This window comes from Barbus barbus (genome assembly GCF_936440315.1).
Source record: "Barbus barbus genome assembly, chromosome: 44".
NCBI lineage: Eukaryota > Metazoa > Chordata > Actinopteri > Cypriniformes > Cyprinidae > Barbus > Barbus barbus.
The window spans coordinates 17,463,809-17,732,500 of NC_136722.1; the positions used below are offsets into that span (position 1 = coordinate 17,463,809).

General features: G+C 37.8%; 9 protein-coding genes across 13 annotated transcripts in view; 3 read left to right on the top strand and 6 right to left on the bottom strand.

Annotated features, from left to right (window-relative positions):
* Positions 1-6,309: 6,309 nt before the first annotated feature.
* Positions 6,310-14,511, bottom strand: LOC306863485 (patched domain-containing protein 1-like; the record flags this gene model as incomplete). Its single annotated transcript, XM_079406834.1, has 3 exons — positions 6,310-7,961; positions 10,933-11,596; positions 14,164-14,511. The coding sequence occupies 3 exons, from the start codon at positions 14,509-14,511 to the stop codon at positions 6,310-6,312; spliced, it is 2,664 nt and encodes an 887-aa protein (XP_079262960.1).
* Positions 14,512-36,195: 21,684 nt separating this feature from the next.
* On the bottom strand, positions 36,196-49,827 carry LOC306863368 (phosphate-regulating neutral endopeptidase PHEX-like). The gene is made up of 23 exons (XM_079406661.1): positions 49,780-49,827; positions 49,319-49,657; positions 46,394-46,450; positions 45,998-46,159; positions 45,833-45,916; positions 44,611-44,837; positions 44,412-44,480; positions 44,211-44,327; positions 44,015-44,098; positions 42,131-42,273; positions 41,835-41,928; positions 41,610-41,738; positions 40,847-40,948; positions 40,678-40,755; positions 40,451-40,554; positions 40,308-40,366; positions 39,564-39,618; positions 39,397-39,464; positions 39,174-39,304; positions 39,002-39,067; positions 38,588-38,692; positions 37,727-37,803; positions 36,196-37,631 (listed from the first exon to the last, which is right to left on the bottom strand). Exons 2-23 carry the CDS (start codon positions 49,440-49,442, stop codon positions 37,529-37,531), a joined length of 2,238 nt encoding a protein of 745 aa, XP_079262787.1. The 5' UTR covers positions 49,443-49,657; positions 49,780-49,827; the 3' UTR covers positions 36,196-37,528.
* A 6,267-nt stretch (positions 49,828-56,094) lies between these two features.
* LOC306863371 (membrane-bound transcription factor site-2 protease-like) lies at positions 56,095-62,434 on the bottom strand. The gene is made up of 11 exons (XM_079406668.1): positions 62,210-62,434; positions 61,362-61,510; positions 60,778-60,916; positions 60,549-60,652; positions 59,799-59,926; positions 59,510-59,628; positions 59,247-59,427; positions 58,584-58,678; positions 57,881-58,076; positions 57,725-57,800; positions 56,095-57,596 (listed from the first exon to the last, which is right to left on the bottom strand). Exons 1-11 carry the CDS (start codon positions 62,282-62,284, stop codon positions 57,374-57,376), a joined length of 1,485 nt encoding a protein of 494 aa, XP_079262794.1. The 5' UTR covers positions 62,285-62,434; the 3' UTR covers positions 56,095-57,373.
* Positions 62,435-64,137: 1,703 nt separating this feature from the next.
* Positions 64,138-73,835, top strand: LOC306863526 (small muscular protein-like). 5 transcript variants are annotated; one of them, XM_079406909.1, is made up of 6 exons: positions 66,085-66,259; positions 67,502-67,691; positions 68,970-69,034; positions 71,180-71,266; positions 72,041-72,175; positions 72,716-73,835. In XM_079406909.1, the coding sequence occupies exons 3-5, from the start codon at positions 68,996-68,998 to the stop codon at positions 72,164-72,166; spliced, it is 252 nt and encodes an 83-aa protein (XP_079263035.1). In that variant the 5' UTR covers positions 66,085-66,259; positions 67,502-67,691; positions 68,970-68,995; the 3' UTR covers positions 72,167-72,175; positions 72,716-73,835. The 5 variants fall into 5 exon arrangements, with proteins under 5 accessions (XP_079263034.1, XP_079263033.1, XP_079263032.1 ...); XM_079406908.1 differs by lacking the exons at positions 66,085-66,259; positions 67,502-67,691 and adding an exon at positions 64,138-64,215; XM_079406907.1 differs by lacking the exons at positions 66,085-66,259; positions 67,502-67,691 and adding an exon at positions 64,661-64,797.
* A 77-nt stretch (positions 73,836-73,912) lies between these two features.
* On the top strand, positions 73,913-78,791 carry LOC306863525 (kelch-like protein 34). The gene has a single exon (XM_079406905.1). It carries the CDS (start codon positions 75,966-75,968, stop codon positions 77,727-77,729), a length of 1,764 nt encoding a protein of 587 aa, XP_079263031.1. The 5' UTR covers positions 73,913-75,965; the 3' UTR covers positions 77,730-78,791.
* Positions 78,792-84,094: 5,303 nt separating this feature from the next.
* Positions 84,095-179,249, bottom strand: LOC306863661 (connector enhancer of kinase suppressor of ras 2-like; the record flags this gene model as incomplete). Its single annotated transcript, XM_079407170.1, has 21 exons — positions 84,095-84,325; positions 86,452-86,651; positions 96,665-97,178; positions 98,982-99,082; positions 100,701-100,840; positions 100,917-100,990; positions 101,679-101,851; positions 103,198-103,246; positions 109,238-109,446; positions 115,986-116,075; positions 116,930-117,123; positions 119,035-119,168; positions 120,060-120,206; positions 123,623-123,691; positions 125,051-125,110; positions 126,206-126,325; positions 133,241-133,282; positions 141,140-141,227; positions 149,230-149,432; positions 157,995-158,158; positions 179,186-179,249. 21 exons carry the CDS (start codon positions 179,247-179,249, stop codon positions 84,095-84,097), a joined length of 3,066 nt encoding a protein of 1,021 aa, XP_079263296.1.
* Positions 179,250-189,416: 10,167 nt separating this feature from the next.
* Positions 189,417-195,760, bottom strand: LOC306863157 (acetylcholine receptor subunit delta-like). The gene is made up of 12 exons (XM_079406369.1): positions 195,417-195,760; positions 194,827-194,972; positions 194,615-194,659; positions 194,237-194,346; positions 193,996-194,151; positions 193,786-193,898; positions 193,504-193,704; positions 193,168-193,279; positions 192,867-192,981; positions 191,365-191,575; positions 191,146-191,264; positions 189,417-190,583 (listed from the first exon to the last, which is right to left on the bottom strand). Exons 1-12 carry the CDS (start codon positions 195,472-195,474, stop codon positions 190,401-190,403), a joined length of 1,569 nt encoding a protein of 522 aa, XP_079262495.1. The 5' UTR covers positions 195,475-195,760; the 3' UTR covers positions 189,417-190,400.
* A 1,140-nt stretch (positions 195,761-196,900) lies between these two features.
* Positions 196,901-198,758, top strand: LOC306863005 (calcium/calmodulin-dependent protein kinase II inhibitor 2-like; the record flags this gene model as incomplete). Its single annotated transcript, XM_079406140.1, has 2 exons — positions 196,901-197,069; positions 197,443-198,758. 2 exons carry the CDS (start codon positions 196,901-196,903, stop codon positions 197,511-197,513), a joined length of 240 nt encoding a protein of 79 aa, XP_079262266.1. The 3' UTR covers positions 197,514-198,758.
* Positions 198,759-254,050: 55,292 nt separating this feature from the next.
* LOC306862985 (kelch-like protein 24) overlaps positions 254,051-268,692 on the bottom strand; it is a 17,359-nt gene continuing 2,717 nt past the window's right edge. The window contains exons 2-7 of the mRNA XM_079406113.1: positions 267,838-268,692; positions 265,912-266,096; positions 263,778-263,896; positions 259,565-259,753; positions 256,782-256,970; positions 254,051-256,318 (exon numbers count right to left, since the gene is read on the bottom strand). The exon at positions 267,838-268,692 is cut by the window's right edge and continues 124 nt beyond it. Coding sequence (XP_079262239.1) covers positions 256,118-256,318; positions 256,782-256,970; positions 259,565-259,753; positions 263,778-263,896; positions 265,912-266,096; positions 267,838-268,692 — 1,738 coding nt within the window. The 3' untranslated portion in view covers positions 254,051-256,117. The remainder of the gene's footprint in view (positions 256,319-256,781; positions 256,971-259,564; positions 259,754-263,777; positions 263,897-265,911; positions 266,097-267,837) is intronic.

Consider the following 268,692-nt stretch of genomic DNA (forward strand, 5'->3'; position numbering starts at 1 on the left):
TCTTCTTGCTCTTTCTCAGGGGTCAGACACCCTGGCTGTTTTCAGGATTGCTTATTGAGAGCGGTGCTAACGTCACAGACAGCTCAAATATTCCATGACTTAGCAGGTGCCTTTGCATAGTGTGCCTTTCACCTGACTATGTGAAATGCGTCAGATGTAAAGACAGACGGGTATTTTTTTAAGCCGGAGAAAGTTTGTGTTCAAGTGATAGTTCATCTAAAAATAGAAACTTTGTCACTGTTTTCTCATATTAATGCTGCATGCTATTCTTTTGGAGAAATTCAGAAAAGGAGATGTTATGCAGAATGTTCCCGCTGCTCTTTTACATACAATGAAAGTGAATGTTGACTAGGAGCTGTACAGCTCTAAATATGGCAAAAAATCAAAGAAGTTGTCTGTGTGATGTTTATAGTCATCTGAAGCCATATGGCAGCTTTATTTGAAGATAATAATCAAATTTGTTGTAATGAAATTAGGTTATGAGACACAATAGGAATGTTTACATGCAGTCATTTTCACCAGTTGAATGGATCCAAGCCATTCACAGATTCTGAAGGTTCAGTTTATTTTATATGCACCCTAAACTTTGCAAATATATTCACATATTTGTTTATAGTCCATGCGAATTACATGTATGAGCAGCGCCTGATCACTGTGTTCAAAACTAGAGAAAGCCACTGTGAGTATAATTGTCAAGTTTGCCTTGATGACATATTCAAAAAGGAAGCTGACATATATGTTAGAAGAGCTTCTAGCAACTATTAATAAATGTTTAGCCTCCTCCACTGACCAGTTCATTCAGGCTGAGCTCTATTGGGCCGATTGCTGTGCTTTCATGAGGGCTTTTCAGTCCGATTCAGGTATCAATAGTAACAGATTATTTTGTTACATGTAAATGTATGAGACCGATGTGTTTTTGCCTGTTATATATAAAGTTATTGTATGGCTTCAGACAACTTATTAAATTAGTATGTGAGTCCTATAATCCCCTTCCATGATGCTTTTGGTCATTTTTGAAGCTTGACAGCCACTGGCCACCATTTACTTTTATTTTATGCAAAAGAGCAGTATGAACAGCATTTTTGTATTCCATGAAAGCAAGCCATACTGTTTTTTTCAACAACATGAGGATGAATAAATGATGATACAGCTTTAATTTTGGAGGAACTACTCCTTTAAAGATTACATATTTATATGTGAATGGTATGTGAAATGGGTTGGTAGAAAAATGAACTTGAAAAGGAAAAATGGTATTTATGGCTTGGTGGGTGGAAGTGACAGAAAAATTATGTACAGAGGAGCACAGACCGGTTTAACATCTCTCTCCCCCTCAACTCTCCTGTTAGCCACTCTGTATTAGCTCTCTCTCTCACACACACACACACACACACACACACACACACACACACACATACTTGTTTTTGTTACTTTGTGGGGACTCATGACTAGAAGGTTACACACACACACACACACACACACACAAAGACACCTGTGAAAATGGCCCTCACACTTACAGTAGATCATCTTTTCTATTACGCAGGGTGTGGATCCCTAGGGCCCCTTTATCTCTTTTTCCTCTTTCTTTTTGTCAAGTTGTGAAATAAGCTTAGAACTCTGTGTTGTTGTGACTATGTTAACTGTCAAGTTTGTTTTTATTGATCTATTTTTTATTTATTTGTTTTTCATCTTCTTTTTTTTTTGAGTATTTTGTTTACACAGTCAACTAACACCAAGTATTTTAAACACATTTTAAAATAATCACGACAATAAGATTGACTTGTATTGTAAGAATCCAAAGTCTGAGACCACTAGTGAAAATGCACCTAATTTCATTTTAGTTAACTTTAATAGTATGTATGTTTTTTTTAATTAAATTATATATACTGTGTGTGTTTGTGTGTGTATATATATATATATATATATATATATATATTTATTTATTTTTTTTTTTTTTACAAAGAATATCTTGTGGTAGCAAAGCATTTGTTTTTCAGGTTTAAATTTGGACTCCACAGTAAGTAGGAAGTGAGATGTATCATCAACAAAAGTGTGAGTATTGAAAAATGTCTTCTTCTTTTATGACTTCCTCCTGATGGAAATGAGCTTTTCAGTAGACTGCGTTTCTATGGTTACGGATCACACCTGAAAAAATGCTGAATCAAAAAGGGTACTGATGCACTTGTATTTTTTTACACCTCTGTCTATTGAACCACTCTGTGGTCGAGTTCATTTGCACATTACCATGTATTTTTTTATACATATAACCAGCCTATTAGAATATATGGTGGCTGGTTCTCTTATCTGATGAATTCTGTAAGCAGTGATTGCTATTCATTTGAATTGTATAGTGAAAGAGAAAAACTGACTTGGACAAAACAGTATTTGGTTACTTTAGTGAGGAGGCACACCCTTGGTGTCTTCTTCTGTAATCTCTGCTCATGATCAGTCTCTGTGGTACTGATTAGATCCCACCCACAGCCGACCAGGACTGAGTTTGGGTATGCCACAGCATCTGCGTGACTGCCAGTGGCATTAGACAGTAGGAAATGTGTCATGTGAAATTCAATACTCTTTGTGTAATGTTTGTTTCAAAGAAGGGAAAACTCCCCTATTCTTGTGCCTTTTTGCGCACACACTCACACTATCATACCGTTGTTCATATGGCTCTTGTAGCTGTAGTAATGAACCCTTTACTAATGGTAATGACAGCCTAGCAATTTTCACAGCTCTCTACACTAAAGAAGTCCTCTGAGAATCTGAGCGCTCTCAATGTGTAGAGGCTGTTGGTAATGTCACACTGTGGGAGTCGTTCCGAATTATGTTTCCATACTCGCTCTCCTTGTGTGTTGGTTCCTCTGGTTATACTGTAACACTATTAGCCCTCATATATAGCATTGTACTTCATGCTTAATTTCATGCACTTTTTCCACCAATTAACAATGTCTACAACATTGTCATGTAATGGCACTGCCCACTAGATGGCAGCATGCTGCAAAACTGAAAACAGAGCGGAATAATTTATCCTATTTACTGTTAATGCTTAATAAGGATTTGTAATAACACAAATAAATGATGCAACATTGCTCTCTTTTTTCACCCTCTTTTATTTTTATTCTTCTGAAATTCATAGAAACAGATTAAAAAAAAACAATCATCTCCAGAGGCATATCAGTCAGGTAGAATGCATGAACTCAAGGCTAAATTTGTGTGTGTGCGCGTGCGCGTGCGTGTGTGCAAACCAGTGTGGGTGTATAATATATACTTTCCCCCCCTCATTCTTCCAACTGGCTTTGACATCTTCAAAGGGCCTTGTGCCGATACTGCTTCACAGCAATCATATTTGGACTGAATAAAATAGTGGAGGTGTTGTAACGAAATGAAAGGATGTAAGCCTGAGTGAATCTCTATGAAAGCAGAGATATGTGAAGGACTTTGCATTGAATGTTCAAATCCAGCAGTTTTGATAGACAAGGAGGACAAATAAGAGATTGTAAAGAACATGAACTTTTAAGCTTCATTTATAAAATGAAGATTGTTCTAGGTCCATGATGTTTCTTTTAAAGGGTACACGCTTTCAAGTACAGTCAAGTACATAGACACAACTGGACCATTTTATCCACATAAAACCACACTGATTCCTACAAAATGAAAGCTGTCCAACTAGATAGATAGATAGATAGATAGATAGATAGATAGATAGATAGATAGATAGATAGATAGATAGATAGATAGATAGATAGAAAATGAATTAAACATGATTGATACTATTACTCTGCACAAAATCATTTTCTTAATGAGTATTTTTGTCCTAATTTGTTTCATTTATCTTTTTTCGTCTCGTTTCCATGTCCAAAAAAGATAAATGTATTTAACCAAAATTGCATTACTTATTAAGGCATATATAAGATATGTTCTCTGAAAACAAGATCATTGTTCTTACTGTATTGGCAAACATAACTAAAAAAAAAATTTACGCTTGATACAAGAAAAATTTGTCAAAAGGGTAATAAATTTAAATTTAATGCAAGATTTGTCCTCGGAGAAAAAAAAGCCTTAATATCTTAATGCTGTTTTACTTGTCATGGAAATGTATTTGAGTTTGTTGTTAGAGTTAGGTTTATAGAGCAGTGGTTCCCAACCACGTTCCTGGAAGCCCCCAGCACTGCACATTTTGCATCTCTCCTGTGTCTGACACACCCATTTCAGGTCTTGGAGTCTCTGCTAATGATCTGACGATCTGAATCAGGTGTGTTTGATTAAGGAGACATGGAAAACATGCAGTGTTGGGGGGGCCTCCAGGATCGTGGTTGGGAACCACTGGGTTAGAGATATAGATGTTAAATAAACAAAAAATATATATATTTTTTTATTTATTCAGTATAGGGCCTATCAAAACAAAAAGGTGCTGAACAAAAAGGATGTTTCTAATGTATTTCAGTGCTATTCAGAGATCAGTGAAAGCTCTATTTACAGCACTGTTCTGAGATCAGACAGAGCTGCAGTTGAGTTGCTGGTCTGAGATCACTTGTTGAGAGAATCTTTTAGAGCACTATCCTCAGATTAGTCGGAAAGAGTATTGAGTACTGGCTACTTCATTGAGATGAGTATGATCAGCTGTGAGAGGCTCTAACAACTGTAAATACTGTATATATGGGCTGATTTAATTAGTCTTATAGGTGTATATCTTGATGTGTATATCTCACCCCGATGCTTGTGGGCTGTGCAGTGATTCAGGAGTGCTACTTAGAGGAGGAGATTGGAGTAGGTGAGGACCATCAGTCAAGTAGTGGGGGAATGATAAAAAAAGCCTATTTCTCAGCTGCCACATTAACTGTGTGTGCAAATGTGTCCAATCATGTGCATGTCTAACTGTCTTTTTCTCTTTCTTGTCCTTGATATGATTATCTGTAGCTATGCATTCAGCAATATTTCACAAGCTGCAACATAACCTTTCTATTATGCCAGTCATCATAAATATCAATGTCACAGTCCACATGTGTGCTTGAGAAAGGGGACTTGAAAAAACCCTATTCCCCAACCCCCGCCCCAGCTGCCTTAAAGCACTAATCCCTGCACAAAAACAGTAAGAGTTGGAGCTAAAGGGGATGCTATTTTACCCCATGATTGATTTGATATCAATTGCTTTTGGGACTGAGGAGAATTTGAAAAGTAAGTGGATTTGATTGGTTAGATGCTCTTTTCCTATACTCTCTTTCTGCTCCAGGTCTCCGTATATATATTTTTTTTGAACCTCTCATACACAGAGGGCAAAGGAGAGTGAAAACGAAGGGACTCTGGCTCATGCAAGGTGATTGATTTTCAGCATTTTTAGAGGCAAACAAAATAAGCAAGACCCAGCAGGGATAAATCCTTCATAGATTATACTCCCCACTGCAGTAAGACTTAATTGGTAACCAATGCCCTTATTGAACTTAGAGGGTAGGAAATTATACATACACTATGCAACTAAAATGTGACCAGAGTTACCATGGAAGCATTGCACAGCATACCAACCTGTCAGCAGAGTCTTGCTTCTGTGTATCTCTCAGATGCATCCCCACCCCCTTCCGTCCTTTTCTTTCACCCGCCCATTTTTTTCTCTCTTATGCATTCCTTTATGGAAGATGAGCCATGCCTCTGAGACATTGGTCATGGTGGGGGAGGTGACTTTCACCATGGTCAGTGAAAATAATTTTCAAATACTATGTATTTGTAGTACCACCATATACCAAAAGACAAATATATGGTCCCAACCAAAAAAATCTAACCTCTGAGAAGACAACATTGGGTGCATTAAAGTCATGGCTATCAGCAGGTATGAATATGGCTGCTTGGTCTTTAGCTTAGTGCCCCATGAAAATCTTAATATGGTTCTTGGGGAATCAGAAACATTGTAAGTCTCTATCTACGCCTTGTCAAAGCAATTGCTTGTTACTGTTTCCGCTCTACTACTGCTGTAATACTGCAGACCAGAGGAGCCCCCCTCTGTTATTATCTGCAACTGTGCAGCAGTGTGGCCTTCCTTGCTCTCATTGAGCTGCAGCAAAACCTGCATAAGGATTTTACCTTGACAACGATACATCCATTGTTAATGGCTGAACCTCAATCTCATCTGCTTTTACCATCAAACAAAAGCCTTGTTTAAAATGTGGCCTTATACTAAAGAACACCCATAAAGCACGGAACTGGAAGCCCAGCTACACAAAGGCTAACTCTCATATCTCAGGTCTCCTTATGCCACCCCCTGGGGGTGTTTTGTTTTTTTCTCTCTTGTACATCCTCCAGACTACCTCTCTTTTGGGCATGTGGTCAGACAGTGGTAATCTGATCAACCACACGTGTGCTGTCCACCATCTCCACGCACTCAATTTCCTCACGGTTTTCCACAGCATTCTTTCTCTCCCTCCGTTTTTTCTTGGAGGGAGGCAAGAAGGTAAGCAGGACAGGGAGAATGGCTAAACAGTGGAAGGCGGTGATGATGGCGGTCAGAAAGAAGCACCTGAAGAGCGTGCGGGTGAGATTTGAGGGCACGGCCGCGAGAGGGAGCAGAGCAGCCCCATAACACAGGTAGCTCTGAAGGGCAGGAACTCCATGTCGCTCCAGAGCCAGTTTCACCCAGCGCGTACGGGTGGATTCCCGGCCTAGAGCGAATGCAGACACCAGCGGAGCGCTGGAGTCTACAGCATAGTTCACACCGTAGATCAGACACAGCACTGAGACACAGTCCAACTCTACCCGCCACAGGGTCATGAAACCCACCAGACCGAACTCAACAGAGGCTACTGTCACAGTCAACCAGGCATTCACCAGTGGGTCAGCTGCCAAGAAGGTGGAAAAGAAGAGCAGAAAGAGAGCAGCGATGCAAGAGTTTTTCAGGGGTGCTCCAACAGATGAAGCATAACGGTCCATATACACAAAGGATGGATTGAAGATGATGAACTTCACCCTGGAGGTCAGTGATAACTTCCTTAGTGTGTCCAGCAGGATAGACATCTCCTCTCGTTTGTTTTCTGTCGTCTTGGCCACTAGAAACATACGCGAGGCTACTACATCAAATTCCCCATCCGCACGTTTGGCAAAGATGATATCGTCCGAGAAATGCACATATTGGGGTTGGCACAAAAAGCCAGACCGCAAGCGCTCTGTGAAGTTGCTGCGTGACAGGCTAGTGGTGATGTTCAGCCCGTGAAGGTAGTTGAGGTAACTCTCAAACCAGGAGATGCGTTCAAAACCTTTGGTGTATTCCAGTAGGTCCTCTTGCACGCTCGTGTTCCAGTACTCAATGGACTCGTAGATGTAGAAGCCAATCACGGGGCTGTAGCTGCTGAAATACCGCTGCTGTGCACGGGTGTATGCTATAGTGCTTGTTTCAGTGGCAACCACATTACTAAGATCTGACCCTTCACTGACCTGAAGGTAGCCCATGAGGGCAAAGGAAACATAAACCAAGTAGAACAGAACCACGAATGGTTTGACGTAGGTGTTGGTGATCCAGTCACAGTAGTACCGCTTCATAAAGGCTACCAGCAGGTGACTCTCATAAGCACGCAGTGGTCCTGCTTCTGTTACCTCCTCGTTGTAATGAGTGTACATGAGAAAACGGTACCATGCCGGCTTCTGCTGCAGCAACTCAGGCTTTGGTACACGCCTGCAGAATAGACTGTGACGGTAGTTGTTTTCCAGGTAGCCGGCAAACACCAGGTTGGAGCCGTAGAATGTGAGAATGTAGAGGTAGTTGAAGAGGACTGAGATGCAGGCGTTTCTACAAAAGAGACGCACGGCCTCAATGTTTGTGAATGGACTGGCCCCGATACCGAAGGTGACCACGTGCAAGGCCGTGCTAGCTGTGAAGGGCAGCATACAGTCAGAGAACACCGCAGCAACCCTCTCCTTCACATGCTGGTCCTCGCGGGTCCGACGCCAAGACGACAGCATCTCAAATGTGCCAAACAAGCCATGACCTGGAAGAGATGAAGAGAGAAAATGTCTTTCAGTGATTTATAAATGTGAATTGGAATGGTCTAAGCATAGCTTGGAATGATTTTGGCAGGCAGCTCTTTCAAGTGACATAAATGGCTGCTGGGAAAAGAGGAGACGTAAATAATTGAACAAAACATTGACAAGACAGTCACTCTGCAGCTGCATTGCAACAATGGGTGTGAGGGAAAAACAGATGCTCTCTTTCTCTGGCTCTGGTACTGCTTTTTGGGGACAAATCTAAGTCAAAAAGTGTTTAGCATGCATTGTAACATTTATACATCCATCAATGAAATCTAATTCTAATCCAATTCAATTCAGTCTATACATACTATAGCCTATAGAAAATACCATTCCTAATTTATAGCTCCTCACCAGTGCAATTTACTAGAAAATCAATCAAAATAAAGCAAGGATTCAGTCTTGAAAGCAAAGCCAAAGAAGCCTCTTGGCCACCACCACCTCTATTTACAGAGCATGATCTAACTATAGCCCACTCTCTTTTCCTCCATCTTCACAGCTGATGAATTTGTAGCTAAATAAATCTCAGTCACACTCACACACGATAGCCACATGTCATGTAAAATTGATCTGATGAAAGAAGAAAGCCTTATGGATGTGAGGAAGGCTGACAGCCCCTGTAGCCTTGGGACTTTATAGAAGCACAGAAGCCCAAGACATTAGGCAAACTGGGTCAGCCTACTTTTAGAAGTTGACATAAAGGAACCTAGGGTCCAAGTCATCATGGCAAAGCTGACACTCTTACACCATAACATATATTTACATGTGCTTTCACATTCTATTGGTCTTTTTTTCACTTTCCTCTCTAGCTTTAGACATCACTGGCTCATGCAGGCAGAGTGAGCAGATGGCTCTCACCTATAGGGTTGCCACAGCATCAGTGACTCATCATTTATGACGGAGGTTCCCTCGGTCCGATATCACCAGTACTGCCTCTCACACAGACCTGGGATGTGTGCCCAGCACAATAGCTAGCAGAGTCACCAGACAGCACTGGCCTGAGGTCATGGCCTCCACGATTGGACTCAAGTGTTCTGATTTTCTGCAGAGCTAAAGGTCTCAAATTAAACTAATGGGCAGTAAGAGGAGATTGTTGCTAAACCAAACAATCAAGCTCTGCGAGTAAGACAAACAAAGTGAGAAAGAGACTGTAATTTTATTCTCATGCTATTTTCTCACACTTTTGCCTTTGCTCTTTGCTTCTACCATTGACGTTTTCCTCTTTACTAATTGAACCGACTATATTATTTCCACTCATCTCAAAACAAAATAAAGAATACTAATGTAACACACAGAGACTGATTCTCAGTGTGCTAGTCCTTTATCTGCTGAACATCTCCCAAGATGCAGTGCAGTCTTTTTCTCTTCATAAACATGACATTAATCTTAGCAATTATGGCCTATGAAATCTCTCCCTTCCATCTTTCCATTATCATCAGAGGACTGTCAGATGATCCCAGTTGACAGCTAATGTCCTTGTAATGGAATTTGATTTAAATAAAAGGCTGGTGGCCTAAAGAGATAAGGCCTATTGTTTTGTCAGACATCCATTGTGTTGTACTTATATCCTTGTTTTTCTCTGAACCCCATTCAACCCAGTATGAACAACCTGGAATGGCACTGATATGCCGTGACACTGGCTGGCAAGTTCTGTTTTTACGCTAAGAAAGAGCTCTGAAGAAGAGCTCTGTAAGGAGATGCTGTCACTCGGGCTGCGATTGGAAACCAGTGGGGAGAATTCTGAGATTGCTGACGTTGAGTGGCACAATTGCCAAGGTTGGGATTGAACTGTAGAAGCATTGTAACAAGGATACAGATGTCAGTTTTCTTGAGATAGAAATTAAATAGTAATTTTGTGGAGTGGGTGGCACGGGGGTCAGTATAAACGCATTGTCTCTCAGCCTTCTGGTCTTTTTTTCCTAAGCCCTCATTTTTCTTTTCCATTTTTTTTTCTTTTGCTCCAGCCTATTATTTTCTCTACAGAAGCCTCCTCCCACACGTGGCACTAATTGCTGTGTGTAAGAGATGGCCAACGAGCGAGATGGATGTGATCTGTCAGGATGCATGTATGCATGTTGGTAATTAGTCGCAAGAAATCTGCTCGTGTGAATCTGTTCCACAAGCACACAGTTGATTCACCCAGAACGGCTCATAGACAGAAGACAAAAGAAGGGGGTGGAATTCCTCTAAAGGCTGTCTGTTGAGCTCTATCAGGAATTCCTTTGATGTGGAGCGTTTCATTTTTTATGATACACCCTGACAAAACTGCAGTGCGGAGCTTTCCGGACAGTCAAAAAGGTGTACTCGTTTAACCTGACAGTCCTTTAAAATATAAGCAGTCACAGTATGTAAATGGGGGATCAAAAGAACAGAACGAATATGCAAACAGCAATGGCTGCAAGTGATTAGAGAGTAAACAGCACAAATCACTGGGATGATGCATATACCATTCAAAAGTTTGGATTCAGTTATTCAGCAAGGATGCATTAAATTAAATTAAATCAAAAGTGACAGTAACAAGTTTTGTTTTGCAATTGAAAATTTTGTTTTAGATAAACGCTGTTCTTTTAAACATTCTGTTCATTAAAGAATCCTGAAAAAAACATAAAACGATTTGTCAACACCCCAGTGATGGGCAGGTTTAGGAGCGGGATTAGGGGTAGGTCATTCGTAAGAATTCATACGAATTGGGGAGCTTGTAATTTAGCAAAAATTAGAGTGAGGTTCCGTAAAACGTGTACGATAGATCAGGTTGAATCAACATATTAGAATAATTTCTGAAGAATCATGTTTCCATCACAGGAAAAAATTACATTTTAAAATTTGTAATATTTCAAAAAATATATATTTTTTTAATTTCAATGAACCAAACTTTAGAACAGTATTGCAAATTTTTGCATTATAGGAGGACAGGAAGGCGTAATAATATCTCACCTAACATGACAAACGGGATGCCCAGGTATGTTGAATTGTATTTCCCTCCTGTTAGGTTGAAAATGCCTGCAGAGGTGAGTGTAGCGAGGCTGACGGTCACCAGAGCCAGAAGACCCAGCCAAGGCTTTGTACGCACACAGTCTCGCATTGAGCAGCACAGCATGGCCAGTGAGAGGCACACAGCCAGGCTAAAGAGTAGCGGCCGTTCTGATACACGACTGGTCCTTTGGAAGTCCCTCTGAAGAGAAGAGGAAGTGAAGGGGTATAGGCTAAGCTCTGGATGAGCCTTTCCAAAGTTCTCCAACTCTTTGCAAAACAGCAGCTCCCAGGTGGCCGCCACCACTTCATTCAGTGGGCTGGCCGCTTGCAGGTAGTACGTGAGTTGAAGGGCTCGAGCAGAACGCACCCCGTCTCTCCCTCCACCTGCCAGGACTCCGCCCAGTTGGTGCCCAATGTAGGCCTCCCGCCCATCTTTGAGTTTGGTGATAGGGTAATGCAGAGGGGGTACTGAACTGTTGGATGCCCGTGCTGATCTCATCTCCTCCAGAACCCGCAGGATGTCGTCCACGATGCAGCTCTTGCTGTCATCCAACAGGCAGAGGTGGGCAAAGGTGTAGTTGAATCCCAGCATAGGAACCTGGATCTGAGTGATTGTGTTGTGCAGCTTGGGGTGGAAAAGAAAGGATACATTTTTTTTAGATTTTACTAATTATGTACAGGTAAATACATATTAACTAAATTTGAATTAGTCATTGAAAAGAAATACACTACCATTCAAAAGTATGATCAAATTCAAGAGCTAAATGTTATTCTTGTGTCGGCAAAGCTGAATTTCAAATAATCACTCTATATGCGGATTTTGTGCTCAAGAAACATTTTCATCAATGTTGAAAACAGTTGTGCTGCTTATTATTTTTGTGGAAACCGTGAAACTTTTTTCAGGAATCTTTGATGAATAGAACATTAGAAAAGAACAGCATTAAATTTAAATAGAACATTTTGTAACATCTTTGCTGTTTGTTTTGATCAATTTAATGAATCCTTGCTGTATAAAAGTGTTAATTTGTTTTTTAATAAAAGAAGAACAGGTGAAATGCACTGATCTTAAACATTTTAATGGTAGCGTATTGTGTTCTTGCAACATTAGGAATAAATTCAAATTAAAATATTTAATACTCAAGAGTAAACTTTAAGTATGTGATTAGGTCAATATTTCATTGCATTCAGTTGCAACTATCTTGTTGCCAGGCAACAAAAAAAGCCTGTTGCTGCAGGAAGAGTGTGCCAACAGTTTCACTTCCTGTTTTAAAACACAAACACAACATCAAAGAAAAACTTTTCCACTTTCTTCCAAGGAAATCCATGTGAGAGGAGGATTGATTGTCCTCTGAGGTCAGTCTTTCTGCGTTGTTAATGTCAGACTGATTAGACTGTGTCAGACTCAGATCACCGGGGGAGGCTGCCTCCTCCAATGCTCCTCCGGCCTCCTCGAGCAGCAAAGAAATGTCAGACACACACCAATCAGGCCTCTAATTGCTCAAGCTTGATAATTAACCCTCAGTTGGAGACTAAAGCATGACATCTGCATGCCCACAGTCTCTGACCTAGACGGACGCTCCAAATGGACTGTCTGCTCTTTACGAATTGGAAACAAAGGGCATAGAAAAAAACTATATATACGACACTGAATATAATCACCTCAAGTCCTTTGAACCGTGATTTTTCCTTCTTTCAGAAACAGATCAGATCTCGGAATATGCAATTGTCACACTGCATTCGACTATCAAATCATGGCTCAGCAGAGGAGAGCTAACCTCATTCCCAAAGGTGGTCTGTGATACAGTGAACAAGGTTATACCAAGACCTGTTGTTCTATTTCTGGACTATACAATGCATTGTGAATATTAAAAAGTTCTTAAGATGTGGTTGCTGCTCACAGGTCTGGCTTAGTTCAGTTAGCTTAGGAAAATTGAAATGAATGTTTCCAGTTAGAAAGGATGAGTCTAAATGCACATGAAGTGAGTACTTTGCATTTAATAATAAAGTGTCTATGCTAGCAAAATGTTAATATGAAATGTGAAGCCACAATTTAATCTGCATTCCACCAAAAGAGGTGAAGTGCTCTTTTGGATTTACTTGAAGTTAAGATTTCTTGCAAGTAGAGTAAGCAGAAGTTGCCAGCATCAAATTTCATGTTGGTGGTGTCTGGGGGAGTGAATTTTGGAGCTGGATTGGGAAGCTGTGTTACAAGAAGATAAAGTAGGCCACAAGCTAACACTCTGACCGGCACATTGGATGAAATATTTCTAATATTAAAAAATATAAATGATCCGGGGAGAGCTGTGGGAAGAGAACTTTCCTTGAAATCCTGTTAATATCATAGCACCTGTATCACAGGTGAGTTAAAATGACAGATTTGTTTAGTTTTAACAGACATACATGTTGTCAGAATTATATCCCAGTGATTCCTGAGTACTGGGACTAAAAATAAACAAAAAATAAACAAGATTAATAAATAAACGATTATGGATAACATAATTACCTACCATTTTCTTACTTACTATGGGACTATCAGATACAATATTTAATTAACATACATTACATAAATATTGATTAATCTAGCATTTTGACAAAAATAACCATACTTATTTTTCATATCACACATGCATTAAATGTATTGAATTTATTTTCCTTTTTGTATTGCTAGCCACTAATAGGAGCAACTTAAAACAAATGAAATTATCTAAAAACCTCAAACAAGTTCTTTACAATTTGTGCAATGAGTTATTCACATAATGTTGTGAATGTAGCCTAAGCATTAAGTAAGTTTGTAAAATAAATAAATAAAAAACGCTATACACCTGTGACTCTGTTGAACTGATAAAATATTAATTGAAGGACTTGAGTATAAAAACTGAATTAGCTATTGATATTACATAAGCACAATTTTTTTTTTTATAATGCAAATATCTAACAGTGCTGGAAAAAGCAGGACTAAGTTGTTAAGCCGAATAAGAGAATATATTAAATCATCTCTGATTTCAGGAACGTGTGACTTTTCTTTACATGTTTTACCTGTAAAATATGAGAGACTAATAAGCTTAAGGGAAAAGTTGGATCTGCGAACAAGTAGCTAAATTAATAAAATATTGTTTCAAGGAGTCCTGACAACATTATTGCAACATTTTAAACGGAGAAACTATGCAATTACTCCAGTGAAAGGTCGCTCACCTTTAGGACTGAGTTAACGTGGTGAGAGTCCAACACGCTCCCCCTGCGGGAAGTCACGATGACCCGGCCATATCTGCCGGGTGTTTGCAAATCCGAGTAGAGGGTGTGTTTGGATCGGTTTACGGGGAACAAACTATCCACCAAGTTCCCCTCGATCTTCGCCAGGCTGTGTTTGGGGGCTAACAGGTACTCCACGTTTTCCTCTATGCGGTATCTGCTGAAGCTCGCGCCCAGCAGGATGGAGATCAGCACGGGCGCGGAGGCGAAAAACACCGGGTGATTGGCGACAAAGTGGCCCAGTTTGTGGAATGACGTCCTGAGCCCTTCGTGCAACACTTGTCGCAACATCCTAGAATGCAGCAACAGCGCAAGGGCGACGAACCAGCATCAGCATCAGAGATCCGGAGCATCAGTGTTCAACCCACGCAGCTGGATCACTGAAATGATGAAGCGTTGCGTTGAATCTCATCAGGTCCTTCTGGGTCAGAGACATTTTGTTAGTAATGCATTTACTCTACTTTTAAGAAGAAAAGATAAGTCAGAATGAAAATGCATTCTTAACTCTGCAGCGTTGGGCGTTTGTTTGCATGTGGCAATATCAGTGTGCGCATTATTCAGAGACTTTCAAAGGGGACGACTTTTCTTTCCGTATTCTGTCAGTAATTTTGGGGCGCAGCCGGTTGAGGTTCGTCTCGCGCAAAATGTTTTTTAGCGTCGCTTGTACAGTTAGCTACCCTGGAATTACCTCAAAGCCGTTTTAAACAAGACGCTGAAAGGGTTTGTGAAATGCAGTCTATAATGAAGTCATAAATAATGGACTATTATGATTTATCGATGTAGCTACCATCGCACATCTAGAAGCGAAAGCGCTCCAGTAGCGAAACGTTGCTATGATTATCTTCTCAGAATAACGCTATTTCTCTACACGAGCGTGTATTTTAGTTCAATTCTGACTAATTTGTAATCTAACTTTAACTGAAACTTCGTTTGAAATATACACTTATGAATAAATACCTACTTTTAAGAACCCTCAAACCATTTGTTTTGACTTTGACATTTTTGACATTTTGGGTTCAAGCCTTAATTTTGGGGTCAACATCCAACCCCCTCCTCCCCACCCCATAATTCGCACCCTGAGCAATTGTGGTCACTTTTTAAAGGAGTGACAGGTTAGGCTATTCATAGACAGAAAACCCCTTAACCGGCATGACGAGCTGAAAAGTGACAAAAAAAAAAAAAACACTGTCTGGTTTAAACTGTGTTTTTTTCGATAGGGAAAGGAAGGTGGTTTTGAATTATTACCAGTCACGTCTTTGCAGTTTCATCTCATCTGAGAGACCCAATTTCCATAAATGCGTCGTTGATCCGAGTGCCAGGAATTATATGATCGTTTCTCGTAATAGAAACGAATCACTTTTCTCTTTGAATATCTCCACAGCGTCTTAGAAAGGATGAATCCAGTACATATATCGGTGTATTTCTAACAGTGAACTGGTCGTGTTCTTATAAACAGTTTCAAATGCACAAATACAGTTTTGTATATTCCATTATCTACTAGGTGCGTGTCATTGATCCATATTAATCCCGTGCCGCGCCCAGCACGACCGCTATCCGTTGTTACCAATCTGAAAACACGAATCTCCTCCACCGACCCGCGGTGCAGAATGCGTGCGGGCTCCGTGCAGCTCCAGCTCGGCCACTTGTGTGCATTTCCGTTCCGAGTTAAGGCATTCGTTTACTGCGCAAGGCAGCTCAACACAAAATAATCACAAACGAATGCGATGCGGCACTTAATTGCTCAGTTACGGAGCTGATACAGAAGTTCCAGTTTCCCGAAGAGTCGGCCGGTGAATGCCGGTGGTGCCCCCACCCCCATTACACCTAATCACGGGAATGGGGTTGTGGAAAGGCGAAAGGAAAGATGTTCTGATTGGTCTGTCAACGTTAGACCATACAAGAGATAATAACACACACTGAGACAACGATTATGTGACGGAATGGATCTGTGTGACAGCCTGTTAAAAACTGACGTGTTATAGAAACTGTTTGCAATTACTATGCTAATTTACACGTACAATTATTGTGTCAGTACACACATAGCACACGCACTTTATGTTATCACCGTTAAAATTAATACATTTTTTCATGGAAAACAGGATTTAGTACTTTTTCTCAACACCCAGAAAAGTCTTACAGATGTAACAAACTGATTTTTGCCTCTACAGAAGAGGAAAATTGCTCAGAACCAAAAGCCAGTCATAGGCTTGATTCAGCACCATGGACAGAGATGAATGAAGTACCACTTTTCGTTTTTTGGGAGGATCTGGAGGAGAACACTTTTGAAGATAAATTTGGGGACCATTAAAAGAACAGTTCAGCCTAAATGAAAACTTGCTCAACATATACTCACCCTCAGGCCATCTGAGATGAGATTTGATCTGGTAGATGAGTTTGTTTTTTCATCAGAGCAGAGTTTGATCAATTTAGCCTTACATCATTAGCTTCCCAATGGATCCTTTGCAGTGTATCGGTTTGAAGTTAAAACCATCTTAATGATTAATTTATTACAAACATACAGTTTGTCATTTCACAAGATGTTAAGATGGACTGGAGTCATGTGGATTACTTGTGAATTATTGTGATGCTTTCATCATCCGTTTGGACTCTCATTCTGACGGCACCAATTCACTGCAGAGGATCCATTTGTATGCAAGGGATGTAATGTAAATTTCTCCAAATCTGTTCTGATGAAGAAACATACTGAGGGTTTTCAGCAAATTTTCAGTTTTAGGTGAACTATTCCTTTAAGTTAATATACGTTTTAAAGTTTACCATGATTTTATGTCTCCTTTTGATGTGCTTTTGGTATTATTGGCAGAATTGCCCATCTTCTCCCTGAAATTGCACATTTCTTACAGTTTGTATCCTTCTGTATCTTTAATCATGGTCAGGGTTACACTGTCCCAGGTCTTTTTGAATTCCTCAGACAGACAGTCTCTGGCTGACAGATCATTTAATAACACTGTAACAGTCTGCTGGAGTGCATGGGGCATAGCTCTGGGTTTACCCATGCATGTCTAATCAAGAATTGAGCCCATGATTGAGCACGGCTCCCCTACCTGGACTGCTCTAGTGCCTTCTGTTCTCCTCTGAGAGTTATTTGATGTCACATATCCAAATTAGCACAACTATATTTTACATGTGGTTTAGTGATATCCACAGTGAGATTGTTTAAATGGATGTGATGTTTCTTCTTCCTGCCTCTAACCTTTGACCTAAGCTGTGTAGACACAAAAGCAGCAGGACTTGGAATGATCATCACTATTTTATATGGTTATTGCCATGGTAACCATTGCTGATGCATCCTGTAGCCCATGCTTTGCCATATCGTTTCAGCAAACTGACAAAGAGTGGTTTCCATGGTTACAGCTTTGGGGCACCATTGTGACTTCACAGCTGAAAGTGCTGGTTGTGTTTAGTGTCTGTAATACCTGCCTGAGTAAAATGTTTGGATGTAGTATTATTGCTTCTGCGGTACATTGTGCTGGCAATACATGGAAGCAAATAATGGGCTTGATTCCAAGGGAATGCACAGGCAAAATATGTAACTTGAATGCAAAAGTTGCTTTGGATAAATGATGGTTGCTCTGCCAAATGCATAATTGGAAATATAGAAATGTGAAAATGCTACACAGAAAGTGAAAGTGAGTTTATTTTGGGAGACAGGAGAAGAACTGGTTTGTTACCGTAAAAAGGTAGAGAAGGTTCAGTTTTCACAGAGAGGTGGGAGTATGCCTCCTGCAGTAAATTTACAATAATTTCAGGAAAGAGTCAAAGATCAGAGCTCGAATCTCACTGGAGCTGTACTGCGTTCAGAGAGAATCTGAACTGAATAAGGCTCAGTTGGCTTGCTGTGCAGGGGAGTCTGGGGAAAAGTTGATATGAGAGGAAAGAGGAGGAGACCTGGATTGAGAGGAGAGGAGAAAAAGGAGATAGAGTGAGAGGGAAAGAGAGTAAGAGTGATGGCAGGGAGAGAGAGAAGGAGACAGATGCAGAGAAAGGCAAGGAGGAGAGAAAATGTGAGCTGAATGTCAATGATGTCATTTTCCTTCCCTCAATCTTTATCCTTATTTTACCTCAAACTTTTTCCAAATTCTTTTCTTAATCAAATTTCTTGTTTTCTTGGAGAATTCTAAAAATTCTTAGAATTGTTTACATTTTAAAATCAAAATTATGCAAGATAATATTTGATAATGTCTTTAATTCTATATTTAAGTTAATTTTCATACTGTAATGGTAAGGTTTGCCTTGTTTTAAGCATAAACCTCACCAAATTTTGTTAGGGTTATACTTAAAACAAAGAAACACACTAATAAATAACAGATAAATAAACACCCAGATATATTCTCTGAAAACAAGTCTTAAAGGGATAGTGTATTTAAAAATTAAAAACTTATGTCATCATTTACTTACCCTCATGTCGTTCCAAACCTGCATGTTTTCTTTCCTCTGCAGAATACAATCTATTTTGAGGAATGTTGGTGCTTAGCAGAAGAAAGAGAGTCATACAGGTTGGAACGCCATGAGGGTGAGTAAATGATGACAGAATTTTTATTTTTGAGCAAACTCTTTTTAAAGGGGTCATGAACTGCCTTTGTTTTTTTATTTTGTACTGTACTCTGAGGTCCACTTGTAATGTTATCAAGATTTTTACATCCAAATACATCAAAACATCATCCAACACAAGTAATAGGTCATTTCCTGTCCTGTTTTGACCCCCCTCATCAGAACGCTCTGTTTGAATAGGCATGGCGGATTGTAGACTCCCAATGATTGGCTAACAGTTGTGTATATTTAACAGGCACTATTGCTTTGTCTGTTTGATATGTGCTGAGTATTTATGCATTTAAAAAAGCTGAGTATTTATGCTGAGTAAAATCCTGCATAGAATTTTCAGTTCATGACCCCTTTAACACTACATACAGTGGTCTTTTTTTAATGATATTCAATGAATTTCTTTCACAAGTTTTTTCCCCTTCAGTTTATTGTACTGGCTCTTGCTCTATCTGCCAGGATCTCTGTCCCCATAAACCATACAGGCGTTGCTAGACCTTAGTTAGAACAGCAGCTGAAGTAAGCTATTTTTGTTCATTTCACTCTGATTCCCTGCCTTACTAGTCACTAAAAACTTCCCAATTAAATTACAAGTAAAAAATTATCTGTCAGTGGTACTGTTATACATCTACTCACTGATTCACATCAGCTCCTATTTAAGTAGGGGGATGACTGAAATTCATAAACTATCCCTCCACTCCTGCATCTCTCCATCTGTCTGTCCTTATGACGATTTCATCCCGAGAGAACAAACTCAAAATAAGGGAGAGATTGAGGATTATGTGCATTTACAATGTAGGCAGTTCGTATCTAATGACGGTAGACTATAAAACCATTCTATATGTCTTTCTGTCTTTCTCTGAAGGTGACAAAGTCAAGATAACTGAAGCCAACATCAGAAGGAAAAATCTGCAAAGTGACAGAACAGGAAAGGATGTACACAGTGAATGGGAAATTATACCTTTCTGACATCCTGCATCCTGCTGACTCAAACTGGGCACAAGAATTGCATGGTAATCCTCACCACATGCTCACAGGAAACGCTAAACATATTTACAAATGAGTCAATTCAGGAATAAACACACAAACACATACGGACATGTTCATATAAACTGGTCATCTCCATGTACTCTCTCTCTCTCTCTCTCTCTCTCTCTCTCTCTCTATATACAGGTCATTTTCAAAAAATTAGCATATTGTGATAAAGTTCATTATTTTCTGTAATGTACTGATAAACATTAGACTTTCATATATTTTAGATTCATTACAACACAACTGAAGTAGTTCAAGCCTTTTATTGTTTTAATATTGATGATTTTGGCATACAGCTCATGAAAACCCAAAATTCCTATCTCAAAAAATTAGCATATTTCATCCGACCAATAAAAGAAAAGTGTTTTTAATACAAAAAAAAAAGTCAACCTTCAAATAATTATGTTCAGTTATGCACTCAATACTTGGTCGGGAATCCTTTTGCAGAAATGACTGCTTCAATGCGGCGTGGCATGGAGGCAATCAGCCTGTGGCACTGCTGAGGTGTTATGGAGGCCCAGGATGCTTCGATAGCGGCCTTAAGCTCATCCAGAGTGTTGGGTCTTGCGTCTCTCAACTTTCTCTTCACAATATCCCACAGATTCTCTATGGGGTTCAGGTCAGGAGAGTTGGCAGGCCAATTGAGCACAGTAATACCATGGTCAGTAAACCATTTACCAGTGGTTTTGGCACTGTGAGCAGGTGCCAGGTCGTGCTGAAAAATGAAATCTTCATCTCCATAAAGCTTTTCAGCAGATGGAAGCATGAAGTGCTCCAAAATCTCCTGATAGCTAGCTGCATTGACCCTGCCCTTGATAAAACACAGTGGACCAACACCAGCATCACTGACTGTGGGTACTTGACACTGGACTTCAGGCATGTTGGCATTTCCCTCTCCCCAGTCTTCCTCCAGACTCTGGCACCTTGATTTCCGAATGACATGCAAAATTTGCTTTCATCCGAAAAAAGTACTTTGGACCACTGAGCAACAGTCCAGTGCTGCTTCTCTGTAGCCCAGGTCAGGCGCTTCTGCCGCTGTTTCTGGTTCAAAAGTGGCTTGACCTGGGGAATGCGGCACCTGTAGCCCATTTCCTGCACACGCCTGTACACGGTGGCTCTGGATGTTTCTACTCCAGACTCAGTCCACTGCTTCCGCAGGTCCCCCAAGGTCTGGAATCGGTCCTTCTCCACAATCTTCCTCAGGGTCCGGTCACCTCTTCTCGTTGTGCTGCGTTTTCTGCCACACTTTTTCCTTCCCACAGACTTCCCACTGAGGTGCCTTGATACAGCACTCTGGGAACAGCCTATTCGTTCAGAAATTTCTTTCTGTGTCTTACCCTCTTGCTTGAGGGTGTCAATGATGGCCTTCTGGACAGCAGTCAGGTCGGCAGTCTTACCCATGATTGCGGTTTTGAGTAATGAACCAGGCTGGGAGTTTTTAAAAGCCTCAGGAATCTTTTGCAGGTGTTTAGAGTTAATTAGTTGATTCAGATGATTAAGTTAATAGCTCGTTTAGAGAACCTTTTCATGATATGCTAATTTTTTGAGATAGGAATTTTGGGTTTTCATGAGCTGTATGCCAAAATCATCAATATTAAAACAATAAAAGGCTTGAACTACTTCAGTTGTGTTGTAATGAATCTAAAATATATGAAAGTCTAATGTTTATCAGTACATTACAGAAAATAATGAACTTTATCACAATATGCTAATTTTTTGAAAAGGACCTGTATATATATATATATATATATATATCCAGTATATATATATAAGGTGAGTTTAGATTGGAGTTAAAAGTAACACCACTTTTCCAAAAACTAACAAGTATTTATGAATTTTTATGCACCTGTCTTCTAAACACATATGTTGAATTGAATAATGAGAGCACTCTGTACCCACCCACAGTAATAATACATTCAGCACTTCTTCTCTTTCTGTACACTATGAATTTTTCCTTCCTGTCCCTCACTGTTCAGCTCCTTTAAAATAATCTTTAGAAAATAGGCAGAAGACTTATATTTCTAATATTTGTTTTGTTTTCCTGGCTCTGCAGTTTAAAGCAAAAACATCAGCAGAGGCACAGTTTGAAAAAGTGCAGTAAAGGTTGTTTATAATAATGGCAATGCTTTCATTGGCCAGGCAGATAGATTAAGCTCAGCGGAGGCAAAACGGTAATTTAGAGGGAGATTGAGACATCTGTGCATGTAGCACTGGGAACACTGGACCAATGAGCCAAATAGTGTCTTTATCTTCTCTGTCCTTCTCTTTTTTAATTGCAGTCTATATAAGGATAGCTTAGATATTAAAAACAATACATGGCCAAACATATATTGACACCTAAATGCCACATCTATATGCAGTAGTTCAATATTTAATGTCAAAACCATTGGCATTAATAAGGAGTTTGTCCTCCAGTTCATCCCAAACTCTTTAATTAACAGGCCATTTGGTACCAATTTTAGGGCTGTCAATCAAAATAATTTAAATTGTAATTAAAATAATTTATTTTTAATTTATTTAATTGCAATTAGAATATTTTATTGAAATGATTAGATTATAGGCAAATTAATCACAATTATTTGCACATATCATTATTTGAATTGATTTCATTCCAAAATCACACACAAAAAAAATCACGTGGTAGGAAAATTATTACCAAATTGGCATATGGGTTTCCAGTGTAATCCACAATGTAATTTTGAAACATTTTTATATATGTTTAATTCATAAAAAAATTCACATACCAAATTAACACATCAAATTGACCACTCTAGTAAATTTTCTTATCTTTAATTTACACTGCCATGTAATAAAAAAAAGATTCCCATTCTGAGCAATTTACTTTCCCGTAGCAAGACGTCTTTCCACTCAGCATTGCATGCAAATTGCTTTAAGCTAATTTGGTGGCGGCATTATAAATGTTATGTAATTCGAATGAGTCACTCTCCAGTTCATTGAGACAGTTGATGCCCTTGTTTAACGTGCCACATTTGTAAAAGAATGAGCCCAGAGCATGAAAAGGTAATCCACTGTCCCAGGAGGGGCCAGAAATCAGGGTCCATTAAGAGAAAGCAATTAATGACTAATTAGTTAATAAGCAAGATAACAAGCAGTGCATGATTGTGTGGGATATTGCAGATTATGTACCATTTAGTTTATTGCACAGGGACAGAGACTGTGTGTGCAGCCATCCAGGTTGAGCTACAATAAGAAAGATCGAATCAAGCCATTCATCACTGTAATTCACTTTCTTTCCAGAACCTTTAAGTCAGGCTAATAATTCACTGTCTTATTGTCCTATGATTAATTCAGGTTTGTTTGGAGGATAGCATACCCAAAGGGACTGTCTGAGTGAGTCGATGAACATGAGCATAAAAGAGGAAAAGCGAGACGATGGATGGATGAAAAGATGGATGGTTGCGTGGAAGAGCTTTAGGCTTTTCTGAGAGGAGACATTACTGTTACATGATCCAGCAAGAAACACATAAAAAGAGGTATTTCACTCAAAAATCTCATAATACTCACTCTTATGTTGCTTGAAACCTGTATGTACAGTAGTCTGTGGAACCCAAGAATAGACTTTTTTGACAGTTTATAGTTACCAAAAACACGTTAAAAGGATTATAAAAGTAGTCCATTTGACTCATACACTGTGTTTCAAGTCTTTTAAAGTCATATAGTAATGTTATTGTAATAAAAGTACAGAAATTTATGTCATTATTTACTGATAATCTTGGTCTTTCTGGTGACTAAATGACAGAATTAACTAAGCCTTTCATTCTTAACCGATGAAGGTGTTCATTTTAAACCAGAATGTGTTAGTGTGTCAGTAACGAGTAATTATAGAATATACCCCCGGTTTCACAGACTAGGCTTAAAACTAGTCCTATACTAAAATGTTAGTCTGAGCTGTTTCAAATTAAATGAACTTACACTGACTGATCTTAAAATATATCAGTGCCTTTGTTTTGTCTCAAGATGCACACCAGTAATGTTTTTTTCTAAGCACGTTTATAAAAATTGCTTAAATGTCTTAACTGAACTATTATCTAATCCTGGTTTAGTCTAAGCCCCGTCTGTGAAACCGGGCCTTAATGTTTTAATTGGATATAAGTTAAATATGTAAATGATTCAGCTACGTCCCTCTCACACACATGCATAAAACGAATAATAAACTATTTGAATCATAATTCTGTACATAATGTGCCGTCGCTTCTGCATTAATCACCATTACTTCAAACTGTCAATTTTTTAATGGAGAAAAACTACAACTGAAGCACACAGAGAGAGAGGGAGATCTATTCTTACACAATGACTCAGCACATCCAGTCTCACACACACACACACATACACACACACAGACACTGACACTCTACTGTGCTTGTACGTTACAATTTCTCTGTCCTACTTTGTATGTTTTTGTTCATCTCTTGGAAAAGTTTGGGTGTCGGGTTTGTGAGAATTGCTCTAAAAGCTTCTCAGAGCACTCGTAGTCGGTGCATCATTATCTCTGTATCATTTGGTGCAATTCACTACTGCAAAGAGAGGTAATTGTGTAAAAGACAAAATAAGAAACTCTCAAATTTGTGAGATATGAAGTCACAACTGCACAATATACAGATGCAATTATTAGAAATAAATTCACAATCACAAGAAATAAAGTCGCAGTTACAAGAAAGTAACGTGACAAAGTTGCACTATGAGGGATTGCATTATTGTAAAATTTTGAGATCACTTTATTATAAAGTCACAATTATGTGAAATAAAGTTGCAATTAATAATAACATTGTAAAATATAGGCAGTTATGAGAAACAAGCTGCAAGATATATAGGCAAATTGTGAGATGAAAATATAAGATATCGTATTATAAAATAAAATAAAAAGGCAATTGCAACTTTTAATCTTGAAGATAAGAGTCGGAAACTTCCATTAGCTATGCTAATAATATAATTTGTCATTTCTGTATTAAATTACAAAAGAATGTAAAACAGAAACTTTTTTACTAGTGGACTCAAAATAGTATTTTTTTTTGTGCGTGTTCATTTATTAAATCAATTATCTAAACAGATCTCCTTCGCATTGCTTACTTTACTGCATCAATATACTGTTGCATTAGTATTTTTTAAGACGCAGTACGAGATTTTCTGGCTCAGTTAAGTGTATAAATCAATAAAGCTGACATAATCCAGATAATATAAGTCATCAGTATTTCTCAGCACAAATATAACTGGGTTTTGGAGAGTCTGGCACACTGCACTGCTGCTACATGTGAAGGAAAGAAAAAGATAGAGAGATGGTCTTCTGTTGTGCCTCTTCTTTCAAGTGAGTGGGCACACGCTCGGCCCCGTCGCCCACCGCCTGCCACGTTATTTCACACCATCCGCACACACTGCCAAGGCTGAGGTCATCAGGCTTTTCATTTGAAATTCCTGCGTGTCGTCACACCAGTGGCTGTCTTTGTGGGTCTGTGTGTAGGTGTTTGATTCTATGGAACAGCGTGACTCACACGCTTCCATAGAATCTTCTACTTGCCTCATAGCTCAGCTCTGCCTTCAAAGCACACAATAATCAAGTTCTCAAAGCTTTCTGCTGGTGACGATGCTCAATAGCACAGAAAAGCACAACAACAACAAAAATGGAACTCTGTTATGGGCGTTAAGTTTGATCAATTTTAGTCTGCTTCTTAGCTGGGAAGGTTTGAAATTTAAACTTCAACACCTTTTCTTCTAAGATGAAAAAGGACCGTTACTGTAAAGATTTGTAAGAAAAAAAATCTTACAAGGCTGTCTGTATATCTCTTTAATACCTCTGTTGTTACTCCTAGAAAGCAATGAGACAGATGAGAATTGATTGAGCAGTGAGACAAACTAAATAAAAACAAAATAAACTATGCCCAATGAATTTCTGTTACTTTCATAGAAGTTTTTCACTAAAAATATATATAAGTATAGCTAAAGTAATACATTTTTTACATTTATTGATATATGTTTTTACTATATATGCGCTCACACACACAGACACACACACATTCTGAAATATTGTTAATGTTTATCGCTCAAAATAAAAGATTACAACTAAAATTTTGGAGGGTTACAGCTGTCAGAAATTAGTAAGTGTACAGGCCCTTGCTTTGAATTACTTCAGTGCATCTGTGGCCACAGGATATCACTAGTCTCTCACACTGCTCTGGTGTGATCTTGGTCCGCTCTTCTTCCAGTCTCTTCCACAGTGCAGTGACTGTAGTGGGTTTCTTAGCCATAACTTTGTTGCCAAGGATTTTCCAGAGATTTTCAGTCAGGTTAAATCAGGTCCCTGGTCCAGCCATTTCATTATTTCGATGTTCTTAGCTTCAAGGAAATGCTTTACTCGCTTTACTGTGTGACATTGGGCAGTGTCCTTCATGAAAATTGCTGGCTGATAGGGCAATGAACACAGGGAAGGAACCACATGTTGCTGAAGGTTCTGATAAACATTTGCATTCAGTCCAACTCCTGCTGCAGAAAACATCCCCCAAATCATGACACTTCCTCCTCCACCTTTCACTGACTTCATTACGTTCTTGGGCTTCAGTCTTTCCTCGGTTTGATGCCAAACAAAATGTTTCCCATCAGACCCAATAAATTAAACTTGCTTTCGTCACTAAAGTGAACTTTGGACTAGTTCTCCTCTCTTCACACTACATGCTCCTCAGTGAAGGTAAGCCAAGCCTTTTGATTCTGTCTGCCGATGAGAGGCTTGGTCACTGCAAGAGTGTGCTTTCAGTCCAACTTCTCTTAAACATGCTGAGACAGATCCTTATACTGTTCATTGTTGAACTGGCAAGCATTTCCAGCTGCTGTGTTGAACCGATTCCTCATTGAGAGTCTCTGCATTATCCTGTCTTCTTGTGCATTTGTCTTAAGTGGACTCAAATGAGTTAGTGACATTGTAAAGCTGCAATATTCGAGAAATCACATATTTGAAATTACCAACTTCTCTTGCAATGGCTGAAAGGGTCATCATTTCAAAAGGTCATCAGGGTCATCACCTTCATCTGGTGAACCTCCCGTTGCCGGGTTTCAGTCACCTTAGAGCGGCCCACCATCTTTCAATCTCAGTGAAAATTGGAGGAATGCTGCCAGTTAAAAAGGATTTGTCATATAATTAAGGGAATTAGCACCTGGTGCCAGAGTTACACCAATAACGTAGGTATCTGTAAGTGTTCTCTAATTTTGATCAGATTTTTTTTTTTTTTTTACAAATATCTCATTGAAGTTTTTTATACTGTGCTTCAGAATACAATTAATTTATGAAATATGCCTAAAAATCTGCCCATCTACTCCTCTTAGGATAACTTGAAATTTGGGAAATTATAGTTTTTTTTCTCATTTTGATGTCCACCGTGTGTGTGTGTGTATATATATATATACACATACAGTATATTCATGAATTAAATGATGAAGTAACAGAAATACAATGGACATATTTTGTATTACCTATTGACTTTATAATTCCTTGTTTACTGTGACCAGGACCCTGTCATGCTTAAAACTGGAGGAAAAAAGCATAAATTTAAATATACAGTCTGTCACATTTATTAACGTAAGTTTCATTGTTCTGAAAACTAAAATCCAAACTAAAAGCACAATGAATCATTTGATCTACTTTTACTTCTCCAAAGCGATTTGAGAAGAATCTAAGAACTCAATATATGAGCAATCATACAGTGTTCTTGTATGGGGAAGTCGTGGCCTAATGGTTAGAGAGTCGGACTCGTAATCGAAAGGTTGCGAGTTTGAGCCCCCGGCCGGCAGGGATTGTAGGTGGGGGGAGGGAATGTCCAGCGCTCTCTCCACCCTCAATACCACGACTGAGGTGCCCTTGAGCAAGGCACCGAACCCCCAATTGCTCCCCGGGCGCTGCAGCATGGCTGCCCACTGCTCCGGGTGTGTGTTCACGGTGTGTGTGTGTGTGTGTGTGTGCATTTGTTCACTACTCACTGCTGTGTGTGGGCACTTGGATGGGTTAAACGCAGAGCACCAATTTCGAGTATGGGTCACCATACTTGACAATACGTCACGACTTTACTTTACTTTTTTTACTTCTTCTGTGAGACTGAATCAGAGATTTTCAAGCATAATCTAAATGCATCAGCCTGAACCAGAGACACTTTAGCTGTCAAACCGATTCGCACAAACATACGGCAGAGAATCCATCACGCCTTTAAGTCATTAAAAATGAGAAACGACAACAAATTATTGAACGAGGTGTTCCACTTTAATGCTCGCTGTTGTGTGTTTGTGTTTTGTACTTTTTGGGAACACGGTGACTGATCAGTCTTGTCAACATGATCAACAGTTTCAAGCCTTAACAAATGTGTCTGTGTCTGTGAGCACCGTGTTTGTAGTGTGTGTAGCCGTTGTGGAGGGTGGGCGTATGGCCACTGAGAGGAGAAAAATGCCTCATTATAGAAGCTAATGGGAAGACCTCCTAACACAAGCCCTTCGTGGGGGACCGAACATGGTCACCACAGCAACAATCACCACAGCAACCACCAACACAACTCTCACATATTTCCACCGGCTGCAGTGAACCACTGAGATTATGATGATCTTGATATTAATACTTGCACTTTACGTGATAGAGCTCCCATAGGAAAGAAAAATCACAACTGAGATATCCTCACCATCTTGTTTAGTTCTTTTGTGGTCAGATTTGCAATTAATCTTAAACATTTCTCATTAGATATTTCCAAAACCAAATTATGCTTACTGCATGTCAGCATCTGTCTCATCTGCAGAGCTTGGTAGTAACTGATTACATGTAATCTCGATTACGTAATCAGATTCTAAAAATAAAGTACTTGTAATTAGACTAAATTACATTTTAAAATACTCGTAATCAGACTAAGGTTACTTTTTAAATAGCCTACCACTTATGTACACTCAGAAAGTCTTTGAGTTTTGTGGAAGACAGCATTTGAATCATTGAATCATGAAAAATCACTTCAGGTTTAAGAAGTGTTTCAACGTTGCATCAACTACTGATGAACACATTAATTTTTATTTAACCATGTATTTCTATGTCTTTGGAAAGCTTTTGTCTTCCGTTTGTTAAAAGCTTTTATTATACTCTTTGTATTTTTATATCAATATGGTACAAGAGTATCCTAATTAAATCAATGTGATAAACGAGAAAGGCCAAAAGTAATCTAAAAGTAGACTGATTATACCTAAAATGTGTAATGTAACATTACTAATTAAAATTTGTGTCATGTAATTTGGAATCAGTAATATCTCTGCTCATCTGTGTGTGTTTTTCAGGGAATTTTAAGACAAATTGCTTACTGAGAACTCAATTATGTATGACGAGCTATAATAGAGAAACCTTTGAGCAACAACATTTTATTTTAGGGAACAGAAAGGAAAAAAGCTGTGAAAGATGAAGGAAAAGTGGACAGGTGAGGAGATGAGACTCAGTCCTTAGAGATTCTTGTCACGCTCCCTGTCAAATCAGATTGGAACAAATCACTCAAAAGAAAATCATATTTTCCAGCTTGTTACCATGGCGATGCTGCTTGAATCAAAAGTTTTAGCCAATGTACTCTCCCATCAATCTTCTCTCTGTTATCTGTAACCATGTGTCTTTACCTATACATGCACTACATATTGCTCAAAGTGTGTACAGTTAAAGCACTTCTGGTCAGACTTCTTCTGGAGTTACCAATGACAGTTAAAAGAGCTGCAAGGAGTAATTCAATATGATTTACAGTATATAATCCACACTTTCTCATTTTATCCAGGTGAATATATCAGGTTCAGTCTGTCTATTTATGACATCAGGTGACATCTATTGGGCTGAATTTTCTCCCTGCGCAGTATCTTGATCTGTTAGATTTTACCTGATGTTACAGTTCGGCATTTGTCATGATTCTGGACTCTGTTTGAGGTCTTTCATCGACTACAGGCACATTTCACACTCTCACTTGTTTATTTAAACTAGTGTACATGCATCACAGGAGAATTCTGCCTCAAGCCCAAAGGTACTAAAGTTTTCCACCACAGTGTCATTTCTACAACTCAAAATGATGTAATGTGTTCAATAGCATTCTGTGAGAAATGACATTTAAAAACATTTTGAGTAAAATGAATGACTCCTATGCCCTGCTGAGATTCATACTGTAGATAGGATTCTAAAACACACAATCTAATAACATTTTCACACTTTTTGCATAATTTGACAAAATTACAGCTAGACTGAAAATGACTCACAGGATTATTCTGTGCAGAAGTGATATTTACCTTGATTCTTCTGTTTTATTAACACATCATGAGTCTCATATTTCTTAAGCTCTTCACCGGCACTGTTGTTTCCATGGTAAATAAGTACAATAAAAAATAATGTTATTAAATGGGCAAAAAATGGCTGTTGTGGAAATGACGGTATAGTTGTTTGTGTGTGTGTGTGTGTGTGTTTACTCAGTGCTGAATAATAAATATACAAACAATGTATATATATATATATATATATATATATATATATATATATATATATAAATTATACAATTATTATATCTAATGAAAGAAGGAAATATGACCAATTCCAGTATTTATTAAATATTTCTTATTCAGTATTAAATAAGACTATTTGCACAACAATCAACAATCAGCTTGTTTTATTCTATTAACTTACCATGGAGACATTGTCAGTGAAGAGCTTAAAAATTACATACACATAGATATGAGATGCATAAGTTGTTTTTTAATACTAAAATATATTTTAGTCTTTTATACTAAAATATACTGTATATATACTGTATGTAAAATATTTTTTATTTTATAGTTTAAGATTGAAAGTCTGGGAGAGCAAAAGAATACACGAGCAAAGAATAAAACCTTTACTTAAAGGCATTTCAAAAGTAGCAAAAAGAAATTATGAAGTCATTGTAAAATAAAATATTTCAAGTTTTATAGCAAAAAGAATAAAGCTGAAATTTTGACACAAATCAACCCTTAGGACATGAAATTGCCTGCAGTTGAAGAAACCATTTACCTTTCTCTCCTAATCTCTTTCTCTGCCTTTCTGTTTCTCATTCTCCATTTTTTCTTATTTTCACCTCATTTATCTACCTCTCTCAGCCTCTCAGTGTCTCTTCAGTGGAAACAGCAGAGTAAGGGCGGAGTGCTTTTAGCTGCAAAACCATGATAGATAAGAACCCTTAAAAAAAAGAGGTCTGATCTAGTTAGACATTGAGTCCCTTGCTTTCCTTCCCGATTCTACTTCTTATTTCGCCTCAAGGCCAGAGCCACTTCAACCCTTTTAGAAGGCACGAATGGCGCCGCAGCCCTTGAATGCTGCTCGGCAGGGAAGGATGTCTTGCTGAGGGCGTTGTGTTTTGGATTTATATTCTGTGAGAGCAGGTAATTAGAGCAGGCTTTTAAAGAAATATGAATCATCTGTGTCTTTCAGCTTGTAAAGGCAGTGAAGTCAGAAGGGCTGATGGATGTGTGACGGTTCAGTCCATCAGACCCCGAGGCGATGTTCTTGTCAATGACTGATCCAAGTTATCCCGCTGACTTACGATGGCACACACTTCTCAAATCTGAAGTGAAGAGAAAGAGAAGTGAATTCAGCAGAAGAGTGTGTATAAAGGGCATTTGTAGATGTCAGCTTCAGCATCTCATTTTGGCATATGATATTGTCAGTCATATTCATAGAGTGACGTCCTTTTGTTTTCATGTTGAACTGATGTAACTTTAATGTAACTAAACAGCCTTATCTAACCAATTTCGGCTGCAAATAGGTCAATAACAAGATAAGGACATCTTTTAAAAATCTTTTGATCAAAAGATAAAAAAAAATCAGGTTTAAAAGAAGTGCCAGGTTTTTAGAAATGATTTTTTGTTTCTACTGCACCCCTTAGGTAACATGGTGTTGGGAAAAAAAATAATAAAAATTAGATAGATGGAGAAATGAAAATTTCGCAAATCGCATTTTTTTTCCTTATATCACATAAGCTAGAGTACACAAAAGTTTCATATATACTAGCGTCTAATTAGCATATAAATATATATATATATACTGTATACACACACACACAGAAAGTAAAAACATAAAAAATAATAACGCATCTTTTCAAGGTGATTTTTGGAGAAATATTGTTGAGGTTGTGTGACATTAATTTTTGCAAAGTATTTTTGAAATGTTTTTCAAAACCATATGAAAATAACATGAATTTGTACTAACTTTTATGTGTTTTAAATTGGACTGTTAAAATATCTTTCTTTGCATTTAAAAGACAGACACCTTTATTTGTCATTGATTAGGCAGCTAAGAATACTTCAGACAAGAATTCTATTAAATTAGTTCCAAATTATATCAAAAATTGAAAATGTCTTTTTTACCATTTATTTAAATTAAACACATGCTCATCAGATGTATTCAAGTCATTCTGTGTATGAACTGCATTTTTTATTTTTTTAATTTGTGAATAAATCAAAAGATAAAAAATGACCATTGTGTCATTGACCCTTAAACAAAACCTTCTGCCTGCCAAACATATGTCCATACTTTTTTTTTTACCACCTAGGCTGATCGAATGTGATTTAAGTGTGTCAGCATGTTTCACTCCAGATGGCTTTTTTTTTTAGAGGCGGAGGCAATAATTTAGTTCTCCTGGATTGCCGTTCATAAATCATACTTGAGATCACTCACATTCGTTCCCACCTGACAGCTCATGTGCCTGTTACTCTGATTACCCCCATAATCATTCCCACCTCTGAGTCCATTCTCTATCATTACCACCACCAACAGACATGTGGAACGTTACTTCATGGTCACACTAAAAAGCAGGTGATTTTCAGCATGCCTTCATGTTCTTGTTTCTCAAGGACACAGATAAGAATCAGATCTCCACAATAATGTCTTAGACTGAGGGTGGTCTTAAATGACAGAGTACTAGAAGAAACAGATATTTTCTTTCCTTGTGAACTTTCTCTACGTAAATTATTTGCTCATATTGATACCTGTATTATTGATAAGGAGTTTTGTTGTGATAAAGTGGCATCCAGTCATGTTTTCTACAAGGAATTGCTCACAAAAATCGATTGGCTACTGCATTCCCTAGGCTCATCTCTTCGCCATACACATCTATAAATAATACTTCCATTTCTTGGCCGTTCCGCTTTCAGCGTATATCTCCAAGTGTATTTTGGATAAGTCCTTGAGGAGAATCTGGCAACCTGACCTCTTAACAGTGAGGTCACAGCTTAGCTCTTCCATACTTGATAGAATATTTACGGTGAATCTATCTTCTACACTCTACCAGGCATGGATGGAAATCATAATGTCTACAAAAACCTGTGGGCAGATGTGTCTGACCTAAATGTTCCTCCTGTCATGTTCTCTGACTTGAATTCCTGCTGTTCTGTGGTTCATAACCTGGACCTCCTGGGAAGGATAATGTTAATTTTCTGCCACTTAAATGTCATCTGGAAGCACAATGTACAATCTGAAAATGCAGTTTGTTATTCAAGCAATGAGCAATATTTCGATGAGATAGATAGATAGATAGATAGATAGATAGATAGATAGATAGATAGATAGATAGATAGATAGATAGATAGATAGATAGATAGATAGATAGATAGATAGATAGATAGATTTATAATAGACTTATTTTCCATTCATCCACCTGGCGAAGTAATGAATTAATTCACATATAGTGATTGAGTAAACACAGTGTACATTCAGGTCTGTGTGTTTAAAAAGTTCTGTGCACTCCAGGTTCATCCAGCTGCGTATAATGCTTTCAAAAAGCTCTTAGTACCCATGTTTCTATCTCTGCATGCCTCTCAGGGCTATCAGGATGCCACTCAAGCCCAACGTAATTAAACTCCAGAGAACAGACCAAAGTGAACCTATCTTACCTCAACAGGTAAGATCTGCAAAAAGCAAAGCACGAGTAGCTATTTTTCTTTGTATAAACTACCTGCCAACCAATGCAACATCCAATGTGTCTGTTTAAAGATGCAAACATACAAGTAGGGTAAAAGACGAAGAAAAAATGGGCCTGTAAACACACTAACATGCATAAAACTCCCTCTAGTGGACAACCTCTGAAAAACACTCAACATGTTTTACTTTTTTCTGTATGTACTGTATCTTTCTCACAGACACAAAATTGAGTACTGTAATTGCTTACAGTATCTACAGCAGTAGGATAGGTTAATAGAATCGGCTTTTAATTCACTATGGGTGTGATCGTTTAAAGATTGATGGGCCTATTAACCACTGAATTGATTATTGTTCTTTTAGCTCTGAGATTGTCTCGCATCCTCATTAGCTCGAGCCATCATTTGTAGTGCATTATGGGGAGAGAATGTGATTGGTATGATGCATGCCCTGATAATATAATTATGTTCTTGCTAGCTCAATGACAGTGCAGACACTCTACTCTTTAGGTTCCAGTGCACTCATAGGGCACTGTGTTACCATAGGAACAGTATACATAAATGCACATAATTATGTTATTGTCCTTGTCTCAAAGACAGCTGGAGTAAGGGGAAGAGTGAGAGATAGAGAGACAAAGAGAAGCGAAGGAAACAGTTAATTGAGGTGCTGTCTTTATTTTTCATTATAACAGATTTGTGAGGTCTGAATCATCTGAGGAGCCTTATGTATGTGATTTCTTACCTATCAAAAATTTGATGATAAATAATGAATGTAAATAATGGATAATGGGAACAAAATTTTATGTTTAATTTATGTTGCTTGCTGTTTCTTTTAAATTAATCGTGAAATTGACTAGTCATTTCTGTGTAAAAAGAATATTCTTTATTGTTTTTTATTATATGCTGCAATGCAAAAATAGTTCAAATGAGAATGAAAATTCTGTTCATTTACTCTGTCACAAGAGTCTTTGTTTAATTTTATAAGAATATCATGGCTTTATAAACAAATATATGCATTTAGCTATTTAGCAAATGCTATTCTTCAAAGCAAATTACAAATAAGTAACATTTTATCGTACAAAATACTAATTAATAAATTTTATTTATAACTTAGAATTTAGAATATTTTTAGAATATAGGCCTCTTGTATTTATATAGCTGTATTTATTTATTTTTTGTATGAATATATATATATATATATATATATATATATATACATATATATATATATATACTTTGTTATTTAATTTAAGTGTTATTTTTTGTTTTTTTAGTGTATTTTATTTTTTTATTTCATGTAGTTTAATAAATGGGTTCAGTAAAAACTCCATGCATAATATATATATATATATATATATATATATATATAAATAAATATAGCTCTTGTTCTGTCCAGACTTGACTATTACAATGCTCTCAGGTCTTCCAGCCAATTCTATTAAACCTCTACAATTAATCCAAAATGCCGCTGCAAGATTAATCCGAATGATCCGAAAAGAACGCATGTCACACCTCTGTTAATCAATTTGCACAGGCTACCAATAACCGCTCGCATAAAATTCAAGGCATTAATGTTTGCCTACAAAACCACCACTGGCTCTGCACCACTTTACCTAAATCCAGTTATTCAGCCCTATGTGCCCTCTAGAAGTTTGCATTCTGCAAGTGAACGACGCATTATTGTGCCATCCCAAAGAGGCACAAAATCACTTTCACAGACTTTTTCATTAACTGTTCCCATCTGGTGGAATGACCTGCCCAACTCAATCCGAGCAGCTGAATCCTAGCCATCTTCAAGAAACGGCAAAAAAACACATCTCTTCCATCTTTATTTGACCCTCTAACTCTAGCACTCTCTATTCTAATTCAGTGGATGAACTGGCTGCCTCTGGCATTGTTCTACAAAACTCACTCTCGCTACCTCCAGCTTTCTCTCTCTCTTTCATCTCAGTTTCCTCCGGGCAGAATGAAGATTTGGCCCCCTGGACATTTGAACCCATTATACTTTGTTGCTCTCTTTCTCCCAGCTCCTCAGAATGACAGCAAACACTACACACAGACTGACGGATGCATCTCCTCAGGAGCTCAGGGCTATTTTTAGACCTTTCCTTTTTAGCACTCCAATCAATGAAATTCTGTGTTCCACCGTTTTGTCCCCACAAGACTTCCTCTGTTATTTCTGCGTAAATGGAGGTCAAAGCAATTGATTTTGGTTCACATCCTATCTGCATTATTGGACTGCTGCAGTGTGTGTATGTGTGTGCGCTTAATTCATGTTCTGAGTTTATGTCCAACAGGGCTGGTTCCATTTTTCATTTATCCAATTTTCTCCTGTGCTTGATTAGACTGTTATTCATACTTGTTTTCTAATTGCTCATGTGAAAATAGAAAAAATGACATTTGCATTGATTTCCTCTCCTTAGACCCTTAAAGGAATAGTTCCCATTACAATTTGCTGACAACTTACTCTAAAAAGTTTTAATTAATTTGATTCAGATTAATTTGTAGCTTCATCAAAACAGATTTGGAGAAATCTAGCATTATACATCTCTTACTCACAATGGATCCTTTGCAGTGAATGGGTGCCGTCAGGATTAGCTGTTAAAAACATCACTCCAGTCCATCAATTAACATCTTGTGAAGCAAAAAGCGGCACGTTTGTATGAAACAAATCCATCAAGGCATTTTAACTTTAAACATTCAAAGTTATTGAAGATATATACATTATTTATTAAAATACTAAAATCTCTTATCCCATTGAAATATGTAGAGACAAGGGATAATTGACCTGATCACCCCGTCTGTTTTTATTCTGCTTAAGTATAATTACTGGTTTACTGTTTATCATGTAAAGTACTGGTTTACTTATTACATGGCCAAATTAATAAATAAATATATATTTTAACAGATGAATAAAAAATATTTCTGGTGCATAAATTACTTCAGCTTTAAACATGAAATTAAAATTCACCTTGTCTTTTTTTGTAAATGCATGTTATAGATCTTATTGTGAATGACTATGTTTATTTTATTTTCATTTATTTTATTTTTATTTATTTATTTTTGACCATGTGATTTTCATCAAAATGAACAATAAATTATAACTTAATCTTTCCAGTGAAAACAGACTTCTCTGTGCTGACGTATGCCGGCCTACATCTCAAAAGTCCACACACTACATGTTTTTTACTTTTCGATAATTCATTACACTCGGATGTACGACAATACTGAAGAAAGGTCTGTTTCATCATGACTTTACCATGTAAAATACACCAAAATAGAATTTTCAACAAAGAAAAAAGAAAAAAGAAAAAAACCCCACAAGAGCAATTTGAAAACCTCAGGAAAACAATAATTATTTACTTGCGTTTTCAATAAAATAAAATGACAGACAATGTTAAGTGTTATCAACAACAACGAAAATGACAATAATAATTTATAGCACTCTTAAAGCGACAGTGTGATCTAATTTGTTTGTGTAAAAAACAGTGATGAACCAAAAGAAGGCCTCAAGGGAATTTTGATGGTCTGTTTGGCATCTGCACATTTTAATTGAGGTCAGACAGTAAAACGCAGATCTGGCTGAAAGCGCTCAGGTTTGTAGGCACTGTACATATTTTCTACAGTGTTCCAGTGGCTGAAGGAGGGCCAGGCGCTCAGTGGTCAGCACGGCCCCAGGGTTCAGTGTTAGTAACCGCTGTTTCTCTATAAGAAACCAGTGAACGAGACAACAAAAGGAGGTTTGGGTTGTGCTGTGATTGAAATCTTCACAGGGTCCTCTTTTTCATTACCACACTCGACAGGACTCCGCCCCCCTGTTCATGATTGACGATTCCGGGCAGTTAAACACTTTACGGAACTCTTCATAGTTGCTCATCGCCCCGATAACCCTTCATCATAGTAACAAGAGTAAAGTGAGTGACACTGAAGGATAAGGAATGTAATATAGATGTAAATGAGCTGTGTGTATATTAATGCATCGTACCTATATTTAGGAGGGCTGTGAGCTCCACTCTGGATCTGATCACGCGCTGCTTCTGGTCTGTAGGCATTACAGCGAACCTAGCAAATTACAATATATGCACAACACATCAATAGAGTTCCATTTAAAGCAAGAAACTAAAGGGAAAACCATCGTTTTTCATGCACTGTTCAATTTTTAGATCTTGGGCTATTTGACTTTTCATAATATGACAATATTTCAGACTAGTGGAAAGAAAATATCCAAATACACATTTAAGTATTTATTTTATTAGACTTATTTGCTCTATTTGCTTCTGTAGATTTCAGTTACAATACATATATTTAAAGGCCTTTTTCTAAAAAGTTCAGTTCAATAGCACTTACACACAACAAACGTTCCACTTTTGTTCTATATTCTACATTCTGAAGGTTTTTACAAAAGGGTTTGTTCATATGTAATTTGCCTGATTCTATACAAATTGCATTCCTAAAACATAATGAAAAACAAAGTTTTTTTCTGGTTGTTGACAGTATTTTCTGACTAATGAAGTGATAAAAAAGGCATTTCCAAAATGAAATCCCCTAAAAAAAGATTTTTGAACCTGGCATTATCAAATTGCCTTTAAAGTTGTCCAAATGAAGTTCTTAGCAATGCATAGTACTAATCAAAAATTCAGTTTTGATATATTTACGGTAGGAAATTTACAAAACATCTTCATGGAACATGATTTTACTTAATATCCTAATGATTTTTGGCATAAAAGAAAAGTCTATATTTTTGACCCATACCATTGTTGGTTATTGCTACAAATATACCCTGTGCTACTTAAGACTGGTTTTGTGGTCCAGGGTCCCATTTATGTGTGAAATGCAGAATACTGACATGAGCATAACTGAGGAAAAACAGCTGGTTGTTGGTCAGACCCACACCAGGTAGAAGAGGCTCCTCGACTCCTGCTCTCTCTTTTTCAATCCATCTCCTGTAGGCCTGCAGACAAGTTCACATGTACATATACACCAAAACAGACACACTATTAAAGGAATCGTTAAAAAGATTAATAAGATATTTAGTAATTTATTCACTGAAAATCTTGACTCACCTGAGAAAAGTAGCAATATGTGAATAAATAATTATTTGAAGACACATTTTTCTATTAGCAGTGTGAATATTGTGTACACAAAACAAAATTTCCAAATTTCCCTTTTTGTGATCCATCAAAATTTGGAATGAGACGAGTTGACGGTAAATCAGATTGAGGTTACTTTAGGATAATTATAGTGGAAAATGCTGTAATACCCTGAAAGATTCTCTCATCCCTCCATTGTCAGCAATGTTCTCTGCCAGAGTCCTCTTCCCCTTGACCTTGAGAGGGGATTGTGGGTATTAAGTATTAGATTGGAAGCTCTGCTACAATTTGTGGACACGTTCAAACAGGAATACATTAAAAAAAGGCTAGTGCCTACTGTACATTTAGCCCCGCCTCTTTCCAGTGGTAACTGTTGTACTGGTCAATCATGCATTGTGTCTTTTCTGTGAAGCGGGTGATTGAGGAGTTGCTCCACCACTGGTCCAGGTTCCCATCTTTGTCATATTTCCTGCCTAGATGAACACAGATAAACACAGATGTCTTTAAGAATCAGCTGTCACCATGACAACCCGTGTTGAGACTCATTATAAATCAGATGGCTCACCATTGTTATCAAAGCCATGGGTCAGTTCATGCCCCACAATTACTCCGATCGCTCCATAGCTCAAGGATCTGACACAAGAACACAATTTGTAAAGTATTTTTCCTAGAAGTCCACATTATTTCAAGCATACTATGAAAACATAAATCAAAAGAGTGACTATGTCTCACCGAGGGTAGTCAAGTCCCCAGAAAAATGGCTTCTGAAGTTCTCCCGCAGGGAATCCTGGATAGAAGACAATTAGCCGCCAAATAAAAGAACGTGATCCAGTACACACATCAAACATCTAAAACAGAGAACACACTACTATTACACCTGACAGATACCAAACCAGAAATGTTTTTATAACTCATATTATACTGGATGTCATTTGTCATTATTAGTAATGCACTTTTAAAGGCAAAACGTTGTTTCTGAGGCTGATATGTACACCAAATAATGCATAAAGGTAGCAAAATATACACCCGCACAAATGCATTCAAGTATTGTATAATCATCAAGGCTACATTTAGGTCAAAAATAGAGTAAAACAGTGATATTGTAATATATTTTTACAATTAAAAATAACTTATATATTTTAAAATGTAATTCATTCCTGTGATGGCAAAACTGAATTTTCAGAAGTCATTCTTATAAGCTAATCGGTGCTCAAGTAACATTTCTTATTATCATCAATGTTGAAAACAGTTGTCCTTCTTAATATATTCTTTAATAATTAACAAAACAACAGTATGTATTTATTTACATTTAATGCATCCTTGCTAAATAAAAGTATTAATTTCTTTAAAAAAAAAAAAATTTGAAACTTCTGTTATAGGAAAATATTATTACCACAGAACAGTGTGACTCACTAATCAAAACCAAGTACTCAATAAAGCACTTTGATTATTAATGAACTGAAATGTATAACTCACTGATCTGGTTTGTAGAGGAGCTGTAAAACGCATTTACTGTTGTTGGGTTGGTGAACCACCTGAGGGGAAAAAAGTGGTGTTTCATCACGTTCAAAGGCAGATTCATCTCATTTTAACAGGCTTTGAAAATGCTGACAACTTGCTCTGTGCGTGGGACTGTTTTCCTCAGCCAGCCAATGTCAGACTGAGCTATGAACTTCAGGATCTGCATGACATTCCCGAAGTAGTCTGTCTCAGTGAACGCCAACTGTGCATAAACATAAAAACCTTAATGACTTTGAGTTGCACTGATATCTGCCAAACACAAAACAGTTCAATAGAGTAACAACATCAATAAGATGAACTAGATCCAGAAAGCTTGCAAACATACTTGTTTGAGGTCCTCATTAATATAAGTGTCATTTAAGATGAAGTCTGGGTAACCCACTTTCGCCAAGACTGCATGAGCCTAGCGTGAGATATAGACAGTAATGATGTGAAAAAGAACAGTTTCATTGATGCTTTTTATTCATAGCTGTCACAAATACACTGGAAAACACCTTTTCGGTTGCTTTTCTCTTTGTTTCTTTATCCATCCAGTCATTCTCCTTCACAAGCATGTCAATAAATGCCCATCGGATACCATTTATCAATTCCTCCATCTTCATAAAAGTTGAAAGACATTAATCAGAGGAGCATTCAAAAGCATGTTTATCAGTTTCACAGTAAAATGTGATCCGACGGTTAATGCTGTTATTCAGGATTAATTCCACTAGATGGGGACACAAATTAAATCAATTACACTGAATACTAGAGTAATGGTTGCTGAAACCATACAGGAATACATTTAATTTTTAAAAATATATTAAAATAGACATAAATATTTTAAATTGTAATAATGTTTCACAATATTGCTGTTTTTTTTTTACTGTATTTTAATCAAATAAATGCAACCTTGGCTTTAAAAATCATAACAACCCCAAACTTTTGAACAGTGGCATACGTTAATGTCATTTATTCCTGTAATTGCAAGCTGAAACAATACATATATTTATATGAATAGCTTGCATAACTTGTGTATTAAGATACAGCAAAAATAGAAATATTGTGAAATATTAATATAACTTTTCTATTTGAATATATATTAAAATGTTATTTATTACTGCACACATATATATATATATATATATATATATATATAGAGAGAGAGAGAGAGAGAGAGAGCGATATATATATATATATATATATATATATATATATATATATATATATATATATATATATATATGAGTGTGGGATATATTTGCTTATTATAAGTCATACCATGTGTTTCTTGTCCTCTTGGAAATGCTTATCGACAAAGAGCCTACCAGTGGCATAGATGAGTGTGTTTTCTACATAATTCACACACTTGTCCCAGCGAGGGGTCAGAGAGGTGGTCCCTGTGGTAACCTGAGAAGAGACAGATATTTAATATTGTAAACCGTAGCAAATCTATTTTTAGCCAAAGACTGGTGGAGAGTTACAATGAGGAGGTTGTTCACTAACCCGAGCAAAGTCCAGGTATCTGTAGAGAAATCGTCGGCTCAAGGTGGTGATTCTGGAAAAAACTGATCTCCATATGACATAATTGGCAACTGTCCTGGGGTGAGGGTGGAAAAAAAATGGAGCAGATGAATTACAGAGTAATCTTGACTCTGTTATTTAGCAGATCATTTAATAGACAGGTAGGACATATAAACAGCACACACAGTGATCACACAAGTGACATCGTCCAGACCAACAAAGGCAGAGCCTCAGGGCTCTGATGTAGGTTTTAATATTTTTAAAAGCTGTCTGGATACCTGGTTTCTGTGGCGTTGATGAGTTTGAAGAGGTCTTTAAAGTATTGTGGGGCACGTACGATCACCTGCTCTGAAGAGGAGATTTTCAGGTCTGGGTACAGCTCAGTGTCAATCACTGCTCTCACAAAACCCAGCCAGTTAAACTGCAAAAGAAAAAAAAGTAAATAAATAGATTGATACATTTTTTTTTAAATAAATACAATATATCAATAGCTATGTTTTGAATGGATGCTTGTTTCCGCCACAGATTTGAAAAAGGCAAAAGGTGATTGCTATTTTTCATTTACAATTCTGACTTTTGTTGCAATTATGAGTTTATATCTCACAATTGTGATGTGTTTCCACGCAGTTAAAAAGTATTAAAAAATAATTACCACCTCAGGGAATTTATTTTAATTCTATGGCAAAAAACAAAAAGATATGTAAGATGTAAATGAGTTTATAACCTCCAATTGTAAACTTGGAATTTAAAGGGGAAAAAACTGAATTGTGAGATAAAAAGTTCAAATATATATATATATATATATATATATATATATGAAAAAAAAACACTAATTGCAAGATGTAAACACAATTATGAGTTTAAAACTTGCAATTGCAATAAATAGTCACATTTATGACTTTTTTTCTTGCAATTATGAGTTTATGGGCCCTATTTTAAAGCTCTAAGCGCACGGTCTAAAGCGCAGGGCGCAAGTGCACTCAGGGCATGTCCGAATACACTTTTGCTAGTTTAACGACGGAAAATGGACGACGCGCCCGGGCGCATGGCCTAAACGGGTTGTCCCTATTCTCTTACTAAGTAAGGGGTGTTTTTTGGGCGTAACGTGCCCAAACCAATCAGAGTCTCATCTCCCATTCCCTTTAAGAGCGAGTTGCGCTCGCGCCATGGTGGATTCGCTATTTAGACGGTGGAATTTTAAGGCGCACAGACTGTCTCCAGAGAGCAAACGGATCTGCTCATGCGCGAGCAAATAGGTTGGCTAATTCTGATAAACGCAATGACTATGACATTTTTATATTTATGTAGCCTACACAATAATTTTCTTTTACACTGTAATCCTTTAATTTTTAATATTTGGCGTGTTTGTGTGCTGCTGCGCGTCCCTGTGTGTAATAGGCAAAGTGAACGCGCGTTGTAGACCAGCCCAGAGGCGAATTTTTTTACTAACGCGCTCTTTAAATATATATAAATATATATATATATATATATTGCGCCATTGACTTTAGACCAGGTTTCAGTTGGACTATGGCGCAGTCTATTTTCAGTTCCTCAAAATAGCAACGCGCCAACAATGCGCCTGAACACGCCTCTTTTTTAGACCAGCACGCCCAAAGGCGCACAAATGGGCACAAATGCATTTGCTACTTAAAACCCGCGGCGCAGGACGGGAAGATGAGAACTGCATCGGGCTGAAACTAGCAAAAACACTTGCGCCGCATTGCACCGGGTGTATGATAGGGCCTGAATTGCCAGATGTAAACTTGCAATTATGAGTTCACAACTTGCAACTGCAATTTATATTGACAATTCTGAAAAAAAAAAAAAAAAAATTGTGAGAAAATCTCACAATTTTGAGAAAAGAAGCTGCAGTCATTGTTAGTTTATGATACCTAATGCATAACTAATTGAACCAGAGTTTCTAAAAAGGCAGCAGTGTGGTATTCATAAGTTTCAAATGCTTATGAATGGAATTGTACAGTAGTTATTGTTATTGGATTTTATGTGATTAATGTTTGCTGTTTAACATTTTAAAACTAATTAACGCAATTAACACATCATCCTTTTTGTTCAACTGGCTCATATATTTGTTTACTACCAAGTAAATGTGTGTATATATCATGGAATATAATATACATTTATATTAATAAGAATGTGCTTACATCTGGAACAGTGCGCTGCAGTTTGGACAAGCTGTACTTGTTGTACATGTTCTCACTGGTGCGGTTCTCATAGGGGATCACAATCTACAGAAGAGCACACACTTCATTGAAGCATCAAGTACCTTGGCAGCAGTGTTCTCTTTCTCAATGCCAGTGATTTGAAGGAATTTGGTTTCTCCAGTGTTTCGGTGCTCACCTGTGCAAGTTTGATTTCAAAGTCAAGTACTGGTTTCATCTGAGACTCAGCATCCTGCTCATTGGCTCCCAACATGACAGAAACATCAACCATCAACCTTAAAAGAGCTTCTCGGTACTGCAGAGAGGCATGAAAAGACAAGTTTGAGAATGCTGAGATATAAGCAGGGCGATACACAGGTTGACAGATGTACCGATGTACCATTTGTGCCTCAGTTGTGTTGGTGATATAATCTTCTCTGGATGACAGTGACAAAGAGGCCTGATCCAGCTAGAAAAAGAAATGGAGAATAGCTAGATATTTTTCATCCTTCCCTCAATTTTATTGTTTGGACAAACCGATAGCCCAGCCCCAAACTCACGCCATTGGTTGAGCCTAAACGCATGTAGCCAGGTCTCACCTTGATGATGTACTGGTTTGAGTTTTTGTCATCAGGAGAGACGTAAAGCTGAATAAGGACAGACTTGCTGTGCTGACTGCGTATCTGCGCCAGTGTCTCCAGCAAGTTAAACTGAGACTCCACCCACCGCGAGGAAAAGTCCAAGGCGTCGCCTAAGACCGGCCAGCGGAATTCCTTCCGCTTTAGATTCTTCAGCAGAGGTTTTGCATCCACAATCTCCAGAGCAGCTGTCAAGATAGAGGAAGGGAGTGATGAAGAAATAGCATTTATTCATTTGGCAGATGCTTACATTAGTAAAGCAGTGATTCCTAAATTTTTAAGTCAACTGAAGCTCTAAAATATTTTCTTGAATTTCCCCCTGAGATTGTCAGTTAATATTAACAATATATTAAGAACTAGTTAACAACTTTTTTGCTTATTCACAGTTCTCTGATGCCATTTATTGGTTAAAACATATGAAGAGTTTATTTGCAAAAACAGATAACTCCGTTTTTAACAATTTTCAAAAAACATGTTTTTTCATTGTGCATTCCAATTAATCTCACTCAAACTGCAGTTGGGTTATTTTGATTAGGTAAAAAAAAAAACCGCTAACTAACACAAAACACATTAAAAACATGATAACAGAATAAAAAACATGATTTTTGAAAAATTTAAAAAACGGAGTTATCTGTTTTTGCAAATAAACTCCTCATATATACACTGTCGTTCAAAAGTTTGGGATCAATAATATATTTTTAATGTTTTTTTTTTTTTTTTTTTTTTTACAACAACTGTTTATTGAATTTTCTTCAGGGAACAGTAGTATAAAACAAAAAGCAGCTGTACAAATTTAAAACCCAACCCTGGTAGACTTAAAAATAATAATAATTATTTAATTAATCAAGACAGAACTAGTTTTCCTTGAGGGGGTCAGTTTAGGTTTTGCAGACATATACTTTATTTATATAATCTCTCATAAATAGATAAATAAATATTGTCCTTTATTTAATACCATCATTTTATGGGTAAAATAGCAGTTGTTGGTGTTTAAATTGATAGTTTATTATTATTATTATACTTAATACATAATATAATAATGTCATATTTAAAATGTCTCACATCCCAAGCAGTACATGAAATTACAAGCATCCTATGTTAATAATTATTATATAATTTAGAAATGAATCACTTCTGAATATTGCTGTGTGTATGAAACTGCAAAGAGCTCTTCGGTTCTTACCTTCATTCATGCAGGACATGTAGAGGACTTTGGCCTTCTTCACTGCCTCTATGTCATCTCCTCCGATGGGCTGCTCTAACAACTCTGTGGCACAAAGATGCACTGTTAAAGCACCTTATTTGAGCTGAAGGTTTACTTTGGTCAGAATCATTTGGATTTGTGCACCTTTCAGCTTGAGGTCTACATTCTGTCTGAGCCATGGGTAAATCCCATAGCTGGATGAGTCTTCTGGAATGGGGTTGTCCCGGAGCCAGCCTCCGCATGCGTACAGGTAGAAATCATCACATGGTTCTACTGACTGATCTATCTTACTCAGGATGGATCCGGCTAGAGAAGACACATCAGCAAACAGATTCGGCATTACAGTAATCTCAGAGAAGTAAACACAGTGTTCCAGTTGAAAAGAGGTTTCTCTGAATGATAATGCCTGCTTATTATGTTCAAAGTAAGAGTGAGTGCTGTTTAGGGAATTGCTGCTGTAGGTGGTTACCTACTGGCTCAAGTTTTAAAAAAGTACACACAATGTTCTAGTCTATATATGGCTTTATGATATAAGTTTACCTGCTTCGATACAATGTGGGGTGAGGCAGAAGTCATCATTGCTTGCTTTGTGTGACACTGCAGGGGCATAGAAATAAAAAACTATCAAGTAGACGGATCAAGAAATGACTGCTAAACATATGCGTTACACACACACACACACACACACACACACACACACACACACACACACACACACACACACACACACACACACACACACACACACACACACACACACACACACACACACACACACAGACACACACAGACACACACACACACACACACACACACACACACAGACAGAGAGATTCAGATACCACTGCACTCAGCCTGTCCATGCTCTGCATGTCACAGGACAAAAACAGCGCATGCTCTACTACACACATTCCAAACAAGCTGCACATCTACAAACAGGGCTGGGGAAAAGTACGTTACAATTAGGTAACCTACTTAAAAAAAAGTTAATTACTTTTTAGTTACATTTTCTTAGCTGAATATATGCATCCACTATTACATAAATATTAAATTAAATCACAACATATTAATGAAACATTATATTTAATATATAAATAATATTTATTACTTGCTTTTTTGTATAAAATATAATTAGCTTTTTTAATTTAATTTGATTTAATTTAATAGTTTTTTCCCCATATAAGAATTATATTCCTGTGTAGATGCACTGCTTGCAATGTATACATCTAGTTTAATTTAGGGTTATTATAGTTAACTAAAACTAAAACAACAACAATAATAATAACAACAACAACATTTTTCTTAATTGAAATAAATGTTAACTGAAATAAAATAAAATGTTTATTAAAAATAATAATTTTAGCTAGTTGACAAAGCAATATTTCTCATTTTCATTTTAATTTGATGTACTAAATAAATAAAACTAGAATAAAAAATAATTAAAGATAAAATTAACAAAACGCAACAAAATAACTAAACCTTTATAATAAAATTTAAAATTTAAATATAAAAAAACTACAATAGTATCTCAGTAATAATAAAATAACTCTAGTTTGATTTCATTGTGTCATGTACATGGAATTTCAAATTTAATTCAAATTAAAACTTAAAAATATATTTTTTATTCTTAGAATTTAATTTAATTTAATTTAAAACTGCATATATGATGTGAAATCGGACAAGCATTGCTTTTAAAGGCCTGTGTTTATGGTTCAGTCCACAACAGGACAGCAGATGACCACAGCAGGATCCAGCACCCGGCCCCGTGGGACTGAGCCTCATTATCCCCTCAAGCAGCAGACACAGCCGTGTGTGTGTGTGTTTGACTGGAATATGTACAGACAGAAATGAGCATAATTACACTCTAGTCTCACTGCAAATATGCAGGCAGCCCTCAACAACTGAGAACAATACGAAGAACATCATTTATTTGCTGTCTCAACTGTACACCACCCAGAAAACACCAAAATACATCCACACACACTCGTACAGCCTGTCATGAGATGTACATTCACAACGTCTCAGGTTCCACAAGATCCATTCACATAATCTCTTAAAGTGACAGTTCACCCAAATATGAAAATTCTGCCTTCATTTACTCACCCTCATGTCATGCAACAAATTGTAAGAAGCATTTGTATGGTGCTTATTGGAGTTTAACAGCCCCTGATCATTATACTTTCATTTTTAGACAAAAGAGCAGCATGAACACTCTTTGAAACATCTTTTCTTTCACAGAAGAAAGCAATTCCAAGTTTATAGCTCATAATTCTGGGTTTAAGTTTATATCTAGTTTTTTTCTGAATTCTGAGTTTACATCTGTGAATTCTTTTTTTCTGCCACATTAAAGAGATTTTGTGACTTATCTTATAATTCTGACTTTTCTAACCAAAATTGACCCTTCACAAAATCCCGCCCCCTTAGTTACTGTTGCTATCTCCGACAAGCTATGCCGCTGTCACACTATATTCTAATGCAGTGAAAAATACATTGCAGAGCAAAAAAGGAACTGACAACATGCCAACAAACAAGACAGAGCAGGTTACTTCTGGTTAGAAGCAAGGTCTAAGCTTTCAAATTCGTAATTTTTTAAAGAAATTAAAACAATAACACCATTTTGTGGTTCTTTATTGTGTCGTGACTGCCTAGTTCAAGAGGCACACGAGAACTGATCGTCTTTTTATATTTACTTAAAGCACGAAATGAACATGAATGAACATCAGAATGTATTTTATTTCAACAACGGAAAGATGTCAATACACATCATTTGTCAAGTTTAAGTCCACGGCAGTTAATACACCCTCCTGTCTGATTTGTTTGTCGGACAAGATGACGGATTCGGCGTTATGACTGGTCAGATCGCCTGTCAATCAAGCTCCTTTCTCAAAATTCTGATTTTTTTTTCTTGCAATTGCAAGTTAATGTCTCACAATTCAGATCTCAATTCTGAGAAAAAAAGAGATATAAATGAGCTATAATTACCATACAAGTAATTACAATTACTTCCATACTAGTCCTACAGGCTGAGAACAGCTAGGGTTGGATGACTTAATGACAGAATTTTCATTTTTAGGTCAACTATCCCTTTAAAAACACACTCTTTCCTAAACGTAAGCACCCATTTTCCCAAATGACACAGAAATACCCACTCACAGCCTTCTAGCCTCAAAACTTTAAAGACACATATGTTATCTGACCAAAGCTCCTACTTACTGTGCTAATTACAGCCTTGTGTAACACCCTACGCTGTGTGTGTAACAGAATACACTCCAAAAATAATCTCACACACAAACATACCTCTGAACACAATTCAACTGACCTTAGAGCACAAATATCTATCTATCTATCTATCTATCTCTAATCTCTATCTATTCAATCTAACTATCTCTAATCTCTAGTTAAATTTTATGTGCAATATAAAACAAATTAGTAGCGAGTAGGTAATTGTGCATGCAATTTACTTACCCGTGATGACAGCTATCAGTAGTGCAATGCAGACACACACACACACTGCTAGTGTGGCTTTCAGGAGAGTGTTGGGGCCCGCGCTCGCTTTGGATCCTTCTCTCCCCAGCCTCTCCATTTCCATACTACCACTGAGTTGAGTGCGTTCTCTGTCTTTCTATTCCTCCCTCTCACCCGGTTTTCACCTCGCCTGGCCTGGAGATATGCGCTTTAAAGTCCTGATCCCAGGTCAGCGGTCCTTTTGGGGCCGTGTCGCGGTGTCTCTCCTCACAGGTCTCAGATCAGTGGCAGATGCACAGCATGAAAAGTCATGCTCTACTTGCCAAAGAGTATCCCAGACTAAGAGAGAGGATAGGAGAGAAGAGAATAGGCAAAAAAGGGAGGGGAAAGAGGAGAGAGTTAGGAAATCCAAGAGTAGGAGGAATTCTTTTCCTTAGAGCCAACTGGAGCACCTTACTAACAGGAGTAATTATGTGGCGTCCTGCAGGAAGGGTGGGATGACTGGATGTGTGTGTATATATGTGGATCTACCTCTATATAGTCTGTGTTTATGCGCAATGCGTGTGTTTTCTGAGTCCCTGCACCTGCCCACTCAACACTAAGTTTGAGATGATGAGCCCTGCGGTTAAATGTAACCACTTCCCTGTTTATTTTCAGAATGTCCCACAACATAAAATAGAACATACACGGTGTGATGATGATGATGATGTGTCTGTGCCAGGACACAATCTACTGTACATGCAGAGTTTCCTAGACAAAATTTTATCTAATAAATCTGATAATTTTATCTGGGCTGTGTGGCCGTGAAAATGAACATGTGGCACAGGAGCGTGTGAATACTAGTGTCACTAACATCAGTGATAAGATCTTTATGAGATCTTATCACTGATCTCGCTTTATGATAAGTTTATTTATCAGCTTGACTGCTGGCTAAAAAAATATTAAATATAGTAAACCTATTTTATTTCAGCTAGGTGCCAGTGAAACATTTATCATTTTAGTTTAGTTTAAGTTAAAGTACTAAAATAACTAAAACTAAATAAAGTAAAACTAAAACTTAATATATAAACATATAAAAAAATAATACAATTGACAAGCACAACGAAATTACTATAACCTTAATTAAAATTACAACAGAAAATACTCAATTAAATCTAATATATTAACAATGGAAATAGCATACTAAAATAACACTGCAAGGTAATACTATGTTCATGTTATAACTTCAAGTACCATGTAATTCCATGGTATATTAAAATGGTGCCATGGTATTAGCATAATATAGTACCATGGTAAGAAAACTGTTCTTCTTAGTATGGGTAAAGGCAAGTATTTACTTAATCAATTTGAACAAACAGAATGCATAGATTACTGTAGACATGCAATGTCTGCCAAGTTTCCTCAAATAATTCTTCATCTTATCTTGTGATAAGAAATACATGCACTTGCTGAGCCATCAGGAGATGACAGGACTACTATCTTGTTTAGTTAATGGAGGGCAGCTTTCCATATGCCCTGAGTCAGAAAGATGTCAAAAGGTTTGAAGATCCACAGCTGTTAGCAGCTGGAGTGAATAACCATTTGTAATGGGCAAATGGAAAGATAACAATAAGAAATGTTTCTTAAGCACCAAATGAGCAGATTAGAATGATTTTTGAAGACTCGCATGACACTAAAGGCTGGAGTAATGCGTGCTGAAAATTCAGCTTCTGTTTTAATATACTATAATGTTTATATAAATAGTAAACAGCTATTTTAAATCTGTTACATTTCACAATATTACTGCATTTTTGATCAAATAAATGCAGCCTTGGTAAGCATAAAAGAGTTCTTTCAAAATCATTTTAAAAATCTTATTGAGACCCTGACAAGACAAGACATTGACAAGACCAAAAAACATAAACAGTGTACACAAAACAAACTTATGTCATTATTTTCTCACCTTCCTTTAAATCATTTTTAACATGAGTTTCTGAGTTTATTTACATGAGTCATTCTCCAGGATTTTGCATGTAGAGTTAGATATAAATTTTTTTCTGGTATGAACTATGATGACGAATAACAGCTGTGAAACATGCAGCAAGAATTATTTGAGACTACACATCTGATTTTAACAGAATTTGCACCAAAATATAAAATCTTTATTTTCATCAGTTTAAACTGAAGTTTGATTCAAATGTATTTCTATAGCACTTTTTCCACAATTAAAAAAATAAAATAATTCCCAAGCAACTTTAAAAAGAATGGAACTGAGCCTTCCAAAAGCTATATTTATACACAAAGCAGTTGTGTTTAGTTAGTTGTAGCAGTTGTTTAGTGAGGAGGCGAGAGCTTCTTTTTACAGACATCATTTTGCAGGGGAGCGTATCGTGTTTCATTATGTTGCTAGTGAACAGGAGGCCGTGGTCAGGAAGACCAACTACACAGAGCGGGAGGGTCGGCTCCTTAGCACGGGACGTTACAGATGAAACCGGTATTTAAAGGCAAGACAGAGAAGGGTACACAAACATTATTTTAAACACAGGCGGTAGAGATATGGAACATATGGAGACTGAATGAGAAAACGAGTGAGCCAATGAGAGAGGGAGATACGGGGAAAAGACTGCAGACACATCACTGGGCTAAACCTCATGCGTCGCTGCTCTGTTTACAGTATGCAGAGAAACAGAATGACAGTGTGTCATTACACTGAGATACTAAACACACCGCGCACGCACGCAGTCATCACTGACAATGGAACAATGCAAGTTTATACTAAAATAGGTGAATCAAAGGCTGACACTAGTTACTAGAATGTAATTGGCTAAAAACCCATTTATTAATATGTTAATAATTATATTATTCAATATTTATTACCTTAATTAAGTTTCAGATATTTATTTATTATTTGCTGTAAAAAATTATATTATCAGTAAGTCACGGTAACTTGTTTATTTTTTACATTAAGTTTTTGTAATTGAAAAATGTAATGGGGGTGGGGGTTATGATAGTGGTGCCTAATCTTATGACCATGAGCAATATCAGTAAGAAATTAATAAATAAAAATGCAGTAACTATCGAACTAATGAATGATCTCCTTGTGGCATTTTGGTTTTGTTAGATCTCAGTGCTGCTTTTGATACCATCTGTCACACAGCAACTTATTTCTTATAACTTACTTGTAACTTATTTCAAAAAGTGAAACTTTCATATATACTTTAGATTCATTACATGTAAAGTAAGACATTTCAAAAGTTTTTTTGTTTTAATTTTGATGATTAGAGCTTACAGCTCATGAAAGTAAATGATTATTGTAATTCACTTTTTGCAGGGTTACCTGCAAATTTGATTAAGAGGCTGCAATATGTGCAAAATTCAGCTGCTCGTGTTTTAACTTACACGCCATCCTGCAGTCGTATCACTCCTGTGCTTTCTCAACTGCACTGGCTTCCAGTTCAATCACGTATTGATTTTAAAGTTCTTATCTTAACTTATAAAGCAGTACATGGGTTGGCCCCAGAGTATATTTGTAATTTGGTTACAGTGTCCACACCATCTCGGTCTCTCCGGTCTGCTTGTTCTCTTACTCTGTACCAGCCCCGTTGTAAACTCAAAACGATGGGTGGGAGGTCATTCTCTTGTATTGCTCTCAGGTTGTGGAATTCTCTGCCTCCTCCTATAAGGAATGCTCCGTCTTTTGATTGTTTTAAGAAATTACTCAAAACATATATTTTTGGTGAAGTTTTTTAAGTTATAATCTTACAGTTGTTGTTGTCATTGTGTTGTCGTTGTTATTATGGAGTAGTTGTTTCTTTTATTGCTGTTTTATATTATTGTAGCACCTTGAGTGTAAGAAAGGTGCATTATAAATAAAATGTATTATTATTATTATGTCAACTTACAGTTTGTAAATGCTAGCAGAAATATTCACGCAACAGCGTTGTTGTGATTTGTATAACTTGGTCATACCCTCCAGATAACTGTGGTCTCTGTTTCCCAAACTTAGCAAACTGTATGGAGCCAAGCTTACTGCGACTTTTATAAGAGCAAACCTTCAATTTAGAGTATTATGGTAGAAATAAGCACTCCTATCAATAATACAGCTGCCTTTGCCATACAAAAGAAGAAGAAAAAAAAAACAGATGTTTGCCAACTTGAGATTTTTGGTGCCTCCATTAACCACAGGCCCAGGCAAAAACATGGGTCATTACCTGTATGTGGCTTTTACATTCACTAAAATAGCTGTCTAATGATATGTTTAATGCATTTTGTGTGAACAGACAAGTCACCTGGTATAAACACCTTTCTATTACACAAGCACCAGTAGGGATATTTGTCAACACTTCTTTTTTTTTCTCTGTCTAATAGAAATATATCCAAATGAAATAAAACCTGAGACTCACCGTGTTTTGTTCCCAAGTACATGAGCTGAGAACAATCTCTCCTCTCTCAAAAACCACCAAACATGCACATGCTGTACCTGTAACAGACTTATCAGACAGATACTGTCATGATACTGAAAAGACAGAGGGACAGGGAAAAAGAGATAGATGGAAAAGTGTCTGTCTCCTTCATGGTGTCTGAACATTGTCTGAGCTTGTGAATCACATTACAAGCGCACTATGACACAACACAAAGACTATCATACTAAAACACACCAGCACCTTTAACAAATACAAACGGAGTCATAAAAGAAACAAACAAACAATACATAAATAAATAGATAAATAGTGTAATAATTTTAAAAAGGCTATATAAGTGCATATTTGTACTTTAAGAAGTAATTTATATAGAATATATATATATAGTTTATGAATATATAGTAAACTATTTAAATATTACATATTAAATTAAACAAAGATTCAAGTCAGGATGACTGATGAAATACAGTTTGTGCTTTGACCTGAGTTATGTATTCTCAAAAATAATATGTCCGTATGAAGTATTACTTCCATGGAAAAATTACCCTGGATAAAAGATTAAGGAGGCAATAAAAATGAATAAATAAATAAATAAAATATAACCGCAATGAAGGATGCATGTAATAATTCAATATAACAATAATTCAGATCTCATTCTCCGGATATATACATAAGCCAGCAATTAGTTGATCTTCCTAAACTAAGAACAGACACAAATATAAACAGCCTCAAGGCTTTCTGGGTGATGGTAAGAAGGGAGGAGTCTGGTCTTCCCATGCACAACCACATCCATGTGTAATTATTTTCCCTCTGAAATAGCACAGACATACAGTCCTCCATCTTCCCTGGGGCCACGTTCCGAATGCAACCTCAACGCACCCTTCTTTTGAGAAAATGAGCCATAAAACTAAGAAACATGCACAACAAAAGCTAATTATAGCAGTACATTTGAGACACATAAAGCCAAAAGATGCAACCCTCAAAAGAGAACAAAGGACAAACTGATGGACGGATGTGCTCTACACCTCCAATAGGAAACATTTAACAAAATTACTAAATGGAGTGTCATCTCAGATGTGAAGACATCAGATATCATGGACCAGGTTGAAGATCTTCAATAAACAGATGCCTTGTAATTCAGATACTAACTGAAATCATAAAAGTAAAAAATGCTAGAGCATAAACAAAATCCCTTGACTGATGGACCTGAGGGAAAACTGCAGCTTGATCCATGAACTTCTGTCCCTTTCTCAAAGTGTGTTCTGTTGTTTGCTTTTCATATCAGTCAGTCACTCTCCTCCTATTCGCATTAGGCATTTTCCATGAATTGAAGCTTCTTCCTAACAAAAAACAAACAAACAAATAAACAGATCACATGTCTGATGATAGCAATCGATACAGTATGAAAAGTGCAATAATGTTTGCAGACCATGCAGGTTGTCCAAAAACGAGCCAAGATTCCCATGGAATGATCCTTTGAGAGAAACTTTGTAAAAAAATATAAAGTAGTAAAAACCTCAAAGTCATACAAGTTCAAATATATTTGGTTGGAGATGACAAATGTTGGCACGCTGACCACATAATTGCTAACATTTTCCCATAGTGCCTTGCAGCAGGGGAAAAGAGACATGCTGAAACCATTAACTCGCTGCCAGCCTCCATCTTTGAGATCAATCCACATTCTGATGTCCTTGAGAACGACAACACACACACACACACACACACACACGCATTCAGTGTCCATTAGCCAACAAACGTGCTACAGCCCTTACAGGCTCCTTTTCTGACAACAGATGAACAAGACGTTAAATTTCCATTGTCATAAAATAACTATCCTCCTCGCTGAGAACTTCAACACCTTAAAAACCCAGCTGTCATCAGTAACTCGTTTTTCTTACAGTCCTGACAACAGCCACTCCACTCCAAACATTTTCAGACTATCACATATTTCGATCACTTCATGTCTTTTCTTAAAATATCCTCACATCATGTCCAGCCTGATTGGCAGCCCTTGTCAGTCACTGTGGTAAGATGTTTCTAAAAAGGAAATGCATTCAGTATTATAATCGGGTCTCTACATCATGACAAAATAATATCCAACAACAATAGGATGAAACACTTTTCCTCAGGTCTAATTTTCTAAAACTCAAAATTCAGCTTCAAATAGGACAATGCTGACATCTAATGGCAGAAAATGTTCTGCAAGGATTACTATACATTTTATATCACTTCCATCCTAATTTTCCCAATCCATTTTCAAATATGAAATTCACATTATGAACTTCCGTGTGACGTTTCAGACAGGCAGAAGGGCCATCAGACTTAGTAAACATGTTCACAGTACTGATGTCTCTACAAAAAAAAAAAAGACACAGGAAGGTTTATGCAAATTTTGTTCCTTTATTAACATATGTACAATGGGTCAGGAATGACAACAAAGACAAAGAGATAAAGTAGCTACCTTAAAAACTCATTTGTATTTTAGTGCATTTTCAACCCACAGGCTAATTGTTGGGGAAAATATTCACAGTATACAGATCATAAACGATATGAACGCTTCCCATGCACATCAGAGCATGTTTAGCAATTGATAACCCTTGTCATCCTGAACATTTCACAGTTGTGCCAGAACATAGAACTCTGTATAAAAAGAATCAGATTAGCCATTCGATCTCTGAATAAGCAACTAAAGCTAGCCTCATATAGTTCAATAATACTGCAGTAGTGTACAGTTTCATGCTGTGTCCAGTCCCTATATATACAAATGTGTGGTTAGTTAACATTGTATGCATTTAATTTTCAGTTTACATTGTTTTTAAGGTGCACTCAGTTTTTTGGTTGATGCTATGCTAGTTGATGGCAACCATCTGAAGCAGTATACTGAAACCTAGTGGTGTGGATGCAGCATCATGCAACAGCAAACATTTTCAGTTACAGATGCCATCATACAAATGATTTTAGCATTGAGTTAAAATAAAAATTTGGCTGGTTGTGTGGTCTGAACATGTCACCATTTGTATGTTACTTCAATGATTCAATTCCTCAACTTGCATTGCATTACAATGCGAGTGTACATGACTTTAAACATATTTTTCAAAATGATTATAGGTTACTCGGTGCACCTGTTTTATGTTTTTACTTGCCAAATTTCTCAACTGGGGACTTTATTGGCTTTATTTATGTAGTACACTTGTACATTTTTGGGTTGAGCTGGTGTGCGGAAAACTGAACTACAGACACTTGAATGTTAAACTACACATACTATGTGTGATTATGTACTTCAGGAAGACAGGCCAAACAGGCAAATAATGCCTACAAAATTCTCTATAGTGTCATTTCTGGGTTAACATAAATATTTTTGACACAATGTGATAATGTATTTATCAAAGAGGGCACTGTTGGCACTGTCCTGAGATCACTGTGTAAATCATGCAGCTTCAAGACCACTTCACTGCTTATAGCGGAGCCATTCAAACCTAAGAACACAGCGGCACTCTAAACCCTCTGGCTGCCCTCTCAGGGGGAGGGGGAGGGGCAATCTGGCAATTACCAGCAAAGGTAAAACCACCCAGTTGATTGACTCCTCTATTAGTATAAGAAGATTCTTCAGAAAGCAATTTCCCCCAACAGTGTGATTGGAGGAGATGGCTGTATGTTATCGTGCTGTGACCATCCACAGACCCAGAGCCACGTTGGCCGCTAGAAGGGCACTGCCCCCCAGCAGAAAAAAGAAGCCAATCAGCTCTCGGTTGTTCCTCTCTGGGATCACAGAGCTCAATGTGGCTTCTAGGAACGCTGTGAGTATCCACTGGCCGTCCAGCGCAAAACACGGAACAGCGTTTACCACTGCCAGGGCCCCCGATAATGAGACCAGATATCTCAACACACAAGATGTTAAGGCTAGTTAACAGCAGTGACAAAACCAATACCTCCTGGTCAGAATTCAAGGTTCATTTATTATGTTTGCTTCCAAAATTAACCAATACTGATCGTGTGGAAAGGATACTTGCAGAAAGTCTCCAGCATGACAGGCAGGTCTGGATGAAGAAAGCCCAAACGAGGAACGAAGTTGGTGAGACTCACTAAAAATAAAGAAATTACCATTTTTTAAAACAAGATTGTTTGCACAAACCTGATTAAATAAAAACAGAATCTGTCTGACCTGAATACTGTAGGTGTGAAGGGTAGCCGACAAACAGCATGTCTGTTTGCGGCGGGTGTTTAACCCGAATCAGTCTGGTCTGGTTCTCCAGAGACGGGATTAAACACAAGCTTGGGATGAAGTCTGTTTGACAGTCTGTGTTTGTACGGCATGTACGGCTTGCTTCAATGGTTTTTCTGACCGGCAGGCAGGCAAACTAGCAAGGGCGAAAAACAGCAATAGTTTAAAGTGTCAAAAACACCCAAGACTGAGGTGGCAAGAAATCATTTTCCCTTCCTTTTGTAAGATATACAGTGTAAAATGGACCAGTGTTTTCATTTCAGATATTTTTTCGGATATCTATTTAAGACATGCAAAGACTTGTTTGAGCCAACAGCACACTTTAAATATTCACAATATTACAATGATAAAATGTTTGCAGTGTTTAGCAATTAGGTGCCATAGAGCTTATTTCTAATACTAAAACAAAGCAAACAGAATTCAATTCAAGTTTATTTGTATAGCGCTTTTTACGATACAAATCGTTGCAAAGCAGCTCTACAGGAATTTAAGTTTCCACAATATATTTATATATTGCAGAACCTTAATATGTTTAACTTGTGGCAAATTTGGTAGAATCAACTAATATAAGTTTTATAACAGTTCTAATTTATATAAAATTCCCAAATACTAGCTGAGATTTCAGAAAAGCTGTTTGTCTTACCAATTTGCTCTCCACATTATTACTATAAGAGAAGCAGAGATCTGTCAAGCTGTTGTTCCCACAGCACTCCATAGTGCCATCGAGACGCTTGAATGCTGAGTGGAAGAAAAATCAGAATCGGTGAACAAATATTGGTAATACTGAATTTACACATCTCTATTTACACTACCATTCAAAAGTGTGGGGGCGACAAGATTTTTAAAACGTTTCTTGTGCAGTACAGTAAAAACAGTAATATTTTGAAATATCATTCAAATCTGAAATAACTTTTCTATTTGAAAATATGTAATTCCTGAATTTTCAGCATCATTACTCTTCTTCTGTGTCACGTGATCCTTCAGAAATCATTCTAATATGCTGATTTTCTGTTTATAAATTTCTTATTATCAGTGTTGAAAACGGTTGTGCTGCTTAATAGTTTTGTTTTAAGTCAATTACAATGTTGATATTTTAAGTAACCATATTACTTTTGTAGATTCTTTGGTGAATAGCAAGTACAAACTAATAGCATTTATCTGAAATAAAAAGATTTGTAACAATATAAGCATCTTTAATTTCACTTTTGATCAATATAATACATCTTTGCTCAATAAAAGCTTTCAAAAAATAATCTTACTGACCCCCCCAAACTTTTAAACAATAGAGTATAAGGCAGGTCAGTACCTCTTCCAGCCATCCAACTGAGCTGCAGCTTTTCAGTGTGAATGCAGTATCCCGTCTGAGGATTATGGGATAGATGCTGAACGCAGTTCTGCCAGTCCTGCACTCCCCAGACAGTACAGTCCTCCAGCTGGGAAACCAGATCTCCTAGAAACAGCCCACGAGGTCCACTTGATGGGGAGCCCTGTGAAAACGAACCAAAAACTGATCTCATGCACTAAAGACATCATCTAAATATAAAACTAAAAGATGACAGGTGACCTGACCTCAACCACTTCAATTACAAGTGCCCCTGCTCCAGTGTAATAGAAGGGAAACAGGAAGATGGGGAGCAGGAACAAGAAACTGAGGGCCACAACACACAGCATGAAGTTGTGCCACACACCTGCACCAAGACAGAGAGAGTAGAAAAATGTTATATACTTTTATAAAGGTTGTTTACAGGTAATAGTGGCTAAACAAAATGTTAGGTTTGGAAATAAAGCCATCTAGTGGAGGTTTTATGAAAATGGATATGCAAGATTTGTTGTATTGTGCTTGTTTAAAAAGTCTTACCGGCACAGAATATTCTGAGCTGCTGGACTGGAGAGATGAGATTCAGATGTGTGGTGAAGAGGTCTACAAAAGCTCCAGGATAAACCACAAACATGAACATGCCAAAACCATTCAACCTCACCTGCTCCCTGAGAAGAACATGCAGAAAAATGTTTACACTCCGCGTAAATTTAAAACAAGCTTCTTTGCAACAGAACACACCAGATTTTCTTTTATAACTAGACTTGGAACAAGCCAAGAAATACTTTACTTACATTACACGGAGACTTCACAGAATTTTACTAGTCAAATGGAGTGAGACTTGAGTTTGCGATGGAGCAGCTCCACCCAAAACTTCTGACAATAATTAATAGTGGCTAACTCTCTCCAATGTGCATGCAAAGTTTAGAACAGTCAAGCATTAAAACGCAAGTAATTTTCTTATAAATTATGAGACATTATAAACAAACGGACTTAATGTCAGTGACTCTTCCAAAAGCAAACAAAATGTTTGCATTTATGCAAAAATCTAAAGATTTACTCTGTGAGAATTTAAATGTCTGATTGTAAAGATAATCTTGTTTTTGCTCCACTAGGACATAGTCATCTTAAAGCTGCAGGAATTGCAAAAAGATTCCAAAAGTTTTTTTTACATTATTATAAGAATACTTTAACCTATACTGGCTTAATGTGGGACAAGCAAGTGTTAAATTTTTTTGCTGTTGCTAGTGAAACAGAAATGACATTGCATCTTTGAAATGGTTAGTTTACCTGAGTGCTGCCACCCCATGGCCAAACTCATGTATGACTCCGCTAACCAAGATAGCAATGAAAAAATAGGCCAGCTGACTGACGGGAAGGTTCACACCAGGCACCTGATGACAAAAAAAATAAAAATGACTAGAATGATCAGGCTGAGCACAGATGGTTCACAGTTCATCACTGTTAAACAAAAGTGCACCATCATTATCTAATTCCTACAGAGCTTTTCTGTACTCACCACCACTTGCAAGACCTGTTCATGTGACCCCTCTGGTGTCTCTGCCATCATCTGACTCAAAGTCTGCAGCAATGTTTTGCTCAGAAGAACCACAGAGCCAAACATCGCCAGAATCCCGAACACCATACCAGCACTGAACCTAAAACAGCAACACGCAAAACATTTTGGTATATTTTCAGATTAGATTTTAGATTTTTCATTCTTTTATTATGATGATTGAGAAATAAAAGGAGATTATTTGTGGATATGTGGGGGAGGGAGGGTGGTTACCCATAATGCCCTGCTCTCATCATAAGCAGCTTAAGAATTGTTTAATGACTAAAGCTGGAAGAAAAATTTAATAAATATCATCACTGTGGATTTAATATGGCAACAGTCACACCAATAGAAACCAAAGCAAAGCAAGAGAGGTTTACGTGTCTTTATATAGATTATACAGTTTATATTAAAAGAAGTCGATTTTTTTCATTTAGAATCAAAAGACTGACAGCTCTGTATATTACAGCAATAAATGTTAAGGAGTTCATAATAAGCATCTGAACATGCAAAAATAAAAAACCTGATTTGAGGACTGTAAATCATACCAGATGTAGAGAAAGTGAGGGTTGAGATGAGCACATCTTGCAAACAGACGGTTGAAGATGCTGGTGTGCCATTTAATATGGAATGGAGAGAGGGTGAATCCGTTCGAGGATAACCAGGATTCATAACGGTTCTTCACCGAACTGAATGACTGAAGGTGAAAGAGAGAGAGAGAAAAACAGTTATTAAGGATGTGATAGGGATTTATATTGAGGTAGGTACAATAGTTTGTGCTAAAAAAAATAATACAGTAGTATTGCTTGCTACGGAATAAAAAGATGATTATTTAAAAAATGTTTTTACCACAGCTGTTGGAAACTATGTGTTGCCAAGTTATGTCTAAAGCCATTTTACTTTAAAAAGCATACATTTTCATAAACTCTTACATTAGTGAGAGTAACTGTATATGACTATATTTAGAATTAACACTGAATAACTTTTAAAGTGGAAAATGAAAAACTGAACTAAAAACAAGGCAGTACCATGGTACAGTAATACATCAGATAATAAATATTATGATACTTTGAGATATGCTATGCAACTAAAATTATGATTTACATACTACATGGTAGCTTCACGGTAATGCTGAAAAACATGGCACGTTTTGCACCAAAAAAAAAATCATTGTAACGTACAATGTCCAAACATTTTTACTCGTTTTAATAAATGTACATAAAATGGTACATAAACATGCTGCTCAAAAAATGCTGCGCTTATCATCTAATGTCCTTGACAAATTAGAAAGTATCAATAACAATCGATTCCATTATTTAAGCAGCAAACACCTCTGTACTCTCTACTGTTAACTCTAGTAATGAATGAATGGTTGTACTGGTGAGATCCGCCTTACCCGCAGCAGGGTGTCCGCCAGATATACTGTACACCACCCGCCCATCACACACACCACCACCGCTATGGGAATCATGGCACACCGGGCTGCATGCGTCTCAAGAGCGTCCAAATCCAGAGACAAATGATTTTACAGTTCCGATTGTCAAACACGACACCACACATCCACTGTGTACAAAACACCGTGGAAGCCGTCGCTTCCGCGTTTGCGTGAATTACGATGTCCAAACGCAGTCTAACTAATCGAGCCAGACTGTTTACTTTTGTCAGAGGCAGAGCAGTGCCTCACAATCACAGAGCAATCGAGCACGTAGCTCGAATCATTTCCGTGAACCGGTTCTTTCAAACAGAACGATTCAGTGATTTGTCTTCATCGCATTCTCTCACGTTTTTAATTTGAATTAAATAAGGGTAATTGTTGTAATATGTGTGTGTCTCAGTTCAGTTTGTTGTTGCTATTCAGCTAATGAGGCGTTAAGTAATTCAAAACCTAATATAATTTAGGCCATAGATATATATGATTTAGGCTATATTCACATTAAAAATACTAAATTCAATTTCATATGGGCTATGTGTGTTGCTAAAATTACAATACAAGTCCTACATTTCCAGTATGTTTTATTTGTAATAGTTAGTAAACAAAAAAAGAAAAAAAAAGTATAGACTCATTGGACATTTTTTGGCTCACTTCATTTGGACTTGCGTGTAAGGTAGCTATAATTCTCAAATAACTTTTCAGTCCATTTTTTTTTCACTCTAAATGCATATCAGCTGACTCATCGGTTCTTAGGTCATTACAAATTATAGAAAGTCAATTACAATGTCGATTCTCGGTTTATTAATATGTTGGTTGATGTTGACTCTGATTCAGATAGTCCTTTACCCAGACTTTTTAGTCTGATTCGTGAATGGACTGTCTCTGACACCCCAGTCTCCAGTACATTTAGTGTGGGCATTAGGCATGGGACCAGTGAAGCAGACACAGGAATCGCACAACACCAGTTTTGTGAGCCTGTTTAATTGTTTCAGTTGAAAGATCCGACACACAAAGCGATTTGCTCAGAAATCGAATGTCTCTGTTTTGCAGTGCAGCTAAAAAAACTCAATGTGCTTTTCATTTGCATTTGCTGAAGCATGACATCACATCTTATTTGCACCATAGTCGCATCTGTGAAGTACATTTTAGTTTCCAGCTAAACAAATTTGGCCTCTGTGGTTTTTGTACTCACAAGACTTGCTTTTAAATGTGCAATTTAATTAAGACGTATCAGGCATTACTTGTTGACCTATAAGCAAATGATGGCAGTCAACCAAAAAGGTGCTCAATTTGTCACTAAAGGCACTGTTATAGTAAAACTTATGAAAAAGTGCAGCAGTTTTGAATGCAAAGCACATGGGAACAAACGAAAATTGTGATAAATCCCCTCAAATCCGGGAAACAAGCCTTTCTGGGTGGGAGTGATATTTTTCTAGAGGTTTTATTAAATTATTTATTATCTGAGATGGCGGTCTAGATAGACAGCGATTATGGCAGCCTTTTATGAATACATAAGAGAGGATGCCGCTGGTTTCATAATGCCATGTGCCCATAAGGAGAGATTCATGTAAAATAGGCAACAGTCACTGAAAGGACAGTGCCATTATATTCCACTCACCTTCTATGACCTGTTAATGAAATTCAACAATATTTGCATGGGCCAACCATGCATTTCGCCACTTTCAAGCTGCACCGTAATGGGATCTTTGCATGTAAATGTTACATGCACATTAAAAAGGATTCTAGGATTTAATACTTGTGTTTGACCTGTAGTATATGTGCTGACTGGCAGGATGAGCAGAAAGTTTGTGATGCCAGGAAGAGGGAGGAGAATTCAGGTGAGGATTTGCATAGCTCTGCTGTCTGTAGAGGACACCTTCCCCATCAGCTCTGAGCTCCAGTAGAGGTTTATACTCAGCAGTAAAGGAACTGAGTGAGCAGGATCACACATCAAGTCCTAGTGGCACCAGGTAAGGACAGAAGATGCTTTAACAGTCTGTAATTTTCCATTTTATGGTTGTAGTTTGATATTTAGCCTTGCAAATAGTTAGTTTAGTGCATTAGGCTCAATCACGTTGACTATTTATGCATTTGGCAGGCGCTTTTATTCTTGCGAGTGGAAGCAAAGTATACATTATACCAGTCTGTGCACTCAAACCTAATGATTTTGGTGTCACTATAGCACCAAGTTCTGTTTAAGAAATCAACATTCAGTGAAATTATGTGCAACATCATTTGTTTATACCTGTCCGCTTGTGGGTCAAAATCTGCCTAGTTTAAGATCTGAAACTCCTCTAAACTGGCAGAGCTGCTACCACTGGGAATGGGTCGTCATGTCAAACCGTGGGCCAATCAGATGTATCCCTGGGCTCTGCGTGCAGGAGCCTAAATTAGGTCATGATCTTAATAAGTATTGTCGCTCTGTGATTCTCTGACTGCGTGGAAGACAGCAGGAGAGGACCTTACAGAGAACAGGCAGGGTTTTTGACTGGCCATCATAGTAGAACACAAAGCAGTGAGGAGGTGTGGACCTCACGCTGGCAGCTGAACAGGTAAGGGCACAGGGGGGTCATGGTATCAGTGTCCCGTTTCGTGCAAAGGGCAAAGTCTATTCATCTCTCACCAGTCACTCTTTCTGAACTCTCTTTTTCTTCCATTTTCATAATGTGATTTAGTATTGCTGTAATTTGTACGTTCTCGCTTAGGTTCAGGCATATTCAGGACATTTTGATCTAGGTCTCCTAAATATACCCACTTAGCACACATTTATACATAGATGCAAATATGCATCATACTCAAGCTTGGTGGTGATTTAAAAATGCAATTTAAAATGTAGAAATTTTTAATCGATGCTGTTGTAATTCTGGGTTTCTTGTGGGCACATCGAGTGGGGTCCAAAAAGTCTAAGATGACTAGGTTAAGTTTACTTATTTATATAATTAATATAAAACACATGATATATACTGTATATAAACCAGTAATATTTAGATTTTTCCATATATTGTCATATATAATAATAATAATAATTTATTTATTTATTAATTATCTTAATAATCTTGTTTTATAAATAATTGAATAAGATAATATATGATATATGCAGTATATTATTTTTTAGGCAAAATTATTCATATTACTACTAAATAAATAAATTAAAATAATTTATATTAAAATAATTCTAATATAAACTGTATTATAAAATTACAAATACGAAATAACATGAAATAAGTTTATTGTATGTATGTATATATGTTTATGTGTGTGCTAGATAGATAGACAGATATTTAAAAACTAATATTTTATATTATTATTATTATTAGATTCTGTATTTCATATTTCCAGTTTATATTAATATAAAATAAATATTTTATGTATATAAAATAAAAATAAATAAATGTGTGTAAAATATTATTAATATCATACCCAAAATGTTAATAATATAAATTATTATATTATTATTATATTAAATGATCCGAGGACCATCTTGTTTAAATGGAGGCAAAAAAATCTTAACGTTTGTATGAAGGATTTACTTGACCAGGGTCACAAATTTGACATAGAAATAGTGCTTAATATTTCTTATTCATTTTAATATTCTTATTCAAAACTCATGTTTATTTCCATGTTTAAATTTCAATTTGAATCGCAGATTCTCACTTTATAGATGTTTGGACCCCACTGTATATAGTAATAGGACTGTGAATGAGGCTATAGTGGATCATATATAGCTTCTGTGAAGTGAACAGTCAGGGTGGACAGAAAGCAGGTCCCCTCTGTGTATCACACTACTATTTATAGTGTGAACAAATCCCAGATATGAGCGGAATCCCCTGCTCCTCTTCAGCCTGGAGTGAGGGACAGAAAGAAAGAGAGAGGTGTTGAACAGAACCAGAACCGGACCACAGAAGTCAAGACTGCTTTAGTCCATTAAGGGAAAGACAGAAGAGAGAGAGAGAGAGAGAGAAAGATTGATATTTGTCCTGTCTGTCTCACAGCGGTTTACTGTTACGTCAGCAGGTATGTGACTTTTGAGGACAGTGGGAGGTTGTGTATGTGATTGTGTTCATGTGGATGTGTGTGAAACTATAAAGATTGTTAAATATCACAATAAATATAATAGACTGCTTTTCTTTTAGGTAAATTATGCCAAATAGTATCGTGATGATAATGAGACAAATAGAATTAGTCTAAATCAGAACATTTCAAAGTTTGACGTTTTTAGACTGAACTTTTCTTTAGCTTCCTCTAAAAGTACACTAATTCTTACTAATTTCATATGAGTTATGTATATGTTTTGTTTGCGTGGGACTCTGTCATAATGACTCAGGATTCGGGCCTACATAACACATTCTAAAACAACAGGCCGGTTTAATATGGACCGTAACTGTACTTTTACATAAGCATTAGCATTCCGTGATGATACGCATGTAAATTATATATTTTTCTGTCTGTCTTGTGGTTTTGGCACAGAACAATCTAAACATAGGATTGTGACGACGTTTGATGATTTACATAATAAATAGTGTTATTACAAATAATACATTCAATGAATTTGATGAACAAACCATTCGACATTTTGTTGGATGTTTTGAATATCAAATGCACTTTTTTTTTTACTAAAAGAGAAAATCTGGTCAGACCAGTTGGAAAGGTCTAGAATTTCTGGGAGACTTCCAGTCATAGTGTGAATTAAATGCAAATAAATTGCACCTGTGAAACCATTGTGGGAGTTTTTGAAGATGTAATATTCAGTGTGAGATTTCAGGATCTGGTGGGGTTTGTGATCCTGTAGGTGGTTAAATTTAGAGTTTGAGATGGAAGGTAATAAATCTAGAAACTTAAAACACAATTTGTTTTTGCCAGAGATGATTTGGTCCTAGGTTTATGCTTCAGTTATGTTTTTTTAGACTATTTAGTTGAATCTTTGACTGATATTTTGGACATTGAGGAGTTTTAGAAGGGTATTTTGGAAGAGTGTTGGACAGCTGCTCTGTTGCTCTTTGAAAGGTAAATTTAGCTCAACACTCGGCAGCAGTGAATCCACACAACTATTACTAATGCACTGCTGTTGATGTGCAAATAACATCCCTGGTTACGGTTGCTAAGGTTGTGAACCCTACCAATCCTTGCTGCCCCACCGAGACCCGTATTAAGTTAAAAAAGGAGAGGGATATTGAAAGCCAGAAAGTATTGGTATGAATATTGCAGATACCATGCATGCTGGCTGTAGTACTCAGGAGGATTCCTCTTATATCCCAGGTATTCTCAGCGGGATGTTCCATCAGCAGCATAACCGAGCAAATTACGGGCAGAAAGCTCCCTGCAAGCACATAATCAAAGCTCATCTGCCTACAGCTGTGTTCATTAGGACACCGGGTGATTTTACATATTTCCGAACACCTTCCAACAACATGAGTCATTCAGCATGCATTCTCCTCTGTTCGTGAAGGTGAAATGTGTTTGTTTCCGCGTTGGTTTGTGTTGTCAAGTATGTAAATGTCTTTTTCAATTTCCCTCCAGGTCATTCTTAGGAAATGCTGCTTTCTCATTGCATGTCCTCATTCATCATTTTTATATATTAGTTTTATAGAATAATACCAATAAAATTCTGTACCCCCTCCCCCCATATATATGTGTGTGTGTGTACTGAGTATATTTATGTTTATATAAATACACAGATATATATATATATATATATATATATATTCATTCTCAAATATATATTATGTTATTAATATAAATATATATATTATGTGATTAATCGCATCTACGTTTATATATGTGCGTGTGTGTGTTATTATTATTAATTATTATAAAAAATATTATGCTTCTTCTTTTTTTTTTTTAAATACAGAATTTGATATTCTTTCTGGTTTTTCCAAATAAGGCTGTTATTAATCTTTTTTTTTTGCAGACCATAAATCCCATATTGTTCAAATGATACTAAAACTGATATTGTTTTATAAATATTAATTGATAAAAAATAATGATGGCAATGATAAATATCCATTGATAGGCTACCTTCTGAGTCTATAGCCTGAACTATTAATCTGTATATTTATTTATTGATTAATGAATGAGTGAAAATATAACAATGGCTTTCTTCTAGACAGGAATGCGACCCAATTTAAACCCTATTTTCCATTTTTTTGTTTTAAGATATAGTTCTCTTAAGAAAAATATCCCAGTAATCTTGGGTTCAGTGATCTGAACCGTCACCAACTAAGCTTAGATACACCAAAACACAAAAGTTCATTACAAACTCTGTCTAATTGTTTCTCTTTTATTTTATCCTATAAAGTGTTTGGAGAATCATCTGAGACAAAATTCCTACTTGAATGAAGCATATCTGATTATTTCACTCTCAAGTCTCCCTGTGCTATTAATGAGCAGCCATTTATTCATTTACAATATACAATATATTCCACTTTATGTTTCATATCCAGTATAAAGAGTGTGTAGGTGTGTGTTATCCCAGCCCTGTTCTCTCCATGTTAACATAAATGATTCAGGGGTAAGAGCTGCTACCTGCTCCTCACTGCAGGAGTCACTAAGCAACTGAAAGACTATCCACGGGCACCTGAGAGCCACAGGGGGCTTTAGTTTTCCCCAGCTCTCTGTAACTTACATAGACAAAGCTATAGACGAAATAAATGCATTCAGACCCACACTGGGGCTTTCTGTCCATCTGATCAATGCATTCAGTCTCTTTCTGTCTCTTCTACAGCAGGAACGTGGACACAACCGCACAGAATGTCTAAACAGCCGTCGTCCAATGTAAAAGCCCTGCAGGTGAGTATTGTTTGTTTTTTATTTGTATGCAACTTAAGAAGAGTGTACAGTGGGAATTTTGAACTTCTGTATTGATTTTATTGGCACTCAAATGGTGTGCTTTTCCTTGCTCAAAACACTCAAACTTGTCAACATTAAATATTTTAATCTGAAAAGCCAGTTCCTACTAAGTAAAAACACATTTCAATGTACATTGCATTACAGTACTCACACAAGGCCATTCACAAGTACATGAAATACATTATGGTTTTGATGTGTCCAGCTTTTTTCTTCTTGGTAGAAAAACATTTCTTATCCAAACAGAAACAATTTATATAAAAATAGACTTGTACACTTTAACTAAAGTCCTTACAGCCGTTTTCCTTTTTCTTATCAGTATACAGTTGAAAGGAAAATCTATGTAAACTCTATGGTTTTGCATAAATTGGTGAAAATGTGACCTGAACGTGAAGTCTGCACAAAGTCTACAAATAACAGCAAAAAATGATATGTTTTCATATATTTATTTTACACACTGGCAAAAGTATGTGAAAGTATGTTTTAATATCTGGTTAAATGTCCCTTTTCGGTATAAACCTCCATCAAGCATTTCTTTGTGTTCAAAAAGACATGAAAATGTACACTTTTTTTGTTTGTCTATTGATGTGACAGTTGAAGATCAGATCACGTTATGACTAATTTATGCTGAAATCCAAAGGGTTCACATACTTTCCCCCCTGTAACTATACATCTGGCTAGGAGTGATAACTTAGAAAGAAAGATTTTAACAGTTCACCACAGTGTGGAGAACAATTTTTACAAACACTGAACACTTCAGCCAAAAATAGACACCTTTATCTTTCCATAAAAACTCTCCATATACACATGAATCCAAAAAATGCCCAAGCACAAGATTTAGGATACGGTCTGTCAGAGAGCACAGATAGAAGGAAGACTGGTCATGCATGCAAAGACAGGAACACATGGTCACTACTGTACAGCCTAAAACAGCCAACAAACAGTTTTCATCCAGCAGCCTATACAGATGGAAAGCCAGAGAAATGAAAGAGAAATAGAGAGAAAAAGAGAAGAAACTCAAGGGTTTGATGTACTGGACCATGAAATACATGCAAAACTGGAGTAAAGCCAAATCTTTATAAGCGCTCGGGATTGGTTGAGAGACGTCACATGCTCTAATCGAAACACTGAATTGCAAAATTGTAAACTGAATTGAGTGTTGAGTGACAAATACAGCAGGACGATACTTTATAAAAATAGGCAGAACAGAAGAGATTTAAAAAATAAGTGTTTGCGGTTCTACGTGGAAATGAAAAAAGAATGAAATAAAAACGTTAGATTATTTTTATTATAATTAAACATTTTCCCCTCCAAATTTTCATTACCGTAATGCAACAAAATCCCCATTCTCACTTTTTTATGTGAAAATATGTTTTATTATATATATTTTTATTATGTTATTTAATATTTATAATTAGTATTACATTTAATAAGCAAAATAAATAAAACTGTTGGATAACAGTATTCATAACTTTAGGGGTAATGTGCTTAATTGTCATGAAAATAATTCTACTTATGCTAAGTATAATTTCTTTTCTTTTGATTTTGGGGTAAGATATGACATGCTTTCGTGAGATTCGCCATAATGACAGGATGGATGAGAAAAAAACAATAATAATTTCTAAGAAAAGAGATGTGGCAACAATCCATATACTTTCCTTCTAATGTAAAGCTGTAAATACATTTACATTTTCACATTTGAACTTTGTTTTTATCATACATGCTGCGTTTAGACGCCACATAATAAAGACCAGACTAAAAAAGACAGGTTGTCTGCGTCGGGCCTCAGCAAACAGAAGGATGTCTATCATCTCACTGTTTTATCTGTGTTGCCCGCTGCTCATTTTCATACAGGCACTTTGCTCTTTATGAAATACAAACTCCAGCAGGAAGACACGTCTAGCAGGTTTTGTGGAAAGGTTTGGTTTCGACAACTATGCTTGACCATTGCACAATATTACGTGAGCTTAAATGACTTTGGTACTCTGGTGATTGGATTATAGGCGCGGTTGCAGAAGGAAACGAGCAGTGTCAGGGGTGTAGCAGCGATGTTAAACATCTCATTGGATTTTCTTGTCTCTCTCGAAGGCCAACCTTAATATTCCGATGGGGGCTCTGCGTCCTGGGGCGGGACATCCTGTGAAGAGGAGAGAAGATACAGTAGATGCAGAGGAGGTCAGATTCTGTTGGAAGAAAGCTCACATACACACATTTTATAAATAAATTTAAATTTTAAATTGAAAGATTTTTCAATTACACACACACATACACACGTTTATGAACATATCCAATTATGTAATATATAGAATTGGTATTATTTATCAGATCTATATTATTCGTAGTGATGATTCTCATTACAATATTATTTAAATAATAATATTTTTTACAATGTTTTAAAATCAACATAATTACTATCATGAAGTATTAAAAACTAGTTTAATAAACACTTTTTGCACAAAGTAATTTAAAAATAATGAAGTAAGAAAGAAAGAAAGCTTTTTAGTACTAAATAGCAACAGACAGATGTTCTACATTGTTATTAATGTGTTAATTAATGTAATGCGTGGACAATTTTTACAATGTTTATTTTAAATGACAAGTACTATAAACTATTTAAATAGGCTTTTCTTATATTTAGTAATAAGAAACATGCTTAGTTCTGCTTTACGATAGTTTTTTAATCACAAGAAAACACAGAACTTTAAAAAAAAAAATTAAATAAGAATTAATAGGCAAATTTGCTTATCCTAAAATGTCAGAAAACAATATTAATATCACACTGTGCTCCTGAAATAAGCTTTATTTTCATTTGTTAATTCTATTTATTTCAATTGTATTTGTTATTTAAAATTAAGTTTATTTCGTTTTATTTTAAGAGTAAAATATGACACGTTCTTGAGAGATTTTGTGAGGCCCACTCAGTAATATCTCTCACAATTGGTTTTATAGGCGTCCCCAGTGACTCCAGAGGAGAAAAAGGCCCTGCCTGGTGCCGTGAAACTACCAGGCCCCGCCGTTGACCTTTCTGAGCTCCAGAACGTAAAGAGTGAACTCAGATGGGTCACCAAGGACTAAACAACACAGGTAAATCTGACAGTCAAATATACACACTCACACCCATTTTTTTCCCGTCTAACATTTTTGGTTAGTCAAAAAACTTTGGTGGTTGTCAATCTTATGTACACACACACACACACACACACACACACACACACACACACACAAATACGAGCAGGAACAAAAGAGCAATCGTTTTCTAAATGCGTCACATCACTGAAATCAGCTAGAAAGGTTCCATGCTGTTCACACAAATGACCACATGGTGTCAGTAGCTGTAAAAGTAGTTTGCACGTGTGTTAGTGTGCATATGTCAGTGCTGGAGTGTGGAAAGGGGTATGAGCTTGAATCAGGCTCTATTAATACCCCACAGATCAGTGGGGCAGTGAAAGTCCGTCTGTTGTGTGCAGTCACAGCATGCCTCACAGACCTCCCAATTATAGAGCAAAACATGCTCTGTGACCCACTCCGCAGAAATACAAACAGAATTTGCTAAGCAAACTACCTTGAGATTACTGGTTTTTAATGCCAGTGAACCCATTTAACTAATTCTTCTCATTTTGACAGGTGACTCCGCCCCCCATTTTATCCAAGGCTTTGGTTACTATCTCCATCCAATCAGGTTCATGTATTTACCACAACTCCCAGAGAATCGGTCGCAAAGGAATCAACGACAAGCCTTAATGATGACACTACCTACTGACCCGAGAATAATTAAGGGGGTGGATTATATCAGAGCAAAGACTGATTTGAATTGAGCAACTCAAAGCTCTGAACCAGGGTTTAGTCTGTCTAAAATAGGTCACCACTTTTTAAACCTCCCTGTATGCTATTCTATATTTTATTTTCAAATGTACTCTGTGTTTAACTTAAAGGGATAGTTCACCCAAAAATGCATATTCTGTCATCATTTACTCACCCTCACGAGTAAACTATCCCTTTAAAGTTTGATTTTATAGAACTTCTGTATTCTCCTACTACCATCAATGAATCATAAAACAGAATATATGAGACTGAAGACATTAGCTAGTATGATTCATTTGAAAATTCCTCCATTCTCCTATAGAAAAGCCAGATTGTGTCTTAAAACAACTCGAACAAATGTGACACCGTAAAATCCATTTTCTTTTAATGTATTTTATGTCTAGAAGATTAATATGCAAATAATTGCTATAAATTTTATTAATTAGTCAGAATGTCATGCATTTAATTTGATTAAGTTTCCTCCGATTGACAGCCCTACTTAAAACGGCTCATGCTACAGGCTTGTTTTCACTCCCTACACATCTCTTTCTTTATCTATGGCTTTGTTCTTGTGTGTTGCAGTAGATGAGTAGGCTGTTGCATAATAAAACATGATTTCACGTTCTCTCCAAGAGCAAACCCGTAGGAGGAAGCCAGCACTTGTTATCCTTGAACAAATAGAACTGGATTTCAAATGCCGTACCATCGGTTTGTTATGTACATAAACTTGGATCAGTTTAAGTGTAAATCTGCTTGTCTCCTCACTTGTAAATCATATCGTATGTGTCTGTACTGCTCTATGATCTAGTTTACTAGCAGCAGGTGTCATGACCTTTGAGTGAAAGTGTCCTTATTAAAGATCATGTATTGCTCCTTAGTCAGTCTGCATTGAGAGCTGGGAAACACATGCATATATAATTCAGATAAATTGTCTACATTCTTTCATTTGTAAGGCTCTGTTTTCTGTAAGGCTACTTTGAAACAATGTATGTTGTGAATTGGATCATGAAGTGAAAGACAAGCAACCAACAAGAGTCCAGTGTACATTGAAATACATTCAAACCTGTTGGAAAAGCTTCCCAGGATGCACCTCATGAAGTTGGTTGAGAGAATGAGAGATAGTGGCAGTGGTGCCTGGAACACAGAGAGAGTGAGCAGCTGTCTTAACTAATCAAGAAGGCCTTAATTAATTAGCCTTAATACCCACAATGCAATGCAGAGAGAGCCTGTAGTTCTAAAACTTCTAACCGAGAAGCTCAGCATACCTAAACTTCCGTCGATTTCTTGATACAGTCTTCTCTGCTACAATATGCTTTCCATTATACATTTCAGAATGAAATGTGTGTTAATTCAAAGGAATTTCTCACCTGTAAGCCTTATGTACACCAGATAATATCAAAATAGTTCACCATGACCACTAGAGCCAAACAAAACCCCTAACAAGAAGAACAGACACTTATATTTAGAATGCCACTCAGGTCTGACAGCATTCTGGGCTGAAGGGTCAAAACAGGGAGACCAGAGAGTGCCTGAAAGTGAGTGAACACATAAATCAGTTGTATCTGCAATTAAATGCATGAAAAAAACTCATCAGAAGTAAAACTGTTGATCATAAATAATATATATAGATGGAAGAGAGCACGATCCTGCAAAAGATCTTCAAGCATGCAAAGAAGTAGAGTCTGGTTTTGTTGACGAAATATAAAATGTGCAGCATAACTAACGCGTCTAATTTAGACCCCTGAAGTTGTAATGTGCATTTAAATATATCCACCGATGCACAACGAGCTTGAGTGGAAAGAATGCCAAGGTCCCTAAAAGGCCAATTACTTGTTTTAAAGCGAGAATCCAAAGGGGTTATAAGGTGAGCACAGGATTTGGCAGTACAAACAGTGAGTCTACAGAATCACTTCCTTGAGACACAAGTAGCAAACACACAAGCACACCCCTCTATGATTCATCATGACCAGTTGCAGTTGCACTTGAGTGTGAGTGCATTCACAAGTATCTCCTGTTACCAATTACCTCGTAGATGTGTTGTATTGCAAATGATCTAGACAGTGGAGAAACCAGTGTGATCATGTGCAGAGGGTGTGAGAATGTAACCAGAAGCTCTATCATAATCACCCCTCACTCTTATATTTAATACCCCCTCCCCGCAATCTAGCCTGATGCTGCCCTATCCCAGCTCTGAGCCAGCAGCTATTCAGGGAGGATGAGGGTTATGATGTTCACGAGGTTGAGATGTGTCCTTTTCGCTGTGGATCACACTTACACACTACAAGTCAATAAATCAACCTCACTCTTCAGTGATCTAGCCAACATAAACAAGTTGATTTCTACATTCTCCTGTTAATCACACTTGCACACTGTAAACAATCTTTATTTCTTTGTCTTTGTGTTTTCCTGACTGAAAAATCTCCCCATGGTCCTCGTTGTCCTCTAGGCAATTTAATTTCTCTTTTCTGGCTAGACTGTGTCCTGACTGTCCCTCTGATCAACTCTGAGTTTCTATTCCTGTCACCTTGGTGAGATATGGCTTCTGGTGGCGACAGACAGAAATCCACAGTGCTGACTAACTCCCTTATTTATCAAGAGATGACCTCAGATCTGCATATCATAATAAACCCCCAGTCTGATCCCTACCCCTCTCAGTGTTCCCATCTAGCTAAATGGAAAGGGCAACTAGCTCGAAGTTGTGTTTACCCTCTGTGGCCCCGAAATGTCTGTCCATCATTCCACCCTCCCTTCTAGAGATCTGGTAGAAAACACATGCCTATCTTGTTGAGGCAAAAGGTTTGTCTGCCCACTGGGTGGAGGAGAAATGGTTGACCCTCCCCTTTGCACTTATGCATTTGATGCCTGCAGAAGTCATGGACCACATCCCAACAGACGTGGCTGGTGTACTGACCTTTTTATTTTCTTTAATCTCGACAACTTTTGCAGGAGCAAGTCGACCTAACCACCTCTGCCTCCTTCTCTTTCTTTCCTCTTCCTTTTGTGCTTTGTCTTACTTTTATTCACTCCTAAATTCCCTGGACTCCCTTTATCTCTCTCCCTTCCTCTCCAAGTGATGAATTACTACCTGATGCTCAGCAACAATCATGGAGAAGGGGTTTTGTCTCGGTACCAGAGCTTGCGTCTGGAGGGTCGAATGTGTGATGTTGTTTTGGAGGCAGAAGGTGTGGAGTTCCCTGCTCATCGCACTTTGCTAGCCTGTTCCAGCGAATACTTCTGGTCCATGTTTCAGGACTACACTCTGGAATCCGGTGCTCGTACTATCAGCTTGCCAGCCTTGTCATCTCTGGGCTTGGAGCAGATACTGGACTTCATCTACACCTCATGGATCTCACTGTCACCCTCCACTTTGGAGGTCACTCTACAGGCTGCCTGCTATCTACAGATCACCCATGCTGTGGATCTTTGCACTCGGTACATCTCTGAAAGCATTGCTCCTGACAACTGCTGCTTTTTTGCTAACATAGCAGCTCGCTACAGCCTTTCTGAAGCATTCGACGACAGCAACTCTTTTATTGGCAGTAACATGTGCAGAATACTAACATCTGAGGAATACAAGGCTGAGCTAATGGAGTTAAACATTGATTCTTTGCAAGATGTGCTCGTAGCTGAGGAGATGCCGGGAGTGAAGGAAATAGACCTTCTGCAGCTGGTTTTGGACTGGCTAGAGTGCAACCCACAATCTGCCTTGCAAAGTAATGCATTGCTTAGTCGGATCCGATTTGGTTTGATTCCACCTAAAGAGCTGTCTCAACTTAGTGCACTTAAACCTGCTTTACGTACACCATTCGTCCACAGCGTAGTGCAGAAAGCACTTAACTACCACCTTCAGGGTTCCCTACAACCACTACTACAAAGTGTCCACACCAGCCTAAGAGCCACAAAGAGCAAGATTCTTCTGGTGGGAGGAGGACCAGAAGCAAACAGGCCCCAGAATCAGATCCTAACCTATGAACCTCGCAGTAAGAAATTCCAGCCTCTCTCAACATCCCTACCAAATAAACTACAGCACCAGGGAGTATGCGTTGTTGGGAACTTTCTATTCATACTAGGTGGTGAGCTGGTGCATGTGGATGAGGAGAATGAGAAGAGTGCTGTGATGACTGTGACTGACCAGGTGTGGCGGTATGACCCACGGTTTGAGCAGTGGGAGGAGATGGAACCACTCTTGCAGAAGAGGGCACAGTTTGCCTGCTGTGTGGCGGAAGGTGTTATATTTACTATCGGTGGACGTGGCCAGAGGGGTGAGCCTGCTTTGTCATCTGTGGAAAGGTACAATATGAGGGAAGGGTGCTGGCGCAGTGGCGTATCCCTACCGTATTCAGTTCATGGGCATGCCTGTGCCACTATTGGAACAGGAATCTACATCTCAGGCGGAATCCACGTCAACAACCCAGAGAGTAGCAAAGAAGTGCTGTTTCTGAATGCTGTTAAAGGGCATGCCTGGCAGAAACGTTCTAACATGTCCGTTGCCAGATTTGGCCACCAGATGGCAACAGTGAGGGGAAGAATTTACACCTTTTTGGGAATGTATGAGCCCTTCTGTGACATTGAATGCTACAGTCCTGAGCAAGACCTGTGGACCCGTCTAAAGCCCCTACTGAATGACCGCTTCTGCTATGGTTTGACCGCTACAGGGGAAAGACGTGTGCTTGTGTTCGGGGGGAGAAAATGGCAGGAAGGGCAGGAGGTGTGTACAACAAATGTGCTGGAGTATGACACGGCATATGATGCCTGGAGAGAGGTGTGTAAACTACCAGGACCCTTGTGTGGGATTCAGTGTGCCATAATGACTCTTCAAGCCCCTCCGGAGACCTAAAAGTAAATTACAAACACCATCCCACATACACACAGACAAACAGATGGCTGTCATGGGGCAGAGAGAGTTGAAGGACAGAGGTTATCTTTGTGTCATGGATCCATGGATTGTAAAGTGGCAGGGAAAACAGGATTTCTATTTACCCAGATATAGAAGACCTTAGTGGGGGTATAATGCTGTTAAGTGTTTAACAGCAAGCAGTAAGGAGCTCCTGAAACTAGGTCACTAGTTGACATTGATAGATGACTTGTCATAAAGACGTTGTCCTGAGAAATGGCATAAATCCTTTAAAGACACCGGAGAAAAGGACAGAACTAAGGATGGAATTTCAGACCACTGCACACTCCGGTCATTGCATCTTGAAAGGCGTAAAGAAAGGACAGACAAACAAATGGAAAAGTAATCTAGATAAGGACAAATTTGGACAAGATTTGACTATTTGGCACTGAGTGAAGATCAAAGGTGACAGTCATAATGTCTTATGACAGAGAGACAGCTGCCATGAATGTTCGATACAGACTGTGAAAGGAGATTACACTCACAGACGCTGAGTGAGAAAGCCAAATTAGACCATTGATTTGGAAGGGTACGTTGGAAGTCAAAGTGGGCAAGGACAAGTATCAAGATCATTGAGTGTGTGTGGGATGCAGATGAACAAAGGAAGGAGGATGAGGAGATTTTTAGTGAGCAATGATAAACAAAATTGCATAGTCACAGATATATCTGATAACTCAGGCAATGCATGGAAATCTAGATGACACATCACAGATAATATAATGTCATTAGAATACCAATATAAATTAATAAAGTGAACTGCAAATACAGTAGTTGAGCAGAAATCTTGTAAAACAGAGAAATCAGTATCAGTAACTAGGCTGGCATGTATATCGTAACTTAATCATATACTTCATAATATATATTTTTAGATGTAGTAGTAACCATTTCTGGGTTATATAAAAATATGTAGGCTTGAGTTTGTAAAATGAATACTGTTGACATAAGTCTACAAATGAATCAATGCAAATGAGTAGCTAAGACGGAAAAGCATAAATAAAAGATTTTACTGCTAAAAATGTCTGTTGCAGCTTGTGAGTTTTTTGTACTAATTTATTAATCACTGTGAACACAAATTTGCTGGTAATAATAGACAATTAGTGACATTTGAGTATGAGCAGCCTAACCTTGTTTGCTGATTAGACTATTGCTGATTAGAAAATCTGATTTTCCCATCTGAACTGCCCAAAGAAAGGAAAGCCATTGTCAACCCAAGACTCAGAACAAACCCAACAGTTAATCTCCATTCATTTTTGTAAGCTGAGTCCATTACCTTCACTGAACAGCCTGGAAACCAGCAAGCTTCTGAAAGAAAAAAGAACAGCTTTCTAGGATATTTACATGAGCATCTATTTTGAACCACCTATTGGAGAAATATGCCCTCACCCATTGCTCGACAGGCTGCCGAGCTCTCAGGCGATTGTTTATGGTCAGGCACTCACCTTTAAGCCAAAGATGGCAACATCCAGGTTGGAAATGCCAGCTGAGAAACTGCCATTGATGAATGGGAATACTAACAGAAAGCTTTCTCCAGTTATAATAAAAAACTTATAGGATTCACCAGCCTCAAAAATCGAGCCTCATTTAAGTGTAAATATCAAGCATACAAAAAAATAAATAAAGCATGACTACATCCATAAAAGTTTATTGACTCTAGGTATAACCACACTGAAATCTGGAGAAAGCAACAAGTCTCTTTTTAAATAATGTAATAAATAAAGTAAACTTTACCAGGTTGTACTCTAAACACAACACATAGGAAACTGCACTGCCCAAATTACATGCCCTACTCATAATAAAGACAGGCAGCAGCACAGATATTGATGAACAGAATGTTTTACAACAATTTTGTGTTAAAAAATGGGCTCCTAAAGAAACATAACATGGTTTTCACTAAATTAAGAATAACTTTGATATATTACTTATGTAAAATACCAATAGACATCCATTCTAGTAGCTCTAAATCCACTGGTAATCACTTTCTCTAAGAGCTAATGCATTCCCATGATTCCCACGGACACATCAGCACCTGAGTCACTCACTGAGTCAAAATCAAGCTAACATTGTCTTAGATTACATACAGAATGAAATGTACTCCATTATGTCATACCTGAAATGTCAATATACATCATATAATACACATCCTATCATACAGTACAATAAACTCTTTTCTGAACATTCAGCGTGTTCTTAAAAATGTCACATAAAGCATCTTTGTGTCTGCTGAGCGCCTGAGTGCTTCTTGGTCTGCACAGCCTTCCTGACAGCTGAAACACTGATATTAAATCATTTGGCAGCTTCGGTTTAGAAACAAAAAAAACTAAAAAATAAATGTGACTGTGGTGTATCTACAGGCCATGCAGCAAGAGATGTTTTGCTCTGAGAGTTTATAAAGACGGACGACCTCCTGAACTTTGACATACATGTAATTTCAGGATCGAGTTGCTGCTTCTGACAGATGCTGGGTTGAGTTCAGGGCAACAGCTTTGATCGGCCGAGCCGTGAGGCGAGTCCCTGGGCTGAGACCAACGATGTGTCGTGATGACCACGGCTGTCATAAAAACTCACTGTTGTCTTGACATGAATGTCCCTAAACTAGCAGCACTGTTCAGGACAGCTGCATGGCAGCTTGTAGAAACCGAAAATTTGAATCCAAACAGAGGTATACAATACTGAAACATAACATGTCCTTTAAGTTCTCCTAAATTTTTTTGAAGTGAACACAATAGTCCATAAAAATTTCTTTGAGATTAAGCATTAAAAATGAATGGCACACCTTGTGCACAACATACGGATACAGAATCACTTGTAAGTGCCGTCCCTGCTCACTCAAGGATGCACATTTTTGTGCTAGGAACATCACGTGTAAATCTGTTTTTGATTATGAATTCTCATTTGCGAAGAGACACATAATTTCACCTCATAATATCAGGAAACCGTAGTAAAGAGAGAACTTCCATAATTTGACTCAAGTTACAGAGATAATGCTGCTTCAGGATAATGGAGCTCGTGCAATTTTCTACCAATCAAAGCCCACACACTTCACTGAATGCTCATCCGTTATCAGAGGCTGAGTTTGGCAAGGCGCTACGCTCTGTCGAGAAGTGTTCACGGCATAGGCACAGAAATATTCCAGGTTCAATACAAGATGACACAGCAATCTTAGCATTCTGTCAATTACCACATTCAATTATTTTGACTCGTTTCTAATTAGGACAAGGCACTGGACCCCAATATATGTAGAAATTGATGTTTACAACATAATTGTAAGTGAGTGTCATCTAATACTCACTTAAAATTAATGTTTAAAAACTATTATTGGTTATCTTTGTTATCACTGGTGGTGGACGAGGAGACGCCACCCCTCACAATGTAGAGCGCTTTGAGTGCTTAGAAAAGCAGAAAAGCGCTATATAAATGTAATGAATTATTATTATTATTATTATTATTAACTAATCATTTAAAAACTAATTTTAAAAATGAATATTCATTTTGATACTGTACATTATAATTCTGTGATGCCTAAATTCACTTGTAGCATTTTACAGTACAACATTCAGTTTTTAGTGTTTAAGAAAAAATATATATATTTAGACAAAATTGAATGAAATTTTAATTTTGGGCATGAAAATAATTATTGGTTTATTGTATCAGCCACAATTTTACGATTTTTGATCTCAGTTCATACCAAAGTTTCATTTTAAGGCTGAACACTCAAAACAAACAAACTCTTCAACCTATTAAACATACTGTAATTGTATGCCTCACAGCCTTGTTTTAATTGATCAACATCAAAAACTCATAGATCCAGGGGACTTAAACATTATGCATGATAATCATAATAATCATAACAATAAGCATGATTATTATTGGAGATGCACTGGTATATAAAAAGTGGCCGATACGGATAAGCCAATAATTATATCTATGTTATGGACAATAATTGATAAAATATAAAAATTCTATTCTGTTGTAAATAAATTGAATGAAAAATCTAAATAAATCACAAATAAAACACTTAAATTCGCTGTTCATTTGCAATAAATGCACTGAATTTAGGCATTGTGACAGTTTTAATGTACAATGTAATATCTAATTGTGTCTGTAGTTGACTGATACAATCAAAAAATAATAATATGGTAGACTGTACATCCATAATAATAATAATAATAATAATAATAATTATTATTATTATTATTATATCAAATAATACATTTCTTATAATAAATAAAACAGTTTAAAACATTACAACTGAAAGTCCATATCCAATCTTTTGACTGTGAACTCTATAAACCTTATAGTCTGTTTACACAGAGACAAATCCACCCTCAGGAATTACCAAAAGTTCTGCTCCTAGAAAAGTCTCACAAGGATTATTTAGGCAACTTTAGAGACACAAATACAAGCTGCACTTTTTTGCCTGTAAATTGCCTTGCCCCATAGACTTCCATTTTAAGAGCATTATTACGGTTGAGCCAAAATGACTGACTGTGGAAACTGGCACCGAGCCAAAGATGCTGTCAATAGAACTGATCTGATTTTGAACCAGGAATATTCCTTTAAAGGCCTTTTCTTGGTATATCCGAACACTCTACGGAGATTGTGGTGAGATGAGACAACCACATCAGTGTTCCATGTTCATGCACACGCACACAACTTCCACACGAATGTACAAGTGCTATAAGTCGGGGCCAGCCGATGTATAACAACAGATCATAAATATATAGTATGATACAATAGAGTATATAGCTAAAGTAGCATATAAACATGGCAGACAACATGTGTGATGACCGTCTGTGTGTCCAGAGATTTGCTTCAAAAAGACAGACAAACACAGGTAGCGTATGCCAGTCAGTGTGTTTAGAGTTCGAAAGGCGCCTCGGATGTGCATTTTCTCTCAGAGTTCAAGTCCGTAGTTTCCATTTCCAAGTTCAAGTGCTCTGGTTCTATCTCAGCTTCCTGTCTAGTGGTGGTTTGGCCAGGTTTGTTCTCGGTGCGACAGCATTGTCTCTCCTTGTCTGAGCCACTTGGAGGACTGGTAACCATGGCAACCCTGTGTACAGAAGTGGCATACTCTGAAGCTTGTGGGTTGCGAGTCGAGCCATTGAGAGAGCTTTGTTTGTACAGCTATCTGTGCGTGCATAAACAATGTTTTTCAAGTATTTAAATAGCACATGTAGACTAAGTCTGCGGTTTCTGTCAGGATGTGAGAGTACAAGCAAAAGTGAGGAGAATTTGTGTTTATGGACCTTAATCAGGGAAGATGCTGTATCAAATTTGACATAAATTAAAACGAGACTGTGAGGCATAAAAGTACAGTATGTTTAACAGGTTGAAATGGTGGAGACCTTGGTGTCGACTGTTCAGCCTTACAACGAATCTTTGGGATGAACTAAAATTAAAAATCATAAAATTGTGCCAATAATTATTTTTATGCCCAAAATGAAAATTGTCATCCAATTTCTTCTAAATACATTTAAAATAATCAAGCACTAAATAGTGTACTGTAAAATGCTAAGTGAATTTAGGCATCACAAAATTGTAATGTACAGTATGTAAAATAGATATTCATGTTAAGATTTGTTTTTAAATGATTAGTTAATAATAGTTTTTAAACATTAATTTTAAGTGTGCTAGATGACAGGTAATCCAAATGTAAAAATAGAAGCGCATGCACAATTAAATATCAACTATTGGCTGATATATCAAAAATGTCATGATACATTTAAATTCAAATAAAAAATCTTATATATATATATAAAAAAAAAAAAAAAACATGGCTATAACTGATATGATACTAATATGCTGTGGTAAAATATATGAATATATTGTCAATATATTGCGATTCCAAATATATTCTCAGAATATTATAGAACATAAACTCTATATTTCATAACTGAGCAAGAAAATAACAAATTTTAACTTGCATTGCTTCAATGGATACAAACAAATATGAATAATGACAAAGAAAGCCAAACTTGACAGTATTTACTTAAAGTGTAATCTGAGATGCTCTCTTGGTTAATTTTATACTAATTATTAAATAATGTAACTTATTTACTGAAATTATAAATCTTGAATCATGCATCAATCCATTATGATATACATAAATGTTAATTCTGCACATAAATATTCCTCACAGCCTCGTAATTAAAATGTCCACAAACACCAATTCAAACCTTACTTTAGCTTCAATGTCCAGCCTAAGGTCCATGGAAGTGAGACTGTGTCCGCTGGTTGTGAGCGACGACTACTTCAAATAATGTTGCGGCATTTTCGTGTAGAGTGATCGCAGCGTGCGTTTGTGTGCGTCAGACATGAGTCTCAATGTAGGAGTGTGTGTGTGAGAGGGAGGGTGTGCGAGGGGCGGGTTCAGGTGTGGCGGCAGGGCTGGGCTCAGAGGCGGGGCTTGGCTGACGGTCCCGCTGCGTCTCTGATGAAAACAGCTCCATGTAAACTTTCTTCCATTCCTGGAACTCTGAGGACGTGAGCTTAGGATTGGCCAGCAGCTTGTCAATCAGTGCTACCTCGCCCTCCCTGTCCTATGGGAGTGAAGAAAGAGAGCAGTGGAGGGTGGGCATTACAGATACAGTCTCCTTCATACAGTGTTTAGGATGTCATAGTCAAGCACGCCACAGGCGGTTAGCGTAGACGTGAAGCGATGTGGACTCAACCTAGATGAGCAGAGCGACAAACACGCAAACACACATAGCATGCTCAGACTTGACTGGAGTCCTCTGGCACTGTGGAGCTTCGTGCCCCCAATTAACCTTCTTTCATTCAAGTCTGAGTGATAAGGGATGTTTATAATACCCTCCCAATGCAATGGGAGGTTCTGCCCCAACATAATAAGCACAGCGCAGCAGTCCGGGAAGGGTGGTGGGGGGGAGGTCACAGCAGAGGCACGGACCGACTGACCCAACCACAGGAAGAAAAAAAAAAAGGCACCAGGTGGAGCCTAAACCAGGTTATCCCACATAGAGAAGCAGGGTTCAAAGAAGAGTTTGGCCTTTCCAATGGTCATTAGCTCATTTAAGTTTTAATTGTTTTTTTGTTTTTTATTAAAGACCATATTAGACTAGCTAATATTAGCTGGTCAACATAGTGATTATTTGGTCTAAGACATGTATTGGCTCATTTAAACTGGTTATTAGCTGGTCAACATGGTGATTAGCAGGTCTAAGATATCATTAGCTGGTAAAAACTGGTTATTAGCTGGTCGACCTGGTGATTAGCTGATCTATCATGGTCATTAGTTGGTCTAAGATAGTCATTAGTTGGTTTAAACTTGTTAGTTGCTGGTCAATAAGGTGATTAGCTGGTTATTAGCTAGTCAACATGGTCATTAGTTTGTCTAAGCTAGCTCATATGCTGGTCTAAAATGCTCATTAGCTGGTTTAAACAATTCATTAACTGGTCTAAGATGGTCATCACCTGGTTTTAACAGGTCATGATTTGGTCATTAGTGCATCATTATTGGTTTTGGAAACTTTTTTTTCTTTTGACCAACTTTTTATAATACTCACAATGCAACTAGAGGATCTGCCCCAACATAATAAGCACAGCGTAACAGCCTGGGGTTGGAGGGAGGGTTCACAGACTGACTGACCCAACCATGGGAAGACCTAAACCAGGTTAACCCCCAGAGAAGCAGGGTTCAGAGAAAAGTTTGGCCTTACCAATGGTAATTAGCTTAAGTTGGCTATTAGCTGGTCGAGATAGTAATTATCTGTTCTAAGATGGTTATTAATTCATCTTAACTGGTTATTAACTGGTCAACAGGGTGATTAGCAGGTCTAAGATAGTCATTAGCTGGTCTAAACTGATTATTAGGTGGTCAATATAGAAATTGGCTGGTCTAAAATGATCATTAACAGGTCAAAACGGATTATTAGCTGGTCTATCATGGTTATAAGTTGGTCTAAAATAGTCATTATTTGCTTTAAACTTGTTATTAGCTGGTCTTAACTGGTTATTAGGTAGTAAGCGTGGTGATTAGCTAGTCTAAGATGGACATTAGCTTGTCTAAGATGGCATAAGCTAGTCATTAGCTGCTCATATGCTTGTCTAAGATGGTCATTAGCTGATTTAAATTGGTCATTAACTAGTGTAAGATGGTCATTATCCTGGTTAAACGTGTCATAATCTGGTAATTAGTTTGTCTAAGATTGTCATTAGCTCATAATTAATGGTCCACCTTGGATCCTATGTTTTGGAACATTTCTTTTCTATTGACCAACTGTTTATAATACCCACAATGCAACTGGAGGCTCTGCCCCAACATAATAAGCACAGTGTAACAGCCTGGCGTTGGAGGGGGGGTTCACAGCATAGGCACGGACTGAGTGATCCAACCATGGGAAGACCCAATGGCACCAGGTGAAGCCTAAACCAGATTAACCCAACACAGAAAAGCAGGGTTCAGAGTTTGGCCAAAACCCACCTCCCACACCAGACAGAGAACTCCGTCTAACATGGATGGGATTCTGGGATAGCAGTTTGGCTAAGTCATTGTGTCAAAATGGAAACACACACACAAAAGTCCTGCTTTCCCCAGAACCCCACAGACATCAGACAGACGGAGAGGGACGGATGGGCAGACGGGACAGATGAAACAAACAGGCACACACGGTGCAGTGGGACCCATGCGGCAGCAGAGGTCAGATACCTTTAGCGTGCTCTGCAGGATGCGAAGATGATGCAGTTTGTCATTTAGCTGTGGATCGTTGCAACGCCGGATGAAAAGGTGTTTGTACTCCAAACGGGTGGAAAGGCGGTGCTCACCAATAGGCGACAGACTGGCACGCTCCAGCGCCCGGTACAAATCACCAAGCGAATCCGCCTGCCCATGGCACTCCTGCTCCCCGCCTGTGGGGGGGTGCCACAGAAAGCCAGAGTTAATGAGGGGTGGCTCGACCAGCAAGGCACAATTTTGAGTGGGATTGGAACAGAAATAAACAGATTGCAACATTTAAGCTGTGCATTTTAATGTTCAATCAGGTGTGTAGGCTGGTATTTGTATGCTGATGATGCTCGGCTCATTTATTTAGTTTGTTAGTCTGGAATTGTGAAGGTAGAAAGAGAGAAATGACATAAGACCTGGACGAGAAGTGTCTTTCATCAGGCTGCCATAGATAAATGCTTAATCAGGCTCAGATTTATGTAAATATGGGAACATTTTTTCTTGCCGTCTCGGTTTTTATCTGTTATCGTTTGAAGAAACGGGTGCTAGGTATCTCTGTGCCAACACAACATCTCTTTTTCTCTCCATCTCTGTCTGTCTGCAATGCACACACACACACACACACACACACACACACATCTGCCCTTCTCAATGTGTTTAACACTTTCCTGCTTAAAAATCTAGCTTAGAATTGAAGAGGTATTTTGGAATACGTTAGATGGTTTCTAAGATTGCCATTACTGGTCTAACATGGACTAAGTGTTAATTACGTGGTTTAAGCTGGTCATTAGCATACCAACATGATAATTAGTTGGTCTCAGATGGTCAATAGATGGTCTTTCGTGATCTAAGTGGGTCTTTAGCTGGTTTTAGATGGTCTAACATACTCTAAGATGCCCTGCAAACATGTTCTTGCGGGGCTGATGCTGGCTTTTTGCGGGCACAGTGGGCTAGGGCCAGCCCACATCAAACCTAAACAGGCCCAGTGTGGGCTTGCCCAGACGAGGCCCACAGCTTTGGGCTCACCGCAGGCTCTCTGTGAGCAGCCCACACTATGGGACTGCCCACATTAATCCAATGATGGCCCAGTGTGGGCCAGACATGAGCCTGTTAATAAGAATTTTGTGGGCAGTTTTCTTCCTTACCACTAGGGATGGGTGTTTTAGGTTTCCTTAAGTAAAGTCACGTGGTAGAAGGTTAGCAATAGCAAGCATCAGTAGCCAGCATGGCACACCTGTTGAACACATTGTGCTGTGTCCTGGTTGGGAAATGTGTCATTTCAAGCCCAGTCTAAAGGAGTTTCTTTTTTCTTTTTAAAAGTGTACCTTGCTGATGTTTTTTTGTTTTTTTTGCAGAGATGACACACGTATGTATGGCCTGTGTTTGGATTTATGCTAAGAGTTTAAGACAGTGTATTTGTATGCATTTTAGAAGGACTCTTTATTGGTGAGGTTACCACATCATGGTCCAGTTTGAATATGGATTTACAGTTCTTTTCGACGTGAGACCATAGACTATTTTTGATTGTTCCTGGTTAGGAAGAGTCTGGTGTTTGAGAGCTGTGGATTGTTTTCATTACAAGAGGATGGATTATTCATTTGCTATCAGCAAACTTCAGCTATGGACAGTTTTTGGACATTGATGTACTACAGATCAGCTTTCACATGATGAAATCCTACAATCTTATATAGCTTTGTTTGTTTTTTTTGTTGTTGTACTTTTGTGTATTTAAATTTTTGGCTATATGTAGCTGTATTAACCTGAATTGAATGTTTTCTGTTTTGTATTTAATAAATCCATTGATTTGAAATCCCTTTGACTACTGTACATTTTTGACAATATAGACATTAGTTATGTGGTGACTGCATCCATTTCATATGTATAATAACTGTTTTTTCCCAAAGACTTAAGTTATAGTTGCTGAAAAGTATTTAAAGTGAAAGTATTGTTATAGATCAGGGGTGCATCCTGTTCCTGGAGATCTACCTTCCTACAGAGTTCAGCTCCAACCCTGATTACACAAACCTGTCTGTAATTATCAACTGCTCCTTCAGATCCTAATTAGTTGGTTCAGATGTGTTTGATCAGGACCAGGGTTGGGCACCCCAGTTGTAGATTAATAGTGTGGGCTATGTGAGGGTTGCCCGTGTAGGGCCAGCACTAAGGGGCCAACATTTTACCAATGAGCAAAATCTCAGAGGCCTTGCAGGCTTGTTTGCTGGGTGGTCATTAGCTGGTTTAAACTAGTCTTTTGCTGGTCTACATAATCGTTATCTGGTCTAACATGGTCTAAGCTGATCATTCGCTGGTATAACAGTCTAAAATGGTGATAGGATGGTCTAACATGGTCAAAGATGTGATAGTCATTCGCTGGTCTAAGATAGCCATTCACTGATCTAAGCTGTCTATTAGACTGTCTAGTTTAAGCTGGTCATTTATTGATCATCAGCTGGTCAACATAATCATTAACTGGCCTAACATGGTCTACGCTGATCATTCGCTGGTCTAACATGGTATAAAATGCTAAGATGGTTATTTGCTGGTCTAAGATAGCCATTCCTGATCTATGCTGTCTATTAGCTAGTTTAAGCTGGTCATTTATTGATCATCAGCTGGTCAACATAACCAGTAGCTGGTCTAAAATAGTATAAGATGATCATCTGATTTAAGCTGGTTATTAGTTGGTCAACTCAATCATAATTATTAGCTAGTCTAATATGGTCTTTTGGTGGTCTTACGTGGTCTAAGATGGTCTAATGGGTTGAGTAAGTGCAGTTTGGTGATGGTAGACACGTAAAGAAGGACAGCAAGACTAGAAGACAGATCTCATAAGTGTTTAAAATGCTATGTTCATTTAATTTAACACAGCAGAGAAAAACTCTGTTAAGGCTACTCAGGTTTGGCAGTCAATCACTCTGACAGACATTCTGTCAAGCAGGTGGCATGTTGTGTGTGTTTTTTTGCTCTTTCTGTCTGCATGTGTACTGTATATCCAGGTGCTCATGTGTTAGTCAGGAAATAGGTTGAGTCACTCCAGTCCTGTTGTTGTAGTGTTTGTGTAGGTAAAACACGTGGGCCATGAACAGTATCTAGTGCTGGGACTTATTAGCAGATACTGTATGTAGGGTGTGTATTTAGACACTGTTTTGAACAACCACAAGAGGACAGCAGTCCCACACTGTGCCTCCCACCACACGCTGCAGATATAATATATGTCACATTTGGCAATGGAATCAAGTTTGAATGATTACTGAATAAGGAGGTTAAAACAGAACAGCTGTAGATGAAAATCAATTGAATACAAAAAAAAAGAAAATTGTGAATAAAGTCTAAATAATGATTAATTCCGGCATTATCCATTTATGCACCAACGCCCCATTATGTCAAAAATCATTAGATCAGTAAGTCAGGCCACGTCTCTCTAACTTTTTTTTAGCATATTACTTTTTGTATATTTAGGGTGAAAGCTGGCAAGCCCTGCTTTTATTACACGCCTGCAATAACTTGAAAGAAAAAGCATTTTTTCGACCGCTTGGTTAGCCATGTGACAGATTACAATAACAACGACTAAACCGGAGTAAATCAATTAAGTTTTAAAGCTCTTTGTGATTCTTTTAGAACTTGTTAAATGGCACAGAACTCTGAAAACTCTGGCTTTGCACGACCCAATCGTTCTCTCCAGTTGCTGGGAAACATGCGATTGAGAGTCACGATCAATAGGCTGCGCCTCTCTTTTCTCTTCAGTATGTAGTACAGCACGAATGGGCTCTGCGGATGACTAACAGATGCCCCCTACTCCTCCAGAGAGAGATAGAAACAGAGCTATATAGCAGACACAGATAAGAGGGAAGCTCATTAAAAGCCACTGGGATTATATATAAAGGGCTGCTGGAGATCTGTCTGAGATGAAGAAAAAGGGGAATATTAGAAGAGAAAGTTGGGAAAAAGCCGATGGGAAGTGAGATGGGCAGATTGGTGGTGAGATAGTGGAGATGGGCAGCGAGATGGGGAATATAGATGGTGAGATGGCAATGAGCCATGAGGCCATAGACTGCGAGACGAGGGGAAGATGAAAAGTAACACGAGGGAGATAAACAGAGTGGTAATCCAGCAGCAAATGGGCGGCTTCCTGTGAGGTTTGTGGAGAGAAATGAGTCTACCCGGACACCAGACCAAACAGAAAACAGGAGAGAATTAATAGCCCATTCATAATTTACTGCTAACTACAAGGTTAAAGCAATAATAATAGGGGAAGTCGTGGCCTAATGGTTAGAGAGTTGGACTCGTGATCCAAAGGTTGTGAGTTCGAGTCTCGGGCCGGCAGGAATTGTAGGTGGGGGGAGTGAATGTCCAGCGCTCTCTCCACCCTCAATACCACGACTGAGGTGCCCTTGAGCAAGGCACCGAACCCCCAACTGCTCCCCGGGCGCCGCAGCATAAATGGCTGCCCACTGCTCCGGGTGTGTGTTCACGGTGTGTGTGTGTTCACTGCTGTGTGTGTGCACGTTGGATGGGTTAAATGCAGAGCACGAATTCCGAGTATGGGTCACCATACTTGGCTGAATGTCACTTCACTTTTTTAAAATAATCCATGAGGTAGAGTATTACAGTCATTTAAAAAAGTAAAGTAAAAAGTAGCTACATTTACAGTAATAATCCAAATAAACAATCATTCCTCCAAGTAATAAAGTTAATTTGCATATCTGTAGAGAGTTTATGGTTGTCAAGCAAGTAGTAATATAGCATATAGACTGTTGTTTTATAATCAACAGTATGATTATGCACTTTAAAACAAGTTCTTCGAAAGCTGATTAACAACCAGGTATTCACAAACTTTTTTGTCAGTGTGAAGTACAGCTTTTGAAGTTAATATTTCAATAATTTAACATCATACTTGCATGTTTATAACTCTTTTATGTTTAATGGTGAAATGACATGCAGCTAAAGAAATACAATATTTTGTCTTTTCCAGTAAGGGTTATTTTTTATTTTCAAAGGATTTATTGTCATTTTTATTTTAAATTTCAAAATCCATCTCTTCATTGATTTAGTCAATTATTAGCTTTTCATCAACTCACAAACACCCTGCAGTTCCCTCATGAACCTTTGGAAAACCTGGCCGTGGTCTGAAACTATTTTTGTAGGAAAAAAAAGATGCATTAAACAAACATTAAATTTTAATTATTTTTTTTAAATGAATATTAATACAAAGCTAAATTTAAGAAGCTAAAATGAGAAAGCTAAAGTTCTGATAAATGTTTTAGTGTCCCTCAGGGTAACAATTAAAATGTAAATTTTATTTATTTAAAAGACTATCCATGTTTCTGATTTATAAATTCTTAGGCAATTTTCGATTTATGGTCATGATACATGTCCAGGTACTACAGGTTAAAACTAACAGGCTTACAGAAATCTCTATAAAGATGCACTGTCCTTGTAAATCAAAACCATACAGTAAAGTAAAGTGAAGTGGGTCAGGAGCTTGTGACAGAACCACAACAATACTGCAGGGTTAAAATGAGTTTCATAGGAAAGAGCATGCTGCTATTTCTGGAAGAAGATGCCTGCATGCGCATGTATGTAAGAAACAAGTGGACAGATCTCAGTGGGGAACCTCACAGCACAGCTAAAAAAAATCTGCAACTAAGACACTGTTTATGCTTCATACAGCACCAACACACACTCAAACGGGTAAAAAGAGAAGGACACAGAAGCTAAGACAACACAGGAAGAGATATAGACAGAAAAAGAGCCTCAAATCCCTGCACACGTTCCTCTGTGAGAGCACTGCTCTTAACAATTTAATATCGAAGCACTCAAATAAATTCACACATGTATTAAAATAACTCTGCTGTGCCTACTGTTCTCATAATAAGAGGGGTTATTAAAATCGAATAGAACGTGGTAAAGAGGTTTTAGAGGACTTGATTTGAGCTGATCTTGTCATCAGAACCGTTTATTTTCTGCCATGCACAGCAACTCACGTTGCAAAATAATAATAAAGGGTATTCAGTAGTAGTACCTTTGCAAAAGCCGGATTAAGTCACATCAAAATTAATTAAACTAATTACAGAATTTATGGATCAGGGGAAATTAAACTTTTGAAGTCTCAATTTGACAGTCCTAATCTAAATAAATATATATATAGGCTATAATAATTATATTCTAATAATTATCCATCATTTGTAACTTATTTATTTATTACCAAATTAGCATCTGTCCTGGCAAAAAAAACCCCAAAAAACCCAAGATATATATATATATACACACACAATCACTGGCCACTTTATTAGGTACACCTGTTCAATTGCTTGGTAACACAAATTGCTAATCAGCCAATCACATGGCAGCAACTCAATGCATTTAGGCATCTAGATGTGGTGAAGACGACTTGCTGAAGTTCAAACCGAGCATCAGAATGGGGAAGAAAGGGGATTTAAGTGACTTTGAACGTGGAATGGTTGTTGGTGCCAGACGGGCTGGTCTGAGTATTTGAAAAACTGCTGATCTACTGGGATTTTCACGCACAACCATCTCTAGGGTTTACAGAGAATGGTCCAAAAAAGAGAAAATATCCAGTGAGCGGTAGTTGTGTGGACGAAAATGCCTTGATGATTTCAGAGGTCAGAGGAGAATGGGCAGACTGGTTAGAGATGATAGAAAGGCAACAGTAACTCAAATAACCACTCGTTACAACCAAGGTATGCAGAATACCATCTCTGAACGCACAAAACGTCGAACCCTGAAGCAGATGGGCTACAGCAGCAGAAGACCACACCGGGTGCCGCTCCTGTCAGCTAAGAACAGGAAACGGAGGCTACGGTTCGCACAGGCTCACTAAAACTGGACAATAGAAGATTGGAAAAACATTGCCTGGTCTGATGAGTCTTGATTTCTGCTGCGACATTCAGATGGCAGGGTCAGAATTTGGTGTAAAGAACATGAAAGCATGGCTCCATCCTGCCTTGTCTCAACGGTTCAGGCTGGTGGTGGTGGTGTAATGGTGTGGGGGATATTTTCTTGGCACACTTTGGGCACCTTAGTACCAATTGAGCACCGTTTAAACCCCACAGCCTGAGTATTGTTGCTGACCATGTCCATCCCTTTATGACTACAGTGTACCTATCTTCTGATGGCTACTTCCAGCAGGATAATGCACCATGTCACAAAGCTCAAATCATCTCAGACTGGTTTTTTGAACATGACAATGAGTTCACTTTACTCAAATGGCCTCCACAGTCACCAGATCTCAATCCAATAGAGAACCTTTGGGATGTGGTGGAACGCATGGAGATTCGCATCATGGATGTGCAGCCAACAAATCTGCAGCAACTGCGTGATGCTATCATGTCAATATGGACCAAAATATCTGAGGAATGTTCCCAACACCTTGTTGAATCTATGCCACGAAGAATTAAGGCAGTTCTGAAAGCAAAAGGGGGTCAAACCCGGTACTAGCAAGGTGTACCTAATAAAGTGGCCAGTGAGTGTATATAAATTTGTATATAAATTTGATATATATATATATAAATTACATTATTTTAATTTGATATACATGTTATATATATATATATATATATATATATATATATATATATAATTACATTATTTTAATTTGATATATAATATATATATAAGTAATAAATATAAACAAATTTATATATAATAGATATTCTTTTATTTATTTCTACAGTATAGACCTAGACACACACACACACACACACACACACATATATATATATATATATATATATATATATATATATACAGTCATGGCCAAAAATATTGGCACCCTTGGTAAATATGATCAAAGAAGGCTGTGGAAATGAATCTGCATTGTTAATCCTTTTGATCTTTTATTTAAAAAAATCACAAAAATCTAACCTTTCATTGGATAATAAGAATTTAAAATGGGAGGAAAGGTAATTATGAAATAAATGTTTTTCTCTAATACACATTGGCCACAATTAATGGCAACCTTTTATTCAACACTTTTTGAAACCTCCATTTGCCAGTTGAACAGCTCTAAATTTTCTCCTGTAATGCCTGATGAGGTTAGAGAACACCTGACAAGAGATCAGAGACCATTCCTTCATCCAGAATCACTTCAGACCCTTTAGATTCCCAGCTCCATGTTGGTGCTTCTTCTCTTCAGTTCACCTCACTCATTTTCTACAGGGTTCAGGTCAGAGGACTGGAATGGCCATAGCAGAAGCTTGTTTTTTATGCTCAGTGACCCATTTTTGTGTTGTGTTTGAGGTTTGTGTTTGGATTATTGTACGGTTGGAAGATCCAAACATGGCCCATTATACGATTTCTAACAGAGTCAGTCACTTATTGATTTTTTATCTGTTGGTATTTGATAGAATCCATGATGCCATGTGTACACATGGGGTACTTTTTATCCCTGTGTTCACTAGTGTTGCTTTCGTCAACAAAAAATATGACTAAATATCGTCGTCAACGAACCTTTATCACGTGACGAAAACGAGACGAGACGAAACGTAAATGCTGGTCATGTGGCGATGATGATAACTAAATGTATAATGCAATATTGTTGACGAATAAAAACGAGACTAAATGTTGTTTACAAAATAAAAACTATGCTAAAATGTCTCAAAATTTTTGTTGACTAAAATGAGACGAAACAAAATGTTATAAAGTCTGACACAGAGAAAGGGGCCGATGGCCGGGGTTCATCTTTGGGAGATGTGTGTGTACTTCTAACATGTTTGGTTGGTAAAATAAATGTTGTAAATTCAAATCAGAGCGTCTTCCGTGTCTGGAATGGATGTATTCTTGAGTCTATAAGGTAACAATAATATAATAAGATAACCTTGTTTAAAATGGGTTTGGCTAAAAGAAAATTTTGGTTCCGTCTATACTACTAGGTACTTATACTATATTGACTGGGTTAAATAGAATTGTATTACTAAAAAGAGACTAAAATACATTTTTCATTGACGAAAACTAGACTAAAATGTCATCAGTTTTCGTCTACGAAAACTAGACTAAATGTCATCAGTTTTCGTCGACTAAAACTAGACGCAAATAGTCATCAGTTTTCATCGACTAAAACTAGACTAGACTAAAAAGAGTATGAACGTGACTAAAACTAATAAAAACTAAAATGACAGCTTCACACAAAGACTAGACTAAAACTAAAATTAAAACAGGCCGCCAAAAACAACACTAGTGTTCACCAAACCCATCTTGAGTGTTTGCTGCTAAAAAGCTAATTTTTTAGTTTCATCTCACCATAGAAGCCAGTCCCATTTGAAGTTCCAGTCGTGTCTGATAACTGAATATGCTGGAGTTTGTTTTTGGATGAGCTAGGAGAATTTTTCTTGAAACCCTCCCAAACAACATGTGATGTAGGTGCTGTTTCACAATTTTTTTAAGGTTTTCTGACCCCAAGACTCAACTATTTTCTGCAATTCTTCAGCTGTGGTCCTAGGAGAGTCTGTAGCCACTCAAACTCTCCTCCTCACCGTGCATTAGGACGATATAGACACACGTCCTCTTCCAGGCAGTTTTGTAACATTTTCTGTTGATTGGAAATTCTTGATTATTGCCCTGATGGTGGAAATGGGAATTTTCACTGCCCTAGCTCTTTTCTTAAAGCCAATTCACTAATTTGTGAAGCTCAATTATCTTTTGCTGCACATCAGAAATATATTATTTGGTTTTTCTCATTGTGATGGATGATTAAGGGAATTTGGGCTTTGTTTTCCCTCCTATTTATATTTCTGTGAAACAGGAAGCCATGGCTGGATAATTTCATGTTCATAATCACCCTGGAGTGCTCAAAATTGTGAATATGAATGGGAATATACTTCAGAGATATTTTACTCATAAGAATTTCTAGGGCAACCAATAATTGTGTCCAACGTGTATTTGAGAAAAACATTTATTTCATAATGATATTTCCCCCATTTTAAATTCTTATTATCCAATGAAAGGATATATTTTTGTGAATTTTGTAAATAAAAGATCAAAAGGATTAACAATAAAGATTAATTTTCAGAGTCTTCTTTGATCATATTTACCAAGGGTGCCGATATTTTTGGCTATGACTGTATATATATATCCCAAGACCCAACTCTAGTATCAGCGGTTTGGAGATATATTATATTTTGGGCATGATATATGCAGTATGTTTTATATATCTTATAATTTTGAACCACTGTTGACCCACCGTTATTGATGCAGTTTGAACGGCTGAGCTCCCTACGGCTGGGGTCCCGCTGTTCTGCCATGCTGGTGGAGGGTGTGAGGAGGGCATGCAGGCCACTATCCCGAGGCAAGGTGAAGCTGCGGGGTTTCCCGGCTGCATTAACAGGGTCTCGAAGCCTCTCCCCTTCAAGCATTGGGAAGGGACCGTAATGTTCCTGCATCAGTGTGCGCTGGGCAGGCAGAGTGGATTGGCGGCGATATTCTGGAGAAAGACCCGCCCCTGGCTCGCAGAACACAGCGTCCTCTAGGGGCAGGGTCTGCAGGTAGTGGAGGCCTGAGCTGGTCAGAGGGGTTTCAATCAGGTCCTGCCATGAGCGCCGCTGGCTGGCAGACTTCCGAGCTGGGGAACCTCCTCCACTGCTGCTGCCCCCTTGCGGTTCGGAGCGGTACTCCTCGTGAGAGGAGCGAGACTGTGAAGTTTCTGTGGATGAGAGGCGGCCATGCTTGGGTTCTAGGTAAGGACTGGCACAACTCACCTGGTTCTGTGTGAGAGAAAAACATGAACATTAGGTTAAACCCAAGTATCTGCTAGATTGTAGGAAGCTTTTACGCAACATCGCTCTTATTCTCAGGGGCACCAGCCATCTTATTTTCTCTTATTTGGGGTACCAAAGTCAATAAAATGACCGAAAGGAAAGGAAAGGAAACGCAAAGTACGACTGATTTTGCTGCTCATCATGTAACTACATTTTCAAGGGTATAAATCATTTAAGCCCCTTAAAATTCACTAGGCTTAAAAATCATGAATGGACACATTGCTTTTGCTCTTCTGCACATATCACCTTCTGGCAAAAGGCAAAAATAAAGTGTGCTAATGAAGAAACTCAGAGAGTAGACCAGGCCCCTGAATACCCGCTCTCGTCTAAGACAGGCAGATGAATAATGAACAGAAAGAGAGCTCTGGTTTCAGTGAAAACTGACGAATATAGAAAAACGAAGGGATAGGGGACAGAGGAGTGGAGGGAGAACCTGAAGCTGTGTTAGTGTGAAATTAGACTCTGAATATGGGCCAACTGCTCTTCCAGCTTTCAACCAACTGGCAATGTTCCAAAAAAAACTGGTTTAATTATAGTTGCAATAGAACAATAGAATGATAGATAGAATGACAGAACGATAGAACGATAGATAGATAGATAGATAGATAGATAGATAGATAGATAGATAGATAGATAGATAGATAGATAGATAGATAGATAGATAGATAGAACTATAAAATGATAGAACGACAGAATGATAGATGCATTAGAACGTTAGAACAATAGATCAATAGATAGAATGATATATAGAACGATAGATAGATAGATAGATAGATAGATAGATAGATAGATAGATAGATAGATAGATAGATAGATAGATAGATAGATAGATAGATAGATAGATAGATAGATAGATAGATAGATGCTTTGTAATGTCATGAAAAACAGACAACTGGAGGTCTAATGGTTAACAATGTCAATCTCGCCTAATTCGTTTCTCTCTGGGAAGAATGTGTGTGTATGTGTGGAGGAGAAATGGAGGGGCCTTGTAAAAGGGGAAAAAAAAAACCTGAAGGAAAGAAAAGCGTTTAATTCATGTCTCTTTGTTTGCTCTTAAATAAAGGCTTTGCTGCTGCGTGTGGCCTCTGGCTGACCTGCCCTGCAGTCCTGCACTGAAAATACACAAATCACAGTGACTCTAAACCAGTACACACACACAAATGGAACCGCACACATTCAGGAACGGATACACATATAATGGCATATAAATATGAATATATTAATTGATATGCTTGATTTTTTTTTCACTTTACTATAGCTATTGAGTTTTTTTTACAGTGATGAGAATTGTCAAAGAAATCTTAAAAATAGGCTTTGTTTTCTACACAAAACAAATAAAAAATATATTTTTATCTTTTGATTTTGTGTGAAATATTACTCAACGATTAATATGACTGGTTTCATAAGACTCGCCAAAAAGGAAATAAATATCTGATACTGTCTATCATGACCACAGGTAAACGTAATAGTGACTCACAAAGACTGAGAGATACATAGAGAGAATAACACTCAATCTCATCGTATCTCTACAGTGGGCTCAGAGATGAGGTGGTCTGACTCATTCACACACACACACACACACAGTCACTCAGTGACTGGTAAGGCCAGGTCTAGCGGACGGCACTACAAAACAGTTCTTTTACCAATGCCAAATGTCAAGCATTATGAAGCCATGCTATTGTGTGGGATTACACAATGAGAGGGAGCCGTGTGTGTCTGTGTGTGTGCTGGATGCTGACTCACTGAGGGTGGCCGTGGGTACGTGTCATAAGGGGGAGGTGGGCTGTCTTGCTTGGGCGTCGAGGGCGTCTCATTGTCTTCGTGTTCACTTTCACTCCAGTAGTCTGCTGGAAGAGAGAGAGGAACATGCAGGGAGTCATTAGCTTGTTGCAAAACATTTCCATAAAGTAAACAATAATTAAATTAAAGCCTCAGAGATCATGTGGGGCACAAAGACACATGCAGGTTTTTCAATGAGAACCTGCAGTAAAATGCTCTACTGCACAGTCCCTAGGCCTTCACTATAGTCTACCCTGATTTGTGATGTCAAAGGCAGGAAGGAAAATCCAAGACAAAAGTAAATTGTAAAGGGCTAGTTCACCCCAAAATGACATTTCTGTCATTATTTACTCACCACCATGTCATTCCAAACCCATGAGACCCTTCGTTTATCTTCGGATCACAAATTAAGATATTTTTGATGAAATCTGAGAGCTCTCAGACCCTCCATAGACAGCAACATAACTGTAGTGTTCCCAGGTCCAGAAACGTAGCAAGGACATCAGAAAAATAGTCCATGTGACATCAGGGGTAATTCATGACAGAATTTTCATTTTTGGGTGAACTATCCCTTTAAGCTTTTAAAAGAATCAGGTACTGGCAAATCATCAACAAATCCATACAAATATTACCTTTCAATTTTGAATGACCAATGGAGAAAGATGCTTTTAAGGACTTGATGGTGTAATTACAGCATCTACCAGCAGGGGGTAACCAGCCAAACCTTGACCTCTGTTGTGGAATTGTGGATCACATAACATCAGTTTCCCTGAAGCATACCTACTTTCCTTCCTTGTTTTGTCTTTTTTACTACATTGGGCTATTGTCTTAGACATCTCAACATCTATGAAGATGATGTAGGACATGTTTTAGTCAAACATTCACCATAAAATCTATTTTACTGTAAATGTCATCTGTGAATGTTTCAAGTTTTTAATATTTCGTAACTTATCAAAATTTCAATATATAATATACAATATATATGTAACCTTTCAGTGAGACTGGCAAATGTATGCCAGACTTCTCCAAAGCCTTCATTCAAACCCTGCTCCTCCTCCATTGACTGCAAGCTGACCTTAATTTTTGAGTGCAACACCCTCATCTAAAAAAACTTATCAACAACCAATGGATAGAACCAAGTTCGATAATCTGTTACACTCATATGTACTTTAAAATTCAGTGCGACTTTAACTAAAAACAATACCCAGAGTTGGAGTTTGAGATGCTCCACACATGATTAAAATGATAAATGATAACTTTGTGTGGAGCAGCATTTACTGTGAACGGAGGTGCTCTGAGATGCACGTGCGTAACCAACACCCATGTAAATAATTAAAGAGCATATATTTATCCTGCATTGCATGTATTTATTTAATTGAATCATAGCATTTGTAAATTCACAATAGCATTATCCTTTTTTATGCTTTTTAAATGGTTTTAATATATCATGCAAACTTGAAAAATGGCCTAGTAACGCGTTTCATGGATTCTCATCTGTGGAATGCGCCACTTCCGATATTTTGTCGGTTAATCAATACGGGCAAAATGCAAATGAGAATTTTTTAAAACGGAGTACTTGAATTGAATCAAGGAATGACTTATAATGAAAGCAATTTACTTTATATTCAAGACATATTTCCTGGGAATCGAACCCATAACCTTTCTAACTACAGGAATTCTCACCCTGTTCTTGACGGATTCGCTCTCTTTCTGCGTAGCCGGCAGCCGCCATGTTTAGACGACTCAACCATCTGTTCATATCGTCCACGCCGTCTGCTGCGAAGTAGAAGCTCTTGATTTTGGGATGGCACGCTTTAAACGCACTGAATAGGGAGCGAAGACACAATAAGAATTCCTCAAGCATCATCACATCACTCAAAAGTTTGTAAAGTTACTCACTATTTTTTACGACATTCACTGGCTCTGTCGATCTTAAACTCAGGGAGGCTGACAAACCCTTCAGCCTTCTCATCCTACAAGGTGAAAAAAAGAAAGAGAAAGGATTGTGCTGACATTTCACCCCACTTACACTCATCTGTAATGTCATTACATCCTCGTTGGGAGTTACATCTCCTTATTCTTCTTTCTCTTTCTTGGTTCATTCCACTACTTTATTTCCCCAGCATTAAACTGCAGCAACACTGTTGACAGGAGCTCTGCATAAATACATGAAAAGCATAAATTGTTGCGGCTCTCTGTAAGCCTGTCTGTGTTTACAAAACCCACACAGTAGAAGATCATCAATTATAGCAGAGCCGGACTATGTTGCAGGATTCTCAGTGGACCAAAACCAGGCCGAGAGGAACCCTCCCCTCCCCATACTTCCTCCGAAACCCCCAGAACGGCAGCCGTATCCCACACCCTGGCCGTGATAAAAAGCGAAAACACTGAGGGTAATTAATCAAAAACGAAGGAGCAAGGGAACAAGTATGAGAGAGAAGGGGAGTGTTTGTTGGAAGAAGTTCCTTATCTTCATTACAGCAACAGCATGTGTAGAAGACTGTTTGTTGGGGTAGATGAGCATTAATCTTGTTCCACACAAGAGGGTAAAGCCGGCACCAATTAAAGTCTCATCTCTAGATCGATACAGTTTCTGCTGTGCTGGTGGATACGAGAAACAACAAAGACATCTGTATTGGCCAAACACGCACACACACTCACCTCTTCGTTCATGTACCAATACAAGCAGGCGTCCTTCAAAACAAACCAGTACTTCTTCCATTTCTGCGAGAAATAGCTCTTTGCGTCCTTCTTCTTCCACAGCCAGCCCTCACAGTCTCCACGACCCAGGTCCTTACAGGAGATTCTTCTCTTACTGATGGAGGACAGTTGAGCTGCTGGATGCCATATAAGAGAACAGTCTGTGTTAATAACTTATAAAATTAATAGTTCAGAATCCTGATTGAGTAAAACTGTTGTATAATAGCATCATCAGTTCATTTCTGTATTAAAAGGATCATTTACTCATTGTCAACTCATTCTTCAATTCATGCTGTTTCAAACCAGTACAACGTTCATTCTTTTGTAGACCACAAAAGGAAATGTGCGGGATGTTCATGTTGCTCTTTTCCTTATAATGAACGTGAATAATGACTAGTAAAGACCCCAAAATGGATAATTCGTTTGGCTTGTGCACTATACTTCCGAAGCCATATGATAACTCTGTGTGAAAAATAGGCCAAAATTATGACAATTTTGAAACATTTTACCCAATCATACCCAGCTCTCAAATCTCATTCAGCGTTTTGAACAAGCACATTTTTTAAATTGGCATGTCATGACTGATTATGAGACTCATGAGAAGAAATGTTGGTTATCAATTATGTCAAAACTAGCATTACACGTTTCTATGCTCCATATTTGTGAATGTGAATGAGATTTGAGATGTTTGATTTAAAATGAATAAAACTGATCAGTGAATAACGACTTGAATTTTAGTCTTTTACTCACACAAATGGCTTCAAAAGACTTGGAATATTGTCTGACTTCATAAGGCTGACAATATAACATAGTATAAACCACTTTTAAGCAGTTTTTTCAGTCAAAATTCCCTTTTATAGAATGGAAAAGAATAGAAAAATGGGTAGCATGAACATCTCATTTTGTATTTGACAAAAGAAAGAAAGTCATATAATAAGGGAAAACAATTTTCATTATTGAGTGAACTGGTCTGTTTCTATATTGCTTATCAGACATAAACAACCTCTACTATATGCCATGGCTAAGAACATCTAGTAGCAAAATGGCTTATTATTTTATTATAACAAATTTAAATATTTTTAGAAGACCTCAAACTGATTACAATAGAAAACATTCCTGAAATACATTGAGTTATGATTAAGTGCTATTTTAGTTGTACTTTGGTTTAAAAGCTCAGTCTCAATCATAGTGAGATCAGTTCTTTCAGGCAGTAATGTACCATTTTTTGAGGATATGTACTGTCATAATAGTCTTGCAACTTTAGAGGTCTTTCCACTGTTAAATCTAAGGAATGCACTAGGCAGCAGCCAAAATGTGTTAGAATGCTTATAAGTATTATGGAAATGAACTTTCTTTAGTCTTTTAGGTTTATGTCGGTGGCCTATTTTTTGCCTTATGCAGGCAAAATATGCAAGCAGTGTACGCAATGAAGACACAATGAATGTTCCCAAATATAAGAATAAGAAAGATAAGTGATCACCTTTACTCTTTTTCTTGGTCTTGGATAACAGAGAGGATCCCTGGAATGTCTGTCAAGAAAATCAGAGGACACAACATAATAAATATAAAAATACACATACACACACACAAACACACAATTTTTTTTAGTATGTATTCATAAATACTATACAAATACATTAGAGTTATATTAAATTAAATATATTTATATAAGATTTACGAATAAAAACAAATGGAAAAATGTTGGGGAAATACAGCAGGAGGAAGTGAAACAAGACAAAATTATCGGTCAACACATCCATTTCTCCTGAGTGGAATCACATGGAGGAAATGTGTGAACCTAATGATCTCCGAGCATCAATCCATCGCAAAACAAATTAAAATCAGAGGCAACATCTGAGCAGATGAAAGCGCGAGAGCCCAAACAGCCAGAGAGAAGGAAGGCGGGAAGAGACATAGAGAGAAAATAAATACAATTTCTAACATCCTTGGACCGTGTGTTTATTGAGCAGTATTTCTCGGATGAGCACGCCCAGACCAAGAACATATTTATGATTGCCCTGTGGCAATTCTCTTCTGTGAGGAACCTTCCTGCAAGCTTGAGCATTAAATTAGAGGTAAACTTGTGATGGCATGCATCTATTAGCAACAGTATGGAGAACACACTGACAAGCATCACGCTAATTAATTTATTGATATGTGCCTGAGGAGGGAAGTTGTCCTGAAGCCCAAGAGGAATAACTGAAATTGATTAATGGAACAGGTTTAGAAACTCAGTCAGCCGGTTCATAGAATGTCTTTATTTATTCAGGAGTTTCTGAATATACCGTGTCCACTTCTTGAAGACGATTTTATGTTTGTTCAAGTGCCCTTATCAGTTATCCAATAAAAATGGTAATTGTCTCAGAGACCCAAGTTCAAGTCCAGGGTCCCCCTTTCGTTCTCTTTTACTTCACTTTCTTATAAAATAAAGCCCAAAAAATATAAAATGACAAAAAAGGTGGTTTTCCCAGCATTTCTCCTCATGACACAAATCAGTGTCAACGCAATTCCCTCCCAAAGCGCTGTGAGAATCTCCACCCAGAAGGTGCGAATCACCATTGGTGTGTGAATTGGAGAAAGTTGTGAGAAACACTTAAGATGCAGCAAGAAAAACTTCCATAAGGATTCAACACCTAGACATGAACAAAGCAAAATGACATAGCAGTATATATAATGACACAGCAAATATATGAAGAAACAAAATAGGCGTACACTAAGCAGATGACATAGAGGGACGGGTGCCTACAGGCAATACCCAACCTTGATTTTCAGCAATCTGACTTTGCTGCAGTTGGAATTGAACTGCTGGTTCGTCTGGTCAGAGGAGAACTGGCCCCCCAACTGAGCCTGGTTTCTCCCAAGGTTTTTTTTCTCCATTCTGTCACCGATGGAGTTTTGGTTCCTTGCCGCTGTCGCCTCTGGCTTGCTTAGTTGGGGACACTTCATTTCCAGCGATATTGTCGACTTGATTGCACAGATATTATTTAAACTGAACTGAGCTGGACAATGACATCACTGAATTCAATAATGAAATGCCTTTAACTGAAAATTGAGTGTTTAATCTCGTCATTTTACATAATTGACACACTATTTTCCTATTTTGATATTGGAAAGTTCCTTTGACACAATCTGTATTGTTAAAAGCGCTACATAAATAAAGGTAACTTGACTAATGGGGGGGGGGGGGGGGGGGGTTGCTGAGTTAATGGCCCTCCTGACCCTCAAATGACATCCAAACTTGCTTGAAATGATTACTGTAATCACTGAAAATGTGTAGGGGTTGAAGAGCAACTTCTACAGTGACTAGGGATCACGTAACAAGCCTCATTCATGAGCCTCATTCATGAAACATGAGCAGAACAATATCTGTCAATCGTTCTTGTGTTTAGAAATGACGTGCACAGAAATTCTCTTTGCTTGGGTTTCATGAATAAGTCTAAATGTTGGGGAACTTCAAGCTCTTGAACAAATCCTACAAGACGTGAACATGAATGTGCATCAGCAAAGTCCAAAGATCTTCTAAACATAATTTATTTTGCTTCAGGGGTCACAATCTTCCGAGAGAGCATTATGGGACAACTATGACCCATGTGACTCGAATAAAACACAGTGGTTACATCTCAGCTCGTGGCATGAATATGGTTTTTGCTTCCTACAGTTTCTTCTGGTTGCCTTCTGCTATGGTGAAATGGTTCTGTTCATCCAATCTCTCAGTCTCTGATGTTGAGGGTCACTCTCAGAAACTAGTGAATTTGTTCTATCTACAAATGTTCACTAACACATTGCCCTAGATAGCATGCTAAGATCTGCCATCAGGCTACAACTGAATGCCACATGGCAACACAGACTCTCAGTTCACATGACATATGGTACAAACCTTTTCCGCTGTGATATCAACAACTGACATATGCTCCATGTGATGGCCTTAAAGCATTGCATTAACCTAAATCAAACCTGTAGGTAAGCAGTACCTTCTCTGGAGGCTCTTGTAGCTTTCAAATGATGTAATGATGGCAGTGGGTTGCTCAAATTAATAGGACTGAAGGTACTGGGCTGTGTCTAAAGTGTTATGACAGTCAGGCAAAACACTTTTGTGTGTGTGTGTGTGTGTGTGTGTCCGGTGGACGGAGTGAGTGAGCGCTCTCCTTGAGTGCGAGGTCAGTGTGCTGGCATTGTTCAAACAAACTGCAGTTCTCTTATCAGACTGCAACGCAGGCAATAAAACACCACTGTAAACAATAGAGCTTAATGAAGTTACACTGTACATACCAACAGCTGCAGGCTTATTAAATCAACACTATACAGCGTGGTCTCTCCTCTCTGCTTTTCTTGCATCATCTCATCGCATCTTCTCATCTGGCATCTTACTCATCTTTCATCTTAATTGGCCTTCTCTTTTAATATTATTCTAATATTGCTACCTCATCTCCTCTTTTCTTTTCTCCTCTTCTTGCATCTCCTCGCATATTCTCTTCTCGCATCTTTTCTTGAATCTTCTCTGATCTTCTCTTCGCATCTTAGCTTCTCGTCATTTGGCATCTTCTCTTCACATTTGATTTTATATTGTCTGTTTTCATGTCATCCCTTCTCTTTTTGCATCTTCCCTTCTCATTTTGTCTCTTTGTGTCTCGAATAATCTTTTCTTGCCTCACACCTCTTCTCACATCTTACATTATCTTCTCATTTCATTTTGTCTCTTCATTTCTCATCTTGCCTTTTCTCCTGTCATTTTGCATCATCTCCTTATGTCTCGCTTCTTTTTCCATATTCTTATCTCTCCATGTTTAATCTTGTGGTGTCTCTTTTCTTCTGGTCTCATCTCCTCAAATCTTATTTGTTCTTCTCATTGTGCCTCTTCTTTTCTAATCTTGTTTCATCTCATCTGATTTCACCTCTTTTCTTTTTGCATCTTACCTTCTCTTCTTGTTTCATTTCATCTTTTTGTGTCTCTTCTGGTCTTGTCTTGTCTCACCTTGTCTCTTCCCTTCCCTATAATAATGTACAACTCAGATTGTTATATGCAGATTATAAGTTTGTGGAGTCTCTAGCAAAGTTCATGAGCTAGAGAAAGAACAATAGCAAGAGTGCTGACACCAGCATTGGTTCTGGTCCAAACTTATGGTGATGGAGTGGTCAGCAGAGTTCTCCCACCCCAGAAAACCCTTTATCCCAGATCAGGTCAGAGGGTACATGGACACACATACATCACCCTGCTGAGGGTGTCTATAAACAGAAGCCGCAGGTAAGATACACTGTGAAAGTCACTCTTACCCAACACTGTAACACCCCAGCTGGCATCTCACAGTGGCACCTTTCACACTTCTTCATGAGGACCTATAATTAGACCTCATTTTGGAAAAAAAAACTAGAGAACTAAACACACATAATCACTTCTCATGGTCTGGCGGACATATAAAGCACAACATATTGACATGAAGACAGCACATGGCCGAGTCTTGGCCAATCACAGTTCTGTTTCAGATGGAGCGCAGCCAATCACGTCACTCCGTGCCCTGAGACAGATGACAACATGACTTAGCCCCGCCCACCCCCACAGAACCACCATCTGCCTACTCAGCATCCATATGCACACTGTGACACACCACTGCGAGTCACTTTTCCCCGGATTATTAGTTTTCCCTTGGTGTTTGTGTGTGTGGTTATGGCTGTGTTAGTGTGTGTGTGCTCAAGAACATCGGCTGCCACGTTCCTTCTTAAAAATGACAGCTAGGTCTCACCTCCACTCCTAATAACTTCACACACAGGACGGCTGGTCTCACTGAGAAAACCCACTCATTCACCCACACACACACACATACACATACAGTATACACAGGGCTGTGCACAAACTCCCACACACCTCCACGCTGACTAAAGGTAGAGGACTAACACTCATTATATGCACACACACACACACACACACACACGGAAACACTCACCTAGCATGTGGGCGTAAGTATACATTCTCCTTCTGCACACCATGACCTGGTGCTTTCATTGAAAACTCTTTATGTAAGACTCTACCTGCAGTGATCACAGAGACCTTGATCGAGCAAAGAACCGATGAAAGCAGCCAGGCCTTGAAGAATAACTCTTTATTACTTTATTTGAGCAACAGAAAATAAAAGGAACTCAGACACATGTGTGATATTCCTCACAATCTCTGAGTTTAGCCTGATCCAGACTGTCACACTCAGAATGAGACATTTTTAGACAAAGAGAAAGAACAAAAAAGTGCAAAAAAAGTTTCTTAATCAGCATTTTTGTCTTGTTTCGCAGGTAACATGAGCAAAACATGAGCAATGTTTTTGAGAAGCAAAATTGCACAAGATATTTACATTTTTTAACAAATGTATTTTTATTAATCCATTACCTAAAACAGAAGTCTGTTATACTTACCAAGGCTGCTGATCAAAATACAGTAAATATTTTTACAATTCAAAATAACTTTTCTATTGAAATATATTTTTTAAATGTAATTTATTCTTGTGATGGCAAAGCTGAATTTTAAGCAGTCATTACTTCTTGTTATCAATGTTGAAAACAGTTGTACTGATTAATGTTTTTGTGGAAAGAGTGATAGATTTTTTCAGTATACTTTGCTGTATAGAAAGTGGAACAACATTTATTTGTAATATAAATGTTTTGTAACATTATAAATGTCTTTACAGTCAATTTTCATCAGTTTATTGTCTCCTTGCTGAATAAAAGCACAAAAACTAAAACAAAAACAAAAATCCTCTAACCTCAAACATTTGAACAGTAGTTTATCTTTTTAAAGGATACAGGTTACCAATGTGTATTAGAAAAAAACATATATTTCATAATGATATTTCCCCCCCCATTTTAAATTATATTATCCAATGAAAGGTTAGATTTTTGTGAATTTTGTAAATAAAAGATCAAAAGGATTAACAATGCAGATTAATTTTCACAGCCTTCTTTGATCATATTTACCAAGGGTGCCGATATTTTTGGCCATGACTGTATTTTAGGAAATACATTGAAAAACAAGACAAAAATATTTACAGTCCAACTCTGTTGGTGTCTGCAAAAAAATGTCCCTACTTTAAATCCAAAAAACCAATCACTTTAATATATAAGTTTTGGGTAACACTTTATTTTAGGGTCTCTTAACTAGTTGCTTATTAGCATGCATATTACTAGAATATTAGTCATTTACTAGTAGTAATTAAGCACATATTAATGCCTTATTCTACATGACCTTATTCTGCATCCCTAATCCTACCCAATACCTAAACTTAACAACTACCTTAATAGCTATTAATAAGCAGCAAATTAGGAATTTATTGAGGGAAAAGTCGTAGTTAATAGTGAATAAGTGTTCCCTATTCCAAAGTGTTACCAAGTTTTGTTACTGAAACATAAGTTGGCAGACAGTTTTGGAGATGACATGTGCAGTACTAGCATGACTACAAACAGCACTGAAAAAATGGCCGCAGAATAAACCAACTCCCTTCAGAGGACTCAGTTCACATGACAGAAAACATACTACTCACATGGTAAAGAGAGGTGGAGTCTGGGTTATGCGTGTTCATGGTTTCCTGACGGAGCACCTCCATTTGGAGGGTGGGGAGGAGAGCGTAGTGGGTGGGGCTCCCACTCTTTTCGCTCTTCTTCTTGCCGCGTTTTCCCGTGTCTCTTTTCATGCTGCGCCCTGCCAGATCAGCGGCCTTCTCATCACTTACATAACGCAGCAGAGAGTTTTCTGAGAGGGAGAAAGAACAATATCTCTAATAACAGTAGCTAACAGTCCCAACTCAAGTCTTCAAAACTTCTGTGTTTCATGGAAAAAAGAAAGTCATATGGGTGAAAAACATGAGAGTGAGTAAATGATGACAGGATTTTCATGTTTAGGTGAACTATCCCTTTAAATTCATTTTTTCCAACAATGTTACCATTTTTTATGGTTAATAAGGCATTATAGATTTTGTTTGACATGTTCAGTAAATCAAAATTACATTTGTACATCCAGTCCTTCTCAAACAGTATGCCCATTTTCCAAGCTGTACTGTGTCAAATCACTGAATAAGCTCGCATCAGTATTCCATCAATCAAGCATCCCAAACCCCTCTCGAAATACTTCAAACCTCAGTTGGCCAATCACAATGATTCATTCCCCCAATAGAGGTCTATCATTAGCACTACTTAAGCCTGTGCACTCTTCCCAAATCAGTCGAATCCAATCAAACTCTATAGGCTTATTCTTGCCTAATGAGCATAACAAGCCCATTGGTCACAGCCATATTTGCGAGCCAAAGCAACGGGCTCCCAGCAGTCCTGATTTATGCTCGTCCTTTGATTTAGGAACCACTGCAGCCATTGTTGGGTTTCCCTTCTCCCACGCCCATGTCCATCGTTGCCTGGCAGCAGCCAATGGGACGTGAAACACTCAGGAGAGCTCCTGTCAGAGTTTCCATGGTAACAGCATGCTTCCAGAAGAAGTTCCCTTTTCTTTACGGCTCGGCTTCCCTCACACTGATGGAAAAGTTGAAGAGGTGGCAGATTTTAAATTGCATGCAGTACGTTCATCTAGACAGGGTATACAACCTCGCAGAGTCATTATAAATCATTATTTAATTAATTGTAACATCTTGAGTTGTAAAAATTGAATAAACTGCAGTATAAAACTCATTAAAATGGACAAGAAGTGGATGGATCTAAAATACCAGTCTGGATGATCCATCAGTAACAGTGTACCTTTATGTAGGGCTGCACAATTAAATGGATAGTTCAGCCAAAAATTAAAATTCTGTCATTAATTACTCACACTCATGTCGTTCCAAACCTGGAAGACCTTTTTACATCTTCGGAACACAAATTAAGTTATTTTGGAGGAAATCTGAGAGCTTTCTGACCCTGCATAGACAACAATGTAACTACCACGTTCAAGGCCCAGAAACGTAGTAAGAACAACATTAAAAATAGTCGAAGTGACATAAGTGGTTCAACTGTAATTTCATGAAGCTACAAGAACGAAGCTTTCTTTTTTGCGCAAAGAAAAAAAAAATTACGACTTTATTCAACGATTTCTTCTCTTCTGTCTCTTCTGTATCAGTCCTTCTGAGAGTACCACGAAGCATGTTATTTTACAGATATCTTTACTACCATTCTGGTCCTGGGAACGTTTCAGTTGCGTTTCTATCCATGCAGGGTCAGAAAGCTATTAGATTTCACCAAAAATATCTAATTTGGTTCCGAACAGGTAGGGTCTTACAGGTTTGGAACGACATGAGGGTGAGTAATTAATGACAGAATTTTCATTTTTGGGTGAACTATCCCTTTAATTTCATAAATATATGCACTGTGAGTGAAGCACTGAGTTCATTTACACATGAGCAGCTCATGATCCTGTGTTTTCAGAGTCTCAAGAGTGATTCGGTTCACAGTAAATGTTGCTCCAAACTGCATCTGTTATGAGTTTGGGTCACTTATGTGAATTTGGGAATGCAACATGCACCAAACATCTTTCAAAACTTGTAATGGGAAATTATAAACCAGATTTTTCTTCTCAAGAAAAGAGAAGCTTTAAGTGCTCTCTGATGGTTGAACATTTGAAAATTCAGCAATAACAATAATATTTGTCAAACTGTGCAGCTATTGTAACATTTCTTATTTTGTTTCATATTTCTATTCAGTTATAATTTTAATAATAATTAGTAGTAGTAGAATATAGCCATCCTGATATGTAATCACAAATTTTTTTGGCCAAACTGTGCAGCCCTACACACAAGCACAGCAAGTCTGAAGGTTTTTATTTATTTATTTATTTTAAATCACAATTGCAAACTTTATCCCCCAAAAATACAATTTTTGAAAAGCAAGCCCCAAAACGGAATGTATGAATTTTCTTCATTTTGAATGCATTGCCAACAATACAGAGGATGACTCAGATGAACACCCATTCTGACAGTAAAAAAACCTGTCACTGTTACCCAGAAATGACAAATTACCAAGATTTCCGAGTTGTGGGTGACCTTAATACATCTTTATCGTTTCTGACCCTCCCTCCACTCTCACATTGCATCACAATCTTCTTCCTACATCACTCTCGCAATCTCCTTCGAGTGCCGCTTTCTTCTTTTACCATCATTCTTACTCTCAGCTAAACACCATCTGGCAGCCTCACCACCAGCATTTTCTCCCCGGAGTTTTAAGGAAAAGAGGGAACCAGAGAAAGTGAGGAAATAAGAGAGCTATCAAGGCGCTAATCTCCACACAATGCGGATAGACAGAGCTGCTTAACGGGATCAAATAGCAGCCAGGAGACACAGCCAGGTGATCATCCGCCCCCTTGCTCAAAAACACACATATAAAGACTCACAAGTGCCACAAAGAAGAGAGAAGAGTCCTGGAGGAGACCACAGAAAGAAAACAAACACGCTAGCGTGGGAAAGCAGTAAGACACGACATGAGTGAGTCAAAACAAAAGATGCTGCCTCCGCAGACTCAATGAAGATGGTGATGAGGAAGTGACGAAGATTGACTAACCAGCCAAACTTTACCCTGAACTTATAATAAAGAACACAGTAAGTAAAATGTTGATGAAAGAGCTTCATTGATATTGTCTGTCTACGTTCTTGCAGTCCAACTATTTCAGTCAGGAGTTCTGGACTGTATTTCTAAAGCAGGAGCCAATAGAGACGGTCTCGGGCCTAGCGCACACTGGCTCTGTGTTGGTGCTCAGAGACTGCCACTGTTATCCTGGCACTGCATGCAGCGCGGCCACAGGAAGTAATCAGCAATGCCCAGTGCAGTTCAGAGCTACCGTGCAGCGGGGAGAATTAGATCCATGGACAAGAGCTCAGCTAAACATCACTCCTGAATAAGAGCCATGGGAATGCAATAAAAAAGCAAAAGTGAGAAACAATGAAGGGAAATCCAGGCAGAATGAGAATAAAAATGAGAAGGAAGATCAACAGATGGAAAAATAAGATGCATTTGAAAGTAAAGATGATATTCTGGATAAATATAAAAAACATTCAAATGGACCCTATTTACTTAAGTAATAATAATAATTTTGTAAATTGTATTATTTATACAATTCTTTACTTTGAATAAAATAGACATTAATGTTCATATTTATTTTGTGTAATTTATCAGTGTACTGTATATTATATAATATATAATATATATACTATATATTATATACTAATATACTAACCCTAACCTACCCAAGAAAAAATCTTTCCATTTCTAATCTTACATTAAAATGTAATAACGTTCTCCACATCTTTTTCTGCTGATGTAACCAAGGCCATGCGGATGGGGAAGCCTAACGATGAAGTTGAACAAAATAGCTGACCATATTTGTGTTCGAAATGTCAATTACTCTACATTAAATTCTTGTTTGTAGAACTTCTGCATAAAAGCAATATCACAATGTTGTAGTTTAACAGCATTTTTGCTCATCTGATACTGATTTAATACCACAACCCACTTTTCATGATTCAGTATAATTCTGGTGGTAAAAATCAAGAAAGAGATGCTCGGATAAAAATTCAAAATTTTGCAGTTCCCTGCAGTAGGACATGCTATCTAAAACTATTTTAATCAAATATTTTCCAATTCATCAATATTTATTATACATGCTTCTTTATGGCCTCATATTAATTAAGAGATTAAATGGAATATTTGTACTGTTAAAAATTGATTTGTCACACTGCAGGACCATTTAAAACGAAGCAATAAAAAGTTAATTATGACAAAAAGTGTTTGGACAGTTTCTGGTAGTCAGCAAGATCACAAACTAATAATAATAATAATATATTATATATAGTGATTTATATATGATCATTTTCAGATCATTTCAGACCACAGAACCAATGTGAAATTCTAATGGATAAGAAGAGTAAAGTCTATGAAAAGGCTTTCTACAAAATTTAATTTCATTCTGATTGTAAATTCTAAAATTGAAATTTTAAATGATATAGTTCCTCTTCAGGAACTCGAGCTGCGTCAGGAGACGCTTTGAGGAACGCCTACAGCGTAACCTGCTCTGAATACCAATGAAATCTGTCCAACGGATGGGAGGGACGTAGGTGACGTAATGACCAGCTGGTATAAAAGCACATGCGGTGAAACCGGCGTCAGCTTTCTGTCATTCAGCTAAGCGCTCTGTGTCTTGTAAGTCATATTTACCGTTGTCTGTCTGTTTTGCAATGTCCAAGAGGCTTTGTAAAACAAAGTTTGGGAGGAGTGAGGCGCAATACAGGCTGTGTGCGGAGGATACACACAGCTTGTGTGTGCTTTGCTTGGGAGTGAGGCACGCGGAGGCAGCCCTCGAGGGGGCTGACTGTCCGCACTGCGAGGGTTTTCCTCTGCGTGTGCTTCGCTCCCGAAAGGCCCTCTTTTCAGGATAAGGTTCTTTCATTGGCGTTCCCCGCGGCGCGGGTCCCGCTGTTGCTGAGGCGGAGCGGAGACGGCGCTCGTGGGGTTCGCAACGGGATCTGGCAGAGGGATCGGAGACGTGAGAGTCTCTATCTCCATCCTCACCTGCTGGATCCCGCGAACACTCCCCGAGTCCGGAAGCACGCATGGCGGTTACTTCCCCTCGGGCAGCGGCCACGGCACTTCTCTTGTCTTCCTCTGAGGAGGTTGACATAGGAAGCGCCGAACACGTCGCACCCCCTCCTTCACCCCAGTATGAGGAGCTTGTGGAGGTGATCACTCGTGCTGTTGCCAAGTTGAGACTCGACTGGCCAGCTGAGTGTTCGGTGGAACCGCGGAAAGGCAAACTAGATGAACGTCTCCTGCGGTTTCAGACCTCACCTCCACATCGGAGCCTGCCATTTTTTCACTGAGGTGTCGAGGTCGTGGGGAGAACCTTTTTCGGCCCGCCTCTTCGCCCCCTTGTCTGGCTTCTATAGCAACGTGACGGGGGCGAGGGAGCGCGGTTATGGGGTGATGCCGCGTGTGGAGCAGACGCTTGCGGGCTATCTGTCTCCTGACGCGGCATCGTCCCTGAAGGCTCCGACCTTGCCCACCAAGCCGCTGCGCATATCGTCAGCGCTGGTGGGCAAGGGGTACGCAGCAGCAGGTCACACTGGGTCATGTCTGCACACCATGGCGGTGTTGCAGGCATACCAAGTGGACCTGCTCAAGGAGTTGGATGAGGGCGAGGGAATTTCTGCAGAGGGCATTTGTGAGCTCCGCAGAACCGCTGATTTGTCTCTCCGCGCCACCAAGGAGACCTGTATGGAGAGTATGGTTCTCGGACCTGATTTCCCTCCTCGGCGGCTCTCCATGGGAGATTTCGGGAACCTGACCAGCTGAGGCTAAATCGTATGTGTCCAGTGCGAGCACTGGACGCATACGTCCACAGAGCTGCCTTGTGGAGGAAGGCGGACCAATTGCTTATTTGCTTTGGTCCCCCTAAGAGAGGTTTTCCTGCATCCAAGCAGACCCTCAGTCGGTGGATTGTGGATGCCATTCAGTTGGCCTATGAGTCCTCTGATCTCCCCTCTCCCTTGGGAGTCAGGGCTCATTCCACTAGGAGTGTGGCGGCCTCCAAGGCCTCTCTCGCAGGTGTCCCTATCCAGGACATCTGCAACGCTGCGAGTTGGTCCACGCTTCTGACCTTTGTCAGATTTTATGGCCTGGACATGCGAGCCACTCCAGGTTTTTCCGTTCTCTTGCCCTATCTGTGCTCCGTATGGATACACACAGGGCAGGGATTTGGAAGTCTGGTGCCGTGGGTATCTCGTTCCCCAAAGCGTCTCCTGATGCAGCTCGAGTTCCTGAAGAGGAACGTCTTAGGTTACATATGTAACCCCAGTTCCTCGAAGGAACGAGACGCTGCGTCACGAGCCCACATTTCCGGCATCCCTGCCAGCGCTTGCTTCATTCTAGAAGCTGACGCCGGTTTCACCGCACGTGCTTTTATACCAGCTGATCATTACGTCACCTCGCCCGTGACGTCCCTCCCATCCGTTGGACAGATTTCATTGGTATTCAGAGCCGGTTACGCTGTAGGCGTTCCCCAAAGCGTCTCCTGACGCAGCGTCTCGTTCCTTCGAGGAACTGGGGTTACATACGTAACCTAAGACGTTTTTAATAACATTTTATTTACTGATAATGTTATAAACCCAAAAATCCTAATGTTGAATTAAAAATTGTGTCAAATACCTAGAAACACAGAAAAACAGAACACCTAAGAGTAAAGCGGAGTAAAATGGAAAATAAAAAAAAATAAAAACAAGAGAATAACCATGTGTATTTACAGTACTGTGACTGACACAAACTCACCTCTCCGACCTTCTCTCTTCATTCTAGCTAGGTCCTCATATTCAGGAACCCAGTTGTACTCTACAGGCATAGAGATGGGCCTCAGACGACCTGAAAGCACAGACATGCACATTATACATACATCACTTTGTGTGTGTGTGTGTGTGTGTGTGTGTGGAAAGACGGAATAGAAAGATGGAAGTAAAATGACAGTTCACAATCCATTTTCTCCACAAACGCCAAGGTAAGTCTGTGCGAGTGTGTGTTTGTGTAAGACAAACTGTCACAGTTAATGTGTCCTCTCGTTTTCTAGGGAAGCAGCGGGCATGGAGTGTGTCAGCATTTCTGTGCCACTGCAGAGGCTCACGCTGGCATTTAATGACTAGAGCTGAGTTCTCTGGTTCTGGATATAATGCTACACACACACACACACACACACACACAAACACAAACATACATTCACAACAAAATGCAGCCCAGCTCCCTGAAGTTTAATTACAGAAAATCTGAAACCAACTCCCCTATGCAGGAAACTTGTTATAGACATGCTCACCTCGAAAAACATACAATCACACACAGCATTGCAAAACATGTAGGATACTTTTCAGAACATATTTAGATTAGCAGAGGCTAGATCTTAAACTGATTACTTATTAACTGCTTGCTTATTAACTGAACTTACGCAACATAATTGGAGTAAATAGTGTTTTTTTGGTCATTATGTGCTGTTTTATAATCAGCAGATGTTCATAGAAGTTTGGTCTGTGCCTTGAATTAGTTGCTGGGTCAATATTCAGTCTTTCGGGGATCTGCTGTAAAAGCTAGCAGAAAATAACTATAATTTTATGGTGTGCAGAAAGGAAGAACCAAATTTCCCATGCTGAAAGAGTGAATAACCCTGATATACCAGCTTACTGAAATACGCTCATAGACAAAGCTTTTTGTGTTTGTGTGTGTTTGTGTACCGTATGTGGGTGTGCTGTCTCGGCGGGACGTTGTGGGTCCATGGTTGGGGTCGTACTCGTAGCAGTACAGGACAGCTTCTTCTTCCATGAGAGGAAATCGCCGTCTGTACTCTTGATCCAGGAATGAGTTTGGTGATTCTGACCCTTTAGCGACAGGTAGCCCGCCTTCACTCAGGAGACCGCCTTTTTCATCTCTAAAAGCACAGCATAGCACAATATATTCCGATTTTACTGTATATGTACACTATTTAAAATATATATCTATATTAATATATTTTAAAGTGTTATTTATTCCTGTGATGGCTAAGCTGAATTTTCAGCAGCCAGTCTTCAGTGTCACATGATTCTTCAGATATAGTGATTTGGTGCTCAAAAAACCCATTTCATATTACTATCAATGTTGAAACAGTTGTGCTGCTTAATATTTTTGTGGAAGTTTTGATAAAGTGAAAAACAGAAAACTTTTGTAATATTGTAAATCTTTTACTGTAATTTTTTTTAAAATCATTTTAATGTTCAAGTTCAAGTTCAGTTTTATTTCTAGAGTACATTTAAGCATGAGACAAGGCTGGCCAAATTGCTGCACAACAAACAATAATATATAACGAGGAGAAAATTAGTAAACAAATTAAAACCATTCAGGGACCAATACAACAACAAAAGCAGATTAAAACCATTCAAAAGCACGCATTACTACATGTTAAAAGCCAGAGAGAAAAGATGTGTTTTAAGATATGCCATTAGAAGCCGTTCTAATGCAAACTGGTAAGTTGTTCCAGAGGGTGGGACCAGCCACTTCAAAGGCTCTAGATCCCCTGGTTTTTAAGCGAGTTCTAGGGGTTTGGAGGAGAAGTTTACCCTCTGATCTTAGTCCCCTCGCCGGAGTGTAGGGGTGGAGTAAATCAGACAAATAAGATGGTGCTTGATTGTTAAGTGATTTATAGACAAGTAGCAAGATTTTAAACTCAATTCGATAGTGAAATGGCAGCCAATGCAATGATCGCAAGGGGAGTGGCATTATCAAACTTTTTACACCCCTTCAAGAACCTAGCTGCTGAATTTTGAACTACTTGTAACTACAAGATAATGTGTGAATAAAAGTATTCATTTCTTTTTTTTTAATCTTACTGACCCCAAACTTTTAAATAGTAGTGTAGATCAAATATAACAAAGACATTTGTGAAAGTTATATTTGTTACTATTGCAACTAAAGAAAATCTGGAAATTCTATATATTCTATTCTATCATTTTACAAGCTACAAGTAAATTTTGTCACGGTGTGGAAGGCACAAACAGTCTTTAGCTGTCTTTAATGATGAAAATGCAGGGGAACAATCCAATATAAGGAAAGCATAAACACACATAACTAACAAGTAGATCCGACAAAAGAACACAGAGCAAACAGAAACTAATATACACATGATAATTAGGAACTCAGGTGCAAGGAATCATAAAGCAATCAAACTAAACAAGAACAGGAAAAAGACCATATATGGAAAACCAGGAACAAAGACGGGTAAAACAAGGCAAAACATGTCTAAAACACTGACAAATTTAGGCATCAGCATTTTGTAGTACGAAAAATTGTAAAATTGTATTGAGATTTGCTCACATTTACATTTAACATTGTCATTATTTATTAGTGTTTTTAAAGATTGACTTTAAGTAAGCAATAGATGATGGCAAAGGCAATCTAAATGCAAAATTGTACAATTAAATAGCCAGTATTGTTCGATAAATAGAAAAATGAAAACTGCTGATATATGAAATTAATGCATGGGGAAAAAAAGATCATTCGCAAAATGCAAAACTGTTGTCACAACCATCAGCTTTTTAACTTATTCCAGACTGCTCATACATTTACATATTAAATTTTTTTTCAATTGTTATGCCCATACAGAGAGGTTAGCCAATAAAAACAGGCATATTGAAATATGTTTTCTTGTATCGAACGTTCAGCAGCAAAAGTAGCAGCTTGTTTCATTTGAAAGACGTTGGACAAAATACAATAATTTTTGATGTAAGAAACCTTGACTAAGAATTCAAGTACATTTCAAGCTAAAAAGCAGCTGAAGTGTAAAAAATCCTTTACTGGATGAGGTTACCTGGGTGTGTACGGCTCGGAAGGAGGGGGCGGGATATACAGGTCTTGGAGGGCGGAGCTATCACGCTTGGAGGGTGTGCTGATGGTGCTCGTGGGCGTGGCCGAGCTGCTGGTGGGACTCCTGGGAACGACTGGCTGCTGGGCAGACAAGATCATTGGATTAAAGATCAAAGTTCAACTCTACTATGAGCTGCTAAAATGTCTGAGGGCACAACTAAATGTAATAATGGAGCTCTGTTCCAGGACGTGACCCAGACACTGATATCTGCAGACAGTCACAAGGGCGAGGGATAGAGATTAATAGGTCCCCGAGCAGCAAAACGGCGGCGCAGTCCCTCTGCAGTGCTGTCTGCAGTAAACAGTGCACTGGGATCTCTGGGTCAGGATGCTTTGACATAATGAGAGGGAGTCTATGGAAACATTTGCGGCATCTCCAGAGAACACAATGGCACAGAGACTATAGACGTGTGATTAGTGTCTCCAGTGAGCTAAATGCCTGGGAACAGGGGTTATGACACAGACTGCACAGACATGACATGCACAAAGAGGCATGTGCATATAATAAGTGAAATGAGCATGTGAGATGACAGCCGCCAAGATGGAGAAGTACACAGATCTGTTTGGGGAAAACAGCTAAAAGTTTAGATAGTCTAGAGTCACAAGTCTAGAGCCAAGCTCGAATCCTTCACCGATTTGAGCTAATCTGCTCTCTATGGCGCACACTTTCGCAACACTTCTAAGGCAGGTTAGTGATGTTACTGCTAATGACTTAATAAGCACCGTAAGACCCACAAAGGCAACTCCGATATCCAACAGTTCTAAACTACAGTCGTGTTACAAAATTTAAGTCAGAAGTAGGACGTTTGAATGGAAAGCGACATGTAAGCAGGCAGGTGCATTATGGGAAATGGAGTCAAAGGTGTGAGTTTCCTATCTAAGATGAGGCCAGGGAGCGGGTGGCAGATAAAGGGGGAAAGTGCAGCCCAAAACGATGAAGCTTTTGGGACAGGGCGATCTGAATCCTACCTGCAGGGCCAGGGGCTTCCATCTCATGTTCTTTAGTAGGGCTGGGGCGGAGGTGAGCGTGCTCTGGGGACGCTTTTTCAGGGTCAATGTCACACCGGCAGGGTCCCCGCGCAGAGAGCTTACCAAGTTTTTCAACTGCCAACCCACCTACAGCAACAAACACAGGGTCAACATACACAGACTCGACAAGAACACCACACAGAGACGTCACCTGACAAGGAACTGCTAGGAAATCCTAACATACGACTCTCTATATCTGGTGAATATGGAGAGAATATACTGTTACTATGTATCACACACACATAGACTTCCTGACACACAGTACATGTTGATTAAATTTACTATGTGAAATGAGTGTACACTAATGAGGTGTGATGTTTGCTAATCATTTAATTGATTCCACATTAAAGTCTGTTGTAGAACTTGACATTCTCGGTACATGTCAATATTTGAGCCTTCGGTTCTTCCTAAATTATGCATAATCATGAATTCTGAAGCATGAAAAATGAACCAAACGCCTATTGTGAAGAAAAATTATAAATGACAATACTGACTATATTTTTAAAACGAAACATAAAAAATGAAAGATAATGCAAGATAAACATGTAGTCTATACACAGACTACATTTTTTTTTATTGTTGAAATATTTATGTTACACTGTAATAAAAATGCTTACTGAGCCAGCAAGTCAAGCTAATAGCTGGAGGCAACTGCTTAAATATATATTTATTCTAAAATAATGTGACACTATATGCAAACTCTACATTTTTAAAGATGTTTACATTACTGATGAATTATTAAACTACATAAATTCATAACATTTCACAGTTTAGTAAAGTAATAAGGCTGTGCAGTGTACCACAAGTGATTCTACTATGGTTAAGATATACTGTTAGATGATACAAGGCCATTTAACCATGGTAAAAATAATTGTACATCATCACTGACTCAAGTGGCTTACAGTGACAACAGCATTATAAAACAGGGGTTAAAATAAAATAAAATAAAAAGGTCTTTATACATTAAAAATAGAACTGCTGTAATATTATAGGACATGGTCCCTCAAAAGGGAATCATAATTATATTAGGGGATCTGTGGCATCAAAATCCCTGTGATAAAAGATGTTCATTGTTTGATGTTCAATAATTAACTTAATTATTTATGGACAATCACAATAAACAATACTGATGCTAGTTCAGATAGTTTTTATTTGATATGCAACAGAAATATTAACTTTAACCCACTTTAACTAAAACCCAAAAATCACTGCAATGTCAGTCTATGAAAAGAGGTGAAATTAAGTAATACACACACATACAAACATTTGTTTTTCTATCATAGTGGAAACTTTTGATTGATTACTATAGTTATACTGAGCTAATGATACTTTTTTATCCCCTAGCCTTACCCTCACAGAAACCTTTGAGCATTTTTAGACTGTCATTAAGACATGATTTATTATGTTTATTAAGCAGTTTACTGTTGGCTGGTCCCCAACATGTAGGTGGTTTGAGGTTTTACTATCCTTTAATATCCTTGTGGGGACATTTAGTACCCACAATGTAGGCAAAACGTGACCCACACACAGTTTACACTAACCATGTCCTTCACAGACAGAAATAACCACAATACACAACCACAAACACACACACACACACACTGAGATGGGCTGGATATTCGGACCTGATCCTATAGCATACGGAGACTAATCACAGAGGCGACATATCAAGCAGCTCCCACAATGCACCATTCTTTAACGCCCGCTGAGGTTGTTCTTGAGCATTGTTACGGTAGTTATTTGTCTGTGTGTTTTTCACTACAAGCCGAATTCGTATCGCTTATCACACATTAGAAGCGCTTTATCCAATTATGAAGGTGACAACAATCTAATTACATGAGGATTAATGAGGCCTTAGTGTTGCTGATGTTTCATCACAAAACAAGCTCAGCATCCCTCACCACAGCGACAAGATGACTTAAGACAAACAAGAAAAACTGATGTGGAAGTTGAATTCTGATGCCTTGACGTAAAACCATTATGCAAAGACCATCTGAAAACTGAATAACAACGTCATTGTTATCAGAGATGATGAGGCAGCTTCCTTAACTTCATAAAACATGCCACCGCTTCAGAGTAAAATGAAAATATTCAACAAATTATTCAGCACCTTATTCACATCAAACACTAAGGAAGTCATTTCAAACAAAATTGATTTCACAAGCTAAACTCCATGCATAATTACTTGTACACAGATGTACGCAGGAAAGGCTCTTTATCAATTATTTGAAGGGAACTCCACAGGGTACGATCATTGGAGTACCTATTGACGCACTCCATATGCACGCAAAGAAATCTCTCAAATTCGATCATCCTTAAAAACACACTCCACTGCCCTTCATTACATTTACAGCCTCTTATGCCCTTTAAACACTCTCCAGTCTCACTCAGAAATGCAGTTTAAAGTGTAACTCACTCAATCAGCATTGTGAATTCAGTCAAATTGGAACATAGTTGCCCTAGTCATAGAAATGAGCTAAAAATACATCTAGTTACATGTTTTAAAGGGGTCATATGATGCGATTTCAAGTTTTCCTTTCTATTTGGAGTAAAGTAGATGCATTTAGGAATCATTTAGACTATTTACAACAGAGCAGCAATGCATTTTATGGACGACCGTTTCGTGAACCTAGGAGAGGAGGTAATTCTGACTTTGCTATGACAATCTGCCGCTTCTGAATCAGGGACTGTATGTATGTTTTGTTATTAGTTTAAGTATTTGCTATTGACTGTTCAAATGCGGAGTTTTGCGCGTGCGTGTGTGTGTGTGTGAGAGAGAGAGAGAGAGAGAGAGAGAGAGCGACACATAGACACACAGAGTCACTTCACAGTGGAGTGTACAGCCCGTCAGAAATCGTCTTAATCGCGGCTTGTTTGCAAACACATACGAGCTTCATCACTGTGTCTGTCACGCGACTCTGTTCCTCTCTCGGGCTTGAACTGATGGTAAAACTAAGGACACTATTAACTGTCTTTACATTTATTTTGAAAGCTAAAGCTTGCGATTATGGAAAGGGGTATTACATTTCCGACGCAACTTGTGGTGTTAAGCCAATCACAATGCACCGTGCCAGTTGGCCAATCAGAGCAGACTGCGCTTGTCGGAAGGAGGGACTTTGTAGAAAACAAAGCGTTTGAGAGAGGCGGAGCCTACAATAATGTACAGTATTTGAAAAATAATGTGTTTTTTTGAACATTAAAGTATGTCAACATACTCTGTTACACCAAATAAACAAAATAATGATCTTTAAAAAAGCATAATATGACCTCTTTAAAGCTCTTGGTGCTTTAACAAGGACACATTAAAGCCCTCAAATTCAAATGCAACTCATTTTCAGTTCCATTATTCCATACACAAACAGGCAGGAAAGGGGCAACTGCTGTTGCATGCCAAGTGAGACTTACATATATAGGGACAAAACTGATAGATGGATGGATGGATGATAAAATAGAAGAATAAATGAGCCAATTGGATTGAGTGACTAAGAGAGAATGACACTCACCACTGTCTGATGGTTCACCTGAATGACCTCGTCACCTGCGTGGATCTTCTTACAGCGATCTGCTGGAGACTAAGAAAGAGACGGAAAAATGGAGAGATATAAAAAAAACTGAATAATAGAGGGCAAAAATAGATGCCGAATGAAAACGCTGTACTGCAGTATTTGAAGTGTTTTATTTACATAGATGTTTTTATCCAAACTAATTTACATTGCATTCTGGTTTAACATTGTCTCTTATGCTCTGCATTTATTTGATTAAAAATACAGAAAAAACAATACAGTAATATTGTGAAATATTATTACAATTTAAAATAACTGTTTTCTATTTCAATATGCAGTATTTTAAAATGTAATTTATTTTTGCGGTGACAAAGCTGAATTTTCAGCATAATTACTTCAGTCTTCAGTGTCACATGATCCTTCATAAATCATTCTAATATGCAGATTTTGTGCTCAATAAATATTTCATATCATCAATGCTGAAAACATTCATGCTACTTACTATTTTTGTGGAAACCATGATTCACTGGCCTTTACTTAAATTTCTGGGGTAAGTAAGATTTTTAAGTATTTTTTTAAAGAAATTAATACTTCTATTCAGCAGTTACATCAGAGACAGTATTTCAAAATCCTTCAAAAATATTAATTATCCCAAATCTTTGACAACTAATAGTGTACATTTTATCAGTTTATGCATTCCCTAGGAATTAAACCCATGTGGTTATGTTGCTAGCACCATGCTCTACCGCTTGAGCTACAGGAATTGCATAATAAAATAGTCTATTTTAATCATGTGACCTGATCATATTTGGTTACAGTTTACAAAAAATAAAAATAAAAACAATAAGCATTGAGCAGAGATACAAAATTAATGTGGATAGAATAGCTCAGATGATTTGGTCTGGCAAGAATTTGATGCAAATCAAGATTGTTAAAATCTCAGATTTCTGCATCTACTTACTTTGGCATAATGTAAAACCTGAGCATAGTTTGTGACAGATCTCTTCTAAAACAAGTGGAGACGTGATAAAAACATAAATCTGACTGAGAAACAGAAGACATCTCAAACTGTTATTCATTTAATCTCAGTGTGGTCTAGGATATGCAACTGAAATATTACATATGAAATACATATTGTGGTGCTTCTTTTCTATGGGTACTGCATATTGCAGTATAGCGTGTGATTTCCACCCACTATTAGAGCTACACCAAAAACTAAGCGCTTTCAGTCACATGATCGGTGGATCTTTATTTAGAGCACTCCTGTCTGTATAGCTCTTTCTTTCTCTCTCCTGCTCTTTAATTTGAGCGTGTGCAGTAACAGCCTTACAATCAATTGCTGAGATTCATTACTTTTATCTGCAGCATACAGGACATTATAAAAGACACATGAATTAGAGCGCACACATTAACACACATGGCTCTTACCCCCTCTGTGGTTCCTGTGATAACGTGAAGCCCATCATATGTGGATTTGATGTACATTCCCTTAAGATATAAAAGACACAGGATGAAATTAATAGACTATAATGAATAATCTCCTCATCTCTTCCTCTTTCTGTCTCATGCACACATTGAAGAACACTTCAAAATGCTTTTAGTCTATTTCATGTGTATACAGAGATGTGAAATTACTTTTAATAAAACAGATTTTTGAGCACAAGCATGCATATGCACACACACACACACACACACACACACACACACTTTTGCTCATTAGGACAAAGATCAATGTTGAGGAAGTTACTTTGAAACTGTTTGGCAAGATATAACTACACTTAGTTAAGCTACAGTCAAGCTACACAATGCTAACAAAAGGTAACCATTACATATTCACTCAAAAGTTTTGGGTTATTAAGATTCTTCATATGCATATGTTTTCTCAAGATGTCATGTGCTCACCAGTATGTTTATACATGTATAGATGTGCTTTTAATATTTTTAGATGTTTTTTGTATATTTTGGGTTTGATCTTTTTTGCTTCATCATATATTGTGTATAGCTCTTCATAAATGTGTATTTTATGATTGTGTTTTTATATTGTGTAAAACACAATATATTTGTGGCAGATATATTTACTAGGGCTGGGTATTGTGACCAATTCTGCGATTCGATTCAATTCTTATTTTTATGGTTTCGATTCGATATCGATTAGCTATCAATATTTCATTTAAAATGTTAGTTTTGCAGACATGGGATCCATATTTTGATATAAATGCTGGTAACTGAAACTCTCCTACTTAAGTTTATTACTGAAATACACATTTACATTAATAATAGGGTGCACGCAGTTGTTTTTTTTAGTGGAGCAATTCGAAAGATGGTGACACCTTCAGGACGAGAGGTGAATATTCATATCCTCTTACGTGAAGCACGCGCATTAAGAATCGATTCGGGGATTTCCCGAATCGATATCGTTGCGTTAAACTGAAGATCGATTAAAATCGGAGAATCAATATTTTTTACCCAGCCCTAATATTTACACTAGATTTTTTAATTTAACAATTAAATAAAAAAAATAATGATAAACAGCAGTAATTGGCAAAATCATTTGTAGCACAAAACAATAATTTGTGATCTTACCAGACCCTCTGTAGGTTTAATATTAGCCAGTTGAACCACCTCCAGATGTGCCGACTGGGAGACCAGGGGGTCTGACGACAGTGAGATGATGTGGTCACATACTCCAGACAATGTCTTACACTTGAAAGAGAGAAAAAAGAGAGAGAAACATATCAGTTATTTTCTGCAAAGATATGCTGCACTGGGCAAACATTTATTAGATTTAACTCAGCATCATAGATATGAGCAAATTTAGGTTTAATGTCCCGTGACCACAGAATGCATCTTTAGCTGAAGTCAATATTCAGCTTTTGTAGGGCACAGTTTTAATAAACAGGTGCCGTTCTGAAGCCATTTCCATTGGGAAGGACTTTGTTATGCCTAAAAAGACTAGCACTAAAGCTATGGGTTGGTCAGGTATGGTGATAATTTGTTTTGGAAAATGTGCTTTATTAATTGTCAGGAAGTTGAGTTTCATCCTGGTTTAGAAGAGTTAATTTTTTCAAGTCATGTCTTTTTTTCTTGCCCATTTGTTTATCAGTCTTCCCTGTACTCTCACCCCTTTTTGTTCATTATCTCAACAGCGTTATATCAAACTCTCAGCGATTATGATCAGATTTCACCTGTCTGGAATATTGGTGTAGTTCACTCAAGGTGAAGGAGGTGGGAATCGATGTTGTTTCATTTCCTGTTAACCACTGCACTATTCCTCTGCTCTCCACTTTTCTCTCAACAAGCTTTTTACTGGCATGACTGTAAAGTAAATCACAAAACTGCTGAGACATTCAAGAAACTTTTCAAATATATTAAGCAAGAAACAGTGTTAAGAAAACTACAATACATAATTGGAAGGAAATATACAGTGTCTATGTAATCACAAAACACCTATCTATCTATCTATCTATCTATCTATCTATCTATCTATCTATCTATCTATCTATCTATCTATCTATCTATCTATCTATCTATCTATCTATCTATCTATCTATCTATCTATCTATCTGTCTGTCTGTCTGTCTGTCTGTCTGTCTGTCTGTCTGTCTGTCTGTCTGTCTATCTGTCTGTCTGTACCTACCTACCTATTTATAAAACATTACCACATAGCTATATCTATGTACAGCAGCAAGACTATTGTCATGTTACTGTCCTTGAAGCTATGACATTTGAAATTGTACACTATATACCATAATGCTTGGCATTTTTCACTTTGCTACTGGATTTGCAAAACATACACCTGGATTTCTCTGCCTAGCATGACCAATTATATTGCGATTTGTATTTGCTTTTTAGGGTTTTGTAGCACTTTAATTCACTTTGTTTTTTGTTTCATCTCTCTCTCTCTCTCTCTCTGCTTCTGCTTTCATCTAGTGTCATTGGTGTGTTTGTTTCTCCTCCTACAGTCAGTAGCTGAGGTGGGGTGGTGCTGGGGAATGAAATCTGCTGCTAGCAAGCGCAATGTGTAGGTATTTATAGCTGTGGGACTCAGTGAGAATGACAGCTGTGCCCAGCCCAGCAGTCTGTGGCGACAACAGGACCTGCCACATACACTGCTGTGTGCTAGTGTGTATGAGACGGGAATCTCACAAAGAGCCTAGCTGTGGCTCTCCTGTGACTGCAAAGGGAACTTCAGCTCAGGGCTTGAACAAAATGGTTACCTGAGGACTTTACAGCAACAAATGTAAAACACTGAGATGAGGAATCATGTTTTTCAACTCTAAATGATATGTGGAAACAATATAATATAATATAATCTGGCGTTAAAAATGCTAGCCTAGTGGTTAAGTGTGCTGACCCCGTTTCATTACGGGCATCCCAAGTTCGAATCCCAGATAGGACCTTTCCCGATCCCACTCTTCTCTCTCTCCCACTTCGCTTCCTATCTGCTCTCCACTGACTTATCATAATAAGGCAAAGCACCAAAAAAAAATAAAAAAGGTTCTTATCTGGAAAAAAAACTACTAAAGGTAAAAGCAGCAAACTGAGACTCATAAATGTACAACAAAAAATATATAAATAACAGTAAGAAATGTAATGTAATACAATGTCTTTTTCACTATAAAAAGATCAAGAAAGATTCTTTGGGGCCTAAAATGCAAAGATTTCGCCAACCACTACAAAATGATGACTCAAATGAATCACTTTTCTGAATAGTTCAGTGAAATAAAGCTCTTTATTTCCGCCACTGAATAAAAAATAAAAAATAATAAAAAATTAAAAATGTAATTGCGACTTTTTATGTCACAATTCTTTTGTGATTTGTGAATTTTTTTTCTCATAATTGCGTGATACAAACTCGCAATTCTGACTTTTTTCTCAGAATTGTGAGATATAAACTCGCAATTGCGATTTAAAAAGTAATTTTGTTAGATATAAACTCGCAATTCTGAGAAATAAAGTCAGAATTCAAGATGGTGCCGCTGATGGCAGCTATTGTGCATTGCTCTCCAGTGTTTGTACTGTTTTTGTTAGTTTTTCCTGTTTTTTTGTTTTTCAAATACGATCAGTTTTACCAGGGATGACCTGCTGAACATTTGGCAGAACACACCACAAAATCTTTTACCGGATTTAGATTTTTCTGACATTTTGCTGGACATTGTAGTTGGCGGAGCTGTGTGCTCTGGTCAAACGCTACAGGAGGCGCAGGCGGGGGAAGCGAGCCGGAGCGCTCATGAAGCCTCGTCAGCGTGGATTTAGAACAGCGTTGCCTAGCATCCATCTGCCGAATCTCTGCTCGCTACCCAACAAAACGGACAAACTCCTTCTGCTCTCCCGGACAAATAAGGATTTTTCTAACTCTGCTGCTCTGTGTTTCACAGAAACCTGGCTAAATGGCAACATACCGGACAGCGTACTACATCTGCCTAACTTCATGCTGATCAGATCAGATTGGGACGTGGAATCAATGGGAAAATCGCGCGGCGGCGGGACGTGCTTTTACATCAATGAGAGGTGGTGTACAGATGTAACTGTGTTAAAGAAGATGTGCTGTTCAAATCTAGAAACGCTCTTCATTAACTGCAAGCCGTTTTATTCGCCGCGGGAGTTCTGCTCGTTCATTCTCGTGAGTGTCTACATTCCGCCGCAAGTGCACGTGGGCACAGCTTTACATAAACTCGCTGATCTGATCACAGAGAGTAAGCAACAACACCCGGACTCTGTTTTAATCATTCTCGAGGACTTTAATAAAGCAAATCTCTCCCGCGAACTGCCAAAATACAGACAGCGCATCACATGTCCCACCAGAGACAGTAATATATTGGATCACTGTTACACAACAATAAAGGATGCATATCACTCGGTTCCACAAGCAGCTTTAGTGAAGTGAAGTGAAGTGACATTCAGCCAAGTATGGTGACCCATACTCGGAATTCGTGCTCTGCATTTAACCCATCCAACGTGCACACACACAGCAGTGAACACACACACACCGTGAACATACACCCGGAGCAGTGGGCAGCCATTTTATGCTGCAGCGCCCGGGGAGCAGTTGGGGGTTCGGTGCCTTGCTCAAGGGCACCTCAGTCGTGGTATCGAGGGTGGAGAGAGCGCTGTACATTCACTCTTAGGACTTTAGGACTCTAGGACTTTAGGACTCTCTGATCACTGTTTGATTCATCTTATTCCGTCCAACAGGCAGAAACTTAAATCTGCAAAGCCTGTATTAAGAACTGTTAAAAGATGGACTAATGAAACAGAGCGGGACTTACAAGCCTGTTTCTCTTTCACTGATTGGACTGTTTTTGAAGCAGCTGCCATCGAACTGGACGAGCTCACAGAGACTGTAACATCTTATATCAGTTTCTGTGAGAATATGTGCATTCCTAACAGGACTCATCTAATCTACAACAATGACAAACCATGGTTCACTGCAAAACTCAGACAGCTCCATCAGGCCAAAGAAGATGCTTACAGAAAGGGGGATAAAGTCTTGTATAAACAGGCCAAATAAACACTGGAAAAGGAGATCAGAGTGGCAAAGAGGAATTATTCTGACAAGCTAAGGAAAAAGTTATCTTCCAGTGATCCTGCTTCAGTGTGGAAAGGAATGAAGGATATCACCAGTTACAAGACACCATCCCCCAGCACTCTGGAGAATCAACACCTGGCAGACGACTTGAACCAGTTTTATTGTCGTTTTGAAAAATCACCCCACACGCGCCCTGAACACCTCTCCACACAACCATTAACACTTGGTAAATTCACATCCAGCACTCGTACCATCAGCACTGGAGCTCCTCAGGGCTGCATACTCTCCCCACTGCTCTTCTCCCTCTACACCAACAACTGCACTTCTAAAGACCCCTCTGTCAAGCTCCTGAAGTTTGCAGACGACACCACACTGATCGGCCTCATCCAGGACGGTGACAAGTCTGTTTACAGACAGGAGGTTAAGGAGCTGGCTGTCTGGTGCAGTCTTAACAACCTGGAGCTTAATACGCTCAAAACTGTGGAGATGATCATGGACTTCAGGAGAAACCCCCCTGCTCTCCCCCCACGCACCATCATGAACAGCACTGTGACTGCAGTGGAGTCATTCAGATTCCTGGGCACCACCATCTCTCAGGACCTGAAGTGGGATATTCACATAGACTCCATTGTCAGAAAGGCCCAGCAGAGGTTGTACTTTCTTCGCCAACTGAGGAAGTTCAACCTGCCACAGGAGCTGCTGAAACAGTTCTACTCCACCATCATTGAATCTGTCCTCTGTATGTCAATAACTGTCTGGTTCAGCTCAGCTACCAAATCTGACCTCAGAAGACTATGGAGAGTAGTGCGGACTGCTGAGCGAATCATTGGTACAACCCTCCCCACTCTCCAAGAACTGTACTCATCCAGAGTGAGCAAAAGGGCTGGTAAAATCACTCTGGACCCCTCACATCCAGCACACTCCCTCTTTGGACTGTTACCATCTGGTCGACGTTACAGAGCTCTGAGAACCAGAACGACCAGACACAGGAACAGTTTCTTCCCTCAGGCAATCCATCTCATGAACACTCAACAATAAACGTGGAACACACAAATATAATACATTATCCATTCACCACACTCACTTATTTTATTTTTATTTCTCATTTCTAATTTGCAAATACTTGACCTGTACATACATAGTTGTCTATATAGTCTATATAGTGTTTTTGCTGCTTTGTACATTGCCTATTTGAATATTTGTATATCATTCTTTTATTACCTGTGTCCTGTCCTGTTGCTGTCTTTCTGTTGCACTGTGGAGCTTCTGTCACTACAACAAATTCCTTGTATGTGTAAACATACTTGGCCAATAAAGCTCATTCTGATTCTGATTCTGATTCTGAATTGCCTGATATAAACTCGCAATTGCGAGACATAAAGTCGCAATTCTGAGAAATAAAGTCAGAATTGTGAGATATAAACTCGCAATTGCGAGTTAGGCTACGTTCACACTGTCAGTTTTTGGGATTGACAATTTTCTTTACAGGTGTGATTCTCGAAATCTCTCGTTCACACAGCAGCTTACAGATGTGTTTAGAATACTGTTTGTATGAACGTGCAATGGGAGTCAAGCCCGTATTCCACACCAGTAACCATAGTGACAGTGACCAAAGTAAAATCAAAGATGGCGCCGTCCATAAAACTGAAAGTCTTATCACTTTCTGACACGACAAGAGTCCAATTGAGCCACAAGTTCTTTCATCAAATCTACATTAACCGACGGCAGCTTTTAAATTTGGGTGGAGAGCGGAGAATTTGAATTGCGCAGACGCGTGCAGAACACAAAACTGATGGGAGCGGCTCTGGTGGAAAACTGACGGGATCTAAAAATTTCAGATGACACGCCGCTCATTTCTCTGTCACTGTAAGTTACAGAAAATATACACCACACGGTAGACGCACGTTTGTGCAGCAGAGCGGCTCCCTCTCGCGCTGTATGACAACTAGTTGTCCAGTCCTGTTCTGTTCACACAGCGCGTGAGTCCTGAGAATGCGGTTGTCACACCCGTAAATAACCGAACTGTGTGTGAACATAACGGTATTAAGGACTCAAATATAGGACTGACAACCGTATTCTGCTGCTGTGTGAACGTGGCCTTATAAAGTCAGAATTGTGAGATATAATCTCGCAATTCTGAGAACATATCAGTCTTTTTTCCCCCCTCAAAATTGGACTTTATCTCGCGATTGCGAGAAAAAAAATCTGAATTGCGCGTTTTTATCTCGCAACTGTGACTTTATAAATCGTAATTTTGACTTTATAACTATATCACGCCATTCTGAGAAAAAGTCAGAATTGCGAGTTTATATCTCACAATTCTGACTTTATTACTCGCAATTATTATCTCACAATTCTGTGAAAAAAAGTCAGATAAAAAGTCACAATAACCTTTTTTTTTTTTTTTTTATTCAGTGGCAGAAACGGGCTTCCATACAAAGCATCTATTCACATCACTGTGTGGTCATAAAATTAGTCGTCAAGAGTTTTTATGAATAATTTGGTTTGGAAAAGTTAAGTGTATTAATTGGGAGTTGGTTGTATAGAGGAATATTATATTATATTATATTATATTATATTATATTATATTATATTGTATTGTATTGTATTGTATTGTATTGTATTGTATTAGAGATTCAAAGGCCTAAAAATGGTTCTTGTCATAGGAAAAAAACTATTAGATGAACAGCACTTACAGTAACTGAAGCCTTAATTTACAACTAACTTGTAATGGTGATATAGTGCAATCTAAAAATAGATTTATTTTTACTACAAAAAAGATCAAGGAAGATTCTTTGGGGCCAAAAATGCAGGCACTACTGAATGATGACTCAAAAGTATCTGTTTGGTAAATGGTTAATTGAAAATGAACATTTACAGTGTCTAGTCACATTACTGTGTGGTCATAAAATCAGTCAGGAGTTTAAATTTTGTCTAGCACACAGAAATAACAGGCAGAGAGAGTATGTGTATGAGCATCCTCACGGTACTTCCTGTAAATGAAGAAATGGGGGCAGAGCTCACAGGAGAAACATTAGAGCTCATTATCAGCCTCATATTACAGCATAAACCAGAAGAGAAACACTTACCACATGGAGGATCTTATTTTCAGTTTCATAGACGGTGCAGTCCTGCAAAGAGGAAAGAGTAAAATATTATTGTCATTTTAAACAGTTTAGGCCTCTCACGTACACACTCACCCACACAGAGTGCTTGAGAAAACATTTACTGAGCAAAGTATCTCTGCAGATGGGATAATATACCAAACAGCTGGGTCACTGTGTTCAGAAATGTCTCTCTCTTTTTCTCTCTCTCAGATGCTGATCTAATATAGGAAGGTTGAACAGAGGAGAGCCCCGGGCTCAATTTAACATTCAGGCTCTGATGGAGACATTTCAAGGAGCTCCTAAGAGGGCCGGGACTGCTGTGAAAGTTCATGGAGAAATAGCAAACCTGCAGTGTGACTTATATACAATAAGATATATACAAGCGGACAAACATGAAGGAAACTTCTACAGTTATTTGCTTGTCCATTGGTGATAAACATAAATTGCACATAAAAAGCACACTGATTATTATTAACTACCATAATCTGACACTGGAAGTGTCTTCATTGGAAATTTGTTGGGCAGTAAAACAATTGTAAATTTTAAACAAAATTTTTATTTCCAATGAAAATATATCCATTGATATAAAAACTGCTCCATATTGGGTATTTTAGAATAACGATACTGTATTTTTTTTTGTTGATTTCTATTTCAAATGAATGATGTTCTTTAGAAATTTCTATTATAATTCTTTGCGTTTTGCACAAAATATTAAGGAGCACAACTATTTTCAACATTGTTGATAAGACATACTTTTTGAGCGGCAAATCAGCATATTAGAATGATTTCTGAAGGATTATATGACACTGAAGACTGGAGTAATGGTTATTGAAATAGAAAAGTTCTTTTAAATAGTAAAAATATTTAAGAATATTACTGATTTTACTGTATTGTTGGTCAACTAATAATATAAAAATAATATAACGCAAGTGACGTCGCAGATAGCGGTGATTGCAAGTGACATTGCAATTTAGTTTCTTTTTTCTTGTCTTCACCACCTGGCTAATGTTGTAAAATGTTGAGAGATTCAAACAAAAAATAATCAATAAATAGTAAAAAAAAAAAAAAAAAAAAAAAAAAAAAAAAACTGCAAGTGATGTCACCTGCGGAAGTGCAAGTGTCTGAGAGTGCAAGTCTGAGCGTGCAAGTCTGAGAGTGCAAGTGCAAGTCTGCAGCCAGACCCTTCTCGAAATGACACTTTGCTACAATGTAAAGTAGTGAGTGTACAGATTGTATAACAGTGTAAATTTGCTGTCCCCTCAAAATAACTCAACACACAGCCATTAATGTCTAAACCGCTGGCCACAAAAGTGAGTACACCACTAAGTGTAAATGTCCAAATTGGGCCCAATTAGCCATTTTCTCTCCCCGGTGTCATGTGAATCGTTAGTGTTACAAGGTCTCAGGTGTGAATGGGGAGCAGGTGTGTTAAATTTGGTGTTATCGCTCTCACTCTCTCATACTGGTCACTGGAAGTTCAACATGGCACCTCATGGCAAAGAACTCTCTGAGGATCTGAAAAAAAGAATTGTTGCTCTACATAAAGATGGCATAGGCTATAAGGGAAGTGGTGTGTGGCCAAGTATGGTGACCCATACTCGGAATTTGTGCTCTGCATTTAACCCATCCAAGTGTACACACACAGTAGTGAACATACACCCGGAGCAGTGGGCAGCCATGCTGCGGCGCCCGGGGAGCAGTTGGGGGTCCGGTGCCTTGCTCAAGGGTCTCACCTCAGTCGTGGTATTGAGGGTGGAGAGAGTGTTGGTTATTCACTCCCCCACCTACAATCCCTGCCAAGAAGATTTAATAAAATATTTCCAAAAATGTGAAGGGTGTAATCACTTCTGTGAGATACTGTATATTAGGGGTTGCACCGACTAATCGACTAGTCGACTTCAGTGCTCTGCCATGACGCTTTTAGCTTGACATCGACTAGTCGGTGGTCCTATAGAGGGCGCAACAATATAAGAAATCCACATTTACGCTCCATTTCCAAACAGTTAAAATTACAATTTCTGAAAGCCACAAGACATGTGTGATTATATTACTGGGTGCTCGACATTGAACGGGAGAATGCACGTTTTAAACAGTTTATTGTACAGGTAATTGCTGTTCTAATCTAATGCGCTGCTGCACTGTAACGCACACACATAGGCTACAGACAGTAGCGCATACAATACATCACGCGCAGATCGCGCGCACATAATCATTCAGTACGGAAATGTATTGTCAACACTGTTCTGTGATTTCTCAATAAAATAGCTTAGAAACTGAAAAGTTCAAGCATATATTTCTTAATAACTACATCCCACAGCTTCACTAATAGTAGAGAGACGCTGCCAGGTAGAATTAATTCACACACGCAATTGTTCTCACTAATGCATTCATTCATATAAGTGTAATCTTTACTGTGCTACTTATTTGTATCTGATTTAGAACGAGCAGAAATCTGTGAGAAATATAACGAACCAAAGACAAAAGAACTGATCAAAATAAGCTGTTATAGGAGCTATTTGTTCATTAATGACGTCATCAGCGACTAGTCGACTTCGACACGACTTTCATCACATAAATTTAACTTAAAAAATCTTAACTTTATAACTTTAAAAATCAGAAGTCGTTCAACCCCTACTGTATATATATATATATATATATATATATGCAAAACTAAATATTTTAAATACATAACAAATAAAAGTCATAATCAATTATGTAATTGATAGAGAGCAATTAGATCAATAAAATCCTTTTATTTTAATCATATGAGGAAAATAATCTTTGGCTGAAGGCACAATGCAATGTTTAGTAGTTGATTATAATGGAAGTGACATTTGACATTTTTACTCAATAAGACATGTAGTGCTGTTCTGAAGCAGGTTTTTTCTTGTGGGAGCCAAGTAAGTCATTTAGTATTCTTAACAGTCCTGTATTATTTCATAAATGGTCAATGCATCGTATACATCAACCAAAAAATATGGTATAGTTTTCTATTCATGGAGAAAATGGCTTTATAATAAAAAAATGACATAATGAGGACATTTGTTCCAAGGACAGACACACAAGATCATAAACCCTTGTTTCATGTATACAGATAAATTGAGAATGTATTAAATATTAAAGAAAATGTACTGAAGAAACTGATCTCTGGCCATCAGCCATCACCATGGCAACACCCTCTCTGCTTCCTGTATCCATCACTGACCCCCAAACCTAACAATGCCCAGTAGGAGGACATGATTCTCTTTTTCTTTGGTCGTTGAAACTGTATGTCTCCATTTCTGCAGCATCTTACCGAGAGGGCTTATTTTCTGTCATTGTCTTTGTTGCTCTCACCTGCACCTCTTCTCTTTCATCACAATAAAGTAATAACCAGCCCTCACACCTGAGACACTCGCACAGCCAAAGCCTTGAGAGAGAGTGTTCCTAGCAAATGAAACCGCATTGATTCACTTCCCTTCTGAGCACCCCTGAGCATCTCTGTACCTATTCTCCAGTGCTGTCACTCAAGCCATGGATAATCACGCAGGACGCCAGTGTGCATATGTGTGTGTGTGTGTGTGTGTGTGCATGCATGTGTGACTGGAGGCGTGCATAAGACACATGCATTCTCGTGTCACAGTATGGTGTTTAAAGATCACAAAAAAGGAAATTCTGCCTTGATTTATTTACTCAACAACTCGCATTGTTTCAAATCCAAATGACTTTCTTCTTTTACACAAAAGAAGAGTTTTTGAAGAAAATGGACAAGGGACTGGTTCAAGACCCAGATAGTTGCGAACATGCATCGAAGACTGACACGGAAGAGAAGGCATTGTTGAATAGTCCTTATTTTTGTTTTCTTTGTGCACAAAAAGTATTCTCGTAACTTCATAACATTACGGTTGAACCACTAATGTCTCATGGACTATTTTAACGATGTCCTTACTACGTTTCTGGGCCTTAAACATGGTAGTTGCATTGCTGTCTATGCGGGGTCAGAAAGCTCTCAGATTGCATCAAAAATACTGTATCTTAATTTGTGTTCCGAAGATGAACAAAGGTCTTACTGGTTTGGAACAACATGATGGTGAGTAATTTTCGTTTTTGGGTGAACCATCCCTTTAAAATTTTGGTCTGTTTAACACAAACCTTTAGTATTGCTTAGGACACTTGGAATATATGTTCACAAGTCATATGGACACTTCTACGGTGTTTTTTTTTGTGTTTTTCTTTTTATTATTTTGCAGCTTGGAGCAGCAACAGACTTTGTTCACTTTCACTTAATTAAGAACAGCTGTGTTTCACAAAAGAACGTACGTTTGGAACAACATGAGGAGCAAATTAATGAGAAATTTTCATTTTTGGATGTAATATTACTTTAAATTATAAGTAAACACCACACAGAGCCAGACAATGAGAGAGACAAACACATCCAAACTAAAGATAGAGGTGATAGTAATGCCTGCAGGTGGCGCTCATCCATACGGTCTATGTAAGTTACAATGCAAGTATAGTAATGGGAACAGTGGACATTTAAGCTTTTGTTTAGATGTTTGTGGCCAGATATAATAGATAGAATGGTGATAGAATACCAGCGACCATCTTGGTCAAGTGCCCTGGTGGAGAAATCAGATGGTCAAACAGGTTTTTGGAACATGTTAGACTGGTACAAGATTGTCTACCAACTCCGTCAGGTCCCAACCAGCTGGTGGTCCATCTGGTCAGCTAAACCAGTTTGGATTATCTTGGATCCAGTACCGCCGCGACCTATACGCAGAGTACACAGTCTGCATAGGGCACCCCCCCCAAAATAAAAAAAAACGTTACGCGCCATTCCCGCATCTGCACCCGTACCCGCTCGCACCTCATGTTTGCGGCTGAATGCTGAATCTGCCGCCAAGAAAATAAAAAAAAATAAAATAAATGAAAACGAAGCCCGTGCGTCACTATCAGGTAGGCTACATTCATAATCCTGTGAAACTTTTTTGGGTGTTGAGGTTAATAACGGGTTTTAATGTTGGTAATAACTTCACCACCACCAGCAAATCTAATATTCTCTCCGAGTTTCCATGTTCCCTTATGAAAGTTAGCCATAGTTTTAACACAAATAATTTATTTTTTAATCATGGTTCTTGTAGCGATGGTAACCGCAAATTAACCATGGTTTTGTTACTTCAAATAAGATAATGTTTTTTTTGTGGTTATAAAAACAAACCTAAGCCAACACTTAATGCATTATAGAAAAACAATGAGGCAACCCTGCTTAAAAAAACAATAGAACCATCACAGAAAATTCTAATATCATCACAAATTAATAACAAATAAATCACAAATACCATTACAAACCATAAACTTTTACCCATTAAAACCATTCAAAAATGTTTTTCTGTAGTGTGTTTTGGGACACATTCCATTAGGATTTATTGGTTTTAACAAGCCACCAAGAGAAGGTGACCAATTACCATAGAGACCAACAGGATCCATTACAGTTTCTATTAAAACCAATACAAGTCCCATTATAACCAGTAAAACCATTACAAATTTTGTCATGGTGTCTATTTTTTTCAGCATTACATGTTATTACAAATGCCTGCAACGGGAGTCAAAGGCCTGGTAATTGCTGTCGTTACACTTACAGGACGATCATATCCTTGTTTAATAGGCTATTGACCAAATATTTCATTCAAATATACACTTAATCTTTAATTTTTGGCCACCTTTTTGCTATAGACAACACAGACTCTATAATCGTTTCAAAAAAACAAGTGGACATCACAACCCTTACAAAAATTAAACATGGTTTTACCGTAGTAAAACTGCTTAATTTTCTTTTGCGTGATTTCTGAATGCTTAAGACTATAAAATCAATCAGACAACTGTATTAATAAAATAATAGCCATAGGTAACTGTCTAGAGCTACAATTACAATTTATTTAATTATTTACTTTTATATTTTATTAAAGTTCTATTTTGACCCCTATAGTAGGTGTATTTTTTTTTTTTTTTTACTTCCATAATATTTGAGGGAGGGGGGCACAACAGTACAATCCTGTTTAGGGCACCCATTTGGCCAGCAGCAGCCCTGCTTGGATCGGTTAATTACCGGCTTGGATCAGGTAGAAACCAACTAAAAACACACCTGCCAAATAGGAGAAATAGGAATCCGTTCCATTTTGACCGAATCTCTCAGGGGCCGATTTGGGGAAAGGGCCCCTGCTGGTCCTGAGCGCTCAATACTAGTTGCATTAGATAAGATTAGACCCAGATCTCTGGCTTCAACGCTGTAATCTGTCCTGGATTAAGAGAGAGATTGTGTGCAGTGTTCAGGCTGAGATGGCTGTGACAGACTCATCCATTTAATGCTGCTCTTGCTGGCTATGATCTTCTGACCCTACCTGAAATAATCTGTTGGGTACACAAACACACTCACGCACATCACTGCAGGGACCTTGAATTCTTCTCCTTTCTCACATTTCTCTTTTGTCTGACACGTTATGTCACACTGATCGTGTTTCCGTTCCTGCTCTGCTCTACAAGACTACATTACCCACAATGCACTCAGTAGCAAGTGAGATGTAGTCCTTGACATCCTCACAGTGCATTCTAAAACCTTCCAAACATTCTAAAGACTTTTTAAAATGTGAAAGAATATGGGAAGAGCAGATGTGTGAGGTTTAAATAACATTTCATATTAATATCTCAAATGTGCACTCAGTAATTGTTTTCATCATAAAAATATGCAACAGAAATGTATTTTATATTGACACCGGTGTCAATATAAAGGCCAAGAACACCGTTGTCTTGTCAGCTGAAAAAAAATATTACTTAGATTAGGAGATTTAATAGTTTTTTCTGAAGGCTAATATGACATTGAAGACTGAGTAATGGCTGCTGAAAATTTACTTTTGCCATCACATGAATAAATAAAAAAATGTATCAAATGTATCAAATTGACAAAACAGTTATTGTAAATTGTAATGAATTAATATTTCACAATATTACTGTTTTATATTTTTTTTATTAAATAAATGCAGCCTTGGTGAGCATAAGATATTAAGAAATATTACATTTAAATTTTTATTTATAAATAAAAAACTGCCCAACTTTTGAACAGTTGTGTATTTATATAAAATTACATTCACAATCACAAATTCTAATTTTATAATAAGAGACTGGTAAGAAACTATTTGATTAATGACATATTTTTTAACATTAATAATAATTTAAAAAAAAAATATTTAATTTTGGAAACAGAAACTTGCAGTAATTTATTTTGTTATACATGAAAATATATAGCTGCCTTTGTATTTTATATTTTTAATCACTCCATCATCTTTGGCAAAAAAGATTAAAAAACAACATTTAATACATTTAAAGTAATGAAAAAATTAAAATTTTGTCATCATTTACTCACCCTCATGTCCTTCCAAACCTGTAAAAGTTTCTTATGTTGAATACAAAAGAAGATATTTTGAAGAACCAAACTGTTGTTGGTCCCCATTGACTTCCATAGTAGGGAAAGAAATACTATTGAAGTCAATGGGAAACATCAACTGTTTGATAAACAGCATTCTTCAAAATATCTTATTTTATGTTCAACAACTCAATTTTAAACTCAAAGAAACTCATACAGGTTTGGAACGACATGAGGGTGAGTAAATGATGACAACATTTTTATTTTTGGGTGAACTATTCCTTTAACTCAACATCAGAGCTAAATCTACTCTGAAAGTCCTTCTCCATGCCTAGAGTAGGGCCATATATGACCTACATAAAATATTTCTGAGAATTAGACTACATTTTTCAAATCATAAGTGTCCATTTCAGTGTGTTTGTTGCATCTCATACAAGACTGTCAAAGTGTTGATGTAGTTGGTTTTGCTTGGTGAATGCCATTACCTGCTGTACTATTGTAGTGAGTTCTAGGCACAGCTGGATCACGTTGTTCCTGGTCATGGAATAATCTGCTACGGCTGCAAATGGCGACCTGCAAAAGAAATAACACCTGGAATTAACTGTTAGATTATTCTTAGAGCCAGACCCACAAGATGGACAATTTGAGTGTGTTTGCAAATTGATGTGTATATGTTATCCCTATTGACCATCAATGTACTCCAGACCCAGTTTCTCTCTTCCTGTGAGTGACGAAGTGAATGTGGGTCGTGTGTATTGAGGCTGTGTGCTATATATACAGGGCTGTAGGAACATTGGTTCATCGTTTCCATCCTTTCTCTAAATATTCCTCTAAGACCGTTGGGAACACCAGCTGACGCACGCCCAGAAGCCCCTCACAATTTAAGAAACTCTAACAATCTTTCACCGCTGGGCTAAAAAACATTCATTCAAAGACCTCACAAGCACTCTTATCCCTCCCTAACACACTAAACTCGCTTTCCTAAACAGGATTTGGGATGCACCTCTCGGCAAATATCAAATCCTCCTTCAAAAATCCGCTCCTAAATGTCAGCGGCTTCACTTGACTCCCAAATATCACTTCACGGTAGATAAGTACGCCGACAGCATCTGACCTCGGTTCAAGGACACCTGTTAGCAAGCATGGACGCAGTGGTCAGAGACTTCATGAGAAATGTCTGGAAAAAACCTGAGGGGATGGAGAGAGAGAACAGGAGGGAGAGAAAAGACTAAATGTGAAAGAAAAGATAACAAGAAGTTCAAAACCAAGTCATCCAAGTAGATAGAGAGATGCTAAAATCTATGCAGCTCATTCAATTCTCTCCAGGACTGAGTAGACTTTATTACATCCAACCTTTGCTCTTTTGAAACTGCCATCTGGACACGACGGCTCCAGGCTGACAGAAAATCCATCAGTTGGGTAAAAAGACCACTGCCATCTCCGCAATGCCAGGCCTTCAAGTTTCACCCCATCCTGCTCCAGTTTTTCAATCAATGCGTGAGAGTCTGAGAGCTGGTGTGTGCTTGTAATTGCTTATGCGCTGCTGTCTATCTTCATTTCAAAGATCCTTTTACACTCGGAGAGAGAATCAGAATACTTTCAGCTCCCATCTGAACAAATCAATTAAAACGCATTAGCACTATTAATGCCAGGGCATTTACATTTATGCATCTGGCAGATGCTTTTATCTAAAGTGACTTACATTGCATTCAAGGTACACATTTATGCAGTTCACAAACTCCCTAGGAATCAAACCCACGACTTTGGTGTCACTAGTGCCATGCTTCAAGAAAGAGCTAAGAAACTTAATCTTAGAAACAATGATCACACCATTACAAGATAATCTATAGGCAGTGATACACCATTCAAGATATTTGAGGCTGATACCAGTAACTGATAGTTTAACAGTTATTGACCAATACAAATAATATAATACATTTAATATATTTCTATATTATATATAAAATATAATTATAATATATTTATATTTATAGAACCCCATCACTTTTTTACATATATATGTATATAATATTGTGATACCTAAATTTACTACCATTTCAATTAATCAATTTATTTCTAGTGTGTTTTATTTTAAATTTTAAAATAACAGAATTTTAAAGTTACTCAGTATGATTCAGTATTAAATGCTTATTCAGACCTGAATTTGAAGAGAATTGAATGTGAAAACTGCTGTGCTGTGTATAAGACAAAAACTATAGGCTTTAGTTAGACTAGATGCCAAATTTAAAGTGGCACAAATGAAAATGAGGCTTTGAGGAATAGAAGTACAGTGTGTTCAGTATGCCTGGATGTCCTCTCACAAATTTCAAAAGGGGAAAAAAAGACATCAATGTTTAGTTGCCTGAATTATCAAGTCAAAATGGCTTATACTCTGACTATGATCTATTATGCCTCTTAATGTAATTGACGGAAACTCCTTTGCATTCCAATAAGCCCCTCCCACCAGGAGCTCCACCCACAGTGTATGAGAATGAGGGAAAGCCCACCACAAACCCAACAGAAGCAGCCAGATACCATTAAAATGATGATCACCGACTTGGCAAGTGGCAGAGGAGAGCCGGTGTCAGGCTGGATGGATATCAACCAATAACACTTAAGGGGCCGAGACTCTCAAGTCAGTCATAATGTCTCTTGGCTTCAGATCCATTCACCTGCGTTAGTGTAACTCCATTCCTCCCTCTCTCTCAGAGTTCCTTCTGTTCTTCCACTATGTCTGCAGGGGAGACGACAGCTCTACTGGGGACTCTTTTGGCAGAGAAGAGAGGCCGGGGAGCGTAATTAGGCCAGCATTAATGAACGAGGGGAACGAGGCACCCCTCCCAACTGGTGGCCTTGTTTCTACAGCGTACGTTCCTGATTATGGGCCCTGAAACTCCAAAACCTCCCTAACCCAAACACTGACTGGCTACAAGTTCACCTTAGTCAGCAAGCTGATGTGGATAAGTCCTCTCAGCTTGATACCAATCCAGACTGTGCCAATGTGAACTGTGGGTGTGTGTGATATGGACCGCTCTCAGCTCCAGGATCAGAGAGTGGGGTGGCGGGTGCCCGGGCACAGCAAAAGAGAGATGGCGTTCTCAGCAGGGTGAAGCTGAGAGGATATCAAATGCTGTCTGATGGAAAGGATCCTACTGTGCAGTGCTGTACCAGTCCAGAGCTTTAAGCCAGGCTCAGTACCAGAGAGAGCTGGACTGAATCAAGCAGCTGGGCGCCAAATGGATCATTCAGCACAAACCACTCGCCTGATTTACCTTCATTTCAAGATGAAAAAGTAGAAGTACTGCAGGACTATAGTCTATGACTTAAGTATCTTATGAGGTGTTTAATACTGACAGTGATTTGCTGCAACCAAGTGACTAGAAACTATTAATTTGCAATGAGAGCTGGAGAAATGTCTAGCAAATGAGAAGTGACGCAACGAGAACAAATTTGTGTACTCTCAGCTTTGTTTAACACATTTAACTGTCAGATCTCAGAAATATATATATATATATATATATATATATATATATATATATATATATATATATATATATTTTTTTTTTTTTTTTTTTTCTGCTGGCCAAGTTCTTTTAATTGCTGTGTCATTATTTGCTACAACAAATAAAATATATTTTTTATTTTTAGTAATGCATTTGTGACCGTGGACCACAAAACCAGTCATAAGGTTATTTTTTTTTAAAATTGAGATTTATTCATCATCTGAAAGCTGAATAAATAAGCTTTCCATTGATGTATTGTTTGTTATGATAGGACAACATTTGGTCAAGATACAACTATGTGAAAATCTGTAATCTAAGAGTGCAAAAAAATCTATGGGAAATATTGAGAAAATTGCCTTTAAAGTTGTCCATGTGAATTTCTTAGCAATGCATATTGCCTATCAAAAATTAAGTTTAGACATACATTATATTGCCAAAAATATTGGGTCACCCCGTTCTAATGAACAGGTTTGACTACTTTAGTAATTTCCATGAGTACAAATCTTAATGTTTAAGCATATAATGATATTATAGGGAATTGTGTGCTTCTAATTTTATTGCAACAGTTTGAACAGGACCCTTTTCTATTCTAACATGACAGTGCCTCTGTGTAGAAGGCAAGGTTCAAAAATAAATGATTGATTCAGTCAGTGTGGAAGAACTTGACTGGTCTGCATAAAGCAAAGTCCTAATCTCCGCTGAACACCTCTGGTGTGACTTTAAATGCAGACCTTGAGCCGAAAACTCATCACCAAACACCAGTGACTTGTATATGGGTACAGTCATTATAGACACTTTCAAAACTGTTGCAACAAAGATGGAAATACAGTTTTTTAAATACGTGAATTATGCTTCCATCTTTGTTGCCACAGTTTTGGAAGTGCCTTCTTCTGTTCTAAACAGAAGGGGGTGTCCCAATACTTTTGCCCATATAGTGTACAAATCATTGGTGTTTGGTGATGAGTTTTCGGCTCAAGGTCTGCATTTAAAGTCCAGGGTCACATTTTTATTTTTGCTATAAATATTTATATTCTTTCATTAATTTAACTTTTTTAACTATACAACATTTTGCTAAATTTTCTCTACAAAAAATTTAACAAGCTGGAATTTATACAGCTACAATTTGACAAATTTATACACACATTTTTTTATTTAAAACAACAGAATATAATGCAAAACATTACTGATTGTTCTTACTGATGCTTTCAAATCTATAAAATAATTGTTTGCTAATTCGACAAAATAACCTTTACGTTAGCCAGCTAGACAACATTATCTTGATGAAAAATGACCAAATCTTTCAATAATGTATTCTACAATAAATGATAGAAAAATGAGTGGTTTTTGGTGAAGAACAAATAGTTCTTTAATCATCTAGAATCAAAAAAATAACTGTTGTTAATTTATCCATCTATATTGACACTCAAGCTTCTTTTAATAAGACAGACAGACAGACAGACAGACAGACAGACAGACAGAGAGAGAGAGAGAGAGAGAGAGAGAGATAGATAGATAGATAGATAGATAGATAGATAGATAGATAGATAGATAGATAGATAGATAGATAGATAGATAGATAGATAGATAGATAGATAGATAGATAGATAGATAGATAGATAGATAGATAGATAGATAGATAGATAGGGATCCGTGGTCTTGTGACAGCAGCCTAATAAAGCTGTGCCGTCTGTCATTAATGTTAATCAAACAACAAAAGACAGGAAATCCCTCACTGCTCTTGACTAAATAATGTCTTGTTGAATAACTTTAATGTTAATTTACAGTTTATTAAATTTATGTAGCCTATTTAGAAAATGTAGTTAATATAGGCATCATTAATGATTTATCTTACCCACCCACAAATAATCAGAATGCATTTTTTTATTACCCGACCCATGGATTATCTGCAGCGCCTGCAGTTATAACCGCCATCCGCGCATCACTAATAGATAGATCGATAGATCGATAGATAGATAGATAGATACAGTCAGGTCCATAAATATTGGGACATCGACACAATTCTAACATTTTTGGCTCTATACACCACCACAATGGATTTCAAATGAAACAAACAAGATGTGCTTTAACTGCAGACTGTCAGCTTTAATTTACATCCAAATCAGGTGAACGGTGTAGGAATTGCAACAGTTTGCATATGTGCCTCCCACTTGTTAAGGGACCAAAAGTAATGGGACAGAATAATAATCATAAATCAAACTTTCACTTTTTAATACTTGGTTGCAAATCCTTTGCAGTCAATTACAGCCTGAAGTCTGGAACGCATAGACGTCACCAGACGCTGGGTTTCATCCCTGGTGATGCTCTGCCAGGCCTCTACTGCAACCGTCTTCAGTTCCTGCTTGTTCTTGGGGCATTTTCCCTTCAGTTTTGTCTTCAGCAAGTGAAATGCATGCTCAATCGGATTCAGGTCAGGTGATTGACTTGGCCATTGCATAACAGTCCACTTCTTTCCCTTCAAAAAGTCTTTGGTTGCTTTTGCAGTATGCTTTGGGTCATTGTCCATCTGCACTGTGAAGCTCCGTCCAGTGAGTTCTGAAGCATTTGGCTGAATATGAGCAGATAATATTGCCCGAAACACTTCAGAATTCATCCTGCTGCTTTTGTCAGCAGTCACAGCATCAATAAATACAAGAGAACCAGTTCCACTGGCAGCCATACATGCCCATGCCATGACACTACCACCACCATGCTTCACTGATGAGGTGGTATGCTTAGGATCATGAGCAGTTCCTTTCCTTCTGCATACTCTTCTCTTCCCATCACTCTGGTACAAGTTGATCTTGGTCTCATCTGCCCATAGGATGTTGTTCCAGAACTGTGAAAGCTTTTTTAGATGCCTTCCTGTTTTTGAGGCTCACCAATGGTTTACATCTTGTGGTGAACCCTCTGTATTCACTCTGGTGAAGTCTTCTCTTGATTGTTGACTTTGACACACATACACCTACCTCTTGGAGAGTGTTCTTGATCTGGCCAACTGTTGTGAAGGGTGTTTTCTTCACCAGGGAAAGAATTCTTCGGTCATCCACCACAGTTGTTTTCCGTGGTCTTCCGGGTCTTTTTGTGTTGCTGAGCTCACCGGTGCATTCCTTCTTTTTAAGAATGTTCCAAACAGTTGTTTTGGCCACGCCTAATGTTTTTGCTATCTCTATGATAGGTTTGTTTTGTTTTTTCAGCCTAATGATGGCTTGCTTCACTGATAGTGACAGCTCTTTGGATCTCATCTTGACAGTTGACAGCAACAGATTCCAAATGCAAATAGCACACTTGAAATGAACTCTGGACCTTTTATCTGCTCATTGTAATTGGGATAATGAGGGAATAACACACACCTGGCCATGGAACAACTGAGAAGCCAATTGTCCCATTACTTTTGGTCCCTTAACAAGTGGGAGGCACATATGCAAACTGTTGTAATTCCTACACCGTTCACCTGATTTGGATGTAAATACTCTCAAATTAAAGCTGACAGTCTGCAGTTAAAGCACTTGTTCGTTTCATTTGAAATCCATTGTGGTGGTGTATAGAGCCAAAAATGTTAGAATTGTGTCGATGTCCCAATATTTATGGACCTGACTGTAGATAGGTCAAAAAGGTTGAGATCCACTGACAGAGAATCAATGGATGTTCAGTGAAAACAGAATTCCTACAGATTATTCCTCACAAAAAGCACCTACATTCTGCACAGACTCCATGTGGATCTGCTTGTAAGAAAAAATTACAATCACTGGACAGAAATGTTCAATTTCTCACTTTCCTTACATATCGCTCTCTCTGAAAAATTGCTCATCAATTCATTATAAAGAAATCACAATCTAAAGACAACTGTACATGAACAGAAGCCACGTGGTTAAAACCTTGAACCGAAAGAAACTGAGTTACAGAGAGAGAAAGAGTCTGTGTTATATAAGACCTCTTCACTCATACTTGTACCTGATTGCTGAGGGGAGGAACACAAATCAACATGATTGAATTTGAGCAGACAAAAGCTGACCTCGCGCACACTACACAAGAGACCCCAAGTCTGTAATTTCTGCCCACCCTGCCACACAAAGTGTCACTCCAATTCTCAGTGCCATCCTTTGACTGGAGGGAAGACCATGCATGACATGATTTTCACAAACAGGAATTGTTCCTGGATCAACACACTGCTGTTCCTGGAATAACACTCCAGTAATCACAGCTGCATCTCTGAACCTAAGCCCAAAATCAACGACCCGGGAAGGAACAACAAAGGATGCTGATGCAGGAATACGTCTTAAATCCATAAAAACCGAGACTAAAACTCTCATAATCTCATAATGTACAGTCTGGGGTCAGTAATACAACTTAAACCCATACTAATCCATAAAAACCAAGATTAAAACTCATAATTTCATAATGTACAATTTTGATCAGTAAGACTTTACGTTTTTGAAAATAGTCTCTTATGCTCATCAAGGCTGCATTTATTTGATAAAAAAAACAGTAATCAGCTAACAGTAAAGAATAGCATTTATTTGAAATAGAAATCTTATTACATTAAATGTTCTATGTCTTTACTGTCACTTTTGATCAATTTAATGCATCTAGCTGAATATATTATATTATGACCCCAAATTTTTTCAAGATCTAATTACTCAATATAAATGTCTGATTAAACGCTTAATAACATGGCTAATCTAGTTAGCTGCAGCTGTAGATCTATCACTATCAAGTCACCAGAAATCTCAATCAGTTGCTCACGTTACAACAGCATTCATCTGAGTATCAACAACGAAAGATGACAAGACTCTGGAGCTCAGAGTAAGCCCACTATTAACCTTTAAGGTCATACTTTAAATCTTTATTTGATATCAAATATCATTTATTTGATATTTGATAACCTTTTCTAGTTTTTCAGAGGAGTCCATTTCTAAGGAAGAGGGCGCTGAATTTGGCTAAACTCCAACAAGTAAGGCTTTAAAACCTTGACACATCAATGTGGTTGAATTTGAATTATGTGTTTATTTATATTAAGTATGTATTAAATCATGTATTGATTTGGTGTGTATGTGGCTCTTAGCAGGACTAACCTATCCAGCCAGGCCAGAAGGCTCTTAGCAGCAGCGATGAGGTCCACCACAGATGTGAGGAAATCGTTGGGCAGTTTGCGGGTCGTCCGGCCGTCGTAATGGCCGCTGCGTCTGCGGCCCGTGATGAAGTTCTGCAGGTTTTTGGCAGAGGCATTGAGCTTATGAGAGAGAGTTTTCAGGTTTTCAGTCTCCAGCCCGTAGTTCTGTCAAACAGAGATAAAGACAATGAAGTGTTTTAGTGACAAAACTGGTTGGCAAACAATTGCAGGAATGACTCAATCAGAAATGTTTTTAGTTTCCCCGCTGTTCTGTCTCCATTTTGGATTTACAATTCTCCTCTTTCTGTTTTCAATTTCAGTTTTATTGTGCTTTATTGGCATGACAGAAGTTGTACATTTATAATTGTGCAAACTGTGCAAGTAAAACTAGAAAAGCAAAGTTTGTTAAAACAAATTCTGAATGTCACTTGCCTGAAGAAAATATTGTTTTCAATTAATTTTATATTAATTTAAAAATACATTGTAATAAAGATTTTGCATTAATTTATTTATTTATTTTTAAATAAAATAAAATTGGTTAGGTTAAATTAAAGACGAAAAATGAATTGTAATGGATTACAGTCAGCATCAATTCAGTAATACAGACACAGGCACAAAACACATTTCTCACTGGCAGAGACTCTCTCTCTCTCTCTTTCTCTCTCTAACTCACACCTTCAAGATCACTCAGAGATCCCAAATGAATATTCAGCACCTGGCAGAGAGAGAGAAAGAGTGAGTGCTTCATATGCAGAGGTGCGCTGAGTAGGTGGAGACAGAACATAAAGTTCAGGCTATGAATAATGCACTGAGAGTCTCTGCTGCCAGCTGAGAGGAGCTTACACACGCCACGCTCCGCGCTGAGAACGCAATCAGCTCAGACAAATCTGCATATCTAAATCTGACAAACAACATGTCAGAACAAAGCCAAAAAGCACACTTTAGTTTTCACATACGCACATTTACTTCTATAGGCATCTTTGGTGTATCTTAAATCAAAATTGCTGATGTCTGTGTTTGTGTGTTAGAGCGAGGTCACAGCAGGTGCCTTTGGCAGAGAACCAAATTACCTTGTTCCTGCATAAAGAGCACTGATCAAGGGGCAGAGACTGATCGAACACGGCATTATGCACATACATTCAAGAGCACAAACACAAATTTGTTTTTCAATCCACTGACTTTTAACTCTAACCATAACCATCACAGAAATCCTTTTGCATTATTAGAAGGTGATGTAAAAGGTGACCGATAGGGGACATGTTCGGTTAAACTCGTGGGAACGTGATGTGGCCACAAGATATTAATTTGTGGGAACGTCATATTAACTTGTGGAAACATGATAATATGTTGTGGCCACAAGATCATTTTGTCGAGGTAATGACATCCTAATGTCGTGGCAGCGCAATGTGAAGTCGTGGCCTCAAGATCATATGTTGAGGAAACAACATCGTTTTCTCTTGGCCATGACTTCTTATGTTGAGGGAACAACATTTTTCTCATGGTCACGAGTTTATGCGTGAACAAACCTGCGTTATCATAGCAACCTGGGATTATCAGAGATGGATAAAAGATTTTTATCTATCCCACAGTCTTGTAAATCCGTTAACTGATTTATAATTTTATATATACACATTTTATTTCTGTTATAAATAAATTATAATATAAAATTAAAATTAAATATATTAAAAATATGTGTGAACGTGGACCACAAAACCAGTCATAAGGGTCAATTTTTTTCAACTGAGATTTATACATCATCTGAAATCTGGAATCTGCAAAAAAAAATAATAATAATTGACACAATAGTCCCTAGACACGGTTCTAATAACGTTTACCTGAGAAGATATTACTGCTTCATTTTGGAAGATGAACTTTTCCCTTCTTTATTGTTCATAACCCAAGAATGTGGCGACACATAGCCTACCTGGGGTTACGCCGCCTAAACGGTGCAGTGAAGTGCTCGTTCGGCTGAACACATACGCTGAGCCGCTTCAGACAGCGCACCAGTAGCGCTAACATGCGGTTTTGGCGAGTTACCTTGTAAACGTTAAATGAGTTATAAAGTCTTAAATGACCGTAAAGAGTTTGGAGAAAATAGGGTATGTGTTAGATCTGCGCCGTGCATCAGGATTTAAAGAGATAGCGCTGCTTTTAAAGTCAAACCTGCTGAAGTCTGTAATTGATGTAAATCAAAGAACAAAAGAAAAAGAGAAATCACTCGACTGCTCTAGTCGCTGATTAACTTTTGTAGCTTGAATAAAGATGAGTCTGTATAGTTTATGCATAAACTATTTATAGTTTATGTGAATATTGTTTTAAAATCACTTATTTCAGAGCCTAGGCCTATTAAATGTTAAAAAATAATGGCTTTCAATTATACTGTAATGTTGAATGGCTATAATTAATAGGTAAAATTGAGGGAAAATGCATTTAATAGAGACACCAGTCTCGTACTGTATCGTGTATCTTGTCAGTGTGTGCACTTGCTTGGACATTTTTAGTTGATAAACAGGAAAGTGGGTCCAGCTGAATTGAAATGGTGATTTGTTGGATTGGTATAAAAAAGGTTATTATACCGCGGCAGTCGTCGTGTGAAGCCCTCTTAGTGTGAAGACCGAAGAGTGTAAAGACCATCAACTCTACCGTGCGACTCCACCGGGCAGGGACACCGGCAAGAGATAGAAGTATCGCTTTTTAGTTTAGTTTGTTCATTTATATATTTATTATTGAAATGTTGTTATATGCATGCGTCAATTTTATTTAATTTCTTTATTTTCTTAAATATGTGAGTAGATAGTATTTATAGAGTTGTAACTTTTAGTTTTAGCTACTTTTTCTTATTTGTAAGTCGCTTTGGACAAAAGCGTCTGCTAAATGACAAAAGTAAAGTAAAGTAAAGTATATATTATAATACTGAAATTCATCATTATTTTTCTAATCCCATCTGAACAAGCACAACAGCATTCATTGTTATTATATGTTAAAATAATGAAAATAAATACATGTAATATTTTATAATTTAATGAATTTCCCTGATAAATAATAGTTAAATAATTTGATATATACACATTTAATTTCTGATATAATCAAAAAATATAACATTAAACTTAAAACATGAAATATAAAATTATAACATTAATATATATCAAGTAAATTAAACATTGTGTCTGTATGTGGATTTCTATTGATGAATAATAATATATATTATACAATTTTATATATATATACATATATATTACACATACAGTTTCATATTTTATTTTGTGTTGTTATATATATATATAAAATAACAGTCACCATTTATTACTATTATTTTTATATAAGAGTTACTCACAAAATATGTTAATGGCTTAATAAACACAAAATGTCTTATTTAAAACATACAAATGGAGAAAGGAAATGAGGGCTGTTTACGGACTGAAGATAGAAAATATCATTAATTCAGCATAAAACAACAGACGTCAATAGAATGTGCACACCATGTTAGAAAAAAATGTGTGTGTGTGTGTGTGTGTGTGTGTGTGTTTGTATGTATGTATGTGTGCGAGTGTGTGTGTGTGTTTTTGTGACAAATGAGGGCATAAAGTTGTATAATGAAATGGGTATGACATAGGTATTACAAGGAGAAGGTTACTTATGAGAACATTGCCCCATGTCCCTATTTTTCAAAATGCTTATAAATCATACAGAGTGAGTTTTTTGAGAAAGTAAAAATGCACAAAGTTTCCTGTAAGGGGTAAATTTAGGTGTAGGGTTGGTGTAGGGCAATAGCACATACGGTTTGTACAGTATAAAAACCATTACGCCCATGGAACCATTACGTCCCCATTTTTCACAAAAACAAACGTGTGTGTGTGTAAAGTGTGCATCAATTTCATTATCTCGTCTCGCATCAGTAGGAGATCGATGAGAGTAATGTGTTCCATCTTGTCCGAAGAACAAATCCCACACACACTCACTCACAAAGTACAAGTACAGGTAATAAACACACACCTGGAACACTAAAACAGGTTTGTACAACACACACAGACGCACAAAAGACACATTAATCAGCTTGTGAGTGGAGGGAGACAGGGGGAGCAGACGATGTGGGGGGCATCGAGGCTCAGAATCCTCCATGCTAATCGGTTTAGAAGCTCTCTGCATGAATGCAGCTGATAACACAAACCACAATGACAGAAAGATAAAGCAATATGGAGGGGAAGAGCGAGATAAACAAATAAGAGAGAATGACAGCCTTTAAGAGTTTAGAGAGGCGGGAAAGGAGAGAGTGGGCCGCTCTGTGTCTCTGAGGTCAATATGCTGTCAAACAAAGACTCAACAGTTCTCTGGCTTCCATCAATATTTGTGTGAGTTTGTGTCTGCAATGGTTTCAAAGACACCTAACGGTGGGGAAATAGTCCCTTAGTGAATTAATACCATGCTCACAAGACAATGCCGCAGGATGCTTCATTGTTTACAGTGATGAAGTCATTTTCTCTCAGCGAGTTTTTGTTGTGAATAAGAAAGTTTACAGCATTGTTCTTTCATGCATATTTTTGGGGAGAGTTCTCGAAAATTTAAATTCTGTTATCATTTATTCATCCTCTTATTGTTTCAAACCCACTTCATCATGTCTTGTTATTTTATTATTAATTTGATACTATTACAGTATTTTATTAATATTTAATTTATAAAATATTTGTAAATTTTCAGTCTCATTTTACTTTTTAGTAAATTAGTTTTTTAAATTTTTAGTTGAATTTTATTATTTTTATGCTTCAACTTCAAGCTTTTAATCTAATATTTATATCAGGGGTGCAAACTCGTCAGCAGTGAAAAAGGTGACAAACCCCCCCCAAAGAAAAGTTCATTCACATAGCACATTTCACACACAATGGCAAGTCAAACTGCTTTATACGGAGATGATGATACACACTGCAAAAAATGCTTTTCTTAAATTTTTTGTCGTTTCCAGTCCAATATCTAATAATTCTTAAATTAAATCTTTCTTTCTTTTTTTCAGAAAAAAATAAGTCAAAATAATCGTTTTCGGTTGGAAATAAGATTCTTTTTCTTACCCCATTTGCAGACTACTTAGCTTGTTTTAAGGAAAAACTCACTTAATTTTTACTTTTTTTTTCTTTCTGAAAACAAGACAATAATTTTTACTTGTCTAGAAAATGCTTCTTGGTTTAAGAATTTGTAGATATATTTGGACTAGAAACAAAAACTCTAATTAGGAAAGCATTTTTTGCAGTGCACCATTCAAGGATAAACACCTTTATATGATTAAAAGACGTTTGAGCGACAACTACGGTCTACAATCAACAAGGATTGTTGTTAAGATGTTACATGAACTTAGTCAGGGCAAATAAACCACTGTAAATCTTCATTTCAGCCCTCGCATTTTTGAAGCAGCTGACTGTCTTGAAACAGGCTGTTGCAGGCTGACACTAGCTATGGCTTAGCGCTGCCTGACTTGAGCTGAGTGATACTAATCTTACTGTACATTAAATGTTATGCTTTACTTGTAGGTCGAACAGTTCTCAAATCGACTTCATGTCAGAGTAATAGCTTACTGATATGTGAGACAAATGTTAAGGTCGAGACAGAGGAGCATTTTTGCAAAGGGTAGCGAACTAATGTAGCGATAACGTAACTTACAATCTTCATAGCTAATCGCAACAGCAGCCTCACGCAAAACAAAACAAAAAAAAACAGCAGCCTAACACGGTAATCACCATTTAAACTGGAACACCATAATTTACAGCAGATACAAATGCATTCCGTCCGAAATATGGATAGTTGCCTCCAGCGTCTAAAAGTTAGGCTTCAGGAGTGAGATTGGTTGGATGAGGGAAAGAACATTAAGGTAAGCCAATCAGAGGCAGAGTAGGGCGGGTCCATTCCTTTGCCAACAGGGGAAAAAAACGCTACAGGTGACATGACACAGATGACTTGCAGATACGACGACGACTATGACGTGAATGACCTATTTCAAGGTGAAAAAGGCAAATTTCGCCGAAAGGTAACAAGTTTGCACCCCTGTATATTTTATTTTTATTTAGCTTTATATGTAGCATTATTTTAGTAATGAAAATTATTTGAATAGTTTAAAAGTTAACAGTTAACACTTGACATGCCACATTTAAATGTCCACAAGTATAACAAAAGCGCTGCATCTACTATTTTTTGATCGGTATTCGATAACACATAACTTCAACATGAACAAAATCAACATACAGATTTCAAATAGTGTTTTATTTTCACCTTGCACTCATTAAAAGTTAAATTCTGAAGTTCTAATAAATTTAAATTCAAAATTAAAAGCTGCAAATGAGATATGAGAGCGAAAAATTTCAGGGACAGTAACCTTATCATTTGCTCACCCTCATGTCATTGCAAACATGTTAGACTTTTTCTTCTGTGGAATATTAAAAAAGATAGACGTATTTAAGACATGAATGTTTTGTTTGTTTGTTTACACAAAACAGCTTTGTTACCAACATCATCGTTTGTGTTTTGCAGAAAATAAGTCATAAGTCATACAGGATTGGAACGACATGAAAAAGAGTAAATGATAACAGAATTCTCATTTTTGAGTGAACTATCCCTTTAAGTTCAATGTACTGAAAAGAGCAGCAGGAACATTCTGCAAAATATCTCATTTTGTGCTCCAAAAAATACAATCACTGAATCTTAATTTGTCGCGGAATCATTTCTTAGAATTACAAAGCGGCTTTCAAAATGTACAGTTCAGGCAGCGTTTATATGAAATCTGAGATGTAAAATATGGCTAATTTGATACGCACAAGTCTACAGGCTGACATTCACACGGACTGTGTAACGTGAATGTCATCAGCTCTGATTTGGAATCAGCGTTCAGAGCAGATAGAGAGCACAGCAGAGCCATCTATTTATGATTAACGCTCTCCTGAATGTCAACAGCACAGGCCAGTGGTTCACAGTCCCTCACAAAACCTCACACTCATTATAGTTCACCTTATGTTATCTCTACACTGAAATTCAGGAAAAGACAACAAGAAACATATCTCTTAGAAAGACAAATTGAAGTGAAGATAGAAAAAAAAGAGCAAAAGGACAGGTTGAGGAGAGACTCAGGCGGGGCGGCACGTGAGACAGCTCACACGGATGCGATAAACATCATCCTGTCGTCTGTTCCCTCCCGTCATGATGCTGACATTCTGAAAGCATGGGCTGGTAAGTCATTGTTTTAATACCTCAACTGAGAGATTTGAGAGAGAGGAAGAGGAAGAGAGAGAGAGAGAATTAGATGGAAAGCTAGTTATTAAATGCTAGATAATGTAAAAGGCTCAAGTGGTGCAGAGCAAATTTCAGCTTAAATCCTTTTCCCATCTCCCACACTGTCTGTACTCTTGGTACCTTTTTGAAAATCATTTTCAAGCTGTGGAACATCACACAGCAATATAAATTTGTCAAGATACACACACACATACACACACAGGCATACAGAGCAGATACAGATTAAGGCCACAAGAACAAACCCACCTAGCAAAAAGTCACATTTAAATACTGATTGAGTGGCATTTTGAGAATAAATCTGTGGAAATATTTCCCAGGAGAGCAATAGTATTATCTTATAAAATTGAGGCTGACATTTAAGAGAACATGAAATGACATTTGCAACTTATTTCACCTCTGTAAAGTGATGTTTTTCAAACTGAAACAGAATATTAATTTGACTGGATTTTGAAAAAAAGGCTCCATTATTTATTTATGGTTAATTTATTAATGTTTTTAATACATATTTATTCATATTATTGTTAATTTTAAGTTATTGGTTTTACATTGTTTGCCTTTTTATTTAAATTTTTAAATACATTTTATTTATTTATTTTTTGTTTTTTTGTTTAAATGTATTCATATTATTTAAAATGTTTAATATTATTATTTTTAAATTTAAGTTTTTTTTTCTTCTGATATATTATGTGAAATAAGAAATTATTATATTTTATATTTGTTCATATATTTAAATGTTTTATATTATTATTTTTATTTTTTAGTTATTAGATTTTTAAATTTTCTGCCTTTTTCATCTGATATATTGATTATATAAATTGATAATATATTTAAATAGAGCCATTGATTAGTTTTTTTATTGTGTTTTTTAACATTCATTCATATTATTTTAAATGTTTAATATTAATTTAACTGTAAGTTATTCCGTTTTTTAACTGTAAGTTACTTTTTCCTTTTCTTCTAATATATTATGTTAAATAAGAAATAGGTATTTTTTGTTTTATTAGTTTTAATATTTTTTCATAATATTTAAATGTTTAATATTTTTATTAATTGTTACTTTTTTCTTTTTCTTCTGATATGTTAAGCAAAAAGTACATTGAGTCATTGGCTAATTTGTTTTTATTCGTTTTTCATATTTACTCACATCATGTAAATGTTTTATTTTATTTATGTTTTTCAGTTATTGGATTTTTTGTATTATTTATTTATTTTTTTACTTTTTTACCTATTTCTCCTGGTATATTTTGTGAAATAGGACCTGCCCAAGTAATCAAATAAGTAAACAGAGTCATTTTCAATTTCAACAACTGTAGTCTTTTCAGAATGTGATATTGTTTTTCTCAAAGCGATCTCGATATCTTTGTCAACATCGTGCAGTAGGGGACTCAGTGTCCGCCAGCTGACGGGGTGTTGAACAGCAGATGAAGGATCAAGCACATAAAGGAGCGTGAAAACTCTCACCAGAGCGCACAGCAGGTCCACAGCTTCCAGGATCAGCTCCTGGTGTCCGATGCGGGATACTCCCAGATCCTCCAGCTCCTGATGGGTGATCCTCAGCAGCTGGTCACCTCCTACCTTCTCCCGTTCAAAGTTCTTTATATACTGCTGCAAACAGTCATCCAGACCTGTAGGTCATCAAGAAAATATCAGCAATCTAGACTCACTTCTAATTTGCATTGGCAAAATTATAACATCCCAAAATGTGTGGGATTTATGGTTAAAGTGACCAAATATGGGGGATAGTGGGGGAAGATGTCCTCCATAAGACCAGTGAACATTACTACTATATTGTAACATTTAGAGATGAGTTTAGGATGTACGAGATGATGATATATCATAAAAGTAATAATAAAGTATCTAATATTACCCACACCCCCTTGCATGAAGATACTGGTAAATTAAGCATTGACCTGGTTTCTGTTAGAGAGCCCATGAGTCATGCAGATGGTGCTGAACATTTAATAATTGCTCATCAAAGCGATAACAGTGGACAAGTGCAAGGTTTCTGAAATAAATATTTACGTATTTTCTGTTAATTAATTTCAAAAACCTTTCACTTGACCACTAGTAATGGTTTAGGCAATAACAGAGTAATTTAGACTTTGCATTGTCTAACACAGAAATAAATATGGCCATATACAGTTCATATTTGTATGTTAACAAACATAAGCATGCCCATTACTACAATACATGTATTTCATACTCCGCAAACTAAGATTTATATCCACTTTGGTGTAATTGATTTCAAAACAGGAATAGGTCACCCAAAAATGAAAATTTGCTGAAAATGTACCCACCCTCAGGCCATCCAAGATTTAGATCATTTTGTTTCTTCATCAAACCATAATTGGAGAATTTTAGCATTACATCACTTGCTTACCAATGGTTTTTACTTTTAAACAGAGCTTTCTGTGCATATTTTTCATTCAGAAGAGAAGACTTTTTTCAAGCAATATTATGGAAAAAGGACTTTTAGCCGGAAGCAATGGTTTGAAGCTAAACACATCTTAATGATGGATTTGTTTCTTACAAACATGCAGCTTTTAGTTACACAATACGTTAACTGATGGCCTGGAGTTATTGTGGATTATCTATCCATTGGTGAGTGATGCTTAATTTCTCCAAATTTGTTCTGAAGAAGAAAGAAACTCATCTGCATCTTGGATGGCCTGGTACATTTTCATCAAATTTTCATTTGTGGGTGACCTTTCCTTTAAAACAGTAGTGATTGATGATTAATTACAACCTCGTCAGGTTTGTCCATGCCAAATGTCTGTGTAGCACAACAACATAATAAATGCATCTGCTTCAGACTCTGTTTACTCCAAAATCAGTGACAACTATGAAACGCAATGGATGCCACACTTACACATGATGACTGACAACCTGTATTCCGCCCTAACTGTCGCATATCCATCAAACTGACAGTAAATGACAGCTAAGCCACATCACAACCTTCCTATGTTTGAGCAAGAAGTACATTTGATTGAAAGGAAACATAACTGTCCAAAAAAGCTGCATGTAAATAGAATTTGTGATGGACAGAAACAGTTTGTTTAAATTAAATCATAACTTTCAGCCATTTTGAGATCTATATCGGTCTAGAAAGCTCTGTGTCCAGAATAAAAACCATCCTATATCAAATCAGAAATGATTGCTGCACCGTCTACAGTAATGCCTCTGAAAACCGTAGGATGCGCACGTAAATCAAAATAATATAGCTACCGTCAGCTGTACAGGATAGATGCGACTACGAAGGCAATAAATACAGAGAAATAGACTAATAAAGAATGAATGATCTAGAAAGTTTCGAAAACACCACCATTCACAACTGTCACCATCAAACAGGTGACAACACACACTCTCCAAAATGCTACACACTTGTTGGACTGCATTTGTCAGTCTTGAGCATTCTGTTGCCCAACGGCACGTCTCACAGCAGCCGCGCTCTCCGAACAGCTGCTGTTCTACACAACGTACATAACTGCAGGATTTACAGGATTTTGCTTACAGCATGTGCATGTGTTTATGATAGTGCATGGAAGAAGGAAGGTCGCAGGAACTCTTTAATCTCACCTAGCTGCCCTTTAATAATTAAATCTAACACAACTATCATCATTCAGCTCATTAACAGGATGGGCCAAGACTCATTGGCCAAGACAGCAAGAATAACAGTAGCTGTCATTACTGTTCATGAACAATATCTAACTCATTAATGAGGGACTGCTTCACTTGTTAGATAATTAGCTGGCGATCTGAGGTCTGAATTGAACCTGGAAGGAACTACTGAGGATGAAATCTCAAACTTCTGCTGACGCTGTGACTCTGATTCACATACCAGACAGGTGCAGTGAACAATTAACTGTTTGCTAATGTTGTTTATAATGATGTGTGGGCAACAGGATAAAGTGATTTAGAAAGAAAATAATGAAATAAAAGCAGAGAGAATGTGAAATCCCATTGCTAATCTTAGGAATATACCTGTGACAAGAAAGACCCCTTAAATATTCTGTCTCAGGCCCCAACATGAATTCAAGCGATGACCCTTTATACCAACACAGACATTTTGGCTGATACTCATAGCCATTATTAAGTTTTAAACTTTGGTTAATAACCAAAATGACTGCTATTATATAACAAATCTAAACAGTACATTCCTTTGTTTTGTTTTGTTTTTTACAGAAAATTAATTAATAATTTTACGGGTACACAGATCCACAAAAAGGAAAATAATTAGAGACATTATAGGCTAATAGCACTAATTATTTATAATATTGTGACCAAATCTATAGTATATTGCCACTTTTAAACCTCATGTTCAGTTGAGATTGACTACTGTTAAATTCTTTTTTTAAAGAAGTCTCTTATGCTCACTAAGGCTACATTTCTTTGATCAAAAATACAGTAAAAAAACAAAAACAAAAACAGTAATGTAATGAACTATTATTACAATTTAAAATAACTGTTTTCTATTTTAACATCATTTAAAATATACTTTATTTATGGGATGGCAAAGCTGAATTTTCAGCATCATTACCCCAGTCTTCAGTGTCAAATGATCCTTCCCATATCATTCTATTATGCTGATTTACTGCTGATTTCTTACAATTTTCAATGTTGAATATCATTGTGGAAACCGTGACTAATTCTTTTTCAGGAATTTCTGATGAATAGAAAGCCCAAAAGAACAGAACCTATTTGAAACGGACAGTCTTTATTATAATTTTTGTATTATAATTTCTTTCCTTCAAAAAAAACAAAAAAACTTGCAATTGTGTACGGTAGTGTTTATTATTATGTTTGGGGTTCCAAATACCTTATTTTTCCTTTAGATTCTTTCTCAAGCCTGTTTAGAATCATATTACCAAAGAATTAACCTTCTGTTGTACTATAAAGACAGAAATATGATTGTAATCCAATACAGTAAAGAAACATTATTCTCAAAAACATTTTGAAAAAAGAATCAGCTTCCACCCATATATTGTTGCATTCAAATGTACATGGAAGAACAGAGAAAAAGATAAGAAATACACACATAAATGAGGAGATGCACAGAGCAGCAGTGAAGACACACTGTTATCAGACAGCAAAGGTGCCCCCTGCTTACACTCAAGCAGCTTGCGATTAATTCATCACTGTAGTGGCACTGTAACGAATCTGCGGTATTATTTACAGATCATATATTTTGTGCTGAACAGACCCCCTGTCTCGCTGTCTCTGCAAATCCTCAGTCATACAGGAGTATTAGAATAGCCTCGCTCTGTTACAGTGCATTATTCATTGCACACAGCCTGCTCCTCTGACAGGTAGCACAGTAAAAATGCAGGGAGAGAGAGAAAACGCCAGAAAATGGGCCAAAAGGATATAAAGAAAAAAGCTTAGCCTGAGCACTTAAAATATGACACATATTAAAAACTCCCTAGCTTCCCGTCAGTGAATGATAGATAAAACGATCTGGTAAAAAGCTCTAGAGTTACTGATATTCGGAACACTCCCAACTCTCCCAGACGTAGTCTAAGTAATGTCATTTAGTCGTGCTCTTCCTTCTATATTCTATTCATCTTCATTCTTCACCTCATTTCTGGCAGCCTTGCTGTGCATTATGCAGACTTGGTGACCACCGAAAGCATTGTCGTGACAACCATTCAAGGCCACAAAGTGCTCAAGGGCTTATGGGAAACTCATAGTGTTTCCCTGATTTGTTTTAAGGCTACTGTGGTGATTTGTGCAATTTAATTGTACGCAGATAGCTGTGATAGGGTTACTACTTCAAAACTGTTGATTTCAAAGCTACAAGATATATATATAATTTAAAGTAGTTAAGCTAATCTCAAGCTACACGTTAAAAAATCGTAGTTACAGTACGCTGATGCCATTTAAAGGGGAGCGATATGTTTTTTAATATTTACTTTTAATCTTTTCAAATGAATGCTGTTCTTTTGAACTTTATGTTCATCAAGGGATCCTGAAAAAATCCACCAAAATATTAAGCAGTTGCTAATATTTATTAACAACTGTTTTCAGTGTTAGTAATAAGAAATGTTTCTTGAGCAGAAAAATCAGCTTGAATGATTTCTGAAAGATCATGTGACACTGAAGAATGGAAAAAATGCTGCTGAAATTCAGCTTTGCCATCACAGGAATAAATTAAATTTTAAATTATATTACATTTTAAATACAATCATTTTAAATAGTAATAATCTTTCACTTTTACTGTATTTTCACAAGGAATTTTAACTGACAAAGGAATGGAAAGGATGTGACGTGTGGCCAAGTATGGTGACCCATACTCAGAATTTTTGCTCTGCATTTAACCCATCCAAGTGCATACACAGAGAGTAGTGAACAAACACAGCAGTGAGTAGTGAACAAACACATCACACACACACACACAGAGCAGTGGGCAGCCAATGCTGCTGCACCCAGGGAGCAGTTGGGGGTTCAGTGCCTTGCTCAAGGGTCTCACCTCAGTCGTGGTATTGAAGGTAGGGAGAGCGCTGTTTATTCACTCCCCCTACCTACAATCCCTGCCAGACCTGAGACTTTGGGTTACAAGTCCGACTCTCCATCCATTAGGCCACGACTGCCCAATTAATTAACTGAAATTAATCAGACCTTTGAAAGCTATAAGAGACTTTGATTACATACTGACAAAAAAGCAGTGATGTAGTACCTTGATATGTTACAAAAGTACTTGTTGGGAAAGTTAGCATGTTTCTGGAAATATTCACTAAGCTACTGCCAGTCTACTGAATAGTGTAGTTAAGTTAACATTGCTTCTTTTAGGTTACGCTCACACTGCAAGTGTTCTGATTTGGGCCATTTCCATATGTTTTGCAATGCAACCTCAGTCTAAACAGTTTTATGGGAATTCATGCAACTTTTGAGTCACTCCAAAGATTTCACATACCCGTAGTTTTTTCATCAATCGGTTAATATGGAGTGGAGGTGAAGTGAAGTGAGGTGTTAGAACGTTAGCAGTACAGTGACAGCTCAATACAAGCAAAACTTGGGGGAGAAAATATACAAGAAAATGTTTCTCTCTTTCTCCTCATACTCTTCTTCCTTATTACCTGAACATTAAATTGCTGTCTTCCACGGCATGTCACCTTATAAATGAAACGTAAACACTGACTTCAGTGGCCTCCATGTATGACTTGTCACTTTAGCATATTTTTGGTCTTTTGCTGTTCAGGACTGTGACAGTTCACACTCAAATCTGATACTGGCCACATTTAATAATGTGAGCAGCCAAAAAAAATGGATATAAGCATTAAATCAGAATTAAGTACTAATTCTTGCAGTGTGAATGTAGCCTTAGTTACGGTTACAAAAAGGTGTAACATCCCTGAAAAGAAACATGAACACAGATTGCAAAAGGATGGGATAAGAATACCCATGAATCAGCTGTGAACTCCTACACAGGCTTTTTGCCGTTCTGTCATGACACCACCTGCGATGAGGCTCTAAAAGTGTGTGTGTCCATCACTGAATCGTCCTTCCTCTGCCATCACTTAATCTCAAAGCCATAGGGGACATTCTGGAGATGAGAAATTCATCAGTTAAATAAACCCTGTCTCAAAATGAGCCGTCCAGCTCTGCAGAGCCGGGCCTCAAGTTGTCAAGTCAACTCAAGAGAGTTGAAGGGCTGGTTCTTGGACAAACAGTGAATGTTCATAAATACAGACTTCTACACTGTAAAAAATGCTGGGTTATTTTTTTTTTTAACCCAAATGCTGGGTTCAGCCTGTTGGGTCATTTTTAATATTTTTACCCAGGTGCTGGGTTATTTTGTTTTAAAACAAACGCTGGGTTCAGCTTGTCGGGTCATTTTATTGGGTTATTTTAATGCTGGGTTATTTTTTTCTACTTAACCGTTGGGCTGACCCTGTGAAATTTCTCAACAATGCAGCTGCTGAGAGCGCAGGCTTTTTAAGTCCAAAGGAGAGAGCGGTTCTCAGAGCCGTCACCGCCGTTTTGGTGCACTCTTTCGGGGATATAAAGGTGTGAACAGAGGTGGGTAGAGTACTCAAAAACTGTACTCAAGTAAAAGTAAAAGTACTTCTAGAAATATTTACTCAAGTAAAAGTAAAAGTAATAGTCTGAATAGTTACTTGAGTAAGAGTAAAAAAGTATCGGATAAAAAAACTACTCAAGTACTTAGTTACTAGTTACTTTGGATCATATAGGTACTGAATATAGTCTATTTTTATTTAGATATATAGATTACATTTATGTAATCTGTGTGCCGTTCAAAATATTTTTATTTTTGTTTTATTTTTTAATGTAATTTATTTCAGTGATGCAGATCAGAATTTTCATCAGCCTTTACGCCAGTCTTCAGAGTCACATAACCCTTCAGAAATCATTCCAATATGTTGATTTATTATCAATGCTGCTCTTTTTAGCTTTCTATTCATCAAAGAATCCTGAACAAAATGTCACAGGTTCCAAAAAATATTAAACAGAAAAACTGTTTCCAACACTGGTAATAAATCGATATATTATAATGATTTCTGAAGGATCATATGACTCCGAAAACTGGAGTAACAGCTGAGGAAAATTCTGATTTGCATCACTGAATTAAATTATATTTTAAAGTAAATTAATTATGTATTATCCTATAACCTCTGACACTGAAACCTTTGAAAACGCCTCACATGACTGCTCTGAACATAACGAAACAAATGCATATTGATGGATCTTCTGTTCTGCAAAATGTCAACAAATGTAGCCTATATTTTTGCAAGCGTAAATATTGTAAAAATATAAATATTAATTGTGTCTAGAACAGGCCGCGTGCCGCTGTGCAGAGCTACCGCGGGTTCTGCGGGTGTTCATTTCATACTCTGTGGCAGCTTATTTAATGTATAAATTATACATTGTATTTAATGTAAGGTACATGTATAACAAACTGGTAATGTCATAGTGGTATCGTGGCCTATACCTAAGGAACAGTAGACAGCACACGCAGTGTTCATCTAATAAAAGATCTTCATATAGCTCTAGCAAACAAGCCTTTGCAGATTTGCTTTCAACTGACTGTAGATCCAAAGCCACGTCTTCATCGCTCTTGATGTTCTTAAACTCTCTGTTATCTGAGAGAGAACCGCTTCAGAGAACTGAACGAATCATTCAAACTGATTTGCGAACCGATTCACTGGTTTGCCAACTGGTTTGATAAAGCCTTTAAACAGAATCGACTCAAAAGAATGAATCATTTGCGAATGGGCATCGTTCATTGCCCAGAGAAAAGTAGCGTTTGGAATAAACCGAAGCATTTTTAACTTGTATTGCATTAAGATACAGTAACGAGAGGAGAGTCGCCCACAGTAACGAAGTAAAAGTACCGTTTTTTCTCTAAAAATATACTCGAGTAAGAGTAAAAGTACCCATTTTAAAATATACTCTAAAAGTATTAGTTACCCAAAAAATGTACTCAAGTAAATGTAACGAAGTAAATGTAACTCGATGCTACCCACCTCTGGGTGTGAATACATTTTATTTAATTTATAAAGTCTTTAATGTGGTGTAAATTATATTATTTTGAGCAACGCAACATAAGGACGAGATGTCAGTCAGCTGTGTCAGCTGCGGTTTCGCGCTGGATTCTGGAAACACCTGTCATGAATCCTGTTCATGGACTTCATGGACTTCACCTGACTTCCAGAGGTCGCCCCTCCATCATATTGACTCTCACACTACACAAACTGTTACACTTACACTGGACTTCAGTTCCCACAATCCATTTAACTCTGATTACGCACACAGCTGCAGCCAATCACACTCTCTACATAAGTCATGGACTTCCTCTCTCTCACTGCTGAGTATTGTTTTGCGTATATCGCTCACCTAGCGATAGCTACTTTATGGAGCCAGTTCCCGGTCTAGTTCATAGTTCATAGTTCCTAGTTTAGTCTAGTCTTGCCTTGCCTTGCCTTACTTGTTTTCCTGTGTGAAGATCCTTGCCTATGTATTTCGGATTGCCCTATCGTCTTGCCGTTTGGACTCTGTTTGCCCCTGTCTGGACTATTGTTTGTGTTTACAGATTACCCCTTTTGTCAAGCCCTCTGGACTCTGTTCGCCATTCGAAGACCCACGCTTGTTCTAGGATTACTCTTTGTCTTGCCTGTGTTGTACCTGTTTGCCATTATCTGAACCTTGTCTGTTTCATGACCACGTCTCTTAATAAAAGCCTTGCAAATGGATCCACACGCCTCTTGTTCCTGTCACCCCATTACAACGCCTTTGCCTTGCATAACATAAATGGATTTTATTCGTTATAATACCGAGTGTAATTTAATTTGATGTTAAAATATGTTATTTAATTTAAGTACTGTTTGTTTTTGGGCAGGTTTTGGAGTCAATCACACCATCTCTCAGCTACGATTGAAATGCGAGGCCGCGGTCTAAAGTTTGCAGTTCCCCCGCGAACAGCAGCCCTTCACCGGCTCAGATTTCGGTGACAAACCGTCACGAGAATTTTCACTATTTTGGTAAAAAGCGATTACAGAGTACGGTTAAATACACTTAAATTAAAATAATACCTTTAATTTCTAAAATGCTTGTTAAACGAGTTTAAATGAATGTAATATTGTAAACTGTGCTGTCACCCAAATAAATTCAATTTGTCTTGTATTTTGTCCATGGCTGTTCTTGCTTAATAATAAATGTTCATCTTTTGATTATTGCTGTTGCCTATGTAGTAATTCTGTGTGTGATTTTTAATTTGGTTTCTTCTCTGTGGTTGTGAACAAAATATTACTGGTTCTTTATGTTCTTGAGGTTATATGGTCTTCAGAGTAACATTATTGAGGCTACATTATAGGCTCTTCAGATCAGCTTGTTCTACAGCACTTATCTGAGAGAAAAAGCGTGCATATGCTTTGACATGCGATGCACACAGGCAACCTGAGTTTGAATCATTTCCCAGTTCAGTTCAGAACAGTCCCAGTTCCCTATTGTTTCCTCCTATCTCTTCACCTTCCTTGCAATGAAAATGGAAGGATGAGTGTAGGTTTTAATGCATGGGAAATAATATACTTACGGTAACCATATAAGGACCCTCACAAAATTTAATAGCTCAGATGTTTCTTTTTCAGGAGACTTAATTGACTTAATTAAAGTTCTTTTTTTTTTGTGAACAATTATTTTTATTGAGAAAAAAACTCAAATAAAAATCCCCCTCCACCCACCCACCCACCAGGCAGACCCACACCATACATAAATTCAAAATAAATTATACATAAAAAAAAGAAACAAAAGATCTAACAATGTCAAAAGTGGCACTCCAGTTCTCCAAAGTTTTTGTATTTGCTCCATGAATACAAGCTGTAGATAGTTCCACAGAAACAATGTCCAGCAAAGATAAGCCACGTCTGGTCATTGAATGGGGAGGAACCCAGCGACTGACTAACATTTTCTTTGCAGCAGTGAGAGCAGCTAAAAGTAAGTTTCGCTGTTGCGGAGACAGAGCCAATTCAGAAAAATAATTTAAGAAGAAAAGATCTGGAGTCAAAACCACATCCTTTTCAAATAGGAATGATATGTCATCAGCAAGCTGAGTCCAGAAAAGAGAAAGTGCAGAGCATTCCCCAAATTTTTTTAATATGTAACGAGTACCCCCTGCGGACATAAATTACAATTGACACATGCATATAGAAGTGTTTTAAAGGGGACAGATAAAGTCTATGTAGTAATTTCTAATGGATCATCTGATGATTTTTTGAGGATGATGTGATTGTCTCCCAAATTTGGTCAGAAACTAAAGTTTGTAAGTCACCACTGATATCCTTTGACCAGATAGTTGTTAAGGATAATGGTTTATATGATTGTTTAAGGAGAAAAGAGTGAATAACTGAAGCAGAAATAACAGAATCATCAGTGGGGAGAATTACTTTCCGCAGGGGATGTACAGATAATTGTGCATCCCAGGGAACTCCATATGCACGAAGCGCTGATCTAATACGAAGATATATGAAAAAGGAGGTTCCTGGTAGATTAAAGGGAGCCTTAATATCTTGAAATGATTTCAGGCCTTTATCATCATAAATGTCACCAAAGGAATTTACTTTACATTTAACCCATTGTGGACAGTAAAATGGGTTTTTACCCGATAAAAAATTATTATTATGGAACAAAGGTGAATGACGATGCCTAGACTTAATTGAGTTCTTAATTAGGTTTCATTGAAGTATAAACTAGTAATGGGAAGATCATTTCAATTACTTGATCTTTCAATTTCTTTCAGCAAAGAAACCTTTATTCAAGTCATTTTGTCCAAGAGTTAAAATATTATATTTCCAACAACTAAATTCCTCAAACACATATGCTACTGTGAATTAGGATATATGAGCTCATACTGAGATCTCTGATCTTTGATTCCATAATCTTGGCAAATCTGAAGTCACAAATCAAAGTTGACACTCCTGAGATCTCCTCTGAAACTCTTTCTGAATTTAACAAGAAATGTTTGAGATCATGTTGAAAATTATAGAAAATCGTCTCAGGTTACGTATGTAACCCTGGTTCCCAGAAGGGAACGAGACGCTGCGTTGAAACACTAGGGGACCGACTTCAGCGTGACCGCGCTCTGAATCACATGTGTAATCTGTCCAATGGAAGGGCGAGACGTCACGGGCGGGTGACGTAATCGAACAGGAAGCATAAAAGCACGTCCGGTGGAACCGGCGTTTGCTTCTAGGAATGAAGCAAGCGCTCGCAGGGATGCCAGGAGTTTGGCCTCGAGACGCAGCGCCTCGTTACCTTCAGGGAACCAGGGTTACATACGTAACCTGAGACGTTCCCTTCCAGGAACTCGAGCTGCGTTGAAACGCTAGGGGAACGAGATGCCCACACCTCCAGACTTCCAAGACCCTGCCCTGTGTGTGTCCCTCGGGAGCACAACGAGGGCAAGAGAAAAAAGGCCACAAGTGGCTGAAGTGAGCGGGCCTGTGTCCCAAGGCCAACTTCTGAGAAGTGAGTCTTGACCCCCGAGAAGGGGAGAGTAGAGGACTCGAGGCTATGTAACAGCATCCTGATCCACCGCATAGCAGAAGCTCTCTGGTCGGAGGCCTCAGCCTCTGGAGGAAACATGTAATGAGGGGGTGCCTACCCACTGAGAGGCCACCGAGAAGGGCATGGTAGGCCGATAAAGCCCGAGAAATCAGGTCCGCGAACCATACTCGGCCCGGCCAGAATGGTGCTACCAGTAGTAGACTGACCTCGTACCAGCACACTCTCGCCAGAACTACCTGGTAACTCCCCAAGAAAATGGTAAGACTTAAGTTCTTATCCTTCGTTTTTAATCTAGCCTTCTATTTCATTGGTTAAATATGACGCTACTTTTGGAGAGAGAATGAGAATAACATTTGGAAAAAGAATGTGAGTAACTTTTTGGAACTGTAGTTAACGAGCCTTCAGTGAGCTCTAGTTTAAGCTAACGTTGCATTTAAGCACGGGTACCAAAACCTCGTAACGAGCCAAGCGGCTAAATTATTATTGTAGCCTGCATTGAATAGACCTTGACAATAATGCAGCCTGTTCATTATCATGATAAAATACAGTCAGTCAAACATATGGGAAAAAAACACACTGCTCAGTTTAAATATGTAGTCAAATCTGTGCAGTTAAGCGTTATCACTGTAACCATGATGTTATGCAAAACATGTTATGCAAAACATCCAATACGTGGATATTGGAACGCGAGTGAAGTACATAATAAATAATATTTTGGCATTCAAATACATTGCGAATACGGAAACATTTGATTTTGTGTCGAATGAGAGACCCAACGTTGGTTTCAGTTTCGTTTTAGCCTAAATTAATTTGTTTTGACTTGTCGTTTATAGCTAGCTTCTTATATTTTTAATTCTTGTTCTTTTCTAAATACTGTTAATTGAAAGAATTTGTTGTGGAGTGAGGATAACTAAAATAGCCTAGCTATGTTTACAGTGTTTATTATAATGTTTGTAAACATTTCGAGTTGGCATTAGGCCTATTTCTGAATGAAATAATAAAATGCGACTTATACACGACTTTTCTCTCTCTCTCTCTCTCTCTCTCTCTCTCTCTCTCTCTCTCTCTCTCTCTCTCTCTCGCTCTCTCTAAAAAAATAAAATTTTTATACGCATAGCATATTTTAACCATGCAACAAACCTTTTTAAATATTTTGATAAATTACTGAAAAAAATGACTTTTTAAACCGTTTAACTGATTGTATTAATTGGTCAAAATTCTTAGGGTCGGGTAACGGTTAACCGGTTAAAATGAACATTCCTGTGAAAGCAGTGACGAGTTTCCAAAGAACTGCGACACACTGTCACGTGGATTATGGAGCTCTCAACTCCCCGCTGTCAGAATGTTTGAATGGGAATAAGTAGAGAGCATTTGTCATTCACATAAGCATACAGCATTAGTGAATATTACAAAAGACAAGCAAATATGGAATTTAATCCAATAAAAAAAAATCAGACTCAGAACAAGTGTTCAAATGAAGTTCAGGTGTTGTATATAGTTTTGTTCACTTCAGACCAAAAAAATAAGAAATGCTACTGGGTGCTACTGTGTAACACTACTCGTTTATTTTATTTATTATATTATTTATTTTATTTATGTAAGTTTTTGTGCACAAAAGAAAAAAAAATTCCTAGATTTTTGATTACCTGTTGTGTATTTATTATTTAATGTATACATTATTTTTTATTTAAATTATGCAAGTGCACTGATTGGAGAGGCTTGTTTTGTTTAATAAATGTTTAATTTAAGCAATTTTATGTATCACTTTACTTCTTATTGCTTGACTTAGATTTTATGAGATGAAGGGGAAAAAAAGAAAGAAAAAAATTTATTATTTACTATATTATTAAGATAGTTATAACATCTTTGTTAAATTGAAATCAAAATATATGGGAATGGAGAAATTATCCTGACTAAAACTACAATTATTTCTCATTCCATAAATATTCTTCATCTTTAACACCAACTTTAACATCAATGAAGAAATTAGTTGTAAATTAACACATTTAACAAATTTGACACATTTAACAATTCCTCGCAATGAAAGAAGTAAATCTGTACAAGGAGAGCAAATGTTGAAAGTATTATTTTGTGTTTTTGCACAAAATTAATAAAAGAGGAGATTTATCAATGTTTAATGTTATGTTGTATTAGGATTTATAGGGCTTACTTGCCATGGTACCAAATGTAGACCTTTAATTTTTTTTTTTACTTTAATTTATTCAATTCATAAGGTATACTTCATTGAATTCACAGCTTTCTTTCAACTCAATCATTTTAGCTGTTTTACAAAAAATAGTACATCATAATTGAAGTTTTTATAGTGCACGTAAAAAAATGCTGGGGTTTTTTTCTCAGAAGAAAATCTATGACGGTGTAAGTCTCCATTTTGCACTCAGGATATATTAAAATTGCATTTGCCACTTCTCTTTCCTACGAGTATGATAACAAATCTGACTCGGAGCATCACAGACTCAACAACATTACAGAGAAACTCTGTAGTCCCTCTTTCTAATGGATCTAGAGCTGCAACACCTACTCATGAATCCCATTTTCACATCATCCGCCTAAAAGCCTGTTTCTGATCTCTCTCAGGTACTGACTCTTGAGTAACGATCTGAATCCAGAGCATCAGCAGACGAGCCCAGGTGTTCCCCACCCAGTATGTCTCCTAACAGATGCTCTCCTCCCTGCAGACATGAAACAATTGTTCAGGAGGATAGCGAGCGTCACCGTTTTCCTCCCTGTAAAACTCTGCAGCTCTGGCCTGTTTTTGCGAGTGGCCTCTGAAGAGCTGTTGTGGTTTCATTCCTTAGATGATCTTCAGATCACCGTCCAGGACAAATGTGAGCTCTGACAGACGGGAAACAGCGCAGCGTGTACAGTCTCTTACAGAGTACATACTGTATTGGAGTGTTTTGCTGAATATTTCTGTCTATACGGTGGTTCTTCAGTTCTATAAAGTGATTCAGAGATGACTCACACCCTTTACACCCACTGACAGCACACAAACACACTTTTACACTTTTTCACAGGAGGGAAGAGTCGCCCCGAGCCAAGCCACACACCCACACACCCGCCCCTCGAAGCTGCAGCCCAGGACGCAATGCTACAGCTCTGCGTGTGTGTGTGTGTATTATTATTCAAAGGTCTTTAACCTCACTTTCTTCCTCTCGCTCTCAACCATTTCTGTATTTCTGTCACACACACACGCAGTCAATCCTCCCCAGCTCAGGCACATGTCATATGAAATACAATATTCATGTGTTCCCTTAAGACACACCCTGAAGACAGGCCAGGAATCCCCAAAATGCCTTAGTTGGAGAGCCTGATACATGTGTGTATGTGTATGTGTGTGTGTGTGTGTGTGTGAATACATATGCTCTGATGACCTCAATAAGTGTGTGCTATACATTTTCCACTCAATTTTAACCTCATAAACCATCAAAGAAAGCACAAAACCATTCTGAGCTGAACGCCACAAAACGACAGCGTCTCATTTCAGGCAAGCATCCTAAAAAGCAGCTAATGTACCTTCCTACATGACAATCAATTATGACGGTGTGGAGCGGAGAGAGAGAGAGAGACGTGTCGTTACATGGTCTTTCATCTTTCTGTCAAGATATTTCAGCTGAAGCTGCGATTCTTCTTTTGCTCCATTGGTAAAAAAGAAAAAGTTTAAGCGAAGAATGCTGGGAAGGAAAATGAGTTCAGGTTTTTTGTTCAAAGCGAATGAGCTGAAACTATTGAAGCATTTTGAATTATATATAATTGTTAGATCTATGTGCATGTAGCAGCTAAAGGGGAAGAAAACAAAAAAGCTGTCTCTCTAATATCTCAATTGTTTCCCATAGGCAGGCATGATATACTGCTGTATTCAGCTTCTCCATCCATAATTTTGCTACATAGTATATTCTATATATTCTATATTGTCATTTGTTTAACTTTTTTATTTAATACATTTTTTTATTCATTATTATTTATATTCAAGTTTTATTTTCCAACAGAATTAGAGGGAAAAAAACCTGAAACAAAGCTGTTATTTGTTTATTTTAAATACTGTTACAGAAATATCCAAGTTTTGTTTTCCCAAAGGAATTTTAAAAAGAATTTGAGGAATTCTAAAACATCTAAAAACAAAGTTGACATTTAAACGATCATAATATCCAGATTCTCAGACATTTTTTTATCCATATTTTTGTTACATTGTTTTATAGTCTTACTGTATTTCGACACTTGCTTCATTTAATTGTCTTTTTATAAAATAATAAATTATTATTTTTTTTAATATATAATAATAATACATCATTTTATTATTATTATTATTCAATAATACATTACAAAAATATTTGTTTTATTTCTCCAAAGAAAAATCTCAGACAAAGTTTATATTTAAATGAGCACAACAGAGTCTAATGAACTATAAAGGAGCTCTGACTCAGTCATTTTATCTATTCATCACTGCATCTGTGTGATGAACAATGCTCAGTCGAATTGATGTTGATACCAAAATATCTCTGTAGGTACTGATTCAGGATTTGAATGGTCCGTCATCAGATTTATAGGCTCTAGTGCACAGCTCCCAGCATCGGTCGTTTATAGTGAACAGCCCCTCGATGACTCTATCTGAAGCACTGCTGCCTCCCAGTAAAACCACAAGCCACAAAAGCACAGCAAGACGAGGACCACAGTCTAACTGGGAAACCACAGAGGCTGGTTCTAGTTCAGCCAAAGAGCGCCACCCTAATCTTTACAGAGATGGAGGCATTGGCATCAGAGGCTGAGATGTTTACTTCTCTGTTCTCTGGAATGTGTTGGCCAACATTGCAGATAGAAGGCGCTTTCCACAAATAGGGCCTGAAACATATTTAAAAAAAGAGCCTGAAAAAGTTTTTCGAACAATAATTTAGATAACAGGATTTAGTGGTTGAGCTTGATGAATGCAGTCAACACCAATGTTTTGCTCATAGCTTCATGTTAGGTTCATTTTATGTTACATAACATTTCTAATATTTAAACATGGGATTTGTGTCTCTGATGCTTTTACTAAATAAGCATATTGTATTCATGGATAGTGACGCACACTGGTAGCCGCAGGAGATGATTATACATAGCACTTATGGGAAAGAACAAGAAAAGGAGAAACAAAGTAGGAACTGGAGATAGAGAGATGGAGAGAGCAGACTTGCTATCAGAGTTTGTGAGGCTGCAGTGATGTGACAGAACTTGATTAGATCTAAAGCCCCGCGGTCAGAAAGCTAATCAAGAGGAAGGAGCAGTCATACACACCCACAGACACTCTAAAGTGTGTTTCCAGATGTTGCATTCCGAACACTGTAAAAAAAATAGGTGTTCGATCCTTAAAAAGTGAGGACATGAAGGCCACAACTGGCTTAATTATTTCCAAGGAAATGCCTTGAATGAACTTAAAAGGTCATGTTTCAATAAACTAAAATCATTATAAAAATTACAAATTTAGGTTAAGTAATTCTAAGAAGTTGTTCTATGCAAATTGCGATATGTCATAATAAGTGCTTCAAGATTTCAATGAGAGCAAAACATCATGAACAGTGGAACATGAGACTTAAACATTCAATACATGAAACAACTGAATTTTAGCAAAATATTAAAATATTTATACAGTTAAAATAATTAATCAAAATTAAAAAAATAAAATAATACATTATCCACATTTGTTATGTAGCTTAAGAGCTTTTAAGTTTTTTAATAGTTTTGAATATTTAAATAAATATTTCTTAAGTTCTCCTCTTTCTGACATCTTTCTAGTTAAAAGAGCATCGGTGTGATGAATAATTCTCAAATTTACAAATGTATTATAATTATGTATCATATTATTTATATTATCATTTGCAATTGTTTTTAATTAAATTAGAGGTGATTTTGATCATGTAAGCATCAGCAATGTAAGTTTTAGGTTTACAATATTGCTGTTTAAATCACAAACACATTATTTGAGATCTTTTTGACCAAACTGTGCAGCTTTTGCGAACAGTCACACACCGAAGCAAACGCATTGTCATTTATTGGTTGCGAGTCGACATCTGCTGATAGTTACCTTTTAACAAAGACACTGAGGCCATGCTATTTCAGAACAGAGCAAATGAATGAATGAATGAATGAATGAATGAATGATGCATTTATATAGCGCTTTATTGTGTATTGCTGTACACCCAAAGCGCTTTACAATCATGTTGGGGGGTCTCTCCTCAACCACCACCAGTGTGCAGCATCCACTTGGATGATGCGACGGCAGCCACATTACAACGGTGCCAGTGCGCTCACCCCACACCAGCTACAGGTGGAGAGGAGAGAGAGTCATAGAGCCAATCAAGTGGATGGGGATTATTAGGAGGCCATGACAGACAAAGGCCAGTAGAGGGAATTTGGCCAGGACACCGGGGTTACACCCCTACTCTTTATGAGAAGTGCCATGGGATTTTTAATGACCACAGAGAGTCAGGACCTCGGTTTAACGTCTCATCCGAAAGATGAGACAAAATCATTCTGTTAAATCTTGTAAGTCTCCAGGGTACAGGCTGATGTACAATTAACTGTCCTGCTGTATCCTCAGCCTCATCTTTCAAGTAATATATTCGTTAAAAAGCATTACAAATGCAAGTCTTAGGAATCCTCCATTTAACAATAATCAGCACTACGTCTCACTTGCTTGCATCTTCATCTTCACGCTCTTTCTCTGTCTCTGTTCTTTCAGCTCCACACCTCTTATTAAATGCATATTAATCACAGTCTGATCTCAATGACCCAGACAGCTTCCACATCTCAGGCTAATCAAAAACAACGCAAGATTTTAAGATAATGAAATACAACGCAACTCTTCTGGCCAAGATTTGTGAAGCCATATTGTTCGACTAAGATCCATACTACACTCAATAAAAGTGCTTCACGATGCCATAGAAGAACCTTTTTGTCTTAATGGTTGCATAAAGAACCTTTGACATCTGAAGAACCTTTCTGTTTCACAAAATGTTCTTTGTGGCGAAAGACGGTTCTTCAGATTATAAAAGGTAAGAAAGAGATGGTTCTTTAAAGAACCTTTGACTGAATGGTTCTTTGTGGAACCAAAAATGGTTCTTCCATGGCATCTCTGTGCAGAACCTTTTAAACAATTCTTTAAGAGTGCATATGTCCGAAATGTAAATTGTATTTAAATTTAAATTATGTCATCATTTACTCACCATTTACTTACTTGTCGTTCGTTTATACTTATAATTTATATGATATATAAATATAAATATTTTATATATTAATATAACATTTATCTTTAAATATATATATATATATATGCATAAAAATTGTACAAAGTACACACACATCTAAACACAAACTTTTATTTTGGATGCGATTAATCGCAATTAATCGTTTGACACCCCTTAGTCTGATTTTTGTTTTCAAGTGCTGTAAACATTTTTGGCTCTGCAACATGGACAAAATCGGTCTCGTGTCCACATGATCACTTTAAAGTGTCGTCGAGGACAGACAAAGCTGTTTGAGACGTCCCTCCCACCGTTCAGCGATCTCTTCCAAATGCTGTGCTGATTCTGAAATAAGTGAGTTTGTTCCACTCCAGGCAGCACCACACCATTCCAGCATTAGTGAGACTTTAATAATGGCATTTAGATAAGGCCATAGAGGGGGTGTGCTGAGTGTAATGTGTAGGCATGGGGGTGTGCGCAGCATGTACAGGCATCGATCAAAACACTCACTGACTCTCTGACTCACAATCTGGAAAATAGATTTGCTATAAGTCACTGTTTGACCTAAAGCTCATGTACATATGTACCCCTCCAACACACACACACATAAGCCTCCACTTCAATTCAGCCTGAACCAGACTGATTCAACTACATCTTATCTCTCTGTAAGCTGCATTAGCTGCGCTATTAAATTAATCTGCTCTTCACAAAAAGGTAAAATACCACAGCTCTATCTTTTGCAGGTTATGTGCTTGTAATTGGGACAGTAAACGAGGGTCAGTATCAAGCCGCTAATGGGTCTAGGTAGATATTACAGCTAATAAGTACAAGTCTGAATAGATGAATGATGAGACAAATTGATAGAGAGAGCAACAATGAATGTAATTACAGTCCCTTAATGTGGTACACACAACAATTCGAGTCCAAAATAAGGGCAAATATCCCTTCTTTACAAGTCCTGCTCTGATGGTTAGTCTCTCAGCTGTTCCTCACAGATGCTCACATTGACGCACAAATGACAAGACACAAACACTGCATAATTCTAGTACACATGCACATGCAAAAGTCCATGATTAAAGCTTTGAGCACATATTCAGGATTGGGGGACCAAATGTATTTATTTGAGAATCAAACTCTGTGTCAGTAATATTAATATAGGGGGCTGTTATTCCCCAAAGTCTATAGTAGGCCTAGTTCATCCGAGGTTTCCAGTGAACCAGTGCAAAAAAAAAAAAAAAAAAACTAATAAAATAGCACAATATGCTGCTTGCATAACCTTCATTATTTGCAAATGCAGAAAACCTAATGCAATTCTCGCATATTTCTACTTCGTCATTACATATTCGCTCGAAGACATGATATGAAGAACAATTTTATGTCTGTTATCTGATAACAAGCCTTATATCACAGATCTGTGAATCATTATCCCACTGGGACGCGCTCGAATCCTGTCATACAACCTCGATAACTCACTGCTCGATTTGTTATTGTGATGACGAATCTGGACACGCCGCCCACGCCCACGAGAGCAGAGAAGGTGCGTAATTGCCCCCTCCGCCTCCGCGCATCAAAGATTCTGCTTCTCTTCTTCAGATATACATGAGGAAGCTCCTTCACATCACATTTAAGGACCCCCATAAAATCATCTAATAACGATAAAGGTGGTTTTTGATGTTCTGTGACCAGCACTCCCATTACTGCTAGTGTAGAGCGATTCGGAGTGAAAGCTCTTTTATGGCACATAATAAGTATAATAAGTCGCTAAATATCTTTTGTTTGCTGAATTATGCGAGCTGATATGTATTGATCTATAGCTTTCAGTGCGGTTGACTTTTTAAAGGAATTTAAGTCAGTAATTTTCTGTCGACGTTTCTAACTAGTGTCCCTAGCTAACCGTCAACTACCTTAAAGACATTTGAAACAAAAAGCGTATGCATTTGTGGAAATCTATGATAAAGAGAGAAATACTTAAATTAATCGTGTTTTGTCGCACCATCCCATAACTGAAAGCGCTCGAGCAGCGAACTGTTGCTATGGTTACCTCCTCAGGGCTATAGTGCTTTCCGAGTAACTTGGAAAATAACTTTTGTGGACACTGAACGCTGTCTGAAAATGCTAATTGAAACACAAACTTATAAATAGTTACAAGAAAAGGAATACTGACTTTTAAGGCTTTTTGACAAGTCGTTGCATTAAGGGTCAGACTCCACCACATAGCCTGCCCTACAATAATTCACACCCTTATTGCCATGATTATTAAATCAGACACCTGTACACTTCACTACTTGGGAAAAGACATCAATAATGCCCAACTAGAACAAAAATTATATTTTTTCTTGACTACTGCGCCATTCGATTCGAACGACTTTGCGGGTTTAGGGAGCAAAACGCATTACGTACCTTTCATCCAGTCCACAACTTGACTGGAGCTCCATTTACTGACTGGTTCCATGACGAGAGCCATCGCGAAACTTTCTGTGGTTGTCCCCTCAGCACGACTATGAGGGGCAGAAGATGTGGTTTAACGCAGCTCTTGGGAGCTCAGATCGGTGGTCTCACGTTAAGCGCCTAGATTTGGCCCCCGGTTACGCGATTTCATCCCATCCAGAATTGCGCATCCCAAAGCGTCACACCGAACGACATCAAACATATTCCTAACCCTCTGCTCCTGCAAACTCAAGGGTTTCTTATTATTATAACACCCATATCTAAGAGCCCAAACCCGGTCCCCGTTTCAGTTCAGATCCTGGCATAATGTGCCATGCTCAGCCGGGTCCCCAACAGTCGCGTCTTCATGCCATGCACCAACTGCAGTCTCTCCTGTTTCTCCCTTCCCCTCCCTTCGTTTTCTTCTCCTCTTTAGGAGTCTGTACCTTTCAGAGGTGGACTAGTGGGTATATAGAGTAAGACAGAGAGAAATGAGCGGTGTACCCACGGGGACTCGAGTGAACGTCGCTTCCAAAAGCGGCGGCGAGCGTTGATTCAATTGGGCGCGCGCTCCTCCTGTGGGTGGTGCGGCAAAGTGAATTTGACTCGCGCGCTCGATTTATTTCCCACGAGGATAAAAGGCTTTCGGCCGTGTTCATTTTAATGAGGGCACGCTGGTTCGCCCTGCTTCAGAAACTCTGTAAAAGCAGTGAACGCAAAGTATTTGTCTGGAATATGTAATGATGCACACAGAGGGGCTATATTTGCATGAGACTTGGCCACTTGGGACTATGTGTGGTTAATGTTATGGTCTAGACCAAAATTATGGAGGACTATGGTAGCATAGACCATAAGAGTGACAGGAATAACTCAAAGATTCATAAATGAGAGGTCAATCGGTGCAAGTTGCCAGACATTTTACTCTAGTGAATATTTCTCAGGGTAGGTTTATTTTTGAAAGTAAATTTCTGAAAGTCAAGAACATACCCTGAAGTCTTAAAAAGCTATTAAACATTTACATTTTTGTGAATACATTAAATATATGCAGTTAATTTAAAAGTTTGGTGAAAATAGATTGGTAAATTGTCTCGTCTAGAACCTTTCAAAACACTGTGGAACACAAAACAAGCTTTCATGAAACAGCAAAAAACATTATTCTAACTATTGTTTTAGGCTGAAATGTTGGCCCTGGCCCTAAAATTGAAAGAAAAATACCCTTGAATTTCAAAAGAAACTAGGTTTTTGAAACTAAAATTTAAAACTACTATTTACAACATATGTAACTCATAAACAGAGCCATTTGGCTGAAGGCATTTTAATTTAACATTACGGGAATACACTGAAAAAAAAAATCTGAAAATTAAACTCCAAATCATATTCCTAATGTTAAAGTAAACAGCTACAGTATCTATTATTCACAGAAAGAGCCCCAAAAGAAATATATGTTTTTAGCATAACAAGTAGATACAAAAACTTTGTTTAATGTGATTTATTATTGTTGACAGCCGTGTGTAAAGTAGAAAAAGCTTTCTTTGTCTCAGGAATTCTGTCTTAGACATCTTTAACTGATACACTGAAACACAGATAAAAGAAATTAAATACTTTGTCATAAACATTTCTGTTTAAAAAAAAGGCATTTTTGAGGTTTTTGTCATATGATGGCTTTTTGAGTGTTTTCTATATAAATCGAAGTGGTCTAGCAAATTCATCCAACATTGACAGTTTCGCCAGTTCACCATCATCCCTGGCCTTCATCCTGGCTGCCTATTGATTTTGTTCCAACTCATCCTTACTTCAGAACCAGAGCAGATGGAGCTATGAGGCTGGAGTCAGGCCCAGATCAGGCCCCAGTATGTCAGCATGAATCATACAACAGATTCTGTGGAACCACACCATAGAGATTCAGTGATCAGTGGGCTCTGCCCCATAAACATGCACTCTTAATCATAAGGGGAGAAAATAATCAGAGCAGGAAAACTGGAGCTGTCAAGATTCATTTGCAGCACAGTCCGGCTCTTGGGCTTTTTTAGCGCCTGATTTCATATTTGTCCCCTAAGTGTGCTCTTTTAGGAGAGCCGTGTGTGGCCTCAACTGCTTTTGAAACTGATCTGTCACACTGAATGACATTTTAGTTTTTTTCTTGCATATTTTGGATAGTGTGCCCCCTTCTGACAATCCAGAGACATGACGAGATGGCGGCGCGTTTAGACGCAGCGACCCGGAGCTCTCCCCTTAGCAGCTTTAGTAACAATAGCGTCAAAACTTATACACGAAAAGCAATCTTGCGTCTAAGGGACTGTTGTTTGGGACGTGCACCGAGTGATTGTGGTTCCATTCCGCTAGAGATTATACGTTCAGCGGCACGCACGAAGATCAACAACAGACCCACTGAGAGGAGATGCAGGCGAAGATGTGAGAGGAAGCAGAAGCGGGGTAAGAGAGCCGGTATCCGAGCAAGGCTACGATTAGCCCCACACAAATCTGCTGTTCCCAGCATCTTCCTCGCTAACACCCGCTCCCTTGTTAACAAGATGGATGACGTGAGATTGCGGGTTACCAACAATTACTTGGATAGCTGCATTACGGTGTTTACGGAGACTTGGCTGCATGAAAACATCCCCGACCTAGCTGCCGAGCTAGCAGGTCGCTCCCTTTACCGTGCAGACCGCACAGCCAATTCCGGTAAGGCAAAAGGAGGAGGGGTGTGTGTCTACATTCATAACAGTTGGTGCACGGACACGGCTGTTATTGAGAGACATTGTTGTCCGGATTTGGAATTTTTAATACTTAAATGCAGACCGTTTTACCTGCCCAGGGAATTTTCAATTGTCTTCATTACTGCCGTTTACGTCCACCCTCGAGCTAATGTTAAGCTAGCCATGGCAAAGCTACATGACTCTATCTGCAAGCAGCAAAACAAACACCCAGAGAGTTTTTTTGTTGTGGCAGGTGATTTTAATCACTCATGTCTAAGGGCTGTTCTGCCCAAATTTTATAAAAATGTGGACATTAAAACAAGGAAAAATAAAACACTGGACCAGGTCTACACAAATGTTTCTGGGGCTTATAAAACTCACCCTTCACCTCATCTTGGACAATCGGATCACTTGTCTTTGTTCTTGACACCAGCCTATAAGCCTCTCATCAGCAGAACAAAACCACAAATCAAGACAATACAGATTTGGACCGAGGAGGTTTCTTCAGCTTTGCAGGACTGTTTTGAAGATACCAAGTGGGAGCTCTTTGACCAGTCAGACCTTGAGCTATACACCACCACAGTCCTGTCTTACATCAATTTTTGTACAGCCACTGTAACCTTGGAAAAACAAATCAAGGTGTACCCCAATCAGAAACCTTGGTTTAACAACAGAGTGCGGGAGTTGCTCAGAGTTCGGGACATAGCACTGAGATCACGAGATAGGGAGGAGTATGGGAGGGCTAGGGCCAACCTAAACAGAGGCATAGCACAAGCCAAGCGGAAGTATAAACAACGGATTGAGGATAACTTCAATGAAAATAATCCCCGTGCCATGTGGCAAGGTGTAAGGAACATCACTGACTATAAGCAGAGCAACAGTCATCCATCCTCCACTGACCCCTCCCTTCCTGATCAGCTAAACACATTCTTTGCCCGCTTTGAGGACAGCTCTAGCAGGAGGTCAGACCCAGATGCAGACACCAGCTTTCCAGAGAGCGATCAGCCATTCACTCTCCAGAATTATCAGGTAAAGAGAGTACTATCCAACATCAACTGCAATAAAGCAACAGGACCAGATGGCGTTTCAGGACGAGTATTGAAGGCATGTGCTAATCAGCTCACTGCAGTATTCACACACATCTTCAACCTGTCGTTACGGCAGGCCACTGTTCCCACCTGTCTGAAAACTGCTACTATAATCCCCATACCCAAAACCTCTGCTATTACCAGCATGAATGATTACCGGCCAATTGCTCTCACCCCAGTGATTATGAAATGCTTTGAGAGACTGGTTTTGTCCCATATCAAAGCATGTATCCCTCCTGATCTTGACAAACACCAGTTTGCATATAGGATCAACAGATCCACAGACGATGCTATTTCAATTGCACTGCACGCAGCTTTTACACACTTGGAAAATCCCAATAGCTACGTTAGGATGCTGTTTGTGGATTATAGTTCTGCGTTCAACACCATAAATCCAATAAAACTGGTCAACAAACTGCAAACACTGGGTCTGGGAGTACTTCTCTGCCACTGGATTGAAAGCTTTCTCAGTAATAGACCCCAGCACGTCAGGTTTGACCACCACTGCTCTCAAAACATCATTGTCAGCACTGGGGTCCCCCAAGGCTGTGTTCTTAGTCCAGCACTCTACTCTTTGTTTACATATGACTGCACCTCCTCCCACAATTCAAATACCCTCATTAAATTTGCAGACGATACAACCTTAGTGGGACGCATAACTGACAATGATGAAACTGCATACAGAGAGGAGGTCCAGATACTAACTACTTGGTGCAAGGACAATAACCTCATTCTAAATACAAAAAAAACAAAAGAAATTATAATAGATTTCAGGAGAAGCAAAAAAACACCCCACAATGGTCTGTGTATTAATGGAGAGGAGGTCGAGCGAGTCTCAAGTTTTAAATTTCTGGGAGTGTACATTACTGAGGACCTGACATGGAGCTTGAACACCACCTGCATTATTAAGAGAGCTCAGCAGAGACTGTTCTTCCTGAGGACCCTGAGACGCAACAAGCTTCCCCGGAAGCTGCTGATCAGCTTCTACCGCTGCACAATAGAAAGTGTCTTAACATACTGCTGTACTGTGTGGTATTCTAGTTGCACTGTTGCGGACAAAAAAGATTTACAGCGGGTTGTGAAGACAGCTGAAAGGATTGTTGGCTCCCCACTTCCAAACTTGTGTGATATCCACTCAAATCGTCTCTACACACGGGCAACAAACATCCAGCAGGACCCCTCACACCCCGGAAACTACTTTTTCACCACCCTCCCCTCAGGTAGACTGAGAACTCCAAGAACACACACTAATAGGCTACAGAACAGTTTCTTCCCCAGAGCTGTGGACAGGCTGCAGAAATCATAGTAACCTCTACCAACATCACTAACATTCAGTTTCCCTATAAAACATGTACATTGACACTTACACAACATACAATATACATAACTTATATGTGCAGACAAGCTGTAACACATGGGCCAATTGCAATAACGGACTTTATGCAATAATGGCCCTTCGAATTTTGAGTGTCTTAAATGTGGTTAATGGACTATGGGCACAATTGAATGATCTCTGTGCAATAGCTTGTGTTTTAGGTTTTTTATATTTTTAATATTTTTTAGAGTATTTATATTATGGGTTGAATGTATCATAATGTTAATGTGTGTAAATGTTTACTTCAATGCTGCTAATTGGATTGCTCTAACATAATTTCGTTGTATAAGCATATGCAATGATAATAAAGATCAAATCAAATGAGCAAAAATTGCAGTCCTTTTCTAGCAGCTTTAAGCAAAATAGAAAAGATTGATCTCAAGCTTTATGTATATTTTCTTTAATAATATAGCCAGGGAAGGCTTATAGATACACGCATATATGAGTTGGGATCTTGTAATAATCACACGCTTAGAGTGAGATCTGGATAGTTTTAGATACAAAAGAAAAGCTTGTCCTTTGTTCTGGGACAAGTGCTATGAAATGCAGGGAAAGCACTGCTTCCCATGATAGAAAGATTCTGTCAGCTCTGCTTCCTTATGCTGTTTTTGCTGTGCAAACAGGGTGGTAAACAAACACCTCCAGATGGATGAAGGGGGGATCGGCTTCAAAACGCATTGCTGCTTTTGAGTGGGAGAAACTAGGGTTTTTTTTTTTTATTTCCTGCCGGCCTAGATGTTGTGGAGACGTTAAATTTATTCCCCCATGCTACTCCTACTCTTCTCAAATGGCAAAAAAAGAGAGCGTATGCTGTTTTGGAAAATGAAGTGGGTTAGCAGTGCTGTCTGACAGCTGCCACAGGGCTGCTTATCCATAATAAACACAGCCGGGTGGAATATATTTGTGTGGCACCAAGATACCTGTGTGTCCTGAGAACAAGCTGAGAGGTTGCATACTTCAAGTAAGCAAATTCTCAGCTTGTTCACAGGTCACACCGGTATCTTGGTGCCAAGTATAATACTTCTTCCCTTTAAGCCAGAAATCCCTTTAGGTAGCATGGTGTTAAAGAAATGATCAGTGTCTCCGTCATGCTGCCAGTTACTACAGAACATTTCTCCACAGTTTGTAAGCAACAACAACAAAAAAAGAGTTCTTACTGGGATAAATATTTATAATATATACTGTTGAAAATTTAAATATGTGCAAAAAAATGTGTTAATATGACAGTAGAGCAGAAAGCTGTCCTTTTAATTGCAAACCAAATCTACAACAATGCGATTCATAAATAGGCATAGACATGAACAGAAAAATACATTATTGCATTATTGCAACTTAGCATACCATTAGCCTTCACAAAGCCTTAAATAAGGGCAAACAAAACCAAAATAAAACTGTAAAAGAGCACATATTCTAAAACTATATACAAGTATGCCTTTGTTATAGGTTAAGAATGTATTTAAGCATGGGCAAAGTTTTTTCAAAAACATAAACATTCTGAAATTCACCATTTAAACATTAACCTGTTGCCTATGGCGTTTTCATGTCCCATTGTATATATGGTACTCCAAAATATATATTCTATGAAACATGAATATGTACATGAATATGTACTTTTGGTGTTAGGGTTAGTAGGTTACTGTCAATATTAGTAACTATTATTTTTTCATACCTCCCTGAGAACTACTGTATACAGGTTCATAATTAATATGAATAATACATAATAAATAATAAATTCTTAAGTAAAGGTCATGGTAACCCACTAGTAATGACTGAAGTCATTGTAAACTTTTGAGGGTTTTGTAAGGTTTTGGTTAGTAATTCGATTTACTAGATTTGGTAACACTTAAATCATTACTAGTGGGTTACCATGATCTTCACTTTAGAGTACTGATCCAAATAATTAGTAATTTCTTCAGAATGATGTGGTAACACTTGAGTCATTACTATCATTCCAAAACCTTACATATATTCAAAATCTTACAATGCCATCGGTCAATATTAGGGAGTTATGATGCTTATCACTTTAAAATACTGATCCAAGTAATTAGTAGTTCCTTTAGAAGAATTTGATAATTCTTGAGTCATTACTAGGGGTTTACCATGTTCTTCATTTTAGAATTAATTATACATTATGCATAATTCACAATAATTAGGAACCTGTATAGAGTAACCATAGCAACCTGTATAGAACCTGTGTTCTTTCTTGATAGGGTTCTTGCTTCTTGTAGAAGGTTGGCTGAAGGAAAACATTCTGAATTGATGATGTACAAGCACTGCCTTATATAGAGAGGGATTCCCGCTCATATTTCGCGCGCTTGATCGCCATTGGCCAGTTTCACTGGTGTGCTTCAATAAGGCTTCAGTAGTATTTGAGGAAAGTCTATTTCCCCATAGCAATGTAGAGTGACCGAATGGATAGGGAACTACAAGTTTCAACTGAGCGTTATTATTTACTAAATCAATAATCTGAGTTTCTTGTTAGGTAATGGTAGTTACTACAATGTTAATAGTGCATTACACTGTAAAAACAAGAAAAAAGAAAAAGAAAAAGAAAAAAAAAGAAAGTTGAGCCAATTTTAAAAGTTTAAGGCAACCAGCTTCAGCAGATTTTTGAGTTCTCTCAACTTATTTTTTAAGGAAATTTCTCAACTTTTTGTTGTATAAACTAAAAACAAGAAGTTGAGAAAACTCAAAAATCTGCTGAAGCTGGTTGCCTTAAACTTTTAAGTTTGCCCAACTTTTTTTTTTTTTTTTTAGTGTAGTCACTTGTTCCTGTATAGTTATTCATTAACAAAAGGATCAGTATTCTAAAGTGTTACCCTAAACGCTAGCACTATGTCAGCAAACTCACAATTATAGCTTCATTATAAATAAACATTACTTAGATATTATATGTGTAGCACGGTTTATTAAAATGATTTTATGTTAGATTATCAAATGTTTACTCAACAGGGTAGCAATTTCTTCTGGTCTTCTGGTAATTAGCCGCACAACAAGCCCGTCAAGTTTTGTCATTAGATGTCAAAGCTAGTGTGCATGTCTTGAAACTAATATTGCAAAAATAATGTTAAAGTTCCCTTAACCACTGCTTGTTTCATTATATGAATTAAATCATTAATTTCCAAAAAAGAGAATGTTGGATAAAATGAAAACAATATTATTAGGAATTAAAATAACAAAATACACTAAAAATAAGATAACACGGGCAGGTAAAAGATATTATGTTTAAGTTTAAGTGTCACTGCTACATAGCCTACTATTCACCACATTGTAAACGGAGACCCACCCCCAGCACTCAACCTAAACTGGTCCGGGTGTGCATGGCCATATCTCAGCCAAAATCAGACCAGCCCTTATGGTCCGCAATCGGGCCGAATGTGGCTAAATGAGCAAATCGTGCCAGATCCGCATATCCAAAACCTAGCCAAATCTGGCAACCATTACGAGTGAGCCGACACTCAGCCGCAATTGGCCCGATTGCGCTGGCTACTTGGGATAACACTGAATTTAAAGGGATAGTTCACCAAAAAATTTAAATTCTGTCATCATTTACTCGCCCTCAAGTGGTTCCAAACCTGTATGAATGTCTTTGTTCTGCTTAACACAAAGGAAGATATTCTGAAGAATGTGGGAAACAGAGCAGTTCTGGGGCACCATTGACTTCCATAGTATTTTTTTTCCTACTATGGAAGTCAATGGTGCCCCAAAACAGCCTGGTTACAAACTTTCTTCAAAATATCTTCCTTTGTGTTCGGCAGAACAAAGAAATTCATAAAGGTTTGGAACTACTTGAGGGTGAGTATGGCAGAATTGTCATTTTTGGGTGAACTATCCCTTTAAAGTCCTCATCGCCAAACGTTAGGATGGTTTGCAGGCTTGTTTCAATTGATTGTAGATTAATATTTATTTAATCCATTGCTGTTTGTTCTCTGTGTTCCGAGGTTTATTAAGTGACAGTCCAAACGATTCAGTCTGTGAGTGAACTGCCTTAATGATTCAGACTTCTTCTTCTTTTGGCTTTTAATGGCGGTTGGCAAACAAGCGATAGGTGCATTCCTGATTCAGACTCAGTCGCGCGACCCAGTTTTTGTGAATCATTTAGGGTTTTGTTTACCTGTTTAAACAATTAACAGTAAAGGATCTAAAAAGTCTAATCTAAACAATTACTACTCTAAAATGGAAGAATTCATAAAAGACCTTAAAAAGATGAGCTTTACATTTCTGCTTTTAGTACATGATGCTTTCTTACATCATTGTTGCTCAACTAAAGATTGATAGATCACTTTGGTTCAGTAGTCACAATGCCTGTTTGATAAGCCTTGTTGAAGCTATTGGTCTCGCTGGTCTGAGCTTTCTCTTGCTATAATAGCATAACCGCTCTGCTGATGGATGGCCGTTTCCACAAAGCTACACAAACACTCTCCAATAGAGCGATTGCAGGCCATTAAGCCATTCTATCAAGACCAATGGACAAATGTCTAGAGGAGCTGGGGTCCCTGTGGTGGGGATATAGATCCATTCTTCAGCCCTCCACAGTCAACAATTTTGGATTAATCTCCAGTTTAGATTTCAGATCCAATCTCAAGTCCAATTTGTGTGGACCACAGTAACAAGGTTTTTAAGAGTCAATCGATCAAAGTTACTACCAACTTCCAGATCATTTAACAGACACGACAGAGAGCTGAGTTATTTTCACTTAATAACCCACAGCATGTGGACTATTAATTATTAATTTCACAACTTCAGGGTTGAGCTGGAGGGAAGGGCCTTGGACTGTAATGGCGGGAAAATCCTCATTTCGTCTAAATGGGGCAAAGACACTCTAGAGAGGACAGTGTGGCCTCCAATCTAAGGTTTAGTCTTTTCTGCATGTTCTGTTAAAAAAGATAATGACAGTCTGAGTTTATAGGGTCTCCAAGCAGTGGCTTACATAAATTCCAAGATTGTGTGTGAACTGATAGGGAGAGAGCACTAAATTGGACTGTTTGTGCAAGTCAAGGACAGTCGTTATACTTTTCTAAGCAATCAAATGTTTTTTTTTTTTTCACCTGGCACACACAATACGCGAAACATTCCATAGACATGTATTAAAGAAGGGGAAAAATGTGAAGGAGGGCTCTTTTGACTGGGGCCAGTAAGTAACAACCTAGCAACCACATAGTAACACCCTAGCAACAACCCACAAACCCTTGCATCATGATTTTGCATGAGTTGGTTGGCACACAAAATCAAGTTTTCTCCATTTCAAACCTGTTATTACTATGTCTGCTTCACTGTTTCCACCACCAAGGAAGATTTATGTACTTCAATGACAGGGATGTGATTTAGACCTAAAGGTTGAATGAATCAACTCCAGTCTATTACACTCTGCATAATCAAACCTCTATATTTTTCACTCCAGTCGCTTTTCTCCTTCTCCTGTCCCTGTGGTGCTGTATAATAGCTCAAGTGCTTCAATAACACAACAGTGTTAATTATGAAAGGGAAGGATGATGAACAGATTTTGAGTGCAATACTAAACCCAAGTGGTGAAACATTGCAGTGCAGTATTTATGATTTATTTATATAATTGCATAACAGACAGGCAGCCGGTTTGTGAGCTGCTCCATTTTTAACTGTATTTATAATTTAAAATAGTGGGTTCTACTTTCCTTGCATGTCCAGGATCCTCTCGATGGATTAGGTTGTTTCTATTCTGAACATGTCCTTGTGAGATTGTTCTGCAATAACAACACAGCAAAAATAGCTGAGGAAAAACTTTGATTATTTACCCCTTGAAATAACAATTACAACCAGGAGGAAACGGCAAGCATTATTATTTTCTTGCCCTTCTCACAGAAGAAGAGGTTCATTCGGCACACTTTTTAAACCACATACATAATAATCAAGAAGCCTGTGTAAACAGCCTAAATGGAGAATAATTTATATTCATGCTTTACATTGCTGTCAGAATATCCTTTAAGACATTTCTGAGAGTGCTGGAGCTATTATTCATTATTCATCTAGCAAACTGGCGTGGTGTAAAGAGGTCATGAAAAGCGCTTGTTTTCTTCTTTATAGGTGAAAGTGTCTCCTTGGAAGGGCAGCACTGGTGGCTGGTTGTAGATGCCCATCAGGAAGATGCAGATGGTTCCTAATGTCATAACTGGAGTGACCAAATAGAAGCAGAGTCTGTCCACTGTCCTGGCAATCCCACTCCAGTTGTCCTTTTCCTGATTTAGAAAAATGTGTTTAGTAATTGAATTCATCATTAAATAAAATGAATTAAAAATTTATTAAATTAATCACTGAAATTAAATAAGTTAAAATTTAAATATTTTATAAGATACATTTACAGTGGAAATTATTATTTTATGTATTTCTTTATATGCAACCAACTATATCATTATTAAAATATAAAAATATAAAAAATTTATTTATCCAAATTATATTATATTATATGAATGCAAAGCAAAATAAAAAGTTTCCAAAAATAAAACATATAATTATATATTTATACAATTCATATATATATATATATATATATATATATATACATCTTTTGAAACTCAAAGTGAAATGAAAAGTTCCACACACACACACAAACAAGGCTAAAAAAATCACTACAAATGGTTCAGAAATATTAGATGCAATGAAACCTAAATTATTATAAAAATCTGATGTATCAAATAGTTTGACATTTTGTCTATAGGTTTAAAAGTCTTAAGGATTTACAGGGTTAAAAGAGGAAATCATCTCCTGCAAAGTGTTCACTGGATTTAATTGTCTTCTTACCTCATTATAGTCATTTTTGTTGTGCATGTGCTTAACGATGTAATTGGCTCCTTCCACAGCTGGTTTCATCTCGTTGTACAGCTGTTCCGACACCTCTGAGTCATTACTGGATGTGTATGCTGTGAAGAATTTACTCTTTTAATGGCATTAAACTGTGATAATACTTGAAATATGATCATAATGTGAGTTTAAGTGTCATGCTGATCACGTGGGACTGACTGGCTTTGGGAGTGGGGCGAGCAGCCATGCCATGCCTCTCAGACTGCTTCTCAAACATCAGATCGCTGCGTGATTTAACACTATAGTACTCCTCGGCCTGGGCGATGTACCCCAGTGAGCTGGAACGCCGTGGCAGCGCCCCCTCCAGGCTGGGTTTGCCATCGTCTGGACGGGACATGTGCAGAAGACGAGGCAGTTTCTCCAAAAAGAACTGTAGCAGACAAAATGAGCAGTCGTTAAAGAAAAAGTGCAAATGAAAATTTGCCAAGATTAAAATTAGCTGAAAATGTACTCACCCTCAGGTCAGCCAAAATATAGCTGAATTTGTTTTTTTTTTTGTTGTTGTTTTTTCTGTTAGAACAGATTTGGAGAAATGTACTCACCACTGGATCCTCTGCAATGAGTGGGTGCTGTCAGAATGACAGTCTAAACATCTTAGTATATAAAAATGATAAAAACATTACAATAATCACAAAAGTGATCCACAAGACTTCAGTCCATCAATTAATGTAAAGTAAAAAGTCATGTATTGTAAGAAACAAATTCATAATTAAGGCGTTTTAACTTTAAACTGTTGCTTCTGGCCAAAATCCCTAATAACGCTTTCCCTGGTGAAAACGTTTATCCTTCTTCACCAACAAAATTCACCAACATTTTTTAGAACTGTTTTGGACTGTTTTCGCTTGTAAACGGTGCTTGATCTGTGCATATTTCTCTCCTGGTTCAGATAAGACAACTTTTTCACTGGAGAAAGCAATATTATGGATATAGGACTTTTAGAAGGAAACAAAGAAGGTAAACAGAAGTTGGATTTGTTTCATTTCGACTGGATTTGTGTGGATTTCTTATGGATTATTATGTTTTTATCAGCCATTCAGACTCTCATTTTGATGGCAACCATTCATTGCAGAGGATCCATTGGTGAGCGAGTGATGTAATTCTAATGTTTGATACAGTATATCTACATTTTGGACATCCTGAGGGTGAGTACATTTTCAGCAAATTTTCATTGACAAATTACTTTTGTTTCTCTTTTATAAGTCACTTTGGATAAAAACATCTGCTAAATGCATAATAAATAAAAATAAATCAATAAATAGCTTTTTCTTCCTTTTTAGAAGTCACTTTTGATCAAATCATCTGGTAAATACATTAGTAAAACTAAATAAATGTAATATTTAAAGCAAATAAATCTCAATCCCATTTTTCATACTGCACATTATAATTTTGTGAGATTTCAAGTATTTAAAATACTTGATTTTGCCAGTGTTCTATTTTTTATTTACAGTATTTAGACAAAATACTATAGAATATTAATATTGAACATGAAATGAAAATAATTTTCAATGCATCTCTATGCATATGCTGCTACCATTACACACCACCAATAAAAAAGCAACATTTTGGGGCAATGTTTGTCATGCATGAGATTATCAGGTAGGTTCAAATGCAAAAAAATAAATAAAAATTTTGATTATCGCACAGACAAGTGAGGGCCTGACCTCTTTGGTCCATTCAGTCATAACATGGGTGCTGGGGGTCCGAAAATGCAAGTTGAGCACAATTACGCAATTCAACACCACCACAGTGACCAGTACCATGATAAACATCAGATACCTGTCAAATTAAAAAAACATTCATTTTATTGCTGTTTTACTGTTGCTTCTTTAAAAAAAACAATTTATTTTTATGCAGTATGTGTTTAAAATCAATACTTTCTTATCGTCATCAATAGCTTTTTGAATTTATACTATATTAGTGATACTGAAACATTCTCATGCAATATATCTGACATTGGCATACTTCACAATTAAGGGAACTGCCATAGACGTCTCAGGCAGACGCTGTGAAATCAACAGCAGAAACACAGACAGAGCCAGCAGCACAGAGATGGACAATGTCATCTTCTCACCACCTGAAACAGGAAAAAGATGTAATGACATACCGTTTTGTGATTGATATATGTGGATTTTAATATATTTAATATATGTGGATTTTAATATATGTAACAAACGTATTCTGATATACATAACAAACCTATTGACTGCTTATTTCAATACTCTGTCATTGTCTTTCTATCATACTGTGACAATATGGGGTTTATGAGCTTTAAACACCATAAACGGCAGGATCACTCACTGTCTGCAGGCAGGTAGTAGACGAGTGAGGCCAGGAAAGAGATGAGCACGCAGGGAATGATTACATTCACAATGTAGAACAGAGGTTTACGTCTAATAATGAGGTAAAAGGTGATATCCTGGTGTTTGTTGCTTTCCATTGGGATGTTTTTATAAGTGTTTTTCTTGGCAGGCATGTGAACAATTTCCCACTCGCCATTTTCTGCAAGAGAGGATCCAGAGATAGATTTGGTTTATGGATGAAACAATAGAAAAAGAGAAATATCTTTGTGTCAGATCTCACCTGTGAATCCCTCAGGATCAATAATAATCCATTCTACCTTGTAGGACTTTTCATTCTCGTCCTGCTCCTCTTTCAGATGTAAGCTAATTTCTTTGGCGTTGTAAGTTAATGAGCTGATGAGACAGAATGAGTGTTGTGGGTGTCATTAGGCAATAAAACACATGAAGCAATTTATATAGCAGTTAATAATTTGTAAAATAAAAAACATACCTGAACTTTAGTGAGCAGTTCTGCCAATCAAAAGGGAAGTAGTTGACATTAATAGAGCAGGAGCTTCGAAATATAGCTGGAGGCAACCAGTACACATATCCACTGGGATAGATCAACACGTTGCAGTAATAGGCCACCTGGAACTGGGCATCATTGCTATTTTAAAGAACCATGAAATCAAAAATTCATGTAAAATACATAACTACTGAGGAATAAAACATGACAGAGAAAGGCAGCCTACTTGTTTTCAAGAACAATTTCTGGTAACCACACCATACTTGGTGGCAGGCGCAGGACAGGAATGTTATCAAACTCTGTTTCATTCCACTCAAGTCTATAATCAGTCCAGCCCTTAAGAAAACAAGAGAGAATTATATTAGAAAAAAAACATTCAAAATATATATACATGTATATATATATATATACTTAACAGCGATTTATATATATATATATATATATATATATATATATATATATATAGCATTATGGTTATAATGTTTGTACAGGTTTTATATATATATATATATAATATTATATATTTACATTGCATTTCATTATATACTCAATATACATTAAAATTATACATAGCACAATGTAACAATTAAAATACTGTACTTACATGCTCCATCCACACATTTGTTAGTAATGTTTCATCAACTTCTTTCTGTCATGGAAAAATGCCTTTGTTAGACACGCTTGCACAGTATCAGACAATATTTATTTTACCTATATCACAGTATATGAAATAGCACATACTAATATGTCTGGTTTATAATATCTTCTCTGCTCTGTGTACAAAAACTGCTTATAGTGGCAATATTATGTACTCACCAAGGAAATAAGATTGGAAAGTGTCAGCGCCAGGTAAATATCTACAGTATCATCTTTATTTTGGACTGGACGAAGCTCTTTGTTGTAACTGCGCTCCTTAAAAAGGTAGTTGATGAGGCGTTCCTCTTCATTCCGGCCCCAACATTCTGCAAAACATGTTGAAAGTCAGGCCTACTAGTAGTTGATTTTTGACTGATAAAATATGCTCTTTCTCATAATCCCTTTAACAGTTAACTGCTGTTAACAAGCACATCTTCAGCTTTCAGAAAGATTTATCACATATATGTATTTGCCACATTTTTAAGAAAACCATTTTAAGAAAATAAATATGTGGATGTAGTTCTCTTACAAAAACCTAATCATAGAGGCATGCAACTCATAAAAACATAAGAATGATCATCTACTGATTCAATAACAATCTTTTATATAACGCATTCAGCATTCAGTCTTTAGTTTATGTGCTATAATTTAACATGTAGTAGTTGTGTTACTATATAAGTATGAAAAAACAACAGCTGACAGAATATAAGGGTCATAAAATCCCACATTTTAAATATTAAGCTATTAAATATTCATTTAGCTTGTCCTACCTTCGAGAAAGAAGAAAAATAAGGACACCGTCAACAGATGAAGAAAGCTTCTCATCATGTCATGCCGTTGTATGACTTCCTATTACTGTTATTGTCGTGCCCGTCTAGGGCTTTTCAGGACAGCTTTTCCCTTGACTGACACAGACAGGTGTGGGATCAATCCAGAGAGGAAAAAAACACACACATAATCTCCAGTGTTGACTACCTGCACTAAAGAGACTGTAGGGGCCTAAAATGAGTGAGCGAGGTGGTCAAGAAATACAGGCCTATATGTCAGCTTCCCAACACTTGTTCTTATCTCAACCAAGAAGTCGACCCATACTACTCCTCATCAGCTGTGAGATGCCAACTGCTCCACTTTGCACTTTTGTCCACATGGCCAGTCTAAAAATGGATCAACTACATTCCAGTAGTGATCCAATAGCAGACCACCTGTCTACAAAACAGAATGTGTTTACACAGACCGTGAGTCTTTAAGGCAAAAGTCAGATCTGTTGGAAGCCGTCACTGCTGGCTGACATTGTTGGATTGTAAAAGAAAGGTGGATTTTCATGTTTTCATGACTGTTTTTTTTAGCATTAGCCCAATAGGCCAATACGAATACAAGTTCTAGGGTGTCTTTGAAATACCCAGCAGAGGGAGCCAAAAGATAACTCAAGGTTTTTAACTAGGAGACAACCGAGCAAGGCCAGGATGAGCAAAAGCTTTTTACATATTTAGCCATATTTACTCAGTGTTTTGGCATACAATTTGGGGTCAGTGAGGTCTGAATTCACTGTTAATTTAAATAAATAAATAAGCACTGCTATATCCGGTTACATTGTCCAAATTAGTTGTATAGCCTATTGAATTTAGTCAAATACTTGTTGCTTTACTAAGTACTTAAAGGCTGTCAAGAACTGATGAATGGCTACTAGTTAGTAAAAGTGGGTGCCATCAAAATAAATAGTCATCTGAACCGCAAATTTGCAATTGGTTACAAGCTACTTGAAACGGGCATAAGGAATAAAAACTGTATACAATAGTATACAGTATACTATGAAAGTATGAAATACTACACAATATTTAATTACTTTCTAGTAATAGAGTCCTACTAGTAAAATAGATACTAGTTTAATTCCTAGTTAAACGTCTTATACTGTCTTTCATTCGCGCATCTTTATTTATTTATTTGTCCTACTCCCTCCCCCTTCAAACCCGGATGAATGACTTCACTTTTCCGTCTGTTTCCTCTATGGTCTCGGGATCTCCCAGCATTTCTCACAAGAGCTCATCCGCAGGCGGACGCATCCCTCCTCTCTCCGGTACAACCGACGGTTCGGTGAGGAGAGCAGCACGACTGGACCTGTTATTACAGGGTCTTAGCTGGACTGTATCTACCGACACTGAGTAAAAAGAAGTAGTCTATAAAGACTTCATCGAAAACTACCAACAAATAATACTCGCTTTTTCCCACGACCTTAGCTGGGAACTTGAGTATAGCCATGTCCGAAGTGCTGCCATACAACGAGGGGAAGATGAACGGCTACGGGGCGGACAGTGATGTCAGTCAGCTCTCCTTCAGCTGTCGACTGCAAGACACGAACTCGTTCTTCGGAACATCACAGTCCAAAAGGCCACCGAAACTCGGGCAGATTGGCAGGGCAAAACACGGTCAGTATCAAGCGAGTTAATATAACTACTTACCTGTAATTCCTGGTAATTCATAGTGTTTTTTTACTTCTACATTTTATTTAACATTTATTTTTACAATATTTTACAGTAAATTTAAATGTTTTATTTCTAATAGTTGAAACATTTTCCAATGTAGGCTATATGATGAGGGAACCTACAGTTAACCAGTTACAGTATTTTGTTTTTATAGCATTGTTTTTCCATTAAAACAATTGTATATAGTGTACATACATTTAAAGACAGGTCTAAATAGCACATTTTCCTGCTGACACAAATAGATAAATGCCTCTTTTCTTGCATTCATGCATACTGTTTGAAGGCTCCACTAAACATCTCTGCCCTCTCTCCACAGTGGTCATTGAAGATGACCGAATAGACGAAGTCCTCAAAGGGATGACAGACAAGTCATCTTCCGGTGTGTAAACTTGAATGATTATACCTCGTCAACCTTTTCTTTTAATCACCGGTTTGAAGCACTTGTCGCCTGTGCATGTGAACGAGAGGTGAAGATGATGATTCAGTGTACGAGTACAGGACGAAGGATGAAGAGCCACTCTGGACAGTGGGTTAAAATAGCGAGAAATTAAGATTCTGGCAATTCTCCAACTGAAACCCATCCCAAACCGCTGCTGTGAAGAAAGCTACCCAAGATTTCTGGTCATTTAGCCCCTCATCTCGTAGACACCGTGGTTCTGGGTGTGAGATTTCATCACAACATCAACAAACAGAAGCCCCCCACCCCGTTTCATAGGCATCTATCACACTATGAGCTGCTCGTTCAAGGGAGCTGTCCAGTTCAGCACCTGACGCACAACTTGACTGTCTTTCCAGAGAAATAAGCTATATTTATATCTTGCATGGAAATGGGATGATGTATGTAATCGAGGGAAGATTGATTACATGTTTTATTCATTTCCTCCACATCTACATCCATTCCATTTTCAATCCTTGACTGATCATATGCCCAAAATACATTTTATAGCCAACAAAGCCACTCAACGGCAGCAAGGAAGAGCTGAAGAATCAGCAATGGAGGGAAAATGAGAAGGAGTACTTCTTGTTTGATTTATTGCGTCTTTTCTATGACTGTTTATTTGTTTGGCGTCGTGTATAGATTAATATATACGGTTCTCTTTGCATGAACTTTTCTCTTGTGCCATTGCGGGTGTTTCCACCTCTTTTAAACCCAGGCACGCTTGTTTTTACCGAAATCAATATTTGTATTTTTTATATCTGAATATTTGTTACTCAGAACGATATTAATATTTCATCAACACAGACAGGGTGTGTGTAGATACAGAGGCATAAAACATAATCAAAAAGGACAGACTGAATGTTATTTTGGGGAAGGGGTTTCACACATCAGCATTAACACGCTTTCTGTTGCAATAAGTGATCATGCCTTTGTTGATAATGAAATGGTTAGGAAATATAATTTCAGAGTATGTTCAACAGCACACTCACTGTAATTACATCATTGTTTTTTTTTTGTTTTTTTTTTTGAGCATCTCAGTTGATTATTTATTTGTTTGTTTTTGTATTCTTTTGTGTATGGTTTACTGTGCATGGAATATTTTTCAAGATTATAAACAATTTATGAAGCAAAAAATTGTACACACGTCTCTACATTCTACAAATGAATGAATAAATGAATTCAGATGATTCATTCATGATGAGGTTTCTTTCATTTTTTACCTAAATAACTGAAAAATCTGAATATAGATCCATAGGCTAAATAACTAACAACAACAATTTATTTATAGGCCTACTGAGTGAAGAAAAAGAATTAACTCCAGATCTTGGGCTGTCCTTTAATTTAGATATAATCTGGTGAATTTGAGAGGTATCTGAGGCTCTTAATGCAGGAATGAGACCGAATGGGATAAATTCAGCTGTTTTCAGAAATTAGAGTGAGTGTTGCCCCCTGAGCCAAGCTGACAGCATGAGAACTAATGAGCAAACAAACAAACTTCACTGCTCAGTCTGCCAAGCATGGTGTGGCGCCTGCGCTCTGGGCGTGCAAGCATTCAGATTTAAATAAACTTGCAGATAAAAATACATTACTGAATATAATTACTGCTAATATTTGCTGTCGTACGTCGCAAAGGTTGCAAAGTTGCCACACGTCAGCGGCGCTATATTCACATCACTTGCCTCGTACAACTTCGCGGGCTTTTCGTTTCATACAAAACCAAATGTCGCCATCTTGCTGCTCAGTAATCGACTTTCAGGAAAATTCATACTCAAAAAATATTCTCTATTCAAAACAACACAATAAACAACTTAATAATAAACTGTTACTGTATATAACCAGATAATTAACTTCATGAAATTGGCTGCTTCCACCAGGGGATGACTATCTATCCAAATGTGAGCTATTGTGGAGCTGTTTTTCATGGTCTAATCGGTTCTTCTCAGGTGAGTGACAAATCACTCATCATAGGCTGCTTATTAAAGCGACAGGTAATCACAGGTAAGACACCTGAACACTGCACAGCACACATCGCTAAACCAGCTGTCTTTCTCTCCTGTTCCCATAATTCCACTCACCTAAAACACATATCCGTACATCCCTCGGAGATAAACACGACTTTAAGCTACTAGAGCACATGAGCCATTATTGAGCACTCTTCCATCCAGGCTTAAGCAAACAAGGGGAACAGGAAGGTGACACTTGTTTTAAATTTAAAAGTGTGTCCAAATTAACCAGTTTGACAACAGGAGGAGATACTTCTTTAGTCATTTTCTCAGTTTTCAAGTTTTTGGAAGTACAGAACATCTTTGCTTAAGGTTACAGCAACAAAATAAAATAAATAATATTAACAAAAGCCTGAAAAAATATAAATACCCACAGATGTAGCTGAAAACATCTGGGTCATGTTTGCATTTTTTTTTCCTGTCCCTGCCATTCTAATCTTGTTTTCATAACACAATAGTAATGTCTTTAGAATAATTCATACCTGTTGCCTGAGAATAATAATAATAAAATATATATATATATATATAAATATATATATACATAGTAACCTGACACTGAAGAAGATAGCAATCATTCCCTTTTTTTCTAATTTCTTCATCTTACAAATTGTTTTTGAAATGAAGATTGCTATTTGCTGACGCATTCCCGTTGCCACGTATGGAGGATTGTATCGACAATCTTGGCACGGCTCAGTATATTACTAAATTAGACCTTTTAAAAGGCTATTGGCCTGATGTTTCTGCCTTTGTGACCCCTGATAGTTTTCTTCAGTATACGCGGATGGCATTCGGATTGCGAAATGCCCCAGCCACCTTTCAAAGGTTGATGTTTATGGTTTTGGGTGACGTTCCGAACTGTAACATCTATCTGGATGACGTAGTCCTTTTTTCTTCTATGTCCACCTTTCCACATCGCACAATGCTTTTAGTTGATTAGCAGCCGCCTCCTTAACATTAAACTTGAAGAAATGTGACTTTGCAAAAGCTTCCATCACGTGTCTAGGAAAACAGGTCGGAAATGGTCAAGTACGTCCTGTGGAATCTGGTGCGTCCATAATTCACTCTTCATTAGCTCACTATGGGACTTCCCTCAAACACCAGCTGCTGGAATGTATTCAAGCAAAATTGGGTCTCTTGACCAATGAGTCAGTGTGTATGTCTGTTTTTAACAGATGTGGGTATCTGAGGGGTTCCTGCGGACTATTTACAGAACACGACCTGCTCATTGAGTCTTTTATCTCGAGGAAAAACCTCTGAAATAAAAAAGAAAAAGTAATGTTGGTATTTTTATTATTAATTTGTATTATGTCATTAAGATTTAATTAAATAAAACACAAACAGGGCTGACTCAGTCTGATTCAGTAAATTTAGCATTACATCACTTGCATACCAATGGATCCTCTGCAGTGAATGGGTGCCATCAGAATGAGAGTCCAAACAGCTGATAAAAACATCACAATAACCCTCAAGTAATCCATACTACCAGCATACCATACCATACTACTGGTTGAAATTTTAAAGTAAGTGTACAAAAATAACCTTAAAGATGTTGCAGCACTGCAAAATGACTACACCTCAGGACACAGAGTAAGTTTTATGCATCTTCATATCTTCAAATAACTGGCCATTTTACACATCACATTTACTAAAGGTGACCTTCTCACATGTTTATGTTTGAGCACATCAGTGCAAAGGCATTTCTTTAGCATGAGCCAGACAATTTTCCTTGAAACGTGCACTGTCATCAAGTGTGCAGAGACCCATCGTCATGGCAACCTTTTCTGGACTCAATAGTAGACTGTATTAAAAGAGTGAGACGAGAGATACTCTTTCTACCACTGCGAAACATCCATTCATCAAAGTACAATGCCTAAGCTACCAAATGAAGGACAAGAAGAAGAAAATGGGAATTTTTGAATAAATAGTGTAGCAGATGCATATAACGTCACATAGCTGAATCATGTTCCCACTCCGCCTGAGGCCTCTGTGACTTTTCTTCAGAGAAATGTTTTAATTTTGTATAACTTGTATTACTATTTTCTTCACACCTGTATTTATCCGAAATATCTTTTTGACTACCATACAGCTACTAAAATACCTCAGGAGCAGATTCTAATAAAACGCGCTAAATTAAAGCCTTTGACCGTTGCACTGTGAATCATGACGTTTTCTGTTTTGTGCAGCGCATCAATGTCCTTTTACACAGTGGACCAATCAGAAGAAGCCAAGGGCAGGGCAAGCAACAACAGCGAGCTGTCAGTAGCGATTGTGTACCATTTTGTCGGAGAAGGCAAATATTTTTTAATGCATCAAAAAGAAAAATATAATTCAAATTTTTAAATGTGTTCCGTATGAGTGATTCTCTATGGGGTTCAGGTCAGGCGAGTTTGCTGGCCAATCAAGCACAGTGACATCATTGAACCATTTAGTACCTTTGGCAGTGTGGGCAGGTGCCAAGTCCTGCTGGAAAATAAAATCAGTATCTCCATAAAGCTTGTCAGCAGAAGGAAGCATGAAGTGCTCTAAAATTTCCTGGTAGATGGCTGTGTTGACTGTGGACTTCACACAGTGGACACAGTGGACACAGTGGACACAGTGGACACAGTGGACCCCCCCCCCCCCTCATGTTAGATATGATACATTTTTCAGTTACTCAAGGCTCAAATCCCTCATCTATTAATATAGCTGTTATTTCTCTTTTGTTAAAAAAAGATAAAGACCCTTCTTCCTGTTCTAGTTACCGGCCACTTTCTTTGATAGGGACTGATGTTAAATTATATGCTAAAGTACTATCTCGTCGTCTAGAGAAATTTATGAATAGGCTAGTTCATCATGACCAAACAGGATTCATTAAATCTCGCTCAGCTTCGGATAACTTATGCAGGTTACATCATATTATTAATTCAAATAATAGTTTGTCCTCACTTGCGCAGTATTATCTCTAGATGCGATGAAAGCTTTTGACCAGCTAGAATAGAATTGGGCGGTTCTACAGCATCTGGGATTGAGTTTCATAAATATGATAAAAGTTCTGTATGCCAATCCAGCAGCCACTGTTCTCACAGGTGCTGTTCACTCTAACCCATTCTTTATACAACGAGGTACTCGTCAGGGTTGCCCGCTTTCTCCTCTGTTATTTGCCCTATCCTTGGAACCCTTAGCTCAAGCAGTCCGACAATCTGAAACTATTTCTCCCATAAATATATGGAATACTCATCATCATATTTCTTTGTTTGCTGATTATATCTTATTGTTTTTGGAGAAGCCGTCACATTCTATTCCTCATGTGTTGAATTTATTTGACCATTTTGGATCTCTCTCAGGGTTTAAAATTAATTGGAGTAAGTCATGTTTACTTCCCCTCAATTCTAAAATTGATTCCATGTCCCTTTCTATAACTATTGCATTGGTTCAAAACTTTAAATACTTGGGGATAGATGTTTTTCCTTCCCTACAGGAAATCGTCTTTATAAATGGTATAAAACTATAATGGTAAACTATAACTATAATGGTATTCTAGCCAAAGTATCCTCAGATTTGGAAAATTGGTCTCGTCTTCCTACTTCTTTTCAGGCTCGTATATCGGTGATTAAAATGAATGTTCTCCCACGTATTAATTTCTTTTCTTCCATGATTCCTCTCGCTCCACCAGTTGGCTACTGAAATAAACTAGATGCATGTGTTTCACGGTATGGGATGGGAAACGTCCTAGTATTAAACTGACTACCTTACAACAATGTATATTACATGGATGTCTTTCTTTCTCTAATTTTAGACTGTATGCTCAAGCCTTTTCCCTCCGCCCTTTATCAGTTTGGTTTGATCCTGACGCTTCTGTGTCTTGGAGAGCAATTGAGGAATCTATTGTTTACAGTGTTGTGCAAGTTACTTTCAAACTGTAATACATTACAGATTACTTGTTACTGTTATTTAAAAGTAATTCCTTACCTTATAATATTACTGTCTCAGAATTGTAATGCGTTACATGACTCCTGTATTACTATTGAGCTACTTTCACCAAAATAACTACAGAAGTAGAACTTAACATTCCAAAATGACAAAATGTACTAGAGCCCTGCCCTAATGGCAAAGTGTTTATATTTCGTTTCGTTTTTTTATTAAGTTCATTTAGAAAAACGTTTGGAGCATTTTTTGTTCATTAAATAAGTTTTTTCTTTCTTAAAGTAAACCAAGCGGCCAGTGGCAGACCGACAGGCTGATCATAGCTTATGTTTGATCAATTTAGTCTTCTCAAATCATCATGACTTGCCTAAAATAAAATCTATAGATATACTAAAACAGTTCAAGCATATAACAATGTTTAAACGTTAAACCTAGATAAACGTGCGCTGCATCCATTAGTTTGTGTGGAGAGTGGCAGGACATGGAGGCACCGGCGCAATCAATTGCATTTTTGCTCATGGAGGTAAGAGTAATCATTCGTAACTGTAAAAGGTCTACTTTTATTTGTGTGCACTCACAATATCAACAAAACGTCGTGCTTTTATCTTGAACAGGAGCGCTTCATAAAAATTAACCGAAAGTCAGTGAATACATGCCTCACAGACATGATAAATATATCTATAGAAAGCTTTAAATTACTAAACGAAAAAAAAAACTACTTAATACAATCGTTATCCGTGAAGATGCACTTCTCTCTAAAGACGCGTCTAACGAGGAGATGGCGAATCCTTACTATTTCCCCCGGACACATTCATGGTAATTACTTTTGCTGGGGCTTTTGCTTTATTGTGTGTATTTGAAGCAGAACTCTTCAGCTGTGCTGACTGCTCGCTGCTGCTGTGGGACACTAAACACCGTCGAGCCGCTCTTGACAGTCTCGGTGGCACAGACTCATGTTATTTCCACCAGTGCGGCAATTTTTTCATCAATAATTGATGGATGTCTAAAATATAAAGATAAGGAGAAGCCTAAAACAGGCCCGAGGACCTATGTCTGAACTATGACATGAATATTCAAAGCTATCTCACGGCAATTCGTACGTATTTTACGAGGTGGCTAATTCGTACGAATTCATACAACCTCATTCGTACGATTTAGTATGATTTGTCTAAACCCCAGTGACGGCTAGGGTTAGGGACGGGATTAGGTGTAGGTCATTCGTACAAATTCATACGAATTGGCAACTCGTAAAATACGCACGATTAAGCAAAAATCGTATGAATTTGTACGAGTGAGGTCGTACGAATTCGTACGAATAGCCACCTCGTAAAATATGTATAAATTGCTGTGAGATCGGGCTGGAATATTGGCCCAAAGCCCGGACCTAGGGACATAAAAAAATTGGAGATCTATACAGGTGGATCTGGGGAAGGTGGAGGGTTTCTGAAGCGCGCTGCAACTGCTACAGCAAACACTAGCTAAGTATTTGAATGTTGAGCAGCGAGCTGATTGGCTGCTGATACAAAAAGAACCAATCAGTTGCGCCATGTGATGATGTCATTATGTCAGATTGTCGGACTGCACCATCTAGAATTTCATGACAGAAATTTGGATATAGATATAAATTTTTAAAGATGAAATATTTATGATGGTCTCAGGCTTTTGGATGATGCTGTAGCCTATATATACCAGCTCTATTTATAAAGGATATCGCTTTGCAATGTTTGTATTGTTATCAGAACCTCTCGTTGACATGACTTTGAACAGACCTACCACCATCTCATTCAACCAAGCTAGAGGAAGAAATCTCTGGGCTTTGTTAGATCACAATCTGATAATAAGTTGACCGCAGTGACTCATGCACTTTTGTGTTCCTGATTCAATCTGTGAGGTCTTTGAACAAACCACTGGAATTATTGCGGTAGAGAGAAGCAAACTGGCAATAACAGCCACACAGACAGCCAGTCGTCCACTGGATCCTCACTGCCTGTTATGTAAGTTTCATGTACTATACTAATAAGACTTGAAAAGGCAGTCTAAAAACTTATATAAAGATTCATGTGGATCTCTCAGTGCTGAAACAGACTAAGAAAATATTTTAAATGATTTTTAAGAAGGCGAATATCTATGTATACATAAACAATATCAAATGCAAAAACCTGGTATTACCATTACATGTTAAAGTATAAGACTTTATCTTGGTTAAATACTGAAATCGTGGTTAAATACTGAAATCTTCTCTACTTGAAAACTATTAAACAAATGTACAATAACACATTGAGATGCTGAAGGTTTGCACCATCCTGGTCCTGGTCTCTTATTCATGATCTGAAAGCATGTCTTTTGGTTTTCCTTCACGATCCGTCTTCAACAGGAGATGTTTTGGGTAAGAGCGCATTTATTTATTTATTTATTTATTGTATGTGAACATAGGTATTGTTTGTGTAATGTTGTTTTAGTGTTGACCTGCCTGGAGGACTACGGATGAAAAATAGCCTTTGGCTAAATCCGGTACAATACATGAAATGGAGATTTTATGTTAAAAATTGTGCATGGTCCCTTTATAAATAAAGAGAAAAGAAAAAAAAAAAACTCCATCTTTTTTTCTGTAGAGTAGTTATTGTTCAGAGGCTTCAGGAAAAGTAGGGCAAGCCGTCTGTCTCTCGTGGGACGTAACTGTTCTCAGAGCGTGGGGGAGATACTTGTGGGTGACAGGAAAAGTCTGCCTTGTGTCTTTGCCATCCTTCTGTTTCTCTCTCGCTCTACCTGTCTTCTTATTTTGAATGGCTTTGAAATAAAAATCTGATGACAATGTAAATTGTCTCATATCATGAAGCACAAGTCCTGGAGCACAGTTTAACAACATGTCTCTCTTGCATACGATCAGCTTGTTGGAGTAAAAACAGACTTTGGTTGCATCTTTTGCCTTAAAGTCATAGTTCACTGGCAAATCTAAATTTTGTCATCATTTACTCACACATATGTCATTCAAAACCCAATTTCAAAATCCAAACTTTATATTTTGGCTATCTGAATTTAGTAAGTTTGGTCAAACAAATGATTTACATAAAAATTAGTTTTGCTCGTATTTTATGAAGAGGTGCATTTTCTGCTAATTTCTGTTACATATGCAGCGACTGCCATGCCATTATATGAGTGGCAAATTTATTAACAACCTCCTAAATATATATCCAACCCGAATAGTCAGATGTCAGTCTGACCTTATCAGTCAGACGTTCTGTTCTGTCGAAGGTGGCCAGGATAAGCTGCGAATTGTACTTTATGCGAAGCTCTTGAGCTCAAAAAAGAACAGAAAAGTCCAAGGTTTCTAAATCCATATTATAGCTTTAGAGCAAAATTTAAATTAAGTCAATCTTCCTCTACAGAGTGTAACAAGTCCTCCAACTCATACAACCGTATAGGTCATTTGCGTCTATCCTTAAATATGACCCATACGAGCGTTCCCTAAATTAGCACCTCTACCGGCAGCAGGAGATGCTGCAGAAACTTTCGCCTAACTGCATTGCAGGTTTCTTTTAAAATGCTTGCTCTTTGCGTTTTAAACTCGCCCAGCTATTCAAAGTGTTTTATTGCTAAAAAGATATGGATTTTAGGTCACTTCAAGACACGTATAGGTGGAGTTTCCATTCGTCTCATAAAGTAAGGTTAGTCGATCATCCCGTATTTATGAATGAAATTGTAAAGATCAGTGGTCACTCCTCCTTTTTTAATTGGTAAAAATGGTAATGATGGTCAAAGGTCATTTGATGACGATACACCAAACAAGACTGACGTTATTTATAAGGCTAGAGGGCGCTTCATTTTAAAATGTAATACAGTTTTTCTTGATTGCTAAGTAACACACAATTCATGAAACAATTCACCATTTTCTCACAACTATAAACACAATCTCAAAATTACACACCAACTTGTGAAAACTTCAAACTTCCAGGTAAAAATCTGAAGGACATCACTGGACCCTTACTGGACCCCCTGCAGTTTCCTACAGAGCAAACGGGTCTGTGGATGATGCTGTCAATATGGGACTGCACTTCATCCTGCAGCATCTGGACAGACCAGGGACTTATGTGAGGATCCTATTTGTGGACTTCAGCTCCGCTTTTAACACCATCATCACGGACACCCTTCAGAATAAACTGTCTCAGCTCTCCATCCCCACCTCCGTCTGTCAGTGGATCACCAGCTTCCTGACAGACAGACAGCAGTTAGTAAAGCTTCGTAAATCCACATCCAGCACTGGATGGTAAGTACCATCAGCACTGGAGCTCCTCAGGGCTGCGTCCTCTCCCCACTGCTCTTCTCCCTCTACACCAACGACTGCACATGTAAAGACCCCTCTGTCAAGCTCCTGAAGTTTGCAGACGACACCACACTGATCCGCCTCATTCAGGATGGTGACGAGTCTGCACTCCCACCACTCACCATCATGAACAGCACTGTAACAACAGTGGAGTCATTCAGATTCCTGGGCACCACCATCTCTCAGGACAAGTGGGACAATCACATTGACTCTATTGTGAAAAAGGCCCAGCAGAGGTTGTACTTCCTTCGCCCGCTGAGGAAGTTCAACCTGCCACAGGACTTACTGAAACAGTTCTACTCCGCCATCATTGAATCCGTCTTCTGCACTTCAATAACTGTCTGGTTCAGCTCAGCTACCAAATCTGACCTCAGAAGACTACTTAGTCCGGACTGCTGAGCGAATCATTGGAACAACCCTCCCCTCTCTCCAAGAGCTGTACTTATCCAGAGTGAGCAAAAGGGCTGGTAAAATCACTCTGGACCCCTCACATCTAGCACACGCCCTCTTTGAACTGTTACCGTGTGGTCGACGCTACAGAGCTCTGAGAACCAGAACGACCAGACACAGAAACAGTTTCTTCCCTCAGGCAAACCATCTCATGAACACGTGACAATAAAACGCAGAACACACAACTCTATTATTTATTCACCACACTTGCTTACTTTTTTATTTATCTAAATTTTTCATTTCAAATTTGCACATATCAGACCTGTACACACATAATTGTCTATATTATATATTGTGTGTTTGCTGTTTTGTACATTGCCCATTTGGATATTTGTATTATTCATTATTCTTTATTATCTGTGTCCTGTCCTGTTGCTGTCTCTCTGTTGCACTGTGGAGCTTCTGTCATTAAAACAAATTCCTCGTATGTGTAAACATACTTGGCCAATAAAGCTCATTCGGATTCTGATTCTGAAAATCAAATAGTTTAATCAAAAACATGTTCTCTTTTGTCAGACTCAAACTTTAACCTCAGGTGACACACAAACCTGTCAAATACACAGACTACTTTCCTGCCAAGAGAAAACTAGTGAGATCAGTTCAAAACACTGTTACAAAAACCTGCTTTTGGGAAACAGGAATCCTTTTGCTAGTCAGTGTCTGTTACAATATACGGCATAAAAATGTAAAATGATGACTTAAATAGTTATAATTATAAAAAAAAAATCCCATAAAAGCAGATTACAGGCGGCGTATGTGTGTATGTGTCTGTCTGTGTGTGTGTGTGTGCGTGTGTGTGTGAATGTGTGAAGCTCCCTCAGGAGACCGCCTGCTTGCTGAAGGCTCGCTTCCTCCAATCAATGTGGCAAGCCTGGGTTCTTTAGGCAGCTGGGAGATGTGCTTGCCTGGATCAATGAGCAAGAGCTGGCAGCCTGTTACAACTGACTCTTATTAAAACAAAGCTCGACTACAGAAACCGTGGAGAGAAGTTGAGACAAAGCAAGTTTGCCTCTGAACGTGTGTGTGGGGGTTAATGCCAAAAAAAGATTGAAAAATGGGTAAATGATGATCCTGAAAAGCTCACACCCATGTATTAGAGAAACAAATGCCTGATGAATTATCTCAAAAGTTAGAGAACTTTGATCAGCATTACATGTTTGCTCAAGGGAAGCATTAACCTTCCTGTTTTTCAGAATTAATCAGGTCCTTCAGCTATTGGCGCGGGGCCATATGTTGATCTAGCCCCAGATGTCAATGACGTGTGTTTTCAGCAAAGGCGATGGAGGACCTGTCCATGTCCTGTCCAATGATGCCTGTCTGAAAAGTCCTGCAGTAGAAAAGAAAGAGAGTGAGTACAATCACTGCTATAATAAATCAATGTGTTCTTCCACTGAGCCAAGAAACATCTCCTGCCGATCAAAACGACCTGATGAGGGAATCAAATAATCAATAACGCTCTAGAGTGTTTGTGCGAGGTGATGAACCGTGAAAATGTTTGCAATAAGAGTGGCAACTATGTCAATTGTCATTAATCAGTGAATGGACACATTATACATAACCTAAATGATTTACCAGCTAGGGAGATTTTTATGTCACTGGGTTATTTAAAATATATGTCTTTTATGTGTAGATTTTACTGTTTCAATTTTGCCTTAGAGCCAGAATTTCAATGTAAAGCTAAACTATGAAAATCCATAATAAAAATATTGCTGTATAATATTTCTGTCAATAAACAATCTTAACTAAAGGTGCTTAAAATGTTCTTCACAGCGATGGCATAGAAGAACCATTTTTGGTTCCACAAAAAACCATGCAGTCAAAGGTTCTTTAAAGAACCATCTCTTTCTTACCTTTTTATAATCTGAAGAAACTTCTTTCGCCACAAATAACATTTTGTTAAAGGACAAAATAACATCAGATGTTAAAGGACAAAAAATGGTTCTTCTATGGCATGGTGAAGCACCTTTATTTTTGTGTGTATACTTAATGTTCTAAACCACAAGTTCAATAAAGTATTTTAATATTATTTAAAAAAATAATTTATACATTTTATTTTACCCAATTTGTGATTATACCTTAGTTGTGGTGTCATTTTCTTCAACAACCAACCATTTGACCTATTATAAATATTTTTACTGTACTTGTTATCAAAACGACAACAACATCTGTGAAGAGGCTGAGATGAAATATGACACATGATGATTTGAACAAAAAAAAATCAAGTAATCAAGGTAATTATCAGAATAGAATATTCGGGTCATTTTCAGTAAAATTATGCAAAAAATAAATATTATTTATTATCTTCTTTTGTGTTCAATAGAAGAAAGAAATTCATACATGTTTGGAACAACATGAAAAATTAAAAATTAAAACGGTACTTGAAGAACATTTTAAGAATATTTAAAGGAATTCCAATTTCTAAAAAATCCACAGACAGTAGCCTTCTCTTCTTGCTGAAGACATGAACACAGGTAAAAACTAGAATAGAACTAGATAATTTGTTAAATTTTTCCTTCATAACCTCAACTTTTCAGTGATCTCCAACTCTCTTTTCCCCACTGGAGAGGAGCATGTAGGAAAGTCTAATTACCAATGTTTCTGACTGCTTACCCAACTTTTTCTTAAGAAACTCTGAGCAGACGTTTTGATTTTATCAGACTAGGAAACCCAGTTACTCTCTCAGTCAGATGCAATGAAACTCATAACATAAAATATAAGCTCAGTTAGAAACGGTATGAACACAGGTGATAAAATTAGTCAGTTTATTTTTAATTCAGCAAATGCTTTCTAGTTTGTTTATAGCCTCAGACGGGACTAAGAGACTGAGACTTTTGTAAAGCATGTGAGAAAGCAACAACGAGCAACCAGAAAACATGAAGAGAAACATGGGGGGTAAATCAACCTCAACTGGCACTGATGGTCACTTACCATTTTTATCAGTGGTCCATAAGCTGCCAGTCAGAGATTGTCTTGGCACCTGGTGAAATCCTGTCTCTTTCTGTCATGTTCATGTGACCTACATTTAAAATCTGCCGTGAGGCTGGATTCCCCCTCCCTCAAGAGAGAGTAAGAAAGAAAGAAGAAGAGCAAGGTAGATTAGAGATGTGATGCTTTTGTTTATTTATACAACTGGGCATGGGTTTGCACGATCTTCTTTATCTATTCTGTAGCTAATAATATCTGCAGATTATGCCTTTTATCTTCTTTCCTTAAGGGAAAGAAGATAAAACAACATCAGTCGAAATGTAATGTCAGGGTAAATTATTTAAGAGCTATTTTTACTGTATGCAAGTAGACAGGGTATTGGTAGAGGTTTGAAATCAAATTTAATAGCCTATTGTTTGAGATATGCATAAATAAAATTAATACCGTTATATGACCATACAGAACAAACTTATAAAAAAATTAATCACGCATCTCAAATTATTTTAGTAAATTAAATGAATGGGCTGTACATTTTCCTTCATTTTCAAAACCAAAGAATATATTTCTGATATGCAGCAAAAGATAATTGAGCTTCACAAATTAGTGAAGTGGCTTTAAGAAAAGAGCTAGAGCAGTAAAAAATCCCATTTCCACCATCAGGGCAATAATTATGAATTTGAATTATTGAATTAATAATTATTGAATTTCCAATCAACATAAAATGTTACAAACGTGTGTCTTTATCGTCCTAATGCACGGTGAAAAGGAGAGTTTGAGTGGCTAAAGGCTCTTCAAGGACCACAGCAGGAGAATTGCAGATAATAGTTGAGTCTCGGGGTCAGAAAACCTTAACAGCACCTACATCACCACATATTGTTTGGGAGGGTTTCAAGAAAAATTCTCCTAGCTCATCCAAAAACAAACTCCAGCATATTCAGTTATCAGACACGACTGGAACTTCAAATGGGCCTGGCTTCTATGGTCAGATGAAACAAAAAAATGAGCTTTTTAGCAGCAAAGATGGGTTTGGTGAACACAGGGATAAAAAGTATCCCATGTGTACAATAAAATATACTGCTGTATTTTTAATGTTGCGGGCCTATATTTCTGCTGGAGGTCCTGGACATCCTGTTTAGACACATGGCATCATGGATTCTATCAAATACCAATAGATAAAAAAGGAGTGACTGACTCTGTTAGAAATCTTATAATGGGCCATGTTTGGATCTTCCAACCGTACAATATTCCAAACACAAACCTCAAAAACAACACAAAAATTTGTCGCTGAGCACAAAGCCAAGCTTCTGCTATGGCCATTCCAGTCCTCTGACCTGAACCCTGTAGAAAATGAGTGAGGTGAACTGAAGAGAAGAAGCACAACATGGAGCTGTGAATCTAAAGGGTCTGGAGTGATTCTGGATGAAGGAATGGTCTCTGATCTCTTGTCAGGTGTTCTCTAACCTCATCAGGCATTATAGGAGAAAATTTAGAGCTGTTAAACTGGCAAATGGAGGTTTCAAAAAGTGTTGAATAAAAGGGCGCCGTTAATTGTGGCCAATGTGTATTAGAGAAAAACATATATTTCATAATGATATTTCCCCGCATTTTAAATTCTTATTATCCAATGAAAGGTTAGATTTTTGTGAATTTTTTAAATAAAAGATCAAAAGGATTAACAATGCAGATTAATTTTCACAGCCTTCTTTGATCATATTTACCAAGGGTGTCAATATTTTTGGCCATGACTGTATATTGGCGATAATGATATTTAACATGTCCGTAATATTGCTGCGGATAGGAGGAGGATTTTTGGAGTTATTCAAGGTATGTTAAAAGTAATTTGTTAATCCTTTTAAATTTCCTTTTAATGATCGATGGTTAAAGAGTAAGTAAAGTAATGTCATCTCATTGTACCCAGTTTTTGAAAATGCATATTACTGCATTCTTAGAACAAATCTTTTACTAATTGTTTACAGTGTAAAGGAAGTTACTCCCAAAATTTGCACAAAGATGCACAAAGAATGCAATGCGCCAAAAAACGGAAGAAGAAGAAGAAGAATTCGCACAAAGCATCATCATGTGGCATAGGAAAAAGGTGGAATCAAATGCACTCAAAAAGGTCCTCTCTGATGTGTATAAAGTAGGAAAGTCTGATTCATTAGTGAATCGTTTTTTTCGGACTGATTAAATAATAACCAAATCGAGTCTCTGCAAGCATTTTAGTGTAAATGTAGCTATCTGGTCAAGTTTGACAGCTTTTAGACAAAGCTGTTAATTTCCCCCTGCCAATAGCTGAAGTTAAATAAAAAATTCTGTTACTCACCTACATGTTCCAAAATCTATCTGCTGTTGTTTTTCAGATAAACAACCTTATGCAGCTTTTGCAGTTGTTCATATTGATCAGGGAATGTCTGTATCAAAATCATTCATATCAAATGTTAATAAAATAGAAAAAGAATAAAATATAAGCAGACATATACTATGCAAAACAATGCAAATAAGCAAGGTGCATAAAGTTGCCCTAGTTATTTAGAATCAGTGTATAGTGTGTATGAAAAAGCAGATTAAGGTAAATGTAAAGCTATAGAATATAATCAAACACTCATTTCACATTAAAAGAGCCATTTATATCAGGAAATATAAGGAAAATTGTGAAATGTGAGATGCTGTTATCCTAATATATTATGTGTAGCTGCAGTATATGTGCGTGATTGTGTCCTGTGGTTGAGAGCAGTATGTTACGGATGGTTGGTTCTCTTGTTAAGGTGGTCCACATGGGCATTCCTTGGGTGAGCTCAGGAGCACAGTGAAAGGTTTGGATGACTGACCCAATTAAAACTCGCTGCTGTTGACAGAGGTGGAAGTCACTTATGCATGAGATAATCCCAATGCTCATTAACAGTACTGTGTGCAAGTGTTTGTGTGTGTATGTGTGTGTGTGTGTGTACAGTACAGAAGGTGTGTGTGTGCGCGTGAACGCTGCAGCACGTGCGGTAGATGCACGTGGAGATGCTGCGCTTCCAAGCTCCGCTGTTGCCTGGTTACCAGATTAAACCCAGAGCCTCCTAAACAGGATCTTTTCAAATTGTTTTGTTTCCCTTTTCATCCCTGCAACAAGAACAAAATCCTGCAAGTTTAAGAAGCACATACAGCGTTCATATCAAGCACAGTATATGAAATGTAATTCAGAGTGACAGGTAGTAGATATCTTTAGCTTGACCCAGAAATAAAGAATTATCAGATAAAACTGGAGAGAGTGGGATTACAAGAGTACGGAGGGTGAAAACGGCTGGCATTACTGAGGATCTGTTATGAACAGAAGTGACATTTGCAATCATTGATTTTCACATCCCGAGGCTCTTCTGTGGTTACAGCTTGGTTAGAATATAAAGTTTATTCAGTTATAAGTTTAGTAAAACGTAACATATAAACAAAATGTATATATAAGCAAATTTTGTAAAACAACATTTTGTAAGATAGACTGGTGATGGATGAGGAGATACCCTCTTACTATGTAAAGCGCTTTGAGCACCTAGAACTTTGTTAGCAAATTATTATTATTATTAAGATACATTTAAAAGAATATATCTTAATACTTAGGAATTAAATAATTCTAAACATTCTTAATATGTGAGAAAATATTTCTTTCTTCATTTGGAAATATTTCATGTATAATGTTAATAAAACTTTATGGTTAAAACAACTTTATTCTTATGTTTCCCATTAATGAAGTTATAACACTTTAACACTATAACACTTTATAAATAAAAAATACAAATAAATTATCAGTATTTTTTCTTGATTTCCAGTCAACAATAATATATAAACTAATTTTTGTTAGACAACAGTTAAAAGAATATATGCTTAGGAATGAATTAATATCTTAATATCTAAACATTAATATCTTAATATGTGAGAATAGATTTCTTTCTTCATTGGAAATTTTTAACAAAACTTTTGTCAGGGAGTCTGTCACCAGTCATCAGCTCTGGACTCCATGTCCCAGAATCCTCCCCGGCTCACACCTGTTCTCAGTCATGATCACCATCACCTGGAGTTCTAATCACCCGCACCGGCTGTCTTCAATCAAGTCCATTTGAGCACGCTCCTCTCAGTCACTCACCGTCCTGTCTACTGTTCACCATGGAGAACTATACCAGACCCTTTCCTGTTACTCACCTGTTGTTTACGGCCCTCTAGTGTCTCCAGTGTTCCAGCCCCTCGTCGATCCCATTTGTTCCATGGAATTCCATTGTTCATTAAGTTACAAGTCTTTGTATACAGAAATAAGTGTTTTCTTGATTTTCAGTAAACAATATATATAAAAAATACATTTATAAGAAATTGTGTAATACAAAATTATGCATGATACGTTTAAAAGAATATATCTTGCACTGTAAAAAAAAAAAAAGTCGAGCCAACTTAAAATTAAGGCAACCAGCTTTTTGCAGATTTTTGAGTTCTCTCAACTTATTTTTGTAGGAGATTCTCAACTTTTTGTTGTATAAACTTTTTAAAACAAGTTGAGAACTCAAAAATCTGCTGAAGCTGGTTGCCTTAATTTTAAGTTGGCTCAACTTTTTTTTTTTTTTACAGTGTAGGAATGAATTAATATCTTCATATCTAAACGATATCTTAATATGTGAGAATAGATTTCTTTCTTCATTGCAAATTTTTAAAGTACAAATTTAACAAAACTTTGCTTATTTAACAAAACGAGCTTACTCGCGTGATTCGGTTACACATTTCTCATTAATTAAATTATAACACGAATCTATACAGAAAAAAACTTAATAATCAGTATATTTTCTCAACATTTTCAGTATATATACATTTGTGTAAGACAACATTATATAAGATAATTTTTAATTAACAATTTCATATGTAAAAATTGAATGTCTTAATATTTGAGACAATTTCTTTTCTCATTGGAAATGTTTACTGTGTTAAAGTTTACGTGTAAACCAAAACATTTTTTTTTTTTTTTTTTTTCTTAAATATGTACAAATATTATTTGAAAATGTGTTATCTTAAACAATTTTGATTGTAAAGTAAATTTATCTTGTTTAATGATGCTTGAATGTTTTTACTAGAAATTAAACGGATTTGTGTCTGCCACTTAACAGATATGTCTGCCATTTAAAATGTAATGTTACACACTACAGTATATATATCACATACTGCATGACATATAAAAACAAAGTTTATTGAAGATGCACAAAAGCATCCAAAGTTTTCAAACTATTTGACTCACATCTTTTACTTGTGCCTTGATCTGAATATATCTGAAATGTATCTTAGTCCAAAGCTGGCTGACACAGTTTTGCCTGAGCCAAAACACATATCTACCTCCTCTCCTGCCTCTTTTCTTCTCTTTCTCCCTCTATCTGACCCTTCCTCACCCACACACACATCCAGCATCGGCTGCGAGTTACCCGTGTAGAAAAAAAGCCCTCAGCTCCAGAGATTAACCAAAAAAGAAAAAAGAAAACAAACAAACAAAAAAGCTGTTTTCCCAGCCATCAAGCTCTGCACCACAGAAGAAAGTGGCTGCCACTATCATTCCTGCCAATTACCTCCGGCCCCCTCAGGCATCTCCAGTTTCCACGGTAACTCACGGCACCCACTCTAGATGGGATGCGCATCACCATGGCAACCTCAACCCAAGCCCGGTACCCCAGTGTCCATAGCTTGTTTCACAGTGACAGTGCGGACTAACCTCATTACAGAAGGGCTCGTGCTGAGGCTACGAGAACTCTTTGATCACATGACCCAATTATGGCAAATATCCAGTATATGTGACAACCGCAGACAGACTAGTTTCAGCTAGCTTATTCCTGCTGTGCACAGATCACTTTAAACTCAGCAGTGAATTCAGGCCATGACTCTGCTAAGCATTCATTTTTTTTCCCAGGACTGCACAAAGGTTTCAATCGTGTAAAGATGTCTCAATCTACACTCTAATAAGATTTAGTCAAAGGATGCAAGTGATATGAACTTCAAAGCCTACTCTCTTTAAAAGTTCACAAAACTGAAGTAAAATAATATATAAAATAAGGAGCTACTGCACCAAAGTATGAGAAAATATATACAAAGGATGACATGCCGTGTTCACCTTTATAGAATATTGTTACAGTTGTCAAAAGACATAATTTTATCAAAAAGGAATACATATTGAATCATAATATATAAAATCATATATATACAGTCATGGCAAAAATATCGGCACCCTTGGTAAATATGATCAAAGAAGGCTGTGAAAATTAATCTGCATTGTTAATCCTTTTGATCTTTTATATAAAAAATTCACAAAAATCTATCCTTTCATTGGATAAGAATTTAAAATGGGGGGAAATATCATTATGAAATATATGTTTTTCTTTAATACACATTGGCCACAATTAACGACACCCTTTTATTCAATACTTTTTGAAACCTCCATTTGCCAGTTTAACAGCTCTACATTTTCTCCTGTAATGCCTGATGAGGTTAGAGAACACCTGACAAGAGATCAGAGACCATTCCTTCATCCAGAATCACTTCAGACCCTTTAGATTCCCAGCTCCATGTTGGTGCTTCTTGTCTTCAGTTCACCTCACTCATTTTCTACAGGGTTCAGGTCAGAGGACTGGAATGGCCATAGCAGAAGCTTGGTTTTGTGCTCAGTGACCCATTTTTGTGTTGTTTTTGAGGTTTGTGTTTGGATTATTGTACGGTTGGAAGATCCAAACATGGCCCATTATAAGATTTCTAACAGAGTCAGTCACTTATTGATTTTTATCTGTTGGTATTTGATAGAATCCAGGATGCAATGTGTCTAAACAAGATGTCCAGGACCTCCAGCAGAAATATAGGCCCACAACATCAAAAATACAGCAGTATATTTCAATGGACACATGGGGTACTTTTTATCCCTGTGTTCACCAAACCCATCTTGAGTGTTTGCTGCTAAAAAGCTAATTTTTTAGTTTCATCTGACCATAGAAGCCAGGCCCATTTGAAGTTCCAGTCGTGTCTGATAACTGAATATGCTGGAGTTTGTTTTTCGATGAGCTAGGAGAATTTTTCTTGAAACCCTCCCAAAAAACATGGTGATGTAGGTGCTGTTTGACAATTTTATTTTTAAGGTTTTCTACGGTGGCCGAGAGAGCTCAACGCGCTGCAACTTCAGAAAACACATGCAAATAGACAAAACACCAGCAAATCAAGAAAACATCTTCATAATTTTGACAACACATGCGCTGCAAATGCTCACAACACATGCAAATTGAGAAACGCTGCAAATGCTCACAACACATGCAAATTGAGAAACGCTGCAAATGCTCACAACACATGCAAGTTGAGAAACGCTGCAAATGCTCACAACACATGCAAATTGAGAAACGCTGCAAATGCTCACAACACATGCAAATTGAGAAACGCTGCAAATCCTCACAACATATGCAAATTCAGAAACGCTGCAAATCCTCACAACACATGCAAATTCAGAAACGCTGCAAATCCTCACAACACATGCAAATTCAGAAACGCTGCAAATCCTCACAACACATGCAAATTCAGAAACGCTGCAAATCCTCACAACACATGCAAATTAAGAAATGCTGCAAATCCTCACAATATTATTCTTACTGACATTTTTATTTTGACCTGGTTTTAACAATTAATGAAGCATTGCGAATTTATTTTCATTAACCTTGAAATTATATTTAGTTCAGGATAAGTTAGCCATCTTACATAATAACGTTAATCGTCTAATTTGTCATTATTAATCTAATAATATCCAAAAGACAAAGAAATCATGCAATCAGGGTGTTAAAATAAACAACAACAACAAAAAAACACTCACCTTTCAGTTCACCAACAACTCAACCAATAGCCACTGCACAATAAGCAAATCCCAGCTGGTCCGTCACTTTTTTTGGGTCCCCTTGAAACATTTCCATTGTGGTCCATGCAGCGCGTTTTTGTGAGGATTTGCAGCGTTTCTTAATTTGCATGTGTTTGAGGATTTGCAGTGTTTCTCAATTTGCATGTGTTTCTTAATTTGCATGTGTTGTGAGCATTTGCAGCGTTTCTCAATTTGCATGTGTTGTGAGGATTTGCAGCGTTTCTCAATTTGCATGTGTTGTGAGCATTTGCAGCGTTTCTCAATTTGCATGTGTTGTGAGGATTTGCAGCGTTTCTCAATTTGCATGTGTTGTGAGCATTTGCAGCGTTTCTCAATTTGCATGTGTTGTGAGCATTTGCAGCGTTTCTCAATTTGCATGTGTTGTGAGTATTTGCAGCGCATGTGTTGTCAAAATGATGAAGATGTTTTCTTGATTTGCTGGTGTTTTGTCTATTTGCGTGTGTTTTCTGAAGTTGCAGCGCGTTGAGCTCTCTCGGCCACCATAGTTTTCTGACCCTGAGACTCGACTATTTTCTGCAATTCTCCTGCTGTGGTCCTTGAAGAGCCTTTAGCCACTCAAACTCTCCTTTTCACCATGCATTAGGATGATATAGACACACGTCCTCTTTCAGGCAGTTTTGTAACATTTTCTGTTGATTGGAAATTCTTAATTATTGCCCTGATGGTGGAAATGGGAATTTTAACTGCTCTTGCTCTTTTCTTAAAGCCACTTCACTAATTTGTGAAGCTCAATTATCTTTTGCTGCACATCAGAAATATATTCTTTGGTTTTTCTCATTGTGATGATGATTAAGGGAATTTGGGCTTTGTTTTCCCGCCTATTTATATTTCTGTGAAACAGGAAGCCATGGCTGGATAATTTAATGTTCATAATCACCCTGGAGTTCTCAAAATTGTGAATATGAATGGGAATATACTTCAGAGATATTTTACTCTTAAGAATTTCTAGGGGTGCCAATAATTATGTCCAACGTGTATTTGAGAAAAACATTTATTTCATAATGATATTTCCCCCCATTTTAAATTCTTATTATCCAATGAAAGGTTAGATTTTTATGATTTTTTTTAATTAAAGATCAAAAGGATTAACCATGCAGATTAATTTTCACAGCCGCCTTTGATCATATTTACCAAGGGTACCGATATTTTTGGCCATGACTGTATATATATATATATATATTAGTGTCAAAATTATATATATTAGTGTCATATAGTGTCAAAATTAGCGCATTCGTAGTGATGCCATCAGTTAAGGCATGAAGTTACCAAAAAGGTGATTAAAGCTGCCTTAAAACATGCATGCATGCAAGATGTTATATATGCGTCACATTTAAGAACATGTCTCTGAAATGGTTTTAAAAACTGTCATGAGGCACCCCAGCACTGTCTCACTGTCTCTAAAACACCCGATTCAACTCATCCGCTCTTTAGTAGAGACTTTAAGACCTGAAGTGTGTCAGAAAAGGTAAAGAGATTCGTGAGAAAATAAGATGCATGTCAGATCCGGGTCACGTTCAGCAGCAGCAGCTTTTAAAGCAATAGCAGGAAAATAAACTAATAACCAGCTGCTGTGATGTCTATTAATCCAAGAACAAAAGAAAAAATAGGAAATCAATAACTTTTATAGCTTTAAGGGTTTCATCTATATTTAATTTAGAATTTAGTGTTTGGTAACTATTCATTTTCTGTATATTTCTGCTGAGGGGCACAGGTAGGTAAATATGTAATTTGTTATAATGGGTTCGTGTGAAGATTGTTTTAAGTTCACTTAAATGAGAAGTTAAGTCTAATAAATGTTAAAATTGATAGCTCTTAATTATACTGTAATGCTGAATGGCTACAGTCAATGGTTAAATATTCAGGGGAAAAAACTATTTTATAAAGACATCAGTAGTATTGATATCATTGATGCTGGCCTTCAATCATAAAAAGATGCCATTAAAGAAATATAAAAAAATATATATACTGTCTGTATGTTGTTTGTACATTTTACATTTGAAGATTGAATGTGAAATTATTGCAATATAAAAGTATATTTAAAAACTTTAATCTTAGGTGGGATTAATCACGATTCATTTTAGAAAAATGTGTGATTAATTAGTTAATTTATTTTTATTGATCGACAGCACACACACATATATATATATATATGTGTGTGTGTGTGTGTGTGATTACTATGAATGTTATTTGTTTAAAAGTTTACTACTTACTGTACATAAAATGCATATAAATATTATTTGTCACTCTATATACATATAATGCAATGCACTGCAGTGATGATTGAAACATGACCAAATAAAATGTTCCTCAGAAGCCTGACATATCATATTTGATACATTTTCACACACAAAAAAGCGATGCATGGATAATCAAGTTGCTTCAGTCCAGTTGGTGTTCATTTTGAAATATTACTAACAATATAAAATGTTATGTTTACTTTATAAAAATCATCAAAGATTTCACAGTAAAAAGACACGCACCATGACCTGAAGATGGGCATATTTAGAACTGTGCTAAAAGTCGTTTTACTTGCTAAAAAAGTATGAAATATCAATCAGACAACTGAAGACATGTAGTACTCATACTCTCAATATGGCATCTTCTCTTCCTCTTAGTCAATTATTCCTATAGCAATAGCATATATAACAGTTAAATGCAAATGGATACTGAGGGCAGGGAAGCAGACATTTCGTGGAAGGTTACATAACTTGCTCCGATCTCAGACAACCATCAGCAATCTGAGGTAACAGATAGGTTTTTAATTTCTTCCTTTCACGATGCATCCACTTATTTTTACATGGTACTGTATATATACTGCATATATATATATAAATATATATATATATATATGTATTATTATTTTTTTTTTTTTATAAGTTACAAAAAAATTAACTTTTTCACGATATTCAATTTTTTTTAAATGCACCTACAGGTGCTGGTCATAAAATTAGAATATCATGAAAAAGTTGATTTATTTCAGTAATACCGTTCAAAAAGTGAAACTTGTATATTAGATTCATTCATTACACACAGACTGATATAAAAGTGAAACTTGTATGTGTTGCCCTCCTTGTGCAAGGTGTCAATGGTCGTCTTTTGGACAACTGTCAAGTCAGCAGTCTTCCCCATGATTGTGTAGCCTACAGAACTAGACTGAGAGACCATTTAAAGGCTTTTGCAGGTGTTTTGAGTTAATTAGCTGATTAGAGTGTGGCACCAGGTGTCTTCAATATTGAACATTTTCACAATATTCTAATTTTCTGAGATACTGAATTTGGAACTTTCATTAGTTGTCAGTTATAATCATCAAAATTAAAGGAAATAAACATTTGAAATATATCAGTCTGTGTGTAATGAATGAATCTAATATACAAGTTTCACTTTTTGAATGGTATTACTGAAATAAATTTTCATGATATTCTAATTTTATGACCAGCACCTGTATATATATACATGCATACATACAATTCATTTGACTTATAAATGGCAAAATTTATGTAATTTTCTTAGTAGTCTAATAACAGCCCTACAATATAAACATTTAAATGTGTCTGTTTGCTTGATAAAGATGTAAAGGTGAGAGTTCACATAAACATCATTCAAATTCATGCTAGAACACGTTTGCTGTATGAAGAATCACGGAGAGAAGCAGAACTGCAGAGAGAGTGTATAGCTATTTTTGATCACATGATGAAATATTCACTGAGCTCCTCATGATGAAATAGCTTTCATATTTTCTCTCTTCTTCTTCTCCACATACTGCATCTTCTGCAGCCTCTCCTTTGCCTTTAAAAAATGGGTTTCTGTCTCAAGGTTTCAAGCTGTCACACATGTCCCCATGAAATCAACATAATTACAAAGGATTTGGGGCAAATGCCATTATTACCACACAAACAGATGTACACACACACAAACACATACACATGCTATGAGAAACATCTGGTGGAAAGACAGTGTACTGTAATTATAAACTGATTGAAAGTGTGTTGCTCTGTGCTGTGTGTTTGAATGACTGTTGATGCCTCTGTATGTGTTTGGGGATCAGCGTGCATTTGATTGGGTGCAATTTATCATGCATTGACCTGTTCCGTCACACGGGCCGATATCATTTGCCATGTATGTGGGCGGATGAAAGGGTCACTGTCCAGAGATCCTCACGGATGAATTATTTCAGAAAAAGCCCTATAGATTTCACAGACACACTACATGTATTACCCGCAATTATATTCTGTCCCGAGTGTGTCAACTGGACAGTGTCGGGAAACTACTTAGAAACCTAATCATAAGTTTATTAGTGACATTACAAGGTGCAAACAGTTACAGCTATGTTTTAGTTCGCAAAAACAATGAGGGGTTTTAATCATATGATTAATATCAATTACAACGACAACATCAAACTTGAAATGGTAAATTTATACAGTACTCTGTCAAACGGCACAGAGACTTGAATCTGTAAATCATATTTAAATCTGTTCATCAACAAGAACCATTTCATTAGACAGAATTGGCCTGTCCAACCCTACATCCCATAAATCCATTTACTTGAAACTTGCTATATATTCTATGTGAGAATGAACCGTTTAGGACAAACCGAATCACTAGAATGACTCAGATATTCCAGTTGTACATAATGAGAGAGTAAAACATTTTTGGGACCAACTGATTCAATACGGAATCAGACTTTATAGTGCTACCTTGCTAGAGAGAACCGACATTCCAGTGCTACATAATGAGAGAGTGAGAACCATTTGGGACAAACCGCTTCAATAGAATGAATCTCACTTTCTAATGTTACATCATGTGAGCGAGAACTGTTTAGGATGAACCAATTCACTGGAATACATCAAATGTTTCAATGTCATTAAATTACATAATGCCATTACAAGTAATTAGTTACTCCCCAACACTGCATATATGAGAGAGATCCGTTTAAGACGAACTGATTCATTAGAATAAATCGGAAATTCCACCGCTACATGAGCGAGTAAGAATTTAGGATGAACCGATTCTCTCTAGAATAAATCAGACTTTAAAATGCAGCATGTTAGAAAGAATCATTTAGGACGAACCGATTCACTTGATTAATGAGAAAGTAAGAACCAATTTACTAGAATGTTTCAGAATTTCTAGCGTTACATAGGCCTAAGAGAACAGTTTAGGGTGAACTGACTCACTAGAATGAATTGCACATTCTAATGCTACATATGAGCATTATACACACACGCACACACAGGTGAGCAGCTGTGCAGAGCTATGAGTTTTTCAGATACACACGACAACGGTTCGGTTTAGTCTGAGGCAGGTGTTTGTGAAGAGAGCAGGCGGCTTTTATGTCAAACTAAAGGATGTGAGGGGCAGAAGAGAACATAATGATGAACTGAGACGAGGCGGAGGAGGAGGTGTGCAAATATTTGGTGGGATGTTTATTGTTTTTGTGCATCGTAGGCAGTGAAAAGACCCTGATGCCCGTAGTGAAAGCACAGTGACGGTGTGTGTGTGTGTGGGTTCATCTGTGTTTGTGACAGCCGAGGGACGGAAGAATCACAGACTTACATAACCTCGTTAGCGTGTAAATGACTTGGCATTATGCCTCAGACAAAAATGTCATCTTAGGGATGAGAGGTTTTATTCCAGGGAACCACCAGACTATTATCACTCACAGCAGTCGAAATACACTCCCGCTGCAATCCAGAGCCGAACAGAGTAGTCGTTACATGATTCCCTCTAGCCATGTGTGTTCTTAGAAACAGCTTGCTGCTTCTACTAATCACACTAAAAGTTTATCTTGTTGCCCAAAATTTGTTATGCCCAAGTCTTCCGGCCATAAGCAGAAGATACACTTATACCTTTGTTTTTCTAATCATGTTGGCATTTCTTGTCTTCATATGTTTTAGTTTAGGCCACAATATCAGTTTCTGCATACATTATATAATCTAATACACAAACAGAAAGAGACTGTGTAATTTTCTAAGGCATATTTTTTTTTTAAATCCTCAAAAAGATTTATATTTTGTAAAATTGTGGATATAATTAAGATATTTTTTTCAGCGAACTAATTTTTTATTTTTCTTATCCAATTGGCATTTTTATCTTCTTTTAAATATAAATACACTGAACAAAATTATAAATGCAGCACTTTTGTTTTTGCCCCCATTTTTCATGAGCTTAACTCAAAGATCTAAGACTTTTTCTATGTACACAAAAGGCCTATTTCTCTCAGATATTGTTCACAAATCTGTGATAGTGAGCGCTTCGCCTTTGCCGAGATAATCCATCCACCTCACAGGTGTGGCATATCAAGATGCCGATTAGACAGCATGATTATTGTACAAGTGTGCCTTAGGCTGGCCACAATAAAAGGCCACTCTAAAATGTGCAGTTTTATCACACAGCACAATGCCACAGATGTCGCAAGTTTTGAGGGAGCGTGCAATTGGCATGCTGACTGCAGGAATGTCCACCAGAGCTGTTAATTTCTCTACCATAAGCTGTCTCCAAAGGCATTTCAGAGAATTTGGCAGTACTTCCAACCGGCCTCACAACTGCAAACCACGTGTAACCATACCAGCCCAGGACCTCCACATCCAGCATCTTCACCTCCAAGATCGTCTGAGACCAGCCACCCGGACAGCTGCTGCAACAATCGGTTTGCATAACCAAAGTTTGTGCAGTTATACAATTTGTGCATAACTGCACAAACTGCCAGAAACCGTCTCAGGGAAGCTCATCTGCATGCTCGTCGTCCTCATCGGGGTCTCGACCTGACTGGACAGTTCGTTCGTTCTATTTGTATTTAAATACATTTTTTCACACAGTATTTTGTATTTTTATTTTAAATACATTTTGATGTATTTGTGCCCATCTCTGACTGTATATTTGTATACATAAATATATACGTGTGTGTGTGTGTCTGTGTGTGTGTGTGTATGCGTGTGCATATGAACAAAATACTTTTACTTTACTGATAAAATAAGAAAAAATATTTAAATTTTGTCAGCTAATCAATGAACAAATAAATGCATGTAAGAATACCGCAAACTCTTGTATAGGCTTAAGTATAAATGTCTTTCTTGCATTCAATGTACTGAGAAATTTAGGCCAGTATTTCTGGTGAAGACAGTATATATGAATTATTTTTATGATGTCATCCAGTGCTGATGAAATGCCCTGTTGTTCTGGTGTAAAAGTAATTGTAAATCATGCATGCACATCTGTGTCTGTCTCGTTCACACATACACTCAACTTAATCTCGTACACACACACACACACACACACGTCCAAATCAGCTCTCAAAGTTTGGAGAGGTTGAGCCACACAAAACTTCCCATAGTTCCCATAGCAACAGTCTCTCCATGCAACTGTCTTTGCAGTAGTTTTAGATTTGCAAATGTACCCTAATGATACAAATTACTGGCACAGCCATCCTTTACTGTCTGAGAAAAGATAAGAGGAAGAGAGAGGGGGAAAGAGTGTACTACTCATAATATACAAGATTCATTCTTTAAAGCTTGATATCTCACTGTCTCTGAGGTACTTTATACTGGAAACAAAGATAGATAGAGGTTGAGATGGGACTGTGTGTGAAACTGGGTTTGGACGGTGTTGCAGAGAGCAGCCTAACTGCCACCAATTACACTCTCCCCGAGGGGTTTGACTAATTAGTGATGATGAGGCCTCCAAATTGATCTGTCACAAGCAAATGCATCCATTATTTATGCATGGCAGCATTCACTTAACACACATGGGCAAACTTTAATTGTGTGAGTGTGTTTAGGAGCGTGTGTGTGTGTGTGTGTGTGTGTGTGTGTGTGTGTGTGTGTGTTTTGGTTGTTTAGACTGCATGTATGTGAGTGATTGTTATATCCAGTCTTACTCCTTTAATTCCATTAAGGTTATTCAGCACTTCTTCCTTAAAAAGAGAGAAAGAAAAAGAGAAGTTCAATTCGGTCTCTCTGTCACATCCCTTTGATTTTAAGGGAATCAGCATCTGCAAAATATCATGTAAGAGAGATATTACATGTTCACATCATCGTTCAATGTTTAGATCACCGTTTGTTTAGTTCAAGCCACATGATCAGTTTCTACATACATTATATAATCTGCATTAACAGACAGAAAATATAGAGATTGTGTAACTTTCTAAAGCATATTTTTTCAAATATGCACAAAAAGATGCACTTATTTTTTTAATCAGTGTTTTTATCTCGTTTTCCAGTAAAACAAATTGTGGATAACATTAATATATCTAGATTTTTTTTTTTTTTTTTTTATTATCCCATAGCATTTTTTGTCTTCTTTTAAATATAAACCTCACTGTATTTTGTTGCTCTTACATTGCGAATAAATGGATGTTTAAAATGAAAATAAATAAAAAATATTATTGAAATACATTAATACATTTAAAATAAAATAAAAATTATCTAATGTCACATTAATTCAGTGTTACCTGCTGTTTCTTTGTGAAATTTACTAGAAATTTCTGGATGAAAATGATTTCTGGACCATTTTTTTTTCATATGTTCCTAAATAAAAAATATTTCCAGACTTAATGATTTGCACATATGCATTTTTTCATACAAATGTACTGCATTTGTGTGTGTTTTGTGTACACGCATGTCCATTCATTGAGAATTCAGTAGGAAGAAAATGAGATTAAGTGTTTACTGAGAACAGTCGGTCTCTTCCTGACCCATCATTTCCATAGAGGGAGAATCTCGGGGCCCATATTCTGACACACAAACAAAATCAGAGTACTGATTCACACATGGTTCCTTGTTTAGTGCTCTCACTAGTGTATTTAACCCCTGTAACAGCATGCACCGCCATTATATTTGATTTTATATCTCAGAGGCAAAAGTACAGCCAAACTAGCAGAACTCCTAGTTCTAGCCTGCAGTGTTGCCAACAGAACAACTCTGTCCTTCATATAGCTTATCCCCTCTGTTCGGCCTGTCCAGAAAGACAGCATTACAGGGCAGATTAAGACCTTCAATTTTCGGAGGAAAATTGTTACATCACCGATCCTGGGGGATATTTTAATCAGCGCGGACATGAGGCGGACCGGGCACTGGTTTTAGACCCACCGCTTGTCAATCAGGGTCTGTCGGCCCGCAGACCCGGGTAAGCGTTGGCAGATTATAGTCAAGGTCGGGACGAACCAAACATCAGAGGTGGAAAGAGTACGAAAATATTTTACTCAAGTAAAAGTACCATTACATTAATGAATTTTACTTAAGTACAAGTAAAAATACTAGTCTAAAAATCTACTCAAGTAAAAGTAAAAAGTAGCTCATTTAACATTTACTCGGAGTAAAAATTACTCGGGACGCAAAAATGGGATAGGCCAAGGGTGTCAAACCCAGTTCCTGGAGGGCCACAGCCCTACAACAGTATAGATATAACCCTAATTAAACACATCTGATCCAGCTAATCTAACCAATTAGGCTTATTTGAAAACTACATGGTATGTGTTGGAGCAGGGTTGGAACTAAACTCAGCAGGGCTGTGGCTCTCCAGGAACTGAGTTTGACACCCCTGTTACCAGGCAAATTAAATCAATATCAACAAAATTCATCTTTGCAATGCAGAGGAAACACAGAAGCTTCATCTGAAGTGGAATTTAGATGTATTTACACACTGTTTAATGCAGGATATGAATGCATTTAACCTGCAGTTACAAAATGCAGAAATAATGTTTTCATATACAAGACATAAAATGTTGAATACTCATTTGAAATAATAAAAATAAAAAGATACTTTAAATGTGGAATTAAAACCGGCAGTAGGTGTCACCAAGTCACTGTTAATAAGGTAGTCATTGCGACTGAAACAAATCATTTAAACAGTTGAATCATTCAGGAACGAAATACCGTCATGTTGCTCAGAGATGCAAAACAGTGCTGTGGCTGTGTTTGGGATTATTTTTGTTGTCGAAATAGAGCAAAAACGGGCACTATGGTGTCTAAAATGCAATTAACTTTGTTTATTGAACTGTTGTAAAAAAAATATATATATGCGCAATCATGCTGATTTCTGGAGAAAAACGGCACTCTTCATGTGATATTGATTTACTATATGAAATTATACAAATACATTTTCTGCCCTTATATCTTCAATTTTGTGATAAAGACTCAGACTCTAAATGCGCGCGTACTACTCTAATCTACTAGACTTCACAGCACTCTGTCAGAGTGTTTTGTTTGGTGTTTGACTAAATACTGATAATGTCAAAATCGCACATCGTTAAAACAACAATTACGATATTGTCGCAGACGATATATATTGTACACCCTGCACCACTGTCTTTTTGGCTAATTTGTGCAAAACCTTTTGCTAAACTGCCAAAGCTTCATTGCATCACATGCTTACGAAGGGTTGATCGAGATTTAAGCTGCTAGTTTGGTCTCCCTAGGCAAATACAGCTTACACTGCATTAGAGCATAAACATGGCCAGGGGTTCACTTCATTTCCTTTGAGTTCAACTTCAGCAGAATATGACGGGGCTTGGTTTTCAGATGGATCTGCACCACTAACTCCTGTCATGTCAGTCTGCATCTTTCTTGTGATTTTAGCGCCAGTTTGTTCTCCTGCCCATTATTTACTGCAGTAGTTTCCAGGGAGCGATTTTTTTTACTCAGTAATTAATGTGTTTTAAAATGTAGCGAAGTACAATACTTCAAACAAAATATACTTAAGTAAAATTACAGGTTTTAAAAATTACTTTAAAAAGTAGAAGTACACAAAAAAAGCTACTCAATTACAGTAACGCGAGTAAATGTAATTCGTTACTTTCCACCTCTGCCAAACATTTGTCCAGAGTAAGGCATGACAAGGAGGTCAGAGAATTGATTGCAAGCTGGGATTTTGACTTTCAGAATGCATTGTGTCCATGTGCGAACACCTTTGATTGTAGGCTACACCTGAACGAGAGCAAAATCTGATCAATTTTTTTGTCTTAGGTCAAACATAGTCCGGTCAGAAACGCTTAAGTACCCCTTCATCAGCACCAAATCTGTAGCATTATAATTAACATTAATAAAAAGTCATTAAAGTATGGTAATTGTCACAAATTGAGCCAGAAATAACAGGTAAGTGAAAAATTCTACCCTTGGGGAGTTTATCTCCAGGCAGCAAGTCGATGGCGCAGTCCCATGGCCGATGAGGTGGTAAGTGGGTGGCTCCCTGCTTACTGAAAACATCCTGGAACGCCACATAATCATATGGGACAGAGGGAGTCACACTAGGCTCTGGACTTTCAATAAGCGTGGATGCAATCTGGACAGCAGGTGGCCTGTGGAGTGGTTGTGGAAGTGCAATGAAGCAGTGTTGGTCACAGAATTCACTCCAGCTAATAATCTCACAGGAGTCCCATCTGATCTCTGGAGGATGGAGGATGAGCCAGGGGCGTCCCAGGATGTTGTCCACAGTGGGTCCCTCCAGTACCAGAAAGGTGATTTACTAGTCATGCAAAATTACCTATCTCGAGTTTCAAAGGGGGAGCCTTATACTTCATGTGCCCACGTCCTAGCGGTTTTCCTTGGATCATTTCGACTCGAAGCTCCTGGGCATGACGGCGGCGAGGCAACTGATGACGACTCAGTAGGTCTTGCGATATGAAGCTGTCCGAGGAGCCCAAGTCGACAAAGGCTGAGACTATAACGGAATAAGCTGGAGTGAATAGTTGCACTGAAAGCATGGAAATTACTGGGTCAAACTGTATGGTACTCACCGAAGGACGTGGAGGTCGGATAGGGCAAAATAGAGGCAGAATCCAGCCGCAAGTCGGTGAGTGCGTTCTGCATGAGAAAGCCGGGTGAAATCCACTTGCATAGGCTCTGGTACTGGGAAACCGGTGACAGGTGAGACAGACTGGTGAGTGGCTTCGGTGGTGTGGCAGGCGGATAAGAGCTGGGAGAGTCGATTGGCTTTTTGCACGAAGCTCTCCAATCCAACGGAATCATCATAAATTGCCATCTGAGCACGGGTATGGTGATCCATTCCTTGCCAGTATGCACCGAGAAGAGCGGCCTCGTTCCATCCACTGGTCGCTGCCAGAGTTCGGAACTGCAAAGTGTATTCGTTGGTGGAAGAGGTGCCCTGGCTTAACCGCAGTAGCTGATCGGACACAGAGAGCACTCCTGTAGCTGAGCCAAACCTGTCCTTGAAATGGTTAGAGAAAGCTTCATAGGAGTTAATTATGACACAGATGGCGTTCCATATTGCCTTCGCCCATAACAATGCTCGACCCGAAAGGAGTTAAATTAGTAATGCTACCTTGCATCTCAATATAGAGTGCAACTTGAAGGAGGAAGTCAGCTGAATCACCCGTGTAGGAAGCAGGCATAGCCATGGGACTGGCAGAGGCAGATGGAGGGCCAGGAGCTGGAATTAGAGAGGCCCGAAGTGTGTTGACCAGCTCCTCCAGAATATCAGTAGGTGAGGGAGAAATGTCAGTGTTGGTCCGGTCTTCTGTCACAAATTGAGCCAGAAACAACAGGTAAGTGAAATAACAGGATGATTTATTGACAAGATCGGGAGCAGATCGTGAGGAGCAATTGGCAGGTGAGAATATAGGAATTAGAATCTGTTCAAGGGGTCTTAGCTGAACGCTGATGATAGTTTTCATTGCAGGAACGTTGGAGAACAGGAACCAGGAACTAAGGAGTACTTCGCTGGAGATTCGCAGGATAATCGTCAGGAGTCCAAAAGGTAAGTATACACAGGTAGGTGTACACTGGGTCTGGGAACAGTTCAGGGTAGTGAACAGTAGATTGGACAATAACAAACTGAGGTAAGAGTGGTTATGTAGCTGACTTGATTGGTGAGTGCAGGTGCGAGTAGCGTTAATCAGTAATCAGGTGACAGGGATCTGGTGTGAGTTGGAACTGGTGACTGTGATGATGGAGGTGGCTGTGAGTGTGATGAATCCCTGACAGTAATTTAGTTATTTTTTAGTTAATTTCATTGTGTTGTGGCTTGTTTCGATCGTGTTGTACTAATTTCATTGTGTTTCTGGCTTGTTTCCGTGTTGTTTTGCTAATTTCATTATGTTGTGGCTTGTTTACGTCATGTTGTGCTAACTTCGTTGTGTTATGGCTTGTTTCCGTTGTGTTGTGCTAATTTCATTGTGCTGTGGTTTGTTTCCGTCGTGGTTTCTGTTGTTTTGTGCTAATTTTGTAGTGTTGTGGCTTGTTGTCGTTGTGTTGTGCTAATTTCATTGTGTTGTGGCTTGTTTCCGCCGTGTTGTGCTAATTTCATTGTGTTGTGGCTTGTTTCCATTGTGTTGTGCTAATTTCATTGTGTTGTGGCTTTCCATCGTGTTGTGCTAATTTCATTGTGTTGTGGCTTGTTTCTGTTTTGTTGTGCTAATTTCATTGTGTTGTGGCTTGTTTCCATTGTGTTGTGCTAATTTCATTGTGTTGTGGCTTGTTTCCATCGTGTTGTGCTAATTTCATTGTGTTGTGGCTTGTGTCCATCGTGTTGTGCTAATTTCATTGTGTTGTGGCTTGTTTCTGTTTTGTTGTGCTTGTTTCCGCTGTGTTGTGCTAATTTCATTGTGTTGTGGCTTGTTTCCGCAGTGTTGTGCTAATTTCATTGTGTTGTGGCTTGTTTCCGCAGTGTTGTGCTAATTTCATTGTGTTGTGGCTTGTTTCTGTTTTGTTGTGCTAATTTCATTGTGTTGTGGCTTGTTTCTGTTTTGTTGTGCTTGTTTCCCTTGTGTTGTGGCTTGTTTCTGTTTTGTTGTGCTTGTTTCCCTTGTGTTGTGCTAATTTCATTGTGTTGTGGCTTGTTTCTGTTTTGTTGTGCTTGTTTCCGCTGTGTTGTGCTAATTTCATTGTGTTGTGGCTTGTGTCCATCGTGTTGTGCTAATTTCATTGTGTTGTGGCTTGTTTCTGTTTTGTTGTGCTTGTTTCCGCTGTGTTGTGCTAATTTCATTGTGTTGTGGCTTGTTTCCATCGTGTTGTGCTAATTTCATTGTGTTGTGGCTTGTTTCCATCGTGTTGTGCTAATTTCATTGTGTTGTGGCTTGTTTCCATCGTGTTGTGGCATGTTTCCATCGTGTTGGGGCTAATTTCATTGTGTTGTGGCTTGTTTCCATCGTGTTGTGCTAATTTCATTGTGTTGTTGCTTGTTTCTGTTGTGTTGTGCTAACAATCACAAGAGTACCAAAAGAGAGAATAAAGTGTTGAATAAAGTCATTGTTTTCGTTTTCTTTGCACACAAAAAGTATTCACATAGCTTCGTAACATTAAGGTTGAACCACTGATGTCACATGGACTATTTTAACGATATCCTACCTTTCTGGGCCTTGAACGTGGTAGTTGCGTTGCTGTCTATGCAGGGTCAGAAAGCTCTCGGATTTCATCAAAAATATAATAATTTTTGTTCTGAAAATGAATGAAAAGAACGAAGGTGTCTTACAAGGTTAGGGTGAGTAACTAACCCTTTAATGCTGTGGTTGAAAAACAGACATACCAATCAGCAAGAAATATTGTCTGATCCTTTCTCATAAAAGCACATGGTAATAGAATGCATCATATACAATTCACTTTGTTCTGCATTTTTTTGCTTGTACTCCAGTGTCTGCAAGAAAATAGGTCAGTGTTTAATAAAAAATATATATTGTTTTATGTACATATGGCCATACAGCAGAGCACTTTTACAAGGTGCAGTCCAGGGTAAAAACTCAGTAGTCATAAAACATTTGCTAAACCCAAGGTCTCCTGTTTGTGTGTGTGTGTGTGTGTGTGTGTGAACAGTGATTAGGTTTTAAAGGCTTTTATGCTCTTGATGGTTGCTAGCAGATTTTAATCACACACTGAAGAGGAGAGAGAACGAGAGAAACGGCGAGGGAGGGAAGAATCAGGAGTGCGGAAACATCAGATAATCTCCTGTGCATCTCTTTCTCTCTCTCTCTCTCTCACACACACACACACACACACATACGCACACACACAACCTGACTGACCATAACCTCTTCCTAGTTAGCCTAAAATCATACAGTGCGGTCTCATCAGCACACAGTTCATGATGGCCTGATCTTAACCTGGCACAGTATTATAGAGGCAGTTACTATTAACCTTTTTTATAATCCTAAAACAGCCAATACTGCAGCTATACTGCACAGCACATACAATCAATATTATAATAACATGATTTTTGGGATATATCTTATGAATTCAGTGCTGCATTTTATAGAATGAATGCATTTTCTAGCATTAATACAACTGTATTTCAAGGTGACCTTGGTGATTTGGCCGACAACTGGTATGATCTCAGGGCAAGTTAAAGACAAATACTGGTAACATCAGTAATTTAATCAATATGCATTCCTTATAAGTGCTAAATAATGATTGACTCATTAAAATGTTAGCCTATGTCATCTGACTTTCTTCTGGTAAGAAGGTCCGCAAGCATTCTAGTAAATTCTGTGATGTGTCTGGGAGGGGGAGTTGGTCGGTGAGCTGGGCTTTCATTAGTGAAACTGCATAGATGTTTGCCATTCTGCTTTGAGAGCTTATTAGGGGGTTTAAGCTCCTGAACAGATTAGATTTCCTGCGCTGTAAGAGTGGAAACGTACAGACTGTACAAACAAGATGCAAAAACCACGGGCAGATGTGTTCTCTGCTGCAATCCAGCAGAAGCAAATCCATCGTATTACTTGTGCATGTATATGCATGTGTGCGTGTTTGTGAGATTTTGAAGGTGTGTGCATATTTCTGGGTTGGCTTTACTATGTTTTTAATTTTGTGGTTCTAGATTTTGATGTACAGAAGTAATACACAGTGATTACAGATTAACAGATACATATATTAGACTAGAGAATGCAACACAAACTGATATAAAGCTTCTAATCCAATCTAAACTATATTAACTTGCTTCTATCTATCTATCTATCTATCTTATGAATGTTCAGAACAGACAGAGCATGGTCATTTATTTTGTATCTAAGGATGAGCTCATGCCTCGATGACATCATGTCTTCTCAATTCCATAGACCTCTGTCCCACTAACCTGTGCTCCCGTGTGCTTCTCAGTTAACAGGGTGACACCATAATGGTCTTGAGGGGCATCCTTTCACTTCTATGGCCCTTAGAAATATCCTTTTATATACACGTTGTAATATATATATATATATATATATATATATATATATATATATATATATATATATATATATATATATATATAATCAGAATTAGCTTTATTGCCAGGTATGTTTGCACATACGAGGAATTTGTTTTAGTGACAGTAGCTCCACAGTGTGACAGAATGACAGCGACAGGACAGACACAGATAATGTACAAATATACAAAATGGATAATATGCAAAATAGCACAAACACAATATACAAAATAGACCATTCAGTATGTACAGGTGTGTTAGGTTCAAATTTGAAATATAATAACTGTGTGTGTGTTAAATAAAAAATAAAATGTATGAAGTGTTTTGTGTTTCATGTTTATTGTTAAGAGTTCAAATGTTCAAGAGATGGATTGCCTGAGGGAAGAAACTGTTCCTATGCCTGGTCGTTCTGGTGCTCAGAGCTCTGTAGCGTCGACCAGACAGTAACAGTTCAAAGTACAGTACAGTTCTTGAGTACAGTTCTTGGAGACTGGGGAGGGTTGTATCAACGATTCGCTCATCTGTCTGGACTACCTTCCGTAGTCTTCTGAGGTCAGATTTGGTAGCTGAGCTGAACCAGACAGTTATAGAAGTGCAGAGGACGGATTCAATGATGGGAGAGTATAACTGTTTCAGCAGGTCCTGTGGCAGGTTGAACTTCCTCAGCTGGCGAAGAAAGTACAACCTCTGCTGGGCCTTTTTGACAATGAAGTCTATGTGATTGTCCCACTTCAGGTCCTGAGAGATTTTGGTGCCCAGGAATCTGAATGACTCCACTGCAGTCACAGTGCTGTTCATGATGGTGAGTGGGGGGAGTGCGGGGGGGTTCTCCTGAAGTCCATGATCATCTCCACTGTTTTGAGCGTGTTGAGCTCCAGGTTGTTAAGACTGCACCAGACTGCCAGCTCCTTAACCTCCTGTCTGTAAGCAGACTTGTCACCGTCCTGGATGAGGCCGATCAGTGTGGTGTCATCTGCAAACTTCAGAAACTTGACAGAGGGGTCTTTAGATGTGCAGTCGTTGGTGTAGAGGGAGAAGAGCAGTGGGGAGAAAACACAGCCCTGAGGAGCTCCAGTGCTAATCGTATGGGTGCTGGATGACAGACAGAGGTGGGGACGGAGAGCTGAGTTAGTTTGGGCAGGAGGAGGTTTGGAATGATAGTGTTAAAGGCCGAGCTGAAGTCCACAAACAGGATCCTCACTAGTCCCTGGTCTGACCAGGTGTTGCAGTATGTAATGCAGTCCCATGCTACAGGGGGTCCAGTAAGGGTCCAGTGATGTCCTTCAGATAAGCCAAAACCAGTTTTTCAAATGACTTCATAACCACAGATGTTAGAGCCACGGGTCTGTAGTCGTTAAGTCCTGTTATCTTGGGTTTCTTTGGGACGGGGATGATGGTGGTGCATTTGAAGCATGAGGGGACTTCACACAGCTCCAGTGATCTGTTGAAGATCTGTGTGAAGATGGGGGCCTGCTGGTCAGCACAGGATTTCAGACAGGCTGGTGTCACACCGTCTGGGCCTGGTGCCTTCCTTCTCTTGTTCTTTTTGAAGACCTGACGCACGTCATCTCTTATCTGCAGTGCAGGTGTGGGGGAGAGGGGGGTTGCAGGAGGTGTGAATGGTGTTTTTCAAACCTGCAATAGAACTCATTCAGATCGTCTGCCAGTTGTTGATTCTCCACAGTGCTGGGGGATTGTGTCTTGTAATTGGTGATGTCTTTCAGACCTGTCCACACTGAAGCCATGTCACTGGAAGAGAATTGGATCCTTAATTCCTCTTTGCCACTCTGATCTCCTTTTCCAGTGTGTATTTGGCCTGTTTATACAAGACTCTGTCCCCATTCCTGTAAGCATCTTCTTTGGCCCAACGGAGCTGTCCGAGTTTAGCAGTAAACCACGGTTTGTCGTTGTTATAAGTTAGATGAGTCCTGGTAGGAATGCACATATCCTCACAGAAACTGATATATGATGTTGCAGTCTCTGTGAGCTCGTCCAGATCGTTTGCAGCAGCTTCAAAAACACTCCAATCAGTAAGGTCGAGACAAGCTTGTAAAACCCGCTCTGTCTCATTAGTCCATCTCTTTACAGTCCTTAATACAGGTTTAGCTGATTTCAGTTTCTGCCTGTAGGTCGGAATAAGATGAACCAAACAGTGATCAGAGAGTCCTAAAGCCCATGGGACAGGGTGATATGCATCCTTTATTGTTGTGTAACAGTGATCCAGTATATTACTCTCTCTGGTGGGCCATCATGTAACATGCTGTCTGTATTTTGGCAGTTCACGGGAGAGACTTGCTTTATTAAAGTCCCCTAGAATGATTAAAACAGAGTCTGGGAGTTGTTGTTCTGTGTCTGTGATCTGATCAGCGAGTTTCTGTAAAGCTGAGCTCTTGTGCGCTTGTGGTGGAATGAAGACATTAACGAGAATGAACGAGCAGAACTCCCACGGCGAGTAGTTTCTAGATCTGAACAGCACATCTTCTTTAACACTGTTACATCTGTACACCACCTTTCATTGATGTAGAAGCAATATATATATTGGATGCTAGAAATTGACAGCAAAAATTGACATCACTGGCAGCATTATGGATGGCTTGAAAAACAATTATACATTTATATTTTGTATTTATTATTGCATTTTATATTTTTTTTATATTTAAATTGTTAAAATCAAGATAAAAAAGAGCTAGCAGCTGTGGATGCCAGAAATTCACATATTAAAAAAATGCATTATTGGTTTATACATTTTGGCATTAATGATTTTTTTTTAAAGTTATTAAATATTAATGAATTAAAAAAAGTAATATTTTTCGCATTTTATATTTATTATATGATTTTTTTAAATATTACAATGATTTAACCCACAATATTTGACATTTTATAATATTTTAATTGTTCGCATATTTTAATATAAAGAAAATTGTTCAAATATATACAGTAGTAAATACAAAAAGGACTAAAATATAAACAATAGTGATGCAACTTTTAAGGACTTTACAGGAATATTCTTCTAGTGTCTTTAACTACATTGTAAGGAAACCCATCTTTTGCTTTTAAAAAATCTTAAAATTACAGTACTTCAAGTTAACTTCCACATTAAACCTGGTAAGGTAATATACTCTAGCGTCGTGCAACTTCCCAGAATAAATAGGCAGGAGACGGAGATCCGGTTCAATAAGAAGTCAAATGGCCTTCGTTTATTTCCTGAACTTACAACCTAGAACAAGGGAATCAGGAGGCGTCCTAACTCCCCCAAAAACAAGAAAACACAGAGGCTTTTTAATCTTTCTCTTTCTTCAAGGGCTTTTTCAATTATTCTTTCCCCCCCTCCAGTCTGCACTGACCATGAGCTCCCTTTCCGCCACGCACACCTGGCCCCTCCCCTTAACTAACTCCCTCAGACACCTCCCCCCATAGCAGATAATAAAAGTGAGACATATTAATAACGGAGATAAAACGGCCTCAGCGCCACAATACCATTGATTATGTTTTTTTTGTTTTTTTTTTGTAGTTAGATTTTAGTATTGACACTAAAGCTTTCTCCTGTTGCAAAGGATTAAATTGGTAGGTGAGAACATCAATTTAAGAGATAAATGTTGACATGCTATAGACACAGCTCGCTTCCTCTCTCAGCACAAACCTGTCTCTCACCTGGGCTCTATTGCCCAGAAATCAGGGATTTTGGATGCATCTCACGCACTCACTGCATCCTCTCTGCGGATGGAAGCCTCCCATTGGCTGTGCTATCCATGCACATGCAAGCCCAGGCTTCCTTCTCCTTCTCGAGTCGTCTGTGACCTGAATGCAATTGGATTCTTTAGGGGGAGACTGTGGAGCCCCTTTGCTGTCCATTCAACTCTGAATCTCATTCATAAGAAGCAGCACCACTGACAGAAGCAGAACTACACAGGGGAGGGGGGAATTGCCCCGGCTCTCTCTCTGTTGCAAAACACCAGCAAAACATCAATGAGAGCGCAGAAGGCATACCGAACCTAAGAGTGCACCTGCATACTAAGTAGGGGATGAAAGAGAAAGCACAGATTGTAGTCTCTCTCATCATACAGAAAAGTGAGGAAGCATTTGGATGATATTTTAGAACATATCGAGGGTGCTCAGACACACACACGGAGAGTGCAGTGGATAACAGCTCTTGAGTGTAATTCATGCTTTGGCATGCTCATGGATATTTCAGCAGGGTGAAGCTTCTTTGGTTTCTCTCTCTCTCGCTCCCAGCCGCAGGGTGTATATGAATGTGGGAAGCATTGCTGGACACAAACTAAAGAGCTGACTTGTTGTGATGTATATCATGTGTCACAGGGCATGATTGAAAACACTTTTCCTGTCACGTACAATCAAATGATCACCCTATACATACTTGGAAATATCAGCATTGTCATACCTTACCAGAAATGTGAAGAAATAGAGAGAGAGAGAGAGAGAGAGAGAGAGAGAGAGAGAGAGACATATATATTATACAGTGCCGTGAAAAGGTTTTTGCCCCCTTCCTGTTTTTTTGCATATTTGTCACACTTCAACGATTCAGATCATCAAACTAATTTTAATATTATACAAAGACAACCCGAGTAAATGCAAAATGCAGTTTTGAAACGATTTCAATTGAGGGAAAAAAGCTGTCCAAACCTGCCTGGCCCTACGTGAAAAAGTAATTGCCCCCTAAATCTAATAACTAGTTGTGCCACCCTTTGCAGCAACAACTGCAATCAAGCGTTTGCGATAACTGGCAATGAGTCTTTCACATCGCTGTGGAGGAATTTTGGCCCATTCTTCTTTGCAGAATTGTTTTAATTCAGCCGCATTGGAGGGTTTTCGAGCATGAATGGACGATTTAAGGTCATGCCACAGCACTTCAATTGGACTTAAGACTGGACTTTGACTTGGCCTCTCCAAAACCTTAATTTTGTTTTTCTTGAGCCATTCAGAGGTGGACTTGCTGGTGTGTTTGGGATCATTGTCCTGCTGCACAAACTGATGGCCGGACATTCTCCTTCAGGATTTTCTGATAGAGTGCAGAATTCATGGTTCCATCAATTAGGGCAAGTCATCCAGGTCCTGAAGCTACAAAGCAGCCCCAGAACATCACCTCCACCATCATGTTTGACTGTTGGTATGATGTTCTTTTTATGAAATCCTGTGTTGGTTTTATGCCAGATGTAACGGGATACACACCTTCCAAAAAGTTAAACTTTTGTCTTATCAGTCCACAGAATATTTGCCCAAAAGTCTTGGGGATAATCAAGATTTTTTTTTTTTGCCAAATGTGAGATGAGCCTTTGGGTACTTTTTGGTCAGCAGTGGCTTTTGCCTTGGAACTCTCCTATGCATGCCGTTTTTGCCCAGTCTCTTTCTTATTGTTGAATCATGAACACTGACCTTAATTGAGGCAAGTGAGGCCTGCAGTTCTTTAGATGTTGTTCTGGGTACTTTTATGACCTCCTGGATGAGTCGTTCCGGTGGGAAGCATGCAATCTCTGATCGCGTGCAGTTGCTGACGCTGCTAAAGTGTACAATGGCTTTCTTATGTGCACTGTTTTATCGGTTTCGCCTTCGAAATCGATCACATTCAGCAAGGAGGGGAGAGGATGGAAAGTAGGGGGCACAGTAACTCGTTTGGGGGGGCACACGAATGCCCCCCTGGCGCCGGTCCTGCCTTGCGGTCTGGTCTGTGCGATATGAACTATGTCCCTATATGCAGACATCAGCAATCCGGCGCAAAGGGAAAAAAAAAGATGAAAACGAAGCCCGCACGTCACTTTCAGGTCATAATCAAAGAAGTATTAAGATAATATATATATATATATGTATTGTGGTTATAAACACAGACCTAAGCCAACAACAGCCTTTAAAATGACTAAAAATGCATTATATAAAACAATGAGGCAACCTTGCTGGAAAAAAAAAAACAATATAGACCATCTCAGAAAATTCTAACACCATCACAAATAAATCACAAATGTCATTACAAACCATCAACTTTTAACCAATAAAACCATAAAAATAATGTTTTTCTGTAGTGTGTTTTGGGACATATTCCATTAGGATTTATTGGTTTTAACAAGCCACCAATAGAGGGTGACCAATTACCATAGAGACCAACAGGGTCCATTACAGTTTCCATTAAAACCAATACATGTCCCATTATAACCAGTAAAACCATTACAAATTTTGTCATGGTGTCTATTGTTTTTTTCAACATTAAATGTTATTAAATTGCCTGCAAAGGGAGCCAAAGGCCTGGTAATTGCTGCTATTATACTTACAGGATGATCATATCCTTGTTTAATAGGCTATTGACCAAACATTTAATTAAAATATCCACTTCTTTCATCTTTCATTTTTGGCCACCTTTTTGCTATAGATGACACAGCCTCTATAATTTCGTCAACAAAAAACATGTGAACATCACAACCCTTACAAAAATGAACCATGGTTTTCGTAGTAAAACTGCTTAATTTTCTTTTGGGTGATTTCTGAATGTTTGAGACTATAAAATGAATCAGACAACTGTATTACTGCCATAGGGAACTGTCTAGAGCTACAATTGTAATTTGTAAATAAGACAATTTAATTAAAATTTCTTTATTTATTTACTTTTATATTTTATTAAAGTTCTATTTTGACCGCTATGGTAGCTGTTTTTTTTTTTACTTCCATAATATTTGAGGGAGGGGGCACAACAATAAAATCCTGCTTAGAGCACCCATTTGGCCAGCAGTGGCCCTCATAAACATTTCTCCACGATCTGCTTTTGAAGAAATATAGTTGTATCTTGCTACAGCGCACATTCTATCAGCTGCAGTTCTGGTGCCGAACTGATTTGTTCATTCGGTTTCTTGAATGCTCCTGCTAAATAAACCTATTGTACCTGAAAATAAAACGGTTTATTTTATTTGTATATTGTGTGTATTTGTTCTCATTTTTTAATAACAAAGACAAATCTTTGTCATTATTTTTGACAAAGATTTGACAAAGTTTTGCTTGCGAGTCAAGCTGTGTGTCAGTGGGCGGTCTCTACGCACCAGGATGAAAGGCCCTTTTCTATTGGCCACTCTCGATTGAAGTGACAGGTTGACCACGCCCACTGACGCCAGTCTGACAGAAGAGCAGCAATGGCCAGCAACCGCTCCTTTACTGGGTAAGTTAACTAATTTAACATCTTAAATTCAGTGACTAGTGAACTGAATTATTCTCTCTTCTCATGCTCCCCCACCTAAATACATAACGTTAGCTAAGCTTGTCTGTAGTTGGTGATGGCCAATAGAAAAGGGCCTTTCATCCTGGTGCGTGGAGACCGCCCACTGACACACAGCTTGACTCGCAAGCAAAACTTTTCAACTCGCAAACAAAAGTTTTAGACCCGCAAAAAAAGAAGGTAGGAAAGAGAGCAACATTTGTGGATTAGTGATGAAAAGTTTTTGAAGTGCACAAAGAAAAATATATATTTTTCAAAGATTTACACGCACTGCAAATTATTTTGTTTTCAATTACTTTAATTTTTAACCTTAAGAAGACTTTTTTTGCAAACTTTTATTTTTTAATTGCAAAATAATTAGTTTTGGTCTCAAATACAGAATTTTTGTTTGAATAATAAAGACACAAAAATAATTCCATAGAAAAATAGAAAAACCAACATGACAAAGATTCGTGATAAAATCGTGATACCCCTAGCCGAAGGCGAACCCAAACCCATCAAAAATGATGTTTTTTATTATGTTATGTTTTTATTTTGTTTTATTGTCTTAGCTGTTTTTTGGGGGGGGGGGTTTACCTAGTCAAAATAACCCAACTGCAGTTTGATTGAGATTAATTGGAATGCACAATGAAAAAACATGATTTCTGAGAATTGTTAAAAATGGATTTATCTGTTTTTGCAGATGAACTCTTTATATATATATATATATATATATATATATATATATATATATATATACACACACACATACATGCTGTACATGTTTGGATATTTTAACACCATTTCAACATAAACTAATAAACCTAATATGATGCATTTGTTATTCATACATAAGATCATGTTGCTTAGAATCAGCAAAAATCTGCTCATTGTGAAAACAATTAGATTAATACAAAAGTATGAATAAAATATATGCAAAAAAGTACAATATTAAAATATGGCATATACAGGTCCTTCTCAAAAAATTAGCATATTGTGATAAAGTTCATTATTTTCTGTAATGTACTGATAAACATTAGACTTTCATATATTTTAGATTCATTACAACACAACTGAAGTAGTTCAAGCCTTTTATTGTTTTAATATTGATGATTTTGGCATACAGCTCATGAAAACCCAAAATTCCTATCTCAAAAAATTTGCATATTTCATCCGACCAATAAAAGTGTTTTTAATACAAAAAAAGTCAACCTTCAAATAATTATGTTCAGTTATGCACTCAATACTTGGTCGGGAATCCTTTTGCAGAAATGACTGCTTCAATGCGGCGTGGCATGGAAGCAATCAGCCTGTGGCACTGCTGAGGTGTTATGGAGGCCCAGGATGCTTCGATAGCGGCCTTAAGCTCATCCAGAGTGTTGGGTCTTGCGTCTCTCAACTTTCTCTTCACAATATCCCACAGATTCTCTATGGGGTTCAGGTCAGGAGAGTTGGCAGGCCAATTGAGCACAGTAATACCATGGTCAGTAAACCATTTACCAGTGGTTTTGGCACTGTGAGCAGGTGCCAGGTCGTGCTGAAAAATGAAATCTTCATCTCCATAAAGCTTTTCAGCAGATGGAAGCATGAAGTGCTCCAAAATCTCCTGATAGCTAGCTGCATTGACCCTGCCCTTGATAAAACACAGTGGACCAACACCAGCATCACTGACTGTGGGTACTTGACACTGGACTTAAGGCATTTTGGCATTTCCCTCTCCCCAGTCTTCCTCCAGACTCTGGCACCTTGATTTCCGAATGACATGCAAAATTTGCTTTCATCCGAAAAAAGTACTTTGGACCACTGAGCAACAGTCCAGTGCTGCTTCTCTGTAGCCCAGGTCAGGCGCTTCTGCCGCTGTTTCTGGTTCAAAAGTGGCTTGACCTGGGGAATGCGGCACCTGTAGCCCATTTCCTGCACACGCCTGTACACGGTGGCTCTGGATGTTTCTACTCCAGACTCAGTCCACTGCTTCCGCAGGTCCCCCAAGGTCTGGAATCGGTCCTTCTCCACAATCTTCCTCAGGGTCCGGTCAGCTCTTCTCGTTGTGCTGCGTTTTCTGCCACACTTTTTCCTTCCCACAGACTTCCCACTGAGGTGCCTGGATACAGCACTCTGGGAACAGCCTATTCGTTCAGAAATTTCTTTCTGTGTCTTACCCTCTTGCTTGAGGGTGTCAATGATGGCCTTCTGGACAGCAGTCAGGTCGGCAGTCTTACCCATGATTGCGGTTTTGAGTAATGAACCAGGCTGGGAGTTTTTAAAAGCCTCAGGAATCTTTTGCAGGTGTTTAGAGTTAATTAGTTGATTCAGATGATTAGGTTAATAGCTCGTTTAGAGAACCTTTTCATGATATGCAAATTTTTTGAGATAGGAATTTTGGGTTTTCATGAGCTGTATGCCAAAATCATCAATATTAAAACAATAAAAGGCTTGAACTACTTCAGTTGTGTTGTAATGAATCTAAAATATATGAAAGTCTAATGTTTATCAGTACATTACAGAAAATAATTAACTTTATCACAATATGCTAATTTTTTGAGAAGGACCTGTATGTGCAACAGCAAATATTCAGTTAATTAAAATGTGTGTAATTGAAACAAATGTGATTTATTGACTATATAAACCTAGTTATGGCGCATCCAAAACTATTTTATGTATTTAAATTTTGAAAATTGATTTTATTACATAGCATTGTATTTTCCTCTTAAATGTGTATTTAGTAAGAGCATAAAGCTACTTTTGAGCTGCCAAATTGCCATCAATGGAGAAAGATGCTTTTTGCAGCCAGATGGTGTAGTTACGCCATTTACCAGCAGGGTCCAACTGGACCATGCTAACCAGCCTTGACTCTTTGGCAGAAACTATGGTTACCATGGTAAATCTTAGTAAGGGGTACAACAGTTTGCATCAATTTTATTTTAGAGGTACTGTGCAGGTAGCCAAGCATGCAACGTGTCTGTGGAATCACAGTACTGTCCATATAATGTGGGTAAACGTTAAACCTGTTTAAATGTGCAGGAGCTTGGTTATGTAGGGCATTACATTAAACACGCATGTGTGGAGAAGCATAAAGACACGTGTTTCTCTCAATGAGTGCATGTATATCCCCCTCCTCTACCACCCTGCACCTTCTTCATGGATTTCAGACCATATTATATGCGTGTCAGTGCAGAATGGAGGATGAAAAATGACACAGCTTTTGAGGGTGGCTGGTCTTGGCTGCCAAACTAAACACGAATACGACGAAAACTCTGTATTCAATTAGAAGTGGAGAGACAGTTGCGGGGACTGTCAGGGATTCTGCAGCTGTAGCTGCTGCCGTGCCGGTTCATTAGAGCGGTGAGAGTTCCCGTCATTCCCTAACACAGATTTCCAAGCCCCACAGGTGATGCTGTACATACATAAAGTACTGCGCAGTCCATCATTGTACTGCAGCTCAACAGTGGCCCCTATGGGCTGTTGAGTGTGTAGCACCATATATTTCCATTATGTTTCCCATACACTGTACGCGCGCGCGCGCGCGCGTGTGTGTGTGTGTGTGCATTAAGCCATACATGCTCTCTCTTTTCTCTCTAAAATAGCAAATGCGCCTTAAGTCATGCCTCATGCCATTGGTCAATTTTTGCAGAGAACTGCCTTCAAGTTTTCTGATTGACTAACATGTAATAACTGCTGTGACTGTCAGACTGTCTTTTTTGCTGTTTAGAGTTAACAGCTGTCACATAAAATATGTGTGATTTAGTAGAACACCTGAGACATATGGACGTTTTATGCTTGGAATTTGAGAGAATCACTTACAGCAGTTTTATTTGGACTGCTCACAGTAAAGCTATATTTTATGTCTTATACTGACACCTTCTGGTTATGTATTTGAATTACATGACCACAGAATATGGCAAGCCGTTTTAACACTTAATCTATAAACCGCTCTATTATCTAATTTAATGCTACTAGTACTTATTTTTTTAGATACTAGTATCTTTTCCATTAAGTACTACTACTTATTCATTAGCTACTAGTGCTTATTATTTAGCTACTAGTGCTTATTCTTTAGGTACTAGTGCTTATTCTTTAGGTACTAGTGTCTTTTGTGAAGTTACTAGTTCTTATTTATTAGATACTTGTACTTATTCCAATAGCGACTAGTATTTAATTATGCTCTTTTTGTTAAGACAAAATACTACTAGTAAAAAAGTTACTAGTAACTTTTTAGACCAGAGATATCCTGAACTTAATAGATACTAGTACTTTTTAAATGAGCATTTCTGCCCAGTATGCTAATCGTATGTTGAATATTAATGAACCAGCAACATATAGGAGAGAGATTAGACAAGAAATGGAAAGGAGATGGATGTACTTTTTTGTGGAAACCGCATAGAAAAGAAACAATCATGTGTACACAAAAAACCCTAATCACCAAATGATTAATTGGAAATTGCTGCATAGGGTTTACTTGACTCCAATTAAACATTTTTATATGAATCTGTCATCTTCTCCTAAGTGTAATTTCTGTTCCCAAGGAGTTTTAGGCACGTTTTTGCTTTTTTTTTTTTGGGAGTGGCCCTCTCTCTCACCTTTTTGGACTCAGCTCTCACAGGACCTATCATATTTGTTGGGTACTGAGATATGTTTGACTCCGCGCCATTTTTTCATGAATGACTTTTGGGACTTCACCTTGTCTGTCCAACAAAGATCTTTACTGTTAGCTGCTCTCACAGCAGCAAAAAAATTGCTAGTCAACCGTTGTAATCCTCCTCACACAATGGACAGATGAACCTAGACTGTGTATTTGTTGGACATTATCTCAATGGAACTCTCTACTTCTCATATATATATAGATCTAACATGAAAACTGTAAATTCATGGCATTCAGCTTTTAATGTTGTGTGTTCTTTTCTAAAATCTTTGTAAAAAATAATTTTATTGTTATTTATCTATTAATATTAATTAATGTGTTTATTATTATTATTATTAATTTTATTTAATTTTATTTATTTTTTTATTCTACCAAGGGGTGGGATGGGTTTTAAATTTGTACAGCTGCTTTTTGTTTTGTACTACTGTTCCACAAAATAAAACTTAATAAACAGTTGTTACAAAAAAGATATAAACAAGGAAACATTGAGCTTGCCATGAAAACATTTTATTAGCACTTTATAACCTACAAGTTTTTGAGCAACGTAGGCTAACTCATCTCTTTAAACAACATCAAAAACGGTTGTGCTTTGAAACGTAAAATCAGCCGCCTATGTTAGTGTTTGTCCATTTCTAAAATACAGTAAATTATCATCATTTGGGTACAAAATCCCAACTTGGTGCTGATCCGCGGCCTGCCGATCCTCAAGGAATTTTTTTTTTTATCCTCAAGAAAATATGAATGAAGCACTATTCAGCCTGAAGAAAGTTCTCGGTTACTCATGAAACCTCGGTTCCCTGAGATGAGGGAACAAGACATTGCTATGGGGAATTACCCTTTCCTCAAATACTACAGAAGCCTTATTGAATCACACCAGTGAAACTGGCCAATGGAGTTCAAGCGTGCGAAATATGAGTTGGAATCCCACTCTATATAAGGCAGTGCTTGTACGGCATCTATTCAGAATCTTTGACTGAAGCAATTTGGCATTCTAAGATCCAGAGCTAGGTGACACAGCAATAAAAGCAATGCCTCGTTCCCTCATCTCAGGGAACCGAGGTTACATGAGTAACCGAGAGCGTTCCCCTTCGATTCGGTCACTCTACATTGCTATGGGAACGTATAAAATCCTGCCGTGTCACAGCGATGGAGCCTGGCTCGACTAAGTATGTCAAGTTTCACATTCGGAGCCGTAATGAGAGCGGCAATGACATTGGCGCTCTTGGTAAACACAGCTCCTAGTCGAAACCATGTAAAAGTCAGGGGTGGGGGCGCGGCAACTAGCCAATGCCGCGTCACACCAGGGGTGGAGTTAACTACGGTGAAACAGAGAATGTGAAATGGCGGTTGCTTCGGTGCTTTCACAGCTAAATTAGTCCTAATTGTTTAATTTCAATGAAATCACATCTTATGATGCAACGGCCGTACTGGTGCTCAATAAGCAGAGTATGATCGTGATCAAGTCTTAAAAGACGTGGTGAACTATATCATAACACTGTGATAAACTGATAGGGACAGCATTGAATTGGTGTTGTGTCAATACAGGGTGCAAACGACCTAGTCAAAACCATTGATGCACATCTCAGATCACAGCTGAGGCTGAGTAGGCGCGTGCGCTGCTCGCACTGACAGCAAATGCGAGGCAAGCGACGACACATCTAGGTTATAAAACCTCGCGAAAGTGCTGGGTGACGACCAGCCTGCCGCCATACAAATGTCCTGAATAGACATGCCATTTGCCCAGGCCCAGGAGGACGTGAGTCTGCGGGGTTGAGTGGGTCCGAACCCCTATAGGACATTCCATGCCCTTAAAGCTGTAAGCCAAAGCAATTCCATTGACGATCCAGTGTGACAGCCTTTGCTTGGACACAGGCATCCCCCGTGATGTTTGAACTGGCTACTGTATACAGGCCACCAGGGCACCATACAGACTTTATTAAAGAATTTGGTGATTTTCTATCAGAATTAGTGCTGGCTGCAGATAAAGTCTTAATTGTGGGTGATTTTAATATCCACGTTGACAATAAAAATATACATTAGGCTCAGCATTCATAGACATTCTGAACACTATTGGGGTTAGACAACACATGTCAGAACCTACTCATTGTCGAAATCATACTCTAGATTTAATACTGTCACATGGAATTAATGTTAATGGTGTTGAAATTTTGCAGCAAAGCAATGATATATCAGATCATTATCTCATCTTGTGTAAACTCCATATAGCTAAAGCTGTGAATTTAACTCCTCCTTACAAATATGGTAGAACCATCCCTTCTACCACAAAGGACTGCTTTGTAAGCAATCTTCCTGATTTATCTCAATTCCTCAGCATATCCAACAGCGCAGAAAAACTTGATGATGTGAAAGAAACTATGGACTCTCTCTTTTCTAGCACTTTAGATATGGTTGCTCCTTTACGCTTAAGGAAGGTTAATGAAAAGAGTCAACACTGTGGTATAATGAGCACATTCGCACCCTAAAGAGAGCAGCCCGGAAAATGGAGCGCAGCTGGAAGAAAACTAAACTAGAGATATTTCGTATTACTTGGTGGGAAAGTACCCTATCCTACAGAAAAGCATTAAAAACTGCTAGATCTGATCTCTTCTAGAAGAAAACAAACATAACCCCAGGTATTTATTCAATACAGTGGCAAAATTAACAAAAAATAAAGCATCAGCAGGTGTTGACATTTCCCAACAGCACAGCATTAATGACTTTATGAACTATTTTACTTCCAAAATCGATACTATTAGAGATCAAATTGTAACCATGCAGCTGTCAGCTACAGTATCGCATCAGATAGTGGACTATAGATCCCCCGAGGAACAGTCCCACTCATTCTCTACTATAGGAGAGGAAGAATTGTATAAACTTGTTAAATCAGCTAAACCAACAACATGTATGTTAGACCCTATTCCTGCTAAACTACTAAACTACTAAACTACTACTAGAAGTCATAGATCCTCTTTTGGCTATTATTAATTTGTCATTGTCATTAGGATATGTACCCAAAACCTTTAAATTGGCTGTTATTAAGCCTCTCATTAAAAAAACACAACTTTACCCCAAAGATCTAGTTATTAGTGCTACTGGATCTCTAAAGTAAAGTAAAGTAAAGTAAAGTCGTGACGTATTGTCAAGTATGGTGACCCATACTCGAAATTGGTGCTCTGCGTTTAACCCATCCAAGTGCACACACACAGCAGTGAGTAGTGAACAAATGCACACACACACACACACACCGTGAACACACACCCGGAGCAGTGGGCAGCCATGCTGCAGCGCCCGGGGAGCAATTGGGGGTTCGGTGCCTTGCTCAAGGGCACCTCAGTCGTGGTATTGAGGGTGGAGAGAGCGCTGGACATTCACTCCCCCCACCTACAATCCCTGCCGGCCGGGGGCTCGAACTCGCAACCTTTCGATTACGAGTCCGACTCTCTAACCATTAGGCCACGACTTCCCCCAAGTTATGAGTGCTAAAGATCTCTATTAGTGCTACTGGATCTTAGCGCTGCGTTTGACACTATGGATCATTCTTTTGAATAGACTAGAAAACTTTGTTGGCATTAGTGGAAGTGCATTAGTATGGTTCAAATCGTACTTATCTGACCGCCATCAATTCGTAGCAGTGAATGAAGAGGTATCATATCGATCACAAGTGCAGTATGGAGTACCTCAAGGCTCAGTACTAGGGATGTTACTTTTTACGCTTTGCATGTTATACTTGGGAAATATCATCAGGAAACACAGGGTTAGCTTTCACTGTTATGCTGATGATACTCAGCTCTATATTTCTTCGCGGCCCGGTGAAACACACCAATTTGAGAAACTTATGGAATGCATAAAAATGAAAAAACTGGATGACGAGTAATTTCTTACTGCTAAATTCTAGAAAAACAGAGGTGTTGATTATCGGACCTAAAACCCCCAAAAGTAATAACCTAGAACACTGTCTAACACTTGATGGCTGCTCTGTAAATTCTTCGTCATCAGCCAGGAACCTAGGTGTGCTATTTGGTAACAATCTCTCCTTTGACAGCCACGTTTCTAGCATTTGTAAAACTGCTTTTTTTCATCTTAAAAATATATCTAAACTGAGACCTATGCTCTCAATGTCAAATGCAGAAATGTTAATTCATGCGTTTATGACCTCAAGGTTAGATTATTGTAATGCTTTATTGGGCGGTTGTTCTGCATGCTTAATAAACAAACTACAGATGGTTCAAAATGCAGTTACTAGAACCAAGAATTATGACCATAGCCCGCTTCTGTCAACACTGCACTGGCAGATCTTGTTAATTACTTATAAAGCCCTGAATGGTTTAGCTCCTCAGTACTTGAGCGAGCTCTTATCGCATTATAGTACTCCAAATCCATTACGTTCTCAAAACTCTGGCCATTTGATAATACCTAGAATATCAAAATCAACTGCAGGGGGCAGATCCTTTTTCTATTTAGCACCCAAACTCTGGAACAATCTACCTAACACTGTTCGGGAGGCAGACACACTCTGTCAGTTTAAATCTAGATTAAATACACATCTCTTTAACCTGGCGTACACATAACACACTAATACGCTTCTAATATTCAGATCCGTTAAAGGATTGTTAGGCTGCATTAACTAGGTCAGCCGGAACCGGGAACACTTCCCATAACACACGATATACTTGTTACATCGTAAGAAGATTGACATCTACGCTAATATTAGTCTGTTTCTCTCTTATTCCGAGGCCACCGTAGCCACCTGATCCGGTTCGTATCCAGCCCAGATGGTCACTGCAGTCACCATATCCAGTTCGTATCCAGATCAGATGGTAGATCAGCACCCAGAGACGACCTCTACAGCCCTGAACGTCAGCGGAGACCAGGACACCTAGATGAGCCCCAGAGACAGATCCCCAGTGAGGACCCCGTCACCTAGACAGCCATCAGGAAAAGACCACTGGAACCAGTTGAGCCCTTACGATCTGACTTTGCTGCAGTTGGAATTGAACTGCCGGTTCGTTTGGCTAGAGGAGAACTGGCCCCCCGACTGAGCCTGGTTTCTCCCAAGGTTTTTTTCTTCATTCCGCTGTCGCCTCTGGCTTGCTTAGTTGGGGACACTTCATTTCCAGCGACATCGTCGACTTGATTGCAAAGACACTATTTAAACTGAACTGAGCTGGATGATGACATCACTGAATTAAATAATGAAATGCCTTTCACTGGAAATTGAGTGTTTAATCTTGTCATTTTACATTATTGACACACTATTTTCCTATTTTGATATTGTGCGGTTGCTTTGATACAATTTGCATTGTTAAAAGCGCTACATAAATAAAGGTGATTTGACTTGACTTGACTTGACTCAGAATAGGAAGCCAAATTCACCTGTGGGAAACACACTCTCTCACCCATCCTGCTGTTTTGTAATAACAACGCCTTCAGTCAAAGTGCCTCAGTTTGCTATCCCAAGTCACCTGTGCTCATACTTGTGGCCTAATATCTGTTAAAAACTAAAATATATCACACTATACAGTCATATAGTCGCACACAATCTCAGTTATGGACAACAAAAATGTAGGCCTAAACAATGAAGGTAATTCAAATATAACTTCTTGCGTATTTATGTGCACAGAAATAATTATAGGTTAAAACAGGCAAACCTGTAAACACATGAATCTGTTCCAATGTTGCTGAAAAGCTTGTAATTTGCATAAACAATCCCAAACCACGTCTATATAAGAGTATTCCGTACAACCTCACCTTTCTCTCACGCTCACTGGCGTCTTCTTGCATGTAGTTTTGTCTGAGCACATGCACAGAAAGATTTACCAGTAAAGCGAAGCGTACCATTATCAAAACAAGTTAAAACAGTTTTTATATAGAGTGCATTTGATGGTGTTTTGAATCTCTCATTTAAATACGCCTGGCTGCGTTTTGCCCTATCATTTTATACGGTTGTTTAGAAATACTCAAACTTTTGTAGAGTCACTTATTTAGTTTCTAACATAGGCTACATTTTGAAAATAAAATTGTTAAAAAACACATACTGATTCCTGAAGCCATCAGAAGAAGTTTTGTGTACATGTGGTTTTATATGATCCAAATTTTCATTTTAGCTACAGTTAGAATACATTTTATCTCCAACTTAGATAAATCATCATTTCTGCACATATTGTAGGCTAATGTATCTTTAAACACTAAGACCTTCCCTAACGCCACACTTGTTTTTACTCTAAAAGCAAATACTGATATTGCATGTAAGAATTCTATTAATTCTTTGTTTTTTCAGTAAAACAAATCATCATTCATGAGAAAGAAGTCATAGCCTTAAGCAAGAGCCAGATTTCATGTAGGCACGTGTTGTACCATATTCAACATGATCAGTATGTCCAATTGATAAATTTTCCCATGTTGCCTTCCTCCCTTACTGGGGTTCTGTGTACAGTGGCAGATACAGTAGCTCCATTTGTGAGCACTTATCTGCAGGTGGTTCTGTAATTCAACACTTCATCTGCTTGTTGTTTGACTAGCGTGGCGTTATTGTCAGTTAGCAGACGGTTTTTATTCAAAGTATCTTAGTACACAAATTAATGCCTCAGGACACTGGATGGAAACCAGCTGGCTTGGGTGATTCTGGCAATGCTACAGCAGAAAAACATGACCTGACAACTTAACAGTACTTACTATTTAGGTTAAGGTTTCTTAGAAAATATGAGTAGTGTATACCTGTGAAAAATTTACCACAGTGATGCCAGGGTATTGCTTTGAGGTTGCTGAAATATTCAATATCTGAAAGATATTGTGGTCTTTATATATGACACTGGTTCCCTTGTTTAGCATATATTGGATTGGAATCATCTTTTAGGCGAAAACTGTAAATCTGATCAGTTCGAAATATAATAGCACGCCTCACAATAAGAGGTATTATGTTTGTATCAGTGCAGGATGAGTTTAATACTTATACGGTTTCAAAAAATCCCACACCATATTTCAGTGTATTGGTTTCATAGAAATTAAAGAAAAAAAAAAGTGTACAAATCCATACTACAAATAGCTTTATTGAAGAAACGTATGCATGTACACCACGTAAAGCTCTTGTACATTTCAGGTACTCAGAACATGAAAATGTAGCGACAGTTTTACACATAAAATGATGACATAAAAGGCTTGCAGTTTCTTTTACAATATTGTCCTGGAATTAACGCAGACAAAGCCAATCACCCATCTTTGGCTAGTTGTCAAATGTGTATAATTCCCCCACAAGGCACAAAATAGTAATTTCTTTTAATGCACTTTAGTAATATTTTCTTATGTTGGCACTTTCTTCTGCCAAACCATCACTAATTAGCATTAAAGGCGCATTTTTGCCATTACAACAGTATTTTTTTTTGACATACGAGTTAAATTATTTTTGGCATGCACATATAATTCAGTACCCTAAAGTGTATAAGGTCTCATTCAAAAAGAAACATTTGTCAAATTAAAGAAAAAAAAAAAAACACCATTCTATGGCTTTTAGCAACTGAAAGTTATCTGAAAAAAACAAGCCTATATAGCAAAAAGACACCAAACTCACCATTTATTTACACAAACATATGGTCATAAAACTACATACCAAAAAGCTACACTCAAAAAGGTTATAGACAGGCCATGTTGTGTTATGCGCATATTGTATGTGTGCAGGGTCTTACACATTGTACAATTCTCAGAGAAAACGAACATGTGTGTCCTCTATTGTTCTGGTCTTGCAGCTGACAAAACTAAACAATCTTACTAACCAAAAGCAGGCAACAGATCTGACATCACTGTTCTTGGAATCCCCAGCGCACAAACACACAATCTTTTGCTGCTACGTCACTGCACTGTACACACAAATACTGAGCTCAGATTATTGTGAGAACAAAAAAGGAAGAGTTTTATGGGAGCGGAGAGTGTGATCTGGCCATTTGGCCTGATGCTTCACCATTGCAAACACTTACTGATACAGTAAACCTGAAGAAGGATCATCAAAATTCATATTTACATCTGGGACACTGCAATATATTGACTTAAGTGCCTGGTTGGGGCTTTCGGATATCTATAAAAATAAATAACTTAAAAAGTGAAAGAACATAATATGATTCAATTATAAACAAGACATCACTGCTTGTATTCTACATGATATGCAAGAAAGCATGTTGCTAAATGATACAGAATAATAATGCAGAGACTATGGTAATGCTCCATGTGGATGTCATACTATAAAAGAGCAAACACGTTTTGTTAAATGTCATGATAGCCACTACATTTCTACTACTAAATACAATTATTATCACCCAAATACATACATGCATACGTAAAGAAATATTTAAAGAAACAATTTTCGGTGCCTGATGGATTTTTGTGAACCATTTACCCATTGGAAATGGCAGCTCAACAAAAAGTGGTTCCTGCATATTCTGTGTCTGTCTATCACGCACACACATCTAGTTGAATCTTTTCAAACACACTTATAATCACATGGATCTATCACAATCGAACACTATCCACCAAACACAAATAATCACACCATTCACCCACTCAAAACAACCACTTACACCATACATTAGAATACAATGCAATAATAGTAATGAAGTGGAAGAAACAAATCACAAATAAAGACACTTAATCAACGGGAACACCAAAGTGAGGATGAGAGATCAGAGACCAGCTAGAATTCACAGCCAATCAGCTGTCGATCAGTTTAGAAGTATTTGGGTAGTGGATTTGGAAATATGCAAATTCATACACAATCTGTATCTGTCAATCAGGCTGGTAGAAGGCAGATAACAAATGTCACATTGAAAGCCAGTTGGGGTCAAATTTTTTATTGGCTAAAATATCATCTTTTGTTTTCTTTAGAAGTAAAGTCATATGGGTTTGTAACGACGTGAGGGTGAATAAATGATAGAATGTTTATACTGTACACTGAAATTAGTTATTGTGTAACTGTCAGTTTAACTGACTGGTCTCAAAGCATGTGAACTGAGGGGTTTGGGACTCACCTTATCTATCATAATGCTACGGTATCTATAGTAAGGCTCAGTTTATTCATGTCCCTGTGTGAGTGTGCTTTTTAATGTCATGAATGGTAGAACTTCTCATTGTAGCGATGGATGGTGACACAGCCGTGGTAAGAAATGGGGCGGGGCATGGCGGCCACGCCCGTGATGATACCGGTGGATGGGTCATAGCACAGGATGGTGTCTGACGCCTCTCCGGTTTCACCACGGCCACCCAGGATATAGATCTTTCCGTTACATACCGACATACCGCAACTTTCCTGAAAAACAAGAGCGAGAGCATAAACATGCAAATGTGATACTTAATCTCAGGGGTAAAATCTCAAGGGTACTTCAAGTAAATATATTAGGTGAAAGAGGTTCAAAGAGGTTCGTGACAAAGTTTAAAAATCTCTGCATTACACATAAGAAATAATGTGAATTTGTGGATTATAATGTTGCATTATAATGTGTTTATACTATATATATTTTGCCTCCAAATTTTGCAATGTTATAAACTTACATATTTGTCATTTTTATAATTAAAATTTGAAATAAAAAATCTATAAAGTATATGTGTTATGAATATGATTTTTTTCTAATGTGATTCTGTTTCATAGAACTCTTTATTGAAGAATTTGTTTTAATTCTCTACTGAGAAAGTGAATAAGAAAAACACTTCTAGAGGCAAATCCACTTTGCACTCTGAAGCATGTTAAATATTAACTTCATAACAGCCAGTACCTGCTTGCTGAATGTGTGGACTACATGCATCCAGTAATCTTCAGTGGGGTCATAGCAGTAGATGGACTTGGTCAGGCCTCCAGAAACATAGATGAGATTGTTCAGCGATACTGCTGTGATGCAGCGCTTAGCAATGGGGATGTTGGCCCTTAGCAACCAGGAGTCAGACTCTGGGTCATAGCACTGAACCTGGGGGAAAACACAAAGTTGACGTTAAAAAAAAACAAAAAAAACACTTGGACTATGTAATATCTCCTCAGGCTGCAAAACAGTTCCCAGAGTCACAGACATCTGTAAATCCCCCTGCCATTTTAGAAACAAGGGTGTTGATAACTTCACAGTCTTTTTGTTGTCTTAAAAATATGAAACTGCCTTGAGGAAATGCAAACTCACAACAAAAAAAAAATCAGCGATAACGTGTCCTGATAAGGGAAACAATCACACACAGACACAATATCTCCTGAGAAAAGCCTGAGTGCATTTTTATCTCCCCCTCTGTGTGGAGTATGTGATATGGGAGGGGATGGTATTACAGGGGCTTCACACATTTTGGAAATAGCAGACACTTGTGCAAAAGAACGCTCTGGGCACAAATGATCCGGGAGACTACGTGACAACAATAACAGTAATAGTCAAATTACACACACAATACATGCTTTAACCCAGGGGTCACCAAGTTCGGTCCTGGAGGGCTTCTTATAAGGAAGAACTTCTTATAAGGAAGCAGGAAATGCTCCAATGATAACGAATTCCCTCGGGCTGTTTTCTTCAATATCCTAACCATCACAACAAATATTTTAAAAATACAATGTCAAGCTGTACTCAGTGGAATTATGGGCCCAAAAGAAGTTTTGTTGGGGAATTAAAGGTCAGCTAGTTCAGAACCAAGACACTGAATCGCAGCTAAATACATTAAGGGAATCCAATGGAATATCTGCGGCTAAGTGTTTCTCTCTAAAGAGACACCTGGAGAATGTATCAGAGCGGGCTGACAGATCCAGGTCAGATGGTTGTAACTGTTGATCTCCATTAGGTGGCAGTGGACAGCGCATTCAATATCTCTCCAATCTTTTGTTCAGTTAAGGCAAAGTTAGGCCACGATGAAGGGAAAACATTGTCCAACGACAGTGTAAAAGTAAACAAGCTGCTATCATGTAACAAAGGGGAGAAACTAATAGCTGGCACACTCAGGGTTTAAGCAATTGATGCCTTTTTGGTCACACACAATGTCGTAGTTACCATAGAAGGGACTTTGTATACTTAAACTTCCTGTCATTCGTCAACTGAACGCATTTAAACATAGAATGACCTCTGTTTCAACTCAATTATACTGTACTGTACATAGATAAGTTTTTAAGCTTGAGTATAAAACTGTTGTTATTTAAGGAATAGTTCAAAACTGAAAATGTTGTCATCATTTAGTCACCCTCATGTTATTCCAAACCTGTATATGTTTCTTTATGTTGAACACAAAAGATGATATTTAGAAGATTTTTCAATAACCAAACAGTTGTTGGTCCCCATTGACTTCCATAGTAGTCAAAGAAATACTATGGAAGTCAATGGGGACAATCGACGATTTAATTACCAGCATTCTTCAAAATATCTTCTTTTATGTTCAACATAAGAAAGAAACTCAGGGTTGAATGACATGAGGGTGAGTAAATGACAATTTAGTTTTTATAATGATAAAAAAAATGATATTACGCAGCGCCTGAAAGTAGTCCCCAGCTAGGTAACTAGTTATGATATAGCTTTGGACTACTTTCAAGCGCTGCGTAATATTATTGTGCCTGCTGCACCCATGATACGGCAGCAAAGTTCCTTGATTATTACGCCAGAATGAGAGTATAGTTCCTAGCCATATCGGCCTAGAAAATCACAACTTTTCATTTTCCGTCGGTCTCAGTACACAATGTAACTACAGAAGAGTCAAGCTTTAAATAAGAAAATTTTAAATAAGGTAATTTTTGAGCGAGATGCTAATGGTCTAATCCGATTCAATGATCTATGCTAAGCTAAGCTAAAAGTGCTACCGCCAGACCCGGAGATTGGCTGAAGGGATTGAAAAACGGTAAAATTCAACTGTTTAGCTCTAGGGGAGTTGTAAAATGAACCTATTTTCAAAAAATGTGGAGTTTTCCTTTAAGTGATAGATAATTTTTCATAATAATAATTTTTCTCTACCTCATATTGCTGCTATTTAAATACCCTGTACAACTTTTTTGCACATTTCTCTTATTACTATTTAAGTCAACAGCATACTGACCTGCACATTTATATTTATATTTTTTATCTTATCTTATCTTTATTTTATTTTATTTTTTTTCTACTTTTCTTCTCTTAATATTTGTCTATATAATTGCACTGTCCTTGGAGCGGACCTGACCTACATTTCACTGCTGGTTATACTCTGTATAATTGTGTATGTGACAAATAAAACTCTTGAATCTTGAAACAGACTTTAATAGGACATAAGGATTAAAAATTTACTATAGAAACAGCATAGCAATACAAATAAAGACAGCATCACCCATATCTCAATTTAAACTATATAATCAGAGCTCTTTTATTTACTGTGGCTGGGTTTATGGTCCACTGCACTGTTTAGAGAAATCCCAAGATGACTACACTGGAAAACAAAGCGCGTCACACCCTCCAGTAGCGTGACCCAAAAATAAATGTTATGTTTACATGCAGTAAATGCACAATGTCATGTAGAGATAACTAACAGGGCGGGACGCCCTACTCCTCAACAGCATGCGTCATACTCTTCAACAAACCTTATCGGAGCACGTGTTGTCGTCAGGTCCTCCTCCAATCACAAACAGCTTGTTGACACAGCTGGCGACGGCTGGCGAGCTGACGGCCTCCTTCATGGGTGCCACCTCCGTCCAGCGGTTTGAGAAAGAGTCGTAGCATTCAACACTGCTTAGTCGTGATTGACCGTCGTATCCACCAACGGCATACACCTGTAGATGCACACAATTTATGGAGCCTGGACACAATACATTTCAAATGCCATATTAGTGTTGCATAATGTAGGTATGTTCAAATTGGTTTTGTCTGTTTTGAATTGTACACATGACGTTTCTGTGGATGGCACAATCTGGAGGTGAAATGAAGCTTGTAGATCAGGGGTCGGCAAGTAAGTTTGGCATCGGGCCAAAAAAAATTTCACCACTAGATAGTGGGCCAGAACATAGTCGAAGGATCATTTAAGATATTAATTGATGAAAAGTGATATGTTACAGTGTATTTTGTAATTGGTAGTGAGCTGTTACTCTGTGTAAAATCCTGAGACAGTCATTAATAAAAAGCCACATTTGTGTGGCGGTGTCCGATCAGAGTATGTGAGCGGAGTGGAGCGTCAACAATTTTCCATCCGTGCTCCGAGCATTTAATAATCACTCCGCTCCCGCTCCACTCCGCGCTCACTGATATCAGAAACACCGCTCCGCGTCTCCTCTAAAGTATTTCAGTATGATTGAAATATCACAGTTCTATGGAAGCCCGTTTCCGCCACTGAATAAAAAAAAAGAAAAAATTGGGGCGAGTGAAAACCACGATACTCAGACTTTTATAAAATCCGCTCCTCGCTCCATTCAAAATCACACCGCTCCACTCACATACTCTGATTGTGAGTAACTGTTGCCATCATGACAGATCTATTTCAGAACCAGCCGCTATCAAAATAATCTGGCTACGGGCACGGGCCAGATATTATTGCTGGCGGGCCACTTTTGGCCTGTTGCCGACCACTGTTGTAGATCTAGCCAAACAAGAACTACTGTTTACTCTTTCATATAGCGATTCTGAAATTGATGTAATGACAAAGGGATTGTTACAGACACACGCACATGCACGAACCCAGAGGCTTGCACTGCATTAGCGACAAAACAAATCTATGATTATACTTTCTTTTTTATTACGTAAGTGGACTAAACAAACCCAATCCAGACAGCTTGACGACAAATGGCAATTCACAGGAAATTCTACATCCAACTGAGTTTGCATTATAAGTAGTCATGAGGTGAACATCACTTCTGATTGAGTCGATTAACCAGAGGCAAGTACTTTGAATAACTTTGTGGCAAGTCTAAGATTGATATAAGGAAATAAAAACAAAATACACACACGTGAAAAGTTCTTAGAAATGTCATAATTTCCTTGTCTATTTCCAACTAAATACTGTGCATCTGAATACACCTACTTTCCTATTAAATGGTACATGTACAGCAGTGTGTGGAACAGGTAGTATGTATGAATTCATTGTTTTCATAAAACAGTGTAAAGAGAGGAGTTGAGAATGCCAGTGAAGTATCGCAACTCACTAGTAGGTCACATGACAAAGCCAACATGGGCAATGTAGTATATATAACCATTAAGCAAAAAACAAATATTGTTGTTCATTATATAAAAAAAAAAAAAAAAAAAAAAAAAAAAAAAAAACTGTTCAAACTTCTGTTAGCTAATATATTGAATGTGATTTTTTTTATGGGGTTATACCATTTGACATTTAAAAAAACTGAGCTAATCTCGGGGTTATACCATTATATGGGTTTATACCATTTGAAGTTTAAAAAAAAACTGAACTTTTTTTTTGGGGGGAGAAATAAGTTGTAATTCTAAGAATATTTTCTCAATACTGCTTGTATTTTAAATAAATAAATTATTATGTAATGAAACATGATTATGAAAATTTTATTTATTTTTATTACAGCAAGAAAACCTGGCAACACTTTAGTATAGGGACTAATTCTCACTATTAACTAGTTGCTTATTAGCATGCCTATTATTATCTTATTGGCTGTTTATTAGTACTAAAGAACATATTCTGCATGACAATATTCTACATCCCCTAACCCTACCTAATACCTAAATTTAACAACTACCTTACTAAATATTAATAAGCAGAAAATTAGGAGTTTATTGAGGAAAGTTTAAAGAGTTAATGGTTTGTTAATAGCAAGAATTGGACATAAAATTTAAATGTGACTGAAAACCTTGTTTACACTCTTCAAGTGTTCTCTGGTTTTGATGTCAAAACATAAATAGATATGCCCTTATCAAATAAGTCGGCAGGATGCCAGAGCTACATGCAGAGCAAAATAGGGGTAACGGGGTGAAAGTCAATGTGAGCAAATTAGGTTTTGCATAAATCAATAAGACAGTTGAAAACTACAGTTGAAGACATTTCTGTGACCTGGGTTAATAACCAGTCAATGTAAGACTCATTGGCAGCATCCAATAGATGTAACCAAAACATGACCTTTCTGAATGCATTGTGTTGACAGTTTTGTGTTGTAACTCATCACTCAATGACTCTTGTTTTTCTAAGTCCCCCAAAGAGATTGAGAAATTTATCGTTAACTCTCAAATGAAAACACGTGGATCACAAAAACCCTGAAGAGTTTGTCTCCTCCCTCTCCTGCCTCATGTCTCCATAAAGAAGAAGGTAAACATGTTTCCCTTAATGGAACAGCCAAGAAAACCGGTTGGACCAGTGGCGGTGCACAAACATGCTCGAACACAGAGGGGCCACATGCCACTTACGCAAAAACAAAGCCATGTGCTTTCTGGTGAGCTCTTTGTTCAGACTCAGATATAATTGAGACAGTCCTTTCACCCCTGGGACTGATAAGATGGTATATCAACAAAATAGCTATAAAAGCCATGCTTCATCAGTTCAGTGGAATTCAGTTTCCTGTTCACTGTATGCATAAGTGAAAAGGCTAATATATGCTGACAGTCATTTTTATTTAAATGTTAATTAAGATTTTGTATTACACATACACAATAATCACATACAGTATATCTAACCAGTGTCAGCATGGCTCACATCACATTATTGCAGCATAACCCTTGGTGTTGTGACTTCAGTTGATTAGATTTCATCCGTCAGTCATGAATCTTTCGTAACCGATAAATCCAACTGCAGTCAAACAATCCATATGTCTGAAAGGTTGCTGCTCAAAAACAAACCCAAATGATCTTTTGGGGTCAAATGAGTTTGAGTCTAAAACTATTATCTGCCTGAATCAGAAACACAAAGAGTTGGAGAGACTATAGCATAAGCAGGAAGCTAGGGGAAAAATATCTGAATAAGCCGCAGTACAAAGCATCAAACAAACAAACCAAGAGAAAGAGGCGTTCATGCAGACAGTTATTATGGTTGTTAATTTTTTTTTTTTAAAACAGCCTGATATGAATGATGCAATATCAACTTGAGTATATAGATCCAAATGCTTTTGGCAGAGTCTTTCCTTTATGGTTCACATGTCTGATCACTTCAACGTCAGTTACTGATTATTAAAAACTGCACTATAAGCAAACAAGCTTCAGGGGGAGGTTAAAAATGATGTCATTGTTGAATAAAAACAATGAACAAGTTCCAAGTGGGAAAAGAGGGACAAATGGAGGCTTTGAGAGTGATAGACAATTTGAGGATAAGACAAAGAGCAGTAAATGACAAACAGGCAATCAATTATAAGGGTGGGAACATGTTTGAAAGCTAAATATGTGTTAAGATACCCCAACAACACCCATTTCTATATGAAGGAAATATTAATCATGGTTAGAGTTATGTAAACCATAGCCATCATCAAAACAAGAAATCATTTTCTTCAATGTGGCATGACTAACTGAGCCAACAAAAACACCCTTAAAAGTTGGAACGTATTGGTTTGTCAACTGGTATTAAACATAGTCTGTGTAGTCTACCTTGTGTAGTTTTGTTCATAGCTGAGAAAATGTTAAACAACCTGCCCATGTTAGCATGAGCCAAATTTGGCTAGCATCTATAAAATGGCATATGAATTTATGCAGAAATACTCTCGTTTCATTGGATGCGTTGCCTTTGATGTCAAAAACTAAAGATATGGGAAGCATTTTCTCCTTCCTTTTAAAAGCTTATACACCAATTAATTTTTATTATTTGTGTTCAGCATCATTTTGGCTACTTTTCAAAACAGATCTTGGAGTGATTGAACTCACCTTTCCCAACAAAACTGCCATTTTGTGTCTCCAACGGCCCTTGTTCAAGGAGGCAACCCTGATCCAGATGTTCAGCTGGGAGTTGTACATCCAGACATCCCTGCTGTTGATTCTACCACCTGAAATTGCATCACCAAACCATCACAACCAATTTGTATGTCTCATTATGCACTTATTATAATACTTATGCAATAATGTAAATAGGTAAATGACCAATGACACACTTAATGAATGTTCCTTGTTATCGCACATAAACACATGAATGATATGTGAATAATAAAACTATAATTGCAGACATCTTGCCCCAGTTCTGAGATGATTTCCGGTGAAGCAACATAACTAGAGACCAGCTTAACCAGAAATATGCTGTTAAGAACTTATTAAAATAATTATGCAACACAATGAATAACCACATTCCTTATTTACATATACACTACTATTCACAACAATGACTGATTTTTATGATTGATTTTGTTCCTCTGAAACATCTTAAAATTCTTTCTAATATTTCAATGCTTAAAATATGTTTTGTACAAAAATATAAATAAATAACATATGCATTTCTTTACCAACAAACATTTTAATAAAATTTTACATAATTGCATTTAATTTATTTGTATTTTTTTTTTACAACAGATAGTAAAGAAAAATCAGCCAACAAGTGTCTGGCATTCTACTGTTTAGAGAGCATCCCAGGATGCACCACACAAATTTGTTTGAAAAACTGACCAGAGCTATAATCTAAGCTACTTTGAAAAACTAAAATTATAAGATTTGTATAACATTAATTTAGTCAACACATAATTCCCATACTTCCATTTTTCCATTATTTCAGTTTGAGTGTCTGAATTACAATTACACAATGTAAAAACAGTAGTAATAAAGAATGACTAATGTGACAAATTTGACTGGTATTGCATCGGTTAACACGTGTACATCTGTGTGATTATGCTAACAAAAGGCTAATCATCAACAAAACTGTTCCAGTTCTTCAGGAAGCACAGGCAGTGTGTAAATAACACACTGGACTCAGCAAAGCTGCTCAACCTGAAATTCATATTTCTATTGTGTCAATTTCCATTATTTTCTCACATATCTTATCACATATCAAGACTCACATATCTTAGTCTTGAGTTTGACGCAGTACAGTCCTTGGAAAAGCCTGCCTGGCGCTGGCTAACTGAACAAACTTCAAAAAAGGAGAAGAAACAAGATGTGTGGGGAAGGAATGAACTTAAAGGAGGTTGAACTAGAGAGACAGAGAGAGAGAAGTGTTAACTAGAAGAACTATTTTCATGGAAACACGTGAGCGCTTGGCACATGCAGAATGCAAACCGATCGCTCAGGATTTCAGCCCCCTCACTCACACTTGCGCTCTCTCTCCCTCTCTAACAGTCTTTTCGCATGAGATAGTTGGTAGCTCTGGTCTCTTTTAATCATGTCTCAAAGTCTTTTTGCTGAACCTGCTTGCTGTTCAAAGCGAGCTGCTCTGTAAAGCATGGTGCCCTGCTGTGTCTAACAAATCCCTTCAGACTAAAACAGCCAAGAGGTAAACATCAAACTAGGTCATCTACAATAATTGAGAAATTAATGACAGAGGATACAAATGATTGGCAGATGAAGGGCATACAAAAGCAAGCCTTAGATATAAAATGAACACAATACACACTCAATCTTTCATTTTACAATAAGTAATACTCATATTAAATACTTAATATTTCTGTTACTGTAGCTTTAATGTAATCTATATCATAATGTACCTTTAAATACTGACCAAATTAGCAGATCTACACATTCAAAATTTATAGTCTATGTCAGACCAAAAATATTAATAGTCATATTGCACTGACAAGATTTTCAAAATTTTATCAAATCAAATGCGGTCTAGAATGAGAATGTGCCTCCCCTTAATACTAGCATTCGCAAGTAGCAAACCATCTTCCTGGCTCAGATGTAAACAAAAGACTACTGGTGTTTTCAAAAGGGAAAAAGTGCTTTGATATTTTCTGCCTAAACTTCACGTCTCGGTAGGAACTTCATCAACACAAGGAAGAATACTAAGCCATGTCTTTCCACCACTGCCTGTGAAACAATTTAGCATTCATGAAACATTATTACAAATATCCATATTTACCTGAGACCAGAATGTCATTCCTGAGGGCACACACAGCATATTCTGACTTGGTGAACTCTGGCAGTTTGGCTAAGGATTTCCATTCCCCAGTTACAGGATCATAGCATTCGGTATACGGCAGGTTGAAACCCCCCATCCTCTCACACCCTCCGACTACCACAATGACTTCTGAGAATCCAGTAGACCTACAGGGACACGACAGGATGACAAACTTGGACACATGGACAAATGTATATCATTAGTAGTCATGAAACATGGAAAGGGACACTCTCAGTCATCTATCACTGAACAAACTCGTTGTTTACATTTTGTTTTCTTGTCATTTTTAATCTATTTGTTCTCTGCAGTGACACTGAAATAAGAAGAGTTCAGAACTCCTTCTAAGAATAGCAGTAAACAACACTGTCTACTAGAGCCTTCTAGAGTCTACTAGAGCACAATGTGCATTCTCTGTGCAAAGAGCCAATCCACAGGCAAACACAATTCATCCAGAACTAACTCCCCCCAGTTTTTTTTCCCTGAAATCATCTGCCTAGAAGACTGTGCTCTCTGTGTAAATGATCACAGAGTTGGAGAGTGCATAAGCAAAGACGCTAAAGTTAGAGTTGAACTTTGAATACACTCTCCGGGGGAAAGAGATTAGAACGTATTGAGCCAGTCGTCCGGTCAATTCATGCAAACATGGAAAATTCAGATCAGCCTTTCATGTGTGATGTAATTAGTCAAAATGCACCGCACCCACACAGTCCATGAAAATAATTAGGGGAGATCGGCCAGGCCCTATCTAATAATTCAAATTTAAGAACCATCTCAAATCTGCCTGGAAACAGAAGTGGACCTTCTGCCAACTGTAAACCAACACCCATCTGAAAACTCTAACACAAGGTGTCACAAGGTTTTGAGGTGTCCCTTTTTCACCAAACCAAAGAAAAACAAAAGGTATGTTGAGTTGTAAACAAAGAACCCTCTTTGGTTTTGCACAAATATATAGCAAGCTTTTGTCTATGTTTAGCTAATTGCGTGTGACTGGGGCTGCAGTTATCCTAATGACTGTTCTACGCCTCTCTGCAAGCAATCTATAATGAGGCTGTTAATAAATCAGCCCTGTAACATTGGCAGATCCTTCAGCGAATCGCGTTCAGGCAGATTCCAGGTCACTATACATTCGGCTCTGAGAAAAACACAAGTGTGCAGTTTCCCCTCCCCCTGCTCTCTCTCACCCCACGTTTCTCCAGACATAACAAAAACAAAGAGCACATGCCACAAGCAGGATCAGGTCAACAGGAACATGTTTCGAAACTCAGGTGTTTGTGTGTTATAAAGTTTGTGGAGGAAGAAATTGTATGGGCAAGCCTTGCCGAGACATTATTTTCCCTCAGTGCACTGCAATACAGCGGGCCTGAAGGGACAATCTCTTCTTGCTCCGTCTTGCTGTACATACAGTGTGGCTTGAATTGTTTCATATCCAAAAGTTTATGCAACAGTTTTCCCAATGCTCAACTACAGAGTGTAAAGCTATAAAAAACAAGCCTTCAAGTTACTTCACTTGTTGAATCATGCCTTCGTGGTTTGAGGACGAATGAATCTATAATTGTAGCCTTTACTGAAAAGTTTCCAGAAGTATCTGGGATCTTTAAGTACTTGGAAGAATGCATTTCAACTAAGCTAGACAACTATGACTAGTAAACCACCATTTGCTTGATTCTGTATGCTTTTGGTGGTCAATTATTTGAAGTCAAATCATGGTAAACAAACTCTTTGATAGAGAATTGGACAAACAGGTCAGGAAAAGGCATGGAAAACTCTTCTGTCTCCTCTTTCTGTACTGCTAAAGACTAAGCCTTAGATTGGTAATTGCATCAGTGAACATTTCTAGGTCATAAATTTAATAGACCTTCAGGGTACATGGTAAGATGCCAGTAATACCTGCGTGGACGGGTTCTAGGTGACATCATTTCATTGCCCAAGACGTGATAGCGTCTTGCTTCGTGCAGAAGCTGGTAGCACTCTGGTGCATTTTGGATCAACTGGTCACCTTCTACCGTCTGCACAAAATAATTCGGATGCAGCAGGGGCAGGCGGACATGGGTGAGAAGGTCTCTAAGCATGATTCGGCGGTGGTCCATGTCGTAGTACACCCAACGTATCACTGCCTCAAACACTGTCTCCTCCTTTCCAATGACTAGCTCATCACTAGCAATGTACTCATCCAGTTCCTCCTTACGCAAGTCCAAGAATTCTTCATGCTGGGCCACATCGGTAAAGCTCTGCAGCGCGTAAGAGCGACAGCGGCTGGCCAGCTGCTTGAGGGAGTGCGCATCGGCGAAACGCTGGATGCCCAGGCAGTTGCAGGGATCAAGTTGGTCTTCCAAGAACTTGGCACAGGCATCACGCAGAGTGCCAATCTGGAAGAGGCTAGAGGTCTCGAAGAGGAACTGCACGTTATCTGTAGTGATGCGGGCACGTCCGGTGTAGACGTACTGCAGGAAGGTGTCCATGGCTTCAGCACGGATGCCATTGATCTCCACTAACATCTCACGGCTCTCCCGGTGGTCATTGCAGAACATTGCACGGAAGTAGCTACTGCAAGCTGACAACACAGCACGGTGACACGGGAACTCACGACCCTCCACGCTGATCACCACGTCTGTGAACAGTCGGCCATCACGGAACTCATTAAACATCTGCAGAATGCTCTCAGAGTGGCACGGGCCGGAGGAGAAATCAAACACATCGTGATTACTGAGGGACTTGTTGTCCATCTCCAGAACCTTTCGCTTG

What these genes read in the sequence shown, in the direction of transcription:
- LOC306863525 (XM_079406905.1), top strand. Translation starts at nt 75,966, where the DNA reads ATGAATTACTACCTGATGCTCAGCAACAATCATGGAGAAGGGGTTTTG.
- LOC306863368 (XM_079406661.1), bottom strand. Translation starts at nt 49,442, where the DNA reads ATGGAAATGGAGAGGCTGGGGAGAGAAGGATCCAAAGCGAGCGCGGGC. An exon ending in TTAATGAGGACCTCAAACAA is followed by an intron (nt 40,555 to 40,677) that starts GTATGTTTGCAA and finishes GTTTATGCACAG; the next exon opens with TTGGCGTTCACTGAGACAGA. An exon ending in TTTTCCTCAGTTATGCTCAT is followed by an intron (nt 37,804 to 38,587) that starts GTCAGTATTCTG and finishes GTAATTTGCTAG; the next exon opens with GTTCGCTGTAATGCCTACAG.
- LOC306863157 (XM_079406369.1), bottom strand. Translation starts at nt 195,474, where the DNA reads ATGATGAGAAGCTTTCTTCATCTGTTGACGGTGTCCTTATTTTTCTTC. An exon ending in TGACTGAATGGACCAAAGAG is followed by an intron (nt 191,576 to 192,866) that starts GTCAGGCCCTCA and finishes TGTCTGCTACAG; the next exon opens with TTCTTTTTGGAGAAACTGCC. An exon ending in ACAAAAATGACTATAATGAG is followed by an intron (nt 190,584 to 191,145) that starts GTAAGAAGACAA and finishes TTTCTAAATCAG; the next exon opens with GAAAAGGACAACTGGAGTGG.
- LOC306863526 (XM_079406908.1), top strand. Translation starts at nt 68,996, where the DNA reads ATGTCTAAACAGCCGTCGTCCAATGTAAAAGCCCTGCAG. An exon ending in CCAATGTAAAAGCCCTGCAG is followed by an intron (nt 69,035 to 71,179) that starts GTGAGTATTGTT and finishes TCTCTCTCGAAG; the next exon opens with GCCAACCTTAATATTCCGAT. An exon ending in ATACAGTAGATGCAGAGGAG is followed by an intron (nt 71,267 to 72,040) that starts GTCAGATTCTGT and finishes TTGGTTTTATAG; the next exon opens with GCGTCCCCAGTGACTCCAGA.
- LOC306863371 (XM_079406668.1), bottom strand. Translation starts at nt 62,284, where the DNA reads ATGATTCCCATAGCGGTGGTGGTGTGTGTGATGGGCGGGTGGTGTACA. An exon ending in TGGCGGACACCCTGCTGCGG is followed by an intron (nt 61,511 to 62,209) that starts GTAAGGCGGATC and finishes TTTCACCTTCAG; the next exon opens with TCATTCAGTTCGGTGAAGAA. An exon ending in AACAGGTCTTGCAAGTGGTG is followed by an intron (nt 60,653 to 60,777) that starts GTGAGTACAGAA and finishes TTTTGTCATCAG; the next exon opens with GTGCCTGGTGTGAACCTTCC.